At 51.0% G+C, this 285,520-nt stretch overlaps 5 protein-coding genes and 1 non-coding gene across 9 annotated transcripts; 1 reads left to right on the top strand and 5 right to left on the bottom strand.

Moving 5' to 3' along the window:
- Nucleotides 1-14,496: 14,496 nt before the first annotated feature.
- Nucleotides 14,497-31,784, bottom strand: LACTBL1 (lactamase beta like 1). Its single transcript, XM_030230039.2, is given in 7 exon segments — nt 14,497-15,475; nt 18,278-18,383; nt 21,442-21,689; nt 23,479-23,636; nt 26,481-26,590; nt 28,383-28,527; nt 31,740-31,784. Coding segments are annotated over 7 exon segments (1,791 nt in total).
- Nucleotides 22,132-22,205, top strand: TRNAN-GUU (transfer RNA asparagine (anticodon GUU)). Its single transcript has one exon. It is a non-coding gene; the product is annotated as a tRNA-Asn (tRNA).
- A 77,344-nt stretch (nt 31,785-109,128) lies between the features above and the next one.
- On the bottom strand, nt 109,129-234,340 carry EPHB2 (EPH receptor B2). Of its 4 annotated transcripts, none has more exons than XM_030231468.2 (16): nt 234,225-234,340; nt 196,296-196,360; nt 191,555-192,239; nt 152,444-152,599; nt 151,853-152,188; nt 132,715-132,839; nt 125,959-126,121; nt 125,283-125,391; nt 125,024-125,139; nt 122,858-122,980; nt 122,238-122,485; nt 121,405-121,620; nt 118,596-118,745; nt 114,371-114,564; nt 113,398-113,553; nt 109,129-110,408 (listed from the first exon to the last, which is right to left on the bottom strand). In XM_030231468.2, the coding sequence occupies exons 1-16, from the start codon at nt 234,307-234,309 to the stop codon at nt 110,300-110,302; spliced, it is 3,036 nt and encodes a 1,011-aa protein (XP_030087328.2). In that variant the 5' UTR covers nt 234,310-234,340; the 3' UTR covers nt 109,129-110,299. The 4 variants fall into 4 exon arrangements, with proteins under 4 accessions (XP_030087328.2, XP_030087325.2, XP_030087326.2 ...); XM_030231465.2 differs by having other exon boundaries at nt 125,024-125,136; XM_030231466.2 differs by having other exon boundaries at nt 125,072-125,139; nt 234,225-234,339.
- Nucleotides 234,341-261,012: 26,672 nt separating this feature from the next.
- On the bottom strand, nt 261,013-264,238 carry C1QB (complement C1q B chain). The gene is made up of 3 exons (XM_009099384.4): nt 264,102-264,238; nt 262,031-262,190; nt 261,013-261,718 (listed from the first exon to the last, which is right to left on the bottom strand). Exons 1-3 carry the CDS (start codon nt 264,210-264,212, stop codon nt 261,156-261,158), a joined length of 834 nt encoding a protein of 277 aa, XP_009097632.4. The 5' UTR covers nt 264,213-264,238; the 3' UTR covers nt 261,013-261,155.
- Nucleotides 264,239-265,132: 894 nt separating this feature from the next.
- C1QC (complement C1q C chain) lies at nt 265,133-267,263 on the bottom strand. Its single transcript, XM_009099383.4, has 3 exons — nt 267,133-267,263; nt 266,316-266,505; nt 265,133-266,100 (listed from the first exon to the last, which is right to left on the bottom strand). The coding sequence occupies exons 1-3, from the start codon at nt 267,181-267,183 to the stop codon at nt 265,544-265,546; spliced, it is 798 nt and encodes a 265-aa protein (XP_009097631.4). The 5' UTR covers nt 267,184-267,263; the 3' UTR covers nt 265,133-265,543.
- Nucleotides 267,264-268,263: 1,000 nt separating this feature from the next.
- On the bottom strand, nt 268,264-270,390 carry C1QA (complement C1q A chain). Its single transcript, XM_050982672.1, has 3 exons — nt 270,236-270,390; nt 269,363-269,533; nt 268,264-269,244 (listed from the first exon to the last, which is right to left on the bottom strand). Exons 1-3 carry the CDS (start codon nt 270,264-270,266, stop codon nt 268,676-268,678), a joined length of 771 nt encoding a protein of 256 aa, XP_050838629.1. The 5' UTR covers nt 270,267-270,390; the 3' UTR covers nt 268,264-268,675.
- Nucleotides 270,391-285,520: the final 15,130 nt, after the last annotated feature.

Here is a 285,520-nt window from a genome sequence, read left to right as displayed (position 1 = left end):
CCAGGGGGTGAGCTGAGCAATTCTGGGTCACCTTTTTACAAAGGTAACCAGAATATTGGATCCAACTGAGCACCTTCCAGAAGGCAGAACCCGGCACTTCCTTTGCCCCACATGTCTGTGGGTCACTCACAATGGGATCAGCAGGTTTGCAAAACAAATATGTGGCAAATCAAACGTCACCGTCAGCCCCTTTTAGCACGTGTGACTCTTCACTGCAAGTGAAGATGACATCTGGTTTGGGGGTTTGTCTTCCCCACCTTCTTCTTTCCCCCTCCTCCAGGTGATGGACACTGCCAATTCCATTATTCGTAATGGAGATTTACACCAAAATAGCTCATCAGTGCTCACTGCTGACCATGCCTTCCATGTCTTTGTCTTGGCAACACCATCCAGGCTGGGAAGGACAAACCCTGGACCTGCTTGTCAGCAAGGCTGGGGCTTTATTTTTCTGTTAAGATTCCTAACTGAGATTTCATCCGTGCTTCTGTCTACTGAGATAATGAATATCATTACATCTCCTCAACAGGTCCCTGAGATGACCTTTTGAAAGAAAAAGACCTCGTATTAAAAAAAAATAAAAAATTAACAGGCCAACAAATATTGGAGATGTAGCTGTTTTCATTCTTTTTATTGCACTAGAGGTAGAAATCGAAAGGAAATTGGGAAGAGCATCCCAGGGAGCCTTGGCACAGGCCTGAGGTGGGGCATGTGGAAAATTGTTCCAGATGACAATCTTTTTATTTACATCTCTGTGGTGGGGTCGTTTAAACATGAGGCTATTAAGGAGTAGAAAGAGGAGATGAAAAGTGCATTTTTGTTTTGAAGAAGGGTGACATAAAATGGAGATAGTGAAGGGAACATGAATTTTTTATGAAGAAGGGCAACAAAAGATGGAGATGGGAAGGGAAAGCAGTTATTCCAGGTTCAGGCTTCAAGAACCTGCTTCCACAGCTTCTCCCAGGGCCATGAGCCTTTCTGAAAGGGGAATCTTCAATAATTAAAATCTGAAATCTGCTCACGGAGAGAAAGAATGAGCAGCTCTTACAAAAGATTGTATTAGAGCATAGTTCAGACTGAAGGAAAAGACCAGTTGGGGAGGGTTAAAAACCACCACAGGGATATTGTTGTGTGTGATAAAGTCAAGAAATTCCAAGGGAATACTACACGTCAAAATAATCCACTCATAGTTAGGGAAGAAAAGATGTTCAAGCTCTTCAGATTGCCCTAAATCGTACCAAAAGTGATGAGAAGTGTTTTTGTGGCTCTGCTGCCAACTTGTGCTATCTTTAAAAACAAACCCACATGTTCTGCAATATTTTGAGCCTAAAAAAGTAACTCAGCTGTGAAAAAAGCCAGATCTGGCTGTGTGGATTGCGTACTTCCCACTTATCCATATTTGAATGTCTTTCAAGTGTAACCTTAACTGAATAATTTGAGTTTATTGTGCTTGTTTTGAGAAAATTATCTCATCACAGAGCAATCACAACATCCTTGTAAAGCTGATTGGAGAAAGCCATGTTCAGAGAGGAGTTAGGAATTGTTCCCTGTCAAACCAGGGTGTTGCATCAAGTGCGATTCTTCGGGAATCTGTGTGAGCCAGCAGGATCCAATATTTCCATTTAACACCTTGTATTGAACAGACTTTGCTGACATTTGCAGATGAAACCAGGCTGTGAGAGAGGATTTGTACAGGGAGACGTTTCAGAGGAAGAGTCTCTTCTGGAGCCTGGAGGGGCAGTCCTGTATAATTTTAGGAATAAACACATGCCAGGAAATCCAGCAGGAGTTCAGCAAAAGTGGAGCAGCTTTGCAAAAACCTGGGGATTATCATGGATTACATTTTGATGTGGGATATGAAACTGAAAAAAGAAATGGGCAGGGACAGCCCCCAGGTTGCCTCCAAGCCCTGTCCAGCCTGGCCTTGGGCACTGCCAGGGATCCAGGGGCAGCCACAGCTGCTCTGGGTAGCCTGTGCCAGGGCCTCAGCACCCTCACAGGAAGGATTTCCTCCCAAAATCCCATTTAACCCTGCCCTCTGGCAGATTATAGCAAAAGTTATACAGCTCCCCAGACATCATGGGAATTGCCTGCAGGAATATTTGGAGACTACTCAAATTACTCTTAATGAACAGAAAGATTCAGACCTTCATTCAAAGCACAAAAACGCACCTTGTATTCTGGGGGCCACTTCTTGTGTCCTCAAAATTATAAATAATATTGACCTAGCAGCAGATGACATTTGCCACAAACCTGAAGTGAAAGGAGGAAGATTCCTGGATTCTCTTCTCTGTGCTCTTTGCTGTTCCTCACTGATCCACCTGAGTACACAGCCCTGCTCCCAGGGAGATCACAGTGCTTCTGCTGGGGTTGTCTGTGAAAATCCCTGGGATTAACGGGGACAGAGCTCCAAATCCAGCTCCACCCAGTGATTGGCGTCACCTTCTGTCACCCTGTGGGAAGCTGCTGCTGCTGCTCTGCTAAGTCCCAGAGAAATCTGGACCCACGAATGTTCTGATGTAAATAAAGTCCTCAGAGAGAGACACTTGGGATAACATCCTCCTCCCACAAATCCTGATCCCGGGATCTAAAATTCCTTAACATGGTCTTCAATGCTCCCTTGTGTGACCCTCCAAAGTGGAATAGCACTCAGAAGTTTTGGGCTTTGAACTTTGATTTTGTGATTGGCTTTTTCCTCCCCAAACCCCTGTAAGATATGGTCACCAAGATCTGCTTCAGGTGCAGAGTCTGCAAAGCTCTTCCTCTGTGAGGGCTGGGTTGAAATTCTAATTTAATCCTTTTTGAGGCTACATAAGTGAGAGGAGTAGTGGATTTGTCTTTACAAACAACCTGTGGGTGTCCTGGTAGATAAAACTAGCACCGGGAGATAAAAGAAACAATGGGAAGGATTCCACTGATTGATGAATGGAAAAAGATATTTGCTTTTACAAATAAACTTTAGGTTTGCAGATAAATAAAATTAGACATTGAGAGATGAAAGAAACAATGAGGAAGAAAACCCCTAAATTCCATAAGAATTAAAAATTAAAAGGAAGTGTTATACACTAGAGGGAAATCTCTGGTATCAGGTGTTTTGGGAAGTCTGAACCTCTCAGGTACCTCAGAAATGGGGAAAGAGGGAAGGGAAATGTGGCTGGGAAATTGGGATTAAAAGGAGGCTGTATCCTCCAAAAATTGGAGAGACCCCCCCCCAGGGGAATGCCCCATGGCCTCTCCCTTTATTTGAATAAAATAAAAGGACTCCTCTGTCTCCTTTCTGGACATAAACCTCTGGTGTTTGTGGATTAGTTTTGCTGACATAAGGAATGGTGGTCAGGAGAAGCGTTCGTCCCTTTTTGAGGCCAGGAGGAGAGTGAGGGACAGGTCCCGTGTGGTTCGTGCCTCTGTTGTGGTAAGGTACAAAAGACCAGAAAAGTGACCTCTGGGAGAAGGAAGGTCACCTGCAGAGCCCTGGGGCTGTCATAGCCTCAGTTCAGAGCAGGGCTGGACCACCCCGAAGGAGAAACCAGAGGATCACAGAATAGTTTGGTGAGAAAGGACCTTAAAGATCATCTCATTCCCACCCCCTGCCCTCAGGGATATCAACACCTTCCACATGGAACCACAGAATGTCCTGAGCTGGAAAGGATCCACCAGGACCCTCCAGTGCAGCCCCTATCCCTGCACAGACCCCCCAACAATCCCACCCTGGGTGTCCCTGGCAGCGCTGTCCAAACCCTCCTGGAGCTCTGGCAGCCTCGGGGCCGTGCCCATACCCTGGGGAGCCTGGGCAGTGCCCAGCACCCTCTGGGGGATGTCTGGGTGATACCCTCAAATCATCTCTGCCTTCCTGCAGCCAGGGTCACCATCATATTTTCTGGAAAAATCTCTCTGCCAGGATTTCTTCTCCTGGGAAGCTGAGAAGCCTCAGAAAAAAATGAAAACAATAATTATCTCCTTTGCTTCTCCTGTGTTTGCTGCTTTGGAATGTGGTTGGAGACTGTTTATCCAACAGGTGGGTGGTTGATTGGTTTCATGTGTATTCTTTTAACTTAATGACCAATCGCCATCCAGCTGTGTCAGGACTCTGGCAAGAGTCATGGGTTTTTCATTAGTACCTTGTTAAGCCTTCTGTCTGTATCCTTTCTCTTTTCTTTAGTATAGTTTTAGTATAGCATAATTATAACATAACATAACATAACATAACATAACATAACAATAAATTAGCCTTCTAAGAACATGGAGTCAGATTCATCTTTCCTCCTTTTGATGGGGAACCTCAAAAATACCCCACAGCCAGAGGAGTACTTGCCATAGTTAAAGATTTCTGAAATTGTGATTTTGAGACCAGAAGTGAAATCACAAGTGGGAAATTGTGGGAATTTCTGCCACAACCTGCTGTTGTTTTATCTCTGTGGTGAACCACATAAACAACAGCAAAGAGATGCTTATGCCAAATACATCCAAACCACCCAAACACCTGAAACAGTATTTTGTCTTCAAGATACTATATTTGCATACATTTACATGAATTTACAGTTTTTATACACATTTACCTCCACAAAGAAAGTATTTTAAAAATGTATTTACTACTGTATCTCATGGTGTAGGTAAAAAATTGAGTTTGTCCTCAGCTTTCAAATGAAAAATAAGGACCAGAAAATGCTTTCCAGTTGTTCAAATAAAATAAGCATTAGCAAAATACAGCCTAAACAAAGCAAGAAAAATACATCCTTATGCAACACAATTGAAATTTCCTATTTTAGTAAGCTTGGCTCTGTTGCCTCAGTACCTTTTCTTTTCTAATATTGAAAAAAAACAAAAGGCACAGATGGCTCCTGAATTTCCATTGTAATAAATCAGGAGAAAAGACATCACTGTAAACCCTTCTGTGGTAGATTTTTCAATGTGCAAAACAGGAAAATCCAGCCTTGCAGGACACACAATCAAAGGACTCCTTACAATTAACCCATCTCCTGTAATTTGTTTGGGGTTCCACCATTCAAATTGTCTCTCTGAGGACCAGGAGAGCTTTGGTTGCCACATCCCTGGAAGTGTCCAAGGCCCTGGACCTTGGAGTAGCCTGGGATAGTGGAAAGTGTCCCTGCCCATGGACACCTCTAGAACAGATGGAAAAATGAATTTGTTAAGGTTTGTCAGGTTATAAAAAAATAAAAAGCCAATTATGAATCCCTTCCCAGATGCTGAGCTGTTGTAAGTCTTCTGAAAGATGTGAGTCAAAACTGAAAAAAAAAAATCTGTATGGAAGACAACAGGCAGTGGGAGGTGTTGGGGCTCTGTGACTGTGGACACAGCTCCCAAACAACCGTGTCCCAAAGTGGGCTAAGAAACCCCCAGTGTTGCTTTGCCCATGGGGACAGCACAGTCCCTTGGACAGAAATTGGAGCTGCAGGAATTGCTTTACCAGTATTTTGGGTACAGGGAGTGATAAAATAAATCTATTTTGTCATTCAGGAATCCTGTATTTTTCCTGCCCACTTTTTAAATTAAGAACTTTTAGGGAAATGCATGCTTTTGCCCAGAAATGTCAAAGTTTGTCCTGGATCCATGATGAATAATAGGGAAAATAAATTGAATTGTACAGAATGCCAGAATGATTTTGGTTAGAAGGGACATGTAAGCTCATGCAGTTCCACCCCCTGGAACATTTGGCCCAAGTGCCTCTCAGTCCTGACCAGGAGGATAAATCCGGGTCAGATCTTGTGGCCTTGATCTCCTCTCCACAAGAGCTCAGCTGCTCTGCACTGGGCACACTTTGGGTGCTGGGTTACTGACAGAAAGGGATTTGCATTTCTCTGAAACAAAATTTATGGGAGGTTTATGGTCCCTTTCAGAAAATATCTGATATTTTTCAATCAAGGCAAAGCAGCAATTAAAGGGGGTGGACACTTTTCTACTGAGCTCCTGGATGTTTTGATGCTTTGCAGAGGTCACACTGCTCCCACCAATCTTCCTTTGTGGATGGGAACGGGGCCAGTTCTGGTTCATTTATTGTGCTGTGCATTTTTTAAAGCTGAATTGTTTATTGTGCATTGGATTTTAATTTGCTTAGTGATTTTCTGGGATTCTGAGTTACATTATTTGTAGGGAAAAGGACTTTGTAAAATTATAACTACTGGGCCCAGTGGAGTCCCTGATGTAGCACTTCAGTGCTGAGATGCAGAGATTACAAAATAATCAATCAATGCTCAAACAGAGCATTGTGAGGTGTGAGGATTTCCTCACAGCAACTGGAAGAGGAAGGAATTTCTTAGGGAGAAACTGCAGACAGCTGTGAAGGGCTGAAATCCCCATCCCAGTCTTCAACAACATTGTGTCTCTGTAGATGACTTCAAGGTCTGCACCAAAGCTGGGCAGAGAAATCCTCCCAACAAGCAGCAGGTCAGGAGTTCCTGTGGTCTCTTACATCAAAAAATACATTCTAGATAGGTAATACAGTGCTGAACAATTTTCTAGGAAAGGTGGAAATGAGAACGGGTCTGAGAAAAATTCAGTCTTCCATGTCTTGTTGGGTGAAGAGAGTCTGTGGGGCTGAGTGGAGACTTGGCCCAGGGACTGTGTTCCACAGGAATTGAGGAATTTCAGTTTGCTGTTGAGGTCACCACTCAAATTCTGAGTGTGCTGAGGGACCAACAGAAACACTGGCATCTCAAAAGAGCGTTCCCTGTTAGCTTCCTCCACATCTAACCATACTGCTAATTTTATAATTTTTGATAACAAAAGCCCCCTGAGCAGAGCACCAGCAGTGTCACAGAGGAGCCCTGGTGTGGCTGTGAGCACTTTGCACACACTGAGTCTTCCTGTGAGGGTCTCCAGGGTGGTTGCTGCCCTTACAGGCAGCTCTGTGTTCACCACTCAGCCCCTACCCCTTTCAGGTCTGTTGGCACAAGGTCTCCCACACCTTGTGCTCAAATATTCCTCTTTTTTTTCTTTTTCCTATTCCCTTTCACCCTCCATTGATGGAACACCCAGTTTTTATTGGATTAGTATGTTTGTTCCAAGCATTCTGAGAGGGCTCCAGGGCCATCCTTGCAGATGGTGACAGTGTCACAGCAACAACTCAGCACACAGTGACTCAACCCCACCACAGGAACTGTCTGATGTGCCCTGCCCTTGCGTGAGGGGGAACTGCTGATTACACCCATGACTGTTTCGAGCATTTGTTTTCTGCACCAGGGAGCCCTGGGTGCCTTCCAGGATGTGCAGCGTGGCCTGGCTTGCTTCCATCCTGCTCGTGTTCCAGGCTATTGGAGCAGCAGATTAAATCCCAGCTGCACTGGGGCAGGAGCACTCCATGGTGCCCTCTCCCCTGTGCCTGTGAATCTCCACTGGAGGCTTGGTTCAGGTTCATTCTCTTCCCACTCCTCAGGGGCTTCTGCACTCTCTGAACCTGCTCCTGCTCTGGGAGCCCTGAGCTCACATCCCACACGAGCTCCTGGTCTCTGCCAGCAGCACCACAGCTCCCAGGGCAGGGAATCACTCTGAGGACACCCCAATCTCCTCACAGGAACCTCACTATTTTATCAGACATGAGTGGGGTGTCAGGACAGACGGATGTTACCTGAGCTTCCTTCAAGCACATGCAAGAAAAGGATAAAGACAATAATCCTGATGCTGAAACCACTGACTCCTGGATGAATTAAATCTTCTTCCATGTATAGGACATGGGGGAATGGCTTCCCACTGCCAGAGGGCAGGGTTTGGTGGGACATTGGGAAGGAATTCCTGGCTGTGAGGGTGGGCAGGCCCTGGCACAGGGCGCCCAGAGCAGCTTTGGCTGTCCCTGGATCCCTGGCAGTGCCCAAGGCCAGGCTGGATGGGGCTTGGAGCAACCTGGGACAGTGGGAGGTGTCCCTGGCTGTGGCAGGGGGTGGGACTGGATGAGCTCTAAGATCCTTTCCCACAAAAACTATTCCGTGTGCTCTGATTCTCTAGATTAGTCAGTGTTGGCTGTGAATATCCAGGAAAGTTGCCATCCTGGGAGGCATCCCAAAATGTGTGCACATCCTTCTTGGGGACATCTCCTGTTTTTGAATTTACTGTCATGGCAAACAGTGGCCATTACCCTGATGAAGTCCAGCCCCTCCTGACTCCCACAAGTCAGTCAGGACATCTCAGCATATACAGGACTTCATGTTGCATCAGATGGCACAAGGAAGGCCCAGACTGAAATCTGACATCTTCCAGCTTGGACAAGCAAAAGGGAAGCTGGAGGCTCCTTTTATTTCCTTATCTCTTTATTTTTTCATGTTTGTTGCTCTCCAAAGCCCCTTGATTGGTCTTTTCCCCACCTCCCCCAGATAAGTCTTTGCAGACTTGTGTAGTCCTCAAATGCTCTCCCCCTGTGTGCCACAACGTGTCCCACCCTCCAGCCAGTAACTCCCATCAGTGTGTGAGGTGTTCCAGAGACATTTTATGTCCCACTTTGTCCCAGATTTCCTGGCAGGCACCAGGGAACCTGCATGGTGTTAAGTGATCAGAGGCTTTTCTGCGTCCTCACAAGGAAGGAGCACTGAGGTGCAATGGCAGGAGGGGACCCAGACTGACACCCCTGAGGGGGTTCATCTCTTACAATAAACACAGTGTCAACAGAGTTTTGGAAGTGATGGGGCTGAAACCAAACCAACAGCAACTAAACACTCTGGCCAAGAGAACTGGCACTGGAATGGTGAATATTTCCCCAGTTTTACCAGCTCCCCACGTGGAGCTGTGGCAGCTTTCTTCCACAAATTGTGGGAAACAGCCTATTTGTCACCATGGAATTGACCTGTTCTTCCCAGCAGAGCTCATTTCTCCCAGTTTGGGATCTGCAGGGCAAAATATTTTCCAATTGCCTGCTTGGGAGCACTTTGCTCCCATCTTTCAGATTTTTGATTTAACCAACTGCTTTTCTTACATCTTCATCAGTATATCTGATAATTAGCTGAAAGTGATTGGAAATTGTGGCTGGACATTTTTATATTCGGCTCCCTCTTGTGCTTATTCTATCCTCCTGCTGACTCCTCTCTTCCCATGTTTTTCCACGACCTTTTGCCAGCAGGATGCTCTCACATCTCACCCACGGTGCTCAGGTGAAGCTGAAATGAAACGAAATGTGCCTGCCCATCCCTAGCAGAAATATCACTCCTTGGAGGAATAAATTTGGAACTAAACAGGAGCTGCTGCCAGGCAGAGTTGGCACCAACCCACAATCCTGATAATCGGGTTTGCATCAGGAATGGCTGCCAGGGGAGGCTCAGCACCTGCCCAGAGCAGTTACAGCCAGACCACGAGTGGGAAGGAGGGGGAGAAGATACTTACCCTGTGCTGTGGCACTGGGCAGCACCTGGGCTGAAGAGAACAGATTAGGAATGACAGAGAAGTGTGAGAGACAGACACTCCAAGGATCCCAGAATCCCAGAATCAGTTAGGTTGGAAAAGACCTTTGAGATCTTGAGTCCAACCTATGACCTGACACCACCTTGTCACCCAGAGCATGGAACTGAGAAGGACTGTGTGACATCCCTGTGAGAGGCTCCATGGCACAGGTCACTTCAGACTTGCAAGCTCCACCCAAATTCCTTCCAAGAAGTTTGGAGGAGCAGCAGGACTGTCCTGATGTGTAAGTGTTCTGTCTTCACTGTGATAATCTTTGTGTCTTGGCTTGGAGTGAATGCCCAGATCTCTCAAAATGCCTTGAAGCCAGGAACCTTTGTGTGTGCAATGGGCAGGTCTGGGAGACTCCCAAATGTCCATGGTAAATAATTAGACCCTTAATTACAGGTTGCACACACCACCTCAGTGATAGCTTGTGACTATCCTTCAACTATGCTGTATTCCCTCAATTCCTGTTTGTATCTGCAAAAGGGCCTGGAATCCTGCCCAGGGGGGAAAGATTTTTTTTCTTTCTGTTTTTATGTCTTTGAGTGTTTCTGGGCATGAAACATCAATTTACTTTTATTGTTTTTTCATAATTTTTTGTCAGCTTGGCTAGTGCTGGAGACTGTAATATAACTGCATTTCAGCTCTGCCTGTGCAAAATTCTACCTTGACCATTAAAATCATGTTTGCTCATTAGCCATGAGGGCTGGGGTGGGTGTGCCAGAGCACTGCATGTTGAAGAAAAGCACTTTTCAGGACAATGTGAATAATGTGGATAATGTGAATTTGGGAGATATGCTCCACTTCAGGCTCTGAGAGGAAAGGGATGAAAGGTGAGGGCTCCATGGGCTGGAAGGACAGGGAGCTTGGAGCAGTGAGGGCTGGGGATAAGTGGGACACAATTGCAAAAGAGAATGGGAGCAAAGTCTTTATAAATGAGGTGTAGCTGCAAGAGAGAATGGGAGCACAGCCATCCCTTTATGCATATCAGATATCAGAATGATCCTCGCCTGAGCTGATACTGCTGAAGGCAGAGTCCTTGCAAAGGGGAAGAAGTTGTCATAAGGAATGTCAGCTTAGAATGGGACCTTAGAATGGGCCACCACTAAATACGACCCCTTGTTTTGTTTTGAGCTCTTAATCTGTGACCCTCATGTCTTCAGGGCAATGGTGGTGAGCAAGCTGAGAACTTGTCCTTACCTTAGAACAGGTTCTGGAAGTGTCTCCCTTCTAGCTGAAGAGGTGCTCATGACAGATGGGCCTGGGTCCATCCCAGCCAGCTGGGGGCTGGGGATTTGTACAGTGCGATTCATCAATTTATCCCAATTTTACCCTTTGACGTGAGAGGAATCCACTCTGCTGACTGATGTCATTAAAACTCACTAAGAAAGGAGTTCAAAGTTCTGAGATGTAGGTGTTTATGTTTTGCCAGATTATTCTCATTCTTAGTGGTCCAGAGTCTTTTAACTTGTAGAGTAACTACTGTTTAAGGGACACTATTACAATATTATGTGGTTTCACTACTGCTCCTTAGGGCAGAATTTGGTCTCTTAAACCAATAAAGTAAATTTTGTTTTTGTCTGGTTTTGATGCTGGGAATGTTAATGAAGCATTTTCTATTTGTTTGGTTCCCTGATGAGTAATTCTGAAAACATTTTTAAGCCCTGTGTTTCTGTAGGCTGTTGCAGACACATTGAGTCACTTTTTAAAGCACAGATTCAGTGAAATGTGAGCAGATGGGCAGAGTTTGCATGTTTGTTGTATGGATTGTGGAGCCAGTCTCTGACATGGGTGAAATATCAGTGGGATATTTTTAAATTCAGCAGCAAGCATACACAAAACCTTAAACATTATTCATAGTGGTAACTTAGATTCTGTAAAATTTCAAGTTAAAAACAAAGGCAAATTCACACAGAGCTGTTTGAGTTGGTGTAAAACACCTGCTAATTGAGTCAGGTCACCCCCATCACCCCCTGACCCCCTCCCTCCCAATGACAGAGCAGGTTCTGCTCTTCTCAGGATGCTGCTTTGGCACCAAGTTACAAAAAGAAGTTTGGACTGAGGATTGTGACTGGGTGCTCTCCATGACTGAGTGGACTATCCCAGAACTCCACCTTTTCCTGTCTGCCATGCATGGCCTCTCCCAAATCCTCTGTACAGATCTTTCAAGGTCCCCTTTTCCCCCCCTGTGCCAAGGAAGGGTTCTCCTGCCCACACTGAGCTCCTGTTCACCTTCCCAGGGTGAGCCAGGCTTTGGTGAGATAAGCTCTGCTGCAGCTCAGGAAATGAATTTGACTCAGGAATGGCAAAGAACATGATTTGCTGTAAATTAGAATGAATTAGAGACCCCAAAAGTTGATGAAGAGGTGTGAGGGTGACTCACTAGAAAAGACTTCTTGGTGTTTGCGTTTCTTTGGAAAATGAAAACATCTCCAGCTTTCTATCACACAGATGGAAGTTGTCCAGTGTGGTGTTTCCTCCTGATCAGTGAGTGACATGGGATATAAATCCTAATTTTTCTCAGAAGCTTTTGAGGGTAAACAATCACTTCTTTTGTTTCAAAGCAAGGACAGCCCCTCACTGGCTCGTAACCCTCACTCAAAAGAACGAGAATTAGACCACTCCAGGATCTTGCACTCAGACATCCCATCCCATGGGCTTGGCTGTGTCAGGAGTGTTATGGCAGTGATATTGTCCTCAGGAAATCAGCACCAAATGTGCCTGCACTCATCCCTCTGGGCGTGACCACACAGGACAGTGGCATGGACAGGTTTTATTGCTGTTGCTATAGCCCAGACTAAATATTGAACATACGGTGTCGTACAAGGTATGGGATGTGATCTTCTACAAAGTCCAGAGGAGACCAACACAGCAGCAGCTCTGTAAGGCAAGGTTTGCATGGTTCCAGGTACTTATTAGGGAACTGAAATTTTCTGAGAAAAGGCAGGGAATTTCTGGGCCTTCAGTGATGGTCTCTTTATTCAAAACTGAAGCTGAAGAGCAGTCCACTGAGTGAAAACACTGAGAGAATCAGAGAATGGATCAGAGAGGGTTTTTTTCTCATCCTCTCTGAGACATGTCCACATCCAAGAGTCTGTGTGGACCAGCAGCAGCAGGATATTGCTCTGCAAGAGGATACACCTCATACCAGAATATGCACTTGGAAGGGTCTTTGATTGTGCAAGTTTCTGTAAAACCTTGTGCAAGTTTCTGTAAAACCCCATCACAGTTCCCTCTGGATTTCAATGCTGTGCAGCCTCTGCCATGCCCTGCAGTTTGGATATTCACTTTAAGGTCAGAACTATCCTGCACTGCCCCTCTGCTTGCTTTTATTTCATGCTCCACCCAGGACTGGAGCCTCAATGCCTCCCCAAATTTTGGAGAGGCATTGAGGAGCCAGGACTGTGAAGTTGTGATGATCCTGTCTGCCCTCCTGTCTGACATCGTCCTCATCACAGTGAGGTGGTGTTGACTGTTGACACTTCAAGGTCATCAAGTACAACTGTTCCTCCAGCACTGCCAGGGCCACCACTAAATATGACCCCAGGTGCCACATTCACACATCTTTTGAACACCTCCAAAGATGGTGGCTCTACCACTGCCCCATTCTAATTCCAGCACTCTTTCTGAGAAAAAAATTTCCAAATATCCAACCTACAGTTTTGTTGATGCAACTTGAGGGTGCTTCCTCTTGTACTGTCCCTGCTCCCTGGGAGCAGAGCCCGACACCCCAGCTGCACCCTCCTGTCAGGGAGTTGTGCAGAGCCAGAAGGCCCCCCCAAGCCCCCTTTTCTCCAGGCTGAGCCCCTTTCCAGCTCCCTCAGCTGCTCCTGGTGTCCCAGACCCTTTCCCAGCTCCATTTCCTTCTCTGGACATGCTCCAGCTCCTCAGTGCCTTTCCTGTCATGAGGAGCCCAGAACTGACCCAGGATTTGAGGTGGGGCCTCACCAATACCCAGCACAGGGGACAATCACTGCCCTGGTCCTGTGGTCACACCATGGCTGGGACAGGCCAGGGGCTATTGGTTTTCTTGGCCACTTGGGCACACCTGTGCTTGTGTGTCACCAGCACCTCCAGGGCCTTTTCCTCCTGGGCAGGAGTCCAGGCACTCTGCCCACGCCTGGAGCACTGCCTGGGGTTGGTGTGACCCATTTCCCTGTCCTGCCTGCCTTGGCATGGCATGGGCACAGTAAGGGATAATGAAATGCACAGGTGACTCTGCAGGTGCAGGGGCGCTGTTGCCAAAGTGGTGCTCCCCAGGCTGATGCACTTTCCCCCAGATCTTCCCTTCCAGCTGCAGAAACCCAGTGAGTATGTCTGTATCCAGACATCCTGCCTAGAACATACAGAAAGGTTCCTGTGATTCCTGAATTTCCACACCATGCTCACACACTTTCCTGGATACTGAGACCATTACAGAGCTGAGTCCAGCTGGAACACCCCACCTTATGGTCCTGTGCCCCTACACCCAGCAGTGAGCTTCAGCTTCTACACTGCTCCCACATCCTTCAAAGGACTAGCCAAGGAGCCAAGACAGAACCACATTGCTCTGCACTTTTCAAAGTTTATGATCCATGAAAGAAACACTCCCCAGGGATCCCAAGCAGGGCCTGGTGTCACAATGGTGCCATTTTTTAGCACATAATGCTTTTGGTAAACCCAGGTAAGGGATCTTGTTTGTGATAGAAAGGCTCTTGAAAAGCCCTGGAAAAATCCTTGGACTGATGAAGAGACATTTTCTGAGAGACCTAGGAATTCTCAGCCCTTTGATGATAGTAGCTGATCACCACAGTAGTCATCAAACAGACAATATAAGAGTGGACACTTTAGTGCCTGGCTTTTTTTTTTTATGGCATCCAAACACATCCATCCAGCATATTCCCACTTCTTTTTCCTCCAGGTGTGTCCAGGTGCCAGCTGGCCTGTTGTGCACTGCTGGGGGCCAGTGACAAGTCATAAAAGTCGTCTTAAAAGTGGGAAGGATTTGTTTGGCAAAAGAGCCATTTGCCTCCATCCTTCCCTTTGGAATGGCATCCACAATGCCACACCGGCAGGAGAGTCTGGTAAGACACAGATTTGGAGCCAGCTCCCAGAAGTGGAGGGAGGAGCGTGGAATGTTTAGCTATAGAACACGGGCTTGCGCAGCACACGCACCACGTTGTAGGTGTTCAGCCCCGGGGCGTCAAAGCCAGGAGACAAACCCTTGCGGTCGAAGGGGTAGAAGTTAAAGAGCTGCCCATTCTGTGTCTCCAGTGAGATGGAGGCAGAGCCCAGGTGCAGAACACATGGGAACTCCTTGTCAAAAACAACTTGGAAAACGCGATCTTCCAGGTGGTGGAGCTTGATTGTTCGATACTTTTCAGGGATCAGCTCTTCCACATGAGGCCCAAACTGTTGCATGAGCAGCACCCCACCAATTCCAACTTTGATCTCATAGAAAGTCAGGTTGGAATAGGTGTAGTAGCCAACATAAGGGATAGGGTTTGGAGGAGGAACCAAGCTTTTGTCGGCCTCTCTGAATGCTGTCTCCATGGCAGGGATGAGATAGTCGTATGTCTGAGTCACAATGTCCCCACCCTGCGGTCTGGGCCCTGCCATCAGCACAATGAAGCTCAGACGGAGCTTGGGAATAAGAGAGAAGGTTGCTGAGTAACCATCAAGGTCCCCATCCTTCCTGATGACATCATATCCCAACTGCTCATTAATCTCCCAGGGTGTGCCTGTCTTGTTAGCAAAGTATTCCACGGAGCACTTGAGCAGGGGTGTCAGCATCGTCTTCACTGTGTCGGGCTCGAGCAGCCGGCGGTGGTAAGTGCCCAGGAAGACCATGGCCAGCTTGGCCAGGTCAGCAGCTGTGGAGTACATCTGGCCAGAGGGCCGGTACCAGCCCAGGTCATAGAGCGGGGCTGGCTGCTGGCTGCTGTAGAAGCCCACGGCCATCTGGGAACGGATGGGCGCCGTGATGTCGAAGCCTGTGTCCTCCATGCCCAGGCGCTCCAGGATGTTCTCCGAGATCCAGCGCTGGTACTGCCCATCGGCGGCGTGCTCAGCCAGCACGTGTGCCATCAGGGAGAAGGCCAGGTTGCTGTAGTGGCATCTGGAAGGAAGAAGAATATATTTGGATCAGCTGTTCATCAGTGATATGCAAAATCAGTGTCTGGGTCTCTCTTCTTTAGGGAAAAATTCACATTTTATAGAATGACAGATGAAGGAGAGACAGAGAACTATCGCCGGCCGGGGGCTATGTACAAATCATGAACGGGACGGGACTGCTGAGGAACATTCCTTGAGCTGTTTTATTTTTCAGCATCAGTCTCATGACATGGTTATGACAGTGGGAAGATGCCAGCAGCTCATGTCCCCAGCAGCAGACCAAAAACTTAATGTTACAACTTACTTTATAAGCTTTTTGACCAATCACACAAAGCAAAAGCATACTGACAGTAGTTCTATCCAATCACTATAAGCACATGTACCATTGGTTAAAACAATGCCTGCCTATTTAGAATAAAAGACCTGCTTGTAAGCCTTAAAACACAACGCACAGAGTTCCTTTATTAAGCTTGAAACTTCCTTATATCTTGCTAGATATACTTTTCTGCAGCTTAGGGAGTTATTCTAGACAAGTGTTAATACACAGACCATAGTTCTTTGTCCTTACTTTTACATAATTTTTTGCTGACCTATCTCATGGCTACTGCTTAGCTCTAATCACAGTTCTGCTGTCTCTGAGGTCTGCCTTTTGCAGCTTTCCCAAACCCTTCAGATTTTATGGATTCCCACAAGAAAAGCTGCATGTTGTTTCCATGATTTGCTGTTAAATCAAGAAACAGAAATGTTTTACAGGAACATCAGCAGAGCTGTTTAACCCTAATGTACAGAGAGATCTGGAGATGGAAAAGAAACAACTCCTCTATATTTGCATAACCTGGCTTGCTGTTTATAATTGTTCACTATCCATTATTTTTAAGAGCAGCGTGGGGAGTTCCAGGTGCTCACCTTAAAGGTCTCAAAATCCTGGGTAAACTTCTTTGGGGATTTGCCATGGGATAATCACTTAGATATCTAAGCTACCTTAAGATGGTAAAAGCACTTAAAGAGCACTTAAAAGCCCACAAAGCAGCATCCAGCAATGTGGAATCATTAAAGAAACTTGAGTACTCCCGTCTTTAATAGCCATCAAGTGATTTATGTCTTCAGAATTGAATGAAGTTTAATAGCATGAAAACATGAAGGGGCATTTTTTAAAAATACATTTTCAAAATTCTTTAAATTTTCAACCCTGTTGGTTTTTTTAATTGTGCGAAGCCACACATCTCATTGAGACCTATTAGGATCATAAATTTGGTACCACTTCAACCTTTTCCAGCCCATTTAGTTGAATAAAAGCATAGTGAGCATATATATTCTTACCCTAAGAACAATCACATTCTGTAGGTAAAACCTTGTATTTGAAATGGAGCTGAATTTCAACATAGAAAAATATGTTAAAACATCTGTATCAGTGAATGTGAACTTCCTTTGGGAAGAATGATCTGTTAGCTGGGAAGCATAACCAAGAACAAGGAGAGAGAGTGAAAACTACCAGCATATCAATTAATAAGGCGTTGAGAGACTGTAAGGGGATGTCCTTATTTATCTTCATGGAGATCATAAAATAAAGATACCAATGGAGATAAGTTACAATAAAGATAAAAATACCAAAGAAGATGATGGTATTAAAATCCTAAAATCCTTTAAGGAATATCTGTTGTAGACTCCTATATGATGTGGGACAGAACTAACAAAAGTGAGTGGTAGATCCTCAGCCATCCTGGGTAAATTATTTCAGGCTGTAATTAATTACCAAACAATTCTGCAGTCTTAGACAGTTTCTTCTCAGTTAGTTTGAATCTTTTCTCTCATCTGTTGTCCACTGGATCCCGTTGAAGGCTGTGGGAAACTGTTCAAGGCCAGGTTGGACAGTGATTTATTGTTCGCAGGGGTCCCAGGATGAGGGAAGAGACGAGAAAGTTGACTCTATATTTCAGAAGGCTTGGTTTATTATTTTATGATATATATTATGTTAAAAACTATACTAAAAGAATAGAAGAAAGGATTTCATCAGAAGGCTTAGCTAAGAATAGAAAAGGAATGGATAACAAAGGCTTGTCTATGACCGAGACAGTCTGGACACGTGGACTGTGATTGGCTATTAATTAGAAACAACCAGGTGAGACCAATCACAGATCCACCTGTTGCATTCCACAGCAGCAGATAAGAATTGTTTGCATTTTGTTCTTGAGACCTCTCAGCTTCTCAGGAGGGAAAAATCCTAAGGAAAGGATTTTTCATAGAGCATGTCAGTGACAGGACAGGGCTTGGAGCATCCTGGGATACTGGAAGGTGTCCCTGCCCCTGGCAGAGGGCTGGAAAAAAATGAACTTTAAGGTCCCTTCCAACCCAAATACCTCTGGGATTCTATGATTCCATTATATTTTTGACTGTTTGCAACCCAGGTAACAGACTTTTAGCAGGATACAGGAATTGAAACAAGTATTCATAGACCTTTTTGATAATTTAGAGACACACAATTCACCACAGGCAGGATTTTAACTGAAATCTGTGATGATTTAAACCATTTAAATTAAATTCCCTTTCCATTTTTGAAAACCTGCATCATTTAAGGCTCATAAAGTGAACTATAACAGTTTAATTTGTCTCAGCTGGGCTTAAAACACCAAACCCAACCCTGACACCTCCAACAGTCTTTTTTCCCAGCCTCTGCCAGGTGTGTGAGGAGATGGCTGAAGATCTCTTTGGGAGTAGCTGGCTTTGTGCACGAGTTGTGGAGGCTGGGGATGGGGCTGAGGGTGGAGAACACATCCAGACCAAAAGCTCCTAAAGGAATGTGTCTCACCTGGTTCCTGGGTCGGCCACCAGGACGTCATCTTTGAGCAGTGTGAGGGCATCCTGTGTGCTGCCCTTCCAGAGCAGGCTGGTGGATCGCAGCCTCCTGGGCAGACCTGTGCCATGGGAAAGAGAGAAATTATGGAAATGATGCCTCTGGTGAAGACAGAGCAAAGGCAAGATTCAATGGCAAAATGGAAGCACCAGTGGTGGGCACGAGAGCTCTGGAAACACAGCAAGGGCCTGCTCCTGTTGGGCTGCAGGACATGGCAGCAAGTCATGAACTCCTGACTCTGGCTTACATAGGTCCAACTCCAACATCAACTCTGGGCTGCTGCATCTCAGTGAAAATGCCTTGAGGAATGATGGAAATTATCCTGGATCCCCAGGTGTGGTTTGGAAGAGAGGGGTGTTGGGAAATCCCTCTATTTCCATGTAACTGTATTCCCTTGACTATAAACATGTATAACAGCTCCTTTTAACAGGATTTCATTCTTTGTACTTCACCAAAGAGGGCCTAAACTTTTTTGGACAACTCCAGGCTTGGCCTAAAGTATTTTTATCTTCCCCCTCATCTTTAGCAACATTTATTCAGGGTTTCTGAATATAGAAAAAACCAAGGTTCTTTCCACTTTTAATTATTCAGTCTTTCTAAATGCATAAAATATCAAGTTGTTTTCACTTTTCATTCCTCACTGAACACGAATTCCCTAAAATTTTTTTGGTCAGTACTTTTTTAATCCCCCCAGCTTCTCTGCACAGGATCTATGGCTTGCCTAGGCCAGAACTTAGATCACTTTTGGAATGGAATCCTTGCTGCCATTTGCAACTTGCTTTGATGTGGATGTTTAGGAGGAAATTGGGAAATGTATGCTTTTGACAGAAAAATGACTCACAATCGTGTGCTCAGTGACCATGTCTTAATCATGAATTCACTAAGGCTGGAAAAGCCCTCCAGGATCATGGATTCCAACCATTAACCCAGCACTGTCCTGTCCACCCGTGTCCCCAGGTGGGACTTCTCACATTTTTTGAATGCCTCCCAGAATGGTGACTCCGTTACTTCCCTGAGCAATCTTTGCCAATGCTTTACAACCCTTCCTCTGAAAATTTGTTTCCTAATGTATGATCTAAGCATCCCTTGGTGCAACTTGAGGCCTTTTCCTCTTGTCCTTCACCCTGGCAAGGCTGAATGAAGCCCCATTCTTTTTTGGCAACAACACTTGTTTTTCTCAGCTGGCCTGAACTTGGCATTTGAGCGGGAGAGAGAGCACTGCTCTGCCCCCTGCTCTGGGGTTATTTGTGCAGCTGCACGGCCAGATAAGAGATGCAGACATCTTCCAGTGGACAATGGGCTCCTTCATTATGTACTTGCCCTGGTGGCAGCAAAGAAAATGTTGGAGCAGTGGGAGAGTTCACCAGCTCTGTGACAGCACTGCAGTGTCTCCTTGAGGTTCATTGGAAATGATAAACCAGAGCATAATATAATCCACAGTCATTGATTTCTACCTCATGGGCTGCTAATTGAAGTGACAAGCCCGTTGTTAATAATAATCACATCCCATCCTGTGATTCGTGTGGACTGGAAAATCACAGTCTTAACAAGCTGGAGCTTCCCTCCAGCAATGGGCCAATCGAGTGCTGAGGAGAAAAACCTTTGGAGTTACTTCTGTAATATGCAATGAAGAGACCAGATAATGAGGATCTATTACAGATCAGTTTCCACTGGAAGAATTTAGATGAAACCCACTTTACAATGTGTCATGCAGTGGCTTTGATCCCAGTGCTAAGCAGAACTTATTCCTTTTTGGGGTTTGACACACAGCAAACAGAAAGTAGAACCAGAACATTCCTTTGATTTGCAGCTGGGATTTTGAAACTGTACACCTCCTTCTGCTGAATTGTCAGGGTCCAAGGGTTGGTGTGTCCTCTAGGGGTGCCCTGGGAAATTTGGGCCACATTCTAAAATCCGAAAATACACATGAGCATAAAAGGAGCTGAGCAGGGGCACAAATCTAACACCGTGATGGAAGCAATGGAAGGACTGCACATTAAAAGCAATTATGCCATGACCAGATACTCTTTTGACTAATGCTCCTTACAACATTTCTGGGGTGCTCGTCACACCTCCCTGGGTGAGAGGAGCAGTCAGAGCAGCTTCAACTGCTCAGGATTGTCAGAAGGGACCAGGCAGAATTGGTGCCCCTGAAGACAACATCAAGCTGGATGGAGCCACACCTTGTCAGCAGGTAGAGGAGCAGGGCAGGGATGGGGCCACTGGCCACTTTGGATTGTTTATCTGCCTCTTTCCAGATTTCAGTATCAATCCATTTTGGGGAGCCCTCATTTTCATATTGGCTTTCTTCAGATGATGCTGTACCCTATGCTGAGATCCTGCAAGTTGCATATATGCTATTTTGATTTTAGGTCTTAATTTTAGGGCATTTATTCCAATCAGAAAAAATGTAAGTGTTACAGAGATTGACCAAAATACCACACATATCATTGTCTTTGGCCATTACATTTTGTAATCCCACAGTCAAGTATTAGCAGCTTTGTTTCAGAGAAAGGGTAAAGTTCTTAGTCCTGTGAGCTCCTTCTCCCTTGATGTATGAGTTCCTCAGTTCTGAAGGTAGCAGATTAACACTTCTCTGACAGCAAATGCCAAGCTATAAATAGCTCAGGAATCCCGGATCAGGAACCACACTGACAGCTAAAATTAGCTCAGCAATCAAGGTCTTTCTATTCAAAGCAAAGAGATTTGACCCTCAACTCTACATCTCAGAAAAATGAGAGCACATGGGGCTGGAGTACAAAATACTGTTGTGCAATTGGAACCTGATTTCAGGTCATGGTAGTGAGGAGAAAGGATTGAATCTGTGTTCACCTGAAAGGAATCTGTGTTCAACTTGCAGGGGAAAATACCTCATCATCTCAGCCCCTTTCCTGGCAGGTATCCTGGACAAGAGTTCCCTTGGAGCGCTCCGTGACACTGCTGAACCCGTGCTTCCAAGAGCCCTGCCTGATCCCCGGGAAATGCACAGTGTAGGGTCCAGACTGGGAAACAGCCTCCCAGCAGTTGTTTTTTTTTTTTACTCCTCCAATATGGTCTGCTCTCTCTGAGGTGTCTTTCCAGGGCAGAGAGGCCCAGGGACACTCAGGGAGCTGCCTCACCTGAGAGCTGACTGGCCATTCTGCGCAGGGTGACCAGGGATGGCTTCAGGGGCACCGAGCCTTTGTCCAGAAACACCAGGCCATCTGCTGTGTATCTCTGCTCTGAGTCCTTGAGCCTCCCCAGAGGGTTCTTGATAACAAAGTTCTGGGCATAACGCTCCAGTGGGTCATCAAGGGATGTGACTTTTCCTTCCTCCCACATCTTGTACAACATAATGGTGGGGAAGATCTTGGAGACACTGGCAATTCTGTTAGGGAAGAAATATTTGGAGAAATTTAGCATTAGAAAGCCCATGAATCAAGAGGAAAGAAGACATCACTGTGATTTTATGTGTTACACCTTTGTTCATTCCAGAGGGAATGCTAAAATACAGGCAGGAAGTTTGAATTAATATCCTTAAATGTGAATCTTTATAGACTGAAACATAATCTCTGAATGTCTCCAGCAGTGCAGTGGGCTGCTGAGCTCTTTCTCTTCACTTGGCATTCATAAAAAGACATGAATTGTAAATTACTTGTTAGTAAATACCATAAACACTCTCACATTGTTTATTGGAATTTTAAGGTTAAAATCACAGAATCATTTAGGTGGGAAAAGACCTTTCAGATCACTGAGTTGGACCATTTACCCAGCACTACCAAACTGTCCCTAAATGCCAGATTCCCACAGTTTTTAGGCCCATCCAGGCTGTCCCTGTGGTGCAATTGGTCAGCACGTTCGGCTGTTAACCAAAAAGTTGGTGGTTCAAGCCCACCCAGGGATGTGGCCCTGACTCCTGTTCCTGTGGCAGGGGGGTGGAACTAGAGGGTTGGAACTAGACCTTGGCTGTCCCTTCCAACCCAAATAATTCAGTGGTTCTGGAGGAAAAATAGCAGAAAGTCACTTTACCATTATACAGTTGGGGAGGAAACATAATCACAGCTGCTGAAGCTGTCCAAAATTGCTCATTCCAAAGACAAGATTTTATAGTCAGACAGCAGCCCATGTTTCTTAGATAACACAGTTACAATTCATTGAAAATTGATCTTTAGAGGAAGGAAGCATTTCCTTCATCTTGATTTTAGCCCACATCAAGAGCTTTTTTCTGTCTTAACCTAAAAAATAACAGCCAATATGAATTTGACTTCACTGGAACAATAATTAAGCTTATGGGTCTGCTTTCGGTGTTCTGCAGATATTCATCCCAAACATCAGTTTTTCCTTAACCAACATTTATAATTATTTTTTTTAATCCTGTGACACTGTCTCCGCTCTGCTCTCCAAATCTGTGTCAGCTCTTGGTCTTCGGGTTTGTGCCCTGGACATGAAGCCATTCCCATGTAAGGAACAGTATGTTTTCAGGTTCTTTAGGGTCATTGCTATTCCAATTTAAAATATTGTCAGAATTAAATTTAAAAATGCATAAATAAATCCAAAGTAACTCAGTAAACCACCAGCATACAACAATCTGGGAATTCAATTTGTCCCACAAAGTTCCAGCATAAGCCAGCAGAGTTTCCTGCATGGACTTGCAGTTTGTGATGGTGGCTCTATTGCAGGTACCTGTCACCATCATATTTTCTGGAAAAATCCCCTTGCCAGAATTCTTCTCCTCAGAAGCTGGAAAGCCTCAGAGAAAAAGGAAAACAGTATTATCTCATTTGCTTCTCCTGTGTTCTGTTGCTTTGGAATGTGGTTGGAGATTGTTTATCCAACAGGTGATTGTTTCAGTGCTTTCTGCTGTGAATTATTTTGACTTATTGGCCAATTATGGTCAAGCTCTGTTGTACTCTGGAGAGTCACGAGTTTCATTATTATCTTTTAGCCTTCTGTAAGTATCTTTTCTATATTCTTTAGTATAGTTTAGTATAGTTTAGTTTAGTATTCTTTTATATATTATAGTATCATGAAAAAATAATAAATTAGCCATCTGAGAACATGGAGTCAGATGCATCATTCCTCCCTGCCTCAGGAGTCCCTGAAAATACAAGAGGTACCAGCTCTCCATAGGTGTGGTTGCCCTTTCCTAGCTCTCACAGCTGTGCCAGGTGCCTCACCTGTAGATGGTGTACTCGTTGGGCACCCCTGAGGCAGGGTCAGAGGCGTTCCTCTTGCCGAAGTTGCCCGTCCAGAGCACGGTGTCGTTGTAGATGGCAATGGCTGACATGGCCGGGAGCCCAGAGCTGTGCATCTTCTGCCGCAGCATCTGGTCCACCTGGGGAGAAAGGGAAACCATGAACTCCCAAAAAAAGCGTCTTACAATGCATGCAGTCTGTACCAAGCAATAGAAGGCTCAGATCATCCACCCTCCTCACTCCCAAGCACTCGAGACTGATCCTATGAACAGTGTTTTGGAAAAAAAAGTACTTTAACTGCTTATCCGTTTCTTCTAGAATTGCTTCTGTTGTATTCCGTGTCTTTTTTCAGTCTACATATCCACTGTGTAGAAGAATGTGGTGCTTATGCTTGTAATATTTATGATTAAAACCAAGTATCAACATGTAATAATTGCAATTTCTTCTTTTTTAATTTGTATTCTGCACATCTGTACTTTGCACTGGTATTTTAGGGTCAAAGATATATGAGAAAAAGACTTTTCAGATATCCCATGACACTTCCCATGTCATGAAACACTCTGGAGCTTGGGCTCTGTGTTGGTGTGATTATTTTTTCTCTTTCATTCACGAATGGGACAGGACTGCTGGGATACGTTCCTTGAGCTTTATTTGCAGCATCAGCCTCATTACATGGTTGAGACAATACAAAGATGGCAAAGCTCACATACAGCAACAACCAAAGATTTCTTTGTTTCTTTGTTTTAGAACATTTCAAAAACTCTAGCCAATAGCATATTGCTAAATCTTACAGACAATTTTTTTAGCCAATTACTAAAAGTACACATACACCAACTTCACCCAATGCTTGCTTGTCTTCTTTCTATTAACAATACACAATACCCCATTACTAATTTTAAAACCTTCTACTGTCTTGCTAAAGATATTTTCCTACAGTCTTGAGGTCTATCTTAACCAAACCTAAGATTCAAGCTATTGGTTAATGTCCTTGCTTGCTATACAATTTTCACTTTTTCTACTTTCAGACTTTACAGCTACAACTTAACTCTAAGTTTTCTGTTCTTTCTATTTCTAAAGCCTACTTTTCCCAGTTTTCTAGTGACCTTTTTTCCTTTACTGTTTCCCATGGACTTCTGTTTAAACCACAACCTGAGAAATAGTTCTGAGCAGCTGAAGGGCTGTGATTGCTCCTGGCTCCCTGTTGTGCCAGGGCTGTGCAGAGCTCTTCACTGAGCTGTACAGAACTCCTCATCAGCTCTGCACCCACCTCCTGCAAGAAGAATGCATCAATCTTGCCCTTTTGGGACTTTTTCAAAGCTATGTCATCACCTTGCACATATAATTTTCAGGCACACGTTTTGTTTTGCACACCATGGTTAAGGCATAAGAAATACGCTTCCAGACCCAGCATTGGAGGCAAGAAAAGCCAAACCGAGTCATGTCCTTGGGATCTCTTCACTGAATGGCCAGGGGAAGTGCACTGAGAGCAACAAGTGGAAACATCCAGCTTGTGTCCAATTCTTCTGTCAGGGTCCTTTGCCCTCTCTTCCCATAGATCAGTGGCCTATCTGGTGCATCTGTGGATGTGTTCATCTGGTGCCCCAGGACCTCCTGAGAAGTCTCTGCTCTCATGGAGACCATGAAAAGGGACTTTGGACAAGGGATGGAGTGCCAGGACGAGGGGGAATAGCTTCCCATTGCCAGAGGACAGGGTTAGATGGGATATTGGGAAGAAATTCCTGGCTGTGAGGGTGGGGAGGCTCTGGCACAGGTGCCCAGAGCAGCTGTCACTGCCCCTGGATCCCTGGAAGTGTCCAAGGCCAGGCTGGATGGGGCTTGGAGCAGCCCGGGACAGTGGAAGGTGTCTCTGCCGTGGCAGGGACTGGGACTGGGTGAAATTTGAGGTCTCTTCCAATCCATGTCAATCTAAGATTCATGTCAACAATCATGGTCCTCCTTTTCTCAGAGTCTGACCTTTAGACCTGCCTGGACCTGCAGACAGGCAGAGACTTCATAAAAGTGGATGTGAAGTGATGGGAATTGAAATTCAGTGGGGATAAAGCCATGTGTGTGCAAGGAAACTGCCCAAACCTGGTCCTGAGCTCTCAGCAGCAGGACCTCAGGGCTGTGGTGAATGTTCCTATGGAAACATTTGCTCAGTGCCTTAAGGCAGACAAAAAGGCAAATAAAATAGGAGGGATTATTAGAGAAATAACATAAAATACAACAGAAAACTTTTTCTTTTTCACTGTATAAATTCATGATTCACTTGCATGTTGGGTATTGTTTACAGTGTTGATTGCCCTCTACTTTTGAGAAGGAGATAAGTGAGAGAGCATGTGATAGGGGCTAAAAATAGGGAATGTCCTGTCAGAGCATGATTATTCTTATGGTCCAGACAGTCTAGTCAGAGCAGTACTGCAGGGCTTCCTCAGAGCCAGAAGTTCAGGCAGTGCTAAAATGTCAGATCCATCCCATACTGAGAATATCATGACAGTGTATCACACCCTCTTCCAGACAGATGCAGACCTTCTTCCCCTTCCCCTTCCCCTCCACTCCCTTCCCTGGAGTTATGTATAAGCATATTTTTAATTTTTAAACTGAGCTGTGGGGAAAGCCAGCAAAGAAAGAAAATTTGGCCCTGGCTGATGAATTGGAACTAGAGAGCACCTGAGCCAGGTACTTTCCAAGACATGAGGGCTGCATAATAGTGGACCAGATGCAAAGAGCCATTATTTTTTGGTGGTGGAAGCTCACCATACCTTCTGATGGACAAGTGATGATGTTTGTCCATCCCAGCTCACCCTCTGGGAAAGAGAACTGCTCACTGAAGGAGTTCACACATCCATTTCTCGGTTTGGATGTTCCCCTCCTCCTCAATTCCCCACCTCCTTCCCCAGGATGTTCAATGGCAAAATCCACCATCTCCCCTGCAGAAGAGCAGCTGAGAGCTGGGTATCCCTCTCTCCCTCCTCCCCACAGACCTTCTCCAGTGCTTCCTTCAGGATGGGGAGGGGGTGGTCCAGTGGGACTGGCTCAGGATAGCGGGGACACATCTGCACAGCTTCTGACCTCACCTCCATCACAGACGGATCTGGAAAACAGTTTAGGATGACACAGGTGACCTCAGCAGACACATGGGCAAGCTTGAACCTCATCCAGCAGCCCCCACGAGCTTTTTTGCTTGCATTGGCCCAAGGGATATTTCTGCATCGATAAAGGACATTGCTGAATTATTTCTGTCTGATGTAAAACAAGGCTGGCAGGGGCACTGTGCCCTGTTATTGCTTATTCCAACATGGGATGGACACAGGATGTACTTCAACTAACTCTGCAACCTGGGACAGTAAAGAACTGGGGCTGCAGAAGACTGGAGTGCCTGGCAGTGGGTTTAGCCCCCTGGAAGGGTCTCCCATGTCTGAAGGAAAGTGTGAGCTGGGGCTCAGGACAGCAGTGGCAGTCATCCCTGTATCATAACCTCAGAAATGGGGCCAGGAGTGACCTGTGAGGGCCACCTGAAATCCTGTACTAACAACACTTGGTAGGCCCCACACCCACTCCATTAGTTGTCTCCTGAATCAGCTGCATGCTCCATATCCTACAGACAGCTTAAATTTTTGTGGTCAGCAAAGTTCTTTAAACTTTGAAGGAGATGGGAACTGCCTTACTTGGAGGCACCAGCTGATCCCAAGGTGTTCATAAATACAGCTACCCTGCTCTGACAGCTGGGGACAAAATGCCATCTTCTTGCTTACCAGGTGAACATGAAGCATCAGAAATTGGGATGAGGAGAGAAATGGCACTAGGAAATCTTGGAGATGGACAGGGGTGGACACACACAGCCTACAGGCAGTCTGGTACTCTGAGATAAAAATGTGTGGTTTGAAACCTTCTCAACCCTTGGTCTCTGAAATACTTCTAGCACCTTCATCGTGGATTTTATGACACCTTTAAGCTACTTAAAACTCTAATCCATTGACACTTTGTATATTTAATCCTTGTGCATGCAGTGCATTGAGTGGATCAGTTGAGTTTCCTATAATCAACAGAGGAGGCCACGGAGAGGCTCCATGGGCTGGAGCCCCTCTGGAGCCAGGCTGGGATAATTGGGAGTGTTCTCCTGGAGAGAAAAGGCTCCAGGGAGACTTTAGAGTCCTTCCCAGGCCCTAAAGGGGCTCCAGGAGAGCAGGAGAGGGGCTTTGGACAAGGGATGGAGTGACAGAACAAGGGGGAATGGCTTCCCACTGCCAGAGGGCAGGAATAGATGGGATATTGGGAAGGGATTCCTGGCTGTGAGGGTGGGCAGGCCCTGGCACAGGGTGCCCAGAGAAGCTCTGGCTGCCCCATCCCGGATGTGTCCAAGGCCAGGCTGGACGTGGCTTGGAGCACCCTGGGATAGTGGTAGGTGTCCCTGCCCACGGCAGGGGGGTGGAACAGAAGGGGCTTTAAGGTCCATCCAGCACAAACCTTTCTATGATTCTGATTCTATGAATTCTAGTGTGAACCAGGGGGCTTAAGCCAGGGCAAAGATTTGGGGAACAGGAAAGAGAGAAAACCCTGAAGCAGATGGTAAGGTACAAAAAAATCCTGTTTCTAAATTGGAGTAACTAACTGGAGTACCAACAGAAAAAATAAAAGATAAAGAATCTAAAATAAAATGCCTCCTTAGCAGTTATCCAAACCTAGGCCAGGAATGATGGAGCTTCTTTGGACAGCAGTAGAGTGACGTGATGCCTCCATAGACCCAGCCTTGTGGCCTCTGTGGCCTTGCTTTATTGCTCTCTGGGGAAATTTGTGTTTGGGGAAGTGTTCTTTGGGAAGAAACATGTTTATAGTCTTCCAAATTTCTGCAACACACCAGGCTCAAGGCTGAACCCCCTACTCACTGGGCTCCAGCTTGGGGAGGCTGTACTGCCACAGGAAGCAGCCGGTCATGGCTACGGACAGCAGGAGGAGGAAGACGACCAAGACGTGGATCCACTTCAGCTCCATGGCAGTGAGCCTGAGAAAGCTCCGGCTGCAGGGTGCCTGCTGGGAATGGAAAAGGAATGGGCTAGGGGAGAGAGAGCAGCTTTGTTCTCTGTGCTGGAGAACAAAGCTGCTGCAGGGACAGGACTCACCTGGCCTAGTGGAAGTGTCCCTACCCATGGCAGGGGGTGGAATGGGATGAGCTTTAAGGTCTCTTCAACACAAACTATTCTGGGATAATTTCAGTAACATTGCTGCACCAGGGCAGGACAGACCAGTCCCCGTTGGGGTAACTGGAACCAGAAATTACTTCCTGGCTTTCAGGTAGCTCTGTGAGCCATTAACTCTCCTCCCCTTGCTGGTTCTTGTGGAACACCAACCACTCTTTTTGCCTTCTCCCCTCCCTGCAGGTGAAGCTCATCATCCCAGCCTGGCAGAGTCTCAGTTACAGCCCTCACTTCCTCCCTTCTCAATCACCATGACTTATTACTGGATATCTTTCCAGCCCCTTTTTCCAGAGTCCAGCATCTGTTCATGGCAGCCACCAGCCAGACCATCTGAGCAGATCCAGCTTTTCTAGATGAATGATGGAATTTTTCACTCTGTGCTGCCCTTACTCTTCTCTGTTATGCCTGTAAATCCCATTCTATCACGTACCATCTGTAAGCTTGGCATTTACAGATGCCATGTTTTGGAAAACTGCCTGATATTTGAGTGTGTGCAGCTCTCACAACACTGGAGACCATCCAGGTTGGTGAGAGAACCGGATCAATGTTGAAGAAAAACAAGGAACAGATGACAAATGAGGAGGTGCCTGAGCCTGAGCTGTGCTCCTTCACTGCCTGCAGGAGGTCAGGAGGATGCTTTTGAAAGTTTGGCAATTCATGTTATAAAACATATGGCCTGCCATTTGCATCCAATATGCTCCACATTCCTATGCTGTTTCAGGTTGTCTGGACTCACTTGTAGGATAGACAGATTGAAATATTCCCTTTAGATTTCCACACAGCCATTTTCCCCCCTCTGTTTTGGAGATACAGGATAGCTCACGCAAAAGCTTCTGCAAATCAACTGAGCCTTGTCACTCACAGCCAGGGAATCTGCAGAGCCTCTCCCAGACTCACACATGGTTCTGTGGATCCAGCTGGGTTTTCCAGCCTTCACTGGAACTCTGAGTTGCAGTTCCACTTTCTGCATAATAACAGAAATATATAATAATTTTTCCTAAAAATCTTCAGCCTGGTCAGGCATTCCTACAGGATTTTCTGAAAGCAGCTTATGTCAGGTTCTTCCATAACATAATTAAAATTCAAGGATGGCTTAAGATTGTGCAGATGCCTGCAGACCCACTCACACCTGAGCTTGCCTGAGCACTCCAGGTCCCTATTCCAGCCTGTGACTTGTTTCTAAATAGGGGAATTCCATCCTGACACCAATCCCATTTTTGTTTGGATATACCAACCTCCTTCAGGGTCTTAGCAGGCAGGAGATTCCATTGCCCAAGGAAAAGCCTGTGCTGAGATCTCTTTAATCCCCTCATGCTGTGGCTCAGTGTGTGTTCAAGGATGTCACCCAGAGCTGTTTTCCTGCAGCAAGGAGGGGGACAGGGCCCTCTGCCCTGGAGTGCTCACGGGTAACTTTCTTGGATTTAGTCCCATCTTAATAACATTGACTCCTCCACCAATTTTCAGTTCCTCTGACCATTTTTCTGCCTCTCTCTTTGCTTCACTGAGAAGCCCTGCTTCCTGAGTGCCAAAGAACAAGTGAGAAGACTATTTTCTATTTTTCATCTCATGGACTCTAGACTTCCTGGGCCAGTAACTGAGGACATAGAGATACCGACTTTGAGCTCATCTTTTAGTCTAAACTTATCCTTCTGTCTAAACTCCCCTTTACTTCATGTGGATCATGAGTGCTCTGAAAGGGTTTTTCCTTCTCTGCCCTGTGCTCTGGTGGGAATGCAAAGAAACCCTGGCAATACCATGGCCCAGAGATATGGATCTCTCCCTTATTGATGACACACCAGATACCCGAATGTGTGAGAAATATTTCTCCATCTGAGGAGATGCTCTATCCTCCAAACTACTTTTCAGGGAAAATACCACTTTTCTCCTGCACCTGGGAGACTGTCAGGCAAGAAGATGGATAGATCCCTATAAACCCTCCTCACAATTTCCACTCCAGGACCTGTCTGGTCTCACCTTCCTCTGGTTTCCCCCTGACTCTGTGTCTCTGTGACTGTCACAGCTCACACACAGACACAGCAAGGCAGGGGGAGGGGGACATTGAGGACTTAAACACATGCAAATGGATGCAAACACTTGCAGGAATGAGTGCACACAGCTTCCCATGGGGAAAGCCTAGCAATAGGATACATTTTTTCCCCCGAGCTTTTAAAAATGAGGATGGGAGGAACAACTGGGGATTCCCATTGGACCACCCAGGTCACTATCCTGCCCCACAAGGGTTGCTCGCCCAAGGCACAGCTCAGCAGGGAATAGGGAGAGCCAGAAAGACCCCCAGTCCCTCACGTACCACCTCCAGGAGCTGCCTCAGTCCCAAAGGCTGTTGTCCTTCCTCCAGGCGTGTGGGCACTTGAACAGCCCCATCCTGGCCAGCCTCAGCCAGGGCAGGGGGCAGCAGGAGCCCTGGGCATGTCCCAAAGGCAGCTCTGCCTCACGGGCAGGCACTGCTCTGGCACCAGCTGGAGCAGCCGCCTTTCTCTGCCCACCAGTCCTGCCCCAGTTTTATCTTCCCAGGAGTCCTGCTCTGGGTTTGCCCATCCATTTGGCCCATCCAGGCCCTCCAGAGAGTGCTGCTGATCTCCCCTGGGAAAGGAGCTTAAGTGACAGGGGCAGCATGGCATTTGCACAGGAAAGTGCCTGAGAGATTGGATGTTAATTCTTCCTAATGCTTCTGTGCCATGTGTGTGAATCACAGCTGAAACCAGGAGGGCTTCACCATCTATTTATAGCAGCTTCATCTCCTCCTGACATCTGAACAGGAGGCGATTAAATAGGAGAGGGCCAGTCCCTGAGTGCCTCCAGCCAGCCTGGGGAGCTGCTCAAGGGGAGGGGACATGGAGAGCTAAGCTGGGAGCTCAGGCACTCTCTGGACTTAATCCTGAACAGCCTCCTGGAGTTCTCCCACAGTGACAGACAAGGGAGTCATTCCCAGCTCCCAGGCTCACAGGACAGAGACAGAGATGGGATTTCTTTCACCTTATCTGCCAGGCACTCTGAAGGATAGTGGGAGGTGCATGAGGGCATCCTTACCCGCAGCTGTAACCCCTCCATGGCTGCTCAGGAGGCTCTTCTCATCCCCTGTGCTGCTCGTCCCCACAAATAAAGGGCTTATAAACCCCTGTGAGGGAAAGAAGAGAGTTGGTGCAGGAAAAAGCAGTCAGAGCAAAGAGGTAACAAAGCCCAGCTTGAGTAAGAAGAGCTGCAGGGACAAGACTGGCTTTGGGGACATGGGGGACATGGGGGTTGGAATGAGGTGGTCCTAAAGGTCCCTTCCAACCCAAACCATTCTATGAGATAAAACACAGTAACCACAAAAGCCCTCAGCAGCACTTTCCCTCTCTCTGCCTCTGGTCTGGCAGCATCTTGTGTTTCGTCCCAAGCTCTGGGACCTCCCATTTCCCTTGACCATCCTCACCTCACCTCCAAACATAAGAAACTAAAGCTTTGAGACCTTCAGGGCTGACATATTTTCACTGTGGCTCCTCCACAGGGTCCTTCCAGCCCCACTGCAAGGCTCCTTTGCCTTGTTCCCTCTACACAGTCAACAACACCCCCTTACCCTTGGGAATCACAGCCAAGGGATTGCATGACATGATTTGAAGTGCCAGGATAACAGCAGCACCACCATCTTTCCCACAAAATCTGCCATTAAATCTCCCTCATCCATCTACCTGGCAGCAGCAATTCAATCCCCAACCCCCCAAAAAGAGCTCTTACCAGCCCTGCTGCTACCTCCGGCTTCCAGCTGAGGAACTGGGGGCTGTCCTGCAGCTGCAGATGTTAAGAGCATCTGAAGCACTAATCCAGCTGCCAGCCTCTCTGAGTACAGATTAATGGGCCAGGCCTCACCCCTCCACAAGCAGCACAGCATCTGTCCAGCCATGCAGCCAGAGGGAGGATTGCTGGTGATTTCCTGGCTCCAGTGGTACTGCAGAGTAGAAAATGGGGAGCTGTGGTGTGGGTATCCATAACATGCTATGGACTGGAAATGTTGATAATAAACTGATATTACTAGATGATATGAGAGTATATGAGAGGATATATATGAGAGTATAGGAGATGATAGAGAGTATAGGAGATTAGATTCTAGTAGAGGAGATGATATGATAGTAGTATATGAGATGAGAGTAGATGATAGTAGATTATATTATATGAGATTGTCTAGTGGATGTATTGTATGTATGATCTTATATGTATATGTCTAGGATATGATATTATATTATATTATAGTAGAGGTATTGATGATGTATATGAGATCGATATGATATCGAGTAGATTAGATTCGAGTAGTGAGATGGTAGTCTATATTATCTCTAGTATTCTATTCGATTATATTCGATTATCGTATATTAGATTCTTATATTATATTATATTATCTTATATTATATTATATTATATTATATTATTATATTATATTATATTACATTGTATTATATTATATTATATTACATTACATTACATTACATTACATTACATTACATTATATTATATTATTGTATTGTATTGTATTGTATTGTATTGTATTGTATTGTATTGTATTGTATTACATTAAATTACATTACATTACATTACATTATATTATATTATATTGTATTGTATTGTATTGTATTGTATTACATTAAATTACATTACATTACATTATATTATATTATTTATAAAGTACATCATAAATGTTCTCCAAATAGGAGGGCATGGTTGTGCACTCAGTCACATTCCAGATCCAGGGGATTATGCACCTCAGGAGATCCTGCTGTCCTATTCCTTCTTCAGATCTTCACAGGTAGGGGCATTCTCCCCAGTACTATCCCTTCCTTCCAGTATCTCCAATAGCAGCCCAGAATCTGACAGTGCCCAAAATATCCAGGGGAACCTGTGCCTGTGCCCCAGAGCTGTGCCCAAATTTTGGTGAATGGAGCTGCTGATGACCTCCTTGCTGATTAGAGTAGATCAGGCTCCTCATGGTTCTGTCGTTCCCCATTTCTGGGAACTCTGCTTTTCTTCTGTTCCTGCTACCAATGTTCTTTATGGTGGCCCCATGGCAAGTTATCCCATACCTACCAACAATCTCTGTGTCCTGGGAATGCAGTCAGTGCCTCAGAAATGTGAGTCTGTGCTGTCAAAGTCCCTTGTGGTGGCCACTGCTCTGCTGGGGCTCCATCTCTGGTTATAAATGGCCTGTCTCCACCATATGAAATATCTGTGTGCTTTTCTGACAGACCTGCTGTGCCAGATTCTCTTCTCAGTTTTGTAGTACCTCCGTTAAAGGCATTCCTTTCTCAGTGCTGGGTCTATTTTCCCATCATTTTCAGGAACTAAAAGGGATTTAAATCCTATTCTGTGTGTGCCTTGTGCTGGCCAGGCTGTGCAGAAGAGGGGTTCAACCCCCCCAGCCCCCAGAATAGAGAAACTCACTCCAGTATTTTAACCAAATCTACTGATGGAACTTTAACACTCATCCTTTGGAGCTTGGGTCCTGGTTCTGACCAGGACAGTGTCAGTTTTTCAGTAGTTTGGAAGGGCCATGACCAGGACCTGGAGGTCTGAACCACCTTGTGGAATTGCTGGGAGCAGGGAAAGGGACTCTTCTGGGGGGAGAGTCCCTTTCAGTTGAGGAAGTGTTTGGGTATTGTCTATTATTGGGTGTTTTTTTCCTCCAAGTGAATAGTTTCTTACACCCTTTGTCTCTAGCATTGTTGCTGGTACTGTTAATTTTCTTATCTCATGGCTGTTTCCAGTAAATTGTTCTTATCTCAACCCACCATCTTTATCTTTCATGCCTCTAATTGTCCTCTTCAGCCACCCTCAGGTGGAGGGTGAGAGGGAAGCAAGGGGCAGCATGGGAGCACCAAACTGGAGAATCCCATTCCTAAATGGCCACAACCTCCCACCAAAGGTCCCAGGGGAGCTCACACATTGCTGGTAATGGATCTTTGGAGATGAAAGGATCAGAGATTGTGGTCTTGGGTCCCACCTGAGATGCCAAACTGTTAATAAAGTTTCTTTGCCCTTGGCTATCTGCAGCACAGTCTGAGACATCCTATTCCAGAAAGAAAACAAAACAAAACAAAACAAAACAAAACAACAAACAAACAAACAAACAAACAAACAAAAACAACAAAAAATATTGAGTGCTACAGCAATAGGAGTAGCTTGAGCTGGGTGTTTCTGCAGAGGGACCCTGAAAAAAGAGATCCCTGGGCTTTTCTACCCTCCCAGTTTGTGCACATGCTCTTCATGCTTCCAGTGCTGATTTTTTGGTCTGGGGTCTTCAAACACCTTACTGGACTCTTGCTGTCTTCATGCACACAGGCCATTGACTTCTCTTATCTTGGAGTTGCAGCTTCCACTGGTGGTTGGAGCCTCCTTATCTCCTGCTCTGTGCTTCCTGAGCCCTCGCTGAGCCAGCAGAGCTTGGGAGCCCAAAGACTTCCTGATTTAGGGAAAACATTGCACAGCAGCAGCTCAAACAGCAGTGTGTTATCAGCATTATCCTCCTACTGCATTCAAGACACAGCTCTGTACCAGCTACAAGGAAAATTACTGGGAAAATGAACTCCATTCCACCCAAAAGTACATCTGGGTGAGAGTTCAGAGCTTGTGACTTGAGGCTTCTGCAAATCCAGCTACTCAGACTAAGAAAGGAAAGCTAAGCAAGCAGCTAAACTACACAATGTTATAGCTCTAAGTGACCTATTCTGATTTAAAACTTACTTATTAAGCCAAACAACAGATATTTCTCAACCCATCCTTGGGGTGCCTGAGAGTAGCCTCCACTAAATGGTTTTCCACTGGGTCCCAGCTTAGAGAAACCTCAGAAGGGGTGTAAGAAGATGTTGTGGTTTCCAGGGCAGCCTCTCCTTCCTGCTCCCAGGGCATCCCTGTGACCCAGGGAGCCACAGCCAGGAGAGAACATCAGGCAGGCACTGCAGCCAAAGGATTTTGTGTTTCATAACACCAAAGGGCTGCAAAGGTCAATCTGTGGAGTAGCTCTGAGCAGGAGTCAGTAGGATGGGGAATGACCAAAACAAACAGCTGGCTGGGGGCTGTTCAGGCTTCTCCCCCCACTCAGCTGCAGATCAACACAAAGATCTGCCCAGGTCCTGAGGTTCTTGGTCTGGCTGCACTTGTCCCCACTGCCAGCCAAGGAAAGCTGCATTCTCAGGTGTTTTACACAGCTTGTCCTGCAGCAGAGAGTCAGAATGCCCATCAGGCTCTCTCCAGCTGAATTATTTTTCCATCCCTGCCCAGAAACAACCTTTGGCACTAAGGTGACTGATGCAGAGACTTTGGAAATCGGCAGAGTGGGAAATTCCCACCCCACCCAGAGCCCCTTCCCTCTTGTAGCACCTGCTGGGCCCCCCATAACTCTCCTGCTTTGAGAAACTCCTCCTTCTCCTTGAGGTCCTCTCCCATCCCATTTCTGGCTGAATTTGGGGGAGCAGCTTGCCATCCCACATGGGCTTTCACAGGAAGGATTTGGGGGGGCCGAGGTGTGCAGTGGGGGGGTCCCAGCCAGCAGAGTCCCCTCAGGGGGCTGGTCCCAGCCAGCTCTGTCACCAAGGTTGAGCCACCAGTGAAGCTGAAGGTGCCTCTGTGGAAACTTTGCAGAAAGAGAAGAAGATGCCAGATGGGAGGAAGGAAAGAGCATAGTGAGAAGTGAAAGAGGAACAGCAAGGTGGAGCAGGAGGGGCTCCATGGGCTGTAGATTTTCCCTGCAACCCAAGGAGGACTCAGTCCAGGGCAGATATTCCCTGTAGCTGTGGATGGGACCATACCATGGCAGACACTCACACAGCATCCCATGGGGAACCACTCCAGGGAAAATGGATATTCCTGATGAAAACACAGCCCACAGAGGACCACCACACTGCAGGAGATTTTCCTGAAGGGCTGCAGCCTATGGGGTTCCCGTGCTGGAGCACAGGAAAGGTGAGGAGGAAGGAGCAAGAGGAAGAAACCACCCTGTGCTGGCCTTGACCTGCTGCCCTCAATGTCCCTTGTACCACTTTTTTTGGATGGGTCTGATTAGGGGAGTTTGGAGTGAAGAAGCAAAACTGAATCTGAGAAAGTACTGGGGACTGAGGAGGAAACAGGCTGGTTTGATGTTTTCCACCACCCAAATTTTAAGGCAATAAATTAAATTACTTTTCCCTAAATTGTGTCTGTTTAAACCTGTGACAGTAATTGGTGAATTCCCCATTTTACCCCAGCCTGTAAGTTTTCTTGCCCCTTTTTCCCCCCAGTTTTTGGAGAAGCGAGCAGCTGGGTGGTAGTTCTGCTCACCTAAGGTTCTCTCATCACCACAACCATGGCAGGGGTTGAAATGAGATGATCTTTAAGGTCCTTTCTACCGCAAACTATTCTGGGATTTTATGATTCCATGATCACATAAGGAAAAGCTCTCTCCTATGGCTTTCCCCCAGCACTGTTCTCCAGTCTCTCTGCCCTGAAGAATTCCTGCCATTTTCCTGCCAAAAGAGTCACCTACAGCTCTTCAGGAAGGCCCCAGCTGCTGCCCAGCCCCTGGCTCAGAGCAGGTCCCCACACAGGGAACATGGCAAGGTCAGGTTTTGCTGCCTAGAGGGAGCTGATGGGAATATTTTGTGGTCAAATTTTTTTATTGGCAGGAAGAAAATGCACCTCAAATGAAACAGACTGGGCAGATGAATCAAGCCCAGATGCTTGAGCAGTTAAAGAAGGAGCTGGGAAATGAACAAGGGAGGCTCTCAGCGGTGCAGGCATTGATGGATGCCAGGAGAGCAGTGACATGTCCCAGGGACAGGGCTGGCTGCACTATCCCCTTCTCCCTGGGCTGTCAGTCTCTCTCAGTGACACAGGGGGGCTGCTGGGGGAAGGCAATTGCCAGCTCTAATTGCCCTTCTCTCCTTGCTGCCCTTTGAACCAGGAGGGGGTGAGGGGGGCTCTCCCCCTCCCATGGCCCCGCATTGCAGAGCCCAGCCAGGACTTTGTTGTCTCACTGGGTGTCCTTTGTGTCTTAGCAGGCACCATTGTCAGCCTTTGTGTCCTGGTACCAGCTGGTTCATTTTATTGATGGTTTTGTGTAGTTGAAGTGAGCTTTCAAAGTCAAAAGATGGAGCAGAGTTCCAGAGGGGCTCCAGCTGCACGTTCCTCTGTCCAGGATTAGTGGCAATGGCGTGGCTCAGATGGCAGTGGAGGGGTGGCCAGTAGCGCCGTTTGCTGTCATTGCCCAGCTCAGGGCGTCAGGAAGCAAGAGACAGAAGCCTGAGAGGAAATATTCCATATAGGAGGCAGCCAAGACATGTTTTCAAAAGTTTCTTCAAAGTAAGTAAAACAGAGGCACAATGGTTTTACTCTTTTTTTCATATGTCATGACCCCAAGACCTAGGGATTTGGGGTGTTTTTGATAAAAGATTGGTGATAAAATCAAATTAAACAAGGAGCACTGCTCCCTGCTACGACTGGATACGCCTCATTTCCAGGAGGATTTGCCAAGGCCCTGGGAGTACCAATGGTGTGGACGAGCCTCACCTGGAGCCTCCCCCTGCCCTCCCTGCCTGTTGGCCCAAATGGCTGAGTTTAACTCCCAACCTGAGCCTTTGCTCCTCACCTGGGATTTGCTGTGACTCTGCTGGCCCCCAGTGCAGCCGTGCCTATTCCTTGGCTGTGGGTTCCACTGATGCTGACCCTGGTGTGTGAATTGATGGATCTGCCTCACAATCCCAGCCCCCATGAAGGAGGCTCTGGATTGCTGCTCCCCATGAGGTTGGTGCTGCTCTGCTCCCCTCGCTCAGGTGCCATGGGGCTGGGGCAATCCCTGACTCTCTGGCCACAGCATCAACCCTAGCTCTCAGCTTGTGGTCCCTCAGGAAGCATGGAGCCCTCTGGCTCCTTGGCAACAGTACATTTCATTATATACATGTCATTATATACATTTTCTTTCTATACATTTCATTTATTTAATGTATTTACACAAAACACATATTTTTTATCTTTCTCAATTTGCCTTCATGTTGAGACAAAAATTCTCCCTGCTCCTGGACCTGCACCCAGAGGGCAAACAGACCTGCCCTGGATGCCACAACATCCCTAATTATCCACAGGTTGTTACACACAGGAGAAAGGTCAGTCTTTGTGCCACTGGAAAACTCCAGGCTGCCTCAGGGCCCTGGGAGCACAGACCTGCTCTGAGAGCTGGGAGAGCTGGGGGTGCTCATCTGGAGACGACTGCAGGGAGGCCTCAGAGCCTCTTCCAGTGCCTAAAGCATCTACAAAAAGCTGGAGAAGAATTTGGGACAAAGGCCTGGAATGCCAGGATAAGGGGAGATGGCTTCCCACTGACAGAGGGCAGATAGATGGGATACTGAGAAGGAATTCCTGGCTGTGAGGGTGGGCAGGCCCTGGCCCAGAGCAGATCCCTGACAGTGTTCAGGGCCAGGCTGGATGGGGCTTGGAGCAGCCTGGGACAGTGGGAGGTGTCCCTGCCATGGCAGGGGGAGCACTGGATGAGAGTTAAGGCCCCTCCCAACCCAAACCAATCTGTAATTCTATGATTCTATGATCAATCTCTGCAGAAAATCCCCTGTGCTGGCTCCAGCAGGGGCTTCCCTCAGCCTGTGCAGCAGCAGCGAGGCCGCCCCAGCCCAGAGCGGGGCCCTCACAGCTGGGCCCAGCCCGGGCTCCCTCTCCTCTTTCATTGCTGCTCTGAAGCCTGCAGGGAGCTGGCTTTGCACTGAGCCATTTCAAAGCTCCCTCATTAACTGTTTGCCGGCAGCCAGCTCTCCGATAATGGGGGTCGCCTCTGGAAATTGCAGCCCCATAGCAACAAGGAGTTTAATGGCTATTATTCCTAAACGAAGGACACAGGTCTGGTAATCCACCTTGTGCCTCCAGCAAAGGCCCTTGGAAATGATGATTTCCCATTGCAGGTAAGGCAGAAAAACACACACCATCACAAAAGTGTTAAAATGACACGGCCTGGCCTAGCAGAGTAGTTTTTAACATTTCAAAATACTGGAGTTTTAAAATATTTTAAATATTTAAATATTTTATATTTTAAATATTACATATATATATTTATAATAAAATATATTAAATATTTAAATATTTAATGTTTAAATATTTAATAATATTTTAAAATTTTAAAAAATTCTTTTTCATGGAGTCATGTGAAACTTTCACAGGAAAACTTTATGTGTTTTAAAAATTGAAAGTTATTATTCTTCCTCACAAGAGAGAAAGGAAAACCTGTTTTCAAGGTCAGGACTCACTTCACATGGTCTGCAGCAGAGACTTTTGGCAATCTCTGCTTGTGCTTGTCCACTTCCAAGCTAAAGAAGTTTTCCTGTGTGTCCCATTGTACAGTAACACAGAACCCCAAAATACCAGGCTTGGGAGGGACTTTAAGCTCATTTCACTCTTCACCCCCTGCCATGGCAGGGACACCTTCCACTGTCCCAGGTTGCTCCCAGCCCTGTCCAACCTGGCCTTGGACACTGCCAGGGATCCAGGGACAGCCACAGCTGCTCTGGGCAACCTTTTCCCATTGCCACTGTCCCTTCTCTGCACACCCAAATCTGGCTCCATCCTCTCTCCAGCCCTTCAGGCAGTAGAAGGTGTGGTGGGTTCTCCCCTCATGGGTACAGTTCTCCAGATCTATCCATCCCAGTGATCTTCCCCTGGATCCATCAGGGAGCCCTGGTGCAGCCCTGTCCCCATGATCTTTGTGTCACTGGCTCTCACCATTTCCTTCTCCATCAATTTAAGAAAATACGCAGCTTGCCACTACAAACGCCTTTTTATGCATTAAGGAGGGAGGAACCAGCTGGGGGTTGGGCTCTGCTGTCAGGTAAAAAGTGACAGGAATAGAGGAAACGGCCTCAAGTTGTGCCATGGGAGCTTAAGGTTGGATGGGAGGTAAAATTCCTTATAGAAAGGGTACTCAGGCACTGGCACAGGCTGCCCAGGGCTGTGGTGGAGTCACCATCCCTGCAAGGGCTCAAAACCTTGTCAATGTTGCATTTGGGGGACGTGGTTTAGGAGCAGACCTGGCAGTGCTGGTTGAGCATGGAGATCTTAGAGAGCTTTCCCAGCCTTAGTAATTGGAATTATTAATTATTTAATTGATTGAGTCCATGATTTCTACCCACCCAGCAGCTCCATCACCCCTGTCATGGCCAGCAGTGGGTTTCATGGAGCTTTCTACATGATCAGGCTGAGCTGGGTAAGACCCTGACTATCTCCAGCCAGGATGAGTTAACACTGGAAGTGGTCCCAGATGTCCCTGTGGCACGTGGTGGCATCACCCTGCTTGTGCCCAGTATCACCCACCCTATTAGTCCTTTTTCCTGCCTCCCCTGTGCTGCCTTCCCCCACCCTGTCTCCAGTGGGGGAGATACCAGAAGAGTTTGGAGCCGTGGAGTGGCCTAGGGAAAGGGGAATATCAGTTTGCTTGGGTGGAGAGAAAATGGTGAGAGAGGCTCCAGGGTGGGAGGGAGATGGGAGCCTGAGGGGAAGGTGTGCATGGGTAAGAGAAACCCTGGAGAGGGCTGAGGGCAACCAGCAGATTGAATGAATGAATCCATAGTGGATTCATGCCTGCCTATGACTGGCTTAGGGCCATGAAGGTTTTAGGAGTATTTCCCCCTGCAGCTGCCTTTTGGAGCCCTTGGGATCACATCCACTGCTTTTTTCTGTGCTAGTGGGGCTGCAAGAGCTTTCTGGTTTTTTTTAATGAAAGCAGTATTTCTCCCATAGTCACCAAGGGACTCCAAGAGCTGGGAATGACTGAATATTATAAGAGATGTGATAACCTTATAATTTAATTGTACATTCTCTATAGGGTGGATGGGAGGCTTGAGCTCTGTGTCTCCCTGAAGAGTCACCCAGCCCAGCCAGGCAATCCCTGCAGGGGACCAGTGTGACCCCAGAGAGGGGGCTCAGCACAGTTGTGGTTCTTCTCAGCAGAGCTGTGTCCTCTGGCACATCCCAGGGTGCTGGAGCTGCTGTCTGGGAGCCTCCCAGCCTGACCTCCAAACCAGAGAGACACCAGCGTGCAGGTCACTACTGCAGAGATTTGGTTGTGCAATCAAGAGAGAGAGTTAACTCAAGTCATTAAAGCCCAGTTTGGAAAGCGGGGCTCTAGTGGCAATGAGTACAGGGAAGGTTCTTCTTCCTCAGCCCCCATGGGCTGGGGGGATTTGGGCAGTGGCAGAGGAGGGAGGCACAGGGGAGCCCTGGGTGCACAGGATGGGCTCTCTGTGCGGCTGTGACCCCTGGGCCGGGTTCAGCTGTGTTTGTACAGCCCCTTCCCTGCTCAGGCACCTCCAGCACCCCAGCACAGAGCCTGCCTGGGGCCGTGCCAGCAGCACCATGCTGCCCACACTGAGAGGGTGCTGTGGGTACCCTGTGCCTCCAAAGAGGTGGCCCCAGGGCATGTCACCAGCAGCGTGACCCAGCTGCCATGGGCTGAGGCAGCAGCGACCTGCTCTGCCCTGCTCCGGGTACTTTAAATAGGTCAGCAGCAGGTGACTGGATGAAATTACCCTTCATTTTATTGTGAGGGAGCTGCAGGCGAGGTCCTTCCCTGTGGCTAACAGCAGGGACTGCCAGTGACAATGTAATGATTTTAATCCAGCAGTTTTCATTAACTCCTCATGCGCTGTGGGCCTTGCCATGAGGCGGCACCAGCTGGGTTGGGAGGATGATGCCACTGCTCTAAACGTGCACAGGGACACGTCCCAGACACCACTGTGGGCCACAGGGGTACAAACCCAGCTCTGGGGCTTGGTGTAAAGCCCAAAGCCTCTCCTTGTGCTCCCCTGGGTCAGTGAAGAGCCCAGCAGCTGTGGGGGGAGCTCTGTGATAGCAACGTACCAGTTAAGCCCAGGGATCAAAATCTCTCAGTTTCTGGAGGTAAACACAGCTCTTCATGTGTCACTGTGTGCAGCTGGACTTTTATTTGTCAGAAGGTAAAGAACATGACTTGAGCATCAGGGTATGGAATGGGACACAACAGAACAGCAGGGGAGGCAGGGATGGGGATTGAGTGGTGGAGAAAATGACGGCAGATCATGGGTGAACGAGGGCAGGGCTGTCCCATTGGGGAAAAAAGCAGGCTGAGGGCTCAGAATGAGCCCAGAGCTGGAGCTGGCTTGTGGTGCCAGGTGCTCAGGAGCTGCATGGGGAAGAAGAACAGTGAATCCTCTCAGTGTGACTGAAAGAGGCAGACTTGTCTTTATCCTCTGAGTTCTGATGTTCAATCCAGCTGCTCTTTCCCTCAGTCTCCCAGCAGGCCATTTGGAGAGGCAGGGCTGACCAGCCAGCTGATTTTTCAAGTCTTCTGTTGAGAACAAAAGAAGGTCCCCTGTGATGGTGCAGGGACAGTGCAAGGCAGCCCAGTTTGTACTGGGAGCAGGGCCGGAGGAGTGATGGTGTTTGGCCAGAACAGACCAGCAGTTCAGCTGGGGGGATCCACTTTCACAGGAACTGGCACATTCCAGATGCCAATAGTTAACCCACAAAGCAGAGAGGAAAGAGGATGAAACAAGGGCAATTCAACCAGTGGAGCAGCTCCTGCCACCGGCCAGGGGAGGTATCCTATCGTCTTGTTTGTCTTCCCACCTTCCCCACTCTTCCTTGACCCCAGTCCCAGTTCCCCCAGTATCTCCTGTGCTTGTTCACCTTTCTGCAAGGGGTTTCAGCTCCCAGACCCACTCTAGGAAATCCCAGAACCTCTGAGTTGTGTGTGCTGAGCACCTCTGGATCAAGGTGGAAGGTAAGACAAGACCTCTCCCTCTGCTGAGATGTCACAGCAGATTTACAGCTGCAGCTCTGGACAAATGCTGCAGGTGTGAGATTATTAAAGGAATGGTCTTTTAAGTTCAGAGAAGAAAATTCCTTTTGCTTCAAAAGGTGGGATGAGCTTACTCATGTCTTAGAACAGCTTGGGGGAGACACTGCACCTCCATGAGCTGTGCCTTTTCATTTCTTTTTTTCTTAGGATGTCCTTCAGAGTGGAAGGACATCCTGAAGTCAGGAAGTGATTTAGTCCAACCTACAACTCAGACAAGTGTCAGCTCTGAGGTTACATCAGGCTACCTAAGGGTCTTTCCTGTAAGGTCTTGGAAACCCACAAAGTCTTCTGGTCTTCTTACAGCATGGTGAGATTCCTGGGATTGTCCTGTAGAGCAAGTGTTGGACTCAATGATCCTTGTGGATCTCTTCCAACTCAGGGCATTCTATGACTATGTGAACTGGTGTTGTATCACTTTGGCTCTTTGGAATGTTCCTTAAGGAAGATGAATTGCTGAATGAGAGAGCCAATGACTGCTGTGTCCCATTGGTCTGGCCTTCAGAGACATGACTGAAAATCTTATTGTCCTGTCCAGGTGATGGCCTGAATGCAAGCAGAGGCATTTCTGGCTCCCAGGCCAGGAAAAAGGGGAACACCACTTTTCCATGTCCATCCTGCTGGACACAGGTGAAACTGAGGCAGGGAGGAGAGGAGGGCTCCCTGCTCCCCTGTGGCACAGATGGGGCTCCACAGCCCAGGGACATGGACCTGCTTCCACCCAGGCTTCCCACGGGCCAGGGCCAGGGCAGGAGCAGGCTGGGTGTCCAGAGATCCCTGTGCTGCTGATGTGGGGGGCACAAACACAGCAAAAATGGGGAAAACCTCTGGGAAGCGGATCCACTGCAAGCTGGTCAAGCAGCATGACTGAGACCCTGGGATGTTTCCCACAGCTCCCAAAATACAGCCAGGAATAGCCAGCACTTATGAGCCAGCCTTGGCTCTGTTTGAGCTGTTCCCTAAGCTTCAGAATAACTTTCACTATTCATAAGTTTCTGAGGTGAGGCTGGAGAGAGGGTGGAGCAACCTGCCCTAGTGGAAGAGGGGTGGAACAAGAGGAGCTTTAAGATTCCTTCCAACCCAAACCATTCTGGAATTCTATGACTAATGAAATTATCTTGATTTATGATAAATATGGCTCTTTCCACTTTTTAAAAAAAATAATTTCTCTTGCATTTGCTCTCATCTATGGTAAATATGGTCAGATCGATTTCTTTTTTTTGTCATTTCTCTTGAGTTTGCTCTGCTTGTGGCATATGGGAAGGAAAGAAGCCATGAACTCTGGGTGGCTGAAGTGCTGAGATGTGAAGATCAATTCCTGAGGTCCTAGAGCAGTGCTGGGCTCCTCTGCAGGCTGTTACAAGGTGCCACTGACCACACTGGGCTGTCTTGGAGCTCACAGCCTCAACAAGGTTATCCTTTCTCTCCTAAGGCAGTAAAGGTGTTGATACCATGTCCAAACCCTCAGAAACAACATATGGAGTGTTTGTAAGCCTCCTACTGATTCCTTGTGCTTTACCTGTCTAACAGGGGAAGTGTAACTCCAACCTGTCCATGCCAAGCTGTTTATTGTTTGCACATGTTAAAAATATCAGAAATACAGGAAGCTGGGTGCAGAGTAAAGAGGAGTCCAGTCACAGGCTCATCCTCAGCCATGGAGGACAGACCTTCCCAGCTCTCTGCAGCCTTTCAAGCTGAGGCTTCCACAGAATCTGGCTGGGGGTCATTGATTTACAGCCTGGGTTGGGAGGTAACTTTAAATATTATCAAATCATAAAATCAGAGTTGTTTGGGTTGGGAGGGATCCTAAAGGGATCCACACCCCGCCCAGAGCAAGGACAACTTCCACCAGACCAGGCTGGGCCAAGCCCCATCCAACCTGGCCTTGGACACTTCCAGGGTTTGAAAATAATATCCCAGAAAGTACCAGATGAAAGAAGCTGGACAACAGGTTTAAATGGAGGCTGTGCAGCTCTGAACAAAACCAGTACAGGGGACAGGAAGGTGAAGGAATAGGACCCTTTAATTTAAAAATTGCTGATACATTTGTGACCCTCCATCATCCAAAACCAGCTGTACCTGTATCATAAATCTGGGTGACCTGATGTGGTGGATGGCATCCCTGCCTACGCAGTGGGGCTGGAAGCAGGGTTCTTTCCAGCCCAGAGCAGTCAGTGATTCCATGACAGACAATGCAGGGGGGGGTTGGATCTGGACTCCCCTTCCAGGCACTTTCTGGCTGTATCAATATCTCAGGATGGGGCAGGAATTGGGAGGATTGTAGCTCTTGATTTGGGAGCTCAGAGGCATTTCCAAAGATAGAGCAGACTTAAAAATAATTTGGTCCAAGCCATATGTGTGCCACCAGGAGAGGGTGGCTGACTCCTTCCCTTGGTATCCATGAGCAGCCTTGTGCGCCAGGTGACACAGGACTGGGGTTCATGCCTGTGCTATCCAAATAACAAAGTCTCCCTAACAACATTGGGGTGGGATTGGGATTTTTTGGGCCCACTGGGATTTTTGAGTGTGATTGTCCATTGGTTTGTGGCAGAGGAACAGTGTTGGATTAAAGCTTTGAGCCGTCGGGAATTCACCTTCAAATCACACATTCCATAAGCTCGAGTACAGCTTGCCTGGGGAATTATTCCTATTCACAAATTTATGGGGTAATTTGTTGGAGGGACTTGAGGATGTCTCTGCTCCAACCTCCAGCTCAAAGCAGGGTCAGATATCAGGTCAGAAAGGACTTCTCAGGGCTTTTTCCAGTTCTGCCTCAAAAACCTCCAAGGACAGAGACTCCACAGACTCTCTGGATAAACTCTTCTGAGACTTGACTTTACACATAAACCCAGCTGCACATTATTCCTTTATTTGTGGAGCTCCTAAATGCGTGACAGCATATTTATTAAAAATATACTACTAAAAATATAAAATACATATATAAAATATACGTATATGGGGCTATATAAAAAGATAGTCCTAAAGATGTTTTTATCATTTTAAAGAACCACAGAATTATTAAGGTTTGAAAAGACCTCCAAGATTGTCAAGTCTAACATTTGACTGCAACTGTAAATCTTGTTTTCTGTCCTGTGCTACTTCCAGTCCCTTTTCCTGTCCTAATAGACAAAATTCTGCAGGTGAGGAGCACAACAGGTAAGGGTGGGATGGTAGAAAGGATTGGGAAGATGTTTAGATATCCTTCAAAGCCGGTGTTGGTACTGACAAAAAAAACATGTGTCTTGGTGGATTTGATGTATTGGTAAATGATGAGTAACTTAATACATTTTAATACTTTACTTTCCCAGAACAATTCATACAAAGCTGTTTCAACAAAGCAGAAGGAAGAAAAAAAAATCCCCTACAAAATACCCCAAAAGCTCACAATAAATTGCTATTTTCCTTTGGAAGAAACAGAAATAATTTAGTCCTACTGTTTGGATGTCAGTAAGGACCACTGGTCTCAGGAGGTAAGGATGAAGCCTATAAGAAGAGCACTCATAAATGTATCATTCTGACAGAATATTTTTTAAAAAGTGATCTGGGAAGAAAAGCAAAGCATAAACAACTATGAGCATTTCTTTGCGTGGGTGTGAGGAACGATGCTGGCAAAGAGAAGAGGTGAATCCTTAAATGCAGAGAAGTCTAAAGTACAAGGAAACGTGAGTGTGAGAATAAAAACACAGACACTTCTGAGCAGGGCTTGGAGAAGCCAAAATACAGAAGATATCTGTTCACTCAGAGGTAAAATTAATGGAGGAAGAAGGATGATGGCTAGCAAACTGAACTGCAGGTGTCAGTCCTTTCCTTGTTCCTGAGCTCCCATGTGTCCCTGGACAGAGGGAGGAGGTGCTGATAGTGCAGGAGGGAGAAAAGGGCAGCAGGAAAACAACCCCAGTGCAGCCAACCCCATCCCAGGGCTCTGGGTCCTGCTGGGAGGGACCACAACACTTCCACTGCCCTCATCCTGCTCTGTCCCTCCTCAGTCCCTCCGGCTCCAGCACAGAGACGCTGGGAGCATGCCAAGAGACTGATGGTATGTGCTGATTTGCAGATGAATTTGCATGAATTTGCATACATCTCCCTCTCAGTTTGCATTCATTCCCTCAGATGCCTTTAAGAACAAGCAAAACATTGTCTGCCCTGAATGACTCAAATTTTCTACCTTAGTTTTCTTTTTTACAGATACACAAATGTGAAAAATTCAGCTACTGGTTAATTCATTTTCTTCAATTTCTATTGCTTTTCCCACCTCCCTTCCACCCTCAGCTACTATAGTGATCTATTCTTCTTTTTTTTACATTATATGAAAATTGTTATCATAAATTATTCCCTCAGTTGTGCACAAAGCAGGCAATATCCCAAACTGTAGCTTTAACTGTCCAATTCGCTCAACACTGATGGTTCACAGACTGATCTTAATATCCTCCACTTTTCATTTCCTTTCCTGGAGGAACGGGTCTCAACACTGACATCTGCTTGGTGAGAAGCTTTAGGTAAACAGAATTCCACACAATTAAATGTTGAGGGACAATTATCTTGGTAGCTCTTTGCTGTGCAGATGAGGGAGTTGGATGGAAGACCACGGTCTGGGAATTCTCATTCTGCAGGGAGCACTGGGACTCTGGGGAACAACAGGTATTTTGGGAAACATGATCACTCTGGGAACTGATGGAGTGAGAGCTAATGCTTTGTTGGCATTTTTCCCTCATATCCCACCTTGTTGTCTCCTTGGTGTCATTCTCTGAGGGCCCTCCAGCAGTTTGTGGTCTGTGATCTCCAGCACCTCAGCATCAGCATTGTGTGACTGCACAAACCAAATCCTTCCACCTGTCCAGGGCCACGAGTCAGAGCCCTGACACCTCAGCCATCCCCTGACACCTCAGCTAGCCCCTGCCACTCCTCCTGTGTGTTTCTGTCACACCCTGTTCTTCTGGGTGGAGAAGGGGGTTTGGGGGATGGACAAGAATAGGGGATCCCAGCACTGAGGAGAGGAACTGGAACTCCTCCCTTCTGGTCCCAGTCCCTGTGAAGCCCAGTTTGTGGTTTCCCTGGTTTGCCATGAGAGTGCACTGTTGACTCATGTTCCATCTGTCCTCCTGGTCCTTCCCAGCAGGCTGATCCACTCCTTCTCAGGCTGCACTGCTAACCAGGGTTACCCTGCCCTGGCCCGGAGCAGTTTGAGAGGTTCCCCTTGGCCCAGATCTGAAGTTTGTTGAGGTTCTTCTGGGCTAAAGCTCTGCCATTCCTGTGCCAGCTGCTTCCTCATCTCTGGTGCTGCCTACAAACATAATGAGGCTGCACCTGAATTGTCACCCACAGAGCACTTGGAGTTACGGAACTAGCCCAGGGCACTGCTAGCCCTGGGGTGCTCAGATTGTCCCCTGAGGTTAATCCAGCTCCAGTGTGACTGTGCCCATCGCCCTTCCTTAGGGATTGTTCATGGCACAGTCTTTAACCCAAGATCTTCCACTGTTTTAACTCAGTGGTGTCTAGTCTGTGTCAGGGGGGTTTAGGTTGGATATCAGGGAAAGGTTCTTCCCCCAGAGGGTGCTGGCACTGCCCAGGCTCCCCAGGGAATGGGCACAGCCCTGAGGCTGCCAGAGCTCTAGGAGCACTGGGACAGAGCTCCCAGGGATGCCCAGGGTGGGATTGTTGGGGTGTCTGTGCAGGGACAGGGGTTGGATGGATGGTCTTTGTGGGTCCTTTCCAGCTCAGGATATTCCATGATTATATATTTCATGATTCCATGTCTTTCCTGAAATCAGTCTTCTGTTCTACCACCTTCAAGTTACTCCAGTTCCTTCCATTCCACTGCTTCCCTTCCACTTATCTGAGTCCCCACCTGCTGGATGCCATTCCTGGCTGGAGTCTGACTCTTCCCCTCCTGGGAGCACTGGAACATGGGTAATGGCTCTGGGCTCCCTGCCTTTGGGATTGCAGGAGATAGGTTTGCCAGGCACCCCATGTCCTTCCCCCCAGAGTGATCCCAGGTCTGTGGGGATGGGTTCTGCCCAGCCGTGGCTGGCCAGGGTTTGGGAAGCTGGAATGTATTCCTGTGTGGATCTATGCTCTCTGGTGAGGCATTATCCCAGTTGTTTGCTGTTGGGAAGGATGAAAGTTTGACAAGAAAGTCTCACAGATATGTATGCTTAGCAGAAAGATTTTTGAATGTAGAGTCTGATGAAGAATAGAGATGGAAGCAAGTTTTGATATAGAAGAAAAGAATTGCTGAGCCAGTCTTACTGGATAACCAAGGAGGCAAAGGGTATGTTAGTTAGAAGGGGTTTTTATGGCTTAGAGCAAAGATGTTTTTACCAAGCTGGAAGATAGCACAGGCAAACAAGTCAGCAAATGTGGCAAGTAGAAAAAAGGTCTCAGAATTTTCCACTGCAAGAAAACTGAGTAACAACTTCTAGCTTAAACTGTAATGTACTGACTTTTAGTGATTGGAGAATGGTAACATGAATATGGCAATGATAGTAGTTATGATAGGCTATAGACAATAGTTAAGGTACAGATTGGTTGTACTGTACTAAGATGCTCAGCAAAGAAAAGTATATAATGCACTGTAACCAAAACCAAAGGGTCTCCAGGCCTGCCTGCAGCTGGAGCTGGCAGCTGTAGGCACAGGCTCTGTCACCCGTGACCCTGGACTTCTGTAACCTCTTGGACACAATAAAGAGCTGCCTGGAGTCCCACATCCCTCATTTGGACTCTTAGAGTTTGCCATCTCAGTGCAGGGCAGGATGTCCTTACACTGATTGATGGGCAGCAAGGAAAAGGCAGGAGCCTTTCCAAGCACCTGGACACAGCTTGTTCATGGCAACCTATGAGAGGGAAAACCTCCTTCACAACCAGGAGAGGACTGTTTGGAGTCAGTGGGACAGAGATGGGGATGTTCTCTCATTTTCCCCCTTATAGAACATTGTTGCTGTGCTAGGAGATGGTATTTTTTTGGATTTTTTTAAGTCACAGGTGAAATATTTCATTATTTGTAGTTGTGCTCACTATTAACTGTAAACCACCAATCTAATCAAGTACCTGAGTTGTGTAATCAAACTCCTGAGGAAAACATGAAGATTGCTCCAAACTTGGCATGTAAAAAAATGCCAGCAGAAAGAGGTGAGGCCCTCTGAGCTAGGATTTCCTTCTGAGCCAGGGAAGTTCTGAGCAAGGGGAGCTCAGGCTCTTGGAGAAGCTGAGGATGGACTGGGGATGATCCTGATGGATCAGTTGTCTACTGATCCTATTGTCAAATACTCAAGTTTTAGCTACAAACAATATATAACTAATGTTTAGAGTTAGTTTGTCAAGCTATATATTTTAATTAGCAATTTTCTCTGCTGTTTTTAAAACTCTAGGAGGGTAAACTGTAAATATGATCTCCAGCCAAGAAAAAAAGCCCTACTCACCCCTCAAAAGCCATTCCTCCTGCATCTCTGAATCAGACTTTTTTGGATTTGGCCTTTTTTTCTCATTTCACCTGCAGATTTGCTCAGGTTTTCAGTAGTTTGCTGTCTTGCCTTGTGCACCTCACAGCAGGCAGTACAGCAAGAAGGGTTAAACAAGCCTGGGAGTGTGCAGGGGATGTGCTTGACTTTCATTACTGGTTATGGCACATAAGACAGAGAACCCAGCATGTCCTCTTTAAAGGAAAATTGTATTCCTCTGCCCGCTTTAAGTGTGTCAGCAAAGCAGTTTTGAAGGATGCAATTTACTGAGTCTTTCAAAAGCCTTTGTCATATGCCAGAGTTTTGTGAGATGCTTTTGGTTCTCTGTGACTTTTGGGAAGAACTTTGACAAAGTCCAGCCAGGCAGGGGCTGAGCAGGGATCCCCCTGGTGTGGTCTGGGGGCTCACAGGTGAGTCAAGAAAATGAGAGGCTGCTCTTCAAATTAAATATTTCCTTCCGGGGTTGTTCAGCCTGGAGTAAAAGAGGCTCAGGGGGGATCTTCTGGGTCTCCACAACTCCCTGGCAGGAGGGAACAGCTGGGGGTGGGGGCTTGGTTGGGCTCTGTTCCCAATGAACAAGAGGAAATGATTGGATGCCAAGGAAAAATCCTTCACTGAAAGGGTGCTTAGGCACTGGCACAGGCTGCCCAGGGCAGTGGTGGAGTCACAATTCCTGGAAGTGTTCAAAAACCAGTAGGCCTTTGTGCTGTGATTTGGTGGCCATGGGAGTTAAGTGGTGTGAAGGTTGGACTTGATGATCTTGGAGGTCTTTTCCAGCCCTAATAATTCCCTGATTCTGTGAGATCCACCATCACCTGTGGTGTTCATCCTCCCTGGGCTCACAGAACTGTGGGGGTTGTCTCCAGGTGAGCACAGGCTGACTGAAGGGACATGAGTGACAGCACAAGAGAAGAGTGTTGCTTGTACAAAGCCCAAGGCCCAGGTGACTTGGCAGCAGAAACCTGTCCCCCAGCAGCTCCGGTAGCCAACCACCACGGCATCTGTGCTATTCCTCATCATGTTATCCCAACAAACACAACAGATCCACAGGGGCTCAAACAAGGAAACACAGGCAACAGAAATCAATCTCACTTAAGGCTTACTGAGGGTGAGGCAAGAAAAAGTCCAAAACAAAAGATCAGACTGCAATAAAGGTTGACTTCTGGGTCAAAACTACTGCCCAAAAACCTCTTATCCTTGACAATCACAAGCACCCAGGGAGGGACTGTCAGGACACAGCAGCTGACACCCTTTCTGTGCTGCATTTAGAAAGCTGCTGTGTCCTGACAGTGCCTCCCTGCATGGCTGCATTAGTGTGGAAAATGGATTTTGGATAAAAATTTATTGCAGTGTGCCCCAGCCATGAACCACATCCTGGTGTTTGTGCATGTGCATGTGAGGATGCAGGGCAGCAGGATCACCTTTCCTGTAAAGTTAAATTAAATCAACCCCTTTTCTGCTTCCTGACAGTTTCTCACTGAGTTTTGGTGCACTCACCACAGTCCAGACTCTTCCCTTTTGGGACAGAACCTTTCTCCCGCATTCCTGCAAAAGCTCCTCAGGGCTACTTTGCATGGCTGAATGGAGAGATTTCCTGCATCAAGAGCTCTGTCCCTCTTCCCTGAACCACGGGGTGCCTGTCCCAGCTTGCATGTGAATCTCAGGGAAGGTGTATTTCTGTGCAAAGTGAGAGGCGAGCAGCCCCAGAGCTCCCCAGGGCTTAGGAGAAGGCCTGGCTGTCTGGTCTGCAGCTCCCTGGTAGCACAGGGGGAAGGACTCAGCCCCTAGGGGAAAAAAAATTAAAAAGAGGAAAAAATTCCCAATTCCAAGCTCCTATTTGCCTTTCTCTGCAGACAGCAAGTGTCTTATGGGAGAGATGGGAAACAAGGACTTGGGGAGCAGGGAGAGAGACAGAGGGCTTTTGAAGGAGGGAAACACTGCCAAAAATCTGTGTCTGCAGGCAGCAAGAAGGGACAAGTTGAGACCTGAGGATGACACATCATTTTCTGTGATAAGTTGGTAGCTTGTGAAGGGGCCAAAGGCTGCAAGTCACAGACCTGGAGCTCTTTAATTGTGCTTCCCAAAGCTCCAGCAGTGCTCAGCTCCCTGGGGAGCTGGATCTGCTCACCCCAGCTCAGCAGGGCTTTATGTGTGCCTTCACCACTGTGTCCATCACTGGAGAAAACTTGTCTTGGGATTCCAGGATGGCTTGGGATTCCCTGGTGATGAAGTGGGGCCATGGGGATCCATACAATCCTCCCTCTGCACCCCTGATTTTGGGCATCTGAGCCATCCTTCCTGCAAGATCCTGCATGTTCTGCTTTGTTTCACTTGTACAAAAAGGGCAAGGGAGCTGATGGTGGTAGGAGATTCAGCAGTACTGTGATTAAATTACAGCCAAATACTGCTTTGATTCCTGCTCTGCTGTACCTTCCTTTCTCCCCTCAGGGCCAGAGGGAAACAAGGAGTGAATGGAGCTCAGCTGCAGAGACAGACTATGGCATCCCACCCAAATATTCTGTCCAGAGGCTCCAACACATCCCTGTCTCCTCCAGAGAGTGAATTCCAGTGCCCCACTTGTGGTACTGGGCACAGAGCAGTGTCCAACCAGCAGCCAAGGGCCCTCCCAGCAGGGCATCACTTACAGACATTCCTGGCTGAGCCCAGCGGCTGTGGCAGGAGGCAGCCCAGGAAGACCTGATGTGGAAAATGCCTTTACCAGATCAGCACTGGTGGAAGGAATCACAGAATCCATGGAATGACAGAATGGTTTGGGTGGGAAGGGACTTAAAACCCTTCTCATCCCACCCCCTGCCGTGGCCAGGGACATCTTCTATAGCCCAGGCTGCTCCAAGTCCTGGCCAACCTGGCCTTGGACACTGCCAGGGATCCAGGGGCAGCCACAGCTTCATCCTGCGCCAGTGCCCTACCACCCTCACAGCCAAGAATTCCTTTCCAATATCCCACCTAACTCCTCCCTCTGTCCATTTAAAGCCATTCCCCCTTGTCCCATCCCTCTCCAGCTCTCCTAGAGCCCCTTTAGTCTCTGGCAGGGGCTGGAATAATCCCAGAAGCCAAAGCAAGGAGCACAGTGCTCTCTGAAGGAGGAGGAAACTGCTGTGGGGAGCCCTCAATGGTGGCAATCAAGAGAGCTGAGCCCCAGTTATGTCACTAAATCTTCCCACAGTGGTGCACAGTGGTGAGGGGGCTAGAGGATATAATCACAGAATATCAGTACTGCCAGTCTGGCTGCACCCTGGGAATGGCACCTTGAATGTTCCCTATCCTGGCACAGGTGCCCAGAGCAGCTGTGGCTGCCCCTGGATCCCTGGCAGTGCCCAAGGCTAGGCTGGATGTGTTTTGGAGCACCCTGGGACGGTGGAAGGTGTCCCTGCCATGGCAGGGATTGGAATGAGATTCACTTTGAGGGCCCTTCCAACCCAAACCAGTCTGGGATTCTGTGATTTTCTGATTCTGTGCTTCAGCCCCAAATCCCCATTTTCTCTGTGCTTGGGGATTTTGGACACACAGTGATGCCTGCCCACAGTTGGTCACCAGCTGCTCAATGGGAGCCAACACTGATTGTTGTCTCTGTGCTGAGTGGGAAAACACTGACCTGTCACACGATGCTTTCCCTTGGGCTTGAGGCACCTGGGAGCTGCATTTTCAGGACAGGGCAAAGCACTCTGATAAAGGCCACCTCAGTCTTTCCCACTGACTCAGATGCTCCTTATTGTGAAACACTTCCTTCTTTCCCAACACTGCAGTTCCAGCCAAGAGGATCATGCAAGAGCCAGGGAAAACACTGAGGGAAAAAACAGGGTGTAAAAGAGTATGTCTAAACAAGTTGCCATCACAAATCCTGTTCCTTAGTTCAGCAGCAGTGAAAAATAATAGATACAATTTCCTTCAGAGGTGAGACAATGGTGAGACATCCTCCTGCTCAGCACCACTGTGTGACCAAGGGCGAATTAATCTGGGGAGGGGGGAAGGGGGGAACAATCAACGATCAAAATTCAGCTGTTACCCAAGAGGAGGAGGCTCAGAAGAATGACCTGCAATTGGGAACAGGTGAATATCTCACCCAGCCATCAGTGCTGCCAGCCAGGGCTCAGCACCAGGGAGCAGGGGAGACAAAGAATTCCTGTTTGCAGCAATAAAGAGATGGGTGCTGAGGAAGGAGCTGCATCCATTCACACCTGGGATTACCCAAATGCTCCACCAGGGCCAGCTGATTGCTCAGGTCCAGGTGAGTTGCTTCCCAGGCAGCCCAGAAAAGCTGCTCAGAAACATTTTGATGTGCCCTCAATTACTTTTGGAGTCAATCGATGAGGGTTTGGGGTCAGCTGGGAATCTGTGGGAATTTTAACAGCACCACTAATGGCAGCAGAGGGGCTGGAGCCTCCACTGTCTGTGAGTGTGGCTGCTCCTCCTGACCCTTTCTGCTCATTGTCTAGCTGCACTGTGTTTGCACAGAACTTCAAGATCCCCTCCCTCCTGTACAAGCCCTTTAAACATCTGTTTAACCCTGAACATTCCCCCAGACCCCACTGTGTTTCTTGCATCGAGTCCCTCCCACCCCTTGCACAAGCTCTAATATTCATCACAGGGCTCAGAAGTGCCTTATGGCTTAATAAAATCTGTCTCAGTCAAGGGAAAAGATTTAGACAGGAATCAGCTCACTCAGCAGAGGAAACTGTTCTCCTAACAAACTCATCAAGTCATTTCCCATAGGAAACCAGTTCCAAAGGCTCTTTGGCAAGCAGCAGCCTAAGACAAAAGGAGATCAATTTGCTGGATAAATTGCACATTGCAGACAGGAGGGTGACATAATTGTGGGTTTTCTTCTTGTGACAGGTGAATTTCAGACCCAGAGCACCTTAGATCCTACAAAATCACTTGTTAAGGAAATAAAGTTTTATGCTGGCATACCAAACCCTAGACAATGTGGAAAAGAGGGGGATTTGCTGTCAGATGCCTCAGAGCTGCAAGGAGTTAATTTATTTCTAAGCACCCCATCTGCAAGGGACTCAGTGAGGATGTGGAAGTTGCCTCACAGATAATTCACTGTGCACACAGAGTCTGGAGCTGCCCAGCACATCCCAGTGCTGCCAAGGTCTGGGGTGAGGGCTGGGAAGCGATGGTCTCGTGGGGAGTGTGAGGGAGCTGTGACAGCTGAGAGCAGAGATTTTGCCAGCACTAGGTTTCAGCCCATGTCCTTTGGTCATTTGTAAATTGGTAATCAATATTAATGTTTACTGGAGCTTTCTGTGAGTGCAGAGGCTGCTGAGCCATCAGAGCACCCTGGGGTCCTTCTCCTGGCTCAGCCCTGGCTCTGCTTGGCCACTGCAGAGGCTGGTACTTCCCACAACTGATTGTTTGTTCCCAGCTAGGAAAATACTGCACTTGGCACTGATGATTTCTTTGGTTTTAATTTTACAAGGAGTTACCCAGATAAGCTGTGCCTGCCCCATCCCTGAAAGTGTCCAAGACAAGGCTGGGTGGGGCTTTGAGCAACCTGGGGTAGTGGAAGGTGTCCCTGCCCATGGCAGAGGGTGGAACTGGATGGGCTTTAAGGATCCTTCCAACCCAAACCATCCTGTGTTTCTATGAATATGTTATTTCCAGCCTTGCTGTCTCTCACATAATCAAAATGTAAGTTAAAGTCACTGCTAGAGGCACCACAGAAATTCTGTGTAAGTACCTGAAAATCAGGCACTTATCTCAACAAATTTCCCCTGTGGCTTCCTGCTCATGCTCTGCCGGTGAAATCATCTATCCCTGTGTTTCCTGACACATTTTCATGCAAAGCCCCTGCTACTCCAGCTCTTCCCCTGGAGACAGACCTGCAGCCTGGGGGACTTTCCTCCCCAAAGGATTGAAGAGGGGTTTTTAGTGGGGAGCTGTGCCCTGCAGCCCCGGCCCTCAGTGCTCCTGCTCTGTCCCTGCTGCCAGGGCTGTCAGGGCTGCTGGCACAGACACTAGCCCTGCTTGAGTGGCACTTCAGCCACCAGGTCCCCAGCAAAGGCAGGGTCACACGTGGTCATTGTAATTAAGGTCTATATTTTCCAACACGTTTCCCTGTAGGCCACACTCCTGAATTTTTGAACTTCCCTGTCATTGGGCTGGGGCTCCTGGGGATGCCTTGCTGCCACATTTTTTATCCCAGTGCTGTTCCCATTTATCCCCATCACCTTGGTGCTAATGGATACCCAAACCCCACAGCTGGTGGCTTTGGGCAGTGAGGTGGAAGCTCTGTTCCTGGAGTCACACAGAGACTCCTGGAACTGTGCCTGGGATTTTATATTCTTGGGATTGCCCTCAGCCACAGGCAGCTGCATGACACAGGTCCAGTCTAACCCGCACTGCAGCCGTGGGATTACAGCCCCCAAGGGGTTAAATACAGCCAGAGCTGCACCTGGTGCTCCCACTCTGGATTTTTCCCTGCAATTAAAAAGGACTTGGCACTTTGCACTGAACAGTTGCCCAGGGAAGCTGTGGAATCTCCATCCTTGGCGATAACCAAAAGTAATCTGGAAATTGTGCTGGGCAACTACATGGCCCTGCTTTAGCAAGGGACATTGGACTGAACTGCCTCCAGAGATCCAAATGATTTCCAGAGATTCCTCCCTGCCCCAACCAGTCTGACATTCTGTGATTTTCTGCTGTTTCACTGGAGCTTTGCCAGCCCAGCCCTGTGCACAGATGTGCTGGTTGGGGCTCACCTCAGCAAGTCTGAGTGGCCCAGAGCCACACATGACTAATTCAGCTGCAGAACTCAACACCACAGCATGCCTTTGTGCTGCAAGTTTTCTTGGGTTCAAAACACCATTAGTTGGGCTAATAACATAATAAATACCACCTATTTAAAAAAATGCATAAACTGCAGATGCTGAGAGGAGGTTTAAAGAATAGTTTTATTCTGTTCTTGCATCCATCCCAAGGCCTTCACTCCTGGCCTTGGTGGGACTTGTGTGGGCATCTGGAGTGCTCCTGTGGGACAGCGGGGTTGGAAGTTGGACTGAAGGTCGTCTACCCATATCACTCATCTGGAAATTAGACTTCTCAGGGAAGACTAGGAATAAAACATCTTCTTCCAAGTAAACAGTTCAGCTCCAGCAGCGCAAGCTGAAGCCCCAGGTTCTGTTGAGATTTCCCAGTGCTCCACCCTGTCCCTGGGGGATTTTCTGGACACTTTGTTCTGTGGCCTGGTCTCTCACTCTGAGCACGGCTGGAGGAAGATACTCCCAGTTCATCCCACCTGAGGCTGCATCTGCTCTGCACCCTCCCTCCAGGAGTTCCCACGCACTGGGAATACCTCTGAACCTTCTCCAGCTGGAGCAGCCCAGCTCTCCCAGCCTTCCTCCACAAAGAGCCTCCAGTCCCTTCAGCATCCTCAGGGCTTTGTGCTGGACTCCTCAGCATGTCTGTATCTCGTTTGGGCTCCCAAGAGCAGAGGGGCTGGGCTCAGGAAGGTCCAGAGCCGTGTCTCCAGGAGAGCAGAGGTGCCCCCTGCCATTCTCCTCCCAGCACACCCCCCAGCCACGGGCACCGTGCCCGGCCAGCGCTGGCTGCAGGGTCTGGCACCACCACCAGGGTCTCCGAGTCACCCGCACTGGGGTCCTGCCCCTCACTCCAGGGTGCAGCCTGTGAGAAATGCCTTCATTTGTGCAGTGTAACCTGTGAGTTACATGCCTTGCAGCTCAATGCATCCTGGGAGTAATGCATCCTAGGAGTAATGCAGCCCACTGCATGCAGGGCATCCTGGGAATAATGCACCCCACTGTGTTACTGAGTGACATGAGTAATGTCAGCCACTGTGTGCAATGCAACCTCAGAGTGATGCATCTCACTGTGTGCAGTGTATCCTAGGAATAATGCAGCCCACTGCCTGCTGTGCATCCTGTGAGTAATGTACCTCGCTGCACGCAGTGAATCCTGTAAGTAATGCACCTCACTGCGTGCTGTGCATTGCGAGTAATGCAACTCACTGTGTTCAGTGAAAGGTATGCACCTCCCTGTGTGCATCCCTTGAGTACCACACCTCCTGTGTGCATTGTGTCCTATGAGTACCACCCCTCGCTCTGTGCATCCCGTGAGTACCACACCTCCTGTGTGCATTGTGTCCTATGAGTACCACCCCTCGCTCTGTGCATCCCGTGAGTACCACACCTCCTGTGTGCATTGTGTCCTATGAGTACCACCCCTCGCTCTGTGCATCCCGTGAGTACCACACCTCCTGTGTGCATTGTGTCCTATGAGTACCACCCCTCGCTCTGTGTATCCCTTGAGTACCACACCTCCTGTGTGCATTGTGTGCTATGAGTACCATCCCTCGCTCTGTGCCTGCTGTGAATACCACACCTCCTGTATGCACCCCGTGAGTACCACACTTCCTGTGCGCGTTGTGTCCTGTGAGTACAATCCCTCGCTGTAGGCAGCCCTGCCCCCGCGGGGCTGTTCCATGGACCGCGCTCATTCCCGGCTGCTCCGCTGCCGGGGGAGGCTCCGCAGCCCAGCCGCACCCAGCAGGTCCCTCCGCCTCCCGGGCGCACCTGGAATCCCACCCTGCTCCCTGCGGAGGGGAGGGGACTCCGACAGCTCTTGCGCCCCAGCCCATCCTCCAGCCCTAGATGGAGCCGGGACTGCGCCAGCAGAGCCGTGTTTGGGGCTGGCACCTCCGTGGGACTCCGGCAGACGGAGTCCTGGCCTCCGTGTGACGAGCCCTGCTCGCCCCTTTCATCGCCTGGGTCAGGGCTGGTTCTCCCTGCTCGGCTACTCAAAGGCTCCACATCAAAGTCAGCCCGTGGGTTCCTCAGTTTCTTTCATATATCCCACAATGGCCTTGTTAAATCACAGAAACCTTTGCGGCTTTTCTCCTTTCTTTCCTTTCTTTCTCTGCTATTTTTTAAAAAGAATCTTTTCATTTGGGGGGAATTGATAAGGGAAAGTGATTATTGGGGGAAGGAAATTTCTTCCGTAGCATTTCTTTAAGAGTCTTGCTTATCAAAGCCCTGGAAAAGAAGCACCAAGGAAAATGCAAGCAGATGGATGAAATGCTTTCCCTTTTTTATAGATATATATATTTATGTAGCTTTGGAGATGTGCCTTTCATTTTCTCATTCTTCTCCTATTTGCCCCCAGTATGAATCTACACATTTCAGCTGGGGAACTGGCCAGAATCACCCCAGTGACCCATGGAATATCCCTTTCATTTTTCTTGCTTTAAACTCCCACGTTACAGGATCAGAGAAAACTGTTAAACTCCAAATTCCCATATTTGTGCTGGGTCCCTTGAGCCAAGTCCCAAGAATGTGATGCAGCTCCAAAAAGACCAAGTAATCCAGGGGCTCCCACTTCTGTGTAAAAGGCCTGAGCAATTTGGGCCAAATGGGGCACACTGGGTTCTGTTAAGCCACCTGGGTGTCTGTCAGGAAATCCTGCCAGCTCCCATTCACCTATGACAACCCTGCCCAAATTCTCCAGGGTACCACCCTGCTTCCAGGTAGATCTCTTTGGAATTTGCCATCCTTTTTTTTAACCTTCTCAGAATTTTTCTCCCTCCTGACATGAAAGTGGAGGTTTTCTCTAGGCTGTTACTACCACTGCATCTTCTACCACCTCAAGTTTTCAGTCTAAACTTACTCTGTGAATCCATCTCTATCTTTCCTTGCACCACTACCATCCAATTGCTTAAAACATCTGCTGTCCAGGCAGTCTGAGTCCCCCCAAATATTTACGGAGAGTCATCTATCTCCTTCAAACCACTATTAAATATTTACAGAGAGTGATCTGATCTCCTTCAGATCCCTATTTTGCTTCTGGGTGATGTCCTCCAGTCTGGTCCCTGAGTGTCAGCCCAGCTCTTGTGACAGCCCTTCCAAGGGATGTCTCCTGGTGGGAGATGCACTGGGAATGCTGATAGACTGGACAGGTATCCTCACCTGCACCAACACAGATCACAAAACCAGATTTATGTGCAACAGAGGCCCCTTCCCTCAGCCCCCCATAGGGCAGCACAGCCCCAGCTGTGTCAGCAAGAGCGCAGCTGGAGGGATGGGCTTGTTCCCACCTGCTCAGCATTCCTGGGACTGCATCTGGAGAGCCGTGGGCAGTTTGAGTACACTCTGGGGAGGCCAGAAAAGCCTGCAAAGTCCAGTGGAGGGTCACTGAAACATCCCAAAGTAATGAATGTATGGTGTGGGAGGGAACAGGGACTGCTTGGCCTGGCTGGGGAAGGTCTGTGGCAAAGGTCAAAAATCTCTGGCCCTGGGAATTTTCAAAATTTGACTGCACCAGGTAATGAGAAATCACAGAATCAGAGAAAGGCTTGGACTGGAAGGGACCTTAAAGATTATGCACTTCCAACCCACTTGCCATGGTACCCCCTACAGGAAGGTTGCTTCAAGCTCCATCCAACCTAGCCTTGGACACTTTTCAGGGATGGGGCAGCCACAGCTTCTGAGCAACCTGCTTTGACTTGAAGTTAGCCCCAGGGACATCAGGAGATCAGGATGCTAAAGGTCCCCAAAGGGTTTTTCCACCTTTCTGTGACTCCAAGAAAGTCAAAGCCAAGGTTTAGGGCACACTGTACTCCTCAGCCCCTGCAAACACACCTTCCCAGATCTTGCTCCCAGCTGCTTCACCACCATGTGTCACCCTGAGTGTGCCTGGCTGGAGGTGTGACACAGCACTGCTCCAGAGCTCCTGTTTCCTTACAGGTGTCTGGCCCTGAGCTGGCAGGAGTGGAAGGATTGCAGCAGTCCTGGTCATTTCTCATACAAGTTCAGCCAAAGGAAGGCAGCAGGTGATCACCCTCTAGGAACAAGATTCCCTGTTTCCTACAAGATGTGCTGCTTGCATTCCTCTCCTGAACTCTCCCAGTGGTTCCTGCCAAGGTTCCTGGGCCAGCAGGAATTGCCACATCATGCAGGGACCATCCCTAGTTCTGCTTACACACCACACCTTTGCCTGACCCTGTTTTCCCACCTAATAGGAGAGGCCATGCTGGGAATAACACACTTGTCTTCCTCTGGTTCCAACAGTCATGGCAAAAGAGGGAGCAGATGGACTGAAAGCAAAGCTTGGAAGGGCAGATGACAAGAATATTCTGTCTTTCTGTGCCATCTTGGGTCAGTTCTTGTGTTTGCACACATCAAGCAGCTGTTGGGGGCTCAGGGGTGGGGATCCTCAGAGTCTGTCTGAAGGGTCTGGGTTTAAAATCAGGTATCTCCAGGGTTGTGAGGCATTGCTGGATGTGGTATGAGAGCAGAGCAGTGTCTGCAAGCTTTCAGGAGGTGGGGGGATGTTATCACCTCCTTTGCTCATCACAAACTGCCTCCAGCATCCTGGTGTTCCCACCTGCAGGAACACAGCCTCTGGGTCTCCAAGTACAGCCCCAGAGACTGGTCTGGATCCAGACTGGCTCTGTTTGCTCAGATATGCCCTTGAGCGATTGCTCTAAACTTGTCTTGGCCCTGGATCAAGCCCTGTGACAGCACATCCCAATCTCACAGCTCACCCCAGCCCAAACCAGTCCTGGCAGCAGAGACACCCCAGTGCTCCCAGCCTGCCTCCCTCCCTGTCCAACACCCACCCCAGCCCCCCCCCCCCCCCAGTGTCTCCTGATAACCTGCTCTATCTGAGATCAAATGTTCTCAGAGTACACCAAGTATTTCAAAAGTAATAACCACTAGAGAAGGGTTTGGCAGGAATTTCCCAGCCCACCCAGACCTTCCTTATCAGGGCAGAAGCCAAGCACCGATTTCCCCATCCTGCCTGTTGTCACTGTCATATTTTCTGGAAAAATCCTTCTGCCGGGATTTCTTCTCCTGGGAAGCTGAGAAGCCTCAGAGAAAAATGAAAATAATAATTATCTCGTTGTTTCTCCGGTGTTTTGCTGCTTTGGAATGAGGTTGGAGATTGTTTATCCAACAGGTGATTGTTTGATTGGTTTAATGTGAATTGTTTTGACTTAATGACCAATCACAGCCAGGCTGTGTCAGGACTCTGGAGAGTCATGAGTTTTTCATTAATACCTTGTTAAGCCTTTTGTATATATCCTTTCTCTATTCCTTAGTATAGTTTTAATATAATATAATATAATATAATATAATATAATATAATATAATATAATATAATATAATATAATATAATATAATATAATATAATATAATATAATATAATATAATATAATATAATATAATATAATATAATATAATATAATATAATATAGTAATACAATACAATACTATATCATATTAGCCTTCTAAGAACATGGAGTCAGATTCTCAACTCCTCCTTTGTCCTGGGGACCCAGCAAATACCACAGCCTGAGGCTGTTGTGCTCCCACTGCTGCTGCCATTCCCAGGGCTCTCTCTCACCCCGTGGCTGCACTTTACAGAGTCCATGGAACCATCACCAAAGGGTTTCCTCAGGCTGATCCCTGCAGGGGCTCCATGCTGGGGTCCATCCCCAGGCTGCCATGGACAGCATGGAGCAAGGACAGGCACTTCACTGTCCTCAGGGTCTGTGAAGGAGCAAGAGAGATGGAGAGGACTTGGGACAAGGGCATATATTGATAGGGCGAGGGGGAATGACTTCCCACTGCCAGAGGGCAGGGATAGATGGGATCTTGGGAAGAAATTCCTCCCTGGCAGGGTGGGCAGGCCCTGGCACAGGTGCCCAGAGCAGCTCTGGCTGCCCCTGGATCCCTGGCAGTGCCCAAGGCCAGGTTGGATGGGACTTGGAGCAACCTGGGACAGTGGGAGGTGTCCCTGCCCATGACAGGTGGGGAACAAAAAGAGCTTTAAGGTCCCTCCCAATGCAAACCATTCTGTGCGTCTATGATCCAGGAAAGTGAGTGGTGTGGGATGGGAGTCACAGTAGCCTCACGGGGAGTGTGGGGGTGGCACAACCTGCCAGTTGTAAGTACAAAGATGGGTTAAATTTTTGTCTGTCTGGATTTTAGACATCCCCCTGAAGCTGGAGTTCTTCAGTCGCAGGGCTTGGCTCTGTGCCTCACTGAAGCTGAGCTGGAGGTGGGGACAACACCCAGTGCCTTGTAGAAAAGCCCAGTGAGGAGAATATGTGAAAGAACACCAAAAAGCTGTGTGTGATCCCCAAATCCAGAGCTGCCCTTCCCCAGGACAGTGCCCCACCTACAAGGAGGGTGCTCTGATGGGGCTGATGTAGAGCTCCCCTGTGAGTGCTTCGCTGGCATGCTGGGAATTCACTGTGCAGGAGGACAGAGGAACACAGTCCTGGGATGGTGACACATGAGTAAAATGCAGCCTGGAAACCTTTCAGAGGCAGAAAGCAGAGGGAACAGCAGTGGGCTGGCAGCAGGATGGGAGGGGGGGTGCTGTGAGGGAAGCTCATGTATATTCCCTTCTCCAGAGCTGGAAATCAGGCTCCAGCCTGGCCACCCCCACTGCTTCAGCAGCCACAGCCACAGAGCAGAGGAGGCTCTCCTGCCCTCAGCCACCTTCCTGGGGAGAGCACCATCAAAAGCAAGGGATTCTTGTGCTCAAATGCTCAAATAGCATTTCCTATCAAAAAGGTTTCCTTGATTATTTCCCAGCAAACTGCAAACCTTTGCAGTCGCCCAAACATCACAGGAGGAGACTGAGGGACTGGCTGTGAGGCCAGCTCAGGGCAGCCCCATCTCCTCAGGTTTGAGCTTAAATTGTTCCTCTCCCAGCACCAGCCCAGAGCATGAGGGAATCATCAAACACCCCCTGTCCTCCATCCATGATCCAGCTCCTCCACAGCAGTGTGGACAACACAGTGCTGCTTTGTGCTATTCATGTGTCATGTGCCTCAGTTTCCCAATTTCAGCATGCTGAGGAACAAGTGGGATAACATCCTTCTGCTCCAGGAGATAACAAGGAGTTATCTGGAGATAAGACTGAGGCTGAGGCTGGGCACACAGGACTCCAGATCTCCAAACAAGGCATAATCTAAAACCTTCTTTGCCATCTCTGCGTACTCCAAACCAGGGAACAGAAACTCTTCTGCCTTTCACAGAATCATGGAATCATTAAAGTTGGAAAAGCCCTTTAAGATCATGGAGTCCAACCCTTCCCCCAGCACAGCCAAGGCCATCACTGGATGATGTCCCCAAGTGCCATACCCACATGTGTTTGAACACTTCCCCACTGCCCTGGGCAGCCCGTGCCAATGCCTGACCACCCTTTCTGTGATGAAATTTTCTCTAATATCCAACCTAATTCTCCCTTTTGCAGCTTCCTGACACCTGTTGTAGATTCCATGTGGTTTAGAGCTTTTTTTATGGAGATCTCATGTCACTGTCATATTTTCTGGAAAAATCACTTCACCAGGCTTTATTCTCCTGGGAAGCTGAGAAGCCTCAGAGAAAAATGAAAACAATAATTATCTCTCGTGTAATTATTGCTTCTCTCGTGTTTTGCTGCTGTGGAATGTGGTTTGGAGATTGTTTATCCTGTTTTGACTTAATGACCAGTCCCAGTCCAGCTGTGTCAGGACTCTGGCAAGAGTCACGGGTTTTTCATTACTATCTTGTTAAGCCTTCTGTCTGTATCCTTTCTCTTTTCTTTAGTATAGTTTAGTATTCTTTAATATAATATAGTAACATAAAATAATAAATTAGCCTTCTGAGAACATGGAGCCAGATTCATAGTTTTCTTCCTGCCACAGGGGACCATAAAAATACTACAATCTCACATCCAATTGAAGAGGAAACAAGAAATAGGATGAGATCTTTCACAAGATCACACAATCACTTAGGTGGGAAAAGCTCCCTAAGGCCATTTAATCCAACCATTATCCCAGCACTGCCAGGGCCATCACTAAGAAAAGAAGACACTCCTAGCAGCACAAAAAGTCTTGCTCCTTCCAGAGTATCCCTGAGTATCTTCCAGAGTATCTCTGCTTTACAGCAAAGCTCTGGCTCTCATTCTCTCTGGGACTAGTTTTTGAAGCAGATCTCTGGAAATCTCCAGTGGGGGCACAGCATTAGGGAAACCCATATTATCCATAGGCCGGAGAGACAGGTGGCAGGATGAGAGAGAGCACAAGGACACAGGTGCCATCGTAACAGCTGTTGGGAAAGGCTGGGGAATGGCTATAAACAAATGTATTCTTCATTCCCACTGACCATGTCTCCTGAAAGTTTAGAATCATCAAATTTGGAATATCCTGGGCTGGAAAGGAACTCACAAACATAATCAAATCCAGCTTCTGGCCCTGCACAGGACAGCTACAATTTGCCTGAGCATCTTGCCTATTATTAAAGCTCTTTTTTTTTACCCTTATGGTAAAAGAGCCTGTGATCCTTCTGTGAGGGGTGTAAGGAGCTAGGGACAAGATCCAGCAGAAGGGTATGGAATTGCCAGTCCCATGACCTATCAGGAGTTAGGGAACTGGGACAGTGTGGGCTGTGGATCAGCCAGTGGAGAGACAAGCAGGAGCAGAGTGAAGGAATGTGTAAGGAAAAGTTACCAGAAGAATTTCCTGGGAAGGACAGAGAATCAGAAAATGCCTAGCTCAGAAAATGAGGGGAAAAGAACAACTGAAGAAGAAAGAAGGAATGCTCAAAGTAAGAAGAGCCAATCACATGCAGGGCTCAGGGAAATTGTGTCGGCTGGGGTCAATATTCCAGCAGGAGCCTGGGCTATGAGAGCTATGAGAATTCAGCATTTCTGATCAGAGAGGAGACCAGGCTCTTCTCAGGTTTGGCTTTGCAGCTCATCAGCCATGGAGAGAGAGAGGGAAGGATGGGAGTCAGGGGTGGGAGCCCCTCTCCTGCACTGGGACCACAGGCACGGCTGGCAGGAATTACCTTGGCCCAGGAATAGGAGGGTTCTCATGCTTAATGTGCTTCCCCAAGGTCTCTGTGAAGGTGTCAAGGTGAATATCAAACAGTCCTGAGGAGCCCTAGGAACTGGGCTAAGGATGCAGTCGCTATGGCAACAGAGTGGCTTTTGGTCGAGGATATTGAGTGATGTGTCACATTCATAAAGGCACAGCACTGAGGCAGAGCCTCCCAGGAGCCTTCAGAGCAACCCAGGAGGGAGCAGAGAGAGCCAGGGTGGGGACTGGGGCTGGGACTGGGACTGAGACTGGGGCTGGGACTGGGACTGGGACTGGGACTGAGACTGGGAGTGACACTGGGACTGGGGCTGGGACTGAGGCTGGAACTGGGGCTGGAACTGGAACTGAGACTGGGAGTGACACTGGGGCTGGGACTGGGACTGGGACTGGGGCTGGGGCTGGGACTGGGAGTGACACTGGGACTGGGGCTGGAACTGGGACTGAGGCTGGGAGTGACACTGGGACTGGGGCCGGGGCTGGGACTGGGGCTGGGGCTGGGACTGCTTTACCTCCTTCCACATGAAAGCTGGCAACTTCCATTGTTATTCCATATCATGTGGCTTGTGAAGAGGTAGGGAAGTTTAAAAGCCAGCAGATGGATCCAAACCACAATGCCCTGTTTTACATTCATACCATGAACTCGTTCAAGATTAACCTTTAGGATAAACCTTTCTGAAAACAGCTGAGCAGAGGCATTTTCTTGTGTTAACAGAAGGTGATAGAATTGTGGATTGTGCTGAAATGGAAGGGATCCACTGGGGTCATTGAGTCTAACTTCTGACCCTGCACAGACACCCCAACAATCCCACCCTGTGCCTCCGAGCTTTGTCCCAATGCTCCTGGAGCTCTGGCAGCCCCGGGGCTGTGCCCATTCCCTGGGCAGTGCCAGCACCCTCTGGGGGAAAGAACCTTTGCCTGATCTCCAGCCTGACCCTGCCCTGACACAGCTCCAGCCATTCCCTGGGTCCTGTCACTGTCACCAGAGCAGAGATCAGTGTCTGTCTTTCCTCCTCCCCTCACAGGAAGGTGTAACTGGGATGAGTCTCCCTTCAGTCTCCTCCAGCTAAACAGACCAAGTGCCCTCAGCCACTCCAAAAGGCTTCTCCTACACCTTCTTTGGGCACTCTCCAAGAGCTGAAATAATACTTTTATGTACTTACCATGTTTCTGTTTCTGCTCCCTTCCTGGAGGGTTCAGGTGTTGGTTCCCTGAAGCCCTAGTTTCATTCACTACATGAGTCCAGAGCCTCTCTGAGCTGCAGCAGAGCCTGGCCCTGGACAAGTGAGCAGCCTCATGCAGAGATCCTGTGGAACATCCTCCACTCTCAGCTTCCTTGGACCCAAACCGGGAAGCTGCTGCTGCTGGGCACAGATCTGGAAATGCAGAACATGCCTTGCTCTCAGCCTACAGCACAGAACTGAGCCGAGTGCATCCCAGAGATCTGTTGTTGAGTCTCTGCCCTTTGGATGTTGTGGTTTTTTTCCTTACCCAGTAAATGTCAGATGTAAAACACCTAAACAGTCAGAGCAGAACCTCAAGGCATAGTTTTTTTCCAGCAGGTCCCACAAAAGAGATTTCCCACCTACTTGTTCCATAACATGTGGATTTTATGCTCGGTTTCAAAACACACACACAATGTATTGATGTTCCTTTTCCAACTTTAAATGCTGGCAAAGAGTGAGGGTGGTGGGGGGAAGTACTGCTGTTCTCCCTTTCCCAAATGCTTGCAGTGATTCCCCAGGTCCCAGCAGGGATGGAGGATTTGCCCTCTGTCTCTTGAGCAGGTGCTCTCACTGCAGGATATGACACAGCCGTATGTGTTTTATGAGAAGACAGAGGTCTAAGTGTCTAAACACAGGAATAAGTTTCATGCTCCAAATCCCAATTTCACAAGTTGCTTAAGTGCTGCTCCTGGACAGACACATGAACTCATGTGGAAGAAACTCCACACAACCTGTGTCATTGTCATCTCCAGCACAGGGCCATGGACATCCCTGTGCTCAGCATCATCCCTGCCACAAGCCCTGCTCTCTGAGCCTGGCCTTTCCCTTTTCACTCCACTGTGTGCAGGTCAAACCCACCTCAGCATTGCAAATTCCATCCCTGGAACTGGGCTGCTGCTCCTCAGTTTGGGGAGTGCTGCACACCACAGAGCAGGAGTCCATCATGAATTTAGCCAGAAGAGTGTTGTCATGATGAGGGATGAGCGTGGAGGAAGAAGGAGTTGAACATTAATAACAGTGGACAAGACTTGTCTGCATTGATGGATGGTTCTACTACCAGGAAATCAAAACAAATTTAGACTGGACTTAGGATAATTTGCAAACTGGGCCAAAGCAAATGAACCCATGAGAACCTTTTTACTTCTCTGTGCCCTCAAAACAGCATTGCAAAAACATTAAAAGAAACTTCTTTTCCCCACTTGGATCCTAAATTGCTGTTTCAAAAGACAGACCCCCTTTGAACAGGTGTCTGTGGGGTGTTTGTGACAAGGTTTTGGTGGGGAGAATTCCATGGGAGACCAGGGGGTCCCTGCTGTCCATGCAGGACGTGCCCTGGAGCAGATGGAGGTTCCTGGCAGGAAGCACAGCTTGTGGAGAAGCCAGGCCAGAGCAGAGGAAGGAAGAGAGTAAGTGAGAAAGGAGCCTCTACACCCAGCAGTGCAGCCCTGTGCTGCAGTGAAGGGCTTGGGTGAGACCTTTGGTGGCAACAGCAGGGGCAGAACAGGACTTGGAATGAGGTCAGCAAAGGAAAGGAAAAGGAAGGTTGTTTCCCTTTGTGGGTTAATAATTGTCTTTCTGATTCCCACTACCTGAATCAATAACTCAAAATGTTTAAAAAGTATATATTTATATGTTTTTATATATAATTTGGCACTTAAATAATTTCCCCAAGCTGAGTCTGTTTAGTCCACAACAATGGGACCCTGAGTAATCAGATCTAGTGGGGACCATCCCTCCTTGATTATCTTTGAGGTCCCTTCCAACCCAAATAATTCCATGATTTCTAGGATGATTTCCATTATATTTGGTAGGAGGTCTTCCATCTTTATTTCAAGCTATGAGTTTTCTCATTCCTGATCTTCCAAACCCTCTCCCCTCCTGCTGCAGGGAGCAGTGAGTGAGCAGCTGGGCAGGAGTTTGGCCTTTTACTGGGACCAGCACACCAGTGTCCACTGCTTTTTACCAGAGGTGTAAGTCTGCCTACATAAAAAACATTTTTCACTAGACTTTGTCAAATGTTATTTGCTCCTTTCTGCCTGTATCTGCTCATCAGTGTGTAATTAAGTAATTGCCACTCCAGCCAGTGGTTCACCCACCACAGGTCTGAGCTGTAACACCCAACTTGGCTTCAGTTCTCTGAAGAACTGACCACAAGTTCTTCCAGCGCTGACCACAAGGATGTCCAGCAGAAAATACTATACAGCTTTTATTGGAGAATTAAACTTTGAAATGCCAGCTTGGTTTAAATTGTAGAATTCTAGACTGGTTTGGGTTGGAAGGGGCATCAAACCTCATCCTCTTCCATCCCTGTCATGGGCAGGGACATCTTCCCCTGTCCCAGGTTGCTTCAAGCCCCACCCAACCTGGCCAAAATGAAAAATTATGAAGATTCCAGTAATATGACATGCAGGATGTTTTTCTATCACCAAGGCTATTCATTCAAAACCAGTTCTCTAAGAACTCCCTATTAGAGACAAACAATTCTCTTTGCCAACAATAAAGTGATCTCATCAATGACATAGTGTTCTTTAATCTGCTTTTTCCCGAAATACAGCACAAAACACGCGCGCACACACACACACACACACACACTCTCACTTTTTTTTTTATCCTTATTGAGCAATTCTCACCTCAAATTGGATCTGTGTCATTACCAGAGTTTTGGTTGCTAATGTACTTGAAAAACTCCTTTGCTCTATTGATTGCAGCTGTGGATTTTTCACTGAGGACCTTAAAGCCCTTTATCAATTTTCTGTTCTGTTAAGTGTTTCCTTTGCAGAGATTGTCACCCCCTCCTCCTGTTATTTAGAGCTTTTCTTTTTCAGTAGTTCAGCCCAAGTCCCTGGGAGGTGGGGACTCAAGCAGCAGGAGCTGCTGTTGCTGCAAAGAAAAGATGGGCCCCGAGGAAAGCAGAATGTGGGACAGACAGATGGGGCAGGATGGAGGGGGAGGGTTTGACTCAGATACCTTGAGGGTCTGGGAAGAGAGGAAATGGATGGGTGCCTAAGAGATGGGATTGCTCCTGGCAGCATCACAGGCTGGGGAGTGAGGAACTGCGACAAGCAGTTTACAAATGTGAGCCATGGGTGGCCCCCCTTGGTCTGCAGCTGTGCTCCAGAGCTGCTCCAGCCACTTGGGAGCTCTGCAGCTTGTGGGGCTGGGGACACATTGTCACTTCACTGATCAAGGCAAAGCTGGCTGGCCACAGGGAGAGGAGGCAAACATGGGGAAGGAGGAGAGGGAATGGAGAAAAATGCTCAAGGAGAAATAAAATCAGTGTCGGACACAAAGAGAGAAGAGAGGAAAACACAAAACACTCATTGAAGAGGAGAAATATCCAGAGGTTAAAGAAAGTAAAGTGAAGCACGAACAGCATGAGGTCTGGGAGGGTTGGAGAAAACACAATTCCAGCAGTGGTGTCCTTCCCATCCCCCAAACATTCTTCAAATTGAGAGTAATGAATGCCCCCATCTAATGAGAGAATGAGGTGAGGAACTCCTCCACAATACCCCTGCCCTCGCCAGGTTTCTGGAACACTTTCCCTACCCCACAAAGGAATTGTCTTTGCAACCTATTGTAGACAATGAAAAGCCTCAGCCCAAATCCAGAGATGTGTAACACATCCCTGTGGATCCCAGAGCTCCAATCCCCCTATTCCCGTACTGAAAGATGTAATTTGTGCTCTAAGGCCAGTGCCTGTCTTGTTCCCTAATGTCTTCTCCTCCTTAGAGCTACAGAATCCCAGACTGGTTTGGGTTGGAAGGGACAGCAAAGCTCATCTCATTCCATGTCCTGCCATGGCCAGGGAAACCTTCCACTATCCCAGGATCCAAAGCTTGTTGATCCAACCTGGCCTTGGACACTTCCAGGGATGGGGCAGCCACAGCTTCTCTAACATTCTTGTGGTGCTCTGCTCTCCTGCACAGATCCCCTTCCTTGGTCAACCTATGTTCCTCACTCTTTTCCATCACAACCAAAATCCCCCTGCAATTTTCCTTACAAGAGGTTATCAGAGGAACACCAGCATCTGAGCCTGTGAGAGTGGTGGTGAGCCTCTGATCCAGCAAAGCAACCTGTCACAGACAGACACCTCTGGCCAGGAAATCCTGCTTGGAATGTGGCACACCTGGAACTGAGCCAGAAATTGGAACTTGCAACCAAAACCTGTGGGTCCAGAGTTGTTCCAGCTGCACCTGCTGCCCGTTGTGCCTGGTTCTGCACAGCTCCACACACAGCAAGTAATGCAAATTATACCTTCAGCTACTTCTTTTTTTATGTTTTCAGACTGTTTATCCACAGCTTTAGGCATAAAGTTGTGGAAATGGGAAATTGAAAAGTTTCACTTGGTTCATGGAACATCTGGATTCTGCACATGTTGCTCCTGTCTCATTCCTTAGGATGAGGACCCACTCCAGAAAACAAGGGGCAGGACAAGAGGAAGTGACCCCAAGTTGTGCCAGAGGTTGTTCAGATTGGATAATAGGAAATTTTTTTTCATGAAAAGAGTGGTCCGGCATTGGCACAGACTGCCCAGGGCAGTGGTGGAGTCACAATCCCTGGGAGGGTGCATAAAAATTTGTAACTGTGGCACATGGGGACATTTAACAGTGACCATGGCAGTGCTGGGCCAATGGACTTGATCTCACAGGGCTTTTCCTACCTTAGTGATTCCACAATTCTGCAAATTCCAGAAGACAGCAAATGCACAGGATAGCAAATGTTCCATATGGGAAAACACTCACAGAAAGCTGTATCCCATCCCCCACTGGTGTGTGCAGGGGGTTTGGTCTCCTATTTTGGCTATTTAGTCCCAAAATCCCTGTGCATTTTGAGAAGTAGGACAAGGAGGAGGCTTCTGCCAACAAAAGGTGCATCTGGAAAGAGGGAAGGGAAGAGGAACATGGAAAACAGTCACCCAGTCCTTAGGGGGAATAATAAGAAGCGTAATTGTCCTTTGTAAGCAGAACTTTCTGAGTTTTTTTTGAGGTCTGTGTTGATTGTTTCAGGTATTTTTGTGTGGGTTTTTGGTTGGTTAGTTTGGGGTTTTTTGGTGCTCTTGTCCTGGTTTGTTTGTTTTAATTTTGTGGTTTTGTTCCAAAAATATGAATCTGACCTTGAAAGAACTTTCAACCATTAAAATCAAAGCTATGGAGCTGTGAAAGAAGCTGCTAACCTTTTGCTAGGAGCAAAAGATATTTCCAGATGGGTTTCCAAGTAGTTCCTGAGGCTGCTTTACCAGTGGACTTTGCATCAGTTCTTGTATCTGAACCTGCAGCAATTACCAAAAAGATGAGAAAGCTGCCCATTGGTGTCAGGAACAGCAGTCCCAGAGAAACAGTCTAATTAAGAATCAAATAATCCAGCATTTAGATAAACCCAGAGTAGCTTGATTGGGTCAGACCATCAGAGCTGCTGAAGGGAGAAGTGTGTCTTGTTAACCTGGAAAAGTTAATAAAATCCGAGAGCAAGGTGACCCAAGTGCGTGTCATTTCCTTGGATTTTAAAAACACTTTTTATAAGGTTCCTCATAAAAGACATAAGGAAAATAAGTAGGTATAGGAGAGAGGGAAATGAGTCATAAGAACTGATTTCATTAAAAGATACAAATCAAAGAACTGCAGTGGAAGTTTGCTCCCCAGAGGAGCAGAGTTTTTCTCTGAGTTGTTTTTTATGGTCTTTAATTAAATATTAAATCCAATGTTAATTATATTGTCAATGGAAAAGATGAATTTAAAATATAGGAAATACCAAAAATCCAGCTGTCTTTTGTAACAAGGCTCTAAACTGTCCATAATTTTTAAATGGATTTCCTTGGTCCTTTTTCATAAACACCCAAAGAAACTTCTCCTAAAAGCAAAACCAACAACAAACCACAGAGATTTTATCTGAAAAAGAATAGGAACAAGGAGGATTTTTTTTCCAGTCTGCCTGCCAGATCCAACAACCTGATGCTACTCTGAGCTGGAATATCCCTGCTCAGGAAAAGTCATGCCAGCCACAAAGTTTGATGTCCCCTTCTGGCTTCTGGAGCTCTGGGGAATGAGGACTGTCCATGAATTCACACATTAAAAAAGTTTATAGACACACACAGAGAAATGTCCTGGGTAGTGCAGTTTCTTGGGGGTTCACCTAAGCAAACAGAATATTATGAATATTGGGAAAAGAGGAAAGAAGATGTGTGGCTATCTGCACTCTGGTCACTCAAGGAGAAAAGCAGGACTCAAAGAGGGGCTGGCATGTCAGTGTTTCCTTTTACCTTCACTGAAGATGGCGAGATGTTGAAGCACAGCATCTTTTATGGCAAATAACAAAAGCTGAATGAGTCTGAATTATTTCAGCTATCCCATCCAGGTGGGTGTTGTGCAACTTTTGGAATTCCTGGGGAAAAAAAATGCAACAAAACCAAAACAATAAAAAATGAATCCCAGAATGGGTTGGGTTGGAGGGGACCTTAAAGTTCATCCCATTCCACCCCTGCCATGGCAGGGACACCTCCCACTATCACAGGCTGCTCCAAGCCCAATCCAGCCTGGCCTGGAACACTTCCAGGGATGGAGCAGACACAGCTGCTCTGGGCAACCTGTGCCAGGGCCTCACCACCCTCACAGGGAAGAGCTAGGAAATGACAGATATGTAGAGGGTGATTGTAGAGGATGATCTTGTCCCCCAATGAATTGCAGCTGGACTAGTTGCTGAAGACTGGAGGCAGGCCTGATCTTGACAGGCTACACCTGTAATCAGTAAGAACTAGTAATACATAAGAGTAAGGAAAGAGGAGTGAGGAGAGTCAGATTACTGTGAGGACCTGGGATAGTCAGTGTGTAGAGGAGCTGCTGTGAGGAACATCAAGAAGGTATGAAGCTCTGACACTGCGAAATCCTTGTGCTATGATGATGCTAGAACTTGGGATAACTAAGACAACAAATGGCATGCTAGCTAAGACAACACAGATACATCTCAGAAATGTTTCAGTAGAAATAATGAAATATGAGGCCCCTGCCTTCTCCATGAAGCTTGTCAATACTGTAATAACCATTCCCAGGCCTCAAATGTTTCCTGAGACAGGAATAATGATAAATGGTCAATCTATTTTCATTTTGCATAATAACAGACAAATCCAGGGTTGGAAAGGACCCATGGAGATCTCATGGTCACCCCAAAGTCTGATCAGGTCTTTAAAGACCCATCCTGCTGCTCAAGTCCTATCCAGTCATGTTTTGACCACCCCCAGTGACAGAGATCCCTACAGCCTTGCTGAACCCCTGTGCTGGTGTCTGGTAAGAGTTTGCTTGCCCACTGCAGGCTGCAATGACAGGGATTTAGAGAAACCAGAAGTTTATGTGATTACATGAAGTACCTGCTCTTCCTGCCCCTTTGCAGTGATGTTTTTACAGTAAGTTTCATGTCTGAATTTGTCTGCAGTGTGACTGATACCAGAATGATCCCAATATTAGATGATAAAGAGGACTTTAAATAGAATAAAGAGACTGGTAACTTCCTCAAGTGCTCTTGGGAGATGGAACACAATTGTAGAACCAAACCCAACCAAACTAAGCTTCAGCTGAGAGGGAACCAAGAGAATGGAGCAGCCTGGGAGCCAAGAATGAGGGAACAAAGCCTTCTGCAGGTGGCAGATTTTCAGGCATTCTGCTCTTGAGGGATGGACCACAGGAGACCTGGTGAGACACTGTCCTGCTGCCCTAGCACCAGGAGTCACAAAGCCTATCATGGTGTTTCTAATCAAACAGCATGGAGGAGTTTGTCAGATCTCCAGTGACAGTGAGGGAAGGCACAGCTTTCATCAGACTGATTAAAAGGTTCTTTTTCTCAGGGCACAGCTAACTATGCAGGGCTGCAGCAGTTTGACTGTAGGAATTACACTCAAAATCACTGCTCGTTGTTTGTGGGGTGGGGATGCCTTGGAGGGGCCTGGGACCACATTGTGATGGTGCTGCATGGACATGTCCAAACCACTTTGAGAAACAGGGATGTAAAGAGACAGGGAGACAGCGAGAGTGGGAGGAGAAACTGAGGCACAAAGGGAAGAAGAGCTTCCTGTTGGTCATTCAGGCTTTCAGCTGTGAGCTGAAACCATCCAGGTCTCCTGTGCTCTTTCTACCCTGCTGGGGGTGATGCCTCAGTCTTTAGCTTTTCTATTTTTCAGATTCTGTGCTGCTTTAGTGTGTGGGTCTGGGCTTCATATAAATAGATGGAGAGCTCTCTGCACAGAGCAGGAAGACAAAACAATTCCTTTCCTAGCTTGGGGCCAAGAACAACCAACCCAAATTTCAGACCAAGAGCATAAACAATGTGGACTGAAGAGAGAAAACAAGAAGGATGGGACTTGATGGGCTAAAGCTGTAACTGGACAATTAACTCCAATATGCAAATGGAGCAGAACTTACAAAAGTGTGAGACCCCATAACTGGTTGTGTGTTTTGTGACCATTTTGGTTCATCTTGGGTGTAGCCCTGGCTGGGCCCTTGAGCTGCCCAAGATGTATCTCTTTGAGGCCTCTTAATAAATCCCTACTTTATTCTTTAGCTGTGTTGAGTTTTTGTTCTAGGTCAGCCTTCAAAAGGCACCAGGGGAATAGACAATATCCCAGCTTTGAAAAAAATGCCAATTCTCCAAATTCTTTGGCCAATATTCTGCATTTTAGGGCTTAGAATGTTCTTTTTGCTAGTTCTGACTGGAAAAGGTGAACAATTCCTATGTCCATTCTACATCAAAATACCATTTTCATGGTCAGTTTCTGGTTCTTTGATACTACTCATGGTGGCTTCTGCACTGGAAATAAGAGTATAACAGACCACGAAATTGCTAAAGATTGCACAGAATTTCAGAGCTTTGCCAGAAAGCTGAGGAAAATCCTTCCCTGTTCCAAGCAAGAAGAGCATGAAAAGATAAAAGTTCTTTGATTTTCTATGATGTTCTAAAGCCAAGGGCAATTTAAAGCATGGAAGTTGTCTTTCAGAGAGGATGGGTGGTTGGAGAGATGGAACACCCCTCCTGTGAGGGAATGCTGGGGGTGTCCAGGGTGGAGAAGTGAAGGGATACTGTCCTGGATTGCCAAGCAAATTGCCATCTGTATGACAGTTGTCTTCTGCTAAGTGGGCAGTTTTCCTTATCTCTTCCACAACCACTCCTCCCTCTGGGGAGACATCTGCTGATAACAGGCATGTCACTGCATGACGTTGGGAGATGCTCCACCTTTCTACAGGATCCCTGCTCCAACAGAACCACACCTGACACTTCAGGAGGACTGCAGCCACAATTCCAATTGGACTTCTACCAACATCCTAACCAACAGGGTGTCAGGTTGTATTCTGACTCTGTCAGTGGTGTTTTGGTTTACTGCATTGTTTATTTTATCTTTTTATTTTCTTCCCTAATAAAGAATTGTTATTCCTGCTCCCATATTTTTGCCTGAGAGCCCCTCTTAATTTCAAAATTATAACAATTCGGAGGGAGGGGGTTTACATTTTTCCCATTTCAGGGAAGGCTCCTGCCTTCCTTAGCAGACACCTGTCTTTAAAAACAAAGATATTTTAGAGCCCCTTCCAGAGCCTAAAGGGGCTTCAGCAGAGCAGGAGAAGGACGTGGGACAAGGGCTTGGAGTTTCAGAACAAGGGGGAATGGCTTCTCACTGCCAGAGGGCAGAGTTAGACAAGGTATTGGACGGAAATCCTTTCCTGTGAGGGTGGGGAGGCCCTGACACTCATGAGATTAGAACACATGAGAGCCTTGCTTTCATGAGGTTCCAATACCACAGTAGGGTCTCCTGAGCTCCACGAGGCCCCACTGCATCACCCTGGAGCATTAGTTCTGTGAGGTTCCATGCCCTCACTATGATATCCTTGGTTCAGCGAGACTTTTCTGAGTCACATTCGAGCCCTGGTTCCATTGGGTTCCATAACCTCACAGTGCTCTCCTGGGTTCCAAAGGCTCTAGTGTGACACAGAGCCTTTGTTTCAAGAGATTGCATGGCCTCGCCATGTCTCCTGGGTTCCATAAGGCTGCCCTGTGACACAGAAGAGCCTTGGTTCCCTGGATGAGCAGAACCTCACAGCATCTCCTGGGTTCCCTGAGAGCCTGCTGTGTCCATTTAGAGCCCTGGTTCCTTGAGATTCCACACCCTCACTATGGCTTTGGGTTCCATAAGGGCCCCTGATGTGTCACTTCAGCATTTTGGCTCCTTGTGACTCCATAGTGTCAGTGTGGTGGTCTGGGTCCCATGAGGCCCCACTGTGTCACACTGGACCCTTGGTTCTGTGAGGTTTCAAAACCCCACCATGGGCTCTTGGTTCCCTGAAGCTCCTCTGTGTCACATATGACACAGAGGGTGTCACATTTGTCACATTTCTGTAGCCTCACAGTAGTCTCCTGCATTCCATGGGTTTCAAATTTCAGCCCCAGTTTCATGAGGTTCCATAACCTCCTTGAGGCTGCCTGGGCCCCATGAGGCCCTGCTGTGTCACATCAGAGCCTTGGGTGGAAGAGATTCCACAGCCTCCAAATGGGCTCCTGGGCCCCATGAGGCCCTGCTGTTGCTCAGAGAAGTTCTGGCTGCCCTGGATCCCTGGCAGTGTCCAGGGCCAGGCTGGACAGGGCTTGGAGTGACCTGGGACAGTGGAAGGTGTCCCTGCCCATGGCAGGGGGTGTCACTGGATGGGCTTTAAGGCCCCTCCAACCCAAACCATTTCATGATTTGTAGGATTTTCTGATTCCTAGGAGGTAAATGGGCAGAAAGAGGCCTCAGGCAATGGCCAAGGTGTGGACTGAGGAAATGATGGACCCCCAACACAAAAGCCAATGACAAGAAGTGAACCCAACACCCCATGAGACTTTAAACAGTGACACATGGTGACAATGTAAGAACGACCCAATTCTGAGGGACACTTTGAGCTGCTCCTGTACAGGGCTTTGCAGGAGTCTGAACTCCAGAGAGGGTCATTTTGGAAGGGACCAAAATTAGAGTGGGGTCCTCTGGGCCAACCTCTCTCTAAGCAGGGTCATTCTACAGCAACTGTCCTGTCCCAGCCATGGTGTGATCACAGGACCAGGGCAGTGATTGTCCCCTGTGCTGGGCACTCGAATCCTGGGTCAGGGCTCCTCAGGACAGGAAAGACATTGAGGAGCTGGAGCATGTCCAGGAAAGGAAATGGAACTGGGAAAGGGTCTGGGACACCAGGAGCAGCTGAGGGAGCTCCTGGAGAAAAGGAGGCTCAGGGGGGCCCCTGAGCTCTGCACAACTCCTGCCAGGAGGGGACAGCTGGGGGGGTCGGGCTCTGCTCCCAGGGAATGGGGACAGGAGGAGAGGGAATGGCCTCAGGCTGGGCCAGGGAAGGTTTAAATGGAATATTAGGGAGAACTTTTTCATTAGGAAGGGCTGTCAGGCCCTGGCACAGGCTGCCCAGGGCCATTCTGGAGTCACCATCCCTGGCAGTGTTCAAAGGGGGTGTGGCACTTGGGGACATGGTTTTGTGGTGGTGCTGGCAGTGCTCAATGATCTTCAAGGTCTTTTCCAACCTTAATGACTCTGTGATCCTGTGAGTTCCTCCTTGAAGGAAGCTGGCAGTAACCCTGCAATCCCTGTGCCTTGTGGGACACAGATGGTTTGGTGTCCCTTCCCTCTGCACCTCTTCATCCTTCTGCCCCACCTGCCTCATGTGGAACAATTGGTGCTCTTTTAATGAACCTCAGGCATGGTGGAATGGAGGGAGCTGGTGCCTTGTGTCAGCAAGGAGAATCTGGGGAAATAAAATGCTGAGGTATGGCAGGGGCACAGCAGGGCCAGGGGGGAAGGCTGGACAGGGCAGGAAAGTCTCAACAGCCTCCTCTGCACCCTGAGCACCAACCTAATCATGATTAGTCCCCTACAGTTATCAAATGCATGGGCATTGATGGGAATTATGGGAGCCTTTAGTGTTTCAAAAATGGATTGAAAGGTAATTACTGCTTATATTGGCTCAGGTATTTTAGGTGATGGATTTCTTTGCAAAAGTCAAGTATAACACTGCTTTAAACCCTGTTCCTGTGTGGTTATAAAAGTAGTAAAATTTGAATAAAGTGCAATTTTGAGATGCCTTTTCTCACTTTAACTTTCAAAGTGGGCAAAAGTAGGTCTAGAATAGGTTTGAAAGCTTAGAAAGGCAAACTTTGAAATCCAAGGAAATGAATTATTGAGTCTGACTAAGCAGCTCTGGGATCTGTGAGCAGAGAAGGCACAGGTACTTAAAATTCAGAATTCAAAAGGGAGAGAGAGCAGTGAGAAGAGGAATGTTTGAGAGGTTAGAAACTGAAAAAGAAAGCTAGAATGACCAAAAAACACCTCACATAGGAAATTAAAATTAATAATAGTAAATGGCACTTAAACCATAGAAACCAAGAGAAGCCAAGAGAAAATTAGGACAGTTGCACACATGAGACAAAAATAGATCAGAAGTTACCTGTTGGCATACCTGAAAATCTTATTTACCGCAACTAACAGCAGCACCCAGGTGTAATCAAGGGCATTAACAGAAATCCCAGGGTAAATTAGGGTGGGTTATGAGGCCTGACATCATTTAAGAGGAAGCCACAATTTGGGCTGACTCAATTGAAAAATAAAACACTGATTTCTACCTGGGCCAGTAACAGCACTGTCTGAGCAACAGATCGAGCAAGGACCATGGATAATGATTATGGAAATCAGGGATAGTCCCTATAATGGGGTAACAGATAAAACACCTCTGTCAAGAACAGGGTGAAGCATGGTTCACACAAGGCTCTTAGCTGGAAGTCAGTTATGGAAAAAGAACAGATAAAGCCAGGGAGCAAGGAGAAATACATAAAGTACAAGATAATTTAACAAAGCTAAATTGTTTCTGAATAATTTAGCAGCATTTCCTGGTAGGATCAGTGCTGCCATGCATAGGACATACATGAACTAAATCGCTCTCACGTTCTATGATATCCTAATAAATTAGCTATGGATTTGGGCTTTGGAGCTGAAAGTGAATAAAAGGAGTCTGTAAGTGTTCCCACTGAAGAGTGAATTACCACAGAAAAGAATGGGGTCCTCAGAGACAGTTCTGAATCCAACAGGACATGGACTCGTGGGGAAAAGTCTCCTGGGAGAGATCTCTGGAAAGAAAACTCCTCTTAGGGCAGAGCTGACGGCAAAGGGAAATCTCTTTAGTACAGGATGGTGAGCAAAGACTAAAAATCAGTTCTGAGCTTCATCACTGGAATGTGACACAAACTGGAAACTGCTGCCAAGACTGGCAGAAGAGCTAGATCTCACTCTTTGAAATGGGTCACCTTTTGAATGAGACATTCAGGAACACAAAACAGACTTGTGTCCTTAGAGTGTCTCAGCCAAGACTATCTTTTTTGATACCTGCTGAAAAATAGGGGGCCAAGAGTTAAGAAATAAAAATTCATGAACTACAGGCATAAAGAAGGTGGAAAAGTTTTAAGCATTTATAGGTTGCATATGACTTTTTATTTTTAACACTGTACCAAACAGCTCTGACACTCATTCGAGACTTCTTGTACAGTTAAAGAATCCCAGAATGGTTTGGGTTGGAAGGACCTTAAAGCCCATATCATTCCACCCCCTTCCACAGTGAGGGACACCTTCCACCAGGTTGTTCTGTCCCTTGTGCTCCAGGGGAAAATGCTGTGTGACAGACAGACCATGAATCCTATGAATGCATCAGTATGAACTGAGAGGTTGGGTCTGCAGTGATGGCTGGATGTGGATCAGGAGCCAGTTTGGACTGAAGGAGAACCTTCCCATTTCAAGAATAAAGTGTACCATGGGTGTCAAGTCAGTATTCACCTAAAATCCAGTGGCAGTTCATCATAGCCCAGTGGCAAACATTGGGATCAGAGTCACAGAGAATTTCCCAACTCCCTCAGCAGCTGCAGTGGTCTGAGAGCAGTCCATGAAGCACCTGGGTGTTCTTGCAGCATGGTCTTGGTGACATGGCTAAAATATTACAACAGCATTTGCCAAGAAGCTCTAGGGCACCTGGATGGTCCCAGCCATGGGGTGACCACAGGACCAGGGCAGTGATTGTCCCCTGTGCTGGGCACTGGTGAGGCCCCACCTTGAATTCTGGGTCAGTTCTGGGCTCCTCAGGACAGGAAAGACATTGAGGAGCTGGAGCATGTCCAGGAAAGGAAATGGAACTGGGAAAGGGTCTGGGACACCAGGAGCAGCTGAGGGAGCTCCTGGAGAAAAGGAGGCTCAGGGGGGCCCCTGAGCTCTGCACAACTCCTGCCAGGAGGGGACAGCTGGGGGGGTCGGGCTCTGCTCCCAGGGAATGGGGACAGGAGGAGAGGGAATGGCCTCAGGCTGGGCCAGGGAAGGTTTAAATGGAATATTAGGGAGAACTTTTTCATTAGGAAGGGCTGTCAGGCCCTGGCACAGGCTGCCCAGGGCCATTCTGGAGTCACCATCCCTGGCAGTGTTCAAAGGGGGTGTGGCACTTGGGGACATGGTTTTGTGGTGGTGCTGGCAGTGCTCAATGATCTTCAAGGTCTTTTCCAACCTTAATGACTCTGTGATCCTGTGAGTTCCTCCTTGAAGGAAGCTGGCAGTAACCCTGCAATCCCTGTGCCTTGTGGGACACAGATGGTTTGGTGTCCCTTCCCTCTGCAACTCTTCATCCTTCTGCCCCACCTGCCTCATGTGGAACAATTGGTGCTCTTTTAATGAATCGTAGTCCTGTGGCTCAGTCGTCCTCTCTGCCACACATGATACCAGGAAAGCAAAGCTCCTGGTGGGGCTGCTGGCAAAGATGGAATAAAAACCTTTCATTTTGATAGTGGAGCATTTTCTGAAGCTTTTATAATTCAGCATCACTGTGAAACTGCTACAGGAGCTGCTCTGCTCAACCCATCAACCTGGAGAAAATGCTTTTCCCTCTTGAGTCACATTTAGTGTCACGAAGCAGGAGCAAATGTTTGAGTGAAAATGCTCACAGTAATAGAAAGGCATATTATCTACTAGAAAGAGGTACAAGGTGGTTAGGCCATTATCAAGTTCCTAATGTAAAAAATGCTTTAGATAGAGGGAAGCTGGCAAAAATGGGAAAAATACTCTTTATCAAGATTATGAAATGCTTTCCATTAACTAGATCCAACATATGTTCCTTGTTCTACACAATCTATCAGATTTAAAGAAAGATTTCTTCTAAAGCTAATAAAACCATTTTTGAAATATTCACTCTTTGCTCATTTGCATTTGCTTACAGAAAATTGTGTCTACTGTAAAGACAGCAAAGCAGTAATTATTTAAATTAGTTTGATAGATGTTTAGTAATGCTTTGATTAAAATATCAGTTTTAGATACCAGTAAGTTTGTGAAAAGCAGAGCGTTTAAATGATAATGAACTTTTCTTCAAGAAATAGTTTCATTCTGCACAAACGATTTGGAATGAAAAGCCCTTTTCATATAAAAATTTCAGGCACTCAAACAATGGAACCAGAGCAGAACTGAGGTCAATCTGGTGACCCAGCTGGATCATTATAAGACAGAAAAGGGGCCCATCTTTGTCAGATGAAATATGGGTGGATCCCCCTCCACAAGAGAAGAGTTTTATTTTGTGGGTGATGCCCAAGTAACACAGACTTGCCTGAAAAATTGTCCGGTAGGACTGACAGGCTTTGCTCAGGGATGAAGCTGAAGGTCACTGGCAAAAGGCAAAGACAAACCAACACATCCCTGAGAGCATTTCCTTTCTCAGGCCACCCCAGGGCTCCTGTTCCAGCCTGCAAGGGGTTGGTGAGCCCTGGAATCAGAGAGCAGGAATTTGCAGGGATCTGCAGCCTGTTGGTCCAGCTCTGCACATTCATCTCCCTGGATAAATATTCATCTAATCTCTACATCATAATTTTCCACAATCTCCCTGCTGACTCTGACCTAAATCCTGTTATGCAAACGAAACTGAGTCGTTTCTGTCCTAACCATAATGGGTTTGGAACCAAGGCTATTTGTGTAAATCAGCTCTTCTCTGGATAAACATCTCAAATCCTTTTTCCCCCCTTGTAGTTCTCTATCCAACTGCTCTGCCTCCTCCCCAGCTCCCTAAACTGGCAGTATCATTCCCACTGTGATCCTGCCCTTTCTGAGCACAGCACCATGAGCACTGCACAAGCTGAAAGAAAGGCAAAGAGAGATTTACCGAGAGGAGCTGTGGCTGCCCCTGGATCCCTGGAATTGTCTAAGGCCAGGCTGGACAGGGCTTGGAGAAAGCTGGGACAGTGGAAGGTGGCCCTGCCCATAGCTGGGAGTAGAATGAGATGGATTTTAAGTTCTTTTCCAACCCAAACCACTGTGGGATTCTGTGGTTCCATGATTCCAAGATATATATAAATGTTTTTTTCCCCTGTGCTCTCTTCCAGCAGCAAGGTGTTCATGCACCTTAGGAGGCATTACTGCTTCTCAGCTCTCTTCTACAGTGTTGGCACCAAGCTGCATTTTTCCTGCCCAATATTTTCTGGAGTATGGATTCTTACCTGGAAAGAACAGCATGTTGGATTGGTGTGTATTAAACCACACCTAAATTTTTGAGGGCCTTTTCTCATCTTCTCAGGGTTTTGCTGAATTTCAAGCTTTTCCCCCCACTTTCAAAACGAGTGGGTAGAGAAGATATGGTGAGACTAGTAAAATTCTCATTTGGAAAATGTAAGGCACTGGTGGGAGATTTGAACTGCAAATGGGCAGCCAGGGGTAGATTTGGTCTCAGGATTAAAATGATTATGATTTGAAGTTCAGAAATGTTGTGAATGACAATCCAGGAGTGACCCCCTCCTCCCACCTGGCAATTACTTTAATGTAGAGGGACACAAGCCCTGTTACCTATTGCAGCCTGAGGAGTCAGCCTGGGAGCAGTAAAATAGATGTGGAGCTGGCCAGAAAAACAGGATTTCTATCTTTTCTCAATAAAACTGTGCTTCTGAGACAATAAATTTCTGAGCAAACAGGAGCAGTAAAGGTGATGTAGGTGTCTGCTGCACTAATGAGCAACATGCCAGGCTCTGTGCCATGATCATGAACCCAGGCAGGGGTGCACCACGTCTTCACCAGACATTTAGTGCAGCAAGCCTCAGATCCTCATAAGGAAAACCCAAAACGGAAATATTTAGAGCTTTGTAGAGGATTTTTTGCTAACAAGTCTTCATTTAATTAGCAAATCTGTGAGCAGGGCTGATCAGCTATGAGAAAATCCTGTTTGGCTCTCACTGTGCTGATGTTTGCTGTCGGGTAGGAACACCAGGGAAGTGAAGCAAGCCCACAGCCAAGCTGCAGTAATCGCTGAAAGCTGTCTGAAAAACTGTCTTAGCCTGAGAAAAAGATGGGGAAATGAAATTCAGTTGTCTCCCACGCCAGTTTTCAAGTGAGGGCTGAGCAACATTTCACTGTTTGATCCTCCACAAACCAGCACCTTCAATATTTCTTTCAGTGCACAGCTAAAGGCTACCTTGCTGCATCAGATTGCACCAAACAATTATGGAAACAGAGAGGAGCAGACAGATGCTAAAATGAAAATAATTCAGCAACAGCAAAGCCATTTCCATTGCCATGAGCTCGTTGTGAACCTCTGGGAGTTTGTGCCAGCAGCTCATGTCTGCACAGTCCCAACCACAGCAGTGTGAGAATCTAAAGCCATTCAAGGGGAAATACCTTTATGCTGATAAAGCATATCCCATTTAGATGGGGTATTGGGAAGGGGTTCTTCCCCATGAGGGTGGGCAGGCCCTGGCACAGGGTGCCCAGGGAAACTGTGGCTGCTCTGGACCCCTGGCAGTGTCCAAGGCCAGGCTGGATGGGGCTGGGAGCACCCTGGGCTATGGAAGGTGTCCCTGGTCATGGCAGGGGGTTGGAAGAAGATGAGCTTTAAGGTCGCTTCCAACCCAAATCATTCTGTGATTCTGTGATTCTAAGAGATGTCAGTGCTACACCATCCTCACAAATGGCATCATCGTGGAACATGGTAAGAGATTAATCACTGTTGTGTCTCAGAGATCAACTCCCACTGATTTATCCTGCTTTTTTTTTTTTCCTAGTGAGCTTTGCATTCTCCAGAAAGATCCATGCAGATATTTTATGACCAAATCCACCATCTCTTGTTTCAGCTGTTGTTTGAAAGAGGCAAATTGGCTTTAACAGGCTCATTATCACAGCTGAGGAGAGGAAAGAAAGTCCAGCTTGTGATGGCGGAGTGAGACAACATATCTCCTCTTGACCTTCAGCCCCCTTCCCCCCTCCACACTGTGTCCCTGGAAAAATCCCCACCCCATCGTGCCATGGTGTGAATCAGCACCTTTCTCTGGAGCTCTCCAATTAAGATTCAGCAATGCTTGGAGAGCAGCAGTCGGCCCACACTGGACTAATTAATTTTTCCTGCCTGAGTAATTACAGTCCAGAGGTGACCATGAAAGCCAAGCAAATCAATTTGTGTTTTACTGAGATCCTCATCAGTCACGGAGCACTAACCAAGAAGAAAAAAAATGACCAGAGATGGAGCTGGCCCCTGAACAGCAACCAAAAATGGTTGCTCTGAAACTGCTAAATTTCAGTGCTGGCAAACGCAGTCTTCAAAATATTTTTGTTTTGGTTTGGTTTGTTTTCTTTTCTTTTGTTTTGTTTTTCTTTTGATTTGGTTTGGTTTGGGTTTTTTTGGCCCAATCACTCTGCTGCTCAAAAATTGAAACTCCGTCTCCCTCACTGGCACTCACATTCCCTGCAACTGGCTCATTCCAGCCAAAAATCCTTCAAAGCTCAGTTTATGAAGATGAGCACAATTGTTTTGCAAATGTCTCAGCAAGTGTTGGGAGTGAGTTTCCCACTTTCCAAACAGAGGCAATCTGCTGCTCTGCTGAGCCAGTGTGGTACCACCGGCAGCTGAACCTATCTCCCAGGAAAAGCTTTCCCAAATGTGCCAGGGATGCAAACAGACAGCTGTCTCCACACACCACTTGTTGATACCCTTGTGAATTGTCTTGCTCAGCCACAACAGAGAACATCCCAGAGAAATCTTGTCTCCTGAAGCCAAAGATTCCCATCTAAATGTATCCATGGAGTTCATGCAGTCCTAGATGAGTGGAACCTGTTTGACTGGTGGTATGATTGAGAAGATCAAGTTTTTCCTACACTGCAAAGAACTGGGACACGGCTCTCCCAGGGGGTGTGAGGATTTGTGGATAGAAGCTGTCTCACCTGGAATGGTGCAAGTGGAGTGGAAGTGCCAGCTAAGAATGACTTTTAAGGTCCTTTCCAACTCAAACCATTTCATGAATCTGTGATAGGATTGTGGAATTCTTCTGCCCAAGCCAAAGCAGGTGGGGTGCACATGTCCCAGAGTCACTCCTGAACCTGTGTTTTCATGGCCAGCTGTGGCAAGGACAGTCCTGCTGACACGGTGTGTTTGGGCTGTCCTGAAGGCTGTCCAGGATTCCTCATCCCTTGAAGGAGACAAGGAAGGAGTAACAGCAGCTGATGTAGGGAGAGTCACTGTGGAAGTGGAAATGTTCCAGCTCTTCTCCAAGAGAAGCAGCACCAGCAAACACAGAAGCAGCATCCAACCAGAGTCCTTTTTCCCAAAACCCTTGGGTACCAGCAGATACCTGCAGACCCTCCAATGAACATTGTTGCAAAAAGATTCCTGTCAAGGGAGATGTGAAGGTCCCTGAGCAGCCACACGATGCCATGCTGGAGCCTACAACCTGTGTCAGATCCAAGTGCCACCCCTCGAGCTCAGGAGGGGCCGGGAGGGCTCTCTGAGACACATCACAAAGAGAACAAACTCAGAGAAGGGAGCAGGAGACACCAAGACACCCTTTGTCCTGGGGAAGATTTGGGTCTGCCTGGCTGCAGAGATGTTCTTGGTGATCTGACAGGAGCTGAGGTGTTGCCCAAACAACATCCCCGTTACTGTTGGTGTTTCTGTTGCTGTCACTGAAGGAGGGTTTGTTTGCAGGTATTATGACCTGGAAGTAGAAATTTAGGAACGTGTTATCCCTAAGGAACAGTGCAGTCTCTTCCTGTGCAGTCAGGAGCACTCACAGAGGGAGAATGATTTAGAAGAACACAAGGAAGCTCTGCTGAGCTCCCCATCAGAACTCTGTGATGTGGATAATACTGCCAAGAGCCCAGCAGAAGTCCCTGTTTCCAGTACAGTGGTCAAGGCACATTCACCTGGGTCCAGAGGAAACTGCAGGTGTGTTAAAGAAGATCTGATTGAAAAATTTGCCACAGACTGCAGAGATAGCCAAGTTAGAGATACAAGGCTTGGATAATTACATAGGATTGCATTGGGGAAGTTAAAAAGAGAAGTGCAAAACAGAAGATGGGATGAAATGGTAAATTTGGCACAAATGTGGCATTCTGGACTTTTCAGGGAGAAAGAGGGGATCGGAATGGGGGTCAGAGTGTTGGAAGGGAGTGGCAAGACAAAGCTTTGTCACACCAGAGCTATGAGTAGCCAGAGGAAGATTTTGATGATCAAATTTTTTGCCTGTCATGGGGGTGAGGCCCCACCTGCAGTGCAGGGGAGTGGGCTGCTACTGGTGTCCAAAGTGAACCACCTCAGCAGTAATGTTTGGCCACTGCCCCTTGCTGTGTTGTTTGGGCTCCATCCTCTCTGTAACAGCCTTGGCATTGCTGCAGCTTCTCCTTGGAATCCCCCTGGTTAACCCAACCCAACTCTGTGTCTGCCTGTGCACCTGGAACCTGGGTCTGACCCTTTTCATCACTGTCTGGCCTCTCTTTTTTCTCCATATCCCTCTGGAAGCTGGAGCCAGTTCCTAAAACTGGCCACATGTAAGTCCCATTTGTCTTCCCCAGCAGTGGTCAGAGAGAAAGCTACTTTCCCTCAGTTGGCTGGGCACAACCCTCTGATGTTGCCCAGGCCATGGTTTGCCTCATCTGCAATGGGCTCTTGGCAGATATCCCACATGAAGTGCACAGCTCCCTCAGCAGGACCTGTGACCTTCCAGTAAGACTGAGAGAATCCAGCACTGTCAGAACAGGGAGCTGGCCTGGTTCACCTCTACCACGTCATAGTGCATGAGCCTGAGCAAGTGGGCAAGGCTGCTCAAGGGCATCTGGCTTTACCTTCACCTTTAAAATAAATGTGTGTGCCTGCAAACATGTCTGTGTGGTGTGGGATGAGCCTCCCAGCCCCTCATGCAAGGGCAGATGGTTGTCTCTGCCAGTTACTTCAAGGTTTTGAGGGTGCTCAGATATGGCATCAGCTGCATGTTTTATTTGGGCTGGAAGCAGAGTGCCTTTGGATCTGTTGTGCACACAGGACAATTGCTGCCAAGGCTTTCCACGATGCTCCTGTCTCTGACAATCCAGCTTCAGCCATTTCCATCAGGACTCATCAAAGGTCAGTGGCAGGGGTCTCAAAGCCAGGGTCAGTCAGACGGAGAATGGAAGGGAGGAAGAACACTTCTGCCCAATACTGATCTCCACATTTCCCTGTCCAACAGATATTGGGCAGTGGGGCAGCATTGGCCTGACAGATATCACTGGACAAAACCACCCTGCTACACCTTGAACATGGACTGGTTCATGGAGAAAATGCCTTGGGTTTGTTGCTGAGGTCCCACAATAGGGCTAGATGATGATCAAAGTGTCTATCAGGGATTCTCTGCCCAGATTTGCACAGTGTGATGAGGATTGCTTCATCCCTGGAAGTGTCCAAGGCCAGGCTGGATGGAGCTTGTAGCAACTTGGGATAGTGACAGATGTCCCTGCCCATGGCAGAGAGCGGAACAAGATGGGCTTTAAAGTCCCTTTCTAACTCAAACTGGTCTGGGATTCTATGATTCTCTTAAAGGCCATGCCCCATCGTCCAGAGAAGCCACCTTCTATAAAAAGCTGATCCTATTAACTACACTGCAGTTGGCACTTGGATTTTTTTTTTTTTTTTTTTTTTCTCCCCATGCATGGAAGCTGCTTGGGCTTTTATTTGGCCACCCAAAATGATGGCTTTTTTCCAGAATGGACTTTTCCTGCCAACACGTTTATTTTTAGACATAATTGCTCTTCAGTTCCTCCCAATGAGCATGCATTGAGGAAACGCTGCCTTCGGAAAGGTCCAAACCCCGAGTTCAGCAGGAATTTGCAGAGAAGGACAGAACTGTTGGGATTTTTCGCTATGCTCTTTCTCCATGCTTCCTTCCCATCATGGCCACTGCTGTCAAGGCAAAGACCTTGTTGTTTTGACTCCCCCAACCTCAGCAAAGCGCAGACTGAGGGACCCCGAGGCGCTCTTACCGCAATGAATGGCGCACCAAGAGCTCTTTGTCCTTCAACGCAAGCGACTCTGAGCATGGCAAACCCACCCCGTGGGTCATGGATGGTGATAAAAACATGACAAATAATTCATCAGCGTAGTTGTGTGAAAGCCAGTTGGTGGTGAAAATTACCAAACTTGCACCCCAGAATAATTATCTCTCACTGTAAGACAAAAATCTCCCCAAAATTCACCCGCCCCTCACGCAATGGCGCCAAGAAGATGATTTCTCTTGACGCACTGAACTTCTGAACCCGATGAAAAAAAATCTTTTTTTTTACAAGAGTCATCGAAAGTTCATTGCCCTTTCTCACATTTGCACCACCAAAGGGACATAAGGAAAAACATCAAGTGTAATATCCGTCAATGTTAGTGAGGCATTCAGAATATATCACCGATGCATAAATAACCCCCATGAAACTCCAGTGGCAGGGGGAGGTTCTGGAAGAACGGAGATACACAACAATATTTAATTATAAATTGCATCAAAATGATTGTCTTTACTCATCAAAGGGCGTCTCACAAGCATTCCTTTGGTTCAGATGTGAGCCTGAAATCCTGGATGCCCCCATCCAGAAGCTCGGGATTTTTCTTGGTTGACTGGCTACTTTTTCCTGCCAAAGCTCATAAAAATCCAGACACCAATTTACTTAACAGGAGGGGTGTGAAATCCCCACTTAGGGAAGGTGAATTTAATTGGAAAAGAAAAAAAAAATCATAAATCCAGGCCACTGAGCAGTTTGAATTGGCAAACTCTCTTGTGACCTTGATTTGTTGTGGTTTTATTTTCCTGAAATGTTTTTCCCAACACACATTGGGTGGAAAAATCCACTGGAATCCTCAAACATTGGGTTTTCTTACCTTTTGTACAGAGCAGTGGGTGTGTACTCTTTGTCCAAGGCAAAGGCTGATGGAAAAACCTTCTGGTAGGAGCAGCAGGAGGAACCCCAACACTCTCTAGGGATTAAAGACTTGGAAGCCTTTTGTTCTCTTCAAAGTAACATCTCCCACTGTCTTTTCTTGACTTAAGGCTGTCAGGGTCATCTGATCCTTTGCGCAAGACCAGTCCATGGTCACCATCCTCCTGTGCTCCCCTCAGCCTCCCTGGCACTGTCTGTGTCTGGAATCTCTGCCCCACTGGGGTCTCTGGGGTGTGGAATCACAGAGTGGTTGGAGGGGACCTTAGAGATCATCATTTCCATTCCATCCATGGCTCTGTGGACCACATCCCTGCAGCAGTTTTGTCTGAGTCTCCAGAGTCTCCCACCACAGACAGCGTTGGCACCCAGGGTGTTGAGCAAAGGAAATTCTCTGCAGCACTTCCACTGCTATCCCAGGAGTTCTGTCAGGGATGACCCACAACATGTGCAAGGAAGAAGTTCAGGCTGGCAGGCCCAGTGCTGTCTGTGGTGGGAGACTCTAGAGACTCAGACAAAATTGCTGCCAAGAGGCTGTGGATGGGATTTGAATGATGATATTTAAGGTCCCTTCCAACTCAAACCCCTCTGTGATCCTACACCACAGACACCCCAGCAGAGCAGAGATTCCAGTCACAGACAGCTCTAGGGAGGCTGAGGGAAGCCCAGGAAGATGCTGACCATGGTCTTGCACTAAGGATGAGATCACTCTGACAGCCTCAAGTCTAAAACAGACTGTGGGAGATGTTAATTTGGAGAAAGCTAAAGGCTTCCTAGTCTTCAATGCTAGAGAGACTCTTCTATTCCTTTCAAACACACACACATTAAACAATGCGGGTAAAGCACCATCACATGGAACCTGGAGGAAGCTGAAGTTAAAGTTACTGCACCCCACATTTCTGTACCACTGCTTGGAGTGTTTGGGGAGGGACCCCTTCACTGCTTCCATGTTCTTACTGCCAGCAACAGCTCCTACTCTCCCTGGTGAAAGTGCACATTTGCTCTTTGCACAACAACTTCCCTCCCATGAACCTGTGAAAGGGAAAGGAGGAAAGAAGCTGTCCCAGCTGGAGAGAGCCTCATGTTGCTGCCCTGTTGACAGACTCAGCTCCCAAGTTTTGTGAAAATATATCTGGATGGGGAAGATAAAAGTCAACATGGAAATCTTACCCACAAGGTGTGAATATTCCACTCTCTGGGAGTCAGGCACCACCTCCATGGCTTTCAGAGGGAGAGTGATTGGAAAAGGGGCAGGAGCAGCTCCAGGCAATGCTTCCTGTGGGAGTATCCATGTGCTGGCCTGAGACTGTGATCAGAAATCTTGTGGGGTCATTAAAACCCCCCCTTATCCCGAGCTTTGTGTCAGTCTAGAGCAGGCAGCTCTGACAAGGATCTGCTGTGGGAGAGGGGCCACCAGCACATCCACAGAATCAGCCTGGGATATCCAGCTGACATTCACAGCTCCATAATGAAGATAGGCAGTGGAAAAAAGGGAAATAGAAAAGGATACAAATACAGCAGAAAGAAAGCTGAGGCTCAGTGTGGAACAGTAAATTATTAGAGAATTATCTGGCAGATGTGCAACAAGCAAAGTACTGAAATGGAGATGCTGTGCTTGGACAGGGATGTACAGCAGAAGGCACAGGAAAGGTAACACAGAGCTTTGAATAAACTTAATATTTTGATATAAAGAGCAAGACACCTTAAATCATTTTATCTGATTGAGAGAGACAAAACAACTGAGCAGGAAATTTCCAAGCAGGAAAACCAGCTTCTTTCTAAGTGATACAGAATGTAATACCTTTTTTGGTGTTTCGAAAAGTTGCAGAATTTAAGTTAGGGAGGAAATAAAGTCAGAGCAGCATCTCCAGACACCAAGGCAGCAGAAAAAAGCCAGAAATGTACGCAAATAATTATTTCCTATTCCAGGTATTTTAGATATCTTTTGTTTATTGAAAACCTAGTGCAAACTCAAGCTTTCTTTCCATGTACCAGTAAAAAAATGAATTAGGTTTACAACTTTCCAGTGAAAGAAATTAATTATTGTTTAATCTCCTTCCTCTTTTCCCCATCCCCAATAAATAGCTATAAAAAGGACATTCTAATCTGAACAAAAGGGTTTCCCATATTTAGTCCCTCCTGCCATTTGCACTCCAGCAGGCTGTGCTGTCCATGTGGATTTATTGTCACGCCACAGCTCACTGAGATTCGCTGGCTGTTACCAGGGTTTGGAGCATGTTTTCTTTGTAATAATCCACTGCCATTTCCTACACCATCCCTCGATTTATGACATTTTTTGTTCTCTATAAATTCACATTGCTTTTTTTTCTCATGGCAATTTCACCCTTTGTTTCCCCCAGCAGTCTCCCAGAACTGGGGGGTGGGGGTGCAGCACTGGGGGCTTGTTGCACTCAGTAAATGCAATTATTGACACGCCCCCAGCACACACACACCCAAATGTGTCCAGATTTGCTGCTAAAAACACATTTGCAAAGGAAAAGCTCAGGAAGGATGGGAATCAGTAAAAAATTGCATTGTGTGGCAAATCCTTTCAACCAGAAAAAACAGATTTTTTTTGAAGTCCAACCAATCCTCCTCCAACCATTGCAGAGAGAATCATCTGCCTGACCAGCCAGACCAGTGACTTGTGACATTTTCACATGAAATGATCTTACCTTTGACTCAGAATAACATCTGTAAGATATTTACATTTGGAAAACAACTAGAAGAAATTATACTTGGAATTTTTATTTTATTCTAGTCTTACTCGTGGGATACATGGATTTGTGGAACCAAAAAGGGTCCTTTTCAGCCTCATTAAATTCCTCAGGGATGGTGTGCATGGTTTTATTTTTTTATTTTATTTAACAAAATATATTTAACAATATTTTTATTTTATTTAACAAAACCAACAAAACCCAGCCAAAAAAAAAAAAAAAATTCACTTTGATTTGAGCATGCTGCCCTCTCCCCTTGGTTTAGAAAATGAACAATTGATTATTCCCTTTCTGCTGCACGACCACTGACACTGCATTTATTTCCCACTCTGCAAATCTTCCCATTGAGAGCATTCCCAGCTCCATAAATTCTCATGAATAATGTACTAACCAGCATAAATGTGACACATTCATATATGTGGCCTGATCTGATTAATTGAGAACCACAACATCCTATTATCTATGTTATCTCATCCTGGCAGTTTATATATATTAGATTGACCTGAAATACACTTTTAATTGATTTTTACCAACAAATCCGAAGAGCTGTGGTTTGATTTTACTGTGCTTGTAGTCAGCCTGGATCTTCACTTAAGTTGAGCTGCATTTCATACTTTGATGGATTTTCCATTAAGATCACAAGAAAGAACCTTATTTAGACATTTAAATGTTAAACAAAACAAGGAATAAAGGACTAACAGAGGACAATGCAAACCAATACAGTTAAATTCTTACTAAAATAAATATATAATGACTAAAAGAAGTTGGATGCAACAGAAAATAAAATTAATAATAGTCAGAACTGTGAAACAGCTTGGTTAGGAATTAAAAAAAAACAAGGAAAAAACTCCAAATTCAGTGCTAATATTCAGTGAAAGTGTGGAAGGAAGAGGTTTGATAGAACATTACAATTCCTCATTTGAGTCACACTAAAGAAAAATTTTTATCTCTGTTTATGTGAAGGCTGGTGGCCAAGGAATGAAGCCTCATAATCCGTCGTTGGAGTTGGGAAAGGGTCATTTCTGAGGGGGGGCTGCAGCTCCAGGGAGGGGGGGATGTCCCCATGTGGGGTCCCAGACTCACCTGCACAAAGCCACGACTGCCTTGGGATGCCTGGGAGCATGTGGGAAATCATCTACACCATGAGGAAATTGCAGATTTCCTTGCAAATGTGCCTGGGAAGACCTGAGGAGTCAAAGTTTCATCATGTTTTGCCACCAAAAGTGCCCTGGAAAGTAGTTAGAGCTCCTAGAGCTGCTGGAGGAAATCCATGAGCACTTGGTCTGTCTCTGAGCAAAAACATCATGGAAAGGGTGAGCTTGTGGTGGAAATGGCCCACCAAGGAGCCAAGATGCTCCTGGTATTTGGTTTGGCTGCTGAGTGCCCTGAAAGCAAAGAATAAAGGGCAAAGAAACCTTGATGAGAACAACCAAGGCCTTGATGAGAAGAACTGGGGCTCTCAGTGACTTCTCTTGGTGGCAGGGGGATGATGGTGAGCACAAGATAAAGGGGGGCAGACCCAGAGTGAGCTGGAGAAAACGTGAAAATATTGGATGTCAGGAAGGAACTCCTATTCCTGTGAGGGTGGGCAGGCCCTGGCACAGGTTGCCCAGAGCAGCTGTGATGCCCCTGGAACCCTGGCAGTGCCCAGGGCCAGGCTGGAACAACCTGAGACAGGGGAAGATGTCTCTGACACTGGATGGGTTTCAAGGTCCCTTCCCATTCAAACCAGTCTGGGATTCTGTGCAGCAAAAAAAGCGTCAAAACTCTGAAAAGAAAATAAGAAAATATACAAGAAGGGAGATAAATATGCAAAGAAGGAACACTTCAGGCAATGGATAAACTGCCTTAAGAAAAATGCCTTGTATCTAATAATAATTGGAAAATCAACTATTATACAGGAGGCTACAGACCAGAGAAAACCAAGGAAAGAAAGCACAATGGAAGCAGTGCCTCAAAATATCAGATTTCATACATTTATGACACCAGCACATTCCAAAAAGGCAGACATATTTTTTTTTTACAGCTCTAGCACCAGATAAGGGAAGAAACAGGCAGAGGAACACAAACAAGCAGGAAATTGCATAGGAAGTCAACATCAAGGCTCTGTGAACAAGCAGAGCTACAAAGGCTTCACTGCATTGTGCTGAGGGAGAAAGAAAACCCAGAGCTAAGCAAAGAGAAATTAAAATTTTATGCAGGGTCTAAGGTAGTGTAAAACACAAATACACCAGAAAGGATATTTATCAGCCAAACAACACAGGAATCGTTACTTTCAGCAGTAAATGAAAGGAATGCTGACATGAAATCAGAGAGAAATATTCCATCCAAATCCACAGGAGTGAAATGGGTAAGCAAACATAAAATATTCAGTCAGGATGATGCATCTACAGCAAGGGAGAAATCGTTTCTGCTACCCAGAGCTGCAGCTATTGGTGTAACTTCAGAACCAAGAGTTTTAAAAGGGAACTGATCTCCCAAACTTCCCTTTGCACTGAGAGGCCCCTGAATGAGGCTGTGAAAATCTTGACCTGGCAGGAATTGATGTCACAGAGCAGCAACCACAGCAGCTGGGGCACAGGGGGCCTGGGAAACCCACCAGGAGCATTGCTGGGATCTTTCCAGGGAACTGTGGAGCTGGGAAAGCACAGAGAGAGGTGCCCGGGGGGGGACAGCTGCCCCAGTCCTGGAAGTGTCCAAGGCCAGGCTGGATGGGGCTTGGGACAGCCTGGGATACTGGAAGGTGTCTCTGCCCATGGCAGGGGGTGGAACAAGATGGGCTTTAGGACCTCTTCCAACCCAAACCAGTCTGGCACTCTCTGATTCCATGGTTATTGCTGATTCCATGTCTCAGCACAGATGCCAGGACTGGAGGGATCACTCCTGGCATTGCAGGTGAGAGCAAACTCATCACCTGATCTCAGTGAAGGAAAGAGGAACTCTGTCAGGAGCACAGGAAAACCACTCCAAGCTGCAGGCTGACTCTCAGGGTGGACTTGGTTATGAAAGGTAAAAGTGACCCCAGCAGTGGCTTCCTACTGGCTGGACCTGAAGTCTGGCAAATCAAAGCTCTCCTGGGGCAGAAATCTGGGTGCTTAAACTGCAGTTTTGGGGTTCATGACTCAGCCCTTGGGGCCTGAGCTCACATGTGGGTCTCAAGCAGGGATTGCTGAGACCTAGAGCTGGATCCCCTTCAAATTCACTCTCTAGGTGTCTATAACTTCTGGAAATTGCAGCCCTACACTCTCAGGATAGATTCTGATTACACAGCAGTTTCCTCTCAGTGTTTTTCCACCCATTCCCACTGAGTTCTGCCTAACTTGCATCAGTGTGATGGGAGGGAATTCTCAGCTGCTCAGCACTCACTGCTGTGTCTTCCTGGGGTGTAGCAGAGAAGCTTGGGGGGATCTGGGGCTGCTGTTGGCACTCTTTTCAAAGCAGATCAGTTACTGGGGGAATGGATGGTAGGGGCCAGAACAGCACTGTGCTGCCACCTTCCCTTCCTGGAACAGGAAAAGAAAAGCTTACAGCCTGGGAAGTTTAAGTTTTTACATCAGACCCATCCAGCTGAGATTCCTTTTTTAATGGTACTCTGAGATCAAGGAAGCAGTCTGGAAACAGCTTAGGCAAGACCAGTTTCACATTTGGACAGCAGCAAATCCCCTCCCCAGTGTCACAGAACCACAGAATCATGGAATCTTCAGAGCTGGGATGGGCCCATAAGGATCCCAGCTCCTGATCCTGCACGAGAAGGATTCCAGAGTTCCCATCCTGTGATCCCACCCTGTGCCCAAGAGCTTTGTCCAAACACTCCTTGATCTCTGTGCCAGATATTTTGCCTGTAGCTACATGAAAGATCCATTGCTCTGTTTTTATTACCAGCTTCGAGTACAGCACTGGACATCACAAAGGTACCTCAGAGAGGGAGTTACCAGGTGCTCATGTAGGGCTGGGAGGAGAAACAGGGAGCTGAGAGGGCTCCTGGTCCAACAGGAGAGCCTGGAGGAGCTGCCTGCTCCAGGCCAACCTGGCACCACCACAGCTGGATAGGTGGCTTCCTTGGGAAGCATTTCAGGTGTGCCCAGAGAAGTCTCTGGGGGCTGATCCTGACCCCATCATCAGTTCAACAGGTTTCCAGCAGAGATCAGGTCTCACCCCAGATGAAGACAACAATGTTCTGGATTGGCCAGTAGAGTGGGAGGGAGCTTTAGTTTAATTTAAGGCAATGAACGTGTTTAGTGCCTTCCTAGGCCCTCCTCTGTGCTTTTTCTGCTTGCAGGTCAGGGTCAGTGTCAGGGTGGGCAAACACCAGCTGCATCTGCTTCCCACAGCTCAGAACGACCTGGGCCCTCCCAGGGATCATTTGTCCTCAGTACTCCTGCTCCTATGACTTGTACCCCTTGCTGCTCACCCAGGCCTCTTGGGAAGAGCTGTCCCTGCAGGAAATAAGGCTCCCTCCCTCCCTCCCCAGACACCTTTAGGGCCTTTCCAGGACTCCCTGAAAAAGGAAGAACCTATGCCCTGCCCAGCTGGGTGGTGCCAGGACTGGGGCTTGTTCACAACCAGAGAAAAGCCTTGCTGGGCTCACTGGTTTCAGTCCCAGGCTTCCCATCCCTCTCTCCTGCTGGCATTTCAGGGCTGTGTGGGCTGGTCCTGAGCAGAGATCAGAGCTGGCAAGTTCAGGCTCTGACCCAAAGATCCAGGATGGCCCCCAGCTCCAGCTGTGCAGAAATATTTGCCTCAATTGCAAAATCAAACCCAAGCTTCTCCTGAAAAATCCATGCAGAAATTCCTTTTTCCTTTGTAAAAGAAGTAGGAGGGTGACAGAACCAGACACACGGATCTGTGACTATAAAGTAAATTATTGATGTTCTCTTCTTATGAGTCAAACTCTTTATTGCAGCTGAATGCTGGATTATGACAGCCAATGGTCTGTGCAGACTGTTCACTGCATTATTTATATCAATCATCTGAGCTACACCTTGTTCTCTTGATGGGGGCTCTTTCAGGGTTGAAAGATCACTGCAGAGAAGAATTTGTGGATAGTAATTAAAATAAAAATTCAATAATTAATAAATTAATAAGTAAAATATAAAAATAATGAATATAAAATGTATAAAATAATTAATAAAATAAAATTAATTTCCATAGGACTTGATCCTTTCAAGGATCCTGATTTACAATAACCCCTTATATATGTGATATTTTTTTGGGGTTGTTTTGTTTTGGGGTTTTTTTTTTTTGGTTTTTTTTTTTTTTTTTTTTTTTTTTAACTCACAGAATTGTCAAGGGATCAAGATTCCCATGAAAACAGCTGTGATTTACTCCCAACACAGAGTTCAAGCTGGGGGTTGGTTGCTTAGACACTGAAATGCCTTGAATTTCCTTCTCTTCTTTATAATTGCTTGTCAATCCATTGGGCATTGATACCTCCATGAATAATGAAGAAAAGGAAGATCATCACTGAAGTTTTAAGCTAAAACAGTCAAACGTGCACATATAAATTTGCAGCACATTTTAACTAAAGAACAAGGTAGTGACAAAGAGAGTGGGTAATTTATCACTACACTTGAGGGTTAATTATTCAGGTTAAATGGTTTAAGTGGGGTAACAATGGTATCTGTTTATCTTGCAGTCATTTACCAGGCACCAAACAAGTTCTGGGCATGTTTTCTCCTTTTCAAGTAATCAATATCTCTCTTGTTTCTTTACCTTCATATTTACACCCAAGCAGGATTATTAGGAAGGGGAAAAGTTGGATAAAGCACCTAGAAAGGAAAGCCACAAGCAAATGCTTCAAACTTTACAATTCACATTTATTTTGAAAAAATGTTTTGTTAAAAATACTCCTACAAAGGCATTGGAGCAGCAGGTTTCTGTTTCCTTTATAAATACATCTGATTTATTTATTTATTTATTTCTTCTCAGTAACATCGAAAGACATCTGACAAAGCCAGGGAAGCCCTGGGCTGAATGGAAGACACATCCCTGTGTAACAAGGACCTGCACATGATCTCCCCATTCACAAGTTAAAAAAATACAAATACTGTCATGATAAGTGTTCTGTTGTCCTCAGGGTCATGGCCAACACTCAGAAAGAGCAGGAAGTCAGGGCTGGGGACACCCTGGAGCCCAGCTGATGGATCCTGGCACTGGTGGCAGGGGAGGACAGGACACAGTGCTGACACCCTTGCCTTTGGGTGGCTGAAGGACTCACCCCATTTCCCCATCCCACTCTGCAATTCCTTCCAGAGCCATGGCCACGAGGTCAGAGCCCGGCAAAGGCTCCTCTCCCAGCAAACCTTCCTGTGCCATCAGCAGCTGTCCCACAAACCTTCCTGGGAAGGACATTTTCCAGCAGATGCTGCCACATCATGTCCTGTGGGAGGACTCCATGAGCAGATCATAGGATCTAATGCCCTGATGGACAAGAGAATTCCCTGCCACATCTCCCCCAGTACCTCACTGCCACCTGCCACCTCACTGTCACCCCTCCCTTCCCTCTGGGACCTCCCTGGGATTTGGTATCTGAGCTAGGAAAAGATCTTCCCTGCAAGGAATCTTCTGGAATGGGAGCATGGACGGCTACCTTGGCTCTTCAGTTCCTCAGAAGCCCATGGGTAGATGTTGGCACAGGAAGGAGGTTTGGATATCTGCGCCAGCTCATCCTGAGAGGAGATCCCTGAGCTCCCAAACTCCTGTTTCTTGCTCCTCAGTGCTCTCAGACCACAGCCTGTGGAAGTGAGAAGGGTCATGCCTTTATTTGGGACGTGCTTGGAAGCACCGGGCTCATTTATCCAGCAAGAACTGTGACTCCTCAGCTCTGGCTTCAGGGGCTGGAACTTAAACCAGGGCCAAAACTTAAACCAGGGCCTCAAAGCACTCCCTGGGTGGACTGAGCTCCCATCAATCCAAAGAGCAAAGAGCATGGCAGGGAGTGACAGAAGGTCAGCAAAGCCTTTCCAAAGCAAACCTGGAAGTACAAATGGTGTTCAAGCACCGATGGATGTGCTCCTTCTCCTGTGGCAAGAGGCAGGGCTGGAGCCTCTCCCCTGAATGCCCCAGGAACACTGGCCAGGGATCCTGACACACCAGACCTGCTTTCACACAACTTTCTACTGCTTTACCCAGGAAGATCTATGATGTCAGGTGGATGTTTCCAGAAAGAAAGGGAGGCAAAGGGGGGATTTTTTAATGGTGAGAGATGTAGCAAAGCAGAGGTTCCATGCAGAGATCTGCTGAGCCAGCTCCAAGGAAGAGAATCCCTGGCCTTGGCCAAACCTGAAAAAACCATGCAGCCCTTCCATACTGGGGAGGGGACAGAGGGCAGAGAAGCAGCAGAGAGAAAGAGCTGAAGGTGGAGGACAAGCAATGACAAAGAAAAGAGTGCAAGAGTCACAGCCTGAAAAGTGAATGGAGAAGTCACTGGAGGAGGGCACCCAACAGAAATCTCCAGTGCAGGGGCTGCAGATCCACAAAAGAAGCAGCAGATGCAAGCCCCCTTCTCTGATCCTTGATTTCTCCCCCTCCATCTCTAGCAGGATGGCAGGGGATGTGCTGTGATGTGGGGTCTTGGAGGATCATCCTGAAGAGGGGTGAAGCAAAGCCAGGACCCAGGCAGGAGAACTGGGGTGATTCAGGATGACACCCACAGGGATTGCTCTTCTTGTCAGGGCATCCACAGACTGTAGCTCCTGTTTAGTGTCTCCAACTCCCTCACCCTCCAAGGAGGCTTTCCTTCCTCCCATGCTCAAACCAGGCTTTTCACTGCTCAGATCCCACTGTTGGATGGGACAGGAATGACCACACTTTCCTGTCCCTCTGCCCATGGCTGATCCTGGGCAGGGGGAGCTGGGCTGTTTCACTTGCCTCCACTGTTGAACAGCGTGAAAGAAAACTGGAGCTTGAGGGATGGATGGTCAGTGCTTCTACAGACCTGAGGGATCCAGCCACACCTGACAGCCTCACCCTGAGCAAGTCCTCACTTCAGAACCCTGGAGGATTTTGGGAACTCCTGCAATCTGAACTTTATTTCTCTGTACTTCAGAGAATGGCCAACATGAAACCCACAGCCCTGAACCTTGGCCGCCTCACATGAGGACTGGACTGTCCTTCACTAAAAGCTGGGGTTTTCCTATGATCCCAATGCTCCTGGGATCCTAGACTCAGAAGCTGGGTCTTTTAGAGGAAAAAGGAACCATCAGAGAGCTCATAAACCCATCCCTTCCTCCTGGAGACCAGAGCCCAGGTGGGGCCAAGCAAGAAGCACTGGTGCACCAACCTGTGCCTTCCCTGGTCCCCCTTCAGCTCACAAGGGTCTGCAAGGGCCAGGAATGCAGTCAGGGACCCTTCAGGAAGGGTCTGCAAGGGCCAGGAATGCAGCCTGGCCCTTCTCCCACATTCCTGGGCTGCTCTGCAGGTGGACAAAAATCCCTGCCTGTGCCAAAGACCTTTTCACTCGTGCCATCAAGGCAGACCAAGCAATGAAGGGTTTTAATGTCTGGATCCAAGTTGACCCCAGGACATAAAGAACAAATTCATCTTCACAGCCGGGCCAGCACTCAAAACCAAACCTTGCACTTAATCCCTGCCTGGATCTTGTCCTGGAGCCCTCAACACTCAGTGTCTGCTCTGGGGCCCCTCTGGGATTTCCTTGCACTCTTCCAGCCCAGTCCTGAGTTCCTCCATTGCACCAAGAGCTTTTTGCCCATTTTAGAAGCTTGTCCCAGTCTCTTTCCCTACATTTTAACCGTTGAGGAAGCTCTGACACATGCATTTGGACCCGTGCTCAGATTGCCAACCAACCAGCAGGTCACAAGGCTGAGCCAGCTGATGCAGAGGGACAAATCTCACTGTCAGAAACCTCTCTAGAGCAGAGGAGGGGAAGGTCAGGGATCTCTCATACCCAGCACTCCTAAGGTTCTCCGGGTCATGAAAGAAGGTTTGAGGTAAGAATGCTTCCACAGGGAGCTTCCACATCCAACACATGATAGATCACTCAGTCAATCTCTCTTTTTGTACTTTTCTAGTTGTTTGAGGCACTGATGTCCCACTGCACCTCTGAGCCCCAGGGATGCCTTGGGATACACAAGAAATTGGGAGGAGGAAGCAAGTGGTTTCCTCTGACATGGGAAGCCCTCTGGCTCCACACAGAAATCCTTCCCCAGAAAGAGTGAAAATGGAAAATCAATGATGCTTGATGGAGTGTTTGGGCTTTTAAGAGATGTAGAATGTTTCAGTCCCAAGAATACGATCAAATAAAAGAATTTCTGCAGGAATCCTCTTATACACCCTGTGCCCCCAGGCATCCATGACCCAGTGAAACTGGAAGAGGTATTTTTGTGTCAAGATTAGTCTTTTAAAAGTTTGTCCAGTCACCTTTTGAATCCCAGAATGTTTTGGGTTGGAAAGGACCTCAAAGCTCACCCAGTCCCACCCTCTGCCATGAGCAGGGACACCTTCCACTATCCCAGGTTGTTCCAAGCCCCATCCAACCTGGCACTGGACACTGCCAGGGATCCAGGGACAGCCACAGCTTCTCTGGGCAATCTGTGCTGGGGCCTCCCCTCTCTCACAGGGAAGAATTTCTCCCTAAAATCCCATCTAAACTTATCCTCCTTTAGCTTAAAGTCATCTCTCCTTTTCCCATCAATCCATCCAGTGCTGGCTATCCATGTTCCAGCCATGAATTCCACCCTCCAACCACTGTGCTCTGTGCCAAGGAATATTCTGCTTCCCTTGCCCTCAAGCTGTTACTGTCAGAAACAGTGACTGCTGCTTTCTCACCTTTCTCACATCCTTTCTGATTTAAGGGCATGAAATTTTTATCATTGTGGTTTACCTCTGCCAAAACCAAGAATCAAAGTCTATTTATCTTTTATATCTCCCACAGACTTCTGGCTGTTACAGAAGCCCTGATCTGGCTGCATCTATATGTATAGTATCCCTTTTGAATGGAGGAGAACAAAAGCATCTCTAGCATTTGCAGAGCTAGCACATCAAAAATTCACTGGCTCGTGACCTTGTGTGAAGGCTCCTGAATGCCAATATCTGATGGCAAGCAGAAATTTCACATTTATTCTCCACCAGCAAAGGCCAAGCCAGGCTGTGGGTTTGCCACACCATCTGTCCCAGGCTGGTGATTTTAACAACCTCCATCTCCCAACCCAGCCCACTCAGCCTGGAGTCAGTGAGCTGAAAGTACAGACCAAAGGCAATTTGGGGAAAGGGGGATCTGACTGCCAGCTTCATCCTCAGGTAGAGTAACACACTTCCCCCAGTCCTCGTGGAATCCTGGGATGGTTTGGGTTGGAAAGGACCTTATATATCATCTGTTCCAACTCCCTGCCATGGGCAGGAATCCTCCTTGAACCCCTTCCATTAGTTTTTCCTAACACAGCTGTTTGGCTCTTACAGACAAAATTTATTCCTTCCCTCCCAGACTCAGTTGGAATAACCAAAGGATATGGCACTACAGCTGTGCAAGGGCTCCAGACCGACCCCAGAGGTAGAAGCTGAAGCTACAGTTGAGGCAAGTGAAGAATTCCTCAAGTTTACTGGAACAAAAGAGCTGGAAATCAACCAAGTATTTGTTGTTCTTTTCATCATGAAGGCAAAACAGAATTCCTGATAAAAAATGAGGCATGCAAGGCTGAGTGGGGTTTGTTTGCAGGGCTGGCAATGGGGGCACTGGGATGTCCCAAGGAATCAGAGAGTGGCACTGCTGCTGCACTCCTGCAGAGCTCACAGAGGAATTTCTTGCAGAATTTAAAAAGGAGAAAAAAAAGGGAGAGATACTGCTGAATAGGTTTTAAGACAGCAGGAATGCAGATTCAGGAAAAGATTTGTGGGGAGAGAGGACTTCTTGCTTTCAGTCCCAAATTTCTGCAAATAACATTTGTCAGTGGAGTTGGCAGGAGTTTACACAGGGACAGCAAGGAGGTAAATTCCAGGAAATATTTGGAGAGTGCAGGGAGTTTTCTAGGAGAGCAGTGGAAGATTGGAACATGTATGGAATCAAACACAGGCCAAGGCTGTGTCCTGGGAAGGGCAAAGAATTACAAGCAAAGATGTCCCGAACAAGTTTAAATGAAAAAAGCCAAAACGTGACTGCAGATAAAAAAGTTGAATCCTGTATGTGAAGAACTTGCAAATATGTAACATATTTGAGGATGGAAAAAGACCTACATTAAATCAGCCTCGAGTCTTACATGCAGGAAAGAAGATGATTTACATTAAAACAATAAACTCCACTAAACCAAACCAGACAGCAGTGACACTTCCAGGACTCTGTTGTACATCCAAGGCAGTCCCAGATTTATTGCATCATCAGAGGATACAACTATTAACGATGCAGCACAGTTCAAGCCCTGACTCCAGGATTCATATAAATCAGCCTGGCAAATAGAACAAGAAGTTTCCTCAGCTGCTCAAACCCTCCAAGAGGTTCTCTCTACAGGCCACAGCTAATCCACAGCCTAGGTGATGATTCCTGGGAAAGAACCCTTCCTTCAACTCAGATTCCAAGAACAGCTTCAGGGAGTGTGGGAAAAGCCCTGTAGTGCAGCCAGCAGCTGATGCTGATGAAGGTCCCTCAGCTCAGCTCAACTCAACTCAGCTCAGCTCAACTCAACTCAGCTCAGCTCAGCTCAGCTCAGGCCAGGAGGGAGCTGCTCTGGGTAGTGCTCAACAGCCAGTGCAGAGAGCAGGATCCTGGTTTGGGGAAAGGGCTCACAGGAGCCAGCACTCCCTGTGTGGCTGATCTTGCAAGGCAAGGAGGAAGCTCTGCTGCGTCCCCAGGTCCTCCAGCCCCTGCCCTGCACGTGGCTCTCCCTCACCATGAGCTGACCCGGCTGTACCACTGCAGTGGAGCCATGGGATGGATCTCATTCCACCCTGGGATTAGAGCACTAAAGGAACCCTGCAGCAGTGGGGAACCCTGGGACAGCCACGTTTATCTGGCCACATGGAAGCCCAGCATGGGTTGCTGCCTTTGGAAGCTGCTGCTTGGCAGTGAGGATTTTATGGAGAGGAGAAGCTCCTCAGCTGCTGAAAAGCACAAATCCCCACTAATTCATGGAAGGCAGTTCTGAGGGTTTACTGGGGAGGAGAGCAGATCCTTTAGGGAGGGGATGTGCAGCTCACAGTGCCCTGTTGCCTGTCCCCACAGCCACTAGGACAAGTAATTCCTCATGACACTGCTGTGTCTTACAGGGCTGTTTTTTCTCTTTTCCTCACAACCCTGGGCTGTAATTCCAGCAAATGGGCTGGAGGCAACAACTGGAAATGACCCACAAAACATATTTTAACTTTTTACTCTCCACATATGCTTTTCTTCCTCTGCTCTGCCCAGGGAAGAAAACCAACTGTCCAACCAACTGAGAAATTCCAAGCTGCTCAGCATTCCTACTGAATGCCATCCTCAGGCTGATCCTCAGAAGGAAATGGGAAGGGGAGCAGGGAAGGGCTGGGAGGTAGCTTGAAAGGTACAGGGGAAATGTGAAAATTGCAACAAGCTGCCCGCAAATCTCCATGTGATGATCTTTGTTACGTACCCACACATGCACACATGCACATGCACAACAGCACTTCACAGTGTCAATGTTAGTGAGTGCCTTTTCCCCTTTTCCCCTTGGAACACGCTGAGTATTCCATCAGACTCCCATGTTGTAGCAGTACATTGGAGACACATGAAATAAATACCTTATTGTCACTCCAGTGCCTCGGCCCTCACTCTGCAGCATGTGCCAGAGGTGTTTACAACCAAAGCACTTGTCAGGAACTCGGTTCCTCATGCTCCCAGGAGAGCTGAAGGATGCAGAAAACTGCAGGGTTTTCTGGACCATGCCTATTTTAGCCCAGCTCTCCATTAGTCCTACACAGCCAAACACAGATGTCACAGCTGTGTCTGGTACAAACAGATGGGAAGGTGTTACTTTTAGTACCACCACCACTGTGTGATTTTTGGTCAGAAGAGACAAGGATCTGCTTTCTCAGTCCTGAAGATGGTTGCCGCAGCTCTGGGGGCTGTGGCACTGGGACCTGTCCTTCACAGTGGGCTGCGTCTGGCAGGTAGATGTGTCTGAAGCAGCCAGCAAGGAGATTTAGTGCATTGAGACAAAATGTCTCCAAATGAAGAAGACCTGAAGTGCCCTTCCAAGGCCTGGGTTGCTCTGTAGGGATGCTGTCTGGGTATTGCTCCTCCTTAGTGTCTGCAGGAATGTAGGGGGTGGCAGAGAACAGTCAGGAATTGTCTGGGGAGGACAAGTGAGGGGCATCATGTGCTCCTTCCACATGGCTGCCCCACAGGAATCTGCTGGTGAGTTTTGTAGGCAGAGCTCTCCTGGCAGAGCTTTGGGGCACGAGGTCACTCCTGGCTGTGGCTGGACATTGGCACAGCACCATCCTGCCCTCACCCTGCATTGCCTCAGAGAGCTTCACATGCCTTTGGGGCACAGTGACAACTGCTCCTTGTCAAAGCACAGCAGCCACAATGTGGGACAGACACACCAGGGGAGGCTCCCACACCACACTGGGACTGGGCACACCTGGGAGCTCCTGGTTTCCCTGTGTGCCCTCTGCAAACACTTCCTGTGGTTTAGTCAACTCCAGTGACTTTTTATGTCCTTTCAAAGATGAGCCCATCACCTGACCAGGAGCAAGTGCTTTTTGGATACAAAGGCATTCCAAGTATCCCTTTGGATACACAGGCTAAACCAGGCTGGATTTGGGGCAGAGCTGCCCATCCAGGTACCACCTGCACAGTCCATGCCTACAGCCCACTGCCCCTCGCTCCACACTACTCTGTGCCACCTGCCAGCCATGCAGGGAGATGCTGGGGCTGTCTCAGGGGATACCCTGTGGGCACTGAGCTCAGGACAGGACCCTGGCACTCAGCACACACCTCCTGCCAGGTTCCCATCACTACAGGCAAGCCCAGAGCTGCAAACCCAGGGCTGGGCTGGATGCAAAAACAAACACAACACTGCACTAGAGATTTTGGATTAACAGGGGCTGGAGGGAAAATTGAAAAGTCCCTGCTCCTGGAGCATCTAACCCTGGGATAGGGCAAGGGCTCAGGAGAGAAGTCTCACTTGTAGGGGCTGCTCTGATGCCACTCGCAAGGGCTTTGTTGTTGGATCTGCTCTGGCAGCAGAAAATGCTGGAAGTATTTCATAAAGGGCCTCATATTTTCCAAGCAGTCTGGGGAGATGATGTCTGGCCACAGAGGTCTAGACAGCTTGGGATTTTCATGCACAGCAGACACACTTCCTTTTGGATTCAGGTCCTGGAAAATATAGCCAGGCAGCTCCCAGTGAACGTGCTTTCAACACTCCTTGCCACCAAAAACAAGAGGAGGAGTAGCCCAGGAATGACATGCAATGGCAGACAAGGGCTTGTAAACACCAGTCCTGAGGCCATGCCCAGGAGATGGGCGGGAAAATGCCACATGTGGAATGCTTCAAAGAATGCAAGGGGGTGTTGGGCACAGAGAACAACACGATTCTCATCTGCACCTCCCTGCGCTCAGCTGGTGGCATTCACACATCCCAAAGACCTGGTCAGTAACTAAAGAATTTTTTTCAGTTATTTACAAACACATTGATTGATCATTCAGCTTCACCCACAGCATTTTGCCTCTGGAGAGCTGGGATTGGAATTTTTGCTGTCCCAGGCTCTCTTTGATGTGAGGGGCTGAGCCTGAAGCTGCATCACCCAACAAAGGGATAGGGTCCCCAAGGCACAGAGCCCACCTGCACAGCCTGGCACCTGCAGGGACCCATCCCCACTTGGAGATAACACAATCCCCTCTCCAACATGCTGTGCTACAAGCTCCTCTGAGAGGACTGGTCTTGCCCTGCCTTTCCCATGCACCAAGCCAACACCTTTCTCAGCAGCCAGACACTTCCAAAGGGCTCTGAAGCCACCGGTGGAGTCATCATTTCCTCACAAAACCCCACCACCCTCCCACATTTCCCTCCCAACCCCTTGCGATGCTGCTCACCCCCAAGTTGAGCTGGTGGCCATTTCACTTTGGCAAACACCTGGAACCCCAAGAGCCACAAACATCTGTCGTGCCACGACCAATTGGAAAGAACAAATAAGCAAACAGGAGGAAATGTGCATATAAAAACCCTTTTTCTCCTGACATATGGTCAATAAGCTGCAATTTTTCCTTCCACAGGGAAGGGATTCAAGTTCTTGGATGATATGATGCTTGGAGATGTAATTTCTTTTTCATTAAAAAAACCAAACCCCCAACCAACTGAAAATTTCCAATCCCAAACTCACAAACTGATGTTAACAAAACAATGTAAAAGGACAAATCTCCCAACAATGACAACCGAAAAATAAAGGTACACGTCAGCATTTGCAATCAAAAACTACTACATACTGTACTTGGGAAGTCTTCTGGGAAAAGATCATTGGCATCTAGAAAGGATATCACTAAAGTCTTGAGCAATGATATGTATGAGACATGATGCCATTGGAGGGTGGATGGACGGACCCTTAGGAAACTGTCACTCACAAAACTGTTCCATGACAAGAGAAAATAAGAGATGTAAAAAAGGATTGGTTTTCCCCATCCCCGCCCCCCCAAGTGTTACAGATTCCTTCTCATTTGTCGGAAACAGCCTCCTCTAGTCTTAGTTTATTTGTTGTGGTTTTGTTTGTTTTTTTTTTTTTTAAAAAAAAGTCTTCAGCTTTTGAAGGAGTCCGTCAGTTTCTGAGATGCACTTGAGCACCAAAGAGCTTCAGCTCTCCCCGTCTGATCTGCTCACAGGGGCTCTGGGGAAGGGCCTGGCTCACAGCATTCCTAGAGTCCACGGGAGGAAGAGATGTGCTTCTCGTGGCCTTTCCTTGCATTCCTCTTCCTGGAGAAGCCCCACTGCTCCAGAGGTGCCTGGGTCCAGCTGCAGTAGCCTTGTGCAAGAGGAAACATGAAGCCGCTCTTTGCTCTTCCTTTGGAGACTCCCATTGGTCTTGGAGCCCTTTTCAAGAATGCAATTGCTTTATTATTATTTAAAAATATTTTGTGGTTTGTTTATTTTTTGTTTTTTTTTTTCAAAATAGTTGTCTATTTTTTTTGTTCCCTTTTTCCATTGCTTAAATTCTAGAAGCTCTTGGCAACTTCTCATTGTTGAGGACAGGGTGTTCCCTCCTGCTGCCGTGATCCTCAGAGCAGCTGCCTGTCTCTGGTCCATGCAGAACACTCAGGAGCTGGAGCTTGGACATACAGGGGCAAAGTGGAGCAGGGCCTCGAGGAGGAGGAGCAGGAGGACAGGCAGCTATCAAACCTCCACAGACTGGATTTGGTTCATCTGTGCTCTCATCACCTGGATACTGTTCAGAATTTTCTTCTGGTGTCCTGCTAAAGTGACCCCAACTCGCAGAATGTCCCTTGGGAGGAAAGGAAACAAACACAAATATCAGGATGTATTTTCTCACAGCAGAACAAGATCATAGATGGGATTTAAAATTATCTTTAAGGTCCCTTTCAACCCAAACCATTCTGGGATTCTGTGATTCTATGATCCCCTGATTCTATGAGTCCTTGAGAATAGTATTTAGAGAGCTGATGTATCCACAGATTTCTTTCATGAATGCAACAAACAGATGCAAACCTTGTCAAACCTCTACTCTTTTCTTTTTCCTGCTTATTGTCCAATCTTTGCACTTTATACCTAGGTGCAGCACCCTCAGAGTCCTGAACCTCAACAGAGAGTTGAAACAAAATGCCACAGACTCTGCTCTCTGCTTGTGAGTCAATTTGCCTTTAATTTTTTTACCTATGTACTGTTTTGGATTTTCTTTCATTTTGTGACACACTAACCCGTTTTTTCTACCCCTGGAGACACAAGACAGGGATGTGCTGCCCCTCCTCAGTGTAGATATGACTCCCATATGCAGATGATGCTGTTCTTGATGTTTTTCCTTTGAGCTGATAAGACCATGAAGTGATCAATTTTTACACTTATCCTTTTGTTAAATCACAGCACTCTCATTTTTGGACAGCTTATATTTTTTATAGATTTAGACATCTGAGAGAAATCAAAGTCCTGCCGAGAGCATGAGTGTGGTTCTAAATTGGTCCTGTATGTGTCTCCAGCTGAGTTTGCTCTCATCTCCCCCTTGGCAAATAAACCTTAGTCATGAAATCTTCAGATCATCTTCTTCCCATCAGGGGATGGGAGGCCACATGACCCAAACCTGACTTGAAGGAATTTCACATGCCTTTTGTCCTTAACTTTAGGGGAGGAGTGGCAAAATCTTTGCCATGTTTGGAGTGGAAGTTGTTGGGCAAAGAAGGATAAAGAGGAGCTCCAAAGGGAGGAAAAAAATCTTCACTCATGTCTGTAAACCAGTATAAGACTGTGGCTCTGCCCAACCCTGTGATTCCGAGCCTTCTGCCCTGGACATTAAATATTTGATTGGATATTGGGAAGGAATTCTTTGCTCAGAGGGTGGTGAGGCCCTGGCTCTGGTTGCCCAGAGAAGCTGTGGCTGGCCCTTCCCTGGAAGTGTCCAAGGCCAGGCTGGATGGAGTTTGGAGCAAGGTGGGATAGTGGAAAGTGTCTTAAAGCCCATGGCTTTAAGATGAGCTTTAAGATGCCTTCCAGCTCAAATGGTTCTGTGACTATTGAAAGATAATTCGTGTCCCAGGTGTCCCAGCCTGCAGATGAACCAGTGAGAACCCTTTCCAGCAGGTCAATGTTGAGACCATGTGGATTTGGGGAACTGAGTCAGTTTTCAGGAAACATTCACACTTTGCTGGCTCTCCAAATCTGGATGAATCAGCATCTCCACTGACATTTCTATCAGCTTCTGCAAAGGCCAGTGAACATCAGGGGGTGGTGTCTAGTCCTGTTAGACCACAATTTTCCAAGGAAAAAGGACTTGGACTGTCCTCTCTACTGTACATGCAGCCAAGCAGGTGAGGAATGTGGAATGGAAGTTTGCCAAAACCAGTGGGACCTGAGCTGAGGATGCCCTTGGAATTGTGGTGAAAGCTCTTGGAGAGGACTTGAGGGACATGGTAAGAAACTGGGAGAACTGGCATTCAGGGGACTCTGAGGATGTCTGTGAAAGAACAGACAGCATTAGCTGGATTGTCTGCATCCTGCCTGCTGTCAGATATTGCAAATAGCAGAACCCAGGCAGGGGCTGATTGTGGTCTGATACCTCTCTTTGATCAAAGTTCTTCCCTACCATTCCGATTTCATGGACTCTCTTTCTGTTGTATCAACCCAGCCAATATTGTGACAAAATCATCCCCAGGGCCTCGGGATTGCACCACAAATGTCCCAAAACAGTCAGAACTGCCATGGGAACTTCCTAGCAGCAAATAAGAACAAAAAGCCAGAGAAAGTCACAGTGGCTGTTTGAGTGAATGGATTCTGACTCACTGGTAGATTTAAGCATCTGGAATTAAGCACAAATCCAAAAACCTCCCTGGCCACCAGGCTCAGACATTGCAGCCGTTACAGATGGCTCTAATGCTTGGCCCTTTCTGAGGGTTTCTAGAGATACCTGCAGCCAGCCACAACTCTTTCAGCAGAGGCATCAAAGTCCCAGCCAGCCCCAAGGGATTTCAAAACCCTCCAGAAGTGGGTCTTCAGCTGCCTGATTTCTCTGAAGGACTTGCTAAGAATCAGGTGCTGATTGTCACTTGTCAATTGTCACTCCAGGATAATTTTTGTAGATGCAGGACATTTTTAGTGGATGCAGCACAAACGTGAAATCACCCTTCACAAGAGGATCTTGAGGTGTGTGAGGAGATGTGGCAGAGGCTGGAGACAGGCAGGGCAACAGGATGAGAAGCAATGGGAAGAAATGAATGCCCAGAAAAATCCACCAGAACACGAGGAAGAACTTCTTTACTGTGGGACTTCCCAGAGAGGGTATGAAATCTCTTTCCACAGACATAATCCTGAGTGAGGAGCTCTAGAAACTGAGCAGGAAGGTTGGACTGGATGACCTCCAGTGGTTCCTTTCAACTGTAACCACTCTGTGATTCTGCCTTTCTTAGGCAGAACTTTGCACCATGCTTGTCTCCATCAATACATCAGCCATCCAAGAGGAGTGCAGAGTTCAGAAGTGCTCTGGAGAATTGTCTGATGCCAGCCTAAAATCTGATTGTCCCGTATAGAGGTTTGGACACCCCTGGCAGGGGTGTTCATTTCCACAGAGTGATAGTGGGAGAGGAATTCTGCAGGTGCAGACAGACATATCATCTGGAGACTAAATAGATTAGAATTAGCTCCACAAAGCAACAATTCTATAAAAGTAAAACTACATCATATAAAAATAAAATCTAATTCAACACCAATTGTTGCAAAACTGCTGGGACTTTTCCTTGTGCTTTGGGACTCAAAGCCTGGGCACTTACTCTACAGTCATCTGAGATACTACATCAAAGGTGGTGAAACCAGCACTGGCAAAGCTCTCCTTGTACTGGCTCATCTTGATGGCATCCAGCCATTCATCCACAGTGTTGAAGCTGGTGTAATCCGGGATTGTGCGGTCAAGGAGGGGGAGGTTCATCCTGAAACAAGAAATGGGCAGTGACACACCATGAGCTGCAAGCACAACTGTTCCTGCACCCTCCAGCAGCTGAGGCACAGGATCAGCATCATTCACAGTGCAGACACTACCCTGTAGTGTGGAATTCCAGCCAGAAATCACTGTTCTGCCAGGGAAGGACTGTGCAGAGCATCAGGGAAGCACTTCTGAATCAGTTCCTGCAGGAGAGGCTGGAGCCATCACAGATGATGGGATGCAGCTTTAAATCCTGGCTGCTCACAGGGACAAAGGTCACTCTCATATAGGGCCAGTGCTTCCCAAGCTGGTGCAACCCACCCAGCCCAGGGAAACTCCACATTGCCTCAGGGGCTTTATCTGCTCCCAGTGCAGTGGGACTGGAACACCAGAACAATCCCACCACCCCAGAATCCCCATGTACATGAAACCAAAGTGCTCCTCTATGTGCAGAGTGCACTGTCCAAGAACTGCCTGTGCTCACCAGAGCTGCCCAAGGAGAGGGACCTTGACATCTGCATCCCTGCTCTGTGGATGCCCCAAGCCTGGCAGTGTCCAAGGCCAGCTTAGATGGGGCTTGCAGCAACCTGGGATAGTGGAAGGTGTCCCTGCCCATGGCAGGGGTTGAATGAGGTGGGCTTTAAGGTCTCTTCCACCCCAAATTGTGATTCTATGATCTTTTAATGCTCTCCCTATAAAGGATCAAACACAGGCCAAGCTCTAAAGTAGCTCCTGAGATGCACAGGGATGGTGCCACCAGGACCAGGAGGACACCAGACCTGTTCAGAGGAGCCAAAAGACAAGAGGAGGACAGAGACACATACCCAGAGGAGACAGGTGCCATGGCTTTCAGGCTGTTTGGATTTCGGATCATTTTATCCAAGGTGTTGACAATTTGCCCAAATTTGGGCCTGTGGTTCCGATCCTTCTGCCAACAGTCCAGCATCAGCTGGTGAAGGGCATTTGGGCAGTCCATTGGCGGTGGCAGCCGATAGTCCTGCTCAATGGCATTTATCACCTGCAGGAAGAGAAAGAGGCATCAGAACAGCTTTGATAAAACCTATTTAATTCATAATGTGCCTTTTCTTGGATCCTGAGAGTGACTGATATGACTGATCCTGCAGCCTGTACTCACTGCTGCTTTCCCATCTCATCCACACCTCACACTGTAATGAGCAGGTCAGGCCAAATGTGAGGTGTCTTGGGAGGTGCCACAAGCTTTGCTCAGCCCTCCAGCCTGGGTAGCTGTCAGGAGCAGTCTCCTGATCTGGGGAAAGGAGCAGCCCTGCTGCCCTGACAGAATGTGTGATCCCACAGCTGCAGGCAGGGGAGTCAGAGAGAAGGGATCATGCTTTCCTTGGACATAGCACAACAGCTTGCTGGGAAAACATCTCCATCCAGAGAAGGGGGGGTGAGTTAAAGACTGTCCCTGTGCTTTCCATCCCCCAGTGGTGTTTTGCGCTCCTGACACAAACCAGCTCGTCCAGGTGACAGGGTCATGCCACGGTGTGGGTGGCTCAGTCAGCACAAACAGCAGGATCTTTCTGCAGACCTGTGCAAGTGCAAAACACCATGGGGAGGACTCAGACCCCAGGCAGCACAGCCAGGCCCAGGAGAACTTGGTTGCAGTGTGCACAGAAGAGCTGTAGCACACCTTGACAAAGCTACATTGCACCTCCAGGCTCATTCAAAAAGGCTTTGGCCATTCCTTACTGTTCCACACAATCCAGGAAAATGTCTGGCCTTGCAATGTCCACAAGAGCTGGAGCAAGGACTAGACGATCTTCTGGAATGGAACAAGGGTTGAAGGATCTTCTTCAAGGGGAACTCCACCGCCCTGCCACTCTGCACCTGCAGCCCTCAATCCTCTCCTGGGTGACAAACAAGGATGAAGCTGCTCCACTTCTTCCAGGAATATCTGTTCCTCTGACAGGGGCATGTACTGGCAGGATTCTCCTGCCTCCTTGGCCACTAACAGCACAGGCACTGAAGGATGAGCAGAAGGAGTCTTGAACACCAGAGATGGGCTTGTGCATGGCAACAAAACCCAGAAGTAAGGACAAAAACCAGAACTGATGATACTGCAGGAATCAGGAGCAGATCTCAAAATGACGAAGTCTCCACAGGAACGATGGACAAGGGAAGGAAGAGTGCCAGAACCTCCCTCAGAGATCCTGAGGAAGAACCTCCATGTCTCTGGCTATTCTCACTATGGGATCAAGGCTGCCATGGCTTTGTCCAGCCATGTCTTGCACAATTCCAAAGACAGAGATCTTTCTGGTGGGATTCCCTAGGGCTGTGCCCCCATCCTGGGGAAGTCTAGACATACTCATGGTGGTGGACATATTGTTGAGTAGGGAGACTACACTGAGAAAATTAAGGATACTGGGAATGGGAATGGGAGAGAAGCAGGGAAAAGCTGGTGGCTGATCCATGCCAAACAACCCAGAGTGTGAGAAGGGCACCTGACAGGGCTTGAGACAGTCTGTGGCTCCAGGCAGAGAATGGACTGGGAGGTGCTGCAGGCACTGTTGTGTGGCCAAGGTGCTGGGTGACCTGAGACACGGGGCTGGCACTGCTGCTGCCAATATTTGCCAGATGGAAGAGCCCTCCCCCAGTTCTGCTGCCCTGGCTGGACATGGTGATGGCCCCATGGGGCCTGTGAAGGTCTGATCAGGGTTAACTCCTCTACAAATCACTGACAGGAGGGTGGAGCCGGGGAGTGTTGGTCTCTTCTCCCAGGTAACAAGTGGCAGGACTAGAGTAAATGGCCTCAAGTTGTACCAGGGAAAGTTTGGATTGGACAGTAGGGAAAGGGTTGTCACAGCATTGAAACAGGCTGTGCAGGGAAGTGGTAGAGTCACCATCCCTGGAAGGTTTCAAAATGTGTGTGGATGTGGCATTTGGGGACATGTTTAGGGTGAACATGGCAGTGCTACATTGATGGTTGGACCAAATGATCTCAGAGCCTTTTCCAGCCTCAAGGATTTTATGGCTACTGATGTGCTTTGTGCAGCTCAGGGAATCTCCCAAGGGGTGCTGAGCCCCAGCTCCCTGGGTTCAGGTCTGCCCTGGCCAGCAGCAGGGGAGGCACAGGGTGGGCACCAGCTCCATGCAAACACCAAGCACTCCTCTCTGTTCCCAGCAAGTCCTGCTGCCATCAGCCACATCCAGAGGCAGCCCCAGCTCTCTCCATGTCAGCCTCATCTCAGTGGCAGCCCCAGCTCTCTCCTTGTCAGCCTCCTCCCAGAGGCAGCCCCAGCTCTCTCCATGTCCTCCCCAGCCACTGCCCCAGGCGCTCACACCGCAGGGTCAGGAGGGTAATCTGCCCTCAATATCCGCCACGCTCCTCCACAGCAGGACCAGCTGTGCTTAAGTGGTGACAGCTTCTAGGGCACCATGTCCTGTGACATGGAAAGGGAGCAGGGGCTGGGGACAGCAATGCACAGCGGGAGGTGCCAGGGACAGGCACAGCTCTGCCATCCCTGGAGCAGTGGGAGGTGCCAGGGACAGGCACAGCTCTGCCATCTCTGGCACAGCGAGTGGTACTGCCACAGCAGCGCAGCCGTGGCAGGAGAAACCAGCGAGGGAAGAGCTCCCAGAGAAGTAAAAGGGACAGGGAAGGTACAGGAACATCTGGTGCAGGACATGCTTGAAACTGAGGTGACAACAATGGCTTAGCAGGAAGGGAATTGTCCTTGCTGAGAAAGGCAGACCCCCAAGTCCCATCCCTCTGCCTCCAAGAACTGATGGAAACATTTTCCTGGAGTAGCAGAGGCTGTGAACAGCCAAAAGTTCTAAGGCATCATCCCCCTGCTACAGGCTTAGGAATTCATATTAATAAATTTCCCACCAGCCATTAGGGAGGAAATAGTCCCACTCTGGAGAAACCTGATGTGGCACAGATGGAGCTCTATTGAGATTGAAAAAGTCTAATCTGCCATAGGGACAGGAGGAGGGACAAGAGTCAGAGAGGAGACAGGAGGGACAGGGAGCTTGGCTCTCGCTCTCTGCCTGTAAGGCAAGGTCTTAGGAGCCCACAGCATGGTGGAGATGAAGTGCATGTCTGAAGGCTTCCAAGGGACTCCCCAGAGCTGCTCTGAGACACACTGGAAGCCAGGCATATAATGCAAGAGCCAAGACGAGCTTTCTGCATCCCCTAGGTCCACCCAGGACCTTGGCGTTACATCCCGAGTATTCATGACGTGAGGAAGGGCAGCTGTTCTGAGAGACAGAGTTAAAAGTGGCCTTCTGGCACACACATGCAGGTGCAGCATCCTCGCAGCACTCACTGCCACTGGCCAGATGGGCTTTGAGCCCCAGGTGCCACATCAAGAGGACCAGGGAGAATGGAAATGGCATTGCTGTGCTGAGGACAGGGACTGCAGCCAGGGGCCATCCTTGCAGGAAACATCCCTGGAGCAAGAAGTGCATGTAACTGTTTGACCTGAATTAGAGCAGAGGAATGAAATATTTAAAATTGGGCATGTTATGAAGTACCTTGTGGTTTTGGTTTCTAGCTGTGTCTAAGTTACTTGGCTTCCTACAAAAAACCGTTCAAGCTTCCCATGGGAAATTTAATAACTATCTAGCAGATGTCCTTGACCATGGCAGGCGTTGGAAGGAGATGATCTGTAAAGGTCTCTTCCAACCCAAGCCATTCTGAGGCTTTGTTACAGACTTTCCTGGAGTGTCTGTGATCCCAGCAGATGAAGCTCTGCTCCAGAGGCTCTCAGCTTAGGGACATCTCCTTTTTCACCCACCTGCTCCTTCTCTTCCTCAGCACCTGCCAACACCCCTGGGGTGCTCCCCTTAACCCTGTGCAGTGGGTGCTGTGCCATCCCAATCTCTGCTACAGTAGCACCATAGGGCCTGAATAAATCCCCAAATTATTCCTATTACTGTTTCCAAAGGTGTTGACCTTAGACACATCTGCCACAACAGAGAAGGTTCTGGACATGCCACAGGCTGGGAGAGGCAGTGGACATGCTTTGGCCTTGCAGGGCTCCCCTTTGCAGTGTTTCTGCCCCTGGTTTCCCAAGAACTCACATCCTGGTTGGTCATGTCCCAGTAGGGCCGCTCTCCGTAGGACATCACCTCCCACATGACTATTCCATAGCTCCACACATCACTGGCTGAGGTGAACTTTCGGTACTGAATGGCCTCAGGTGCCGTCCATCGGATCGGGATCTTCCCACCCTGCAGGAGAAAAATGGGATGGTAACAGAGAGAGCAGGAGCAACTGAAAAATAGCAGTGTCCACAATATTTGCCTGTGATATTCCAGTAAAATCCCAGAAGGAAGGAAGCACAGGACTGTCTGTCCCTCAGGGTGGATGTGGATTGTCCAGCCATGCTGGAAGCCTTCAATGATGATGATTCTCCCTATTTGGTAACCTGTCCCACCACCCTCCTGAGGAAGGAGCTTTTCCTGTTGCTCACCTAGAACCTCCCCAGCCATGTTTTTGTCTATGACCCCTTTATTGTATCATCTGATGCCACTGCGAAGAGTTTGGCTCTCTCTCTTCATTACTGCCCTGAATGTCACTTAGAGGTGTCCCCTCAGTCTCCTCATCACCATCTTAACCAAGGCCAGCTCCTCCCCCCTTGCTCCTGCATGGTAAAATTCCCATGTGCTAAGAGGGTCTTTGGTAGAAAGTGAATGGCCAGGAATGTAAAAAACCCAAACTGATCTTCCTCTACCCTTTTGCTGTCACCTGGCTACCTGTAGAGGAGAATAAATGGAATTAGAACACCTTCCTCTTCAGCCACCTACAGCTTCCACTCTTTGAAGTCAGCAATAGACCATTTCTGGTCTGAGTCCTGGTGTCCCAGCCTGTCTGTGGATCTACACCTGATCCAGCAGGTTCTGATCCTTCAGTATGGGATGGTGGGGGGTCACTGGTGAAAAATGGGATAAGACTGGGTGGGCACTGGGGTCTCTGTCATCCAGCTCTGGAGCAATCAGTATTCTCCACTCCCACTGAGGAGTTAAGCACAGGAGTGGCACACACAAATGGGGACACAGGGACTGAAGGCTCTGCTTAAGCCCTTCCTGTCTCCTGATTTTCTACCAGGAGCTTTGGAGTTGAGCCATTCACTCAAGGGACCTTCTGAAGGGAAAATATTCCCCTGTGCTGAAAAAATAAGCAAAAGTGTCTGTGTTTTGTGGCTGTGAGAAGATTAAAAAACATTATATTTTGTCAATGAACAACTGCCACGTCTTATTAAGGGTCTCTCAGGACTTTTCAGGACTCAGCCCCAGTACATGGAAGAATAATGAAAAAAGATAATGTTTCTTAATCTTTTCACAGCCACAAACCTCAGACAAAATATTGTTTTCCAAAGAGGGGAAGACGAAGCAATCCATGCCAAACAGGATGTCCTCTCTACCAGGCAGACTCCTGACAGAACTCCTGGCAAGCAATGGATTTTAAAAATGGCTAAAAAGAAGTCCTAAAGTACAAATTAGACTTTGGTGGATTCTTTTGGGAACTCACTTCAGTGAGACCTGCCATCTCCGTGGGATCTGACCTGGAGCTTCACCACTCTAAAGACTTTCCTAAAGGTCCAGCACGAACCTCCCAGGCCAGAACTTGTGGCTTCTGCTCACCCATGGACACAAGGTCACTAGGAGAGTGATGATAAAAACCATTTTGCAGAAAAAGATACTTCTGATTCAGTTGGTGCACATAGTCTGTCATTATGGATAATAAATATTCTGCTACAGTGCCCAAAGTTCAAGGAGAATAAATTAGGGATGACGAATTTTTTATTAGAGAGAAAAGCTACACGCATAAAACCACGGATAGAGAACAGCAGTAAACACCATGTATTTAGTTAACAAAGGGAAATTTAATTGGCTGTAAGGGATATATGAAAAATAAATGTTATTAGTGTTTGTAAAAACCATTGATGGTTGTGTGAGATGGACGAGTTGATGTCTGAAGCTACACGGATGAGAATAAACCCACACATTTTTAGGTGTGTGTTAGGTATTTAGCTACTGATAAAATTTACTAAGAGCTATGCCAGACATCTCATCGCTGCCAGCTTCAAAAGACCCAGGAGAGGTGATTTCCTACAGGTCATGCCCCAGCTCTGTCAACACTGATTTCCAAGGATTCCTGACATGGACATTGATCCTGATGCACTGTGAAGAGCATTTCTGTGTAGTATTTATGAGAACTCCTGGCTGAGCTCTCACCGAGCAAAACCAAACAATCCTCTGGTCCTGGGGCACCTTTTGCAACCTGACATGAGCCACAAGTTTTTGGTGGCACTTGTGTCTATGGCACCAAGGTGTTCCTGGGAAGTTGTTACATGAACATGAAGTCATTTTTAGGAGTGTTTTTCTGTTTAAATTGGATACTCTCTGGAAGATCAGTATCTAGTATCTGGCACCCACCCACACTTCCTACACTTTCAGTCTATCCTTCTTGGGGCTGAGCCAGTGAGATGACATGAGGAAGGACAGCAGGGCAGCACGACTGGACAGTGAAGGTAAGAAACCCAGACCTGCTGCCCTGGCAACAAATCTGTCAGGGCTGCATTGCATCTCAAAGGATCCCAGGTGAATCATACGGGGAGGGCGCAGAGCACGATCCCAACCAAGGGCTTCTCAGGGACACATGTGTGTTTGCAGACATGTTTGGAGGAAGGCTCAGCTATCCACAGGAATGACAGGACCTTGCAAGGGAAAATATTCTACAGTTTATTTCATCGCTATTTCTCATCTGGGACCTTTTTGCTGCTGACACCCTGTAAAGGTGCTCCCTGCTGTCAAGGGGAAGGTCCCTCCTTCCCTCTCCCACTCCTTCCTTCACACCTGCCCCTCCCTGGCTGAAGAGCAGCATTACCAGAGCACTGGTGTAGGTGGGGTCGGAGGTGTCGTCCTCCAGGAAGCGGGAGAGGCCGAAGTCAGACACCTTGCACACCAGGTTGCTGTTGACCAGGATGTTGCGGGCGGCCAGGTCCCGGTGCACGTAGTTCATGTCTGCCAGGTACTTCATGCCCGCGGCGATGCCCCGCAGCATCCCCACCAGCTGGATCACCGTGAACTGCCCATCGTTTTGCTGAGGGACACACGGAAACAAGTGACAGGAGCAGATTCACAGTCCAGGCAAAAGCCAGGAGTCTCTTTCCAAACCCATGGCAGGATATGCCATGAGTACATTTCCTCCCAGGGAGGGTGGGGAGTGCAGAGCTCACAGGAGTTGGGAGTCACCTCACACATCCCAAGGCCACCACTACTGCAGCTGCCGTCACCTCAAAATGCACCCACCCTGCACAGCAGAGCTCAGAAAGGACAATCTATTCCCACTAACCAGGTTACTTCACTTCAAAGCCAGAACTAGAAATATTCAGACAGAGCAGCTGGAGGTGGGGTCCTGCTGGGTTAAAGCTGTGTTAGACTGTCCCTCCCTGGGTGTCCATGGGTCAGTCTGGATGTGCACCTGTGGGCAGGCAGGCACAGCCTCTCGCTAGGATGCGTGGATAGACACATATGAAATGACAGCCCTGGTGCTGCCACCCCCTGCTCTGTTCCCAAAACAGACCTCTGGACAATGCAGCAGCTGCCCCAGTGACAGGGAACGCCAGGCTGGGAAGGCCACTGGAAAGAGAACCTTCCCCCCCAAATCCCCTCTGTGCTAGCACAGCCTCTAAAGCTGCACACTCCCAGATCTCATACCCGCAAGAAGGAGTCCAGAGAGCCATTCTCCATGAACTCAGTGATGATCATGACTGGAGAGCTCTTGGTGACCACCCCCTCCAGGTGGATGACGTTGGGGTGGTCAAACTGCCCCATGATGCTGGCCTCACTCAGGAAGTCCCGTCTCTGCTTCTCCGTGTAGCCAGACTTGAGGGTCTTGATGGCCACAAAGATCTCCCTTTTGCCTGGAAGCTTGAGATGCCCACTGCACACCTCACCAAACTCCCCTGTGAAGACAAGTAGGGCCTATGAGCCTTCCCCACCTCTCCTGTGCCCCCCAAGGGACCCCTGGCTCCAGCTGTGCCCACCCTGCCTGTCATGAGCTGAGTACCCACCCCCTGACCTGTGTTCCCTCCCTCTCCAACCCTCCAGCTGCACTCATCCATGAGGAGCACTGCCCATGGGATCACATGCACATGGGAACTGATGGTCTTGATTCTCCTGCACTGGATTTCCCTGCTCCTTCTAGTCCAGCCTGGGGCTAAGAAAGATCTTAGTGGCATCAGTCCTGGTGGCATCAGGCTAAACCCTCCCAAATCCTGGCACCATGAAGGATCCTGTGCTGCTGAGGGCCAGCCAGCCATTCCCAGGTCACCTACCTGCCCCAATCACCTGCTCGATTTTGACACAAGAGATATCAATTTCTTTTGCAAATTCCCTGACAGCCTCATTGGGATCTTCGTAGGTGAAAGGATCAATATAAATCTTCATGCCTGGAGTCACTGCAGAAAGGTAAGGGAGAGAGTCAGACGGATGGATGCAACTGCAATGGTTGGCATCAAGGAAAAGAGAAAACAGTTTGAGTGATGGTCTTTTACCTCAGCAAATTGCATAATCAAGGCACGAAGCAGACAGAAACAGTTTGAGAAAGAACATGCAGAGCTATGTTTCACATGACTGTTAAGACTGATTTTCATGAACACTGTCCCACAGGTCAATGTTGGGGCAGTAAGGAGCTACATCATGAGCCTGGACTACAAACTGTAGATTCCTCTATGGGGGATCTGTGACCCTTCCAGGAGTTCTGCAAGCAGGAGGGACAGTCCAGTCTGCCCTGTTCTCTTGACAGACACCCCTGCCCAAGGCTGGGTTCCCTCTTGGGAGCCCCAAGAGAAGCAGTAGAACACACTAGGAAAGTCACAAAAGACAGGTTTCTCTTGCTAGGCCGAGCAGGGACACAGTGACACATCATGGGAAAGGCAGTGGCCAAGGGACCTGGTGAGGCTGGACTGCTGCTGCCATATCCCAGCCACCTGCACGGTGGCACAGCCCTCACCTGTACCTCTCCCCTTTCTGTACTCATTTTCTTGCCCTTGGCTCAATCCAAAATGGGCAATTTGGAGAGCAGAGCTCACAGCTCCCTAAATAAGGAGCCGCACAGAGCACCAGACTGACTCCCAGCTCCAGGATGCTGGTTGTATTCGGGAGTTCTGCAGGGCTCACAGGCTCCCTGGGCCTTGGCAATTTGCTGCAGTGTCTGCACAGCAATCACTGCTGGGGACTGAGCAGGAACTGAGCCCTGGCCAGGTGTGTTGGGTGAGGAAGGGGCTAATAGGCCATCCAGGTTGTATCAGCTCTGCTGCATCCCGTGGCACCAGGCCTGTTCTGAGTGGTGCAGGCATAGTGATTAAACCCATCCCAGCCTGGAGCTGTCACATCCTACACCAGGTCCTGGGAGAATGTGTGAATGTGTGTTTGCAGCCCAGACTGACAAACAACTGAGAGCTGCATTTACATAATGTCTCCTGAAAAGTGTCATTTTTCCTGGTAAGTGATAGCGAGGCAGCCAGCACAGGCTGCTACGGCACAGGGCTGCAGCTCTGCCTTTTGGGACATGTTTCCCAGGTAAAAGCAGGAGCAACAATGAGTCCTGAGTGGAAACCATACTGGTGTTTTCCATGCTCTGAGCAAGGCCTAGATTTGTACAGGAATAAGGTATTAAAAGGGCAGAAATCCTGAAGCTGCAAGTAGAGCACGAGAAAAATCACAACTGAGATTAGAATAAAGCAAGATTAGAGCAACAGGTCTCTAGTGATGGGGGAGAAAGGAATTTCAGGGACATGAAGGCAGGCGTTAATCATAGAATCATGGAATGGTTTGGGTTGAAAGGAATCTTAAATGACCTCGTCTCATTCCACCCCCTGCTGCAGGCAGGGACACCTGCCACTATCCCAGGTTGCTCCAAGCCCTGTCCAACCTGGCCCTGGACACTTCCAGGGATAGGGAAAGAAGGATGCATTAGGGTGAGGCAGGGTATGCAGTGAGGCTGAGCAGGAATGCTGGATGTGAGGGAGTGCCTTGCACAGAGATGTTGGAAGAGGGAGGCTACAAGAGAAGGCATGTTAGGTATTGTATTATATACCTATACATAGATATATCTGCTGGAAATCTGGGAGCACTGGGATGGGCTCTGGCAAAGGTCTCTGGGTTCCTGCAGGGAGACAGCACTCTACAGGACAGGGACAGGTCAGGGAAGGGGTCTCACTGGGGGTCTCACTTTGCCCAGGAGATGGGCAAAGCTCAGGAGCTGGAGGAGGAAGACATGGTGTAGTGGCAGATGCTGCAGCACAGAAGACGGTGATGCTTCAGGGGGTGTTGGTTGTCACAGACATCTGGAGGAAATGCTCAGGCACCTGACAGTGTGCAGGGCTGAGAGCAGGGCAGGGATCAGGGGCAGGGGGGATCTGGAGCTGCCCTGCCCACACACACATGCACACCTTGCCCAGAGCCCTCCCCACAAATCCCGAGTGAACAGGAGCACGAACCGAGCAGCGAGCGGCCCCCCAGGGCCGGGGGGGGCCCCCGGTACGTACTGTGGCCACTGGTGTAGTGCTGCAGCTTGTCCGTGTACTCCGAGTCAGCCCGCTCGAAGCCCCGTCTTCTGGAAGGGAAGGGAGACCTGAGCACAGCATGGGCCCCTCGGGGCTGGGGCTGCGCTGTGGGGACACCTCTGCCCCCTCTGTGCCATCCCCCATCTCCAGTGCCCATGCCCTGCCCGGCCCTGGGTGTCTCAGCCTGTCCTACCTGTTGCACACGATGCCGATGACCACTACGGCGATGAGGAACACCAGCCCCGCCGCTGAGGAGCCGATGATGAGTGGCAGCTTCTCCTGCACACTGGTCTGGTACTCGGCTGCCACAGAGGAAAAGGGAACAGGTTACTGTGGCATGGCATGTGCCATCCCCCACAAGGCCATTGAGGTCAGAGGACAGCCCTGAGCATGTGCCACGTTTGATTCCTGGCATGGCTTTGGTCTTGGACAGTTGGGACTCCCCTCTGGCTGAGGGATGTGTCCCAGAAGGAAGGCTGGATGGAGCTATTCCTTTTGGGAGAAAGGTTTACTCCTGTGGATGCATGCTGTGCCTTGTCCTTGGCCCCAGGGCCAGAAAACTGGCTTGGTCTGTTTTATTTAGCAGCACAAATTTAGAAAAGTAAAACATGGCTCTGCATTTGTCATCAGCAGCTATGCGGGTAAAAAACAGATTTTGCTTCTTCTACATCCATCTGAGCAGACACATCCCCACAAGAGAAAGGCTGGGCAGAAACTGGGACTTCTCTGCATGGAACAAGCACCCAGGCCCCTCTCCAGGTCTTGAATGTCATTTCTCAATACACACTTGAAGGGACTGACCAGCTGTTTGTCTATCTCCACATCTCTCTAGACCCTGAGTCACCTTTACAGAGCAGCTGCAGACTCACCTTCAGTCATGGTCTGGAAATACATCTTCCCACTGTAGCGGCCGTAGCCGGCCACGGTGCGCGCCCGCACCTGGAACACGTAGATGGTGCCTGCCTTGAGGTTCTGCACTGCCACAGTGTTGGTGGGGCTCTTCACTGTGGTCGAGTTCAACTCGCTCAGATCCTGCCAAGAAAAAAACAAATCTGTCATCAGAAAAAACAGTCCAGAATCAGGTGTTGTGCTTCCAGAAGGAGGAAGGGCAGGAGACTATGGTGGAGAGACCACCAAGGTCTGAACAAAGAGGTCTTTCCTGCTGGCAGGGAGACACAAACTCAGGGATGTGAGTATGGATATCCCTGGGCTATTCACCACCTCTCAGGAAAGGCTCTAGGGAAGGCAGTAGCTACAAAATTCATGTTGCTTCTTTAAGCCTTGAGGTCCATGGAGATGGGAAGATGGGAACTTCTTCCCTCTTCTGTGCTTTTCTCTTTGCACTTTCCTCCTCCCCCACCCTCTCCTGCTGTGCCTTAGCCAGCTTGAGCACAGTCCATATGCTCTTCCCCAATTCCCATCTCCCTTTGCCAGGAGGTAAAGCCCATCTAAACACTGGGTTTTGGACCTCAGGAGAAGTTCCGCTTGCACCCCACTGCCCAGAGCCTGCTTCTCCAGGGGCCACAGCCAAGTTTCCAAGGCTAGGGACCCCAAGAGCATATTTAAAAGTGATAATGAGACTATTTCCAAACTTTTGTTCTGCCCTTTGTCTGCAGTTTTGTAGCTGAGGACTGGAGCAGTCACATAGTGGTAGAGGTGATGGTTCCATCAATGCCCTTAGGAACTGTGCCCTTCATCCAGAAGCACTGGTGGATAGGCAGGATTTCCTCATACAAGAGAACAGGTAGTCCCTGTCTCCCAGGGACTTGCAGTCAACAGAGGACAATGACAGAGGGTTCTGAACATGGCCAGAGAAAGTGGCTGGGAGCCTGGCTGCCATGAAGTCCCAAAAGTCATAGCAAAACAGCAATGCCAACAGTACAATGCTTCTGGAAAACAAAGAGCTCTTAGGAAAGCCCAGCTGTGAGCAAGCACCCGAGAAAAGGAGGCGCAGGCACAGATTTTGGAATCCAGTGGCTGTAGTGACACTGAAGGTATTCATCCATCCTGGCTGTACCTTGGGTCTGGCAGGTCAGGCTGCCCTGGCAGATTACCAGATGGAACAGAGGAGCAGCAGCTCAAAATCTGAGCTGGCAAGTTCCAGTGAGTCCCTGACTTGAAGTCACTGCACAGGATGCCCCCTGAACCCTCAGTGAGGAAGGGTTTCCTCATGAGACTCTGGCAGGGACTGGCAGAAAGTGAGACAAGAGGTTTGGGGAACTCTGTAAGTGTGACTGAGGGTGTGAGCAAGGGATTGACCTCTGTCCCAGCTCTGAAATGACATGGAGATGGAGATGGATGCATGGAGACATTTCTGCTTTTCCCATGGGAACAAGAGGTCAGTGTGAAACTCCCAGAAAAGAGAAAGCACCTCCTCACCAACTTCTGCAGTAAAGTGCTGATGGACAGAGGGTAATGAAGGGGCAATCAGGCAGAAGGAAGATCCCACAGAATCATTAAGGTCAGAAAATTCCTTCAAAATCATCAAGTCCAACCTTTGACTGATCCCCACCTGTCAGCAGCCCAGAGCACTGAGTGCCATGTCCAGTATTTCTTGAACACCTCTGGGGTGGGGGCTCCACAACCTCCTTGTGCAGCCCCTTCTAATATCTGAGCACTCTTTCCATGAAAAAATTCTTCCTGCTGTCCAACCTGAACCTCCCTTGGTACACCTTGAGACTATGTCCTCTTGTCCTGTTGCTTTTTCCCTGGAAGAAGAGACTGACACCCACCTGGCTGTACCTTCCTGTAAGGGATCTTGTGGTCAAAGAATCATGGAACACATTCAGTTGGAAAGGGACCTTAAAGCTCATCCAGTTCCACCCCTGCCACAGGCAGGGACACCTTCTAGTAGACAGAGTGTCCAACCTGGCATTGGATGCTTTCAGGGATGAGGCAGCCACAGCTTCTCTGGGCAACCTGTGCCATGGCCTCTATACACCATCCAACCTGGCCTTGGGTGGAGTTAATTTTGTGTCTCGGGCTGTTGGTTGAGCAGTGCTCTGGTGTGGTGCTTAGAGAGGAGCCTGGCAGGAATGTATTTCTTCAAGTGTGTGGCCAAACCCAAGGAGTGGAGATGCTGATGGCAAATCCTTCTGCAGGGAGTGCAGGGGAGTTCTGCGTTACATGTAGGGGCATGGAGGAATATGACAAGGGGGAGTGGCTTTAGACTGAAAGACAGCAGGGCTAGATGAGATACTGGGGAGAAATTTCCCTCTGTGATGAGGCCCTGGCACAGGGTGCCCAGAGCAGCTGTGGCTGCCCCTGGATCCCTGTCAGTGTCCAAGGCCAGGCTGGACAGGGTTTGGAGCACCCTGGGCTATGGAAGGTGTCCCATGGCAGGGGTGGAATGAGATGGGCTTTGAGGTCCCTTCCAGCCAAACCATCCCATGATTCTGTGAAACACCTGGGAGACCTCCACTATTAACACTGTTCAGGAACACTTTTCCCTTCTAAAAACTACAGTATCTGTTGCATGCATCTGGACTTGGTGCTGAAGGTTCCTGATTGTCACTGGGGTCTCTCGTAATTAGACTGATGACAGTGAAAAGCTCAAGTACAGATACACACAGACCAAGGAAAGATGAGCACACAGAAAACTCATGGCCTCGTTTGTCCGATCAGGCCTCAGCACTCCCTTGGACCTTTCCCAGGCAGGCAAGGAGAGAAATAGGTCAGGAAATGTTTACAGTTTTAGAGCTCATGGGCTTGGATGAATCCTCCCAGGCCCTTGGAGGGCACTAACAACACAGTGGCTTTAAAATAACCTGTCCAGCTCTTTTGGAGAACCTCATCCCTGCTCCTGGAGGACTTTAAATGGAATGTAATGGCCAAGCCTACAAGTTGCTTGACAGCCTGGGAAATTGACATCTGCCTGGCTGATGAACGTGTGCTCGTGATGTGCTCTCCTCTAAACCCAGACCACAAGGAAAAACCATTTACACCTCTCCACCCTCCCTTATCAAACCTGTTCTTCCTCCTTGGTATTACCTCTCCAGAACCTGCACATTCACCTCAAACATATTTCCCCTTTTACCTCTCTGGGTTCCTCCAGACAAGTGCATCCCAGGTGGTTTAAAGCAGAGGTTTGTGGTTTTGGGAGTTTTTTCCCTGCTGATTATCTTTTGAGTTTGGAGATCCTAATTCAAAATAACACACTGGTTTGATTTTGAGTCCTCATCTGATTCTCTCTCCCACAAGTCAAACTGAAGCTGAAACCAAAGTCTGATTAACAAAGAAGGAGTCTCTTGAAACATGGGTAGGCTGCAAGACACCCAAAGGATTTACAAAAATTGCTTCAAAAAAGTTGTTCTCCCCATCTTATAATGTTCTCCCCATTTTGCATCCCTAAGCCTATGTTGATGGTTCAGCCCTGGTTTCCCCCTCTCCCTGAGTTGGTTCCCTCCTGTTCTGGGAAAGCTGCCAAGCCCTTGTCTCCACCCCCATTCCCTTAGCAACCACCCCACTTGTTACATTTTCCCCTCCTCCAGAGCCCTGTCCATCTCCCGGGGCCCTGCCCATTTCTCCAGAAACTTCTCCCTTCCTCAGAAGGTGATTGGGCAGGTGCTCCGAGCCCCTCCCTAGCTCTTATATCATTAGTTCTCGCCCATGTCAGTTATGTCCGATTCCCCTCCTCAGTTTCCCCCATTGGTTCTTGTACCTATGTTCCACCCCCTTTATATACTGCTGTTACTCTTCATTCCCTGCCTTTTCCCACCTAGATCCCTGGAGATAACAAAAGCTCTGGACTGCACCAGGCGAGTTAAGACCCTCTTTTCTCTCAAGCTTCTCCGCTTTTGCCACTCCTCTCGATATTGCTGCCCTGTCGAAGGTGCTGCCTGACGCCCCGGAGAATTAAGGCAGTGCCCCCCCGCTGCTAGCTGCTGCTGTGCTCCCAGCTAGCCGGTGCCGCCTCCCCGCCGCTCTCAGGGGAGTAAAGTGCACTCAACGCAGCAGCGCAGCACTCTACTTCTATCTCACTTCCATATCCACCCTCACAGGTCCTCTCCCCCATCCTTCATCCCCCAGCCAGCTCATGCCCCTACTCCAGCACTGGAGACGTCAAAGGGCTCCTTGGCCTCCTAAAGTCTTGCTCTGGTGACCAAATTGGGCTGAATGTCTTCAAACAATTACAAAATGGGTGACTTTGAGCATCATCAAACTCAATCATTTTGCTTAATGAGGAGGGCTAATTACTCTTTGCTGTGTCTGACATTGCAGTGGGTCTCCAGCTCCCACACTCCAGGGTGAGTTTGGCAACTTTGGATAAAAACTGCTACGCCCTTTCCAAATAAAGACAACATAGACTTTTTTAATAAAACAAACACTGGCAGGTACCTCTTGGAAGAGAAAAAACAACACATTAAGGTGGGGGCTACAGAGAGCAGCCACATCAGGCAGTGTTTGTGCAACAATCGGCACAGATTTGCTCCAACTTCACGTGAAAGAAACTCAAAATGTTGCCTTTGTACAAGCATTTTTAATGGCATCTAAGAATAGCAGTGTTATAAATAATCTGTAAAAGGGAAACAAAAATACACCTTTGTTTCAGGTATTGTGAATAGTGCTTTTCTGTCAACACTAAAATAAATTCTTCTATTTTTTTAATTTAATGTCTGTGTATAGAAGAGAATCCATTAAAAATGAAGAGTCAAGGTGCTTTTTATACACAATTTGTATGGTGCTACTCTTCATTTAAGCTGTTTTCATGAAAATAAAATTTAATTTTCTACTGGGGGAAAAAAATTCCACCAGAAAAAACTTAACCAGCTCCAGAGACCTTTGCTGAGCACATGGGACAGTTTGTAATGAAATATTTGGAAGGAAATCACCTCTGCACAGACTGGCAGTGGAGTGAGACACACCTGGGATGTGTCACACACCATGTCTAACTACTGGATTGATGGGAAGCAGGAGAGGAGCATGGCAGGGCCAAAGCCCTGGCACAGGTGGCCCAGAGAAGCTGTGGCTGCCCCTGGATCCCTGGAAGTGTCTGAGGCCAGGTTGGATGGGGACTGGAGCAGCCTGGGACAGTGGAAGGTGTCCTTGCCATGGCAGGGGGTGGGACTGGATGAGCTTTAAGGTTCCTTCCAACCCAAACCATTCTGGGATGCTTCCATGGTTCTCTGAAACCAGGACAGGGAGAACCTCAGCCCAGCTCTCCCCTCTGTGCCAGACTTAGTGCTCCATGAACAGCACTGCCTAAGAGTGGGGCCACTTGTCCCCATCATCAGGGACATGTTGCGCTCAAACTCTGACAATGGGACAGGCAGATGTGGCTGCCTGCAAAGACTGGCCACCAGCAACAGCACTGTTTTTTTAGACAAAAATTCCCTTTATTTGCAGCCTCCCTCAGAAAACAGAGGAGAGGGAAGAAAGAAAAAGGGCAAGACACTAAGATAAAGTAAGAGGAGGAGAATGTACTCCCTGAGATCTTCTGCCTCTACATTGAGGGTCCCCAGGGAAAGGACCCCTCTTGCTTCCCAGATCTGTCTTGTTATCTACTCATCCATCTTGCCACATATTCTGGGATAATTTCCAAGGGTCAAAATAAATGGCTGTGATTTATGCAATATAGGTCAGGACCTATTTAACAGCTTACAAAGGAGCGCCCCCCCTTCCCCATTCTCTCTCTGGCTCTTGGTGATGAGAAAATAGGTCACAGGCAGGCAGTGGGGGGGGATTAATCATTTCTTCTGGCAACTGCTGGGAAAAATATTTTCAGTTCCATTTAATCATAAAGCTTTTTAATTAGTTACTTTGCAATTTATAATGTATAGTTTATAAGCTCTTGTGCAAGGGGGCAGATTCCTGGAAGGAGAAGTCTCCTGCTCCCCATCTCCCCTGGGCTGCACAGATGAAGTTCAGACTGGCAGGGCCTGGCAGGTCCTCGACCAACCTTCACATGGTCCTCAGGTCTCTGAGTAGCCACTGGTGGGATGGACCTGGGCACAGTCCAGAAAAAATCCCTCTGTCTGCCTGGACAGGGAGGTTATGGAAGGAGCAGGTTCCTCAGGGATGAAAGAGCCAGAGCTTCAGGACCCTGTCAGGCTGCCTCCATAGTGCAGCATGAACCCTCCATGGGAGCATGGGACACCTTCTCCCTGTACAACATCTGGGCTCAGGATGCTGAAAGGATGTTAAACTCACCTTTGGTGTAGATGCACCCATGGACAGCACTCCAGAAAATCTCCAGGACTGGACACCCACTGAGTGTGCTCCAGCCTGGGACTGGATGTTCCCTGTCATTCCCATTTCCTACTGATGCCACAGCACACAAAAAGGAAAAAATAGACCCTGGACCTTGGCTACCCTGCTCTCCCTACAATGGGTCCACTTGTAACCAGCTCTGTGGAGGTGACAGGAGAAGCTCCTGAATGACCAGTAGATTTTCTACATTTGGGCCACTGGAACCATCACTGGACCCCAAGGATTGATGGCCACGTGTCATCACTGGACCCCAAAGACTGATGGCCACCCCAAGGATTGATGGCCACTGTCACCCATGTGACCAAATACGATGAGAGAAGTCTCCTACTGAACAACCACTGTATGCCCTTAAGTGAAGTCTGCACCCCTTCTCCCCCGGAATGCTGTGGGTGACCCCCGTGAAGGACCCTCAGTACCTTCTCGTAGTACTGCAGTTCATAGTCCAGGATGACTCCATTGGGCTGGTCAGGCTGGGACCAGGACAGGGTGATGCTGTCCACGGTGCGGCTCACCTGGTGCATGATGGACACGGCAGAAGGGGCTGGAAGAGAGAGGAGGACGGACAGTCAGACACCTGCACAGGTAGGACCCTCAGCCTGGCAGGAGGTGGGCAGGAGGGTTATTGCTGTTAGGAACTTGGAATTCACTTCCTGCACTGAGAGAGCTGCACAGAGGTCAGGAGATCCTGGATTTTGTTGTTTGTAGAGAGCAGTGAGGGGAGAAAAAATAGTTCTGCGGAACTGGTAGTTAGAAAACATGTAGGACAGTGCCTCAAGCAGGAAAATGGCAAAAGGAACCCACGGTTGGAGCAGGCACAGCACTGCTCCTCCACAAAAAGCCCCACCAGCCCCATACCATGCACTCCTCCCTGCCCACCGTGGGGAAACGGGTGGTCTTTGTCTTTCCATTCGCACAGAACAGCTTCCCAAGGCGCAAGCAGGCTGGGGTTGCAAGCTGCACATGCCAATCACGGGAAGCGCATCCAGCAGCCTGAGCAGGCAACACAAAGCTGACCTGACACGCTGACAATGGCGAGCCGCCTTGCCGGCCCCCGCTCCTCGCCGCGAGCACAAAGAGCCCGGCCGGCCCGCAGACACGCGGGCCGCTTTTGCTGCTGCTGCTGCTTCAACCAGGCCGGCCCTCGGCCGGGCCCGCCCCGGGAAAGCCGCGCCGGGCGCTGGGCTGACAGGCCCACGGGGCAGGGAGCGGGTCGTGGAGCTGCGGCCGCCCAGGGAAGCCCTCAGCGGCCCTGGTCCGGCCTGCTGGGGAGGGGGGTGAGCCAACAGCCCGGGCTGCTCCACTCCTGCGGGTCAGGAAACTCACCGGAGCCTGCAGGTTCTCCTGAGGGGAGCTCCCATCTCTGCTCTGTGAGCCCGGACAGCACCCAGGAAACGGCTGGAGCTCTCTCAGGGGAGTTTAGGCTTGAGATCAGGAAAGGTTCCTCCTCAGAGGGTGCTGAGCACTGCTCAGGCTCCCCAGGGTATGGGCACGGCCCCGAGGCTGCCAGAGCTCCAGGAGCGTTTGGACAGCGCTGCCAGGGATGCCCAGGGTGGGATTGTTGGGGTGTCTGTGCAGGGCCAGGACTGATAATCCCTGTGGGCCCATTCCAAGTCGGGATATTCTCTGATTCCAGGTGCTGACAGCAGAGCAGCCGACACCCCACCCCTGCTGCAGGGCTGACACCCAGGGCTGCCTGCGCTGCCTCCTCTCCCTGCATCCCAGAGCAGTGAGAGGAGCCCTCCCCGTGCCTAGCCTGCTGCTGGCTCTGCCAGCACATCCACCTCAGTGCAGGGCTACCCCAGACCTCCCCTAGGGCCAGCCCAGCCCTGGAGAGAGAGCTCGAGCTGCAGTGAGCTTTAGCCCTGGCACAGCTGCCAGCACAGGCTCACCACTGCAGCAGCTTCAGGGCACAGGAGAAGCCTCACAGGTAGGAGAGGACTGGAGAGTAGCATGAAAGCATGAAAGCTTTCCCATCACACGCATGCCAGGCCAAATGGATGCAGAGAGGTTTGCACTCAGATGGGCTTTTCCCCAAGTCCAACCCCTACAATATTTCATGGAAGAACAACTCATTCGGCAGCTCTGAGAAACAGCCTGGAGGAGGATCACCCAGAGTAAGGCACCTCTCACCCATCTTCAGGCTGGCTCCCCTTAGCATCAGGGGCAGTGACAGGAACTGTGCCAGCTGGGGTTGCAGTGGCAGGACCGCAGTGCTTGGACAAGCATGGCCCCAGCATGTTCCTGCACATCACAATAAATTACCACTGAGCAACTCCTCTCTAACACACCAATAAAAGCCATTTTTCTGGTCCACCGTCTGCCTCTTCACTGCTGGTTTTCTGACTCAGAGCACCACAGTTCCCAGGATGCTCAATGTCTGGGTGCCAAGGGGCTGGGTTTGGCAAACACAAGACCTGCCACCACACTGCTGCACCATTTTCCTTCAGCTGCCTGGGCTTCCCCAGTCCCGAAGGAAGGTGTGATGTGGATTAGCCTCAGCAGTGTTGTTGAGCTCCAGTTTTGTCCAGGAGAACAAAACTAGAAGGACAGCAGAGAACTTCCATCCCTGGAAGAAGTGTCCCAGGCCAGGCTGGATGGGGCTTGGAGCAACCTGGTCTGGTGGAAAGTGTCCCTGCCCATGGCAGGGGGTGGGACTGGATGAGCTTTAAGGTCCCTTGCAACCCAAACCACGCCATGATTCCAACAGATCCTGAGGCCAATCCTTCCATCCATTTCTGCTTGAGCAAAGCCCCATTACCCAACAGTCTGAAACCCTCTGTGTCACCTCAGCCTTCCCCTCACTCTGTGGCACTGCTCCCCTCCCACCTTGATATCCCTGTCCCACTGCTTCAGGCTACATCTTTCCAAACTCCTGGCAAGAGTTTCTCACGCTGGCATGAAGATAAAACACAGGTAATGTTTCTGGAGCCTGTCAGTTCTTGCCGGAGCTCACTGCTTCCTTGTTGAAACAGATTCTCTAGGACATCTGCAATTTTCAAGACAAACATCTGTCTCTGGAGACCAAGCTTAGAAGGAAGATGTGAAAGTGCTGTGGATGCCCTGTGGCATGGATGGCACTGGACTAAAGGAAGCACACAGCCTGCATCTCTGCCACCTGCTCTGGGAACTGATCCCACATTTACACACTGGGCTTTTCCAGGACAGGGGCCATGTATGGCCAGAGCCGTTCCACCACACCAGGATGTGGCAACATCCCATGATTCAGGCATAGGTTCAGTGGCCTTGCAGCTAGAGATGCTCCTCAGCTCCAGGTTCCTCCTGGAAGGAGTGAGGTCTCTGCGATGTTCTTCTTCCAACTCCATGCACTATACCCCTGCTTGGGAGTACAGGACTTCTCCAAGGCATCTCCTGCCTCTCCTGAAGGAGATGTACCAAACAACAGCTAGAGCAGGATGTGTGTCACTCATGTGCTGCTGGTACCTGGTGAACCTGCTCTTGTTTGGCTCAGCAAAAGACCCAAATGGATGAGGTGGGGCTCATCTAATGAGCTTAATAAGGCAAATGCGCTCCATGGTGGGAGGAGGCAGGGGAGATGAATGACTACAGCAACCTCAGCACCTTTCCTGCAGCTGGGGCAAGGGAGGGGCTCCAGAAGAGCAGGAGCCTCCCCACTGCATGTCCTCAGTAACTGCTGCTCTTATCACAGACACCAGGGAGTACACAGCAATAAAATCACAGAAGGGACCTCTGGATGTTTCTGGTTCCACGGGCTGGCAGAGTAATTACAAAATGAGATTGTTTTGCTCAGGACTGTGTCCAGATGAGACCTAGTGAATCTGATCCCCATGGATGGAGCTCTCACAGGCTCTCTGAGCAGCAGCCCCCAGCTGCCTTGGTCTTTGGGGCAGAAACTTTCCCTCACATTCCACTGGGATTTTGCTGGTTATGCCTTGTGGACATTGCCACTGTTCTCCCCCTCAATGCCCCTCAGCCTCCTCCTCTCCAGGCTGATCAGACCCAGCTCTCAGCTGCCCTCACCTCTGATGCTCTAGCCCCAGCCTCAGGGTAACCTCATTGTCCTGCTGGACCTGCTCCAGTTTGTCCATGAGGGTGATACTGGGAGCCCCAGAAGACGCAGGAGCCCTGGTGTGGCCTCAAGATTGTTTGTTTCCTTCTTGTTCCAAGCAGATGGAAACAATCAATCCCTCTCCTGGACTTTTTGCTAACAGAGCACAGCACTGCAGTGTCACAAAACATGGTCCTTTGTCACACCCTTTATGCCAGGTGAGGGCCTGAGGTGCACAGAGAGGCCCCCAGTCCTGTGAATCAGGGATGGGCTGGCACTGGATGTCTGAGCTTGAAACCAGTTTAGATGAGCCAGCCAGAGTGACTTTCCCAGGTCCAGTCAGCAGGAACAGCTTCAGCTGGATTCTGACACAATGCCCAGGCAGCTGACTGTGTCCTGCGACACACAGAGGAGATCAGATATGGAGAGTCCCCACTTTCAGAGCCTTGACCACCCTGTGATGTCACCATGAAGGTGTGAACAGAGGTGGATTTATCCCAATGGGGTCTCCAGGGGTAGGTATGTCCCAAAAGTGCAAAAAACAAACAGACCTTCCTTCATTCCACAGCTGATGGAAACACTGCTCCTGACTGAATCCATTAAACCTCAATGCCATTTGATTGCACAGATTTCACAGAATAATCTGAGTTGGAAAGGATCCACAAAGATCACGGAGTCCATCTCTGAAGTGAATGGTCCAATATGGGGAACAAACCCACACCCTTGGCATTATCAGCACGGGGCACTGAGGCAAACCCAACCACTGCAGTCCTTGAAAGGCACTTTCTGCATCCTCTTGATCAGGGATGGCCTCAGATTCCTCAGAGTGCAGCCCTGTGGCTTCCCTGAGTTGCTGGAGAAATAAACCACACCAAAACCACCAGTGGAGTGTAAAACAAGCTTAATGAAAATCCACTAATGTACAAAGCCAACATGTCCCACACGGTGACCCCTCTGGGGCAGAAGCACAGGAGATATGCCAGTGACACTTCCGTGGTCACCACCCCGAGCTCCTGCACGGCCACACAACACTGGTCACAGACAGACCCCTGCCCAGGCTGGGCTGGGCATTTGGCAGTTTATCTTAATCCAGGCAGCAGAGCAGACTTCTGAGGCTGGGGCACCTCTGCAGGATCAGTGTGGGGGTGCTGACAGCTCTGCAGCACACACAGGGCACTGCCTGAGCTCAGGAATTGGAAGTACTTGGGAAGGATGGGGTTCAGGAGGTCCCCCCATGCTCAGGTCTTGCCAGCAGAGCTGCATGGCCATCACCTCCCTGAAGGGATCACTCCTGAGCTTTGCCAGGGCTGGAATGGCAGACACCATCTGTGTCCTGGGCTGATCCCATGGCATGGGCAGCAGGTCCAGGGAGGGGTTTTCTGCTCCTCTGCTCAGCTCTGGAGAGACCCCCCTGCAATTCTGCCTCCAGCCCTGGGGTCCCAGCATAGAAAGGACGTGGAGGAGTTGGAGCAAGCCCAGAGGAGGCTATGGAGATGTTCCATAGGCTGGAGCCCCTCTGCTCTGGAGCCAGGCTGGGAGAGCTGGGGGTGGTCAGCCTGGAGAAGAAGAGGCTCCAGGGAGAGCTCATAGCCCCTTCCAGGGCCTAAAGGGGCTCCAGGAGAGCTGCAGAGGGACTGGGGACAAGGGATGGAGGGACAGGACACAGGGAATGGCTTCGTATTACCAGAGGGCATGGCCAAATGGGATATTGGGAAGGAGCTGTTCCCTGTGAGGGTGGGGAGGCCCTCGCACAGGGTACCCAGAGTAGCTGTGGCTGTCCCTGGATCTCTCAAATGCCCAAGGCCAGTTTGGACAGGGCTTGGAGCAGCCTGGGACAGTGGAAGGTGTCCCTGCCATGCCAGGGAGTGGAATGGGATGGGCTTTGAGGTCCCTTCCAACCCAAATCATTCTGGGATTCGAAGATACCTCAAGACATTGTCCTTTCAAACCAGGCTGGCTCAATGTCACAACGTGGACATAGCCAGGCAGGTCTCAGGTCCCACTACACACCATATTTTCCATAAAGGCATCCTTATGGAACAACTGGGATCTTAAGTCCTGCTTGACTGACTGCCTCTCAGGAAGGCTCAAATACCCACTGGGGAGGAAATGTGTGGTCACAGTGGGGTTTGGCAAGGGAAGTACCAAAGCCACCAGGCTGGTTTTGACCTCCCCAGAATTAGTGTAGTACCTTCAGCCTCACAGAAGCCAATGCTTCTGGTACCTCGAGGTGGGTCTAGCCCGTGTCAGGGTGGGGCTGACATATCCTGATGCTCTAATCTAACAAAAGGGTAACAGCCAAGGAAATGCATCCTGTGCTCTTGGCTTGGTCCCAGAGCCATGGTGTGGGGTCAGTAGCAGCAGATACAGCCCAGGCTGTGCTGCTCTGGCCTCTCCCACATTCATTATCCATGTCTAGGTGAAGCAGCTGGCCTAGATGATCATTGTAGGTATTTCCAACTGAAATATTCTATATTCCATTCCACAGACTGTGCTGAGAAAAGGGATGACCCAAGAGGCCCAGGTGCCTTCACACGGAGCAGAGAAGAGCTGTGAAGGCTGACAGGACTGAACCCTCCTCTCCCACTGCCCCCTTCACATCCCCAGAGCACCAAATCCCAGGAATGCTGCTAGGATGGGACTCCCAGAGCTTCTGGTCTACCGTCACACCCTGTATTAGGTGAATCTTTAAAACTCCAAGGATGGGGCTACCCTCAGTAGCCCCTCTGTATCATCACCCCTTAGCCTTTCTGACTAGCTCTAGATAAAATCCCAATTTTTGGTCATGAAACACATTCCTTCTCTGTCACATCCCTATAAACGAGCCCCACCATGTCTTGCTTCCCAGGCACTGTAGCTGAGGCACATCCAGAATCTAAAATATGTCTTCTAAAGAGAAAAAAAAAAAAAAAAAAAAAAAAAAAAGGGAAGATCACAAGTGAAGGTCGGGGCCCTGATTATGAAGCTGAAGCCACTTTTATGAAAGAGCTGTGGTTTTTTATTTTTTGAAAGAGCTTTTGCTAAAGATCCCACCCAGGCACATCTCTCTTTACAGCTTTACATCTTTGACTGAAAGCATGTCCAGGCTTTCCTGTGAGAGAGCTGCTCTCTGAGGATGCTGTGACATGAGGATAACACCTCCCTGGGCACGAAACCAGGAGCTCCATGGCTCCAGAGCAGTACCACAAGGCTACTTCAGCAGCCTGTGCTAAGGGAAACCAAACCCCAGGTGGCACAGATCCATCTCACAATGGCAGCTTAACCTGCACTGAACCTCCACAAGAGGCTTTGGGTTCTGTAAGTAAGGATTTGCCTGATCTCCTGCAGGGACAAAGGGGGTGTTGGTTGCACCACAAAGCCTCAGGCTTGGCATAGCCAGAATTTGACTTTTATAAAAATATTTGCTACTTTGGGACTTGCTGGAAACAATGAAAAGTATAAAGGGAAAGAAGGAAATGGAAGAAAACAGTAAGGAACAAAATGTAAGTTTTCCAGGAGAAAAAAATCACTATTTAATCACAGGAAAGCCTGAAGAAGGTCACACCAAACCCAGGGCAGTGCAATGAGACAGCACAAGAGGAGAACAATTTAGCAGAGAATTGGGAAAAGCTCTATAACACCCAGGTCTGAACATCTGTACAAACCCAGGCAGAGCTAAAAATAGCTGAAACACTTGTGTTGACCCCCTGAGTATGCTACAGACACACCCCCTGCCTCCTTTGAGGACTTCAGATGATGCTGAGCCCACCATGCCTCTGGGGAGGTTTCCCTCAAGCTCTCTTTGAAAATCCACCTTTTATTTTCAGGTTAAAGTTTATGGACTTCAGTTTCCGACTGCAGGAACTTTTCTGGGTTTTGTAACTAAATGGAGGAGGAGTCTAGAAAAAGAATATTGTCATCATGGACGAGCTGAAAGATAGTGAAAATATTTCCTTTTTGTCTGTGGAGTGTTGGAACTGGAAGATCTTTAAGGTCCCTTGCAACACCAATCAGCCAATGATTCTGTGATTCCTTTCTGTTTTCCAAGTAGTTTCCTGAGCACTTCACACATTTATCAGCCTGATGACTCCCTCCTCTACCTTTTCTAATTTTTTGTTAATCTCCTTTTTCAAACATAAACCTCAAAACTGAGTTCAGTACCCAAGATCCATCTCTCCAGAGATAGCATCCATCTTCTTGCTGAGGTTTGATATTCCTCTGAGTGTGTCCAAGGTGACACTTCCCTGTCTCAGCTCAGCCCTGCAGAGCTGCTCTTCCCTCTCCCCTGGGCACTTCCACTGAGTATTTTTGGCTGTGCCCCCCTGCTCAGGGAAGGGAGGAGGCTGTTCCTGCATTTCCTATCATCCCAGTTCTGCTGGGAGTGGTGTGAGAGATCCTCAATGCATCCAAAGTTCATGTAATTGGTAAAACTCTCTCTAAAGCTCAGGGAAATTAATTAGGAGAAACCTGATAAAAAGCAGCAGAAGGGCATCCCACAATGAAGAATTGTTTTGGAGCAATGAGAAAGAAATAGGCCCATTTTCCTCCTTGCTTCTATGTCTCTGAGTTGATTTGAGGGTTCTTAGGCAGCTCATGTGTTTGTCTCTCTAATCCATCCCCACAACACCACAACTCTGAGCAGTTCCAGGAGCCCCAGGACTCTCCTAGGACATCTTCCTCTTTTATATTCAACAAAAACTTCCATCTGGGAGCTGTTCCTTTCTCCCAGCCCTGCTTTTTCAACATCCTGAGCTCACCCTCCCTCCTATCCCACCTCTATCTGCCTCATCCCTGGAAGAGGCTAAGGCCAGTTTGGACAGGGCTTGGAGCAACCTGGGATAGTGGCAGGTGTCCCTGCCTATGGGAGGGAGTAGAATGAAATGATCTTCAAGGTTCCTTTCAACCCAACCCAGTCTGGGATTCTGTGATTTTATAATTCAGTATTCTGGTTCATCCCATCCCAAAGGACACATCAGGGCATCCTTTTCTAATAGACTTTGATAGCAGAGGCCAATTTTCTGTGTCAGGTCCTGACTCTTGGGCCACCATCACTGCCAGTGTTTTCTAGGAAGTCTGGCTCCCAATAAACCAAGCCCACATCCAGCTACACACTGGACAAATGTCCATGGCACTCCAGGGCCACTTTGCAGCCTTGGTGCTGCTGTGATCTGTGGAAGCTCACAGTGTACAGGCTGGGAAGCTGGACCACTGCTGTAAAGGGAATAAAATGGGAAAAGACACTTCCACCAGCCAGGGCAGCACTGCAGGGAGCAGCCCAGGGACTCAGACTCTGATGGCAGCATCTTCTGGGAGTGCCTGGTGGGACTGTGTGGCTCCAGCCTGCAGGGGAGACACGAGGACCTTTCCAGCTTCTCTTTCATCATCTTTAGACCCATTTGAACGGCTGCCATGCAATCTTCCTCCCAGTCTGCAGCCAGCCCCTCCTCACCTGCCAGTCCCAAGGCTGAGCCCCTACTCCTGGCTAGTGGGGCAGCGCTATCAAGATCCGGTAAAATCAAAGCATCCATTCCTCTGCTGGCTTAACTGAAAGAATCAGGTTACAGGCAGCAAACCCCCTATCTCTGATCACTTTAATTCCACTAACCCATGTCATGTCAGACAGAGTCAACATTTGCTCTGGAAAACACTCACGACTCAGAGAGAGCAAAGCCAGCCCAGCCTGTGGCCTCTCCCTGGCAACACTTTGAAATCACCCAGGGGAAAAGGCGAGGTGAACAGCTGGGAGCTTTCCAGCATCTCCTCGGAGCCCTCCTGACAGATCTCGGTCCCTGGAGTGTCAGGTTACTGGACGGGGTTTGGAGGGGGGGGGGAACTGCTTTTATTATACGAAGATCAGCAGGGAATTCTGGCATTTTCAATTACCCCATGCAGCAGCGGCTGTGATCAGGGTCAGGATTAACTGCCTGACCCGCGGATGAAGACAGAGTGGCAGGGAAATGCACCATGATGCTGCAAGGCACCAGCCAGTCCAGAGCCACGGGACAGGGCAGGGAATGAGGGAATGGGGAGATGTGGGGAAGAAGGTTCTGTCAGAGCAGAATTTCTGTCAGAACATCTGGCAGGGGATACCTGTGACTGTCCTGTGTGAAGGGGGAGACTTGGAAAGCCTTGGGGGAAGGGAGCAAGCTTCCCTCTCACTGCCTTCACCCAGGGACTCAGTCTGAGTGGGTAACCCAGGTAGCTCCAACATGTGGGGAGCAGGATTCCCTGTGGGTCCAGAGCAGGACATTCCCCAGGATAGTGTTCCCACACCCTGTGCAGTGAGGCTAGAGGTGATGCTGTACAGGAGCCAGGACAGTGCTGTGATCAGTCACAGAGCAAGGGCTGTCCTGACCTTCAATCCACAGGGCTTGGAGACTCTAGGCTGGGGATCCAGGCTCCATCAGTCTGGAAAAATGTGTTTGAAGTGGAGGAACACACATGGCCTCTGTGCAAGGCTTCAGGCAGATGGAGCAGGCACAGGGGTGGGGGTGAGCTCTGTTTCTCCAGCATGGGCAGAGGGGACAGATGGGACAACTGACCCCCACATTCCCAGAGATGTGGATGTCTCTCACCACTATCTCACCTGCAGGACACCTAATCCAAACCAGCCCTCCCTCCTTGCCCCACGGCACCCCAGTCCCACACAGTCCCCGCTCCGGGTGCCACCACTGACCCCAAGGCCCCTGCTTTTTGTGCTCCTGTTCAGCTCAGAGTCCAAACCAATTCAGGTATTGAACTGAAAATCGGTTTCTCTGGTTAAAACCTCCTTCATTTTTTGCTTTTCTGGCTAAAACTCTCTCTGGCCATTTAAGTATCACAGGTTTTTACACCATGGGCCCTCCTGGAGAATGCATTTGAACTCAGATGCCTTCCTCCAGCACGAGCACTGAATGCACCACAGTGGGGAATACCTGGATGAGGAAGGGAAGAAGGGAGGATTCTCCTGACTTGCCCTCCATGGTGACCCTGGTGACCCTGCTTTGCATGGGAGGTTAGGCCCTCCAGAAGCCCCTCCAGCAGCATTTGTGTGTCTGTGACTCTCCTGCTAAAAGGGTTCACTATTCCTTGGACTATTACAACATTTGTCCCCCCGATTCCTTTCCCACTTCTGCCCCTGTGATGCCACGTTCAGGAGCCACACACTTTTGGAACCAATTCTCTCCAGCAGAAGCTGAGGGAAGCAAGGAATGGCAGCACTCAGGCTCTTTAATAAGCAACATTTGCCCTTAAAGGAGTAAAAATTCTCAGGTCTGGGATATTCCTGGACTTGCTGGAGCTCTGGAAAATTGGTGTTTCACAGTGTGAGAGGTTTTTGTTCCGAGGTTCTTGGCAAGGTGGCCCCATCAGAGTGGTACCCACGCTGTGTCAAGTGTCTGGAAAACCTCCCAGTGGGCCCAGCTTGCAGCTCCTTGAGTCTGTAACTACAAACGCTGGAAAATCTTAAAAACATGGCAAAGCAGCCCAAGGCTGGTCCTGGCTGCAGCCCCACTTAAATCAAGGCAGGCTTTGGTGTAGATTACAGCCTTTAAAGCAGTTGCTAATGCCACAAGCCCAGCGACTTGGCCCAGGCAGCCGAGGGTTTGGCTGTGTTTGAGCTCTTTGTTTGCATGTCCCATTTGCATGTGTCACCCGGCCTGCAGGGCTTTGTTCCCACACAGAGGAGCTGCTCCAGAGGCTCCTGGCACCCCCCACACTGCTGCCAGAGCAGCTTTGGGGTCACAAGGTGCCAAGGGTGTCCCCACCTCCTGGACCCCTCTGCACATGGAAAACTCATCTGCTCCAGATCATGGCATGCCCCCAGCAAAAGGCTGTTGGAAAGCAGGAACACAGAGGGAGCCAGAACCACCCCCCCCCTCCAACCTGCCCCCCAGATTTTCCATAAAATGATACTTTCCCCAAAAGTGCCAATTAATTGCTGTCATTAATTGCTGTCATTAATTGCAATGATTACTACCTTAGGAAGAACTACCCTTAGGAAGAACCTGACTTCAAAATTTCAAACACAGAAAGTTTAGAGCTATAGTCCTTGAAAAAGTGATGTCTGCTGCAGAGCAACCATGGAATCACAGAACAGTTCAGGTTGGAAAGGACCTTTCCACCCCTGCCATGGATAGGGACACCTTCCACTGTTCCAGGCTGCTCCAAGCCTCATCCACCTGGCCTTGGGCATTTCCAAGGATCCAGGGGCAGCCACAGCTGCTCTGGGTACCCTGTGCCAGGGCCTCCCCACCCTGACAGGGAACAATTCCTTCCCAATATCCCATTTGTCCCTGCCCTCTGGCAGTGGAAGCCATTCCCTGGGTCCTGTCCCTCCATGTCTTGTCCTAAGTCCCTCTCCTGCTCTTTTGGGGCCTCTTTAGGCCCTGCAAGGGGCTCTGAGGTCTCCCTGGAGCCTTCTCTTCTCAAGGGGAACCCCCCAGCACTCCCAGCCTGGCTCTGGAGGGTGGCTATAGCCCTTGGAGCACCATTAAGTCTTACTAATTTGTAACTGAACCTTTTCCCTTGCTCTCTTGCATGGCAAACTCCACCAGGTTCCCTGTGTAGGGGAAAGTTTTGGAAATACCATTTTCTCTTGGGAAGAGAATTCCTTGCCAGCCCCAGAGATGCAGCTGCCTCCTGCACCCCTGCCAGGGCAGAGATGGCCATGGACCAGCCTGTGGAGGGGCAGGCACTGTGAGCATCTTCCTGCTTGCACAGGGGCACACAGAGACTCATCCCTTCCCACAGGGACCCCACTAAAAGGACACCTAGCCAGGAGGCTGCAGTAACCCCTTTGGAACAACTGCCTACCTGCCCCAGGGCAGGGCCCCAGGGCTGTGCTTGCCAAGGGCAGAAGGAGACATAAATCAGCCATCTGGAACACAGGAGGAAAAGGAGAGCCCTGGAGCCTTCCCATGGGCTCCCAGCACAGCACAGAGCAGGGATGGTGGTACCCTGGGGGAGCAAAGGGACTTTCCACCACATCCATCATGGACAGACTGTTGTTTCTGACCGAAGTCAGCTCCAGATGCACTGGAATAGGTTTCTGAAGCCCCAGACAGGTGTGGGGAAAACGATCCTCAAACTCATGGTGTAATTTATGCAACAGGGAAGCCTAAGAGTCAGCAGGAGGAGGAGCCCACAGAGATGGTGATGGGCAGGGAAGGGCATCTGCTCGGGAAGCTCCAGCAGTGCAGCCCATCCCCTGCTCTGCCAACATCCCCCCAAATGCCCACCACAGGAGTGGGAAGAGACTCCTGAAGAGCCAGCAGCTGACAAAGCTCCTGCCATGTGCTGCAGAAGGTTTCCAGTGGCAGAGGAGAAGGGATTTGGGCATGGCAGGATCCCTCCTGGGCACTTGCTGCCAGCTGCTGCAGGCTGGGGGGGATGCAGTAAAGGCAACAGGTTGGGCAACAAGAGAGGGGAGGAGGGCAGCAAAAGCAAAACCACATCATGTTTTGATGGCCATCAGGGTGAAGATGGTCGCTGTGGGTGAGTGGAAGAGGGTGAGAAGATAGACGATGGAACCAGGATGGTACACGGGTCCATGGAAGGCAAGGTCTGGATCTTAACTGGGGTAAGAGAAGCAGCCGTGAGGATGTCAAGGTTTCAGGAGATTTGGAGCATGGGTGCAGGCCACATTGTCACAGAAACACATCCAGGGAAGTCTACAAAAGATGAAACCTGGGATGTAAGGGACGTCAGGACCCTCCAGCTTGCTCTGTCACACAGAGAAACAGGCTTTGTCCTGGCTCCTCCATGTGTGAGATGGCTCCAAAGCTCAGGTCTTGAAACATCAAGAAGTGTGAAAGTGCTTCTCATGGATCTCAGTCACCTCAGCTCAGCTGAGGCTTCCCCACTTGGGTCATTGTGGTCTCCCATTTCTGCAGTTCCTGGACAGACTTTACAGAAACGTTTCCAGCTTGCAGTTTCCCAAATCAAATGTTTTACTGGTGTCCTGACAGACAGAGTCTCCTGTATTTCCTTAGAAAATCAGTGATTTCATTGGGAAAAAAGGCAGAGATCTACACAGGCTCATGTACAAGGACCTGAAGGGCTGCCTATCTCTTGATGGCTGAAGACTAATTCTTTTCCTGAAAGATGTTTTACCTAAAGCCAGGACTGAATTGGAGGAAAATTCCCATCCCTAGAAGTGTCCCAGGCGAGGCTGGACAGGGCTTGGAGCAGCCTGGTCTAGTGGAAGATGTCCCTGTCCATGAGAGGGGGTAGAATGAGCTGAGCTTTAAGGTCCCTCCAGCTTCTGGGATTTTGGGATTCTGGGATTTGAACTGGTATTCAGGCTGATCTAAAACATCTCTGGGCTAGAACCTTTGAAACTTAGTTGAATGAAGAGCAATGGCCATAAATCATACCTTGGGAGGGTCAGGTTGGCCATTGGAAGAAGTTCTCTACCCAGGAGGGTGGTGCAGATGTGGGAAAAGTCAGTGGGACATGGGGAGAGCTCTGCCTTTGGAGATAACCAGCAACTGTCTACCCAAAGGCACGACTTTGCTTATGTACTGCTGGCAGCAGCCCTGCTGTAAGTGGGAAGTTGGATGAGGAATCTGAGATACTCTAATGTTACAACTTCCTGCCTTTTATTCTGCAAGAAACAGGAAAGTAGAATGTCAAAATCTTGTTGAAGTTCAAGACCAGCTTGGATGGGGCTTGGAACAACCTGTGCTAGTGGAAGGTGGTGCTGCCCATGCAGGAGGTGGGACTGGATAATCTTTAAAGTCCCTTCCAACCCAAACCACTCTGGGATTCTATTATAAACAAATACTCAGAGCTTTGAAGCTCTGGAAAGCTCATTCCAGCCCTTTGAGGTAATTTCTGCACTTTCTCAGGTTCTGGTTTCACAGACACTCACTCTTGGCTGCAGCAGGGCCCAGCTGAGCAGCATGAGAGAGAACAGGAGGAGCCACTGCTCCTGCTCGTGTCCAGAGCAGCACGGGCTCTCCTGTGCCTCCCTCACAAGAAGGGAGCCAGACGCATCCTCTGACACACAGTGAAAGTGAGAAGATAAAAGCAAGACTTCCTGTGCCCCAGGCAGTACAAGTCTCCTGTCCCTGTCTAGCCAGCAGCATCACTAATGTGACAAGCAAACAGCAGGCTGGGATGGCTGGTGAGAAGGTCTGGTCTTGCCCACCTCATCCCTTCACCTCTCCTGCTCCCCGACCTCTCCCTGCCCCTGCTGCCTCTGCCAGCAGAGCTCCAGGGCCATGGCTGCAAGGGAACTGTTTTGATTGAAGGTGAGGAGAGAAAACCCCTCCTTTCTGCACAACCTGGGATCTGTCTCATCTGTGCTCCATCGCTCATGGATGAACTCCTCAAGGTTTGTAGCAGGATCAGGCTGGGCTCAGTCCAGTGCTAGGACACCCCCTGCAGAGCAGGGCCATGGCCCATGTCCTCACTTTGGATTGTGGTCACCTGTCCTTGAGTTCATGGGCTCCTCCAAGTCCTGTTGGAACAGCCCTCCCTAAAAGACCCTGTGTGGCTGGGACACAACCTGGGCTGTGCCAGCCACTGAAATTCAAACCCTACTGATACCTGGGACAGAGCTGTGAGCTGCACATCTTCCTGGCCAAGAGACCTAGAGAAGCATGGAAGGTTGGAAAAGACCTCCAAGATCATCAAGTCCAACCTTTGACTGAATGCCACTTTGTCCACTAAGCCATATCACTGTGTCATGACATACTGCTGGAAAATGCCACCCCAAATAATAATGCAAATAATCATAACTTTTCTGGATCTGTAGAGGGGGAGAAATCATCCTGATGGGTTTATTGGGACAGTGGATTGGCTTCTTCAGCACACACTCTTTGTACTCCCTCTCTAAGGGCCCTTTATGGCTCTCTGTGGCTCTGTTTGCAGCCAAGAGCCTCTGACATCAGCACTTATCCTCCCTCCTTATCCCCTGTGACAAGAGTTGCTCAGAAAAGGGACACATTCCCAAGAGCCTGGATGCTCTCTTACCCCCACCACTGGGAGGTCTTGAATTTTTCTCTGGATACTCCAGAGCCCAAGGCTTCTTCCTCCCTCCTCAGGTCACAGAAGCCAGTTACCAGGAAGTGCCCTTCCCACTGCTATTAACACATCCCTGACCATGGAACCCTTCCCTTCAGCTTTCCCAGGGCACTCAGCCTGTCCACAGTGTGGACAGAGCCTGCAAATCCTCACAGCACCAAGGCTCTCCCCACTCCCTACCCCTCCCCAAAGAAAGGCCACAAATTAGTAGTCAGGGGCTGCCAGCAAGAGCTGGTGCCTGGCAAGGCTCTCAATTAGTCAAGTGTTGTTATCCAGAGCCCTGGGCTCAGCTCGTTGACCCCTTGGGATGCTGGCAGAGCTCTCGGCCACACTCTTGGCACAGATCATTTGTTGAGGAATGGCTGGGAAAGGACTTTTGGTGGCACCCAGGTTCTGTCATGGTCCCTGCAGACAGGACTGTGGCACATGGACTGTCCTGGATTTCAACTCCTGAAGGGATGCTGAGCTTTGGGAGATGAGATACTGCTCAGCTGCAGGGTGTGAGAAGCAGCAGTGCAGGTGAGCTGGAGATGCACAGTGTGGAGCTGGAGGTCAAGGAGAGCCTGCTGAGAAGAGCAGAGAGAAAACCTAGCCTGGGCTCAGAGGTGACAGAGGGTATTGCCCAGGAAGGCAGGTGGATCAGGTTTATGGAGATCTAGTTTGCTGAAAGGGGTCATGACCATGAGATGATGGTCACCCAACCATCACCCAGCATGTGCCAGTGACCTGGCCACACTCAGGACCTTCCTTCCCTCTGGCTGCTCTAGAGGAGTTGTTTTCTTACTCTCACAGGAGATTTCTCCTGGGTTCCTAGAATGGTTTGGATTGCAAGGGATATTAAAGCTCATCACCCCTTGCCATGGACTGGGACAGCTTCTTCTATCCCAGGGTGCTCCAAACCACATCCAACCTGGTTTTGGGCAATTCCAGGGATGGGACAGCTACAGCTTCTCTGGGCAACCTGTGACAGGGCCTCCTCACCCTCCCAGGGAAGAATTACTTCCAAATACTCCATCTAACCCTGTCCTCTGGCAGTGGGGAGCCAGTCCTCCTTGTCCTGGCACTCCATGCCCTTATAAAATGTGGGTGCTGAAGAACTGGTGACACCTGAAGGTTTTGGATGGTGCTGATGATGGGGCATCTCTCCTCAGTCCTGCAGTACAGAGGGTCCCCAGCACTCACCCTGTCTCACTTGGGGAACCAGGGGGATTTTCATTACTTCCTGCAGGACCTGAGGGGTAGTGGGCACTTTGCTTTGTCCAGCTGTGGCAGGAGCACAACCCCATCACACATTCAACGTTTGAGCCCCAGCTGGCTCCGCTATCCAGAGCCAAGGCAGAGGGAGGCTCATCCTCCCTCTGCTCCCTCTCCTCTCCCCCAGCACCCCCCATTCTCCTGTCCCAGCTCTGCCTTTGTGTCTGCAGCTTCTGTTACCAACTGCTAATGATCTCCATCAAGGCTGCCAGGCGGTGCCCGTGCGAGTGTAAGCAGAAGAATCCAGAGCCTCTAATTACAGAGGAATTAGCAAGCAGACAGTTAGTGTTTAGTGCTAATGAATAGATACATTAAGAGAGACATCACACAGGCTGAGAAGTGTGAGCCCTGATAATAAAGGAGTGTCAAACCAGGAAAACACAAGGAGGAGGATGCAGGGGACTGAATAAGATTTGCCTTCGACTCAGCTCGCTGGTTTTGCTCAGGTGGGAGCAGCCACGGGTGATCCATGTGTGATTCAAGCACAGCAGAGAAATGCAAGTATGAAATATGAGCATCAAATGATTAATCCATAGTACGGGAGCACAGTGGGAGGGTGCAGAGCCCCTTCCTAGCTCCAGGCAGCATTACAGCCACCCCATCTCCATCAGGTAAAGGAAGCTGGTCATCCAGACCGGTTCCCCTCTCCTCCTTGGGGCAGACCTGTCCCTCCTTGGAGCCAAACCATGGCTCAGCCTGTGTCAGACCTGCCTCCAGGGCTTCAAAAACACCCTGGCCCCACTCCCAAGCTAACTCCAGATCAGAGGGCAACATAATAATTCCCCCAGGCATTTCTGCAGGTTCCCTCTGTCCTCATGCTCTGGAAGTGATGCCCAAGTGATGCCCACCTGCCCTACTGCTGTTTTACCCCACCCACCATCCCTGGCAGCCAGAACACACCACGGGCTCCAGGTGATTCACTCATGACTGCCAAATTCAGCCCTGGGGTCAGGTAGTGTCAGGGCACTTCAGAGGGACCAGAATCTCTCCTGCTCCCAAGCAGGGCTGTGCCTCACGGGCATCCTTCCACCTCAATCCCATTCAGCCAAGCCCCAGCCCTGGCCTGTGCCCAGCTCCAGATGGCTTCCAGGTGGGCTGGGAAGGCAGCCCCTGGCCAGCAGCTAGTGGGGCTCCCTGCCCACCAAAACAGCTGCCAGGGGGCTGCTGGGGACCCTCCTGGGAGCAGCACTACCAGTCACTCTGACCATCCCTCCCCCCAGCAAAGCCACCCTGCACAGAGCTGGAGACCCTGACTGAAACTCTCCCAGCTCTGTGCTTCAGCTGCTTCACCAAGTGACTCTGCAGTGGCACTGGAATTGGAGCAGATTCCCAGACCATTATACCAAATATTCATCTCCCAGCCCCTCTCCTGTGCAGCTCTCCTTTGCTTTCTCAGACTGTCGTGGCTCTCTCTACAGTCCAAGCAGGGACTGCAGCTCCCATCAAAATGCTGGAGCCACCTCACCTTCCCTCCCCAGGAACCAGGAGTGTGTCTGCAACACTCTGATGGTGCCTGCAATGATGCTTCGAGGCAACAGCCTCAGGCCCAGCCACACCCAGTGCTGGAGAGTGATGCTGTGACACCAGGGGACAGTGCCACCAGCTGTTCTGCTGCCATGATGGGGAGGCAGCTCTGCCTTGGGGCATCCTCCAGCTTTTCACTGAAATAAGGGATATTTTGACACCCAGGGCTTGGGATTCACTCATCACCACCAACATTATGGAATAAGCAACACCTCACCCCACCTCTTGTCCCCTTCCAGCCTACAGGGGCTCAGCCAGCATGCCCAGAGACACTGCCCAGCCCTGATGCCTCAGGCTTTAGCTTTTGCATTTTTCAGATTCTATTCTGCTTTAGTGTGTAAGTCTGGGCTTCATATTAGGGGATGGTGAGCTCTCTTCACAGAATAGGTAGATATAACAATTCCTTCTCTAGCTGGGGACCCAAGCACAGCCGATCCAGATCTCAGGCCCAAGAGCACAAACAATGTGGGCTGAAGAGAGAAAACAAGAAGGATGGGACCTCATGGGTTAAAGCTGGAATTGGACAATTAACTCCAATACGCAAATGGAGCAGAACTTATAAAAGTGCGAGACCCCATGACCTGTCACCCATTTTTGTGGCCATTTTGGGTTGTGCTGCCCAAGGTGGGTCTCTTTGAGGCCTCTTCATAAATCCCTACTTTATTCTTTAGCTCTTCCTAGTCTCTGTTTTAGCTCAGCCTTCACAAGACATCACCCCAGCCCGGAGTAGGAGCTCTGAGGGAGGGGGACCGGGGCCTTACCGGCCTGGTTGGTGGTGATGTTCACAGAGGCGAACTGCGGGGAGAAGGGGCTCTGGTCGGTGACGCCGTTGACGGCCTGGATCTCGAAGGTGTACTGGGTGTGAGCCAGCAGGTCGCTGATGTAGATGCGGGGCTCGGTGAGGCCCAGCTGGCGCGGGGCGAACTGCACATTGTCCCCGCAGCGCGTGCAGGCCCCGCGGCCGGCCCCGCAGCTCTTGCAGATGATGTTGTACACCAGGTCCTCGCGGCCCCCCGAGTCCCGCGGGGGGCTCCACTCCAGCATCAGCGATGTCTCGTTCACGCTGGAGATCACAGCCTGCGGGGCCGACGGGATGGCTGGAAAGGAAGCAGACAGGAACGTGTGAGACAGCTGCACCCCTCCTCCTCCCCATCCCTGGGCAGGACTCTGCATGAGCCGAGCTCACAGGGGCTTCCAGCCCACAGGGGCTCAGCCAGAACTGCCCAGAGACACTGCCCACCCAAATCCCCACTGGGACAGACACCTTTGTCAAGCATCCCTCAGTGCTTTGACTGAGGACCATGTCCTTTCCCCAGCACGTGGTCCCCTCCCAGGTGCCCAGATCCACATACTGGTGCACGGCATGTCCACGGGGTCAGCGTCTGCCCGGTAATATCCATTCCGGCACACGCAATTTGTGGCCCCTTCTGAGGTTGTCCGGCTGTTGATGGGGCAGTGGACACACCCTTCATCCCCCTGGCTGGCTTTGAATGTTCCCGAGGGACAGCCTGGAAGAGAAGAGAGCAATGGTGAGCAGTGAGAAGGGGGCTGGGGGGATGCCTGGAGCCCAGCACTGCTGCCCAAACCACCCCTGGGGCTCTGCAGAGTCCAAAGGAAATCCTGATAACTGCAGGTGGGCACCGTAGAGAAAAAACAGCTGATTGGAAAGCCCTGAGGAGGCACCTGCAGAGATGGGTCCCCATGTAGACACCTCTGTCCCTGTTCCCCAAGCACGAGTGCAGAACAGGGATTGTAGGAGTGCAGAGGGAATTTTTAGCCACTGCCACATAAGAAGATGTCAGTGGCCGTACCAGGTCAGACCATGGACACCAGAATCCTCCCCCCAACAGTGACTGTCGGGGGGTTTAGGCTGGAGATCAGAAAAGGTTCTTCCCCCAGAGGGAGCTGGGCACTGTCCAGGCTCCCCAGGGAATGGGCACAGCCCTGAGGCTGCCAGAGCTCCAGGAGCGTTTGGACACCACTCCAGGGACACACAGGGTGGGATTGCTGGGGTGTCTGTGCAGGGTCAAGGGTTGGATTTGATCCCTGTGGATCTCTTCCAAGTCAGGATATTCCATGATTCCATGACCACCCAAGGAGCAGGCCATGAACCACCATGTTGTCTTGCCCACAACACTTTCCCACTCCCTTCTGAGATGCAGCTCCTCGCACTCAATACCCCACATGGGTGTTTCTCCCACTATGTTACCCACTCAGTTTTTTATTCCCTATAGATGTCCTGCTCCTGTTTTACCCCTAAAGAGATCTGTGCTGTAACCACACGCTGCAGGAAGAAACTGTTGCTCTCTGCTTTGAGGCCAAGCTGCCATTCTTGATGCCATCCCACATTTCCATTGCTGATGGACACCCAATCACCATCTGCCTTGTCTAGGACCTCTAGAGTTGTCCAAATCTCTGTCATGCTTCACACTGCATAACAACATCTTCTTTTTTCAGCAATGTCCACATTATTTTTTAACCACTGATTGTGAAAGCCCCAAGATCTGAGTTGTGAAGAACATCGGGCCACCTCATCCCTGTGCAGGTATGTGGGAATTGGTCTGCTGAAAGATGCCCCATGGCAGATGGTCTTTAAGACACCTCCAAACTCCAACCATTCTGTGATTGCACCATTTCATGAACCTGGGGCTGTTTTCTCCCATTTGTATCACCTCAAGTCTTTTGAATTCCAATTGCCTTCTCATTCCCTGGTCACACTGTCTCATAGGGTCCCTTTTGCAACTCTCCACAGAGTTTTGTCTTCATGACTTTGTAGATGTGGCACCTGGGGACATGGCAGGGCTAGGTTGATGATCCTAGGGGACATTCCCAACCTTCATGATTTTATGACTCAATATCACAAATAAATTGTTGGTTCTGCTGAGCAGTAGCAGTGGGCTGGGCTCTCCCTCCAGGCTCTGAGCCCCTCACAGGTGAAGAAGATGCTCCATAAGCAGCAGCCACTCAACCCCAGGTTTGTCCAGCCCCACAGGGTGGGTGAGGGGGCCAGGGGGGTGTGTGGTGCCTACAGCAGACAGTGGTGAGGGCTGGACCACACTGTGATCCAGCACTGACAGATTCAGCACTCCTGGATAGAAGCTTTCAACACCACAAAGTCCCTTCCAAGCCCAGGATCACCAGTGCCCAAGGAAAGGCTGGGCTCAGCCCGTTCCTCTGTGGTTACTCCTGTTGTGACTTTCTGTTCCTGTTAATTCTTACACAGCCTGAGGAGCCTGGGGGGAGGCAGGTGGTTCCTGTGCTGAAACAGGTTTAACAAACTTCTCCTTCAGTCACCTGCCAAGGCTCCCAGGAATGAGGCAGATCAGAAAACAGCCTGGGAAAAACATTCACTAGAGTTGCTGTGAGCAAGAGCCACTGCTAAGAAGTAGCTATTTCTTATTTAGGAAAAAAAAGAAGGTTGGTTTTTTTTTCTTCATTTGTCATCTCCTTTCCTCCAGAAATAGCCTGAGTTTCCAATGAGAAAAGTTCCACAGAGAAATTCCATCAGCCTTCCTGCTTGCACTGTCCCTCCTTCCTCTTATGGTCAAAGGAGCTGTTGAGAACCAGGATCCTCCTCATGTTTCTGGATCTTTCCATCGATCCCTCACCTGTTCCATTCCATTCCTGACCCACTTGCCTCGAGACCAGCCCATCTCAGAGGGTGTTAAGCTGTTGGGAGAGGCGATAGCTGGGCAGTTCTGCATTCCCCAGAAGCAATGGGGACATGATAACAGGCTTCCTGCAATAATACCAATATTTGAGGCACACAAAAGACCAAGAGATAAAATTGCTCTCATCTGACAGCCCAGGCAAAATGCAGGGTCATTCCAGCAAGGATAGTTTCAGACAGGGGCCTCTTTCACCTTCCTGAGTTTATTTTAAAAATAGATACTTTCCTATAATGCTTCTTCTGCATCAAGACAGAGAGATATCCAAAAAGTGCCCAGGCTGTGGAGTGTAGTGACTACTCCAAGGGATAAAAACATTCCCCACACTGGCCCTGGCACAGGTCAGTGGTTGGAGAGAGATAAAAACTGAGGCTCAGTGGTTGTTCCTCAAAAATGCCAAGCTGGGATACTGAAACTCTTTGCATGAACCACCAAAACACAGCCAGGAGTTTTGGCAAGTCCCTTCCTCCACAGCAGGTCCCGCATGGGATAAAATAATCCTGAGAAAATCAGAACTTCTCCAAAGTTAAATGTTCTGAAATCATGTGTAAAGACAAGAAAATCACTGAAATTTGATGGAAAGTCCTTTCTCCTATTGATTTATTTTTCTCCAGTAATGACAACCTCAAGAAATAAAATAAATGAACATTGTCTTCAAAACTGTTCTGCTCCCTCCAGGTCTTCCTCTGGGTGAGAAAAGAGATTTTCTTTAGGAATTTACCCAATTTCTTGTTTCCAGAATAAACACCAAATCAAAAGTAAAATCTTCACACAGGGGCTAAAGCCCCTCCTGCCTGAACAATGGAAATGTTCTCACCATGTGCTGGAAGCATCACAGAATCATGGAATGCTCTGAGTTGGAAGGGACCTACAAGGATCATCAGTCCCACTCCTGGCCCTGCACAGACACCCCAGCAATCCCATCCTGTGCCTCCCTCAGAGCTTCGTCCCAGTGCTCCTGGAGCTCTGGCAGCCCCAGGGCTGTGCTCATTCCCTGGGGAGACTGGGCAGTGCCAGCACACTCTGGGGGAAGAACCTTTTCCTCATGCCCAGCCTGACACAGACATGAGGACATCCCAGTTTTCTACCCTGGGAGGTGACAGCAGCTTTGGGACATTGCTGCTTTTCCTTAGTCTTGCAGCAAGGACATCCATAGAAATTCCTGTTTGCCAAGAGGAAAATTAAACAGTGAAAGCACAGAAATTTCTACCTTATCCAAGCATCCCTCATGCCTGGAGGGTGATTTCGGTGCCAGTGGCTTTGGCCCCATCACTACAGCAGTTTCCCCCACCTCCAGCAGTGATGGGATGCTAACAGGGCTCACAGGAACAGAGGGGCCTTTAACTGCCTGGCTGCTACACGGAGCCATGGCTGGCTGCCTTGCTGGGGTACAGCTCTGGAGGCAGCCTGGAGCACTGGCTGTGGCTCTCTGCAGCAAGGCTGGTGATGCTGAGCAGCACTGGGGCTCCTTGCTTCCCACTCACTCACTCCCAGGGCATGGAAAGGTGCTTGTGCCTGGGAAGGCAAGAGGAGACCCACAAGGATCATGGTGTCCAGCTCCTGAAGGGAAGGGAATGCCATGGGAAGGACCCACAGAACATCCTGCCCTCCTGCAGAGGACCACACCAGGATGTGGGAGGCAAGGCCGCCTCTGCTGCTGGCACCAAGCTTCCAGCCCTCCTGTCCCAGAGCAGCTCAGCAGCGAAAGGCATCCCATGGCTCAGGGAAAGCCTTTGGCCAAATGTGCAGGAGGGACCACACAGGGGTTCCCTGCTCCTTCATGTCTCACTGCCTCTCTCTAACGAAATGTTTAATTAATCCAGTGCGAGCTGGGCAGGCTCCAGCCAGGCTCTCCTGCATCCCAAACTGCCCTGGCCTTCAGAGCCCACCCCAGGCTCCTCCTGGAAACACTCTGAGCAAGCAGCTCCCTCCTGCAATAAAAGTTCCTAAAATGGCACCTTCAGCCCATGGTGAGGGCTCTGAGGAAGTAAGGATTCTTCTCACCCCCTCTGCCTGGCCCTGTTTCTCCTGGCAGCAAGGATCCCTGAACTCCAGTGAGGCATTTTTAAAGGCTGATGGAAGCCAGGCAGCCCTGGCTGTCAGGATCTGCCAGGAGCCTTAAATCCTCAGCCTTATCTCCCCCCTGGCTCCTTTCTCCCTCGGGGCCGGGGCTGGGGGCTGCCTCTGCAGCTTCCCTGCTGCTGCAGGACCCAGGGCTGCTCCCCTTGGCCACATCCTGCCTCCTGCCCTCCTCTTGGGCTATGGGGGTCCCTCTCCATGCTTTTGGGATTCCTCCTCCATCCTTTAGGGGTCCCAGCCCCATAGCCCTCCCTGCTGCCACTGGCACCCTCCTCACCCCACAAACCCCAGGTGGGTGCCTTGGCCCCACACCACAGTGCTGCTCCCATTCTGACCCCAGATAAAATGAGTCCCACAGATATGTTCTTATGGAGAATAAAACAATGTCCTGGGCCAAGCCAGGAGAAGCACTGCCAGGACACTGGGGGAGGTGTTTTCCTTTCCCTTGCCAGGCACAGGGGATGCCATGGTTAGGCTGGGGTTGCCCACTTCAGGGGTGATATAGAGAAGCAGGAGAGTCCAGTGGAGAATCACCAAGATGGTCATCCATGGGGCACAGGGCATAGGAGAGGTGGGAAGAGCTGGATGGGGTAACTGGGGATACTGGGGTAAGGCGGGATCTAACTGCACCTGCTGAAGATAGGCTCAAACACTTCTCAGGGTGCCACACTCTGCCATACAGGACAAGGACCACAAGTTCAGACAGGGCGTTATGAAAAGCTACTTCTCCAAAGATGGCTCTGACCTGAGAGAGGGGTGGTAGAGTTCCATCTTTGGGGTACATTGAGCACAATTCCATGGCTGCCTTGAGCTCATCTGGTGGCACTCTCAGTGCAAATGGACATTGGACATGAGACTCCCTGACCAGCATTTCTGGCTCTCTGCTGTCTGTGGTGTGTGGGGGATTTCATGGAAGTATGGAAAGGCAGGAGGATTTGGGTTCAAAGGGACCTTAAAGCTCATCTCAGGTTCAATTACTTCCCACTGTCCCAGGCTCCTCCAAGCCCCATCCAACCTGGCCTTGGACACTGACAAGGATGAGGCAGCCACAGCTCCTATGGGCACCCTGCACCAGGGCCTCCCCACCCTCACAGGGAAGATGTCTTTACCAATATCCCATCTAAATCTACTCTGTTCCAGTTTAAGGCCATTGATGATGTTCTGTGCAGAACTATTATGTCTAACCAGCTCTAAATTTCCCCATTTCCTTTCATCATACCCTGCTTGGAAGATGAGGTGGCCACTGCAATGACATTGTCACTTTTCCCATATTCTGCTCCATTCTGTCCCTTGCACCTTGACCCTTGTTTTCAATTCTGCAATCAAACAGGTATCACTTTGTCTCACTTGTAAATTTTTCCCTCCTCTGCTTGTTCCTGTCCCCTGTCCCTCACCCGATGGGTTTGTCCTCTTAGTGAAAGAGTGGCCTTTGGACAAGCCAAAGCAGCAACACTGCCTTGGATCCACTTCCAGCTCCTCCCTGTGTCCCCAGCCTGCAGAGGGCTGCAGGGCAGAGTCAGTCGGGCCTTGAGGAGGCAGTGGTGACACCCTTGGATCCTGGGGCTGGCTGCATCTGGGAAGACTGAGGAGCTGGTACCTACAGGTGCCAGGGGCCACACGGGTCCTCCTGTTTCCTGAGGGATAAATTTAATTAGCAGCCTGCACTGTTACCTCATCCTCCGATAAGCAATTAATGCCATTGCCAGGTGCTGTCACTGCCAACAGCTCTGACAGCATCTGCAGAGCAGGGGAGGGAAATACAGGAGGGAAAACAGGGTTAAATGAAATTAACTGGAGGGGAACCTCCAGGATGTGGATTACAGAATTGTCAGTAAAGGGAATGGTCCCAATGCAAATGTTCCTGTTTAACCTAATCATTCTCCATTGGATGGGAATGGAAGCAAGACAGCACAGGCTGCATAGCATCCTCCTGGCCCACAGACACATCCCCACTGACTGGGCCAACACTCTGCACCTCACCAGCAGCTCCAGGAGATCACTGGGGTCCCATCACCTGCCCACAGGCACTGCTGCTCTGGCCTCACAGCTGGAGGTGTCAGCACTCTAAACCCCACATTCCCTGCAACAATGCTCCCCACCAGCCACCCCAGCTGCAGCCAGCTCCATCCCAGGCTCCCTCAGGCACAACCCCCTCAATAGTGCCCTGCCTCTGCTCATCTCATGGTAGTTTAGGAGCTCACATCTTGTTCTCAGCACCATCTCCTGTGTCCCTCGGTCCCCAGGCAGAGGGGCAGTGCTGGGAAAGTGTGGGGCTGTGACAGGACCTTAGGGCTGGGGTGTCACAGAGCTTGGGAGAGGACAAAGCAGGGTAGAGTGATGCCCTGCTCTGGGAGCTCCCCAAAACAGACCACATTGGAAGGTCTTGCAAGGGCCAAATACACCCTGACCTCTGGCCAGACTGTCCTTGGCCCAAAGCTCCACAGACCCAGGCCAAGGGCCAAGGATCAAAGATCCAACCTTTGGGCACCATGGGACAAACCAACAGTGCTCATGACACACCAAATCCAGGCAGGTACAGTTCCCTGCTCTTCTGAGAGCATCCCCAGCCTTGGGCAGGACCAGCCTGGCCCCAGCCCTGGCAGCTCTCTCCCAGTGCTGTGCTCCAGAAGCAGAGCTCAGCTCTCACCTGGGAAAGGCTTTGTACCAGGGGCTTCCCAGCAAATTCCCCCTGCAGATTCCCAGGGTTCACAAGGTCACCTCCCTTCCAGCACTGCTCCCAAGTTCAGGCATCTGGTGAGCCCAGCACACCTGTGGGCAGCACACCTGTGAGTCCCCAGTCCTGCTGGGGGGGAGGACACATCCATCAGGGCTGATGGGATTCGCTGTCACAGAGAAATGCCTGAAATTTCTTACCTGCCCCATCAGCCTGGTTCAGCTTACCCAGCCTGTCACAGCTCTTAAAGAGAAATGTAAAGTTTTCTGTCCCTGCCTGAGCATGTGGGACTGGGATGTTGCCAACATCCTCAGAGTGCAGATGGAGAAGACCATAACCCAGCATTTATCCTGTCAGGGCCATCCACACACCAGGGGAGAAGACTTCCCTGTCCCTGTTTGGGGTCAGTCTCCTCTCCCAGGAAACAAGTAAAAGAACAAGAGGAAAGAGTTTCAAATTGTACCAGAGGAGATTTAGATTGAATATTAAGGAAAATTTTGTCATGGAAAGTATGGTCAGGTATTGGCACAGGCTGCCCAGTGCAGTGGTGGAGTCACCATCCTTGCAAGTGCTCTAAAAACATGTGAGTGTGGCAGCTGGGGACACAGGTTAGTGCTGGGTTAATAGCTGGATTCAATCCTAGAGAGCTTTTCCAACCTTAAAGATTTCCTGATTCTCTGGTTCTGTCCCAAGGAGACATGGATCTGTGTGTCCATCATGCTGTTGTAGACCAAGGCTGGCTGCAGCCCAGAAGCTCAGCTCACTGCACACTTCCAGAAGCCTCTGTGGGAAGCTGAAAGCAGGGAGTGAGTTCAGAGCTCAGGAGCACAGTGCTGGTGGCAGCAGATTCCTTCAAACTCCTGGCTCGTGCAGCCACCTGAAGAGCAGCTCAGGCTGCAGCTGCTCCAAGGCCAAGCTCAATAGCTCAGAGCTCTCCTGAAGCAGGACATTCCCACCCCAGGAATGCCAGGTGATGCTGGCCCAGGAGCAGTCCCAGTGCCAGGCATGGGGACAGCAGGAGCCTGCACAGTGTCAGCCTCCCAACCTTGTCTGGGTGGCCTGGCACAAGCAGAAGGAACCAGAGCTCCAGGGGCTGGACAGCAGCATGGCCTGGGAGCCCTGGCGTGACTTGCATGGAGCAGGGGAGCACTGGGGCACTGCTTTCATCTCTGGGGTCCCAGCAGAGGAAGGACATGGAGCTTCTGGGATGAGGCCAGAGAAAGCCAAAGAGAAGCTCCAAGGGCTGGAGCCCCCCTGCTCTGGAGCCAGGCTGGGAGAGCTGGGGGGTTCACCTAGAGAAGAAAAAGCTCCAGGGACACCTCAGAGCCACTTCCAGAGCCTAAAGGGGCTCCAGGAGAGCTGGAGAGGGACTGGGGACAAGGGATGGAGGGACAGGACCCAGGGAATGGCTTCCACTGCCAGAGGGCAGGGCCAAATGGGATATTGGGAAGGAGTTGTTCCCTGGGAGGGTGGGCAGGCTCTGGCACAGGCGCCCAGAGCAGCTGGGGCTGCCCCTGGGTCTCTGGCAGTGCCCAAGGCCAGGCTGGATGGGGCTGGGAGCAGCCTGGGACGGCGGAAGGTATCACTGCCCATGGCAGAGGTGGAATGGGATGAGCTTAAGTTCCCTTCCAGCCCAAATCATTCTTGGAGTCTACGATTTTATATTTTTATTTTAAACATGCTGCTCAGGCCAGCAGCACATCCCTTTTCTCTTGATGTAAACACTGAAGCACTGCAGACTCATGCTGTGACCATTCTGAGCCAGCTTTCTCCAAGAGGCTCCCTGAAGAATTTAGGACCTTCATATTTTGTTACTTTGTTTGGTCTTGTTTAATTGTTTCCCAAAGCTTCTGCCTGGGAGAGCTGTGCGGCGGGAGGGAGGCCATGTCAACCATCTCAGGAACACTTCCCAAGGATTTAACACAGGGAAAGGAACAAACCAAGCAGGCAAGTGGTGACATCAAAGTTGCACTGATGGAAAACCCCTAATCCTATAAACCCTTCCTGCTTTAATTGGTGTTAAAACAAAGATAATCTTATCTCAGCCCTATAAAAGAAGGGATAGGATGTTCTTTCTAAAAGCCTCTCTAAAAGCCCTCATAAACTTGACAAACATTCCATGGTTCCAGCCCAAGGACAGTAACTTTAATCCTAAAGGAAACAGGAAAGCAAAAAAGGAGCTTTTCCTGGACAAGAGCCCTTCAAGTGTCCCTAGCCCTCTTGGTCCTGGAGCCAGTCTGGAGTCGCACCCCCAGCACTGTGGGGCTGCTGGGCACAGGCACAGAGCCCCAGGAGCAGACCCAGGCTGGCATGGACCAGGCAGTGTCTGCACACTGTCAGGCCTGATCAGAGCCAGATCAGAGCTGGGACAGATTTGTGCCTCCCCCTCCAGGTACTCCAGGTGCATCTGGGGCTGCTCACTGTTTGTAGCTGTCTCGTCTGCCCTCCCTTGTCTCAGATGCTGGAGGAGCAGTTTCAGAGCCTGAGTCTCTGAAGGAATCCATAGCAGCCCCAGCCCAGAGTGCAGCCAATGGCCCTATTCCCAAACTGCTCTGCCTTGGCTTCCCCCAGCACCAGCAGCCATCACACCCCATGCTCTCCTCCCCATATCCAGCAGTGCCCTGCAGACCCCCTCCAGGTGCCCTTCCCAGGGCACAAGCAGCTTTCTAGGTGGAGCTGGGGGTGGCCAGGAACCCTTGGAACGGAAGTGGGCATGTTTAATCAGCACATTTTAATGCTCCTTAGTACCCAGTTGGGACAAGTTCAAAGTGCCAGCTGGTTTGGTGCCAGCAGCCACTTTCCAGATGACAACACTGCTCTGTGTCAGCCCTTGGTGCTGAGTGGAACTGGCAGGAGAGTGATTAAAAATGGGCATTATGGTGGGTTAAGTCACTGGGGGAGCTCACAGAACCTTTCCTTCCTGGCCTGCAGTGAGTAGAGAAGCTGTGGGGAGGCAGCACGGCCTGGGAAGGGCACACAGTGTGCTTCCCAAAGTGCCCTGAAGGAGACCTTTGAAAGGCAAACCCCAAGGAGAACCAACCTTCCTCTAAAAAAAGCTCCCAAGTGCACTAGCAATGAAGAGCTGTTCCAGTCTGGGCTCCCCAGTACAAGAAAGGACTCCAGGGAAGGCTCCAGGCTGCTGGAGCACATGGTGGGCAAGGAGAGGCTGAGGATGGATGTGAGCCTGGAAAAGAGAAGACAAAGGAGAGACCTTGCTGCTGCCTGCAGGGTGAAAGGAAAGTGGAGCCAGACCTCAGAAGGAGGGCAAGATTCTAGCTGGCACATGGAAAATTCCAGCTTGACAAAAGACTGTTTTTCACCATGAGGGAGGTCAAGTACTGGAAGGAGGGACCGGAACACAGGGATCCACATCCTCAGAGATGGTCACAGCCACTCCCTGGGAACTGAGCTGCTTTTCTGTCACTCCAGCTGCCTACAACCAACTGAGCTTCCACTCCTCAGAGTCCAGACTGGGAAAAAAAATTCCTTTTTCCCTTTGCTAAAGCAATCACAGTTGAAGAGATGTCCCTTCCCCACAGCAGAGCCCTCGCTGCTGTCACCACCATGGCTCAGGGACTGCAGTGCCAGCCTGAGACTCCAGCTCTGCTCCACAGCTCCATCTGGCCCTGCCATCTCAGATTCCCTCATGTCCCAACAGCCTCACTTCTCATGCTCAGACATTTTCAGGGCTTCCCCAGGAACCTGAGCTGCAGCAGCTCCACTGAGCTGAAACTGGAACACTGTGCTTGTTCTTGCAAAGCCAACTGCAAGGGTTACCCAAAATCACTGTGTCTGCAGGTACCTGATCTGCCAAAAAAGCTGGGGCTCCACTGAAACAGGCCCCTCATGGCTGGGATCAGTAAGGCTGGAAAAGCCTTCTGAGATCCTTGAGTCCAAGTGTCAATCCAGCACTGCCAGGGCCACCACCAAGTGCCACATCCACAGATCCACTGAACAATTCCAGGGATTGGTAATTCCAGCACTGCCCTGGGCAGCCTGTGCCAACGTCTGATCACCCTTTCTGTGAAGAAATTTTCCCTAATATCCAATGTCAACCTCCCCTGGCACAGCTTGATGCCATTTTCCCGTGTCCTGTCCTTGTTCCCTGGGAGCACAGCCCATCCCCTCCCAGCTGTCACCTCCTGTCAGGAGCTGTGCAGAGTAAGAAGGTCCCCCCTGAGCCTCCTTTTCTCCAGGTTGAGCCCTGCCAGCTCCCTCAACCTCTCCTCATGAGACTTGTGCTCTAACCCCTTGACCAAGGAAGTCCATGGAAGGAAGACAAATCACTGAAATCAGCACAAGAATTTTTGACAGAAAACAGGAAATGCGATGTAGGGCTGTCAATGAAGTCTGAGAATATCACTGTCACCTGCAACTGATCCCAAAAAGCAGCTTGAACCATCCTGCACTTGAGAACCACCAGTGTGGCCATGTCAAGATCACCCTGTGCCAGGGACATGCATGTAAGGAAAGCTAAAGCAGGGATTTTAGACATTATTTCCAAGGAAATCTTTTATAAAGCCTCCCTGTGTTGCATGAGTGTAATGACTGCCACAATTCATGGCTGAACAAACACCCAGGAGCAATTCCCACTGTCTGCATTCCCTGTGCACTCCATGTGTCATTGGGCTGTAGTGCTCATGCAGCACCAAGGGCTGTGAGGGATCAACATCAGAGGGAGGAGGCTGAGCCCTTGGTCCCCAGGCCCCCATTCCACTGATAACTTTCTCTAAAAGGATGCTCTGATGAGGGAAAAACATCAGCAAATAATTATCTCTCTAAATCCATCAGGAGCAGTGCTTAATGGAGGGATCTGAGAGCCAAGCATGCCAGAAAGCAGATGGGAAGAGGCAATTTTCAACAGCTCATAATTCCCATTATTTGGGTGGGTTTTGCCTGCATCCATCAAAATGCACCTTCGACATTTGAAAGCTTTCTTCCACCAGATTTCATACTTCCAATCTCCCAGGCTTTCCTACTCCCACTGCAAGGCAGTGCAAGGAACTTGAGCTGCAAAAGACCTGAGGTCGCTCAAAGAGAAGGTTGGGAGCTGCTGGCTGGTGTCAGCCAAGGGAAGGCTGAACCCAGCCCCTGCCTCTGTGCATGTAGAAATAACTCTGCAAATCAGAGTAACTGTAAATCAGGGTCTTCTCTGATCCCTAGATTTCCAGGGCTCTCCCACTGCACTCCAGGGCTGGCTGCCAGCCCCAGCACAGAACAGGTTCCCAGAGATGCCACCAAGGCCACCAAGGACATAGAGTACAAATGAACCACTGTGAATAATAACCAAAATAGCCTCAAATAAAGTTGCTGCTGCCCCCAGAAAAAAGGCAATTAATATTTTTACAATAAAAATTAATTCTGAAGCAAAAATGACAGTGAAGAAGTAAAAGTGCATCTTAAAAAGTCATGGTAGCAGTGGCTTTAATTTAGTCAGCAGAAAATACAGCAGTTGGTAAAAGCAATGGAAAGAACAGGGCCCTTTAGATTAAAAGCAACAAGAAGGAAATCAAGAACACAAGAAAAATGAAGCCACAGTCAAGAGACGGGACTGTCCCAAAAACAGGGGAAAATCATCCACTGTGCCACAGAAGGAAACGGACATTTAATCACATGGTGTGTGCACGGAGAGGGATTCTTTCATAACCAACACTTCCCTAAAATTTTCCATTCTTCCTGAAGTAGGTGGAATATCAGCTATGGGCTCCCAGAGCAGGATTAGATAACTGGCACCCAAGAGCTTTAAGGCTCAGCCAAGGAAACTCTGTGATGTGGCTGCTGGTGTTGATGAAACCCAGCCTGGGGAAGCAGACACAAGGGTCACACCATGCCAAAGCATCTCCAAGGGCAGGGGGAGCATACACAAGGGTCACACCATGCCAAAGCATCTCCAAGGGCAGGAGGTGCTCAGCTCTCCTGGCCAAGGTGATGGCATCACTGCCAGGGGTGAAAAGTAAAACAAGTGACTTGAAGTAAAGTCCCCTGATACATTTTTTGGGGTTGTTTGGCTCTTCAGGGTGTACTCAGACACTCAGAGCATTCTCCCAGTCACATTCTACACAACGTGGTGTTGGCATTTTGTGCCACAGAGAAAGCAGGATGGGAAACAGTGAGCGGGCTGCAGAGACCAGGCTGAGTGTGAGAGCCCAGCATGGAGCTGTAGCAATAGATCTCAGATGGAGAGGGTCCTCTACTCTGCTCTGGTGAGACCCCCACTAAATGCCGCCTCTGGCCCTAGAGTCCTCGGCACATGAAGGATGTGGAGCTTCTGGAGTAAGCCCAAAGACTGGAGCCTCTCTGCTCTGAAGCCAGGCTGGGAGAGCTGGGGGTGCTCACCTGGAGAAGAGAAGGCTCCAGGGAGACCTCAGAGGCCTGAAGGTGCCCCAAAAGAGCAGGAGAGGGACTGGAGACTAGGGCCTGGAATGCCAGGACAAGGGGAAATGGCTTCTACTGCCAGAGGGCAGGGATGGATGGGATATTGGGACGGAATCCTTCCCTGTGAGGGAGGGTACGCCCCAGCACAGGGTGCCCACAGCAGCTGTGGCTGCCCCTGGAACCCTGGAAGTGTCCAAGGCAAGACTGGACAGGGCTTGGAGCAGCCTGGGACAGTGGAAGGTGTCCCCGCCATGGCAGGAGTGGAATGAGATAAGCTTTAAGGTCCTTTCCTACCCAAACCATTTTGGGATCCTTTGAAGACAGAGAGTGCCCAACACCTTGGATCAGGCCTGGATGTGATGTGAGAACTTGCAGTGGAACAACCAACAACTTCCCTCTGCAGCTGTGTGAAAACACAGAGAGATTTGGGCTTCTTAATCCTCAGACTGCCCAAGCATCAAACTCACTTGGCTAAGAGGGGTCCCAGCAGTTGTTCTCCCGGGATCTTCAGTGCCTTTGCCCAAGGTCAGCCACTCTCAGAGCCCCTGGCACGTCTGGGGCTGACCCAGGATTTGCTCTGTCTGCAGAGGAGCAGGGGAGGGCAGCCCTGCTGCTTTGCTGGGAGCAGCTGGGATATTTGGAAGAGAGGCTGTGGTTGGAGAAGGGTTTTCTTCAAAGCACGAGGCTCCTGGAGCAGTTCCAGGCAGAGCTGGGAGCAGGACAGATGGCAGAGCCCCCTAATCCAGATGGGCCAGCCCAGCCCAGCCCGGAGCAGCTCCCTGGGACAGTGCCAAGTGCCAGCTCCATTTGCAAGGCCCCACTTGCTCACACAGATTAACCCAGCCCCGAGAGGGTCCCGTGGGGAGACACTCCTGTTTGGGAAGATTTGTGCTCTGATTGATGAAGGATGTGGGACTGAGGCAGAGAGAGGAGAGCAGAGCCAGGCTGGAGCAGGGGATGCATTTCGCAGCCCTCTCCTGCTGTAATCCTTCCCAGCAGAGTGCAAACCCCTGAAACTGCCCAACCTGACACATCCTCATTCTTCATCCCAGCAGGAACGTGCTGCAGTGCAGGGATGTTAACAAGGAATTGCCTTATTAGTAGGGGAGGACCTCACTGCTCTCAGCAACTACTTGTAAGGAGGTGGTTGTAAGGAAGGGGTTGGATTCCTCCCAGTAACAAGCGATGGGACAAGAGGAAATGGCATCATGTCATGCCAAGGAGGGTTTAGATTGGAGATGGGGAAAAATTTCTTCACAGAAATGGTATTGGACCAGGCTGCCCTGGGCAGTGGTGGATTCACCTTCCCTGGACATGTTCAAATGAAGTTTAGACCAGGAAGGTGTCCCTGCCCATGGCAGGGGATGGAATGGGATGGGCTTTAAGGTCCCTTCCAACCCAAACCACTCTGTGATTCTCTGACTGGTCCCTCCAGGCAATGAGAAGGAAATCCAAGCAGGCACAGCTGTCCCAGGGAGCCCCTGCCTCTCCGTGTGCCCCAGAGCAGGGATCACCACAGTACAGAACAGGCTGCATGCACAGACCAGCAGCAGGAGAGGGCTGCAGGCAGCTCCTGGTGTGTCCCTCAGCCCCATCCAGCCCACACAGCCTGGCTGGGGGCACAGGCTGGGCTGGGACTGTGCCCTGGGGATTGCTCATCCCTGGGAAGCAGCAGTACACAGAGCACCGCAGGGCCCTGTGCTGGCCACCACTGCCCTCCAGTCCATCCCAGCACAAGCAGTGCCATGGTACTGGAACCCAGATGCTCCCAGGACTGCTCTCGCTGGTCTAGAGCTGAAAATTAAATTAAAACCACGACAGGGACAGTTAATTAAAGCAGATTAGTGCGAGACTAATTAGGGACGCTGACACTGCAACCATCAAGCCCTGTGATGTTAATTAGCTGTTCATTAATGTCAGCTCCCCGTTCAGAACAGAAATATGAACTGCTGATCTCCTGGGCTTCACATGCAGCAGAGCACACAGGATCACTCGGTCACCTCCTCCAGGGGCACGTCCTGCCTTGTCAGCACCCTGCAGAGACACTGGCACCAACAACACTGGCACCCCACACCACTGAGCCCCCCCCACCATCAACAGAGAGAGACCCTCCCCACCAGCCAGCACAGAGACACAGCCACCAATGTGCTGATCCCAGCCTGTGCCCATGGCCAGGAGGTGCCCCCACACCACCATGCACAGCAGGACACCCCAGCACCCCTGTGAGCACTGGCCATGTCCCTCATGGACACCATCCCCGTGCCACTGTCAGGAAACAGAGTGGTGCCCAGCACCCACCCGCAGAAGTCCCTCAAACTGGCACACACTGATCTCCACAAGATGGACAGACCTTGTTTCTCCTCATCCTAAATCTTGAAAAGGAGATAGACCTGTGGAATTGTTCAGGTTGGAAAAGCCCTCTAAGATCATTGAGTCCAGCTGTCAGCCTAGATCTGCCATGTTCACCACTAACCCATATCCCAGGTGCCACATCCACGTGGTTTTTGAACACTTCCAGGGGTGGTGACTCCTTCACTGCCCTGGGTAGCCTGTACCTATGCATGATCATCCTTATCATGAAGGATTTTTCCAATATCCATCCTGAATTTCCCCCAGAGCAGTTTGAGGCCATCTCCTCTCCTCCTGGGAAGAGGAAATGTTCCCTGGGAACAGAGCCTGATCCCCTTGGCTGTCCCCTCCTGTCAGGGAGTTCCCTCTGAGCCTTCTTTTGTCCAGGCTGAGCCTCCTTTCCCAGCTCTCTCAGCTGCTCCTGGTGCTTCAGCCCCTTCCTCACTCCATTCCCTTCCCTGGACACGATCCCATCCCACTGTGGCCAGAGCTGAGACATAAAGAGAAAGCTGAAGGAGATTGGTAGGGATTGGTAGGGAAAGCTGAAGAGATCCTTGGTAGGGACAGCACTCAGGAGTACAGGGAGCACAGCTGGTGCTCCAGGGAGCGCAGCCTGGCTACCGGGAGCAACTGCTGGGAGAACACAGGGAATGCGTGGGGCACACCAGGGCTGCAGGAACCACAACACAGGAGCTGAGGCAGGCACAGGGTTCCAGGGGACACAAAAGGTCACAGGGAGCTGAGAGAGCACACACGGCAGGAACTGCACACGTGCTTGCAGGAACTTCACACACAGCTCTAAGAACTCTACACATGGCTGTAGGAGCTCTACACACAGCTCTAAGAACTCTACACATGGCTGTAGGAGTTCCACACACAGCTCTAAGAACTCTACACATGGCTGTAGGAGCTCCACACACAGCTATAAGAACTCTACACAGGGCTGTAGGACATCCACACACAGCTCTAAGAACTCTACATATGGCTGTAGGAGCTCCACACACAGCTCTAAGAACTCTACACATGGCTGTAGGAGCTCCATACACAGCTGTAAAAACTCCAAAGATGGTTGTAGGAGCTCTACATGTGCTTGTAGGAACTCCACACGCAGTTGTAAGAACTCTACAAGTGGTTGTAGGAATGCCATATGTGCTTCTAGAGAGCCCACGTGGTGACTGTATGGGGCACAGCAGGGCTGTATGGGGCACACACAGGGGTAGTAGGAAGCACAGACAGGTTATGGGAAGCACACACAGACTGTAGAGGGCACAGAAAGACAGGGTGTAGGGATATCACACACAGGGTGTAGGGATATCACACACACAGGGTGTAGGGATATCACACACAGGGTGTAGGGATATCACACACACAGGGTGTAGGGATAACACACACAGGGTGTAGGGATATCACACACAGGGTGTAGGGATAACACACACAGGGTGTAGGGATATCACACACAGGGTGTAGGGATAACACACACAGGGTGTAGGGATAACACACACGGGGTGTAGGGATAACACACACAGGGTGTAGGGATAACACACAGGGTGTAGGGATATCACACACAGGGTGTAGGGATAACACACACAGGGTGTAGGGATAACACACACAGGGTGTAGGGATAACACACACAGGGTGTAGGGATAACACACACAGGGTGTAGGGATAACACACACAGGGTGTAGGGATAACACACACAGGGTATAGGGATAACACACCCAGGGTGTAGGGATATCACACACAGGGTGTAGGGATAACACACATGCTGTAGGGATAACACACACGGGGTGTAGGGATATCACACACAAGGGTGTAGGGATATCACACACAGGGTGTAGGGATAACACACAAAGGGTATAGGAATGTCACACACAGGGTGTAGGGATATCACACACAGGGTGTAGGGATAACACACACGGGGTGTAGGGATAACACACAAGGGTGTAGGGATATCACACACAGGGTGTAGGGATAACACACAAAGGGTATAGGAATGTCACACACAGGGTGTAGGGATAACACACACTCGGGGTATAGGGATAACACACACTCGGGGTGTAGGGATTTCATACACATGTAGGGAAAACACACACAGGGTGTAGGGATAACACACACAGGGTGTAGGGAAATCACACACAAGGGTGTAGGGATATCACACACAGGGTGTAGGGATAACACACACGGGGTGTAGGGATATCACACACAGGGTGTAGGGATAACACACAAAGGGTATAGGGATATCACACACAGGGTGTAGGGATAACACACACGTGGTGTAGGGATAACACACAAAGGGTATAGGAATGTCACACACAGGGTGTAGGGATAACACACAAAGGGTATAGGGATATCACACACAAGGGTGTAGAGATAACACACACAGGGTGTAGGGATATCACACACAGGTTGTAGAGATAACACACATGCTGTAGGGATAACAGAGGCTGATGGGAGCTCACACAGGGGTGCAGGAGCACAGAGGGGGCTGAGGAAGCTCACCAGTAGCTCTCAGCCTGCTCCCACTCAAAGTGCTTCATGAGCCATGGGTACCATGCACCCCACTGCACCCCCAGCCTGCTGACTTCAGCCCCCTGTGAGCTCTTTGGCTTCCTGCTGTCACCCCAGCCACAGAGCCTGCCTGCCCCACACAGCCCCTAGCAGGGCCGTGGGGACAAAAGAGTGCCCCTGTGCTCGGGGACAGTCCCAGTGTTGAGTGCTGAGCTGTCACCCAGAGGAAATGCAGCTGCAATGGAGCATCTCCCAAAGATATTCCAGTGCTGGGCTGTACCAGCCCCTAAACCTTGCACATCCCTCAAATACAGCCACATTCCCCACCACACACCCAGAACCAAGCTACACCTTCACATCTTACCATGGAAAACATAGGAGGGTGCTCACACCTTCTCTAACCTGTATCCTACTCCAGAAGGCACCACCAGAAACTCTTTGGATGGTGTCCCCAACATCAGCACCCCGGGATACTGGAGGGCGAACCTGCCCATGGCAGTGAGGGGAACAAGATGAGATTTAAGGTCCCTTCCAACCCAAAGCATGCTGTGATTCTGTGTTTTAGCCAGCTCTGGAGAAAAAAGGTGTCTCCTGTGGCTGTGCAAACTGGTGATGAGTGGGAGCCAAGAGGGGATGTCCTAATGGGAAGCAATCAGACTCCACTGCTCCTCCTCCCCCAGAGCATATTTAGAGCTTTCAGAAAGAAACAAAACTTGTTTATCTTAACGCTAATCAATTTATAGCAATCAAAATAAAACCCATTAGGAGCCACTCTCCATTTGAATTTCAAAGAGGCTTCTGACCCCAGGAGGCTCCCAGCTGATTGATTAGAAATTTCTGACACTAATGTGTGTCTTCGAAGGGTCCAGTGTGGCTTTAATTCCTCTCTCCTGAGACACTGATCGTGTGTTAACATCTGTCAGCCCCTTCCTGCACTTAGGGGAGGGGAAATTCATGAGCACATGGAGTTGCCTGGCACAGCTGGGGAGAAAGCAGCATGTGCTGGCTTAAACAGCTTCCAGAAATCCCTTGGGGCAAATCATTTGCATGATCCTTTTCTCCTTGGGCAAAAATAGAGCTGGAGTGCACCAAGAAATGAAAAGTAGTGATGCAGAGCAGGGGCAGAGAGTGGAGGGTTAGAGCTCAGGGCTGGGATTTGGCTTTTGCATCCCAGCTTTGCCCCTGACTCCTTGTGTCCCTTAAAGCCATAGGAAACACAGGATGGGTTGGGTTGGAAGGAACCTTAAAGATCATCTCATTCCAACTCCCTTGCCATGGGCAGGAACACCTTCCATTCATCCCTGTCTCCTCCAGAAACACCACAGATGGCACAAGGAAAAAAAATCTCAACCCCAAGACACATTTACATTGTTCCAGGCTTTTCTTTTCAACCACATTCCCAGTTTGGAAGTGCAGCCTTCACTTTTGGTGGGCAGGAATTCATATCCTTCAAGGGTATTCCATGACCCAAAGTGGATTGGGGTCAGTCCTGGGCAATCCTACTCCCCCTCTCTGGAGAGGAAACAGGGGAACAACAATGAAACATACAGGAGAGATGATTTTTATCTGGAGAGGTGATTTCTGTTTGGAGATAGATGTAGAGAGCAGTCTTCATCCTCCAGGATGGAGCACACTTGGTCCACCAGTGGTTTGGAAAGTGGTGATGAGCACACCTGTCCCCACTTGGGGACAGACTTAAAGCACAGAGCTCCTGGTCCTGGCAGGGGTCCTGCCCAGCTGGGGAACATTTCCTGTGTGTGCAGGCACCTATGCTGCCCTGCCAGACCTCCTGCCTTGAGGACACCACCCTGCTGACCACAGACCTGGCTGGGCAAGAAAGGGCATTATTTTTTGTGGGGAGATTGAAATAATTGACCCAACAAGGGAAGAATTTGACCCACTACCCCACATCTCTTTGTCTGATGCAGAAAAGCTGAGGGTGGTCAAACACTCAGGCTCGGATCTATCCATGGAGGGAATCCACAGGGGGATAGCACTGGAACAGCATAATCCCTCAAATGCTTTTCATCTGCACAAAGGAAAGGGTGGAGAAAGGGTGGGAGCAGAAGGGGTAAATCTGTCCCTGCAAGGGGAAGCAGTGGGAGCAGCAGGCAGAGGCTCTCTGCTGCCTCCACCCTGCTCCCACTGCCATCCATCCATCCATCCATCCATCCATCCATCCATCCATCCATCCATCCATCCATCCATCCATCCATCCATCCATCCATCCATCCATCCATCCATCCATCCATCCATCCATCCATCCATCCATCCATCCATCCATCCATCCATCCATCCATCCATCCATCCATCCATCCATCCATCCATCCCCTACTCAACGCTCCCAGGGACTGAGCAACTCTCACTTTCAGCAGATTAAAGCAGCTAAACTGGTTAATGAAGGCAAATCAGCCCAGCGCTGCTGCCCTTCCCTGCAGCAGGGCGGGATCAGGGAGCAGAGCTCAGCCCTGCCGGAGCCCGGGGCTGCAGCAGCCCCAGGGTGACAGCCAGGCTGGGCTGTCACCACCCAGCGGGAGGGCAGGGGCAGCACGGGTGACAGGAGGCACCTGGGGCTCTGCCCCATCCCACCCCGGAGACACTGCCAGGTGCTGGGTGCCGGGTGGGACACGGGGAATTGGGGTGGGGTTGGTGGAGCAAGGGCAGGGATGCAGCAGCAGGGCTGGGGGGGAAGCAAGGGCTGTCCTGGGCTGTTGCTCTGGGTCTGCATTACAGATGGCACCAGAGCAAGGAACGAGATGAGCTTTAAGGTCCCTTCCAAGCCAAACTAGTCTATGATCCAAAGGATCATAGAGCTGTGTTGGGGACTTGCTGTCCTTGGGCCCCCCTGCAGCCCAGCAGGCAGTGGAGGGGGGCATCTCTCCACCCTGACACCAGAGGCAGGAACCATTGCTGTCACACCTGCTCATGGACACCTGCCTCCTTCTCCACCAGTACCACCAGCTGGGCAGCCCAGTGCCTGGGATGTTGACGGGATGGGGAGGAATGGGAAGGGCTGCTGGCTGCATAAAGGTCCCTCAGTGGGTGCTGCCAGCAGACCAGGGCAGAGAGGACACTGCTCTCACAGGCACTGCTGGGTCTTCTCAGCACCTGTGGGGCTGGGCCCTCCCCAGCCTTGCACAGATTTGGGGTTCAGGGTCCTGCCCCTCATCCAAGTGCTCTTTGATACACCAAGGGCTGCTCCTCAGCTGAAGCCCAATGAAGACTCAGCAATGAACCATCTTGTCTGACATGCTCCAAAACGTGGAGAGCTCCCTCATCTCATTAGCTTGCTCTAGTGGTTAATCACTTAGAAACACATGCCTAATTTTTTAATTTGTTTAGCTTCAGTTTAACCCTAACAGCTCTTGTTATCCCTTCCTTTGGCAGATCAAAAGCCCTTTAGAGGCTGAGCTTTCCTCATGGTAATCATCTCACCTAATCTTCATTATGGGAAGTCACTGAGCTACTGAGCTTTTCATTCCCAATGGAATGGCATTTTCCATGGCTCTTGGAACCACATTTGTCTTTCCCTGCAGCATCCTCCAAGTTTATTTTTCATATGCCACTTGAACCTTGAAGAGCAGGGTGTTCTGCTCACCTGGAGGCATTTTTCTGACCTCAGGCTACAGGACAGGCAAATTTTGCATTTAAATTCTTCATCTGAAATGTGGCTTGGCCCTTGCTAGTCACTGTTTTATCAGCAGAGATTTTCCACTCCCTACCAGTTACAGCAGGTCTGGGTGCTGCTGACCCGTGGTGGGCTACTCTGTCCCCTGATGCACCTAAAGATCCTATTTAAAATCACAGAATAGTTCAGGTTGGAAAAGTCCTCTGAGATCATTCAGTCCAAGACAGCACTGCCATGTCCACCACTTAAACCATGTCCGCAGGTGCCACACCAGCAGTGACTCCACCACTGCCCTGGGAAGCCTCTTCCTGTTTGACAACCCTTTCAGTGATGAAATCTTTCCTAATATCCAATGTGAACCTCCCCTGGCACAATTTGAGGTTTTTTCCCCCCATTTCACCACTTTTTCCTTGAGGAGCAATCTCAAGAGCTCAACCTAACCCCAGCACCCTACCAGGATTCTCTCTACCCCCATAGCAGAGGTGGTGCTCGGGTCAAGTTGGCATCATGGTCCTGGCACAGAAGCACCCGTGGCAGCCCAGCAGGGATGGTGAGAATACCTGTGAGGTCTCCAGGCCATTCTCTGGCTCACAGAAAGGCTCAGTCCTAAGGGCTCAGGCAGCTGTCTGCAGCCAAGCCTTGGAAATCCCTGAGGATGGTGATGTTCAACATCTCTCGGAACTTCTCTGCTTTTCCAAAGCCCAACCTGAGCCTCTCAAGCTGCATCTTGTGGCTGCTATTTCTTACTACAGGACCTGGCACCACCAGTGGGGGCCTGGTTCCTTCCTTTTTTAACAGCCCCTCACAGAGCTGTGGCTGTGCTCAGATCCCCTCTTGTGTTTCCTTCTCCAGGTTCCCTCCACTGTACTGAAATCAGCTTGGCCCAAGTCCAGCCAAAGCAGCAGCAGTTCAAGCCACAACCCTCCACCATTCCACACAGCACATGATCCAACCCTGCTGCTCAGGAGTTGGGAAAGAGCCTCCCGAGACACAAGATAAAGGCCTCTGGCAGCCCAAGAGCACTGAGATCTGGAACAGAGGTCAACCGTTCCAAAAATCCCCATCCAGCCTGAAAATCAAGGAATATGCTGAGCTGGAATGGACTCACAAGGATCATCAAATCCCACTCCTGGCCCTGCTGAGGACACCCCAACAATCCCACCCTGTACCTGAGAGCTTTTTCCAAATGCTCCTGGAGCTCTGGCAGCCTCAGGGCTGTGCCCATTAGCTGGGGAGCCTGGGCAGTGCCCAGCACCCTCTGGAGGAAGAACCTTTCCTGATATCCAACCTAAACCCCCCTGACACAGCTTCAGGCCATTGCCTCAGGTCCTGTCAGTGTCTGCCTCTCCTTTGCCCTTGTTAGGAAGCTGTAACTGTGATGAGTGTCCCCTCAGTCCCCTCCTCTCCCAGTGGCATCCCTCAGGCCCACCAAGGGTGACTCCACTGCACAAAGCATGGATGGCATCCCCAGACAGACACAGACTGAGGTGGATGCCAAAGATGTCAGTCCTGATGGTGCTGAACAAGGGGCTACCCTGAGCACCCCAGGGGCTGGGGCAAGGGGTGACGAGTGACACGGGGTAGCCCCTGGTGTCCCCAGATCAGCCAGTCTGCCTGGCTGCAGTCACAGGCACTGAGTGACAGGAAGATCTCCAGGTGAAGAACACGGCAAATGAAATTCAGCAGCGACAAAAGGAAACTAATGCACTCGGGGGAAAGAGCCGTAATTATACAAACACAATGATGGGCACTAAATTAGCTATTAACATGCAGGGAGGGGATCTCAGCAGCACTAGAGATAATGCTCTGAAAACATCAGTTCAAAGCTCATCCATCATCAAAAAAAAAGAGAGAATGTAAGGAATGATGAGGAAAGGAGCCCAGTGCGGAGCCATGCGTGGAGCCACGGCTGGGACATGTGGCAGTGGCATCACCCTGAGACAAGGGCATGAGGGAGCTGATAAAAATGATCAGGGACACAGAGCAGCCTCCATATGGAGAGTCAATCAACTCAGAGCTTCCACGTGAAAAGAGGCCACCCAGGGAGGGATATAAAGCCATCAGGAATATGGCGGACATGCTTGCAATTTCATACGGTGTGCAAGGACATATTTTTTAACATGGTGCATAATTAAATTGCATAACTTACTGCCACAGGCACCCTGGGCACTGGAAATATGAACAGCACAGCAGGGGACAGGAGGAATCATCACTCATCCACCCCTTATTTCTCTACTGCCTGGCCAGTACAGACCTCTGCAGACCAACCAACAGCACGGTGCTCCTGGAAAGGTCATGGTTATTCCTCACACATTGTCCTGCCCAACACATGGGGGACCCCTCCCTTGGACACCCCTGGAATTTCTGGGTCTGCCCAGATCAACTGCTTGGCACCCCTGGGACCTCCAACTACCAAGAGCTGCAGCCAGCAGCTTCCCCGGAGACACAGGCTGGTGGATGTCCAGGCTCCAGCCCCACACACAGCTCCGGTGAGCCACATCAACAGTGCCAACACCTGGAACTGAATGTGAAGGGGCTGCCAAGCAGAGATGGCGGGGCAAGGGAGAGATACCATCTCCCAGGAGAGCAGCAGGACCCTCAGCACTATGGAAACAGCACTGAGGAACCTGGACTCTGTCCCTGGAACCCCAGCATGACATCCCATGATGTCACACTAATGGAGGGCAGCCTATATCCCCAGAGACCCCAGCATTCCCTGGTGTCCCACTATGAGCTGTGAACTCTGTCCCTGGAACCCCAGTTTCCCATGGTGTCACACTATGGACCAGATTGTGGCCCTCAGCATTCTGTAATGTCACACTACAGAGCGTGGACCTTGTCCCTGTCACCTCAGCTTCTCATAGACATGACCACAGCAGCAGGATCCCTGGTCCTTGCCCCTGCACCGTGTGTCTGACCCTGCCCACCCACCCCCTGTGCTAAACACATTTAAACCTGCACAAATATTTAAACCTGTCCTAGGAGGCTCCAGTCCTCTGATGGCCTCCCAGAGACTTCTGTGGAATAAGAAACCTCGCCAAAACAGATCAAAGATGTCCACAGAGAGGCTGTTTAAGGGGAAAGAGCTTCTGGGCTTCCCATTTCAGGGGTATGTTTCCCTTCATGCTCAGCCCAGTGATTAGTGCTCTCCAGGGACTCGGAGCTGCAGAATGTATTTGAGAAGACAGAGCAGTGTCAGGCTGCTAGAGGCTCAAAAAGGATCTTGGCTCCCCTGAGCCCCAAGGCTGAGCACTTACCATTCACATTTAACAACCAAACGCTTCCAGAGGCCTCCCCGCTCCCTGTGCCTCCCCGAGGACACCATTAGCACCTGGAAAGGGAGAAGGCACGGCCTTGGCAGCGCTCGGGGCTGGCCCCGTGCGGGGCGGGGGCTCCAGACAGCCTCACGTGCCACTCTCGTATTTTTGGAAACAGCATCCCAGAGGGTTACAGTGGATGCTACTTGTTCTCCTGCCAGCTCTGAGTGCTTTGGAAAGTTTGGTCGAGCTCCATTTGGCTGCCTCTGAGTTATTCAAGCACAGAAAGGGGGGTATTGCTTACAGGGGGGTTCAGATTGTTTTTTTCCGAGTGCGTTTGGGGTGAGGAAGCCCAGATCTGGGCTGGCCATGCAGCTCCTGCAGGAAGGCCATGCAGAGTCATGGCTAACCCAGTCATGGCTAACCAAGCAGCTCACATGCATGCATGTTGAAAAGCACACTTTGAGAGCTGCGGGTGTGCTCTGCAGCCAGGCAAGAGGCACCTCCTCGGCAGCCCAACCACGTCCATTCCCACTCCCCCCAAATCCCTCCCCGCCTCTGGCAGCAGCTGCCGTGCCCAGCAGACGGTTTGGCAGAAAAATCTGAGCAGGAGCAGGCAAGGCTGCTCCAGGCTGCACCACGAGCCACCCCAGGAGGCCTGGACACCCCCTCCTCTCCCTCACTGCTCGCCAGCCTAAGGCTGATCATAAAGCAACCTCTGTGTGTCTCCAGGGAAGCGGGACTCAGAGAGGGGCACAAAGCCTCCCGCAGCTGTGTGTTTGCAAACAACCCAGCTGAGCTGTGAAGAGGGGCTGAAAGCAGTAATTGTCTTTAATTAAAGGAGGTTGGAGGCATCTCAAGCTTTGACAAAAGACATTTCCAGTCTGCTAGCAGCTCCGGCACTCGGTGCCGCTGCAGCCGCAACCCGGCCGAGGTTCAAAGGCGGCGGATGACAGTGGGGACATGGGGACCTCAGCCCTGGGCTGCAGCTGCAGCAGTGCCGGGGCAGTGCCACACACCTGCAGGCCATGAGAGAAGGGCACACCCGCACCCCAAGGAGGATGCAGGCAGCCAGCAGGATTAAATACCTGGGACCCCTGCAAACCTTGTGCTTGGCACCAGATGTGGGCCAGATATGCCTGTGTGGGGACCCAGCAGCGCCTGAGGCATCCCACCCTCCTGGGGGACCTGCTGCACGTGTCCGTGTCCAGGGGTGTCACCTCAGCCCTGCTGGGGTCTCAGCCCTGCCCTGGTCCCCCCTAGTGCACAGAGCCAGGCCACAGACCAGACACCAAGAGCACTGCTGCTGCCACTCCTCCTGCTAATTAATGAATCCTGCTTATTAGTGAGCTCCCTGGGCTGGCATGGAGCTCTGTCATAGTGCTGCATCCTTGCAAGCTCATGTTGGGCTCCACGGCCGGGCCCCCAGCCTGAGCTGACAGGCACCAGACCCCGACCCACATGGATGCTGCCCCCACAAAGCCCTTTGCAGGGCCAGCCCTTGCTCCCAGCCATGCTCTGAGCACCAGGGAGATCACAATGGCTCCCTGAAGCCCAGGGTACCACAACTCAGGGTAGCAAAATGTCCTCCTTCCCACCTCTCCTCCATCCTCTGGGGCTGAGGCTCCCCAGGGAGGGCTTGTTTCCCATCATCCTCTGCTTCCTCCCTCCCACCTTTGCTTTTGGCCTTCCAGCACATCAGCATGCAGGAAATCACTACTCTGGTTTCCATGGAAACCCCATCATAGGGGAGGCACCCCCAAAATGTATGAAACAGTCGGTCTGGTGCAGCTTTGGTGGTCCCACGTGTCCTGCTACCCCAGCCCTGGCTTGGCAACCCCCTCCTGGGCTCCCCTGCAGCCCTACTGAGCCCTGGGGTCAGGAAAGCTGGGATGGAGGGAGGAATTCTGCTGCCAGAGAAACATCAGTGCCTCTCTTCTGGCTTGCCCTGAGAAGCTGCAGCTGCCCCATCCCTGGAAGTGTCCAAGGCCAGGCTGGATGGGGTTTGGAGCAACCAGGGACAGGGGAAGGTGTGTTGGAAGCTACCAAGGCAAGGTGCCCCTTCCCATAGCAGGGGGAGCACTTGGACGAGGCTGTTTAAAGTCCCTACAACCCGAACCACCTCAGGACTCTAAATTTAGACAGGAGCCTAAGCTGCAAATCTGCACCTGGGTTTGAACCAGAGGTCTGAACCCTCTGCTAAGCTCTGCCACTCTGCTCCAACTGCTGTCCCATGTGTCGCCTTCATGCCATGCCCTCACCCAGTCCTTGTCTGCCTTGCACCTGGAAGTGCTGGAAAACCAGCCCTTGGACAAGGATAAATCCCTACCACGGCCCCTGCAAAGGTGCAGAGAGCCAAATACACCCAAAATCACATCCCAGAGCCAAATACACCCAAAATCACGTTCCAGAGGACCCACCCTGCCTGTTGGGCGGGTCCCCATGTGAATATTTTTGCCTGGGAAATCCTGGAAAGAGCAGCCACACTCTAATTCAAGAGGCACAAAAACAAACTGGGATCACTTCCATCTGTGCCAGACAGCAAAACTTTCAAGAAGAAGGAAAAAAAAAAAAAGACCAGTTCTAATTATAGGGTATCATGAAGATCCACACGCTCAGATTTGTCACTCTCTTTCCAGATTAGCCCTCCACATGGTGACAACGTGAGTGAGCACCAGGCAGAGTGACATTCCTCTCCTGCTTCATAAACCCCTTTGGAAAGCAGGAACATCAAGCAGAGTAAGCAATCACTGAGGGTGAACCAGAGCCTCCTGCCATTTCCTTTTATAGAATCCCTGTGGCTGGAAAAGCCCTCCAAGATCATCGAGTCCAATCATTAACCCAGCACTGTCAGATCACCACTAAACATGTCCCCAAGTGCCACATCCAGCTGTTTTTCAAACACCTCTAGGGATGGGAGCTCCACAACTGCCCTGGCCAGCCTGTGCCAATACCTGACCACTCTATCCATAAAGAAATTTCCCTTGTACCCACCTAAATCTGCCCTGGCACAGCTTGAGTCTGTTTCCTCTTGTCCTGTCCTTCATTCCCTAGGAGCAGACCCTGACCCCCACCTGGCTGTCCCCTCCTGCCAGGGAGTTCTGCAGAGCCAGAAGGTCCCTCCTGAACCTCCTTTTCTCCACGCTGAGCCCCTTTCCCAGATCCCTCAGCCACTCCTAATCAGACTCATGCTCCAGACCTTTCCCCAGCTTTATTCCTGTCTCTGGATATGCTCCAGGAAGGTTCTCAGGCTGGGATTTGCCTGGCTGGAAAAGCAAACTGGAGAAAACCTAGAGATTACTATTCCTACAACACCTCCCTTGTGTCCTATTCTTCAGTTGGTGCCACAGGTTCACTCCCAGGGTGTAAACTGAAAGTAAAACTCCACCATTCCCGCCTGGATCCATGTGGCAGCTGAGGCAGGTCATGGTACCTGTGCAGGTGACAGGGTGGCAGTGCTCAGTGTCCCCATCCCAGGACAAACAGCCTGCAAGGGCAAAGGAGGGTAGGCTTTAATCCATCATTGGGGTGCACTGCAGGGAAAGGGGAATGAGAAGCTTCTCTGTGAATGAGTTATTCCCCAAATTCTTCTATTCCTGTTTTCCCCCTTTTCCTCATTCTGTTTTATTAATGAGGCTGCACAGATGCACTGAAAGGCTCAGAATTAATATTGCTCACTGTGCTGCAAGGAAAGGTCTGCAGCAGGAGTATTTCCACTGGGATAAACCCTCCTGAGCTTCCTGCCTTCAGCTCTGGGAACCCTCTGGGCAATGGTTGGCAAGAGGGAAAAGCTCCAGCATCCACTGCCTGGGCAGCCTGAGGAGTCACCTTCTCCTCCTCCTCCTTCCTTGAGATCTCTGAGAGCCAAAGGTGGTTCTGTAGGATCCCAAGGATCCCAAACCATCTAGGTGGGAGTAAACAGGAAATCTGCCAAAATAATCCTCTGGGATCCTCTGTGGTGACAGCAAAATGGACAGACCCTGCAGAACTGCCACCAGTACATGAGATGAGGGTTAAGGTAAAAGGAAGGGGAGGGAAAGGGGCAGAGAAAGCCTCAGGAAAAACATTTCCACTGAAATGTCTCCAGAGAGAGACCAGCCCCTCAGAAATACTAGGTTAGGGGTCTGATGCCCAGCAATGTCCTGCATCCTGCCTGTTCCACAGACATGGGCACTTGGGGCCACTGCCTGCAGCACCTGCCCCCATCCACCCATCCTGCATGTCCCAGGGGGATGCAGATACCCTGCCCAGGAAGGGCTGTCCTGAGGGGCAGGCACAAAGAGGAACGGTGTGATGGAAAGCACTCCCTGCTGCCCAAGAGCCAACATAGCCCTGATGCTGCACAGCCCCTTCCTGCCTCCCCCTGGAGCCTCCTGGAGAGCCTGGGCCATAGAAAGGCAGATCTGGACCATCCCATGGAGTGTGCTGTCTGCTGATCCTGCAGCCACTTCAGAAGCTACTACAATCTTTTCCAAAGCCATCCAGGCTGGGAGAAATGCCTTGGGGAGCAAAGCAAGAGTGTTATCCTGCTCCACGGGCTCCACTTCAGGCTGCACTGGAACTCTGACAAACCTGGAGGGTTTGGGCATTTTGGTAGTTTGAATGATGACCCCTTTCTCACATGATCATTTACTGTTCACTCTGCTCCTGTTCCTGTCCAGCTGCGGGTGTAACAACCACAGGACTCTTGGGATCATAATGTTTTGGAAGGAAATTGCTGGCTGTGGTTTCAGCCTTAACAATGGTTTGAACACATGGTCTCTGTGAGCTTCAGAAGTGCCAATATTCTGAAAGTGCCAACAGACTCTAAAAGTAGGAGGCTGTCATTGATGAAAACTGTCAGTGCCCAAATCCTGAAGATATTCCCTCAAAATGCAGTTGGAATTTGCTCCTGGTCATAGGAGTTATTTCCAGCCTGTGGATCTCCAAGGGGGCCCTCACCTCAGGGTGCAGGGATGCCCATCCCTGGCTGCTGCTGCAGCATCACTGTGGTACCCACAGCCCTTCATGGAGCTGGGGGCCAGTCCAAGTGCCTGGGGAGCTGAACCACACACTCGAGCATCAAGACTTCACTGGCCAAGTGAAAACATCAGTTTCTGCTAAGGTCTCTCTGGTTTCTGATCCAAGGAGCAGAGCCAAAATCTCTGGGTTACCTCTAAGGAAGATGCCAATTCCTTGGCAGGTGTCATTTCAACATGCTGAGGAGAAGAGATCTCAGATTTTGAAGATCTTGCTGCAGAAACCTGGAAAGGCTTCACAGGTTGTCACAATGTGTTCACACAGGTCCCTTTTTGGGTGCCAGACCACAACCTTTTCCTGCCTCCCCTTCCCAGGCTGCTTTCCAAACCAAATGACTTCTACTTTCCTGCTCATGCTATTCCCTGTTCCCCATTTTCCAGTCTCCAGGACCTGCCATCCTGCAAACTGCCAGTTTCTCTGGTCCTTCAGCCAGTTTTCCCACTACTTGGACTCCAGCAAAAGCATTCAAGCCAGGTGGGCAGGGGGCTGCTGACCTATGGGAGGAAAACTCCTGCTGGAGCCCACAGGATGTGGTTCAGAGCCTCTTCTGTTTAAGCTCTTGGGAAGCATCCAAAGAAGCTCCTCAAGGATGGGGAAGGGTCTGGAGGGGAAGGCAGGAGGTGTTTAAGCTCCAACCACCCACACAAGGACTGGGCATCAAGAGCAGCATCACCAAACTTAAGGCCTCCTTCAAAACATGACAGTAAAAGTGTATTTTCCTTGGCCAAACCTAATTAAACCTTGTTTGAAGTTTGGTCTGTGTTAACAGAGCAATTGTATGAGCTATGAACACTTTGATTCAATTTCCCAACCTTTATGGGGACTTTTCTGTGCACTTCCCAGTGACAGATTAGGTTTCTAACGCATAAGGGGAACAATAACAAGTTTCCTTGGAGCTAATTAAGCTAATCATGGTTTATAGATTAAATTTTCTGTAAGGTTTTTACCTAGTGTGGCTAAAATCAAAGAGCTGTGCTCTAACTGAGCACATCTGACTCATCTGACATCAGAAAAACTTTAAATCAGCACAGAGAATGTTGGAGGGTATTTCCCAAAATTAAATGTACAACACAATCTCTTGGCTTTGGCCCAACTTGCTGAAAATTTTCAAATGAAAAAGAAAAAAATCCTCAAAAGCAGTATTTTCTCCAATCTTCTTCAAGTTACATACGATGAAGAATATTCTCTTCTTGCCCCATAAAAATCCAGCACTGTGAGGAGTTCAAGGAGAAATCCTCCTTTCTCCCCAAGATCTCTGAGAGCTTTCAATCAAAGGAAAAAAACGAATGGCAAAAAACTACATTCCCTTCATTTTATGGCAATAATGAGTTAAAATCGTGGAATCCTGGGCCTGAATCCCAGCTATTCATTCCAGCTCCTATTAATGTTTACCACTTTTCTCAGAAAAAAAAAAAAAAAACCAACCAAAAAAAGGGGGAGGGGGGAAAGGGAGGCCAAGGAAGGAAAGAGAGGAATAAATGAATAAATGCTGCTCTCCCACCAGCACCAGCACACGATGCTGCCAGAGCTGCTATTCCCTGCTCACATGGGTGTAGCAGTACCAGGAATGTGGTGTTTGATCCAAAATGCTGTTTCATCTGTAAAAATAAGTCAGGGGGAGATTTTCTCCTGGGTACACATCAGCTCCAGCAAAGCACCTGTGTCACTGAATGTCCCTGTGCCCCAGAAGGACAGAGGGGACCACTGGCCCCAGGTCTGCTTTCACCCCCTCCCCACATTTCCTCACAGATCCCAGCACAAAGGGATGGAGGGAGCAGCCCACCCCAGGACAGGAAGGGGGGCAGAGACCATCCCTGCAGTTCTGTGTGATCTTCAAGGTCCCTTCCAACCCAAATCATTGTGAGACCTCGTGCAGAGCGATGAAGGGGCTGGGAAGCAGCAGCCATGGCAGATTGTGGCAATGTAAAACTCCACCATGTTTCTCTGAGGAATGGCCATCAATTCCATCAGGAAACTACTGCTGGGCTTTGCTGGACCTGAGATCTTCCTCCAACCCAAGGAACTCCAACCTGCCCACACTGATAAATGAGAAGAGGTTGTTCCCTTCTGGGCTCCCATGGGCTGTTCCCACATCACCTCATGCATCCTGCTGAGGTCTTTCCTGCACCGTCACAGCAGGGCTGGGAGAGCTCTGCAACATCCTGCTGCTCAAAATCCACTCTCATGTCCTGGAAATCCTCATCTCCTCCCTTTCTCTGCAGAGAAAATACTTCTGTGGAAGGTCTCAGTCCATTCCTTGTCTTGAAAGCAAAATGAGGAAGAACTCTCACTTCCTTTGTTTCCCAAGGAGGCGTAGTTCCTCAGAAGCTGCACTTCCTATTCAAGGTGAGTGGTCCATATCCCTCCTCTGCTAGCACATCTTTTGCCTCACTCCTGGACCATGTGTGACCCTCCCCATGAAATCAGCATCTCTTGGGGTTTCACACCACCAGCAAATCAATGTCTCAACCCCCCTGTCTGACACCCCCTTGCTCTGTCAAGCTCCCCTGGGTCCTGTTCCAACCTCCCAAAGCCCAAACTCCAACAGGAATGTGCAGAGGACAAGCACCAGGCAGGTGTGGAGTGGCTCCAAGTGAGCAGCTGCGGTCTCCACCACAGCCCTAATTGGACTCACAACATGGAGAGGTCAGCAAGAAGAATCAAAGCCATGGAAAGAAAGACCCTGTATTCTTGCTTCCCAGACAGAGAGGGAGGAGAGGGAGAAGCCCCAAAAGCAGAATCCAACAATGCCACTGAGCCCCAGCCGGCTGGGAGCATTCAAATTGTCAACAAGCCTGTAGAAAAGGCAGACAAATTCCTGTTTTGTACTTGGGAAGGAGCCAGGTGATGTAATCATCTTTGAGGATGATGGTGGAATACTTTCCATTCCAGCAGTAACTCAAGATGTTAAATAGCAGCCACTAAAGTTAAACATTGCTAAATTGGCCTGTCAGGGCAGCACCTACCTAAGGGGGTGTAGGTGATGGACTGGGGCACACTCAACGCTCACTTTCCACATGCCGGGAGGCAGCAGGGTGTTTCAGAGATGGAGGAAAAAGCTATTTGCTAAACGAGGCAGTTGTGGCTATTTTAGGGCTGCAACATCAGTACCAGTCAAATAAGGAAGGCTGTGACAGCTCCAGGACTTGGTCAGTGAGGGATTAAAGGAAGGCAGAGATAGTAGTGCCAACCTGTGTGCACTCAGGGAAAATAGCTTAAGGCAAATTAGCCTTGTACAGGTTTTTGATGCAATTACAAGATTGACTGGGAGGTAATGGAGTTAATGTCACCCACCCAAACCTCTGCAGAGCCTTTCCCTGGCTAACACACAGGATATTTTGATTCTGAAATCAGTGGCTCCACCGACACCATGGGACATCCTCGATGAATTAAAACTTGGCAGGCAGACATGGCGCGGCCGGAGAGCCGAGTGGGGCTGTTCCTGCTGCAGCCAACAAATGTGGTTCGTGCCTCTGGGCTGTTTAACGTTTTTATCAATGACCCAGGAGAAAGCGCAAAGTGTTCCCAATAAAGTTAGCTGTTGACATTGAAGCTGTGGTGGTAAATACTGAGAATGATGGGTTCCCAGTACAGCAATCCCTGGGGAACTGGGCACAGGCAAGGAATGTGCATTTCAGTGCAAACGTGTCAAATCACGCCTACAGGGACAAGGATGCAGTCCCAGCTCTCCCAGTCCCACAAGAAAGGACAAGGATCCTCCAAAAGCACCCAGAGAAATGCCATTGCCAAAGCCGTTAAACAAAGGGGGGACACAGAGGGAATCTCAGCATCCCCTCTGGCATGCAGCTGATTGCCACGAGCAGCCTGTATGTGGGGAACTGGATCTGCCAAGGGAAAGGCTAAAGCTGTGCCAAGGGCTGGGGAGAGCCAAAAAAGTTGGCTGAAAACCTTACCAGAGGAGCAGGGACCAAAGATTACCCTCAAACAGGCACACAGAGTGCAGAGGTGTGGTGGTGGATGGAGGTCTCTGAGGTGGGTGCCAGGCCTAGCAGAGTAAGAAAGCAGAGAAAGCCTCGGGAAGCATTTAACGGGCAGTTCTCTGTCTCTGGAAACACTTCCAGAACAATTGGCTGTATCTGCTCCAGTTCAACCAGGAATGCTTCCTGGAAGAACTTGATTACCCCATGAGCCTTACAATTTACTGGCTGGGTCTGGCCCTATCAGAGGAGGCCCAGACCCAAAACAGGCCCAGAGCCATAAATAGTCTTTTATCAGGAAAACATCACATCCTCATGGGCTGTGACTGTGAGACAGCTCGGACAGGCCCTGCTCCAACACATCAGGAAGCTGCTCTCAGCCCTCAGCACATACTTGGCCCCCTCCAACTCCCAAGTACAGCTTTGGCTGCTTCCCACCCTCTGTGCTGGAGGGATGGCTCGGGGTCCTTGTCACACGTGCTTGTCACGCCTGAGCCCACACCACCCGCACATGATGGGGTGGTGGCAGCTCTGCTGCCCTGGACATCAAAATCATGGCACAGAAGGGGACCCTGCTGAATCCCGGGACTCCCCTCAGGGGAGGCCCAGCTCCACCCTAAGCTGCAAAATCAGAGAATCCCAAAATGGTTTTGGTTGAAGGGAACTTAAAGCTCATCCAGTCCCACCCCCTGCCATGGACAGGGACACCTTCCACTGTCCCAGGCTGCTCCAAGCCCCATTCAGCCTGGCCTCGGACACTGCCAGGGATGGGGCAGCCACAGCTTCCCTGGACAACCTGTGCCAGGGCCTTACCAGCCTCACAGCATTGAATGCCTTCCAAATATGCCATCTGTCCCTCCCTCTGTCCATTTGAGGCCATTCGCCCCTGTCCTGTCCCTCCATTTCTTGCCCAAAGTCCCTTTCCAGCTCGCCTGAAACTCCCTTAAGCACTGCAAGGGGCTTTGAGGTCTCCCTGGAGCATTCTCCAGGGGAACATCCCTAGCTCTCCCAGCCTTGGCTGCAGAGCAGAGGGGCTCCAATCCTCACAACATCTCTGTGGCCTCCTCTGGACTCACTCCAGCAGCTCCACATCTTTCTAATGATGGGGACCCCAAAGCTGGAGGCAGCATTGCAGGAGGGTCTCACAAAAGCAGAGTAGAGGGGCAAAGAACAGAGAAGAGAGCCAAGGAGAAGACAGCTGCCAGCCTGAATCTGACTTGGTTTCTCCTCTTCCCATCAGCTCACCAGCTCGTCTCCTCCTCAGAAAGGTCTGTGACCCTAAGGGATGACAACAGATGTCTCTGACAGCCAAAGAGTGTCACCACCAGCTTCTGCAGGGCAAAACCATCCCTTGTCACCCCAGCAAGACCAGGACTCCCAGTGCTCAGTGCTGTAGGAACACAATAAAGAGAAGGCAGGGACCAGAGATGCCCCGCTGTGATGGAGAGGAGCTGCAGAAGGGATGAAGGGCTGGGAGCAGCAGCCATCAGCTGCTGTCCCTAAGCAGCAGAGCCATGCAGGCAGCGTGCATCCCCTATCCCTGAGCAGCAGAGCCGTGCAGGCAGCGTCCATCCCCTGTCCCTGAGCAGCAGAGCCGTGCAGGCAGCGTCCATCCCCTGTCACTGAGCAGCAGAGCCGTGCAGGCAGCGTCCATCCCCTGTCCAGCCAGCCCAAGGGCAGTACAATGGCTCTGCCCCCACTGTGGCTGAGCAGAGCCAATGGGCACGGGAGGCACAGGGAGAAACGCTCGATGTGCTGCATGGGAGGGTCGGGGAGGGGAGGGGGAGGCGCAGACAAAGAACAGGGAAATGGAGAGAGGAAAGCAGGCAGGGAGCAGAAGGTGAAGCGGGGAGGATGGGGCTGGGGTGTGTGCAGCCCCTTGCAGCGAGGAGAGCAGAGAGCAGTGGGCAGCCAGCCCCTCTCAGGGCCTGCAGGAGCGGCGGGCCAGGCTCAGCCAAATGAAAATCTCTTAACCACACTGAATTGTTAACTGCCCCCAAATCCTTTTGTGCTGGGGCTGCGAGCTTAGAAGAGCTTAAGCTGTTAGATGCATGAACTTCCTCCATAAATATCCCTTGTGCACACTGCCACGAGCAGGCTGCCGTGCTATTAGCCAGATGAAAAACCCAGCGGAGAAAATGAGCAACTCCTTCCAGCTGCACGGAGGGGTTGTACATTCCTTGGGATGCCCTTCTCCACCTGGACCCTTTGGTGGGGCAGGACCGTGGTCCCCCATGCTCCCTGCCACGTCCTGTTTGGACGCCTCAGTGTGTGAGAGAACTTCACCCCCAAAGCTAGCTCAGATTTGCTATTGTTTTGCTTCTGGAAAGGGGCCCAGATTCCCTCCCACCCCTGGAAACACGAGCAAACCTGCCAGCCACATGTAGGAGTGAGTCCCCCAAGCCAGGCGGCTCCGCCGCTGCCTCCACAGGGACCGGGGCAGGGACCCGGCGGGAGGAGGGCGGGGATGCAGGGGCACATCCTGCAGGGACATATCCCGCAGCTCCTTCCCGAGCAGAGCTGGGGCAAGCACCCCCTTCCCAGCCCCTCGTGCGGCTCTCTGGGAGGGCTGGGAGAGGATGGGGATTCCATGGCTGTCCTGCCAACTCTGTGTCTGGCTCTCCTCCCAGTTCCCTCTCCTCTTCTGGGGGCTGCCAGGGAAAAATGGAGGGGCACAGTCCTGGGGTGCCATCCAGCCCTGATTCCACCCCACATTAGAAGGGGAAGGGAAAGAAGGAACGCGGGAGGCAAAGACAAAGACCGAAGGGAAAGGGAAAGAAGAGGGGGAGAAAGGAATAGGGAGGGGAAGGAAAGGGAAAGAGGAAGATGAAGAGGGAAGGAAAAACGGAAGGGAAAGGGGAAGGAGAAGGAAGAGGTAAGGAGAATGGAAAAGAGAGAGGGGAAAGAAAGGGAAGGGGAACGGGAAGGAGAAGGGAAAAGAAAAGGGGAAGGGGAGGTGAAAAGCAAAAGAAAAGGGGAAGGGGAAGGGGAAGGGGAAGGGGAAGGGGAAGGGGAAGGGGGAAGGGGAAGGGGAAGGGGAAGGGGAAGGGGAAGGGGAAGGGGAAGGGGAAGGGGAGGCAGCCCCGAGCCAGCTGCCCCACGGAGACGACGGGCTGGCGGCCACCGCGTGATTGATGAGGGCGGGGAGTGCGGGGCCGGCGCGCGCCAGCACCGGCTGCAGGAACAGCTGCCGAGGTACCGGACCTCCCAAAATCCTGCTGCTGCTGCTGCTGCCGCTGCTGCTGCTGCTGCCCAGACAAAGAGGGGACCGGCCCCTCCCTCCTCTAGCTCCCCCCGCCTCGGCCCCCACTCCTGCCTGCCCTGCTCCCCCCAGCCCTGCGGGGACAGGGCTCTGCAGGAGCGGTCCCGGGAGCCCCGGGGCATGCGAGGGGACTGCCCCTTGGCTGGGCTCGCAGAGGCACCGGAGATCCCCAAGAAACCCCGGCTGAATCACAGCAAAGCACTGTTGAGGGCTGGGTCTGCTAGGGGAACAAACAGGCTGAGACAGAAAAGCTGCCATGAATCACTGGGGCTTTCTGGTGTTGCCACGATCCTTCACTTGGGAGTTGTAAAAGCCCCGTCTGCCCTCCGAGGCAGGGATTAGCCGGGCTCAGTTTCCAACAGTACTTCCATCCCCAAGTTTCCAGCAAGTCCCCATCCCCATCCCTGCTAAGGCTGTAAGACACTTGATCTGCCCGAGCTCGGTGGGAAGAGACGTTCAGCGGCTAAGCGTAGAGTAGCTGAAATAATGGATATTAAATGATCCCCACTGCACACCAGGACCTGAATTTTGGAGCATGAGCAGCCCAGTCACTAGCAGCAGACATGGAGCCCTCTCCAACGGGGCCATACAGCCTGCAGTCCCTACTGAGGACAATCAGATTGTCCATTCCCCTCTCCAGTGTGTCTGTCTCCCACTACCAGCACCTTTCCCATGCTTTGGTTCTACCTGGCCAACTCTTCACAGCCAGAAGAGAGGAGACACAGGTCCTCCTTTGGCTCTGCAGACGACACCAACGTCTATAATGGATTTCAGAAGCCCTGGCTCTGCTTGGAGTGTGCCAATGCTATCGGAACTGCAGAGGGATTTGGATGTTCAGCCAGGACAGGGGAAAAGAGGATTCTGTTTGCCAAACTGTGGTTTGCTCAGTGCATGGCAAACATGCAGGTGCTCATCACACAGCTCTGGGGTCCCCACTTCCCTCCCAGCAACCCCAGGAGCTCCTTTCTCAACCTTCCTGAGCCCATGTATGACCGGACAGGGGCACAGACATCAGCTCAGGGCAGGAGATGCTGAGCCTCTTGCTGGCCTGGGACCAGGCTGGCTCCATGGTGCTCAGCTGAGCTCAAACAGAGCAGGCACTCACAGAGTCTGCTCTGAACATCTGTGGGGGAGGAGAACATCTACAGAGGCAGAACATTTATAGGGCGGGAAATGTCTGGCTGTTGAGGAGCACAGGGGCCAGGTAGCTCTGAACAGGCCATGATCCGCCCTGGGCCATTTGCACCTCACCAGGAAAACACTGTGGACAACTTGCTCCCTCCCACTGCACCCTTTTGAGACCCTTCATTCCCACTCCTCTCATCCAAGAAGAGATTCAGCCCATGCCAAAGCACACAGCAAAACCAACAGCATAACAGCCCCAGTATTTTGGGAGGCAACTGCAGGTGGGTGACATACATCACACGTGTGTGCCTCCAAAACCTGGAGAGCATGGATGGCACCAGCAACAGGTGCCAGCCCTGAACCCAGTGGCTCTGGGGACCCGGAGGTTGTGCACCGGACGGGTGCATGACCTCTGCAATGGACGGATAAGCCTGGGGCAGGAAGTGAGCAGCTGGGGAAGGGATCAGCCTCCACACATACCCCTCTGTCACCCCTGCCCAAGGAGGTCCCTCCCAGATGGTTCATGCAGATCCCAGATGCAAATCCCGAGTGCCCCCCAGGAGAGGAGAGCCCGTGGTTACCTCTGCAGACGGTCCCATTCTCCACAGACTCGTAGCCAGCCCGGCACATGCAGCGGCCAATAGGCACCAGCCACTCGCCGTCACCGTTGCAGTACAGCTTGATGGGCACGTCCACCTCCTCAGCATTGGCAATGCACGTGCCCCTGGCTGCCACCAGTGAGGTGCTCTCTGCTCCTGACAGGGTTTCTTGGAAGACGGCCCCGTTCTGGATCACACGGGGACATTTGCGGTAGAAGACACGGACGGCAATCAGGGACATGCAGCCCCCATAGTCCTGGAAGGCCAGGTAGAATCCATTCTTGGAGACGGGCCCAAAGCTGCGCACCTCAGTGTTGATCTTCATCACCCGTCCACCTAAGTCCACCTGTGAGAAGCTCTCGTCAGCAGCAATCGTGTCCACCTTCATCCAAGGATTCTCCATCCAGTTAGGAAAAGTCTTGGTGGCCGAGTCCAAGTCTGACTCGAAATAGTACAGGTTAAAAGTCTCCTTACAGGAGCCTGGGACATTTGGGATGCTGCTGCAGTCCCGGACAGAGAATTTCATCTCCACGTGGATGCGGTGTGCTCCTCGCCTGCGGATGTACTTGGTGCGGAGCCAGTTGTTCTGGCTGGACTCAAAGACGTTGCACACCTGGTAGGTGCGGATGGTGTTCATGTTCTCATCATACCCACTCACCTCTTCCCACTGCGGGCAGGACACACACACAGTCAGGGTGCTGCTCTGAACAGGCGCTCCCCACCCTCCTCACCTCTTCCCATCCCCACAATGTGCCACGTAGGCTCTGCCAGCCCCAGCTGCCCCTCTCTGTGCCCACCCCATCCCACAGGCTGTCCCAGAGTGCCCAGCACCTCCTCCCAGCACCCCTCTGCAGGTGCCCTGTACCTGCCTCGGCAGGGTTTGCTCACACCATGCCACTGCTCTGCAGAATTGGTTTTTGTAGGGGCCGTTTCCATGGCTGTGCTGCACTGCTGTGCCTCTGGCAAAGGAACACAGTGCCTTTAGCGCAGGGATTCCCACCAGTGCCACTATGGTTACAGATATGGCAACAGGACCTGCTTCCTCTTAAGCCATAAAACCTCCTGCCTGGCTGCGGCCAGTACCTCTTCCCAGGGGCAGGATGGGACCATGGCAAATCCTGCTGTGTCCCCAAAAATAGAGGTGCTGGGTCAGTCCCACTGGAGCCCTCATCCCTGCTGCTTTGATGGTCAAATGCTTTGGGGCTCCTCCAGCAGGTGCGTTCAGGTCCCAACCCCAGCTGTCCTGAACTGGATCTACGGGATGCAGAGATGCCTGTGAGCTGTGCCATGACAGCAACATCCTCAGCAAGACAGATTTCCTCATGGGACGCTCTGCCCAGCTCTCCCCAGCTGATTGACTCTGCCAGCTCTAGAGGAAGCTCCATAGAGTTTCAACGGAGAACATCCTGAGCTGGAAGGGACCCACAAGGATCATCAAGTTAACCTTGTGGCCCTGTACAGTCACCCAAATAATCCCACCCTGTGCTTTAGAGTGGTGTCCAAACACTCCTGGAGCTCTGTCAGCCTCAGGGCTGCGCCCATTCCCTGGGGAGCCTGGGCAGAGCCCAGCACCCTCTGAGGGAAAAACCTTTTCCTAACATCCAGTCTAAACCCCCTTGACACAGTTCTAGCTGTCCCCTTGGGTCCCCACAGAGCTCAGGGCCGCTGTGACATCATCTGGCCTTCTCCAGCTCTCTGCCCATTTCTCAGGCTGTTTTTTCCCAAAGCCTCCAGCGCTTGTTGTCTCCATTCTGTGTAGGATGGGGACACTTCAGAGAGGGGGATGCAGGGCATGAGCTGCAGCCTGTAACTGGCCACTGCTCTTCTGCAGGGAGCACCAACAGGGAAGGGTCTTTGTGGGAGGAGAAGTCTCAGCTCACAGAGCATCTCCTCCTGCCCAGCCCCTGCCAGAGTGCAGAGCATCTCCCTGCAGTCCCATCCCCATCCAGGGCACCTGTGTGATGCTGGCAACAGGGACAAGAATCCTGCTGGAGTGTGACACAGTCCCAGCCAGCTGGAACTACTCCTTCTGAATTTGTTCAGAAAACTGCTCAAGTGAAAGCCGAGCTGTTTCCCATGGATGTTACACCCCAAGCACAACCCTGCCCTGGATGCAGGATCACAACACCCAGGGCAGGGCAGCAGCACAGCTCAGATCCAGCACCAGTGCCAGGACCAAATTCAGGGAAAATCCTGCAGGAGCAGAGCACCCCCAGCCTCTCAGGTTGTAAATGTCCTCATAAGGGCACCCAGGACTGGGGAAAGAGGCTCAGGAGATGGGAGACAGATTGCTCCTAGCACATCAAGGCTTACAGCCCAACAGAAGGCTGTCAGGGAAGATCCCCAACAGCTCCAACCACTTCAGTTTGGCAGTAGCTGTAAATCTGCTGCCAGGGCTGGGGGACAAGAAGAGAATCCTTGCAAAACACAGCCAGAGCATTTGCTTTGTTTTCCAGAAATAAATTTGGTGTGTTAGTGGAAAATTGCATGATCTCCCTGCTTTTCAGGGCACTGGTTGGGAGGGGAGTGAGGGAATCAAGGACAAGGCATATGGAAGCAATTCCTTCTCTTGCCCCGCCTCTGATGTGGCTCTCCCTCACCTGGACCACTCCAGACACTCACCTTGGCAGCTACCAAGACCAAGGGACCCCCCCCCAGCCACACCTGCCCAGCCCCCAGGGAGGGTAAGGACATGAGCCCTGAGAACTCAGCCTCGGTCAGGCAGGAGCAGCACATGGTGGAATGAGGGTCTCCAGGGCTTGGGATGAACAGGGGATGCTGGAGGCAGGGCTTGGGGACCTATATGAATGGCACAAGGGCTTCAGAGCCAGACATAAAGCAACTCTTTGGGCTTTGGGGTCTGTAATAATCCCCAAAAAGGAGCACACGGCAGCTTCTGTCTTCCAGGTGATGCTGGCTGCATCCAACCTAGCCAGCCACCTCTGAGTGGGATGCACTGCCTTGCCCTGCTCATGGACATGAGGCCACGAAGGCACCGCAGAATTGTCACCCATGATGAGCATAGAGGGTGACAGGTCATGATGCACCCTCCAGAGGTGCATTCAGGAGGTAATCCCACTATCCAGATGGGCATCTCCAGATGGGCATCTCCACCCTGATGGGGGACCTGGGAGCACCCTGGGAGCCATGCTCGGGACCCGCAGCATTCTCCCACATCCCTGCCACAGCGAGTGGTTGGCTCCAGACTTCCCTTTTTCCAGATGGGAGAGAAAGTCACCCCCACGCACCAGCCCCTGCGCTTCCTCGACACTTAATTAGAAGCCTCTCCTTTTCTCTTGGCTCTCTAATTAACATGCCGGGAGCTCAAAGGAAGGCAGCAGCACAATAACCCGGGGAGAGGCTTCCAGCAGGCCCCGGCCTCATTATGGCCAGGCTGGGGAGCGGGAGCAGGGCGTGCTTCACATATGGAAACACCGCAAACAAGAAAGGCTGGGCCACGAGAGAAAAAGACTTGACCTCTTCTCCCCTGCATTGTGTGCCCGTCATCCCCCTCGGCGGGCACTGGCGGGGCCGGGGCAGCTCTGCCCTTTCTCATGGTGATGGGCAGCGCCCGTGCCTGGCACAGCACCGTGGCCACGCTGCACGGCTCGGTTTAATCTCCCCAGACGAGGCTTTTCTGGGCTCTTTCTTTTCTTCTGCCAAGTCGGCTCAGATCGGGGGCATGCTGTCAGCCTGGGGGTGAGGGCCACAGAAACATCTTCACTTCATCCAGTCCCTGCAGAGGGTGGATGGAAGGCAGGATGGAGCCTGAGCCACCACTGCCATGCACAGGCATGGGAAGCATCTCCAGGCTTTGGCCAGGCTGGATTGGGCCATCCCTCCTCCTGCAAGGGAGCAGGTCTGGGTGGTTGGACACTGGTTGCTGCTGGTTACTACAGCCAGAGGTGAGCAGGATGCTCTGAAGCACCCTGATGCCCCACGTGGGTGGGGCTCCATTCTGGTTTTCTCCCATGAGCAGAAGGGTGCAGAAATTACAGAGTCACAGAATGTTCTGAGTTGGAAGGGACCCACAGGGATCATTGAGTCAAACTCCTGACCCTGCTCAGGACACCCCAACAATCCCACCCTGTGCATCCCTGGAGTGGTCTCCAAATGCCCCTGGAGCTCTGGCAGCCTTGGGGCTGGGACCATTCCCTGGGAACCTGGGCAGTGCCCAGCTCCCTCTGGGGTATGAACCTGATGCACTGCCTCACCCAAGCTCTTCTTTAAAGGAGGTTCTTCAGGGTGGTCTTTGAATGTGTTTCAGGGTACACCTGGCCCTGGTAAAGAAGACAGGTAATTCTGCTGAGCCAGCAAACATCTCTCTGTGAGATGCCAGTCCTTTCAGGACCTGAGCCTAATGCCCTCATCCTGCTACAAGTGACAGGCAATGGAATAACAACTAAGACACTGGGGACAAATGATGGTGGCCTTGGCATATTGATTCTTCCTCTCCTCATTTTTAGATGGCTGCATGCCAGCTCTATGGAGACTGTGCTTCCTCTAGCACCCACTCTGTGGGGTGGGAACTACATCCCACCAACACCAGGGTATTTTTTGGAGTATCATCTCCCAGAAAACTACTGGAAACCTCAATTGTGCTCTTCCCACATGGCCAAGGCACTTTGCATCAGTGCCTGACTTTTCCTGGGCCAAGCCTGCCACATTCACGTGCAGAAGAGACCCCAGAGCAGCTCCAGGTCCCTGTCAGGTGATGCCTTACCCCTGAGGGAGGATGCACCGTCCAGCCCAGTTCTGCTGTCGCCGTGGTGGAGTCCATCAGTGTCTCTGTGGAAGGAAGGGGAAACAAGGAGTCACTGGATGCTGAAGAAAGGACTGAAGATGGAGACATCAAAAAAGGTAGAGAGGAGCTAGCCCAGGGCTGCGGGGCTGGAGCCCATCCCACACTGAGCCTTTTGGCCACATCTCAGCTGAGGGACCCAGGTACTGGTCCCTCCATCCAACTGCTCCCTACCCACTGCCCACTGCTCCCTGGCCCCCATGCAGAATCATGGAATCAAAAAATGTTAAGGTTGGAACTGACCTCCAAGATCATCAAGTGCAACCATCAGCCCAGCATCAAAACAATGTTCCTCATTAAACCATGTTCATCATTAAACTATCATTAAACCACTTGTGGACCACTTGTTCACAAGTGCCACATCCACCCATTTTTTTAACATCTCCAGGGATGGTGATTTCACACTGCCCTGGGCCAACGCCTGACCATCATTCCCATGGAGGAACTTTCCCTAATATCCAGTCTAAACCTCCCCTGGCACAGCTTGAGGCTGCTTCCTCTTATTCCGTCTCTGCTCTCTCCTTGAGAGCAGAGCTCAACCCCCACCTGGCTCTCCCTCTTGTCAGGAGTTGTGCAGAGCCACAAGGTCCCCCCTGAGCCTCCTTTTCTCCAGGATGAGTCCCCCCAGCTCCCTCAGCTATTCCTGGTGCTCCAGACCCTTTCCCAGCTCCATTCCCTTCTATAGAAATGCTCCAGCCCCTCAATGTCTTAATTTTCATTAGGGGCCCAAAGCTGACCCCAGGATTTGAGGTAGGACCTCAAGGTGCCCAGCACAGGCAATGTCTCCTGCTTTGAATGGGGACTCTTCCATCCATCAGCCAAGCTGGATTTTTCTCCTCTCAATCCTAAATTCAGTTACATCCAGTCCAGTTCTACCCCTGCATATGAGGAGCAGCCTGAGCAGGAATACTCCATCACCTTCTAGTTTCCTTTGCCAAAAGCAGGATTTTTTTTTTCTCAGCACTTTGCACAATAGGGAGAATCCTCTGAGATGCAGTAGGATGTGGGGAGGAACAGCACTTTTAGGACTTACAAGTACTAAAAAATTAAACCACTGTTAAAGCTGGTTTTCCAGATGATTTGGGTTGAAATAGGTCAGGTGATGCTACCACCAACCAGCACAGACAACAGCTGCTAAGCCAGGCAACAGCAAAGCCTCCTCATCTTTACTGCAGCTCATGATGCTTCCAACTCTGGAGCTCTTTTCATCCCAAATAGCTGTAGGCTGGTTTAACTCCACTGATGGCACTGAGGGCTGCTCACGTTATGGCACCCCAATATCTGGGCCAACAGGAGCAGGTGAAATAAATGGGACAGAAATAAATGGGACAGACACTTGGAATCATGGATCAAAAAGCCGTCTAACATTGAGTCCAACCACTACTGCAGCACTGCCATGTTCTGCACTAAACCATGTCTCTAAGCACCACATCTACTCACTTCCTTAACACTTCCCAGGGAGTGCTCCAAAGTCTTTTTTGGACACTTCCATGAGTGGCTTCCAGAGTCTGGGTAACCCCCTGTTCCTCTAGGACTGCAGCCACATGCTCATGGCAATACAGGGATTTTTCTGCACCACACCCAAGCTAACAGTTTAAGAAAACAGGACAATATTCCTGAGTTTAGGAAATGGAGTTAGAAATTCTGCCGAAAGGCCTCAAAACACCGAGGCTGGACATGAGGGAAGTGTGGTGGGACACACTGCACAGGGCAGCACATGGCCAGTGATTCTGTGCTGAGACCATGGTCATGCCCAGAGGGGAAATTCTGTCCCTTTGCTCTGCAGGGACAATGGGAATCTGCCCTTGATTTCAGCATACGCCCTGGGGATGCCAACTGCACTTGCAGGGATGCTGGGAAGTGTGCATCCCATACACACTTAGAGTCCCAGAATGGTTGGGGTTGGGAGGGACCTTCAAGACCATCCAGTCCCACCCTCCTGCCATGGGCAGGGACTTTCCACTATCCCAGGTTGCTACAAGCCCCGTCCAACCTAGACTTGGACACTGCCAAGGGTAGTCCCAGAATGGAAATGCAGAGTTACTGGGTGCAACCATGTCCTTCTGCTGTCCTTCTCCCCACCAGAAAAACAAGCATGCTGCCACAAACCCCCCAAGAGCATCTCCACCTTCTCCACTTTCACTCAGTTGAACAAAAACAAAGGAAAAAAGCTCAGCCTTGAGCAGATCCATCACTGAAGAGCCAAGCCTGGATGCAGAGGTGACAACTGCTCCATGCATGTGACCTCCAGTTCTCCACTGCACCCCAAAAAGTGCCTCGGCAGCACTGTGCTCCCTGCACCTACTCCTGGCAGTAAATCCTGCTCAGACTGTGGCTTGTTCATTACTCCTGGTTCCAGCCAGCGGTTTCCAGTTCACAGGAAACCAGGATTTTGAAATTTGGTTTTATTCCAAGAGTAAAAAGCAAAAAATAGTTCTTTTCAATTTTTCCCACTAGGAAGAGTTCTGGAAAGCAGCTAATCCTGAAATGTTGTGGGTCAGATTTACAAAATTTCTTTTTAAACTGAGTATTAGTTTATATAGGCCCATAATAGTGTTTACTTTATCAAAGGATCTTGCTTTTTCATTAAAACACCAGTGGTGTTTGATCTGAAAGGAAAACAACATTTTTCACACAGTGCTAGCAAGAAGCTTTAAAAACCCCCTGAATTTGTTACTTTGTCTTAACTATCAATGACAGTGGTGCATAGTAAGTACATTAATAGCAGTGAGTAAATGGAAAACAAGATATATTCTAAGTCATTACAAATAATTCCCCAAATAAAGTTCATCTTTTGAAGCATTTTGCATTTTTAAAAGCCTTTTATCTAATGAAAACTCGGTGCGGTGGAAATGTCGTGCTCAGTACACCACTGCTCCCATCCCCTTATTCTCTGCTGAAGGATCCCCTTGGAGCTCTGCATCCACTCTGGCTGGCCCAGAGAGAGGGAGGAGAAGAAATTCGCAGGTTTTAAGCAAGTTTTTCCAATGGCAAATTATCTTCCCATAAAAACCACCAGATATTCCATTAATTTTAGTCCGGATTTACACCATTTAGCTGCCAGCTATTGGATTTCCTTTTCCTTCTACAAAGACTCTGCAGTCCAAAACCTTTCTCTCTTGTGGTGCTCACGGGTGGCAAATGATCCATCTCCAAGACAGCTAAATTAGCTCAGCTTCCTTCTTCTTCCTCCCTACACCAGGTTCCTGTTTGAGGCTCCTGTTTATCACCCTTCATTGTGCAGGGGGTCCCAGGGCTGTGATCCCCATCACACACAGCTCTAACACTCCAATGTGCCCCTGTTGGGGCAGTTTTGCACCAAGCTGCTGCCCAGGCTGAAATGCTTTTGGAGATGGGGTTACACTGGACAGAGAGCACCTGAATTATAGAAAATTTGGAATAACTGGTCCCCATGAAGCACGGTGACCCTGCAGGGTCAGCACAAGGGGATGTGAATCAGAACCATAAAACCACAGAATGGTTTGGTTTGGGAGGGACCTTAAAGTTCATCCACCTCCATGGGCAGGGGCACCTTCCACTGTCCCAGGTTGCTCCAGGCCCTGTCCATCCTAGAATTATAGAATCATAGAATAGGCTGAGCTGGAAGTGACCCACAAGGATCATGGAATCCAACTCCTGGCCTTGTACAGGGAACCCCCACACCCCCAGACTGTGCCTCAGAGTGTTGTCAAAACGCTCCTTGAACTCAGACAGGCTTGTGACCGCTGCCCTGGGGAGTCTGTTCAGTGCCCAACCAACCTCTGCCTGAAAAACCTTCTCCTAATATCCATCCTAAACCTCCTCTGACTTAGCTCCAGACATTTCCTCAAGTCCTGTCACTGCTCACCAGAGTGAAGAGATTGGTACCTGCTTCTCTGCTGCCCTTCAGGAGGATGTTGAAGAGTATAACGAGGTCTCTTCCTGTCTCCTCCAGGCTGAACAGACCAAGTGACCTCAGCATCTCCTCAAATGGCTTTCCCTCCAGACCCTTCCCCATCCTCAGGGCCTCCTTTGGTTTGGATGCTAATGGCTTAATGTCTTTTTAATACTGTGGTGCCCAAATCTGCTCCAGGACTTGAGGTGAGGCTGCCCCACTGCAGAGCACAGCGGGACAGTCCCCTTCCTTGCCTGGCTGGTGATGCTCTCTCTGATGTCCCCCAGGACACGGGTGGCCTTCCTGGCTGCCAGGGCACTGCTGACTCTGATCCAGCTGGCCATTGACCAGGACGCCAGGTCTCTTCCTGCAGCTGCTCTCCAGCCTTTTGTTACCTAGTCCACCCACACATCCAGGGTTGCCCCATCCCCAGTAAAGAATCTGGCACATTCTCTTGTTGAGCTTCACATGGTTGGTGAAGCCCACCATGGTTGGTGATGGCCCAGCCCTCTATTTTGTAGAGGTCTGTCTGCAGCGCCTCCCTGCCTTTGAGGGAGGCAACAGCTCTTCCCAGTTTTGGATCTTCTGTGAACTTGCCTCATATTCCTTCCAGTCCTATCTCCAAGTTATTGGATGCTGAAGAACACAGGGCAATGACAAAGCCCTGCAGTGACAGGTCACCAGTCTGATGTCACCCCAGTCACTGACACCCACTGTGCCTGACCTGTGAGCCAGTTTCTCACCCATCACGTGATGTGTTTGTCCAGCTGGGGGCTGGACAGGCTGTCCAGAAGGGTCCTGTGAGAGACAATATCAAAAGCTTTGCTGAAATAAAAAAAGATTCCACCTCCTGGCTTCCCTTGATCAGCCAGGTGGGTTTACCCTGTCATAGAAGGAAATCAGCTTTGATAAGCAGGACTTTCCCTCATGAAGCTGTGCTGGCTGTGATCAATGACTACGCTGTCCCCCAGGTGTTTCTCAATACTTCTCAGAATTATGCTCTCCATTGATTTTACCAGGCAATGAAGTGAAACTGACAGGCCTGTAGTTTCTAGGGTCTTCCTTCTTGCCCTTCTTGAAAATTAGGACAATGTTTGCTGACTTCCAGTCAGGTGGGACCTCTTTGAAATCCCAAGACTGCTCAAAAATCACCAAGAGAGGCTTTGCAATGACATCAGCTCTGTGAGGATCTTGGATGAATCATGGAATCCCAGAGGAGTTTGGTCTGAATGGGACCTTAAAGCTCATCTCATTCCACTCCCTGGCATGGGCAGGGACACCTGCCACTATCCCAGGTTGCTCCAAGCCCTGTCCAACGTGGCCTTGGACACTGCCAGGGATGGGGAGTCTGGGCAACCTCTCTGGGCAACCTGTTCCAGATGCTCATGGACACCTCTGAGTGACAGGTGACTCCAGGCCCAGGGACATCATTTGGACAAAGTTCTGCCACAGCTGTGAGCTCCACACAAAGTGTGATAAGCCCCAAGGCATGGGAACCCATCATCCTACTGAGGCGGCTCCTTCACCTGCAGTTTCCACTGGGCTGCTCTGGTCCTGCCACTTCTGTGCCCACGGTGACGGGCTGTCACAGCCATATTGCCCCCAGCCGCTTCCCTGGTCCTACCTGGGGCTGCCCCAAACTCATACAAGTAGATGGCCACATAACAGGACCAGCTCCTGTGCTGGGGACAAAAAACACAGACCAATTCCACGATGGGCAACCCCAAGCCTGACTGTTAATGCCTTGACCACCACCTTGGCAACTTCACTCACTGTCACAGCCACTTTCATGGTGCCATCCTGCTGGTTTGGCAGCACCAGATAGCAGGGTGAGAGGCTGATGCCTTGGCAGCTCCATGAAGATCCCCATGGCACCCAGGCCATGGAGCAAAGCCATGTGGGAGTGGCAGGGGTGGGAGCTTGGCCCCTGGCCCACCTCTGGTGGCTGCGATAGCTGCAGCTCAGTGCAGCACTCCCGCCCCAGGAGCATCTCCTCAATTTTGTTGCTTCTGTTCTCCCCTCCAGTGTGTTTATCTGCAGCTTCACATGCTGCCCACAGCATTGTAAATAAATCTGCAGCTGCTCCACACCAGCAGACACAGCTCTGGCCGCTTCCCACTGGGAACTGTGCTTTCCACTGTGCTTTCCCCACGGGACACCTGGGGCCAGTGCCCGTGCTTCTCACTTTGGAGATGTTTTCTCTGAGCAGCTTCCCCCAGCACTGGGGCTGTCCCCAGCACTGCTGCCTGCTCTGAGGGCACACCGTGGCTCTGGAGGGACACTTGGCATCTCCAGTCACATCATCACCCCCACCCCACCACTTCCAGATGCTCAAAGCTGTGCTAAGACAGAGTCGTGCAGAGGATCTGCTGTGACAATGCTGGGTGGGGGTTCCTGTGCTTCCACATGGTCTTCTTGCTGCTCAGCCACAAGTGAGATCAGTGTGGGCTTCTTAGCTGCACCAGCTTTTCCCATCTGGCCAGATCAGGAATGAGACTGGTGGATAGAACTGGGAGGGGAGGACAAATCTGGGATCGTGCTGGGTCCTGGTGGCAGCAGGATGGGCTGGCCAGGAGTGGGGATGGAGGGTGGCAGGACCAAGGGACAGGGGCAGAGGCTGGAGGTGGAAGGGATTAACAGAGAAGCTGTGCATGTTGCAGACTACACTTCTCCCCATCCGGAAAAACAACTTGCATGGAGTTTTGCCAATTCAGACCAATTTGGAGTATCCGGACCTGAGTTTCTCAGAAGTCCTGGCAAATGCTACACATTCACAGGCTCCAAGCTCATCCAGATAAAGAAACAGCTGGACAAATAAATAGCCCCACAGATAGCTGGAGCCTCCACCCTCATTTTTCCACCCACAACTTTTTCCCTTCCCCTTTCACTCCTCACAAAAGCTCCTCTTTCAGGGTAGGACACTTGCCAAGATTGTAATCCTGGTCCAACGTTATCAACACAGGGAGCAAGCTTCTCGTGAACCACGACAGCTGTGGCCAGTGCTGGATGTGCAAAGCAGGCAAGAAGCTTCCAGCCCACTCTGATGGGCTGGGAGCAAAGTCATCCTAAGGCAGAGACAGTGGGAGATCATTCCGTGTCATCATGTCCCTTACATAACCTGGAAGCCCACCTAAAACACTGCATCAGCTCCAGGCTGGAGGGATACACAGTGTTAGAGCCCAGCCATGTGGAGCAAGACCAGGATCTGCACTAGAGACACCACAGGTCAGGATGAGCTCCTCCATGCAGTAACGTCTGCTTCTGGAACCATGGACCCACCCTGGCCTCAGGCACAGCCCTCACATCCCAGGGCAGGGAGGTGGCTAATGAGAAACCCAGCTGTCCCCACCCCAGAAGCCCTCAGCACAGATCTCTACCCTTCCCCACGCTGAAAGGCCCCTCTCTGCCTCCTGTGCTTTACTGGAACCTGATTATGGTATTTTTGCCAGCGTGAGCTGAGAGGGGCCGAGCAAAGCCAGTGGCCCTTCCCTGCAGCCCTGAGCTTTGCTTTGCCTGGCTGGGGGCCAGCGGAACGAGCTGAAACCCAATCCCCGCCCCCCCCCCCCGGCTGAGCCCTGGCGCGGGAACAGCTCCCTGCATTGTGAGCAGTGGTACAGGATCCTTGGGATACTGCACTCAGGGATCCACTCATACTCCAAGGGGGACAGTGATTGATGGGGAGAGAAAAGAGGAGGTTGACTGAGCTGGGATGGGGACCCTGACATGTCCCACTCCCCCTAAAGGGCACCCCGAGGTCAGGCACAGCAGGTCACGCTGGTGCTCCCAGTGCTGGGAACCCAGCACTGAGGTACCTGGTCATTCATTCAGTGCCTTTCCCTGAAAAAGTAGGTCCAGCCAGACTCAGAGACCTAAAAATTAGGATGATGTCCATCATCTTCATCGCACAGAGTGCCTCTGACCTGCCAAGCAGGATCCAGGCTGATAGTCCATGGAGCAGGGAGAGCTGACCCCAGAAATACCACACAGCACTGGGAGGTGAAAGACATCCTCAGTTTGGGGGAGTCATGGAGCCAGGAGCCTTCCTGGCTTCTCAGTTCCCTAGGACAACTGTCACAGCTTCTGCAAGCCCTGTGAGACAGGAGCCAGTCCCAGAGCCAGCAGGGGATGGAAGCCGGTTGGGCTCAGCAGAACCTGCTGGGTCACTCTCACCCAGTTACTGGGTGGCGCTCAGCTCCTTGTGACACTAGGGATCAGGACTGATGTCAAACAAGAGGATGGCTCCAATGCCCTGCCCTTGGCACAGCATTTCAGCAATCCCAGGTGAAACTCCCCCTGCATTTCCATGAGGGAAATGCCATGAGCTGGGCTATGCTTTCCCATTCCCAACAAAATCCCTCCCTTACTCTGATTACCCACACCTTGTTTGGACCATTCTCAGGGGACCAAACCCAGGGCTGATATTGCTGTGCAGAAAGAAACCACTGGTCTTTAGCTCCCAGCCTTGCTAGACCAGAAAATACGAAAGCTGGGCTTGGGGCAGAGCTGCACCTGGCCACGGGGGCCATGGCAATGTCACTGGGTGAGCCAGGGCTGAGCACGGCCACGGCCCAAATCCAGCAGCTGCCAGACCCTCTTCCCAGCTCCTCCTCTCCCTGTGAAGGCCTGGCTGTGCAAGCACTGCCCTGCAGGGTGCTCCACTGCTGGAAAGCTCAAAGCAAGAAGAAGCCAAACTCAACAGCCTATGGGGTCTTGCAGGTCACCCCAGCACGTGTCCTGCTTTCAAGCACTCAGCTGACCCATCCAGGATTGTCCCTCTCACCTGCCTGCCTGGGAGGAGAATGAGAGCTCCAGGTCCCAGAAGGGAATTCTGATTTTGTGACCTCTCAGCCCCTGCTGAAGAAGCAGGTGAGGCTGGATGTGAGGCAGGAACACTCTACAGCTGCCACATTATCCTACTCATGGCTGCAAATTCATCCTGTCTGTCCCAGTTTCCCCACACCAGCTGCTCCACAGCTCAGCAGAAACAGGAAAAGCCCACCAGAGCTCTCTCGGAAGCTGTTCCAGCAGCACCAGGGACCAAGTGGCAGCATCTGTACTGAAAGGAGCTGGGACTTGTAGGTGGTCTGACTTCAGGCGAGGGCAGGCTGCTGGGAGGAGGCAATGCAGATGCCAAATGCCAGCAAGCAGAGGCCTTCCTGCTGCTGCTGGGAATGCAGGAGCCACACGGAGGAGACACAGAGGAAGGCGTTTAACAGCCACTGCTACTGTCACTGCTGATGGCTCTCCATGGTGGCACTGACCTCATTGGCTGGGAGACACCCTGAGGGAGGGAGTCCGAGGGTAAACTGTTGCATCCAGTCTCATCCAGGCCCAGCAGAGACTAAACTCCCCAGTAAGCCTTTTTCCAAGAGGATGGAACAGGGCCATGTTCCTCCTGAGAGCCTCCAGGTCTTTCTTCCTCTCTTGGGCATGGATACAGGGATGCTGTGGGAGGTTGGAGTCCCATGCCCAGAAGCTCCTTCTAAAAGGTGCCCCAGCCCTAAAGGAACCATCAGCCTCCACCACACAGTGCTCTGGTCCAGCTGAGTGTGGCACAGCCTCATGGGGGATGGACACTGGTGTCACCACTAGTGCCCAAACACATAGCCACTGTCACTGGTGTGCAGGAGCAGGTGCCATGTGCAGCTCCTGGCTGCAGCATCCTGGCAAAGAGCTGCAGTATAACATAATAACCTGCTCCCACCACCCTACCCTCAGGCCACTGGGACAGGGTGTAATGCCCAGGGTGCAGGGCAGCACTGCCCAGCCCCCTTTGATACCCACAGCCACTCTCCTGTATCCTAGACACAGCATCCTGTATTCCCAGACCCACTGTCCTGTGTTCCCAGGCACAGGGGCGAGGTGGCCTCAGGAGATCTGGGATGCAGCAGGAAGCCTGGAGGCTGCAGAGCATCACTGGGTAAGGAGCACATGCTTGGCTCTTGGACAACATCATCCCTTTCCTCACTGAGCCCTGCCCATCATCTGATGTGAACAGCATGGAGGGGATGAGGAGGGGTCACACACACGCAGGGCATAGCTTTGTGGCCAGCTCTGTCCCTCTTTTCCTTGGGGCCACCCCCACCCACAGTGGGGACAGTGAGCACAGCTAGTGCCACCTCCTAGCACAGCTGATACTAAATGAGGTTTTGTCACCCTGCTTTGTGGCATAGGCTGCAAGCGATTCGCTCCCAGCAGGCTCCAGAGTCCTGCTCAGAATCCCAACTGAGCTACCCTTAATGGGCTTCAATTTTAATTTGCTTTTATTGGAAAACACAGATGGTGACCCCCCCTCTCTCCCTGGCCCAAACATATACAGATAATAACATTTACAGGGAAAGATGTTATCTCCAAGCAGCCAAAGCTGCAGCAAAAGCCCCACTGCCCTGCAGTGATGCACAGCTGTGCCCCACAGCCCTGCCCGGGCCACCCAGAGCCACCAGCAGAGGGAAGCAGGAGCAGGGGCCAGTGAAGAGGAATTAAAGAGCAGGATGAGTCCCTGGTGCAGCCAAGCTTCTCAGACTGACCTGGGCAACTTCTTCTGTGACCGGGTTTCTGCAGAGCAGCAGCAGGCATCCCAGAGCAGAGGGATGCCCACAGCTGCTGCCAGCACTGCTGTCCCCACACCTGAAGCCAGCCCATGCCTGCAGCCCATCCCGCTGCTCCAAATATCCCTGACTCCAGCCACCCCTGCAAGAAGTGCATGTCAGAGCCCAGGATGGCTGTGGGGAGGGGATGGCAGTGCAGGGACAGACAGGGACAGGCATGGACAGGCAGTGCTACAGGCATCAGGCTACACCTGCACCAGGGACCCAGCATGAGGGTTCCCCAGCAAACAACAAGCATCAAAAACCTCTGGGCTTGTGCCACATTAACCCAGGCACCCAACCCGAGAGCCTGTGGATGCTCCTGCCCCTCTGGCACTGCTGGTGCCACACAGAGCCAAGCCCCCTTGTGTATGCCCCGAGACCAGAGCATGGGGCGAGCAAGGATGCCCTCTGTCACACACACTGGCTCTGTGGATCTACCTGACATTTCTACTTTTGCCTGTTGTTACTGACAATCCAGAAATGTGCTTCTGGTTGGCAGTTCCAAGCAGGAATGGCTTGGGAGGAGCTGCTGCCTTTTGTCCAGCATGGAAGGGATTCTCTGGGCAGCAGGGGGCTTTTTGCTCAGGCTCCTGGCTGGAGTAAGCTTTCTCCAGGATAGATTCAGGAAAGCCCAAAACTCCTTCAAGGAGCTTAGCTTCCCTCCAGTCCCTCCCAAGGCCAAAGCATCTCCCCACTGCCACCTTTTTCTATCTCCAAGGGTTTGCAAGGAATGCAAAATCTGCGTCTCTTCCAACCCCACCATGGCAGAAAAAGCACCAGAGGAGCCAGCAGCTGCAGGTGGGAATTTTTAGAGGCAAATGTTTCCTTCCTTGGGAAAACCCCATCTTCAACACTTCACCATGGAGAGGGCTTCTATCCCCTCCTCTTACACACTTGTTCACCCTCTAAAGCAGAGGGCTGAACTGAGGGATGCTCTACTGGTGGGTGCCAGTGGTCCTGCTTGGGCAAGGGATGTGCTGCATCCCTCCCTCCTCCCTCCCTCTTATCATCCATCCATCCATCCATCCATCCATCCATCCATCCATCCATCCATCCATCCATCCATCCATCCATCCATCCATCCATCCATCCATCCATCCATCCATCCTCCATCCATCCATCCATCCATCCATCCATCCATCCATCCATCCATCCTCCATCCAGCAGCTGCCTTCCACTGGAAAAGCAGCTCTGGAGCAGGCAGGAGATGGGCTGTGGGACCACAAGGAGAGAGAAGCCCCTCTGCCATCACCCCCAGGGGCTGCAGCAAGGAGCTGGGGGACCAGGAACTGGCACAGGAGTGGGGCATGTCCCCTCTGGGATGCATCTGCAGCTCTGCAGGCCAGCCTGGCCAAGGTGGCAGCAGCCTGTGGAGCAGCTGTGCAGCTCTTGGCGCTGGAGGAGAAAACACACAGGGTCCAGGCTGCCACTGGGATGGAGTCCTGGAGAGCCCAGGGCTTGTGGAGCCTCATTCCCTTGGGAGAACAATGGATGTGAGCAAAGCTCCCCGTGAGCAGAGGAGGAGCTCTCGTGCAGGTACAGACAGCCCTGAGCTGGCTCCACAGCTGTGGGAAGGGATTTTTGCATGCATCAAAAGAAACACACCCGGAGGTGGAAAAAGGGCAATTTCCACAAGTTGAAAGGGATTATTAGCAAAAATTGATCAGGGGGGAAATGTAAACAAAAACAATGAAGAGTAATTACAGCTTATGGCAGCTTTGCCAAAATCTCATAAATCTGCGATCATAAAAGAAGGCATCTTGAGTTCAAAATTATCTTGGCTTGGAATAAAAGGAAAAAATTGCAGTAAAAATAAACATATTGTATAAATTAAACCCAGGGGAAGTTGGCAGCAGTGAATTAGCAGCTCTAAGATGCAGACAGTTGCAAGAGGATGTATCAATGAAAAAACTGACTGCCAGGAGACAGAAAGGAGGGAAAGAAGTGAAATTTTAAATAAACCAAAATCAAACACAACCAGAGCTGTGGAAAGGCGAGTCCATGGGAATGCTCAAGTGTGAAGGCAGCAAACACAGACACCCCAGCCAACACAAGGGCACAACCAGGAAGGATGAGCAGCCGTGGCAGCTCCGGGGGCATGCAGTACCCAGGAGATGCCCAGAGACAGACACACCTGAGACCCCTGGCTGGCAGCATCCCACTGCCCACTGGCAGCTGCCCACCCTGCCTGACCCAGGAGCAAAGGCTGTGAGGTGGTGGGGTTAGGACAGCAATTCTGGAGTTTTTTCCTGATGGTCACATCAGCCCCAGAACAACCATTTGCTCTCCTGCAGCAACGTGGTGTGGTCAGCAGAGCCCTACAGGAGGATCCTAAAGCACCAAGTGGTGCCTGCAGAGAGGCCATGGTAGCTCTACAAGCACTGCTGCAGAATCCACCCTGGTCCCTCAGGAATGATCACCAAATCCTGGGAGGAGAAACAGCCCAACAGCTCTGTGAAAGCCATAGCAGTCACCCAGACAACTCAGCCAACACACTGGCAGGTAAAACCAGAGAGATGACCAGGGCATTAGCCAGGATACAGGACAGCAGAATGAGCATCAGGAAGGGCAGATCCAGTGCTGAGAGCTCTGCAGGCCAAAATCCAGGCGGTTCACACCCTGCAGGCTGCGCTGGAACCTCTCTGCTCTGCATCTCAAGTGCTTTGTGGAGGTGCAGCAATGGACCCCCAACCCCAAACAAGCTCTGAGGATAAGGCAGCAGAGATATCAGATGTAGCCATGAACCTGTGGCTCCTCTCCATGGCTGGGGCCACCCCCAATAGCACAGACACAGGATAGTAAGGACAGTGTCAGGAGTGTCCTATGGGCAGGAGCTGAGGTGGGGAAGGACAGACCAGACCACTGTCTTTCCCCCTTCCATTCCTCAGTGGAGCAAGTCCGTCTTTCACTGCCTTTTCTCACTGTGGGTAAAAGCTGTGCCAGGAGGAGAGACTGCTCTTCTGCAGAGGCTGCCAGAGGCACAGAGCCCCTGGCAGTGCCCAGCTGGAACAGGCTGTGGATCAGTGAGCCTGGAGCACCCTGTGCCCTTGGCACCATCAGCACCAATGAGCCTGCCAGCACAGGACACTGAAGTGACACCATAGGAGCTGTCATTGACTGTGCCCAGACACACCCAGCACCTGCAGCTCCCGCTGTGATGTGTCCTTGAGCCAGGCTGTGTCTGCATCCTCTCCCTGGCACCCCAAATCCCCAGTACTCTCTGCATGGATGCATCCTGGGGACCCTGGAAGGATCCTCCAGTTGCATCACTGCTCCCTCCCCACTCTGCCAAGAGAGAGCATCCCTGCATCTTCTCAGGATGCAAAGGATTCCCAGACAGCCTTTAACAGCTTTGCAGAATTTAATGTTTGCTGCCTGAGCCTCATAAAAGCACCAGACTTCCAAAATTTAGTTTACAGGGTGCCTGAGGCATTACCTGACATCAGCCTTGACATAGGAAATCAGGTGAAAAGTGCTGTGCAGTGAATGCCCCATCCCCCAAATTCCCTATTCAGCATGAAACAGCCTTTATAAATCAATGTTTGCAGGAGGAAAACACATGAGGGAGCAGCAAGTTTATCCTTCCCTTGCTGCTGCACTCCTGGGGATCCCTGAGCCCCACAAGTGTGATGGAAGGGATCTCTCCAGGGCTGATGCCCCATCCACTACTCAGGGACACTGTGACCTGTGGGATGTGCTTGAGTACCCAGGGATGCACCCAAATCTCAGGGAGCAATAAAAGGACACTGCTCCTCTCCCATTTCCTAGCACCACACTCAGTCCTCTGGCACCCCAGCACCCCCATCCTCTCCCCTCCTTCTAGGACATGGAGCCCCAGGGAGCAACCTTCAAGTCCTGCTGCTGCTGAGCCAGCCCTTGTGGCCAAGCCATGGGAACCCCCCCAGGACTGCTGTCAGTGATGCTGGAGGGGGATGCATAGGGAATTTGTGGCAGAAATAATGTGCAGTCTGGGCTGAGTGGCCCCACTGATGCAGTCAAGACCAGGCAGAGCAGGAGGCTCAACTCAGCTCCCGCTCCCTGTGTGGGCATCACTGGCACTCCAGCATGTCCCAAAAACATGGATGAGCCACCAGTGCCGAGGAGAACCCAGAAGCTGCAGTGCCACCACAGCCCAGATGTGACCCTCTGGTCACCTGTGCCCAGGGCAGGGTGCTGACAAGGGGAGCACAGCCTGGGGCTGCCAGTGCTGCCAGACCTACAGGAGGTGCCTCTTGCCACAACACAGCCTCAAATGCACAGGGCAAGGCTACCCAAACCCCATGTGCTTGGTGGGCAGAGAAGGGGGTACCAGCCAGTCCCAGCCCTGCCAAAAGGATTGATTTAATTAGATATTGAGAAGAAATTCTTCCCTGTGAGGGTGGGCAGGCCCAGGCACAGGGTGCCCAGAAAAGCTGTGGCTGCCCCTGGATCCTTGGAAGTGTCCAAAGCCACTGGAGGACAGGAGTGGACAGGGCTTGGAGTACCTTGGGACAATGGAAGGTGTCCCTGCCCATGGCAGGGGGTGGGACCGGATGAGCTTTAAGGTCCCTTCCAATCCAAACCATTCTGGGACTCTATGTCTGCACCCCATGGCATGGCACTGCAGCAGCCTGGGCAGTGGAAAACATGTCCATGGGGTGAAAAGAACCTCCTTGATCCATGAGCAGTACCCCTCTCTCCTGCAGGGGATGTAGCACTACCCCCTGTCTCCTGATTTCTCCTGTCTGGAGAACAGAGGCACCAGGGCCAGTGGGATGCTCTGGGCTGCTGGCCCCCTCCACCCTCTCACACTACCCAGGATTTATAGACGAATAAAAATCCCTTGGCTGAGCCTTTGTTTACTTTGCTCAGAGAAAATAATTAACTCTTAATGTAGTTCTGGTGTTCCTTCCCATGGCAAGGGAGTGGAGTGAGATGAGCTTTAATATTCCATCCAGTCCAAATCATTCTGGGATTCTCTGATTCAAGGAACTTGGTGAAAACTTTAAGCTGCCCCACTCCCAGCACAGCACACATTATAACACTCCCTGTACCACAACATGGCAGTGCCAAGCTCAGCTCCACACACCCACTGCTCCCTTGCCATGATGTCCCCAGGCTGGGACTGATCCCAGGGATGGTGTGCAGGGAGCAAAGCCCTGCACCCTGAGCCTAGGAAAGAAGCCTTGGAGTGATGGGAGAGGTGGGGGCTGGGGGAGCATCCTTGCACGAGTCAGCTGGGATGGCTCTGCAGAGCCAGCTGGCCTCCTGCACAGAGCAGCTGGGAGGGTGTCAAACAAGACCATTAGACCTCTGGTGCTTTTCATCCCTGGTAACTTCTTTGCTTGCAGATATCATGGATTTACTCAAGGTCACTCTTGTGACAAAGTTCCCAAAGCAAAATGTTGCACTACAGAAACACAGGGGACAGGACGGGACACCCAAAGAGTTCCTCCACCACCAACCAGGTGGGTACTGTGAGGAAGCACCTGGGATGGAGCTGAGCAGTTGGTGCCTGGAAGCAGAGCCCCCCCAGCATTCTCTACAGGGATGGCACCAGGCTGGCAAATTCTCACTCAGTGCTGAGGGAAGTTCTTGCTTTGGCCAGCACACCCAAAACCAAGATGTTTCTGCTCCCTGCAGAGCAGAGAAACATCAGACCCTGAAAAACACCACCCTGAGCACTCCCAAACACACATGAACTAAACAGCTTTACCCCCTCTCTGCTGCAGGGCAGGGAAGCACCAGGCACTGACCCATGCAGGCAGGGACAGCAGGTCCCAAACCCCTGTGGCCAGGAGCTGCTGGCAGAAGGTCTGCCTGTCCTGGCCAGCAGCAGCCACAAGGACAGGGGAACAAAGGCCAGTTCCCAGCTCCATGGATCCTGAGGTCACATAGGTGAGAGGGAACGTCTGCCCTGACCCTGCCCAGCTCTGCTGCAAGGATTTCCCCATGGTTATACAGGCAAGGGTGAATTTTCAGAAGGAAGCAGCCAATACTGCTGTTAAAATTCCCAGCATGGAAAGCCCCAGCCCCAGTTTGTGCCCATGGGGAAGAACCAGGAGCACAGGGTAAGTGCCAGTGATTCCATAGTGGTCAGGATCCACGTGGCTGGAAGATGACAGAAGGATAACCCAGATCAGCAGCTTGTGTCCAGGTATCTCCAGCCTTCTACTTGAAGTGTTTGAGGCCAGGCTGGACAGGGCTTGGAGCAACCTGGTCTAGTGGAAGGTGTCTCTGCCCATGGCAGAGGGTGTCACCCAGGCTGCCTGGCCAGAACTTGCCTGGGATGGCTGGAGATGGAGCAGCATTAGCCAGAGGGAAGAGCCCTGGGGGTCAAAACCAGTTTATGAGAAATCAGGCACCTTTGATCTACAGATTTGAGCAACAGTGAATCAACTCCACCCCTGGGTGATCTGCTATACAGTTAATTAGACACGTTATTAAAAATATGCTCCTCTACCAGGCTGAAGTAGTCCAGCTTCCAAGCCACAGAGTCTTGCCCTGTCTAATTAAACAGAGCTTCCCCATTAATAGTCCTTCCTCCAGGCTGCTACCAGCAGACACTCCTCAGTCTCCTGAATAAGGCAAACAATGGGCAGGATTCCACACCTTGAGTCATGACCATTAAACTGGTTTATTTTTTTTTTTTATTCTCCTTTGGCTGTGGACAGCAGAAGCAGATCCAGAGGCCCCCAGGGCTGGCCTCGGTATCACAAGGACAGAACATGCAGGTATGTCCTGGCTCACCAATCAAGGACCTGATCAGCTCTTTCCCTCCAGGAGTATCCCATTTCCAAGGTGTTTTCAGAGCCAGAGATCTCCTTGTTGCCCTGGTTATGCCCCATAGCTGAGGACCACACTGTGCTCCCAGATACAGTGTGGCCATACTCAGACCCACTTCTGCTCCCTGATGTGCCAAATTCCCTCAGGTGTAACCAATCCATCCCCTGAGCCTTTACTGCTCTCCCAACACTGGCACTTGCTGAAGATGGGAGTCTCCCACTTGGAGTATTTTCCTCTGACCAGCCAATTTCAAGCCCCTCCAGGACACATCTGTAAATCCATTTCCTGCTGGAGAACAGCAGAAACCCCTCCTACCTTCTAATGCTGTGGAACTGCACATTAAAGGTGTGAATCCCCTGCTTACCTCTGCAACAGCTCTTGGGCTGGTGACTCATCTGTTCCCTGGTTTGAAAGCACTAGGTGCTGCCCACGTGCTTTACTCCAGGCTGAAGCCCTGTGCATCCCACATCTCCATGCAATCCCCTTCCTTAGGCCAGCCTGAGCTACAGCTGTATCCTCAGGGCAGCTTTGTGTCCCATGATGATGAAGAACACATCCTGCTGCTGCCCTGTTCCCCCAAACCCCACATCTGAGCCCAAGGGAATGGCTGAGGCTGTGTCAGGGAGGTGTAGCTTGGCTATCAGGAAAAGGTTCTTCCTCCAGAGTGTTCTGGGGCACAGACCAGGCTCCCCAGGGAATAGGCAGAGCCCCAAGGCTGCCAGAGCTCCAGGCACAGGGTGGGAATTACTGGGGTGTCCTAAGCAGGGCCACTGTTGTACTCAATGTTCTTGTGGGTCCCTTCCAGCTCAGGAAATTCCATGGTTCTATGAACCCCACATCTCCACTGGCAGCACAGAGAAAGTACAGCCCCCCTAGGAGAGCCTTTCTGTGAATTTATTTTTCCCCTTGGTTCTTGGAAACCCTGTGGGTTTCCAGAGCTGTTTCCAAGTCAGCAGCTCCACCTCACAGGAGACAGCCCAGATGCCCAAGAGCCTTGTGGGGACCAGGCAGGCTGGGCCCACCCTCCCCAGCACCCTGACCCTGCCAGCTGGGAGCCCTGCCTCACTCCGGAGGCTTTTATTAGAAACACACAGTCACCAAAGGCTGCAAGTGGAATCCATTACATAGCCTTTAGTACGAATCATTTGTATTTCACAGCCTGCAATCCTTCTGATTTCACAAGGAAACGGCTGTTAAAGACCGTGCTGCAGCCAAAGGCAAGAGAGCAGGTGGGAGCAGGGATGGGGGAGCATTCCCAGATCTGGGATGGACCTGCTCCCACACCTGGTCATCATTCACAGCTGCATCCTCCATGTGTGAGATGCTTTGGAATGTGGGAGGAGGCAGCTCTGCTACCTGCAAATAATCACCCCCATCTGAGTCAGGAGATTTTGGAAGCTGGGATAGGATTTCCTTGCACTGCTCCAAGGAAAAATAATCCCAGAATCCCAGAATCATTTGGGTTAGGAGGAACCTTAAAGCTCATCCCATTTCACCCCCTGCACAGGCAGGGACACCTTCTGCTGCCCCAGGGTGCTCCAAGCCCTGTCCTACCTGGCCTTGGAGACTTCCAGGGATCCAAGGGCAGCCACAGCTTCTCTGGGCAACCTGTGCCAGGGCCTCCCCACATTCACACTGAAGAATGTCTTCCCAATATCCAACCTAATCCTTCCTGCTGGCAATGGGAGCCATTTCCCCTTGTCCTGTCACTCCCTGCCCTTGAGAACAGAACCTCTGATGCTTCCAGTGTTTAAAGTAGCATTCCAGCAAGGAGCTCTGGATGTGTGCAGACATTTCCAGTTTGTGCACACAGAAAGGTTGTGGGCCATGCCTTACAGACAAATAGACTTATGGATTAGCTCCTTTCCCACCTCCTCCCATGTGCTTCTTTCCCCAGCCTCTGGGGACAGGATCCCTGGGCAATGGGGATCCATGGTCAAATGGGATTGGCACCATCAGGCAAAGTTATTTGTGTACCACCAGCACCTGGGCTAGAATGAAAACCAAAAACATGGTTTAAACCCTGAACACAGCCATTCCCAGAGAGATGCAATGTCGTAAAGGAAAAGATGGAAGTAATGAAGGAAAAACACAGCCCTCACCCGCACTCAGCAACATAGAAGGGATCTTATCCCATAAAACAAGAACAGTGACTCATGCCATAAAATGAGAACAGCAAGTCACTCCAGGGTGGACATCTTGACCCACAAGAGACCATTTTAAAATATAAATCGTGACTTGGGATGTTCAAGTTGGATATTAACTTATCATTTAGGACATTGCTTCGCCAGGAAGGCTGTCCAGCCCTGAGTCTGGCCACCAGGGACCTGGGGGATCTCCAGCACTGGAGGTTCCCAAATCCACATCACCTTCATCACTGCTACAGCTGGGGCAGGGTGACCTTGGGGACAGGGAACCAGAGCTGGACATCTGCTCTGATCACAGATGGAGCTGATAAATCTTGCTCTTCTAGAAGGTGAGACACAGCAGAACCCCAAATCACTGGTACACAATGATCCCAGCCACTATCTCATTCAAACACCCAGTGCTCCCTTTTCCTGGCAAATAGATCTACAACTGCAGCTCTACATTTTGCCCCCAGGAAGGGCTGGGAACAGCATCATTCCTACACATCTCCACATGAGCCACCTGAGTATGCAGGAGCTCCCACAACCCACTAACAACACCCCTCCTCAGACTAATCCAGGATGCTTATCTGCTGAGTATCAGAACTTTGGTGGGGGAAAAAACAGCATTGCTTCCTCTTTACTGTGCTCCTTTTTGGAGCAAAAACCCAGCGTTAGTGATTGAGTCTGGTGATCTGGAGGGCTTTACCAACCTCAGTGATTCTGTGATTCCATGAACTGGGAAGTTTAGCAGGAGAGGATGCTGGGGAAGACTCCTCAGTTCACATAGGTTCAGCAGAGTCCCTACTGCACCAATATAAACCACAGACCTGCTCAGGACATGCCTGTCACGATGTGCAGTGACACATGTGATGGAAAGCCAACACGTGATGACACAGCACCCATGACCCAGCTCTCACCACCACTTTTCTGCCTCTGCCCTGCCTGGAGACCCTGGTACCTGTCAATATCTGTCACTGCTCCACTGTATCACACCCTGCCAGCGGTGAGGACAGGCTTGTTACATAATTTTAATGCACAGAGTGCATCAAAGACCCTGAGGTCTCCAATTTTGGACCTCCTAATGACACGGAATGAGGGCTGAATCACTGGACTGGAAGCACGGAGCTGCCTCAGCACTGATGACCTCAGTGTGTGTGGGCCAAAGGGAGAACAGGCCAAACCTGAAACAGCTTTGCCTGTTCATCCAAATGTATCAATTTCCAAAAGCTCATCAAATTTACAATCAGAGTCAACCAGGAAACAGGAGCAAAAGTACAAATGGAAACCAGAGGGGTTTGGGAGTAGATCTTTAAGGTCCCTTCCAAGCCAAACCATTCTATGATTCTCCAACAAAAGTTTAAACTATTTTTTTAATATATATATAAAGGCAATCTAGGAAAACAACAACTTCAACCAAAACCAGCCTCAGAGGAACAAAGTGTTTGTGACAACCACACACACAAAAGGCAATGCATGAGAAATGGAAGGAGAATAAGCACAATCCATATTTTATTGTGACTGGCAGGAAGTGACTAAAAGAAACCTCTGGAAAACCCACATCTGAAGACAAGAAAAAGTTATGATGACGTCCTTTTCAGCACATAGAAAAAATGCTAAGTAAAAATGTTAAAATTCATAGAAACATAGAGAAAAGCATTAAGAGGCCAGGGCTGGAGGGGCTGTCACTGACTTGAGCCCTGCTCCACTCCCAGGGTGATTAACAGGTTTTTTTACTCTAGGCACAGTCAGAGCTTCCCTCACTGCAGTTCCTGATGTGTGAAGGGTGTCCATGGTCAGCCAGTTTGTGTCTTTATTAGGAAAGTGGGATGTTATTCCACAGCCCTCCAGAGGACAGGGCTGCTTCCTCCCCAGAGTACCCAGGATTCCTTAGCTCATACATAACTAACAAGCCAGGGAATGTCTGGCTGCAATTCCTTAAAAATCACACACGTTTGCAAGCATTTAGCAAATAACTGAGACTTTGGAACAGATGCAAAAGGACCACATGGTGCCCAAACAACTCAGCTGTTTTCTCTACAGACAGTGGCCTTGTGGAGGTGGGAGAAGCCCCAGACATCGTTTATCTTCATTTCTGGCCATTTCAGCGATGACACTTCCATAAACAAGCCCAAGAAACCATGACCACATCAAATTCCTGTGTGCCACTTCTACAACAGACATGAAAAATCAAATTCTGCTATCAAACTGGGCGAAAACCACAAGAAAACTTCACAGCCTGGTTCCTCTACTGGTCAAAGTTTGCAAGAGTAACTAGGCAGTGGAATAAATCTGGGCAGCTCTTTCCAGCACTGTTTCCAGAGAGTATCAGCATTCCCTCTGTCACCTCTCCTGTCTGAGTGACCATCACGATAGACAGAGCTCAAAGTCATAGACCTCACTAATTCAGAGGACATTTTCTGGACAATTGCGGACATTTTATGGACACTTTACAGGCATGGCCCATAGTCTAAGGGATCAGAGAATCACCAGGGCTGGAAAAGCCCTCCAAGATCAACCACTAATCCAGTACTGCCAAGTTCCCCACTAACCCATGTCCCCAAGTGCCACATGCACATGCCTTTGAGCATTTCCAGGCATGGTGACTACACCACTGCCCTGGGCAGCCTGTGCCAGGGAATGCTATCTGTGTGTTATATCTGTGTGGGGATGAGCTGCCAGTTGCTGTTAAAGCACAACAAAAGAGAGAGAACTAAGAAAATCCAACACATTTCACAGTGACAGATCCAAGAGACCCCAAGGATTAAGAAGCAAGAGCCCATGAGGAGATGCCTGGAGAAGAAGAAAGCTGGGAAGTCCTTGAAGACACTAAATGCAGAGCATCTCGGAGCAGAGGGATCACGTCTAGTGGATGCACCAGGATTACAACGTGAGGGAATGGCAGGCACTCAAGGTCTCGCTCGGTTTGAAACCACTTCTGGGGAAATAATGAAAAAGCTGATGTAATTCCAATCATAAAGAATTAAAGAACAGGAGTATAATTAGCACCAGTCAACATACTTCTACAAGAAACAGGTCTTGTCAAACAAATCTGATTTCATTCTTCACTGAGATTACAAGTCTGATTGGTGAGAGGAGCTATGTACGAGGCAGGGGAGTGTCTGAGTACTGGAATCAGGAGATGTGAGGGCAGCCTGGGGAACAGAGCCACTGTGCCAGCCACTGCCTGCACTCCAGATCAAAAAACACGCTACAAAAGGTGTTAAGAACTGATTAGGTGGCCCATTCCAAGCAAGAGTTCCCAGCGCTGGACCTCAGTGGGCTCCACAGGAACCAGCCCTGGATTCATTTCTGCCTTAGTCAGCATGATGGAGAGGGATGAAGGAAACCACTGCTCAGGTGGGTAATGCCCTTGCAGCCTTGCAGAGCATTCTCAAGTGAAGGATATGGGATTCACCTTCTTTGGCATTCACCATATGAAAAAATAATGCTCCCACTTTAATGCAGTTGTTAATTTTCTCCAGACAGCAACAGAGAGAAAAGGGCCTCTGAGGACAGGCTGATGATCGAGGCCAGCCAGGCAGGCAGGTGAGCTGAATTGCCCTCAGCAAGATTTTGAGGGGGAGGTTGCTTCCAGCTTACATTAGAAATCCTATTTTTGTGATAATGATTAAATTGTTCAAATCATCTTCAAAGAAAATTTAGGGGGTAAAAGCCTTAAAATGAATTAAACTCAGCAGTGAAAAGCACTGGAAAGCCTGATCTCCTCCAGCAACTGCCCTGGAGCTGGTGTGGCTCAACAGATGTAAGCACCAGGCAGGCAGGAGAAGCTCCAGATGGTCCCAGTGACATGGTGGCATTGATCAGGGACAGCCCCTCGTGCCCAACTCTGGCACCACAGCACGGATGCAGTTCCCACCCAACAGACGTTCGCTGTGTGTGGCTTCAGTCCTTTTCCAAGCAGGCAGGTGTCACCACTGTCACCACAGCTGGGACCTCCTGGCAGCCAGGAGGGTTAGGGCTCTTCCTTCCCTACATTGCTGGGAGAGCAGGAGCATAACCATAGCTTTAAGGTTTCCAAGAGAGATGACAGGCAGGAGCATATATCTACATTATCCCATGCATCACCAGTCCCAAGGAATGACCAAGGTGTGCACACCTGCCTCAACAGTGCAGCAACCAGGATAAGGAACACCCTCAGCACCACCTAAGTCTCCCACCTGGGTATCCATCCCTTCCCTGCCCTTTGGCTCCCCAAAGGATGAACAAAGCTCAAAAGCACATCAAGAAAGTCCCGTGGATGGTGTTAAACTAGGAGCCCTTCCATGGCTGGCATCACACAGGAAGGGCATGGTGAGGAAGGTGAAGGTGGGAGCACACCTGAAGCTAGAAAGAGACCACTTGGTCCCCAGACTGAGCTTTAGGTTTGTCAGAAGGATTGGGGAGCTTTAACTCTGGAGCATTACTCAGCTACAGCAGAGACAAGACCCGTCTGAAGTATGCTGGGAGATGGGAGAGGGAGTCCCAGGTCCTTGCCTGCTCCAAGATAAGGGAAAATTCTCAGACGTGCCTGCAAAGAGCAAATCCCTGCAGAGAAAGCCCTCAGTGATGGGGAGGGAGGAGCTGCTGCTGTTACTGCCTTCAGGGCTGCCTCCCCAGCCAGATCCTCTGACATCCAACACTGCCTCTGCCAAGCCAGCCCAGCTGGGTTCCCCCACTAAAGCAAGCAAAACCCCATTTTTTGGGGGCTGCTTTATATCACTGCCTCTCCCCAAAAAAGGTTTAGTCAAAGCAAATGTCAGAGCCATTAGCTGTGAAGGACCTCACAGCCAACCCAGGAATTCTGGGGCTTGATGGACTGTTTATGGAGTCTTTTATAGGAAGGATGGGTAACCTAATCCCAACTACAACATTTTTTATGCTGCTCTGTGAGAGTTCAGCTGTGCGCTGGCACAGTCCCATGCCACATAAAACCATGGAGACCAGCCATGTCTCATCCCCAGCAGAGCCCTGCAAACTGGCAGCAGAAGTACTCCAAGCATTAAAGGCTGGAGAGCCCTGCTTTGGGGATCCCTGCTCACACCTCTACTGGCCTCGTGAGCCTGAGACACCAAAACAAAACATCTCTAGTGAATATTTACTCTGACTGCAGCCCAGAGCAGGGCAAAGGGTAACCACCCTTGCAGGACTTGGTCTGGGTGTCGGAGACGCAACAAAACCATGCTCTCAGCAGCAGGCTTCAATGTCTTCCTCTCCCAGAAGCAGCCCCAGGATGAGCACAGAGCCCTCCACTACCCTCCTGAAACACTGGAGAAATCCCCTAGCAACATTTCCTGCTTCATTAAAACACTTGATTTTGAGCCGGTCTCACTAAACTGAGATGTTCCAAGTTATGGATCACCCGCTGTCTCTACCAGGCTGGTGCTCCATGGCTGTAGCTAAGATTGCAGTCCCCAGCATGGGCAAAATCCTCCCTGGGAGAGGACATCCAAATGTACCAGCAGACACTGACCCAGGAAACCAAGCCCACCCAGGCCAAACCACAGGGGAAGGGTGTGCAAATTTAACTGTCTGAGAGGGAAACAAAGATTTGCAGGTGGAGAGACTGGAAGGGTGGGAAATCCCAGCCCAGGCTTGGCACAGGGTTACACCAACTCTGTGCTGCAGAACAGGCAGGTGTAGCGAAGTCAGGCCCTGCTCCAGACCCTCTTCTTAGCTGAAAAGGGAAGAGCCTTGGGGGGCTGGAGCAAGGGCAGAGCTGTGACACATTGATGAGGACAGCACAGGGGATGTGCATCATCAGAGTGTGATCACTGGATGTTGGACCAGCAGGGTCTCCCCAGCACTGCTGGTGGGTGGGATTTCTTCAGATAATGTGAGCATGAAGTTTGTTTAATTTTATTTTCATAGAATTGGAAGAGAAGCCAGGTTTGCCTTTTTCTTATTTCTATTTTTTGGGTCTGTTGACTCATCCATCAGTTTGTCTGCTCACCCTCATGACACTTCCCTGATATGATGCATCGTCTCCCTCATGGCCACCACACACCCACCCTAAGAGGGGTCTCACCACCCATGTCAGCCCACAACCCTCTCAGGAGTTACAGCTCTGGAGCATGCCAAGCACAACAGCTGACCAATGACTTCTGCACTGGACAAAATCCACCAGCACCTCAGAAGCCCTCACTGAGCATCCCCACCACAGCAGCCAGGAGAGGAATGTGTTCTCCCCAGGCTTTTTCTCTCAGATGGGACTTGGACAGCAGTTTTATTTCAGTCCTGGCAAATGTATGGCACATTCCTGCCACCAAAGGGAAGGAGACTCCAGAGCATGTTCAGGTGCATTACCTGAGCCTGTGCACTCACAGGGCTTCTCTTCCAGCACAGACCTCAACATGGCACCAGGGAAATGGGCACCTTGATGGTGACACGTGTGGTGGGCATGTCACCACAGCTCCACAACCTGCTGGCATCCCCTGGAGACCCATGGAGGGCTGAGCCCTTCTCCACCCCTCTGGCCACTGAGCAGTTCAAGACCGGTGGATGACACACCCAGGGCTGACCTCACAAATCCCTTTTTCTTCCCTTTTCATTATGTAGCCCACACACTGAGGACCTCCCAAACACAGTAAAACACCAGGGCTCAGCACCCACAAGCAGGAGCTCAGGTCATATTTAGGCCCCCCAAATTACAGGGCAAGGTGACCTGCCTGGTCTCCCCCAGCACAAAACCCGATGGGCAGCCCCTGCCATCCCATTCAAGACACCACAGGGACATCTGGGCTCCACTGGTCCCTCCTGTTGGTCCCAAATGTGCTACTCCCAAAGCTACCACAGCTCCTGGCAGTGTCCCCTGACACATCCCTTACTTCCCAGTCCAAAATTCAGCTCCCCTCCCTGCAGCCCCACCTTTTCCTATGCAGGGACCAACAGAAACTGGGAGAAGCAAAGCAGTACCGTGGGACCCAGCCTGGAAAGATTGAACTTCACTCCCAATCCCCAGATAAGGAAGGATGGGCTCCTGGAACAGCAGGGATGAAAGGGAACGCCGCAACGGTCGAGTTGGCTGGCTCAGCTTTGGGCTTGTGCCCATTTTTCTGCCATGTGCACACCCATGAGCCACGAGCATGGGGACAGCCACTTGCCCTGCAGCCCAGAGGGACCAGCCTGGCAACACCTCATCTGCATGTGCCTGCACCTTCTGCCTGTCCCAAAAACCACAAACCAGTGCAGCTCAAGAAATCTCCCCAGCCACTGCTCAGAGCATCAGCAACCTCCTGAGTGATGCAAAGTTTAGTCAAAGCTGGGAACAGGGACCAGGCAAGACATGGGAGCAGTTGACAGTAAACTCAGCATTTCCAGAGAATTTGTTTGTATCAAAAGCTGCTGCTCTGAAGCCAGAGCAGGTGCCAGTCACACCAAAATCTCATGGCAGCTATTCAATGTGATGGCATAAGTTTGACATCAGCTAAAAAAAAAAACCCAAAAGCAATGTGAGCAGCTCCTCTACTCTCTATTTCACCTACAGCCATGGAAAAAAAAAGGTGAGGAGCCAAAAGGAGGTTAAAAGCAGGTGTATCAGGGCTGTGTCTCTGCAACAGCAGCACAGCCACATGAAGGAAGCAGCTCCCCATCACTGGGGATGCTCCCAGCAGCCTCAGGACAAAGCCACATCAGAGTCTCACCCAGCTGCCCCACGTGGGCTCAAAGCAGCACCCACCTACCCCTGGATGGCTCCATCAGCCCCGAGCTGGCCTTGTCCCCCCTGCAGACTTGTGAGCAGCCTGCTGCCCTGAGCTTTGTACCGAGTGTGACATGGAGCAGAGCCCACGCTGCCTCTTCAACACCTCCCACCAGCCAGACACAAACCCCTGCTAATGGTGCCAACATCCTAATTAGCACCTTCCCTGTGCCTGCCCTGCTCCCGACTGCTCTGCAGCTGTCCGGGTTCTCAGAGGTTCACCAAAGGTGACAGGGGATGGGGACGAGTCCTGGAGGTGCTGGGCACTCTGTCCCCTCTAGCCCATGGCAGTCCCATGCCCTCCTGTGAGCCTGTGTTAAGGGATTCGCACACAGTATCACACCCAGCCTGCCTCCGGGACCATCCATCCCCCTCCAGGGCAAGCAGGAGTGGGTCTGGGCTGGAAATGACTTTAAAGACCATCTCCATTCAACCCCTGCCATGGGCAGGGACACCTTCCAACAGACCAGATTGCTGCAAGCCCTGTCCAGCTTGGCCTTAAACACTTCCAGGGAGTGGACAAGGCACGGACAGGGCAGCTCCAGGCTCTGCTTGGGGAATGCATTTTCCCATCCATGCATTTGCCCATGCATGCATTTGCAGCTATTTCCATGGCTGGAAACTATCCCTGGTGGGGCTGCTCTGCTCTGCTCTGCCTGATCCAACCCCTCAGTGCGCTGTGCCAGCAGCCAGCTTGGGGGAGCTGACACCTCCATCCCACCTCTCAGCACTGGCTTATCAATACCCTGCCACCAGCCGTTCCCCATGTCCAGGCAATGAAAATACTGGAATTGCTCCCCAGGCAATGAAAATGTAACTTCCCCAGCTCGCTTTCTCTCCCAGAGCAATGCCCAGGGAGGCACAGGCCTGCTCCCATTTGCCACAAAGGTGTCACGAGGTGCATACAAAGGCTGGAGACACGGAACCAGTGCTCAGACACCTGCAAAGGCACTCTGCAAGCAGCCTTGGAGGTACTGGGATGCTTCAGAAGAGATCCCTCAGCAGAGATGCACAGGAAATGCTTTCCCAAGTTAAGTCCCTGCAGCCTGGCCAGCCCCCATCCCTGCAGGCTCTATCAAGCCCGGACATCATGTTTCACTCCATCCATGCTGCCCCAGGTCACGCATTTCTCCTGATGGCTTTATCCTCTGATACCGGACAGGCTTAAAAGTAAAACAAGGCCAAGATTTATGAAGTGAGGCTCCCTGTAAAGGTTTGTGAGTCACAGTGCTGGAGCCTGGAAACAGGATTACAGCAAAGCAAATCATGGAATGCCATCGTAACCTCGGCACGGGGAGATGTGAACCCCATGTGCTCCAGCCCAGCTCACTCCCAGCATGTGCCTGGGGGTTGCCTGGCCAGCACAAACCTCCTGGTGATGGCCAAGGGCTTCTTTGACCTCCCTTCCACAGTCCCCAGCTCATTTGGGTGGCCTTGTCCTGATCCTCAGCAGACTTTTTGCCACACCTCACCTCCAACCAGCTGCACAGGCATTTGTCAGAGCAGAGCACTCCCAGCACTTCAAAACCACAAACAGGTGCTTTGGACACCTCATCATTCCATAGAGACTTTACTGCAGCCTTCCAGTGCCTGAAGGGCCTCCAAGAGAGCTGGAGAAGGACTTTGGTCAAGGCATCGAGGGACAGGACAATGAGGAATGGCTTCCCACTGACAGAGGGCAAGGACAGACTGAATATCAGAAAGACATTCCTCTCTGAGAGGATGTTGGGGCCCTGGCAGAGGCTGTCCAGAGAAGCTGTAGCTGCCCCATCCCTGGCAGCATCCAAGACCAGGTCAGACAGGGCTTGGAGCAACCTGGGATAGAGGAAGGTGTCTCTGCCATAGCAGAAGTGGAACTGGATGAGCTCTAAGGTCCCTTCCAACACAAACCAGCCAATGATTCTATGATTCCAGGACCAAGCGCCCCTCCTGGGGCATCAATCCCACCCAGAAGTCTACTGCCAAGGCAAAGCTTTCAAGAAAGATGGATCTCATGAGAAAGGCTTGAAGCCAAACTCACAGAGGCATCACCTGGGGACAATGACCAGCAAGTGATGGGAGCCAATAGCAGGGAATGATGATACCAGCTCCATCCAGGAGTACCTGCCATGGCCACACACCTGCAGGCACCTCAGCAGCCCATTCCCGCTTGCTTTGTCCTCAGACACATCCTCTCCCACCCTCCAGCCATAGGTTCAGTGGCCACTTTGAGGGAACCAGTGGCCTCCTGGGAGGCTCAAAGAACAGGACCTCCTCTGGAGACCAAGGAGCATCCAGAGACTCCATGTCCCCTGCTCCAAGGCAGAATGCTCCAGTCAGTCCTCCCCTGCTCTGAGAGACTCTGGGATAGGCAGAACCTGCACTGTCTCATCCCAGTGCTTCTCACACACAGCCTGTGCGTGAGGACTACACAGGATGGAGATGCCTTCTGTCTCTTGTGTCCCTCTTCTGAAGTTGTTCAGGCTCACAGAGGGTCCTGACAGGAGATCTGGAGGATCCAGCCTCCTCTCTGACCCTTCTCACCCTCCCTGGTTCTCCTCTTCTCTTCTCAGCAGAGCAGTCCTGCAGAAGCCTCCTAACACAGGTCCCTCCAAGCCATGACACGGACATGCAACCAGAGCTCACCAGGCTCCAACAGGGCTCCACACACTCTGGGGACATATTTAGGAAGCTGGGATGACACCTCCCATGGAGCAGGACTCACCTCAGCCTGCTGATGGACAGACAGAGCCCCGCTGGGCACGGCCACCGAGCTGCATCACCAGCCTGTGCATCACCAGGGGCACAGCTTGTCCTTCAGCCTGCTGCAGCTGGGTGTCCCCATGTCCCCAAAGCCTGGCTGGGAGCAGAGGGGATCCCAGACCTTCTGCCTGCCCCTCCTCTCCTGGGCTGGGGGCTTGGAATCAGCCACAGGCTACCCAGGATCCCAGCAGCTGAGCCCATTGTCCCCTTTGTCTGGCCCTGGGAGCACCAGGCCACAGCAGCTCGAGGTATCCCCTTTTGCCCAGGGAGGATCACACAGCTTGAGGTGTCCCCTCTGCACAGGGACACTCACACACCTCAAGGTGTCCCTTCTGCCCAGTGACACTCACACAGCTCAAGGTGTCCCTTCTGCCCAGTGACACTCACTCAGCTCGAGGTGTCCCCTCTGCACAGGGACACTCACACAGCTCAAGGTATCCCCCCTGCCCAGGGACAGTCACTGAGCTCGAGGTGTCCCCCCTGCCCCCCTGAACTTTTGCCTCTGAGGATGTTCACATGCTCGGCCACATTCACCTCCTCCAACCCTCACAGCTGGTGGGTAAGGACCTGAGCTCTTCCCCTAACCCAGCCAACAGCCCCCAAGGTGAACCCAGGGCTCGGGGAGGCTCCTCTCCTACCCAGTTCCAACCAGATGCTCTTGGCCTCTGAAACTCTGAGGAGGGCAAAGACAAGCACCAACAGGCATTTTCCAAGGGACCTTCATTGGCTGTCTGGAAAAAATCAAGAGCCTGTGGAAGGTTAAAGGTGTCCCCAGACACAGAGGGCTCAAGGCCATGAGCACCCAGAGCGATGTGGACCTCCCCAGCACTTTGCCTTGGACACTGCAGATGATTTTGAAAGCCAAACTGGGAGCTTGGGGCCAGGGAGACCCCACCAAGCTTGGACATTCAGTGTGGGAGCCCAGAGAAGGCACCTTTCCCTGTTTCCTTTCCAATGCCACATCTGCCACAGGAGGCTGAGCCAAAGGGATTCCTGGTTTCCATCCCACCTCCTGCAGTGCACCAGGATGCTCAGGGAGCACACCAGAATCAAGGGTACCCGATGGCCCTGGTACCCAGGATGGGGGAGGGCTGGACTTCACCCTGCCCTGCCTCCACCCTCCATTGCTCTTGGTGTGAAACCTTCTGCTTGCGAGCTGAAGAGAGAGGGCAAAAATATAAAGGACCATCACGCTTTCATCAGCCTCTTCTTTACAGCTCCCACAGTGCAATGCACCTCTGTGCCCTCTCCCTCCCCAAGCTACATCTTTCCCCAGGCCCCTCTCCCCTGTACTTCTCCTGTACAAGCATCTTCACTCCCTTTCCCAGTCTTTCCCAGGTCGGAGCTGATGCTTTCAAAGAGCCATCCACAATGACTTTAGGATCTCTTTCTCAAAATGCTAATAAGTAATTTAAAGACTGCCACTGTGCATGCATGGGTTTAGGGTAATTTTTTCCATGTGAATCCCTTTTCATTCATCCCTGACTACATTTAATCTGCCACTTTATAGCCCGCCTATCCAGTGTCATGAGAGCCTTTTGCAATATTTTCAAGACAACTGTTGTTTTTATCATCCTGAATAATTTTGTATAATCTGCAAACACTCTTTGCCTTCCCATTCCCACCCCTCTCTACTTTATGAATACATCACCAGCGCAAGCCTCACACTGACCCCGTCCAGTGGGAAAACTGACTCTTTGTTTCCCCTTCTTTAAGCACATTTTAATCCATAAGAGAGCCCTTCCTCTAAAATTACTGCTCTGGAGTCTCCTGGATCACCCAGGGAGGTCTTCTTAAAGGATGCTCATCTCATTTACTCTGGCTCAAATATTCATTTTATTGACTTATTGTAAAATACGAGTTCTCCAGCCATCACTTCAGAACAGTCTCCCAGCCCTGCCCTGGGAAGCAAAGCTCCTTGGCAGGAGTCCCTCTGGCCACTTGGGGTGACACTGAAGTCATTCCCCTCCATGCCAAGGGCTCCATCCTGCACATTTAACATCCCAATACCTGTTGTTGAGGGGAAACTTGGGGGATAAACAACTTCTTCTCTCAAGTCATTTTTTAAACTCCTTTCAGCCTGCTTTATATGGCTTTACATTCACTAGACTACAATTTCTGATTTTTTTTATTTTCTCCTTTTAGATACCACTTCCACTTTATGAAGAACATTTTTTTACCTCCAATGACCTCCTCCAATTTGCCATTTAATCAAGTTTGGTTGGTTTTTGGTTATTTTTAGGAAACTTATGTTAAGTGGCTGCATGAATTTATTCTGAGGTTTAATTTAATTTCCTACATCACAGGCAAGTATTTTCCTATTTTAACTTCTCCCTTCAGTCATCTCCTTCACTTTGCTTTACTCAGAGACCATTACTATGTGGTGTTTTTAAGAGCTGGTTGTTTATGGATGCCATGGTCCGACTCTGAGAGAGGTAACGTGGAAAAAAGGTAATTTATTGGATCAACTGAGAAAGCTTCACCAACTTGTGGAGCTCCCCAACCCCTCCTCGTGCCCATTGGGAGATTGAATCTGTTCCTGGGAGCAGATCTGATGTCTTGTGTGTGGTTGCTCAGGTCTAAATCCAGAGTTCATCCTCCTGTGAGCTCTCCAAAGAACCACAACTGTTCTCAGCCACTAAACCCATCATTTCTGAATGTGGCATTTAGGGAGGCACAGACCAGCCCCAATTACAGTTGTGTTTTCTGCCCTCATGGCCTGCTCCATCTTTCTTTAATGCTTGGCAGTTGGTGCCACACTTCCTGTCAGACCTGATACTGCTCCCTTCATCCCAAGCAAGGAAATTCAGGGAGGGGCGAACAGCATGATCCTCACTTACTCCTTTCTCTTCTCCGTATTATCTCAGGGGGCTGGCATGCCCTGCACAGCCACCCATGTCTGCACCCTGGCACAACCTGCCATCCATCCAGCAGGTTCCTGAAGCATTGATATAAAGACATTAACAATATATGCCTGCACAACATCTCCAGGCACCTTTCCTTCCTTACAGCCTCTCTCCTGCTGTCACCTGGCCTCCAAGGGGTCCCTGCCCACCTCCAGCATTCCCAGTGCTCTCTAGGGCTCCCTCATCCCTGGCTACAGGCGGGCAGAACCCCTTGGAACTCCCCCACGCCCTCCCTCCCTCCCTCCCACCCAGCCCATGCCGCACTCAGCCCCTTATCACAGGAGGCCCCATCCTTTCCCTTATCTAACGGCTGAACTTTTGCCTCTGAGCATCTCCCTGCTCCCCCCATCCCTACGAGATCCAACTGGCAGCTGTGCTTTGCCCCAGTCTCTCTATAAACCAGATCCAGGTATGGGAGAGATTACAAACCAGGGTGGGAGCTGACAGGTCTCTTCCTCGGTAAAAATGGGATTGTGGCAGGATGGGAACCCCACTCCCAGCCAGAGCCACCCTCCTTCCTATCCCAGCAGGGCTGGTGTGCAGGGAGCAGGGGTGGAGGTTCAGGCTCTCACTCATCCCTCGCCCCAAAGCACTCAGGCCTCAGGAGCTGTCACAGCCTCCACTATTTACCCAGCTCCTCAGGCAGTTTTCTGAGTTTCCCACCCCTCTTTCCAGCAGCTCAGGTATGTGCACACAAAGGGCCCTGACTAGTGCAGGCAGGTCCTTAGCCCGTCTCCAAGGGGACGGCTGCTCCCATCCCTGGGGACAGCCCCAAACCCCTCACAGCATCCCCAAGGCACAGCTGTGTCCCCTTCACACCCTCTGTGGGGTGACCTGAGGAGGGGGGACACATCAGTGGCCACACCAACCCCGAGCCCTTGTCCCCTACAGCATCTCCTCCCTACGCTTTTGTCACCCAGAGAAGCTGGAAGTCAGCAGGTATTGAGAGGACTGCTGCTCCAGCCTGGAAAAGCCACAGAGCAGAATAGTGAGGGCAGCAACATGGATGTTTAAATGAGGCACTGATTTATTTGGTCTCCAAAAGGAACTTTCCCTTTTGCTGCCCCTATAATGCAAAGGGCAGGTGGGTGCAAGGAATGTGCCTTGTCAAAAATTAACCCAGGAAATGGAGGGGAGGGGAAAGCAGCAGGAGGGAGACGGGTGGCACAGAGCCAGGCCAAAACCACAGGCTCTGCTCTGCTCCTCAGTCCCACTTGTCCCAAAACATTTGCTCCCCTCCTGCTCTTAGGAGAGTGTTTGCAGATCTGGAGCTCAAGCTTGCAGGAAGGATCAGCTCTTGACAGATCCTGTGTTTTTCCCTGGACCTGCTGCTCTGCTTCATCCCTCCAGAGCATGCTAGGCTTTCTGGGAGGCTCCTGCAGCTCCCATGCTTCTGGCACACCTGGAACATCCACTTCCATGGAGCACCAAGGTCAAAGCAATGCTCTGGTGTGACTGTAACCGTGAAGGGATGGCTTAAGTCTTCCTCTACGGAAACCCAAAAAGATGGATACAAAAAAGGCCCAAACCAGCCCTGTGTCCCTGGTATCTCCCCACACCCCATGTGGAGGTGCTCAGCATAGGTACAGGAGAAGACACTATCTTTTAACATTGCACTATGTTACAGCATAAGTGAAATTAAACATACTGTATACTACAGAATCACAGAATATCCCAAATTGGAAGGGACCCACAAGGATCATCCAGTCCAAATCCTGGTCCTGCACAGGACCCCCCAACAATCCCACCATATGTCCGAGAGTGCCGTAAATATTACGTATATTATAATTCACTATTAAATGTGCAGAAGCACTGAAGTCCTGTCTCCATCTTGCTTGGAGGATGGGCAGGGATGGCCGTGTCCAGCACCTCAGCCACAGCACGCCCTGGAAATACCCACGCCAGGAGTGGATACTCCAGCCCCAGCATCCCTCTCCAAGACCAAGACTGGGTTTAGGATTAGGATTGCTCAGCACAGCTGATGCTCAAAATCGAATCCCCTTACCCATGATCCTGTTTCCCAACTAAACTTGTGCCGGGCAATTCTCCATCGCCCATTGGAGCCTGTCGCTGCCTCCATGCTGCTGGCTCTGTGCTGCCCACACCCTCACTGATAGCAGGGCCATCTCATGTCTCCTTTTGCATTTTTGGCACAGGGCTGGCTCTCCTCCAGTCCTCGGGAAGCTTGCCAGCACCGCAAGGTCTGTGAAAAGTTAACTCCACCGGGGTGAAGAGCGCCATCAGGTTGGTTTTCCCTCCTCGCACGTGAGTTAGCCAGGCTGTTGATTTTAAAATACCTCCGTGTCCTTCCCAGCTCCCCCCAAAATACCTCGGGAGCGTCAGTCCCGCGATCGGCGCGCAGCCTACGCAGCAGGAATACAAAGCGGGGCCGTTAGCGATAGCGGCGTTACCAACTGGTGTGGGATCCAGACCCTTCCAGGACTCCTTTGTTCTTGACTTTCTGGTTTGGGTTTTGTTTGGTTTTTTTTTTTTTTTTTTGAAAAACTCACAAAAAACTTTCCTTTGAGAAGCCTGAACTTTCTCAGCTGCAGACACATTACCTTCCAACCGCCTTCACAACTATAGGCAATTCCTAACCTCTGCTTTATGTATGTTGTCATCCACCTCCCTGTTTTCCATACTGATTTATGTTTCATGTTCTTTTTACATTTCCTTTTAACAGAGCCGGTTTTAACCAAACAGCCTTCCCTCCCGAGCCCAAACCACGCGTTTTGCTGGCCAGTGAGCAATCAACTTCCAATTTCCATGCACACTCCTGTTTATATTTCCTTCCCTATCGGCTTTGTTTCTAATTAAGGTTTGTTAAATGCAAGTGAATATATAGCGCGCAGAGAAATATAAAGCATGTAGATAAATAAACACCCCACACACAGCCCCACTGACTAAGGCTGCGCTTTCAACCACGGATCCCAAAGCACTTTGTCATGTTCATTAACAAAACCTCGCAGCTCCCTTGGGAAAGATGCTTGGATTATTTTACGCCTTGTAATTAGGAAAACTGAGGCACGGAGGAGACAAGTGAAATTACCAGCAGTACAGAAACGTTCTGTGACAGAGGCGAAAACAGGACTCAAGAGGCAGGATCCTCCAGAATGGTAGTTTTCTCCTGAACAAGCTTTTCTGCCCCCATTTTGGCCCTGGAATATGCTGGGGCTGGTGATGGAGGGCATTGCCACCATGGAGGTTCCCTGCAGCCGTGGGAACACGGTGTGTCCAGCCACCACATCCATGGCCAGCAGCTACTTTTGGGTCCATCTGTCCACACCAAAGGGATCCAGAGCATTCAGAAGTGCAGGTGGACACCACATCCAGGCACTTGGAAGCGGTGGGAAGAGGCAGTTGCAGAAAGAAAGGAGCAGAGGCACGCCCAAAGAGCTGCATCCCACACGTTTTCACCTTGCCAGCACTCCAGAAGCCTTTTCCTGGAAGGCTAGATTAGGTATCTGGCTGCCCACACCAGCCCTGAGAGTGACCATCACAGCCCCATGACACACACAGGGCAAGAGGCAACAGCAGGGGCATGGGGAGACCACAGCAAACCCAAACCAAAACAGTCAGCCCCGGCTGGGAATGGCCGCTGGAAGCCCACTGACCATCTCCCTGGGAGCATCCCCATCCGTGGAGGAGCACACCTTAGAGCGATCATCTCGAGCGGGTGAAACACCCCACCTGCACTGGCCAGCCCCTCATTCCTAGGTATACTCCCTATCCCTTGGCACTCATGCATCCAGCGCCTGCCGCTCCTGCCATGATGGTGGGGAAGTCACTCATGCTCCACGAACACATGCGGGAACCCCGGGAGCCAGCCACTGACCCACAGCACCGGCTGGCAGCACCTCCTGGGCAGCAGGAGGAGCAGGCTGGGGTGGAAGTGTCACCCCATCCCTGCCCAAGGCACCCAGCACGCCACAGTTGACAGCATCAGCTTGTCATGGTCAAGTGCACATGGGCCCCGCTGGCCGAGCCCCGAGCCCATTGGAAGTGTCAAGGCCACCAGTGGACGGGGCCAGACATCCTGCATGGACACGTATGCTCTCACAAACACACTCCTTACCCCAACCCTCCCCCCCATAATTAAAACCATGCTGGGCTCATTTGAATAGCAGAGCTGGCGAGCGCTCTCCGCTGCAACGTAAATAGTCCTATTTATGCCAAGCTCCCATATTGTAAATATCACGATGTATAGCTGGCCAACCCATGAGTCATCTCCCAAAACTCCAACTTAATAAATGGTGCCTCATCCATGTTCCAGACAAACACCGTCCGAGCGGCTCCCACCGCCCTGCACACACAGGGCCAGCACTGGCCACCCAGCCTGCCCACCAGCCCAATGAAGCCGGAGGGATAGCAGAGCCACCCAGCCCCTCCAACACAACCCTTCCACAATGGACAGGCATCCCTGGACCACGCTGCTCCAGGACAAGCCGGTTTTTGGCCTGACACCTGGCCCTCGCCCCTGCCCAACCCAGTTCTTTGGCACTTCCCAGGGTGTCCATGCAGCGGGCGGGTGGGAGCAGGCAGGAATGGCCGGGATGGTTGGGGAGCAGGAGAACGAGTCTCCCCTTGCACGGACCCCACCGTGGGGCTCCCACCCAGCGCCGTCCCCGCACACCCAGTCCTGGAGCTCCCCACCTGCCGCCTCACACTGCTTTGTCTGAGCACCGGGGAGCTCGGCGGGGAGCTCGGCTCCTCCCGGGGACGCCGAGAACGCCACGGTGCCAACGGGGAGCCGGCCACCAGCTCCAGAACGCCGGTAAGGCCTGGCGGAGGGGCACCCCAAAGTCTCCGCCGAGAGCAGCAGTGGGCACGGAGCGGCGAATCCCGGGCATCCCTGGGGGACCCTCTGCGGTACCCAGGGATGCCCACTCCGGCGGAGGGACGGCGGGGAGAAGGGCGGCCAGCGTTCGGGAGGGTCTGGGGGCGGGGGGGGGGAGCACACGCGACACACCGGGCTCCGGCGGCGACACCTCCAGCCGGGGTAGCACTTGCCCAAACTTCGCCTTCCCTCCGAAGGGCGTGCGGCGGGGAGGGGGGCAGGGGGCAAAGTGCCACCCCCCAAAAAACGGGAAAAACCCGGAGGGAGCTCGCCCTACCCGCAGGGCCCCCGCCCCCCGCGCGCCCCCCTTACCTTCCACGGCGGCGAGCAGGGGCAGGAGGGCGAGGGGCAGGCAGCAGAGCCACAGCGGCCCCATGGTGCGCGCCGGGCCGGGCATCAGAGGTGGCGCGGCCGGCGCTCCATGGAGGCGGCGCAGCGCAGAGCGCAGAGCCCAGAGCCCCTCACTGGGGCCGCCGCCGGCGCGGGCACGGCCGCGGGCACGGAGCGCTCCGCCGGCCCCGCCGCCGCGGCCGGGCCGAGCCACCGCCGCCGCCGCGCGGGGGACGCCCCGCGCCGCCCGCCCCGCCACCGCCCCGCCCGGGGCCGCGCTGCTGGCGGGGGCGGCCAGAGGGGGCGGCGAGGGGGGGGCGGCGGCGGGGGGGGCGCGGCGGGGCCGGCGGCGGGCGGGGGGCGGGGGGCGGCGAGCGGGCGGCGGCTCCCCCCGGTCTGCCGATGGTTTCTCCCGGAGCTGTCGATCATCCAGAGAAAGCCGTGATTTCAGCCCAAATCCGCCTCGCCGGGGCTCGCTGCGCCGCCGGCACCGGCGAGGGGGCGGAGGGGCGGGGGATCCCGGGGGATGCCCCCGCCGCCGCGCCCTTCGCGCCGTCCGCGGCCACGGGCCGGGCATCTCTGCCGCGGGGCTGAGCCCCCGCAGCTGCCCACCGGAGCCGGGGGGCTGGGGCAGTGAGGAGATTCCCGTCTGGAGAAGGAGACGCGTACAGCAGGATATAAAGAAAGAAACAAAAATCCAAGGAGTTGGTAAATCCGAGGCTTGTTCCGGGCAGCCCTGAGCCCCTGCACACTTCTCCTCCACCATCCCCCTGCAGCCAGCCAGGAGAGAACAGGATTCCCCCCACTTCCCACGCGGAGAAGTTGTGACTTGGTCACAAGCCCCATTGACAGTGCTGGGGTCAAGCAGGACCTTCCAAGAAGGTGCAAGCTGAGACCCAGCTCCAATTCTACATCGCAGCGCTCAACAGGCCTCAACTTCCCCCATGCCTGGGGAACCACATCTGCCCTGTGGGCACCTCATGATCCACACCCTCTTCAGGACTTGCCAGGGAGGTTGGGACCAGATGTCTTTAAGGTCCCTTCCAACCCAAACCATCCTGTGAATCCATGACACGGGGCTGCTGCCAGGACTCTTTATCCAGGAGTTCCCCTGCCACTGACATCGCACCTCTCTAGTATCCAGATTGTACCCAGCAGTGCCCTCTGCTCACCCCCCATAGTGTGTCCCAACTACTGTGGTTGAGCAGAAGGTTCAGGTGCATCCTGCAGGAAGCACTTGTGTCCTGGAACATCCTTCTAGGGAGGTCACACCTGCACATGGATCTCTACACAAGCTGTGCCAGGTTCATAGGCCAGGACCTGAAGACCCACTGCACCTCCAGGATGGATTCCTGTCCCTCAACTCCCCATGGAAGGACATGGAAAAAACAGTCTAGGCTCCACTGTGCTCTTCCTTATCTCTTTGATACATCAGCGCAGCTTGAGCGCCTTGGGTTCTCTGCCTTGACCTACCCACAGGAAATGATTCCACAGGAGTGGTTAGTGGAGGTCACAGCTCCCTGATGGTGTTGGCCACATGCATGAGCAAATGGTCTTCCCCAGCTCAGGCTCTGGTCTGCTTTGGGAGTTCCTGTCACTGCAGATGTTACTGCTCATCCAGGCTGGCCCCACATCCAACATGAGAACCCTGTGGCTCAGCTCCATCATGTGTGGAGAAGCTTTCATCTTTAGAAGCTCTTTTGGGGTCACTCTTGCATTGAGGCACGAGGCTGTGCCGGCCCAGGGACACAGCGGCTGGCCTTGCTTCTCCTTCCTTCAGAGTGTTCCCTTCTCCCCGGCACAGGATCCCCAGGGAACCCAGAAGTTACCTACAATTCCAGCCTGTGCCCAGGGTGCCCCCCAACTCCCTGCTGCTCTGTGAGCAGCCAGCATTTCCCTCAGCTGTTGAACGCCCTCCTCATTCACCAAACTCATCATATCCTTCAGATTACAGTCCTTCGGATCCCCAGGGCTGTTAAAGGTTCCCACAGGGTTCCAAGGGCTCCATGCCCTGTTCCAAAGTGGGAAGCCTGGAGTCCAAGAAGCAGCAGCGTCTCCGTGTGTTCTGCCAGTCGCGTCCACCCAGTACCTCAGGATTTTCTTTGAAGCTCTCCCGGGTGCCCTGCCAGACACGAGGGGAATTGTGGCCCCGGGGAAACCGGCACGGAGACCATTTCTCTTTTGAGCTCCACCGTAGGCTGTGCAGCTGCATGATGAGGTGGGACTACGCCCAGGACCATTGGCTGGCTGGCGTCACTGACTTTGAAGCTGCTTACTCCCGCTGGAGTCCGGCTGAGCCCCCGCAGCTGCCCACCGGAGCCGGGGGGCTGGGGCAGTGAGGAGATTCCCGTCTGGAGAAGGAGACGCGTACAGCAGGATATAAAGAAAGAAACAAAAATCCAAGGAGTTGGTAAATCCGAGGCTTGTTCCGGGCAGCCCTGAGCCCCTGCACACTTCTCCTCCACCATCCCCCTGCAGCCAGCCAGGAGAGAACAGGATTCCCCCCACTTCCCACGCGGAGAAGTTGTGACTTGGTCACAAGCCCCATTGACAGTGCTGGGGTCAAGCAGGACCTTCCAAGAAGGTGCAAGCTGAGACCCAGCTCCAATTCTACATCGCAGCGCTCAACAGGCCTCAACTTCCCCCATGCCTGGGAACCACATCTGCCCTGTGGGCACCTCATGATCCACACCCTCTTCAGGACTTGCCAGGGAGGTTGGGACCAGATGTCTTTAAGGTCCCTTCCAACCCAAACCATCCTGTGAATCCATGACACGGGGCTGCTGCCAGGACTCTTTATCCCAGGAGTTCCCCTGCCACCTGACATCGCACCTCTCTAGTATCCAGATTGTACCCAGCAGTGCCCTCTGCTCACCCCCCATAGCTGTGTCCCAACTACTGGTGGTTGAGCAGAAGGTTCAGGTGCATCCTGCAGGAAGCACTTGTGTCCTGGAACATCCTTCTAGGGAGGTCACACCCTGCACATGGATCTCTACACAAGCTGTGCCAGGTTCATAGGCCAGGACCTGAAGACCCACTGCACCTCCAGGATGGATTCCTGTCCCTCAACTCCCCATGGAAGGACATGGAAAAAACAGTCTAGGCTCCACTGTGCTCTTCCTTATCTCTTTGATACATCAGCAGCTTGAGCGCCTTGGGTTCTCTGCCTTGACCTACCACAGGAAATGATTCCACAGGAGTGGTTAGTGGAGGTCACAGCTCCCTGATGGTGTTGGCCACATGCATGAGCCAAATGGTCTTCCCCAGCTCAGGCTCTGGTCTGCTTTGGGAGTTCCTGTCACTGCAGATGTTACTGCTCATCCAGGCTGGCCCCACATCCAACATGAGAACCCTGTGGCTCAGCTCCATCATGTGTGGAGAAGCTTTCATCTTTAGAAGCTCTTTTGGGGTCACTCTTGCATTGAGGAAAGAGGCTGAAGGCCAGGACAGCCGGTGGCCTTGCTTCTCCTTCCTTCAGATGTGTTCTTCTCCACGGCAAGGATCCCAAGGACCCCAGAAGTTACCTACAATTCCAGCCCTGTACCAGGCTGCCCCACTCCCTGCTGCTCTGGAGCAGCCAGCATTTCCCATCAGATGTCTGAAAGCACTCATCATTTCCAAACTCATCATATCCTCATTTCAGTCCTTCCGGATCCCAGGGCTGTTAAGGTCCCACATGTTCCCAAGGATCCATCAATGTTCCAAAGTGGAAGCCTGGAGTCCAAGAGCAGCAGCCCCGTGTGTTTGCCAGTGTCCACCCAGACCCTCAGGATTTTCTTGAAGCTCTCCAGGCTGCACTGCCAGACACAATGGGAATTTTGTCCCCGGGGAACAGTCACTGGAGACCTTTTCTCTTTTGAGCTCCCCCTTAGGCTGTTGCTGATGGAGATGGACTACGCAGACTTGTCTGGCTGCTGCACTGACTTTGAAGCTCTTACATCCTCTCTGGAGTCCGGTTTGTGCCCTGAAGATGCTCTTCACAGCCAGTCATGAACTGTGAGCACTGGTCCCACCTCACACCTTCACTCTGCTCCCAGGAAGGGCTTTCTATGACTGCTGCATTTCTTGGCATCTATGGGAAGGCCTGCCAAGGTTCCACTGCCACCCTCACAAAGTTGTTGTTCCCAGTATGCACCTTCTGACCTGAATCCCACAAGCTCCTCTGGTCACCATGTCTCAGTATCTGAGCAGACCAGCAAGTGCTGCAAAGCACCAAGCCATGACAGAGAACTCCAGGCTTCCTCCAATGTCCTTCTCTGCACCTTCCATTCACTCTGCACCAGATTTAGTGGCTGCAGTGGAGGCTGGCCATGGACCAGAGAGTACTGTGCACCCTCACTGCTGTCCTCAGCCACACTGAGAGCTGATGCTCTCCTTGCTGCCATCTGGTGACAAGTGGCCTTGGAACTGTGTCACATGGACATGGCCACCATCAGGCAGCTTGGATGTGGCCAGTTGGAAGTCAAGTTCCACTGGTTGTGCTGGTCCCTGCTGCCCACAAGTAACCCTGGGGCAGCACTGCCACAGGACACTCAAGCCCTGCTGCAGAGAGCATCAGGTACAGCCTTGATGAGAGTCACAAAAATGGGACAACCACCCCTCCAACTTGATTTTGGTTTACATCAAAAGATGGTTCCCAGGCCGACAGAGCCAGGCGAGATAACATCTAGGGGAACATTAAAACAGGTTTGATGGTCTCACATTTAATGCTGCATTTTCAGGTCCTGATGCAGAAAGGAAAAGGTCATTTGCATGTGAAACCCTTGGCCCATCACACCTGGAGAAGGCGGCTCCCTCTCACCCTCTGTGAGGTTCAAGAGGTGCAGGAGGTGACAGCTGGGAGTCAAGGGAGGCCCCAAGGAAAGCAGCAAGTGGTGACACAGAGCTGTCAGGCACAGACTCAAGGCTCAGTGCAGTCATCTTTGGTGATTCCAAGGAGCCTCAGCTACCAGAAAGATTCGGGAGATGCTTCTTTGGTCCAAGGAAGCTACTTGGTCAGTCTCAATGCCCCAGCTGAGGGAGGGAGGTTTATGTAGGATGGGAGAGATGGGGAGTGAGTCCCATGCTGGCATCCAGAGTAAATCTGCCTGTAAAGTCCCACCAAAAGCAGACAGGCAGCTGGTACAGGGCCACCGAGAGATGCCCTGTAGAGAATCAGCACCCTTGGTCCTGAATCAACACCCTTGGTCACACTTCTGCACGCAAGAGGAAAGCTTTCCAGGTCCTGGCTAAATCCCTTGGGTTCCAAGGAACCTCAAGCTTACCAGGGCAGGTTGGGAAGAAGAAAACACGAGCATATTTTTACAGAAATTGGAGTCTCCCTGCAGCAGAAAATCCGGTAAAAGCAAAACCCAAGTGAAAAGCAGCTTCAGCTGTTCTGGCTCTGGCTGTGACGGGCTTGGCCCCAGGCCAGTGAGTTAATTCTGCCTATTAACTAATAGTATAGTATTGTTGGTAAAGATTCATTGCTAAACGTATGTTTTTAAGATATCACTTATCATTTAAACACTTAACTCCTGATCCCCAAACATGTACAGGCATCATGTAGCCCTGCAGCCATGCTGCAGATAACCAAAGCCACCACTGGCTGGGAAGGCCAGGCAGTGTTTAACCCTTTTTCCCCCTCTTTGTTTGAATGATAAATTGTCTGGAGTAGCACTTTCCAGAGGAGAGCAGGCCCTCCCACTCAGGGACCACTTATTATCACCTACTTAATGTTCCCCAGCTCAGTAGGGATGGAGGAACTGTTCCCAATAGGGGATTTTTCTAACCTCTGTGAAGGGTGTGTGAACAGCCGGAAACCCCATGGATATCTGTGATTGCAGCCTGTCACCACCAAGGGCCTCCCTCTGTCCTGTCTTGCCTTTCCCAGTCACCCCAAGTGCTCTGCAGGCTGGGGACAGGCAGGTCTGGCTCTTCAGGAGAAAGGGTGAGAGCAACAGGGGCTCCCCAGCTCCAGGCTGAGCCCTCGGTGCTGCCCAGCACCTTTCAGCTCAACATCCCCACTCTGACCTGTACCACAAATCGACAGTTTCCAGGGATCTCAGAGCTCTCCAACACCATCCCAGAGCAAACCAGCACCTTTACCAGTTACACCAGTCACTAGCCACCACTCCAGCAGGCATTGGCTGCAGCCCCCACCCTGCCCACCCCACCGGGGACACTATGGGGAGGTTTCTCTGCGCAGAGTTAAATAAAGTTTAACCTTTTACATCCATTTAACCCTGTACGCTTGCTGAGCGTACCTGGCCCTGGATGGCTCGTGCTGAAACGTGACACGGGACTGCCCCACCTCACTCAACCTGTTTATCCTGTTGCAGGGACCTGAAGAGGGGGAACCAGCGGCTCCCTCTCTCCTTCAGCTCTCTCCTCTGGCATTTCCGAGCCCTCTGCACGAGGGATTCTGTGTGTACGAACCCCGAGTTCCCGGGCACCAGGTGAAACAGAGAGGAGGAAGGGCAGAGGGTGGCACTGGGCAGCCGAGCATCCTCCTGTGAGGGACCCCAGGAAGGAGGCAGAGGCACAGAACAGCTCCAAGCGAGGATTTCATCTCTGCGGGGAGGGGCTGCGCTGAGCATGGAGGAGCAACGGCTGGAAGGTAACCCTGTTTCTGTTGCTGCTGCAATGTCTGAGGGTTTAGAGCCTTCAGCTAGATTAAGAAGGAAAAGTCAACTGGCAGATTGCAGTTACGATTTGGAGAGTTCTCCGCTCAGAAAATGAATGAAACTGTTGAATGGTAGTCATGGGAATAAATTAAAGAGAAGAGACACTTTTGAAGCATTTAAAATAGATTTTGAACTGTAGAATTGAGCAGGAAATTTGGGATATTTTGTTCGACAGCTAATTTGAACCCAGGTTCAGAATTAAAAGTAACTTTTAGAAAAATAAAGTTCATAAAAGTGTCTTCTTGGGGACTGCAAAGATGTCAGGTCTTCCTGAAAAATTTGTTTTGGTCAATAAGCAGGATCATAGAGAGGCAGGAAGGAAAAAAAATTAAAATAAGGCAAATTTAATAAAACCATATATTATATATTTATTTTTAAATAAAAATAAGGATTTCCTCCTTTATAGACTTATATAATCATTAAGTTTGGAAAAGACCTCCAACGTCACCAAGTCCTACCTTTGACTGAGTACCACTCCTTTTCCAGAATATAGAGAGATGTGACAATCAAGTATATAAGCTATTTCTTTATGTTTAAAAAAAAATACACCCAACATTTTAAAAGGCTATTTAGATATACAGCAAAGAAAAGGTGGAACCATCACCAGAATATCATGTTATATATAGCAACTTAATCCAAAATACTTTACAGCCATGAGGCATGACTGGCAGAAGATGGGGTTTGTATTCTGGAAAATATTTTCATTTTAGTGCTTGGTTATAGCCAGAAATAACAATGTTAGAGAATAAATCTGCCCAGGAGATAACCTGTGATGAAAAACTGCCAGGCATTACCTACTGACAGGGGTAACAACATAAAAGGATGCTCGATTTAATTGCTGTCATTTGTAAAGGTTTGTAAAAGAAAAGAATGTAACCCAAGCTATTTTGTGGCAGGGAACCCAAGGTCCAGAAGTCTTCCAGAAAATAGTTTTAAAGTTGTTCAAAGGAAGGTGGAAAAGCTGAAAAGTCAAACTCGGGTCTGTGTTTAATACTATAAAATTACAGGGTGGCATCCTTGAATTTGAGAATGATGAAATGGCATTTAATAGGAAACTGGGGAAACCAGGGAGAAAACTACCTGGGTTTTGTCAATGCTGGTGTTAAATACAGGAGCTTTGCAAATGCTTATGGACACTATGAAAAAATGCAACATTATGTGTTACATTGAAGGCTCTCATGGGCAAAATCCCCAATGCTCGGAGGTAGCAGGGGTTTAGGAGAAGGCAAATACAGGATCAGAGAGGCAATGGTCTGGTGTGAAACTGCTCTTTCCTCCTCAGAGGTGCTACAGAAAGACAGACCTGAAGGAGGCAACCACATCTCCTTCCACAGCAGAGGGTGGAAAACACACAGGTTGTCGTAGCCAGGCTGAATGGGGGAGCCCTGAGTGGAAGATGTCCCTGTCCATGGCAGGGGGGTGGAACTGGGTGGTCTCTAGGATTCCTTCCAACCCAAACAATCTGTGACTCTATGCCTCTATCCAGGTATTTCCAAAGGGAAGCAAGCCATGGGAGATGTGGTGGCACAGAGAAAGCAGAGCTGTGTGCAGGCAACCCCCTCTACCAGGGTCTGGAGATGAAAGGTCAGGAGTCAGCAGGAACGGGGCTTGTGCTCTGTGATTTGCATTCTCCCTTTGGATATCCATCTAGGAATATCCATATCATCAGGGTCTGGGCTGGAATGGGACTGAACTGGAACAATTCCTGCAGAGTGATAGCAGATGCATGCACAGGCTCCTGACTCTGATATTGACTGACTTACCTTTTATTTTATTGAAGATTCATGAGAATAATAATCTCTAGCAGCAAGATATCATAGAATCATGGAATTATAGAATGGGTTGGATTGGAAGAGTCTTTAAACCACATTGCATTCCACCCCCTGTCATGGGCAGGAACACCTTCCACTGTCCCAGGTTGCTCCAAGCCCCATCAACCTGGCTTTGGGATTTTCAGGGATGGGGCAGGGACAGCTTCTCTGGGCAGCTTGTGCCAGGTCCTTACCATCCTCACAGGGAAGAATTTCCTCCCAATATCCCATCTAACCATTTCAGTGTGAAGGCATCCCTCCTTGTCCTGGACATGCCTTGTCCAAAGTCTCTCTCCAGGTTTCCCCCAGTCCCCTTTTAGGTCCTGTCTGGCTGTAAGGTTTCCCTGGAGCCTTCTTCAGGCTGAACACCCCCAGCTCTCTTGCCCAGGGATATCTGAGGGATGAAGATGGGGTGTCGTGAAGAAGCACAGGGCTACAGGGGCAGGAGCATGGTGGGAAGGGACAGGCAGCACTTATGATGCACTAGCACTATGGGGGTGGTGGACACATCTTCAAGGAGGGAAAGGCAGGGGCTTGCACTCAAAATGTGTGAGGAGGCCTTGGGGATCATTTTGGGGCTAGGCAGAGGCAGGGGACACATCCCTTCAGGGCTTGAGGAGTGCTGGCCATGGCACAGGAGCAGGACCTGCTTCGTGTCTGTCCATGGCTCTGGCAGGGAGTGGGAGGAAGTACTGCCCAGTTTACCAACGTGGATGGAGCACAGCTGGCCCTGGAATAGCCTGTCCTGTGGCCCTTTGGGCTGCTGACCTGGCAGCAGAGGGACCTGCCAGCCAAGGGATGCTCAGGTGCCTGCTGGCACCCTGGCACGGCATGGCCAGGATGGGGCAGTGATCGTGGTACTGTTCCCTGCCAGGAGCACCGGGCACAGGTGTGGGATTTTTGGGGTCCCCCATCATTAGGAGGAAAGATGAATCTGACTCCATGTTCTTAGAAGGCTATTATATTATATTATATTATATTATATTATATGATATTATATTATATTATATTATATTATATTATAGTATATTATATTATATTATAGTATATTATATTATATTATATTATATTATATTATATTATATTATATTATATTATATTATATTATATTATATTATATATTATGCAATACTAAAACTATACTAAAGAAAAGAGAAAGGATACAGACAGAAGGCTTAACAAGGTACTAATGAAAAACCCATGACTCTTGCCAGAGTCCTGACACAGCTGGATGGCGATTGGTCATTAAGTTAAAAGAATACATATGAAACCAATCAAACACTCACCTGTTGGATAAACAGTCTCCAACCACATTCCAAAGCAGCAAACACAGGAGAAGCAAATGAGATAATACTGTTTTCCTTTTTATCTGAGGCTTCTCATCTTCCCAGGAGAAGAATCCTGGGCAAAGAGGATTTTTCAGAAAATAGGATGGTGACACACAGGGGATAGTGATGATCACAAAGGTCATTCTTTCATCCAGCCCTGCAGTGTGGTCCATTGAGGAGGGTCTTTGCAGATTTCCCCACCAAGACTTGGTCCTTGCAGCTGCTGAGACCCCGTTGGCCCTGGAATCAGCATCCTGCTTGGTCCCTGTGGAATTTCTCCTGGAGTGTTCCTTTGGGGATTCTCATAAGCACCTGGGACTACTGATTGCTCCTCCACTCATTGAGGTGTCCCTGCTCCTGAAGGGACCAGGGGCACAGCATCAGGGCTGAGCCCTCACCATCCTGTCCTGACACCGGGAGGGGATGGGGTGCCTTGAGGAGTGCTGTGGTGGCCATATGAAAAGTTCCTGGGAGACATAAACTCCATGTATTAGAGGGCAGCTGAAGACCCCTGGGTCAGTGCTGTCACCAGAGGAAAGTCCATGGGGCTTCTCCTGCTTCACAACCCTTCAGAGCCCTCCAGAGTGCTCAAACACACACGGTCAGTGCCATCTGCTCCTGGCATCTGCTAGGGGTTCCAAAAGCTTTCCTTTAAGTTCCTAGCTGAAAGTTGTTTAAGGAAAGCAGGAAGCCTGGGAGAGTCAAGGGAGTTCCTTGTCATTTTAATTGCATAAGAGATGGTTGCAGAGGGAAGTAAGCAGAGGGAGGTCTCCAGCCTGTCCTGCAGGAATAGGGGTGAGCAAGGAGGTGACAAAGGATAAGTGATGCCATAGGAAAAGCATCCATAACTTCACTTGCACAGCGACAAGGTTGCTCCCTTCTCTGTCCTCTCCCAGGAATAAACCAAAGCCCTCAAATGACACTTGTGTGAGGTCCAGGGCCAGGGTCTAAAGGATGGGGGTTTGGGATTAAAGGAGGTGATTCTTCACATGGATGGAAAATGAACTGTTGACCTCCTCAGCAGAACTGGGGACACAAAATTCACAGGGATTCAAGTGCAGGCTGGAAAAGTCCTTGGAATGAAGATACAGGAATTTAGAAGACACAGGGAAATCCATGGAAATTAAAATAGCTGGAAAGTCATCAGTACAGATCTTCCTGGACTCCTACAGCCCCCCCAGTCTGTCCTCTTTCTTCTGTTAAAATCCTTCCTGGCCCACTGGGAGATGTTGTGGATGCTAGAGACTTGTCCTATGGGCTACACCAACCTCTGCACTGAGCCCCTGTAGGGGCTCCCTGCCATCAACACGGCACCAGGGCAGGATGGGGACCTCCAGCACAGCCCTACCAGTTGCATTCATGCAGCCAAGAGCTCTTTAATTTGGCTTTACTTTGCTTTCTCAAGGTGTGTTTTGTTCTGTCTGGAGAGCTGGGAATGAAGAGCTGGCGTTGCTGTGCCGATGCTGGGGTGGGGACTCCAGCAGGAGCTGAGGGAGCTGGCACAGGGCCCCGTGAGAGGGAGCAGGAGGGGAGCAGGAGCCAGCTCTGAGGGCAGTTGAGGGGTGCACATGGGTGCTCCAGCCTTGCGGGCACAGCAAGCACAGAGCCTTCCAGCCTTCGGATATGGAGGCAGGAATATGTTGGGCTGGCGCTGTGCTGAATGCAGTGCTCAGTAGGAACACTGGGAAGGAAATAAATCAGCCCCTGATTTACCTGGGAGGACAGATACTTCTTCTCAACTGGTTTTTAATTTGGACTCAATTTCCAAGCCCGGCTGTTCAGATGTCTCTGAGATAAGTGATCTGTGTAACGTCTGAGTCAAACAAGATTTTCCTTCTTTTCAGACAGCAAAGCTGCGCTCTGCAAGTGGATGTTCCAGCTAATGAGGTGTTAAGTGTAGAGAGAATCACAAGTACTTGAGGGCAGGATCCAGCTGGTAGTAAATCCAACAACCAGCACCAAGATTGTCCTCAACTTCCAGGAACAACTTCAGACAATAAAACTGTACTGGGGGCAGGAGCGAGGGAAAACCTGGGAGATAGAACCACAAAAATACAGCCATATGTCATGCTACAGCTGCATCTCGTGTTCCCTTTCCTTGGGCCAATGGAGGATGACAAGGGAGAGACAGCAACAGTGGCTTTTAGCTGGCAACCAGGAGCCAAGTGGGATCAGCCCCGAGGGTCCTTCAGCGTTTGCTGAAGAAATGTCCACAGAAGATGCAGTGAATCCTGTCAGGGAGGTTCAGCACAGGTCTTTGCTCCCAGGAAAGAAGGGATGCTGTCTGGGCTTGAGCCACTGTGCCTTGCAGTGTCTGCAGTGCTGAGAGGAACAGGGTGAATCCTGAAGCCAAATTCATCATCTGTCCATTTCGTTTGCCTTTGGAGCAGCCCAAAAGCTCAGATGCCCACACACTCAGTAGCCCTGGTATCCATCCCTCCACAGCACAGCCACTATGTCCTTTTGCCTCTGTGGAGAACAGGCAGCCCAGGAACAGCAGGATCGGCTGGCACAAGGACAGAGAGGATGCACAGGCTCCACAGTGACCTGGTTTTCAGGACACTTCCACACCCCAGAACCAAAAATCACAGTGATATTCTCTGAAAGGGATTTTCTTCATGTTCTGCTGTAGACACAGGCTTAGCTGGCACATCAGATGGACATCAGGGTTAGGGAGCAAGCCCATGAGGAGGCTGGAGGAGACCAGGTGGGGCAGAGAAGCATGAATGTCCTACAAATGCAGTGTCAAGACACACAGATGTCTTAGCAAGGGACTGAGCAGGGAGGATCAGAAACGGGTAGGAGAAACACAGCAGGTTCCCTAGAACAGCAAGCCATGGCAGATGTCCTACTTTGGACATTCCAACTGGTGCTGAGACACCCACAGGACCTCATGGCAGATGGTAGAACACTGTCAGCATCAACACTCACTCAATGTAAGAAACCCTGAGGTTGCAGAAAATCCCCTAGAGGGTTTCCAGAACCTGCCACATCCACCCTGACCTAGTGCTGATGACACTGCAGGAGGTTGGACCAGAGACCCCATATATGTTCCCAACACCACCTCCAGGATTTATGGCTATCTCCTGAACTGACCTTCTCTGGGACACAGGTTGTGCAGCAGCAAAAGGAACAACCTGCAGTCCCTGGAGCAATATGGATATGGATATGGATATGGATATGGATATGGATATGGATATGGATATGGATATGGATATGGATATGGATATGGATATGGATATGGATATGGATATGGTTTAGTGGGCAAGGTATTCAGTCAAAAGTTGGACTTGATGATCTTGGAAGTCTTTTCCAATCTTAGTGATTTTGTGATTCTATGATTCTATTGCTGTCCCAGTGCAGCAGGTGGATAAAGATGTATCTCTGGAGCAGGACAAATCTCAGGAGCAGGGATGAGAGAGCTGGGAGTAAGGTTCCAGCACCAGGACCCTCCCTGCCATCCAGCATGGGACCGCACTTGGTGAGCAAGGTCACCAGGTGATGGAATAACACAGGACTGGCAGCAAGCCAGCATCTCTCACAGGACTGGAATTGATCTTTAACAACAACAACGGCAGCAGCCCCACTTTGCTGGAAAATACCTGCCCAGTGCTGGGATCCTGCATCCTCAGGCAGAGCCAGGCATCCTGCGGGAGCTGAGCCATGTTATCTGCCCGAGGGGGATTACGCTGTGAAAACGGCTCGTTGGGGATTGTATATTAACAGGATATGCTCGGCTGGTTGACAGGAAGCAATAAAGTAATTTGAAAGAGACTGGGAGAGAGTGTGTGAGTTCCTGCGTCTGTGTTAAATCATGGCTCTAGATAAGCAAACAGCGGCCCCGGAGCGGGAGGAGCGCTGCCAACAGGGACACGACCAGTGCCAGAAATCTCCGGGAGCTGCCGCAAGTCCATCTCGGGGGCAGCGTGGAAACCACTGGGATTCGATTACAGCTCTCCCATGCCCTGCTCCGGGCTCCGCTCCTGCAGAGTCCCGTCCCTGTCAGCCCAGCTCTGCAAGGACGCAGGAGTGCAAGGAGAGTATCCCTGGCAGCGCAGAGAGTTCCGTGCCTGCCTGCAGCCCATCCCACCCACCTCCAGAGCTCCGGGAAGGAGCTGCTCCTCCCAGCAGCTCCAGGCCTGAAGGAAGGGGAGGAGAGCCAAGAGGAGAAATCCGTGCGGCTGCAAGGAACCACACTGCCGAGAGAAGGGCGAGGCAAAGGCTGCTGCGAGGCTGAGCAGAGAAGGGGCTGAAGGCACTGGCGTTTGGCACCGGCGTGGATCGGAGCCCTGCTCGCATCCTGCCCGGGGACAGCGGATCTTGCCGAGGGGGTCAGCCAGCACAGCACCTGGTAGCCCACTCCGCCTCCCACATCCTGCTGGAATCACACACGGCAAAATGTCAACAGTGTTTATTGCTCTCAGAGAAGCTCTGCTGGCCTCCGACAGGGGATGTTTGAGGTCTTCTGATGCAATCTCTGATCTTTTTTGTTAGGGATCCACTTTCACACACCGAGTGATTGCCACAGGATATGAGCTCTACAGGATCAACAAAATGTGTTTTCACTTGGTGGAGACTGAAGACACTCAAAGCACTGTCTTCAGAATAATAGAAATAAAAAATCACATATGCTGCCTTCCACCAGAGGCAAAAAAATCCAAACTAGGGCATGGATTGAACCTTTTTTCCCACGTGTCAAGTGCTCCTAGCTGGGTGATGGGCAGGAAGTGGGATGGGGCTTGGAGAAACCTGGTCTAGTAGAAAGTGTCCTTGCCCATGGCAGGGGAGATGGAACATGATGAACATTAAGGTCTCACTGAACCCAAACCACCCTGTGATTCTATGAAAGCTCCATGGCAGTGGTTTATGTCAAAAGCTGTATCTCACTCTGAAGCACCTCACACTGCCCTTGTGAGAGATCTCCTGGTGCATAAGGACTGTCCAGTGTGCACTGGGCACCCCTGTGCCTGACCAGCACCTTCTCCAGGGCATGAGTCCTCACACTCCTGCAGCTCTGTTATGAGAAGGCTTCCTGGAAGCCAAGGCCGTGATGCATGTGGACACCTCCATGCACTGGAAAGTAAGTCCACACAAGCAATTTTCATGAGCATGTTTGTTGCATTCCTAGGGACATCACAAGCCCTCCCTCTCAGGAGAATGTGGTGGCTGGGACAAGGGTGAAGGTGACTGGAGCAGAAATGGTCAATCAGAGACTGTGAGGTAGTGCCACGTCCTCCACATGTTCCTCATTTGCCTTTTCAACATTCCCTCCCTGATCCCTGCACTAATGCTGGATCCCCAGTGGAGTCATTGATGATGTTCTTGCGCCCCTCCTTTCTCCCACGCACCTCACAGATTTTGGAATATCCAGCTGGGACAAACACAACATGTTCCCTGCCTGTGCAAGAACTGCTCCAGCTGGCTCTTCCAAATGCAGCCATGCCAGCCACAGCTCAGACTTATCTGATGGTCACATGCAGCAGCCAAAGCCCTGAGCCCTTCCCACAGACCTTTCCTGCCATAACTGGAAAGGCCTGGGCTGTACTGGGGAGCCAGCTGGCACCTGGCTGGATGCGTGGGTAGTCCCAGAGCCTGAGATGTCACCAGCAGCTCGGGTGATGAGCTGTGCAGCCCTTCCCATGGCGTCACTCAGCAGACTGGTGTGGGTGGCACGTGGTGGCCTCTGGAGAGGTGGTGGCCTGCACCCTCCTCTCCCTGGGTCTGTCACTGTTTCATGTCTCCCACAGTCTCACCTTGCAGAGCCTCACACAGACTGTCTGACCTTCATCACCAGCTTGGCACCAGGAGTTACCTGACCTGCTCCTGAGTCATCTCTGCACCCAGCAGGGAGCAGCAGCCTCCAGAAAATGGATGTGCCTGCTGCTATCCAACCCAGTCATGTGCCGGGGAGCTGCTTTGGAGCTCCCCAGGTGGGAATTGGCTGCCACTGCTTCAGTCCTGCACAATTTCCTCAGCCACATGCTTGGAAGCCTAAGGGACCCTGATGGGACTGGCCTAAGCAACCACATCCCAAGCTCAGCCCCACTCCTGAAGAGACCTGGGGCACTGTGAACCTCCTTGCCTCTCCAGCATTTTGTCCTCCTTCCCATCCAGCCTCACCCAGCTGCAGAAAAGAGATGATCTCCCAGTGCATGACCCAACCACCTCACGGCAGAATTGGAAGGGCTCCTGGAGCCAGGCCACTGGAGAGGAAGGACCACTCCCTGTACTGGAGCTGCTCCAGGCTGGAAGGAGAGACAAGTTGCCTTGGCTGCAGTAATTAAATCCTTCACCCAAATGAGAGAGAACATGCCATTCTCCCCAGTCTCCCCACAGAGCTGCAGTGTGCAAGTCCCTGGCATCACTAGACAAGCACATCAATCATCCCCCAGGTGGGTTAGGCTGGACTTAAGTTGCTTGGGTTTTGTCCTTGCTGTGTCTGAGACTAGGCAGGGCTCCCAGCTCCTCTGGGTCAGCTGTCCAAAAACTGCCACACTGACCTAACCTTTTGGATCTGCTAAACCAGGTCTGAGCACCTCAGCCTGTCTGCTCTGAACTGGGGGGAGCAGGGAGAGAATCTCTGGTGTAGACTGACCTGGTTTAGACACATGCTTGTGCTCACCAATGCACAAAGGCTGCAGGTAGGGCAGGAAAAAGAAGAGGCAAACCCGTGGGAGACAGGACATTTGCCATCCTGCAGCACCAAGAACTGGGTATGAGTGTGTGTTATTTACTGAGACAGCACCTCCTGCCGGGAAGGGACAGGTGTTTCCTCCAGACCAGACTAAAATATCCCTGGCATTCCCCTGTCTTGGGAAGAAATTCTGGTCCTGTTAGCTTGGCTCAGCCTGTGTGGGATCAAGCACCATTAAGAGCTCATTGGCTGCGCACCTGGCCGGGTCACCTCCATCCTCCTCAGCCCCACCAGTTCCCAGTAGGTCTCCACTGGTGAAGGAACCTCCGCGGAGGATTCCTCTGTGCCCAGGGTGCCAGCACGGCTCTGCTGCCCAGAGGCACCAGGCTCTCTCCCTGCCCAGCCTGCTCCCATCTCATCCCCGGGGACCCAGGGGTGTTCAGGACTCCCACAGCCCCCCCTCCCCCCTAAGGCAGCCCCCCTCGCCGGCAGAGCTGCATTCCCCCGCCTCTGCACCGGCATGGCTCGGCCTTTCTTCCTTTTCATGCCTTTCTCCCTCCCTGAATGCGCTTTGCTTGCTTTGGCGGCGGGGCAGGGAGAGCCGCTCTCCCCCCTCGCTCCCGGGGATCCCCCCGGCAGATGGGGCCGGGAGATGAATGTGCACACAGCGAAGCCCTAAGAGGATTTGCTGGTGCCCCTTTCATTGCGAGCCTTTGTGTGCTGCTCCGCTGCGGTGGGACGCCCCCGAGATCTCCCCCGGCTCCTCTCTCTTCCACTCCAGAAGAAAAGAGTGCCTATAAAGGCCTTGTTTGTCCGACTTGTTTGAGAGGACCATATTGCTGTAGGTGCCGCGGGTCCCGGCTGACAGCGTCGCCCCTTTGAGAGCGGGTGACGCGCGGCTCCCTCCTGGGAGGGTCCGAGCGGGCGGCTTAGCCAGGCGCTGGGAAAAAAGGTTTCAGTTGCATTTCAATGTCCATTGAACCCTGAATCCCCGGCGATGGTTTTTCCAGAGGCTCTGCAGACAGACAAAGGCACGGAGGAAGAGGCTGGGAAGATGCTTAGCGTCCAGCAGTGGGTGAAGGAGCTGCTCCCCCCCCCCCCCCCCCGCCAAATCCCATCCCGGTAAGCTGAACAGGGCTTGCAATGCTGCTTTTCCAATGACATCTAGTGGTGAAGCCAGGGAGGGAGGAAAACGTCGGCTGGGTTTTCCTGGCTTAAGCGCGGCACCTCCCGCTGCGGCGTTTTGCCCTTTGTATGGCAGCAGACAGCCCCCAGTGAAAAGCGAGGCACAAACGAGCTGCACAACAGCCTCGGCAGCCCCGGGATGCCAACCAGCCCACCCTGAAATGTGCGCTGCTCCCTGCGCCTCGTCCTGGATTTTCAGGGGCCCTGGAGCAGAGGCCTGGGCTGGAAATGGAGGTGCTCGGCAGTACCGCTGTCCCCTGGTCTGTGCTCCAACACATCCCCATGCGTGCTGCAGCTGCTCCCAGGCAGGTATGTGCCACACCGGGCAGGCCTGGGAATATTTCCAGTGCAGGCAGAGTGCTGGCAGCAGCAGGCGCAAGCAGTGACCCTGAAGCACAGAATATGGCTCCAGGGATGCTCGCAGGGTATCTCACCCCAGCTAAGGTGGCCCCCAGGACCTATGGTGGTCCTGACAGGGGGATGATGGCATGGCTGGGGCTAAATAACAGCCTGGGCTGCTCATTGTTTAACCAAAGTGTATTAAGATGTCAGGAAGAACTTCCACACCTCACCAGACACTGGAAACCCCACTCTGGAGAGCACAACTGGAGTGGTTGGCCATGAATGTCTCCACTACAGCATTTCAGATCCATTTCTTATGGCTCACTGCACACCAGAACACCCACACTGCTGGCCCATGATGATGGATGTTGTCCAAGCCAAAAGGGACCATAGAGCCTAAATCCTCTCCTCTTCTGTAGCAGATCCCTGCTACAGGGTACCCAGAGCAGCTGTGGCTGCCCCTTTCCTGGAATTGTCCAAGGCAGGGTTGGATGGCACTTGGAGCAAGCTGGTCTGGCAGAAGGTGTCCCTGCCCATGGCAGAGGATGGAACAAGTTCTTCCCCAACCCAAATAATTTGGTGATTCTCTGACTCAGCATACGATGCTGAAGAATGCACCTGAGGATGCATCAGGGAGTGAGAACTTCAGGATCATGCTGACAGCAGGACAAAGAGATCAGAAATACAGATGCAGGAGGTGGCTTTGATGGTCCTGCACAGAGGCAGAGCAGCTGTAACCTCCAAGGATTTTCACAGCTTGTGCCCAGAGCCTGTGCCACACTATGAGCAGCCAGATGTGCAGCTGAGCCCAGCCCATTGAGCTGGAGGGTGATCTTCAGCTGGAGGATGACAATTGCAAAAGGAAACCCAGGAGGACATTCCCTGTCTCCTGTGACTGTGATTCCAGCCCCTCTGAGCAGTCCTATACAAAAGAGATGCCACAGCAAAACCAGGATCAAGGAAAAGCCCACCCACCTTTTACTGCTGGGAAAGAAAAACTGAGTACAACCCAGCAGACAAACAGCTTTTAACATGAAATACATTGAATCCAGAGTCACAGAGGCCAAAATGGGTTAATAATAAATTGGTGATGCTTCCATCTTCCCGGGCTCAGGGTGCTCCAGTGCTCTGGATCTCTAGATCCAGAAATTCTTGGGGTCACCTGTGCACAATGTTCTGGCACATCCAGTGCTCCTGTACTGGATTTTATCAGAGGTGAAAGAAAACGAGGGGAAAAGCAGAAAAAAATGGAGACAGAATCACACAGAACATGAGAGATCAGATCCTTTGTGGGCCATAGGATGAGGAAGAAGCCTTTCCAAAGAAGGAGAACAAGCCTCCTGGATAACTTTCAGGTCACCTCTTCCTTCTCAGTCATGCTGTCTGTCATCCTCTGAGGTCTCAGCCTGGAGACCAGGAGTGTCCCTCTCCTTGGCTTTTTGGGACATTCATTGGTCAGGCTGCATATTGGAGCTGGGAAGGAAGAGCTGCTACAACATTTCCCAAACACTCCTGACATTAGTTTCTCCTTCAAAAAGGCTTTTCTTTCCTCTCTTTCCCTGCTCACTGAGGACACAAGTCTGAACAAACACTGATAGTTTCAGCTCCTTGCTCTCCAGCTGCCTGAGGGACCTGAGCAATGGAGGGGGAGACTGAAGGACTGAGACAGAACTGCCTGGACTCATCCTGAGCCTGGGGCCAGAGCTAGAGCAACTGTGGTGGATCCACATGGATGTCAAAAGGAGAAATCCATCTACTCCTGGCCATCCAGCCCACCCCAGGAGACCATTCAGTGCTGGGGAGGCCAGCTGATCCTTGCCCTTCTCCAGGGAGGAGGTGCCCAGAGTGACCCATGTTCTTCCCCCACACCCTGAAGGACCATGCTTCTCTGCAGGCAGCTGGTGACAGCAGTGGCAGGACCCCCTTGGAGCTCTGCAGAGCTCAGGTTCGGCACAGAGTCCAAGTCTCAGTGGCTGCTGGGGGCTTCCCAAGCTGGTGCCAAGTATCACCTGGAGATCTCCAGGAGCCAAAACTCTGCACAAAGCCCTGATGTTCCCAGAGCCTGACTCTGCCCAGCCCTCATGGACACCCCCAGGCTGCAGGACTGGATGTATGACACAGGGTCACCTCACACAGCAGAGGACATCAGGCCATGCAGCCCATGGCAGGGGTGCATTGTCAAGTGTCACCCACTCAGGGAAGGGCAGGGCTGTCCAGCTCCCTCCCAGGGATGTGCACGGCTGTGCAGCTCCCTCCTGGCTCCCCTGGAAGTGATGACCCATTGCTGTTCCAGACAAAAGTCCCCCTGTCATTTCATGGGAGCAGAAGGGAGCACTGGGCAGTACCACACAGCTCTGAGGAAGCCAAGACAGCAGGCTCACAGATATTCCTTGTTTACTAACCAGATGGGAATTCCAGGTATGTGTCCATGCATGCTGCATACATTTCCCTGTGGACCCTTCTTCTTCACGTGGCAGTGTCTTTGCTGTGCTGTGGGCTTCAAGCTGCCTTACGTGATTATTTTTCCCCCTCTGTGTGTAAATGTGAGATTTTTGGGCAGAGTGAGGCTGTTGAGTGCAATCCTGGCCTCTTCCACGCCGGTACTGCCTGCCCACCGTGTGCATGGCTCTGGCCCTGGCTGCTGGAAGCGTGTTGTGTGTGCTCTACAGGTGTTTGTGTGGTTTGTGTTGGTGCCTGTGCCCTGTGTGATAATTCAGTGAGCCTCCAGCCCACTGTGGGTGAGGCACATGGATCCATTTGTGATGGGATGGGGCTGAAGTTTCATCTCAACCTCAGCCAGTACAGCCAACCAAGGGCTGGAACCCACACAGGGCTCCAGCGAGGCAGACAGGACAGGCTTTGGAGAGAGCAGGGCTGCTCCCCATGTGGGGAAACTGAGGCATTCGGGGGAGAGTGTGGGTGTGCCACTGATTTGTCCCCAGCCACTGATTTGTTCCCAGATACCACCAGAAGTCATTAGTGGAAGAAAAAAACGCTTGCCATTCCTTTTTCTTGGAGAAAGCCTTTGGAGAGGAGAGCAGGGCTGTGTGAGGCTCTCCCAGAACTGCGCTGTCACAACTTCAGCGTTGGTTTGGGGATTTTGCCAAGAGCCCGGTCCTGCATCACAGCAGAGGATGCCCATCATGGCAAAGCATCCCCATCCCGGCACAGCATTCCCAGAGTGACAGAGGATCCCGCATGGCTCCTGGTCTTAATGGCTGGGGGACAAACCCGAGTTCATTGTGGTGCATCCCTCAAGGGGTTAATGACATGCACTGGGCCAGGCAGGCCCAGGCCGTGGTCTCACCCGTCCGTCCTCCATTCCCTTCCGCATCCCCTCCCGCATCCCCTCCCGCATCCCCTCCTGCATCCCCTCCCGCCGCTCGCGGGGCGGCACCGGGGAGATGCTGCTCGGAGCCGGGCGCATGAGGGGCGGGAGGCAGCGGGAAACGGAGCGGAATGAGGCGAGCGCCGACATCCAGGCGATCTGTGCCTGGAGCTGAAGCAGGCCAGGCTTCTCACCCCGCACATCCCCATGGAAACCTCGTCCCCGCCGCCCTGCCTTGCACCCCCTCCCGACTGTAGGTCACCGGTGGCCGCGCAAGTCCGGGGGACCAGGGGAGCTGTCCGAGGGGTGCTCCCCGACACCCAGGGGCACCTGCCGAGGCTGCTAAAGCTGCGAAAGCAGGGACTGAGCCCTTCCTCCTACCCCCGTCGGCATCCACCCTCTCCGCAGCGTTAGGAATCCCCGGCAGCATCCCCAGGCAGCATTCCCGGGGCTCATCCCCGGGCAGCATTCCCGGGGCTCATCCCCAGGCAGCATTCCCGGGGCTCATCCCCAGGCAGCATTCCCGGGAATCATTCTCGGGGATCATCCCCAGGCAGCATTCCTACGCCTCGGAATCGAGCCCCGGGAGCATCTCTGCCCCCCTGCTCCAGCTCTGGAAGGATCCCAGCCCCTCGATCGAGCCCGGGTTACGTGGGGTGCCCCACCACGGGGGGCTGCAGCCGCGGGATCGCCCCCACCCCACCCCGGTTCGGTGGTCTTTCCTCTCCGGCGCTCCCCGCCCAGCACGAGTCCCCTGAATGCTCCATTTGAAGCTAATTCCGGCTGAAATCTGGTTTGCTTTCCAACGTTGCTGCTTTAAATTGGAGAGATTGACCTTGTAGCAGGAGGTGACATGCAGATGCACATCAGCAGCCCGTCAGAGCGGCGGCGGAGGCTGGGGGGGGTACGGAGCCGCCTCGGGGACACGCCAACTATTTTATGAGTAATTTAATATCTGGAACACAGACTTTTCATTCCCAGAGATCTTCTGGGGAAAGAAAGAGCCTTTCTGAAACCCCGCGAAGGCTGTTCTTCATAAGGAGGCAGAGCAGGAAAAAAAGGGCTGGGATTTAACTCCTTGGTGGCCAGCCAGCGCAGAGCCTCCAGGCTCCCGGTCCCTGGGTCCCTGCGGAGGGCTAGGGAAAGCAGAAATTCCCTGCGCACCTCTAAGTGGAAGACAAGCCAGGCTGTGTTGCTCCAGGCAAAAGAAGCAATTGCTCCTTTCCATTCAAATTCAAGCGCAAACCTAGGTGAGGATGGGGGGAACAACCTTAACAGCAGTCTTGAAGTGAGATTTCAGGTTGGAGCTGATGTCTGAACTCCCTTCCCTGCCCCAGACTGGTTTCTGCTGTATCAAACTTCCCAGGAGGCTCCCTGGGGTTGGGACCACCCTCCAGTGGAACCAGTGGGCCCAGGGGACCAATGCAGAGAGCTCCTGCCCTGCTGACAATGTGTCACCTGTGTGACCTCAGTGTCCACCAAAGCTGCTGTGTCCTGTTGTGATGCCTGTGACATCCCAGCAGGCACAACCCAGTGCACTGTCCCAGTAATGCCTCTGCCCAGAGCATTCAAGCACCTTGGCACAGCATGAAGCCACACAGGGATTCCCATATAGCAACTGATTGATATTATGGTTTGGAGAAGGGGAGGGAAGGAAGAACACAAAAAACCCAGTATTTCACTCCACAACCTGGCCCAAGGGCAGAGGAGATGGTGGAGAGCAGCCACCAGCCTGGCAGCAGCAACTGTGGCTCAGAGCTGGGAGGCTGAAGGGAAGGAAACGCTCGTGGGCTGTTCAGGAGGGAGCTGCAGGGAAGGGAAAAGCCTCCCTGCACTGAGGAGCAGTGGCATCAGCTACATGGGAGCTATTTGGAGGGGCTGGCATGGGAAGCTGATCCAGGAGGCCCTGTTGGGCAGCCTGGCTGTGGCTGGTGCTGCCAGCAAGGACCAAAACCAAATAAGGATGGTTTAGGAAGGGCTCTTCCTTGGTTGGAGCAGGTACTGGGAACTCCTGGGCTCAGTGCAAAGAGAGCAACACCTCAGCAATCTCCATGATGTTTGCTGGTGATGGTAGACCAGACAGTGGCACTGACATCCCTGGCTCCAAATCACTGACAAACAGCATGGCTGTGCTTTGATTCCTCCAGCCCAGGTTCATTTCCATGAACACTGACAGGCACACCCATTTTCCACCTCATCGGATCCTGCCAGAGTCCTGCTTATGCCAAGACTGGAGCTTTGGCACAGAGAAAACCTCCAAACCCCCAGTTAGATAATGCAGAAGAAACCTCCATGTGATTTTCTTGCTGGTCCCTATTGCTCTGTGCCTGGGAGCAGGAAGATTTTAACTCCCTTGGTTCCCTCCCTGTCCCGCTCAAGTGGCCTCCAATACAACAGACCAAATTCCCCCACAGCTTCTTGGCAAAACACTGGCATCCCTAAAACTCCTGAAGTCACCTTGAAACACCTTCTGCCCCAGCTTCAGCACCTGCTGGGAATCTGGCGGCCTCAGTCCTGCCCTTGGGGGTGGCCTGACACCAAGGTGAGGTGAGGGAAGGGCTGTGACTGGGCCCTGGGGAGGGACTGCAGCTGCCTTGAAAAGAAACCCCGAAGGGAATGACAAGGAGCAGAATGTACGTGTCAGGGGACAGGTTGGAACACACACAGAGCACAGGGAGTGTGCAGGGGCAGGGGGAATCACACAGGGCTGGGTGTGCACAGGGGGAGTGTGCACACAGGGGCGAGTGAGCACACACAAAACAAGCAGGAGTGCGCCCAGAGCCCCAGGTCAGCTCTGCCCACCCTACGTGAGGACAGATCCTGCAGGTGTATTTCCTGGTGCAGCCATGCCAGGTTGAAGCACTGGGCTCAGGCACCCATGGAGAAGGAATTAATTAAATATACAAATTGGCCCTTTCCTGGGTGCCAGTGGCCGTGGTGCTGCCCTGACCCACCCTTACCACCCACAGCACCTGCCTCCCCCCACCCAGGTTTCTCTCCAGCTCTCCTGTTAATAGTTGTGTTGTTCTAAGATTGCCTGTTTCCATGGAATAATGCATCCCAGACCGAAGAGCAGGGCAGGAGATTCAGGAGCAGGGCTAGGTTGGTCCTGCTGCTCCTGGGAACAGCAGGCAGGACAGGTGGGACTGCCAGCACAGCACCCAACCACCCTTTGCTTTTGGGCTTTCCCACTGTGGCTCTGAGCAGCACAGGGGGCTTGGCATGGGGACTGATTGCTGCACACAGGAGGAAGCAATGCCAGCTCCTGTGCAGGGAGCCATGGCAAGGGACATTCTGTCTCTGGCCTCAGTGAGTGCTATAACAGCTTGAGAGGAAGGGGTCTCTTCAGCTGGGGTGCAGGCTGTGGCATTGGGGCTTCCTACAGGGTCAGAAACGTGCTGCCCACCCTGAGCTGCCTGGGAAGAACTGAAGGGTGGTGTTGCATGGATCAACAACAGCTCCAGCACCCTCTGAGCCCCTTTCCTGATCCATTTTGGATACCCAGAGGGTGTAAGTGTAGTGGCAGCCTCGGGGGAGCCGCCATCTCATGGGGCCACTGCCAGAGGTGGCATTGTTGGGTGCTGGCTGAGACCCATGGGAGGAAACGATGCCCTTTGTACCTCTGGGCAGCAATGCCCTCTGCACCTCTGCACCTGTGGGCAGCATTTCCCTCTGCATCTTTGGGAAGCAGCTCCCTCTGCACCTGTTTCCCAGCTGTGTAAGCACTGTGAGCTGCACTTACAGCTGCTGGTATTGCACTGCCCTCTGACTTTCCCCAGGCATAGCCAAGCCCTCAGAACACTTTTGGCTCATACTGGTCAGACATCTCTTTTAAAAATAACCAGCTGTTGTCCTTACACCTTTTCAAAAATCAAAAATTATTATATCCATTACCTGGAAAGGAAGAAAGCTTCACCTTGGTGTTTAACAATATCCAAAGTCCCTTCCTACAGAGTTTCTGCTGCCAGTGCCTGTCTGCCATGGGATTGTCCCATGCCAGAAGAACTTTGCATTTGTCTCCATCAAATATCAGTGGGTTTCTGCCAGCTCATTTCCCAGCCTTCAGGGCTCTTGGAATGGCAGCCCTGGCCTCCAGTGTATCTCTGTTCCTTGGTACAGTGTCTCCTACCTGCTGAGGGTTCAAGAGGCTCAGGCAGTGTATGCTACCAGCCCTTTTTTGGGTGTCAAACATCTCCTCTTTTCCCCCACCTGCCTTGTCCAGCTCGGTTTTATTTGTGATGCTGCATCTCCAGCTGTGAAACACCGTGGGTTTGGTGGCTGCGCTGTAAGGGCCATCTAGTGCTCTGGCACAGGGGAACTTCAGAACACAACACCAACGCCTGTGCTCAGACCTTTTGAGAGCAGCAGAGCCTGGGGAGACGCGTGGCTGCACCCCGCGGGACAGACGCCACAGGTTTTGCTGCAGGAAGGATAAAGCCACGAGGTGGAGCGCGGATGCTGCCGCTGCCAGGCGAGGGCTGAACCAGTCTCCAGCGCCACCTGCCGGCAAATGGCCCTGGACAGGAGCCCCGAGCGGGTCGCAACAGCCTCGGTCACTGTCCTGCTCTGCGGCGGGGACACCTGAGCAGCCCAGAGCTGGGGGGCTGGACTCACCAACAAACCTGGAGAGCTCAGGGGTGACGCTCCATTAAATCCTGCCCCTAGCACAGTCACGTCTCTCAGACCTTTTATCATCATCCTTTCCATCCAGACCCTTTCAAGTCCCAGACTCTCACAAAAATTCCTGAATGCCCCTGTCCAGGCCCATGAGATGGGCTGGGGGCTGCATGCAGCCCACCCACACGGGTGCAGTGCTAGGCTGTTACCTGCCCCGGGGCCAGGGCTGTCCCTGGGCTCCTCAGCTTTAATTCATCCTGGGTCCACAGCTCTGCTACTCATAAGGAGCAGGCTGGGAGGGCTTGACTGTGCTCCAGGACATGGAACACAGTTCTGTGCTGGGTTTTGGAAGCTGTACTGGGGGTGTCCTCCACATCACCCCCATCATGGCATCCATTTGTTTGGCCCACACTGACCTGCCCTGCCTTGTCACAAGCTTTGACAATCTTCTGTGGGTATTTCTGTCACCACCACCACCCGAAAAAAAGTCTGATATAGGTTGGTGTCCTCAGATCCTGCCACTGCCAGGACTCTCCAATACAGCACCATCTCCAGCATCTCCCTACCTACCACCAGTACCCAGTGGCCCCAATTTTCCCACTATGTCATTGTCCTGCCCCTTGCTAAAGGCTGAGCTCTGCATCTCCATGTTTTCCTAACCCTGGGCTGGGACACTTTGGGTGGCTCTGGACAGAGATACTCAGCCTGGTCGGCAGTAGGAGCTGCATGACTTGTGTGGCTCTACTCAGCAGTAATGAGATGCTAATTAGCCTGGGCTGCACCCAAGAGGGCAAGAACCAGTGCCCTGGTTGTGTGAAAATTATTTCTGAGGAAAAAAGCAAATCCTATCCAGAAAGGGATCAATAGTGCAAAGAGCTGTCATTTATTATGCAAGAATGGCAGCAGTGTGCTTCAAGCACCAATTTGGGAGCAAAGAGTTTCCAGGGGAGTCCTCAGCTCTTCAGGGACAGTAGAGATTGGCCACAGACACATCTCCAGTGGGCTAAGCCTCAGGGAAGATGAGGAAGCCAGAGAAGATGCTGTCAGACCCTTCCAGCCCCACCAAGGAGTTCTTCTCTGTTGGTTCCAGCCAGACAGACTCGTTCATGGCCATCTTGAGGACCACACCACCCGTGGTGACCTGGAAACTGTTATGCACGTAGTCACAGAAGGTCACCACCCTCTCGCCCCTGCCCTGGCCCTTTTTGATGTTGAGGCACAGGTTACCCCGGGACGTGACGTGGTAGGTGAAGTAGTAGGTGCCAGGCACGCGGCAGGTGAAGCGGCCGTAGCGGTTCTCGTAGTGCTCCTGCTCGTTGGTGAGGATGCGGTCGAAGCGGATGGGCTGCTCCCGGCGGGGGAAGGAGCTGATGCTCCTGGCAGCAGAGAACCCGGACTTGAAGGTGACCTTGTAGTCGCCGGGTTCTCCCACGGGGCCAGGCAATCCTCTGCCACCTGGTAAGCCCATTATACCTGGGATGCCAATGGGACCAACCTTCCCAGGCTGTCCCGGTGCTCCTGGGACTCCCCGATCCCCTCTCCATTCTTCACTGTGGCCAGAGGGTCCTAGGAAAGAGGAGGAAAGTCACTGTGGTCACAGCCAAGCCCCATTTATCTGCAGAGAGGGAGCATAATCAAGGAAACCTGTCCTCGGTGTGGGTCAGGGGAGACTCTGCCCAACAGGCAGGTGTGACACACCTTGCTGTCTTCCCCCTTCTTCCCCAGTTTCCTTGGGGTTCTCCATCATCCCCACCTGACAAGACCTCAAAGAACTAGTGGAAATGGGTTGCTTTCCCAGGACCATGTACCTGGCACTATCGTTCTCTGCTCTTGGCTGTCACAAGACAGTGTTTTACCCACCTGCAGCCTCTTCCTTACCTTGCTCACCCTTTGGGCCATTCTCCCCATCCTTGCCATCGCTGCCAGGCTGTCCTGGTAACCCTGGGATGCCTGGGATGGTGCCGTAGGTCCTGCAGAGTGTGGCACTGGCAGGCTGCCCTCCAGTCAGGCAGATCAGCATAGCCCACATGATCCACATCTGTGGGAGCATGGAATGGTGTCAGAGGCTTTCCTGGGTGGTGGGAGGGCTGGGGAAGGCACTCTGAGCTGTTCTGAAAGATGGTGACTGCAAGCAAGTCTGGGTAATACCATCACGGAGGGAAAACATCCTACTGCTGAGCCAAATTCACTCTCCTGCTCACTCCCTGGAGTAAAGAACCACAACCCTTGGGCAAGGCAGAGTTTGTAGTCTCTCGTCATTCTTAAATCCCCAGCTTACAAGTGCCCACAGCTTCAGCCACATAAATATTTGGGACAGGTTATCTCAGAGATCTGATGTCCTGTTGTGGTGTGTGTCCAGTTCCCAATTGAGTTATCTTCCCTGTTTTGTATTGTTCTGTGATGATTCCCCTGGTTACAACCCTATACCCAATTCGATGGTTCAGTCCTGGTTCCCCCTTTCCCTCGAATGGTATCCTCCCTGTCTGGGCTCGCTGCCAAGCCCTTGTCTCCACCCCCGTTCCCCTGGCAACTGCCCCTTTCCCCTCCTCCAGAGCCCCGTTCATCTCCTGAAACCCCCCCATCCTTCCAGAAACTTCTCCCTTCCACAGGGGGTGATTGGGCAGGTGCCCTGAGCCCCTCCTTCGTTCGTGTACCACTTGTTGCCACCCCTGTCAGTCATGTTGAATTCCCCTCCTCAGTTTCCCCCTATTGGTTATTGTACACCCCTTTATATACTGCTTCTCCCCCTTTTGTGTTGTCTTTTCCCGCCCCGATGCAGTGGTGTCTTTTCCCGCCTGGACGCGGTGGAGAAATGATACATTAAAACCACTGAGCTACACCGGGCGGGTCAAGACCCTCTTTTCTCTCAGCTTCTCCGCCTTGCCGCTTCTTTTCGATACTGTTGCTGCTGTCCTGCCGAGGAAGGCGCAGCCCGGACGTCCCTGACGGATCTGGGTAGTGCCCCCTTAGCTGCTAGCTGCTGCTGTGCTCCGAGCTAGCCCCGGCCGCCTTCCCCCCCTGCTCGGACGGGAGGGAAGTGCTTTCGACACAGCACCGCGGCAATGTCCAATGTGACCATGCTTCTGCCTTGCAGGAGAAATTCCCCATCTCATCTCAGGACCATATTTGCAGGGTAAAATCCTTACCCAACCAGAGCAGTTTTGTCATCTGCAAGGGAACAGGCCTTGCCTTCCACCAGCATGTCTAAGGGACACTGCCAGTCCTTGAAGATGGTAATGAGCCCCCAAACCTCCTTCCTCCATCCCACAGGTTCCCCTTGCAACCTGTCACGCAGCTGCTGAATGCCAGAGGCATTTCTGTATCTAACAAGCTTCACTGGGACAGTTATCTGTGCTTCCATGCCTGGGGTCTTACCTTCTTCCTGCCCTTCCTGCCCAACTCCTTCCCCCAGATTCTGGTGTGGGCGCATGTGGATAAGCACTGGGCATTTGGGGGCTGGATCTGGACATCACAACACCCCACACACCACTCCCCCATCCCAGGTGGATTTTCCCAGCGCTGAAGCTCTGGTGCCAGCAGGACAAAAGATTGGTGAGTTGGATCCTCCAGCCACAGCCATTCTGATTTGGGTGCCACAGGAACAAAGACCGATCCACAGGCTCCCAGCCATCAGAAGACAAGAGCTTCTCAGGGGAGGAGAGCACTCCCAGGGCACCTTTCAGACTGATGCACCTTTCAGTCCCTGATAACCCTTCTGTAACTCTGCCATCTCTGCTTTTATGTTTTCCTTCTTCCAGGTGGAGCAGGATGGGTCAGGGTGCCATCAGGAACTTCCACCACCCCAGCCCAGCACCTCCACCCCCAGTTTCTCTCCTGCCCCAAGCCACAGGGAAGTGCCAGCAATGCAGGTGACTGTCACCCTGCCACAGTTGGGTCCCCCATGTGCTCCTGCCTGCGGGGGGAACCTTGGGCTCAGTCTTGCTCTTACCTTGAGCTCCTTGTTCATCAGGTGGGGAGATGGCCAGTCCTGCTCAGAAATGCCCGAGAGGAGAAGCAGAAGTTTGCTGCAAGGGTTATTGTGAAAGGATCTGGGACACATCCCCTTTTTATCTTTAGCTCCTGTCCTTTTTCTGTGGCAGTTTCAGATCCTCCATGAATGCTGTTGTCAGCTGAGCAGGACAAGCCATCCCCAAATAGCACCCCAAGCTCCTCCAGCCACAACTCTGCCCTGCAGGGTCCCTGGGTCCTGCTCAGGGGTGCCTTCTATGAGCAACACTCTCCAGATGAGTTTAAGGTAACCCATCAGAACCGCAGAAATGTGCATGCACTCAGGCAGCACTCCTCAGGCTGCTCCACATGCTTCCAGCTCTGCAGGCCCAGGGGATGCTGCAGGGTCTCAGCATCCATCACCTTGAGTCCCTGTCCCTGACCCTCCTGAATATTGTGCATGGGAGGTGATTTTACCCTGTGGGAAAAACATTCCTTGCTTTGGCTACTGCCTTGTGGAAGTGAAGTACAGGACATTTGGAGAGGAGACTGCCTTGTTCCACCCTTCAGTGTGTGACACCAGGAGAAATCCCTGCAGGGTTTTGGTGGGCTCTGCATACTCCACAACCACGAGCTCCTTTGGTTTGGCTCAGGAAAGCCAGAGAGCTTCCCCTGCCCCATCCTGGTAGGGACCCCAGGGATGCCCCAGCCATGGTGTTTGGGTTTCCTTTGCAGTCTGTGCCCCTGTAGAGCTTTGGAGGGAAAGGAAATATCAGGGTCTTGCTTGGATGAGTCTTGGTGCCCTCTTGATAGAGGCTGTGTGGGGACACAGGAACCATCCTGTTCCTGCACCAGCCAGGGGTCCCACGCCCATGCAAAGCCAGGTGTGGGTGGGGTGTGGTGGTCTCTGATGCTGGTGAGCCTTGGGGACATGCTGATGAGCCTTGGGGACATGCTGATGACACACAGATGGCCAGATGTCACGTGCACATTTGTGCACACCACAGGGAGGAAACAACACACTACACCAGGTGCACTGGGGAAGGTTTTATTGACACTTTCCACAGCCAGGTCATGGCAAAGGGGCTGCTGCAGCCTGTGCCAGGACACCTGGCTGAACCTGAGGCAGCCCAGGTGGGGAGAAGAAAAACACAGGGAGACCTTTGAGGTGATGTGGGGTTAGCAGGGGGGATGCACATGGCAGTGCCAGCAGGACCAGGAGCTCAGCACCATCCCTCTGGGTGCAGATGTAGCAGATGTTCCTGTTCCCCCTGTGCAGTAGCTACCAGGGCTCAGCCCCCAGACTGAGGTGAGGGGTCTGGCTGCTGGGCTTGATGCCCTCCCTGAAGAGAAACTGGGAGCATCAGGAAGAGCCCAGCAGCGAGCAGTGTGTTCAGGGCGGGTAAAAGACGCTGGGGTGCTGGGGTGAGCTCTGCTGATCCTCTAGTCTGGGAAGAGCAGGAAGCCTGAGAAGATGCTGTCGGAGTTGGCAATGCCCACCATGCCATTGTAGTCGTTCACTTCCAGCCAGATCTCGTCAGCAGCAGCCAGGTGGAGCAGCGTCCCCCCCGAGCTGACCTGCACCATGTTGGTCTTGTGGTCGCAGAAGCTGGCCATCCTCCTCTGGTTTTTGTGCAGGACAACGCAGAGGTTGGCTGTGTGAGAGCTGTGGAAGATGAAGTAGTAGACCCCAGGGATCCTGCAGGTGAACTTGCCCGTGGTGGTGTCATAGTCGTGGTTGGTGTTGGTGATGATGTTGTTGAAAACCACGGGGACGTTCTTCAAGGGGTACTGGCTGGTCTGCCTCGTCACTGAGAATGCTGACTGCTGCTTCTGCTTGGAGCTGCCTGGCAGTCCCGGGGGCCCAGCACTGCCTGCCTCCCCAGGGATTCCCATTGGACCAGGGGCCCCAGGGGGGCCAGGCTTGCCTGCAGGGCCAGGGGGGCCTGGTGACCCTTTCATGCCCTTGGGCCCTAGCTGTGTAGAAGAAGCTGGGATACCTGTGGGGTGGTGGGGTGTGAAAGGGAGTCAGTGTCAATGGCAGGATGTGGGGAAAGGCTTATCAGCCCCTTCCTTTAGGCAGGAGAGTGCTGTTGCCTCTTCCACCTGACTACAGAGGATGCTCTCCACATCCAGCAAACCCAGGCAGACCAGACATCGAGGACTCAGTGCACCCCTGCAAGAGCCCATGTGGTTTCCCTCTTTGCTCACTCACCTGGCTCCCCTTTGGCTCCCTTCAGTCCATCCCGGCCATCCCTGCCTGGTATACCTGGCACGCCTGGCAGGCCTGGAGCTCCATAGCAGCTGTGAGGGTCTTCTACAGTCACAGCAGAGCCCAGATTCAGGAGGAGGAGGGTGAGGGCCAGATAGAGCTGCTCCCAGAATTTCTTCTCCATTTTGGTGTTCTGTAGCATGGAAAGTGAAAGAAAGTGCTGGAGTGAGGGGGGACAGCAGGTGGCTTGCAGGACATGGAGAAAAGGAACCTGGATACACCAGGAACACCTGGATGGTATGTGTGTGTCCTCAATGTCCCACCTATACACACCACAGGACAGTGGGTAGGTGGATATGTGGAGCTGGGCCCCAGGCTCATCTCCAACCCCAGGGCAGCCCCTGATGGCACAGCGTGTGTTGGACTTTCAGTCTGGATGGTGCCATGAGGTCTGAGGTACCCATGGCCAGCCCCAAGCCCTCTGAGTCCAGGGTCCTCAAACCCTGGAGATGCACACACCACTACAGACTGTCACCCCATGCTGCACCGAGGCTGGAACTCCCTGCACACAGCTGATCTCCCTCCTCCTCCAGCAACAGCCTGTCCTGGCTCTGTCCATCAGTATCAATCCTTCCATCAGCTGGTGAATCCTGTCTCCATACGCACGCAGCCCGTCAGTGCTTCTGCCTCCGTCCTTTCCTCCTCCTCCTCCTTCTCTCTCATCCACATCCTCCTCTCATTCTCCCCCTCTCCATCAGTGTGCCATGCTGCTGGACCCCCAGTCCCACCGTCGAGACAGGGACCCTGCAGCACCTCTTACCTTTGGCGGGGACCAGGGCAAGGATCCCAGGCAGCCGATCCTGCTGGGCATGTGGTCACTGCCAGCACAGCGCAGTGGGCGCGGCTCCCTGACACCCTCATGGAGGAAGTCACAGAGTTAGGAAAGGGTAAAGGGCCCTTGTGAACACAGAACCTGAGCTGTTCCCAGCCAAATTTCACATCCTCCTGCCTGAGGCTTTCTGCTGAGACAGCACTTTCTTGTTTTCCAGCGAAACCTGTATTGGTGCCACTGCAACAGGAAGGGCTGGAAGGAAAGAGTGGGACACAGCTCAAAGAGATGTGGCACAACTCCCCAATGCAGGGAATAGCCCTCCCCAAATCCCCTGCTTTCCCTCTTACTTCCCTTGTTTCTGAGCAGAAGGGCAGCTAGGGAGCAGAGCCTCAGGCCAGCTCCAGGGGACTGGAGATGCCTGTGGCACTGAGGGGCTGCTGCAAGGTCACTGCCTGGCTCTGACGGAAGATGCTGCACCCCTAAATAGGACTGGAAAATGTTTCCCTTTGAGAGTTTCTGATCTGCACTTTTCCCCATGCCCCACCAGGTTCTGCTGGGTGCTGAACTCGGTGAGGCCCCAAGATCCCTCATTGGGGTGTTGCTCCTTGCAGGTGACCCAGCCTCCTCCTCATTGCTCCAGGAGTGGAGATATTTGAGTGGCCAGTGTTTGTGGAGCAGCTCCCCTGAGGAGCAGTTCCAGGGCATGGTATCTGATGGCAGCTCCACCACCATCACCTCACAACCCCATCTGTGTCCCAGTGTCCCGGTCCCTCCTTGCTGTAATGCCAGAGGACACAGCTGCCTTTTGCCTTCCTGGGAGAGTCTGGGTGTCAACTTGGGACCAGGAGGGTGAGGCACAGGATCTGCTGCCTGCGTTTTCACCTGCAGGACAGCTACCTTGGGCTCAGCAGAGAAGGACACACATAGCCCTATCCCAGATGTTTCTTATTCCTCCCTGGAAGTGTCAGCTCTGATTGGACGCTCCATTCCTCCCTGTCCTTCTGCATTTGCAGTGCCAGGGACAAGCTGGAATCACTTCTCCCCCTGGCAGCTTGGGAAGGGGTCCAGGATATTGATGGTTTGGGGAAGATGCATGAGTAGAAAAGAAAACCCAAGGAGTAGTGGTAGAAGAAGCATTTATTTATACTGATGGGGAGGTTGTGACAGGATGTGTCCCAGTGCCAGGAAGGCTTTTGCAGTGGTTAGTGGAGCAGAAGCAACAGCAGACAGTGATTTCCCACTCAGGAGCAAAGACCCACAGCTGGTGACAACTGGGAGTGGAGCTTGAGTGCCCAGGAGGAGAAAGGGATGAGAGTCCACAGCCTCCAGGACAGTGCAGGCAGGCTCAGCATGGAGGTGAGTGCTGCAGGGTTGACCCCACAGCTTGGCCAGTTGTGACACTGGGGAAGCACAGAACACTTCTGGATGCTCAGTCTGGAACCATCCCCATGCGCTGTGGCACTAAAGCATCCCACACACCCACAGGGGAGCAGCCAGGCAGGCAGACACCCCACGATGCTGTGGGAGTCTCTCAGGCCGTCTCTGGGGACACCAGGAACCCGCTGAAGACACTGTCAGCCTCAGAGCCGCTGTAAATGGAGCTGCCCTGGAGAGGGTTGGTGGTCAGGGACACGATGTCACCCTCGGCCAGGCTGAGCACGCTGCTGCCTGAGTTCACCTGCAGGATGCCGCGGCTGTTGCTGTCGCAGAAGCTGACCACACCCTGGCCGTTCTTGGTGATGCTCAGACACAGGTCTCCACTGGACACTACCTGGAAGGTGAAGTAGTAGAGCCCGGGAATGCGGCAGGTGAACTTCCCGGTCTGGGGGCTGTAGGAGTTCTCCTGGTTGGTGATGATCCTGTCAAACACCACTGTGGTGCCTGCGTACGGCGGGGACAGCCTGGAGGCGGAGAAGGCGGGACGCGGGTGCTCAAAAACATTGCCAGCTTGCCCCTTCTGCCCTGGTGGCCCTGGCACCCCTGGCATCCCCGGAGGGCCTGGTAGGCCAGGTAGGCCACGCATTCCTGGTGGGCCAGGATATCCTGGTTCGCCTGCATCCCCTTCGGGTCCCTTGATGCTCGGGCCCAGTGCTGCTCTCCCTGTGGAGAAGTGGGGAGGAGAAGGAGTTCATGGACATTTGGCATCTCCCACTCCCACAGCCTGGGATGCTCCGACCAAGAGGCTCCCAGGCCCCCAACATCCCCAGCTTCCTCTTACCTGGCTCTCCCATGTCACCCTTCTGCCCTGGCCTCCCATCACGGCCAGGGACTCCAGGGGAGCCATTCTTGCCATCCGGTGCCCTACACACTCCGTCCTCCAGCAGGGCCATGCCCAGCACTGCTGCCAGGATGCTGGCTGCCAGCAAGAATCCAGGTTGCATCCTGCTTCCTATAGAACAGGGATGAATTGGGGATGGAGGCAAACACACAGATATGCAGGTGCCCTCATCAGATGCATCCACAGATTTACTGAATTGTCCAGTATGGATAACCAGACACCACATGCAGGAAAGGGTTTTGAGGCTGTGTGATCCAAAATCACTGATGGGACTGAAAATCTCTAGCATGCCTATGGAGAAGCTCTAGGATTAGAAAGCCCAGGACATGGAGCATGGCACAAACCCTTTCCTCCCTGTCCTGGGCATGGGTAGGGGCACCTCAGATGCCTGTAGAGGATGTTTATTCCAGTTTAGGGGGAGAAGCACTGCTGTGTGGGGCAGTGGCCCCATGGGATAGAGGGCACAAGGGAGGAGAGGATGCAAAGACACACAACAGTGCTAAACAGGAAAGGGAAAAAGAGCAAATGGTATCCAAACCTCCAACATGCAGAGCTGGGAGAGAGAACATGGATCTATCCCAAAATCTGAGGTTCTCAGCCTCAGACAAGTTTGCAGAGCTCAGTAATGTCCACAATCACACAGAGCAAGGACAGATTCCTGCAGATTCCTCTTTCCCCCGCATCATCTTCTCCCTGTTTTTCTACTTTAAACCCTTGTGGAGGGGGAAGTGAAGAACGAAGGAGGAGAGAGAGCAAGGACTGGAAAGTGGTGGCAGAAGAGGAGACTGTCCCCAGCTGTTTGTGGTGAATTACCTTGGTGCAGAGGCTGAAGACAGGGCAGCATGAGCGGCTCTGTTTGCTGGAAGCTCTTCTCTGGGAGTAGGGAGGAAGAGGAGAGGGGTGGGAAGGATGAACTTGCATGCACTGCAGTTTGCCTGGGTTGGAGAAAGGATGTGTTGAGTTTCACTTTCTCTCTAAGAGAGAGAAACTTGTTCCCCTTTCCATGCTTGACTCTGGCTTTACTGGAAACAGCTTGGTCAGGGAGAGTGCAGCACCACTGGGTGCCTAGCAGCAGGGGCTGGTGGTGACTTGGCACAAAGCAACATGACTGGAGGATGCCTGCAGGCTGCAGAGATGGCAGGAGGGGACAGGTGATGGGAGTACCAGGTGTCACAGCCACCCAAGGGATGCTCGGGGCAGGAGATCACCCTTGGAGGCTTCTGCTCTGGGTGATGGGCAGAGTGTTTGTGACTTTGTCATGGTGCTGCTGGGTGCTGACCCCTCCAGATGCCCACCTTGGTACTGCACTTGGATGGAGCAGGATCCAGCAAAAGGATCATCAGTGCCTGTGTGGCTCAGCTGGGCCTCGAGGATTTTGGTTGGATATTAGGGAAAGATTCTTCCCCTAGAGGGTGGTTGGGCACTGCCCAGGCTCCCCAGGGAACAGTCATGGCCCCAAGGCTGCCATAACTCCAGGAGTGTTTAGTCAATGCTCTGAGACACAGGATGGGATTGTTGGAGTGTCTGTGCAGGGCCAGGAGTGGAGCTGATGATCCCTGCGGGTTTCTTCCAACTCAGGATAGTCTGTGGTCCAATGATCTCCTTCCTGCTGCCCTCACTTCAGTGCTTTGGGGACCTGGTGATAAAATAAAATAGAGTGGGAAAAGATGAGGGTGTCTGGCACTGATGATGCTTTCAGTTCCCTTTGGGTAGCTGTGCCTCACACCAGCCAGATCTGGGCAACCCCAGGAGCTGTGTGTGCCCTCGAGATCTGCCAAATGAAACACCAGCACCTCCTATCACTGAATGCAGGGAATGAGTCCAGGGGAGCACATTCAGCTCTGCTGGAAAAGATCCCCCAAATGACACCCGTCCCCAAACCCCATCACATGGGCATGGGAGGTGCCAGAGTGACTCTATCAGGTGAACATCCTTGGGACCCTGGGGACCACCCTGGACCCCCCATGGGGGACACAGTGGGCAGTGAGGAGGGGCCTTCTCATCCATGTCCCCTTGAGCGTCCTTTCAGGAGTCCTGTGGCAGCTGCCCTGGCCTGGAGCAGGGGCTCAGGGGAGGATATCCAAGGAGGGTGGATGGTAAGCAGACCTGGGATTAGGGTGATTTCAAAGTCCAGGGGGGTTGACAAACCCCCTATCCCCTCCGCCCTTTGCTTCCTGCATTCCCAGGGGAGGTGTTGCATCATTTCCAAAACAGCTGAAAAAGGCAATGACCAAAACTCAGTCCAGAGTCCCTTGCCAACAGACACCTGACACTGAGTTCGTCTTTAATTCATTGACTAGATGCCTGCTTCATGCAATATATTACACATTTTTAATCAAAATGTTACCCCATAATAAATCAGATACCCAGAAGAAATGTGATTTTATCAGCAGAGTTCCCCTATCTGTAACCATGTCAAGACAAGATGACAGGTAAGTTGGAAAGGACCTACCTCTGCCAAATGGTGTTTCTGGACAGTAATTGTATTTCTGTCCTATTGCCCTTTCTTAATATACAGCCCAAATTGGACCACTCCATCATTTCATCCAGCATTGATTGATGGCTGTGTCCTCATGCTCTGTGTCCTTTGTCTTCTGTGGTCCCCTTAACCCCATTTAAATGCTCAGTTACAGGGCCTGGCTGTGGGTTTCCAGCTTCTCTGAGAAGGGTCCTTGAGATTTCTGAGAAGTGTTTAGCCCCACTCACTTGACTTTCAGAGTTGCTGTGGTCAAGCCAAGCCTTCCTCTCCCATCATCTGATCAACTCCTCCTCCTCTGAATCTGCAGGTGACATCCCAGAATGGTTTGGGTTGGAAGGTACTTTAAAGCTCATCTTGTTCCACCCCCTGACACGGGCAGGGACACTTTTCATGTCCAACCTGACCTCGGACATTTCCAGGGATGGGGCAGTCACAGCTTCCTCTGGGTAACCTGTGCCAGGCCCTCTCCACCCTCAGAGGGAAGGATTTGTCCCCAACACCCCATATGACCCTGCCCTCTGGCAATGGGGAACCATTTACAGCAACAGCCATGGCTCCAGAGCTGCCGGCCGCAGGGAGCCAGCCCGAGCACTGCACGGCGCCATTGAGGAGGCTTCTGCAGGCCGCAGCTGCCCGCACAGGGATAGCCCAGCCCGGCACCCCGCGGGCGCTCCCCTCGGGAACGGGAGGCGCGGCGGGCCCGGCACCCTGAGGGTGTTCCCTCCCACCGGCGGGAGCGGGGGGCGCGGCGGGCCCGGCACCCTGAGGGTGTTCCCTCCCACCGGCGGGAGCGGGGGGCGCGGCGGGCCCGCAGCGAGGGGACGCACCGCGAGATGGCGCTGCTGCCTCGGCCAGCGCGGTGCCACCGCCGGCCCCGCCCTCAGCGCGGCGGGACGGCCCCAGTGGCCCCGCGGCTCCCGCAGTCTGTCCGGCTGCAGTGTCCGCCGGGACGCCTCTGCCCGGCACCCCGCGGCCGCTCGTGGGCCGGGATAACCCATCTTCTACAGTGGCCCCAAAGCCCTTGTCCCCAGGCTGGGGGCGGTTTGGCGCTCCCTTGGACCGGGGGGACAAGCGGGGTTTGCTCGGTGGCTATCAGGCCCTGACGGGAGGTGCGGGGCCCGTACGGCCCTGCTGGGCTCTACCTGTGGGGCAGGTTCAGCAGAGCCCCCCGCAGCACCGCGGCCAGGCTCCAGCATGGAGCAGGGGCTGACACTATGTAGGGGACCCCAGACAGCACGGAATGGAGCCAGGCCTAATGCAGAGATTACCTGGGCTAGCCAGGTGATGTAGATGCTCCATAGAGCCCCAAGTGTCACAAAATCATCGCCAGAGAGGATGGTGCCTTGGTACTCGGGGAACCTGAGCAATCAGGTGAGCATCCACGTGATTTAGGGCACCTGTTATGGCCTCTTGGCACTGCTGCACACCCAGGAACTCTGCTCCAGATGATTTTTACCCCGAGCACCCCTCCTTCTTTCAGCATGAGGCAGCTCCTTCTCCTCTGGCTGCCCTCCCAGCTGGGAGTGCCAGGCAAGATGGGTTAGTGCCCCCCCAGCCCTGCGTGGAAGGGAAGTGACCCCTGCACAGCCTCCCCTCATCCCCAGTGCCTGCAGGCACACGCGAGTTGCTGACAGCAGACAACAGAGAGAGATGCTGCTGCTCTGCCTTCCCTGCTGGGCATCCCTGGGGTGCTGAACTGACAGGCAGGAGTTGCCAGAGGAGGATAAATCAGGCAGCTGGCACTTACCTGTCCTGAATGGGAGGCAGTGATGATGGAGATCAGCAGTGCTGGCAGGTAGCACACACCCCTCTGCTGCCAGTCACCAGCATCCCAGTCAGCCACCTGCACCTGCTGGGAGGTGAGGACAGCTCACAGCATCCGCCTTTCTGCAGCCACTGCTGGCTTAATGGTGCCTGAATAACCAGGCAGATGGATGATGCAGCTGTTGAGCTGGGCTGTCCCAAACAGAATCAGAGCATTATGGAAGCATAAAGTTTGGAAAAGCCCTCTAAGATCTTGGAGTCCAAATATTAATACACCAGGTTAATGCCAGGTCCATCACTAAACCAGGCCCCCAAGAGCCACATCCATATCTCTTAAATTCCTCCAGGGATGGTGACACCACCACTGCCCTGGGCAATTGTGCCAGTGCCTGACAGCCCTTTCAGTGAAGGAATTTTCCCTAATATCCAGCCTAAACCTCCCCTGGCACAACTAGAGAACATTTCCTCCTGTCCTGTCACTTGTTACCTGGGGAAAGAGACCGACCCCCATCTAAATCCATCGTCCTGACAGGGACTAGTGCAGAAAGATGGTGCCCTGGAAGGATTTCATGAGATGTCAGGTGAAAATTGGGCTGCAAAGCCACTTGCCACACTGTGTGACACTATGTGGCACACTGCCACATGTCTGAAATGTTTTTAATTGCTGTCCCAGGGGATGAGTTATTCCTATGATGGATGCTCACACAGAGCGGGTGTGAGGAAGAAACACAGGTATGTCATTTAAGAGCCAGGATTTCAGGCTCCAGCCCTTGCTGGCTGTCTCCTGTCACTGATGCACATCTCTGTTGGCTCGTGGGACGAGAGGAGATAGATGAGTGCTGAGCAGCCCTGGGCAATTCTGGGAAAGCTAGTCCCATCCCTCTCTCTCTTGTTCCCTGTTGAGGATGTCAGGGCTTGTCGTTATTTGACATCTATTGGTTAATTTGGCTGATTGTTCCCCATTCTTTAATGTGTCCGTTATTTATTTATTCTCTGGTGTAACAAGCAGTTCCAGATTGATCACTTTGGCATGTAAATGAGCTACTCTAGTGCTTGTCACTGAAATTTGTAGATTGGGGGAGTTTGCAATCAAACACAGCCAGAATCTAAATTATAGCATTTCAGGCAATAATAGCAGGGAAAAGACAGGAAGGATGTGCCATAAATAAGATGGTATCAGAGCAGCGTGCCCTGAGCTGTGCTGACAACATGCCAGGAGCCCCAGGGTGAGCAGCAGGAGTCCCTGCCCTGCACAGCTGGGCTGTCCTGGCAGGGCTGGCTCCTTCCCCAGGGGAGAAGAGCAAACAGAGGAAGCAAAAGGCTTTTGGGAATGGTAGGGCCTGGCTGGGGACCAACGGCTGCTCACGATGGTCTCTAAGGAGCCCAGCACAGAGAAAGTGTTTACAGGACTACAGGCTGCAGGGTGCCTCAGGACTCTAGTATAGAATATTGATTTGATTGCCACCATGGGGGGGGATCATGTTTGGCATCTTCCCACCTCCACCAAAAGTTATGGATGCATCCAGGATGAGATTCTGTCCACCCTAAGGTCAGTAAGAAAGATCACACCAGGTAGGTAAGGGATCAAACTGCCCTAGGCCTTCCTGCAGGCAGTGAGCACAGCTGGGATGAGGTCAGGGAGCCAACCTGGACCTTTGAAACATCAGGGGAGAAGAGCTTGTACCCTTCCATGCCAGGGTATACCTGGAACAAGTCCTGCCAGAGAGCAGTGATGTCCAGCAGACAGTGTGCTGTGGATCCCAGAAGAGCAGCAGAAGGGACCTCAGGGATCCCCAATCCAGCTCCCTGCTCATGGCAGGACTATTCCAGCATTAGATTAGGGAGGATGTGGCCTTGCCTGCGTGAGTCTGGAACCCCCCAGGGACAGAGATCGCCACTGCTCCAGTGAGCTGTCTTAGAGCTGGACCACACTCAGGTGAAGAAATGTTTCCTGATGTCCATCCCAAATCTCTGAAGGTCCCCTGTGTGCCCACCATCCCTAGTTATGTAATTTGGCATCACAGATGTGTTTGGTTCTGTTTCCTTGCAATTATTCCCACCCAGCTGCAGCCGAGATCAGCTCCCACCTCATCCTCCCCTTCCCCTGGCTGACAGCGAGGTGATCTCCCCACTGCTGATCATAAGGATGAACAATTTCCCTTGAATTGGCCACACTCTCCCTGGTGCAGCAGTTTAGCTCATCTGAGCTTTGTTCCCATTCAGCCTGGTGTCCACTGATCCCTAATCTAACCCTTTCCCTACTCCAGCAATGAGTCCGTCCTGAGCCTGTTTACCCCTTAAGGAGAGTCCATGGTAGCTCCTAAACACCCCTAAAGGTTTAAAAAATAGCTTGAAGTGCCATTTTTACAAGGCAAAAACAACAAAATCACAGTTCTTGTCCTGCCTTTCCCTCTTGGCTTTATGCTATGGATTCAGGAGATGAGGCTCTGAGACACATCCTGGACATGATGGATTCCCTTCAAATCCCATGTGATGGCCATACTGGAGGGGAAGCACAGGGTGCCACTCTCTGGGCTGTGAGTTTTGCTGCCTCGGTTCTGGTTCTGTGGGGTTTGGACTCTTTGGGGCCTTTAGGCCATGGTCAGACCATCAGGAATCTCTCCACCAGTCAGCAATGTGCTCATCCCAAAGGATTGGGAGCCATCAGGCACTGGTTTAAAGCAATGTTGTGCCTCCCCACTGGGATGGCCAGCACAGATCCTCCCTGCACCCTGTGCCCAGACAGTTCTGGAAAGTGCTGGAGCATCATGCCGCCTTCCCAGACTTATCTCCATGCTGTGACCTGCTTTCGCTGACATCAGGCCTTGAAAATGCAGCGGCAGTTTCCTGCAGGTGAGCATCAGTGTTAACTAGGTCATGGCAGCTGGAGGTCTGTGCTGGCTGCAGCCAATTACACCTCATTTCTGTTCAAGCTCACTTTCCTCAGGGGCTTTTCTGGGAACTCAGCTCCCCTCTACCTGCCCTTGGCTGCCGGATCAATGGGAACTCCTGGGCTCACTTGTCTGTCTGCCCTGCTGATTGCTGATCCTAAGGCTCTGGCCACATGCCCGTGGCCAGCAGGGCCCCAGCATGTGCCTCAGGCTCCATCAGCCAGCCTTGCACTCAGCTTTCCCAGGGAATACCCCAGCAGTGCTTAGCACAGCTGGGATGGATGTTTCCAAGGCAGGGAGATGTTCAGGCTGCATTAGGCTGGGGGCCACGGTGCCCCCCCCGTTCCTGTGCTCGGAAAGCCACACACCTTGAGTGGAGAGAGTCTCAGCCCATGGCAGGGGGTTGGAAGGAGGTGGTCTTTAAGGCTGCTTCCAATCTAAGCCATTCCAGGATTTGATGATCCCGGTCTGATGAACACAGACCTTCAGCAGCTCTGATTTTGGTGGCTCTCTGGCTTTGCTCCCAAGCTGAGGGCAGCAGTACCTGTGTCCTCAATCCTGGGGTGGCCCACACGCTTCTGACATCCTCTGAGGCACTTCCATCACGGCTCCCTGCCCTGCATGGACACATCCCAAGATCTCTGCTTCTGCTAGGAGCTCACCCTCCTCAGCCACCTCCACTGCTTCCCACCAGGACACAGCACCTTCCCAGCTTGGACAGACACTTCCACTTGCAGTGGTATGAGCCACTCAGGATTCACTCCCATCCAAATCCTCTTCTGCATGCAGAGGTCAAACCTATGTCCTTGCTGCCAACTCAGAACCAAATCAATCAACACCTCAGAGGCCTCTCCAGACTCTTTGTGTGGGGGCACTTGTGTGGCAGCCCCAGCACTGACTCCCTGGCCTGGAGTTATTCTTCACCTGGACTTTTAATTTCAGAGCTGCAATGAGGGATATGAAAAATCCCAGCTTCTAATTAATTACTAACTTCCCTGTAATTGATGCAAGTTACTGCCAGTGTGTCTGGTTAATTGCACTGTGGGGAAGGTCACTCTGAACACTGTTTTTCCAAATACCCCAGTGGGTGGCCCAAAGTCCTGAAACAGCTCCACTCTCCAGATCCTGAGGGAAGTTTGCACTGGTGGCAGAAGACAGCTCTGATCCTGTGGCCTGTGTATGTCACCAGAGTGGGGAACCACAGAGCATCCTGCAAGGTGGCTACCTCTGGATGGTGAGTCCTGGTCCTCTGGATATTGGGAAGGAATTATTCCCTGTGAGGGTGGACAGGCCCTGGCAGAGCAGTTGTGGCTGTCCCCAGATCCCTGGGAGTGTCCAAGGCCAGGTTAGATGGGGTTTGGAGCAGCCTGGGCCAGTGGAAGGTGTCCCTGCCATGGCAGGTGGGGCACTAGATGAGCTTTAAGATCCCTTCCAACCCAAACCATTCTGGAATTCTATGATTCCATGGTCTGATCTGCTGGACACAGAGGTTCCAGCATGAAGCCAAGCACAAGGTGATGCATGCAGCCTACAGCTGGGCTTCATGTGACATTTCATGTGACAAAAAGACTGTGTTTTTATTTTCAGGTCAGATTCATCCTGTAATGGGACATATTTAGTTGCATTAGCCTTCATGATGAGGATTCAGGGCTGGGCAGTGGGATCTCTAAGGTGCTCTAATCCTTCCAGTAATGCCTGAATTTTTTCAATTTAATTTACTTGGAGAAGTCCAGTGAAGCCTCTCATTTGCCACAATGATACAAGGAGATTACAGCTTGTGCCTCCCATTCTCAGTTCTGAACTGGATGAATATCCCTAATTCCCTAAAAGCCCATAGTATTGGGATGTGTGTTTGTTCTCAAGTGTCTCCTACACTGCTCTGATGTAGCATCCCCTTCTACCCAGGGGATCCTACACTTGGAGCTGGATGTGCCTCACCAGGGCTCAAGAGGGGATTTACTGAGCCTTTCAAATTGTCTCCCTCACTAATTAATGACCAGGTTTCAGGTTCAAAACATGCACTTAAATAAACTGCTTAAGTGCATTTCATTAATCTTAATGAATGATTTAAATACTCAGAAGCCTCTGCTCAGGCCCTGTAATTGATGGTGGCTCTGTCACCCTTCTTGTCACCCCTGCCTGTACAGTGGGGACAGGGACAAGGACCTGTCCCTTTGCCTGCTGCCTCAACATCCAGGCTGGGCACCATTTTGGAAGGTGTTTGAATGTGAATGAATGACAATTGTTGCTCTTGACAGGAAAACGCTCCTGAATATAAATTCTGTGTTTTGGGTGTGCAGCCACTGCAGCAAAGCATGCCAATAGCCAGGGCTGGTGGAAAACAGGCTTTGCAAACTACTGGAGGGAAGAACTGGGCAAAGTGGGCAAGAAATTGCACTTCAGACCCCTGTAAAGATCCCTCCACATCTCTACAGGGCTGGAACAGCTCAGGGGGCACAAAGAGTATTCAGTGCCATGGCACTTGAGGTGGCACCAGGATCATTTCCCAGTGCTGAGATGCTAAGGGAAGACTTTCCATCAGATGCTTACATGGAACTGTGCAGATGGTCATGGAAATGTGAGTTAAGGGGGGAAGGACCCTCCTGCATTGCCAAAAAAACTGCTGCTGAGTCTGAACCTGGAGGCTGCACCTTGGACTTGCTCTCTGCCTGCTGGAGGATCTCTGCCAAATCTCTTGGGGGAATTAGGGTAGAGATAACTATCAATTTAGAGACCAGAGCGTGTGATAAAAGCTTGTTTGCACATCCACAAAGGCACAGGAAGAGACAATGGCCGGAGGAGGAGCTCAAACACTACCGTGGGGCAGCCCCAATACTCCCCAAAGGAGAACTATCAGCCCACCAAATGTCCAGAAGTCATGGTGGGCACAGGGACACAGTGCCGGGTGGGGACCCAGACTGAGGGCTCCCGAGGAACAACCACCTTGTCCATGGCCCCTTCCTGAGGTGTCCCAGCAGAGCCATCTGTTCCAGTGTGGAGGTGTGAAAATCATCACTAGAAGTAGCTCCCGGGTCACCTTTTGGACCAAAGACGTTTCTGCCCTGGGGTGTGAGAACCAAAGTGGGATGTGGGGGAAGAGCATTTTTGGACTTACTGTGGTTAAACTGGGTGTCTGAGCCCCGCTGCTGGAGGAATCAATGTTGCACATATGTGTGTATTTATATTCTCTCTATCAGACCTGCACCCTGCTCAGCCCCAGGAGCAGCAGGATGAGGCTCTTTGGTGCTGTTGATGTTCATGTGGATGCTCTGAATGTCTTTCTGTGAGCTGTGTGGCCAGGAGGTGTCCTGGTTACACAGGTATAGAGGTGTGTGTTCAGTACAAGTGTGTGCTGTACACATCTTCAGTTTCACTACTGGGAGACCTGGGGACAGGCAGCTGCAGCAGCCTCACATCCCTCAGCTGCTGGACCCAGCCTAATGTGCTCCCACTAACAAAAAAATACTGAAACCAACAATTTAGTGAATAAGAGATTGGGAATCAGCAAAGGAACTATCCACACTTGTCTCTGCTGTGTCCCTGCTGCAGACCCTGAAGTGCTGCATCTCTGGGTGTACAAGCAGGGAGAGGAAAAAATAATCTTCTTGGAGAGAAGACCAAGAAACTGTGCCCATGCTGTTGTTCTTCCAGGAGATGAGCATCCTGCTGCTCCTCTGGGATCGCAGCAGCTCAGTGCGTGACACACAAAGCCTCCCCCAGCATCCCAGTTACCCTGAGGTTTGGAGCTGGAGGTGAGACAGAGCTGTCTGCAGAACTGCAGTGCTATCTGCTGGAGTTTTCACTGAGACCTCGCTCCTCAACAGCAAAATCCTTGTTCCCTCTCTGGCCGTTTCCTTCTCCTAGACAAGAATCAGGAAGGGATGCTCCCTTGTTTTCAGGAACTCTGACAAAAATGTATTTTTTAATGCTCCACTTCCCTGAGTGATTACATTAAGCATAATACTCGGTTTCTGCCTAAAAGAGGTATCTTTTTTTCCCATCTGGTGAAGAAAAAACCTCAAAAACATTACTAAAAGGCTACTGCCAGTTTTGACATCAAAAGCTGGGAGTGACAATCCAAAATCAATAATGGTTTTTAATTCAGACCTGATCTGAAGCTGGAATAGGTTTGGGGCAGAGCATGTGGTTTACCAGCACCCCCAGGGTGATGCTGAGAAGCATTTCTAAATTTCTGGGAGACTTAGGGACACTAGACTATGGATGTCATGTAGGGTGGCAGCATTTCCCAGGTATCTGTGGGGTCCAGATGTGTCCTGACCAGCAGCTGTGACCTTCTGTCAGCCCTGTTCTTTGGCTGGGTGGGGATGGGGCCCCTTCCCTCATGATGTGCCTCAGGGCTGTGGCTCTGACAGCCTGGCCCCCAGCCAGCTCCTCACCCTTTATTAAATATCACACTTTGCTTCACATGCTGCTTAATTTCTAATAAAATCTGTTTTCCAGTGGCCATCTTCAAGCCCCCAGAGCTGCACTGCTGAGGATCCTGTGTCTCTGGCACCTCTGAGGTAGCATTTCTGCTGTGCCCATGTGCCTTAGCAACATCCTCAGCAGAGCTATCAGACAGTCACAGAAACCCAGACTGGTCTGGGCTGGAGACAAACTTAAAGCTCATCCCATTCTACACCCTGCCATGGGCAAGGACACCTTCCACTGTCCCAGGCTGCTCCAAGCCCTGCCCAACCTGGCCTTGGACACTTCCAGGGATCCAGGGGCAGCCACAGCTTCTCTGGGCACTCTGTGCTAGGGCCTCCCCACAATCACAGGGAAGAATTTTTTCCCAATATTTAATCTAAATTTATCCTCCTGCTGCTTTCTCATTCAGCTCTACAGAGTCTCTGCAGGGTAGGACAGATGGGAACCATGACTGTGACATCCACCCAAGGGAACACTGGCCAGGCCACAGGCTGCAGGGTAGCACTCTGAGGTACCTGCCTTAACCAGACATTTTCCTTTTCATTACTGTTCATGAGATATTTGCACTTCCCTGTGCTCTCAGGGGGCCCTGCTGTGTGCACCCCCCAGAACCCTGTGGGAAGGCTGCAGTCTGAAATGGTACTTCATGGGATGGTCCCATGAGAGGAACATGGGATCACCATGGATCAGGCTGTTCAGTCTGGAGAAGTGAAGGGAGACCTTAGAGCCTCTTCCAGGGCCTAAAGGAGCTCCAAGAGTGCTGGAGAGGGACTTGGGACGAGGGATGGAGGGACAGGACAAGGGGGAATGACTTCCCACTGCCAGAGGGCAGGAATAGATGGGATATTGGGAAGGAATTCCTGGCTGTGAAGGTGGGGAGGCCCTGGCACAGGGTGCCCAGAGAAGCTGTGGCTGCCCCTGGATCCCTGGCAGTGTCCAAGGCCAGGTTGGATGGGGCTTGGAGCACCCTGGGATAGTGGAAGGTGTCCCTGCCATGGGACACCTTGGGACTGGACGAGCTTTAAGCCCAAACTAGTCTTGGATTCTGTGATCCCTGCAAAATGCAAACAGTGTCCTGGAACCAGGCAGTGGGAGGATGAGCAGTTGCTCCCTGATTGTGCTCAGGGGGTGTATTTGGGTCAGATTGAGGACAGATAAATCATCTGCATTCAAAGTGCGTTCCTTGTGCACAGCTGGCTCACATGACAGATCCGGGAGTCAGGGAGCCAGGGGGGAAGGTTTATCATACCTGAGATTAGAGAAGTGTCTGACAAGTGCTCACTCTGTCAGCCAGAAGTAAAGGTCCCCTGTGTGAGTGAGCAGCCACACTGAGGAAAGGCACTGCTGGGACTTGCTTTTCTTGCAGACCCAGGACTTGGCAGCACTAATGCACCAGGGGCCAGGGAGGAGCTGTGTGCTCTTGCCTATGACACCTACAAACAGCTCCCAGCCTATGTCCCCTCTGTGCTGAGGCACCTGCTGCAGCCCCTTTTCTGTTTCTCCCAAACCTGCTGCCTGCACCCCTCCCTGCCTCCCTTCCCTGCCCAGTAACTCCTGTGACAGATGCAGACAGCCCCAGCCAGAGAGGAGAGCCAGCTCCAGCTGGGTGGAGGAGCTGGAAATAGCCTTTTGTTAACCATTTTTAGCATCATTTGGAGATGCATTATTTTGCCAGCAGTGCTGGCAAAAACTTCAGCGTGCTGTTTATCCCTCTTAGGGGAAGGCTGTTATTAGTGCAAAATGAATCAGCATGGATGCAGCTCCTCAGCAGCTCTGAGCCGGGAGTGCAGCAGGAGGGATGCAGCAAGCACAGAGAGAGCCTTCAAAGTGCCATTATTAATTCATGCTCACATTCATTGGAAGAACACATTCAATTGTGGCAAATTCAGCTGCTTTAGCCACTTGGTGCAAGGGGCTTGCGGGAAGGAGCTTTGTGAGTGCAGGTCCCGGCTTGGCCTGCAAAGACAGAGTGGAATAGTACTGGTTTGACTGGGAGGGATGGTAGCCCTCACATCCCACAGCTTGCAGTTCATGGGCACAGAGGTGGAGCCATTGTGACCCTGCAGGCAGGGATAGCTCATGGACATGGATATTCACAGAACCTCTCGGATCATCTCCTCCAGCATTCACAGCCTCCTTCAGCTCTCATTTCACAGATTGCACCACATAAAAGAAGGGTTACATAACACCCCAGTGCCCCCCAGTCTGGTGCCTATCCTGTGAAGGCTGTATAGAGGTTCTCACTCCATAGCAGGGCATCCTGGTAGCACAGATGGATCCTGGTCCTGTGCTGACCCCAGTCCTTTGTGCTCTGAATGAGGGACTAGTGCAGGGCACAGCAGGAAGGCTGCACATACGTGATGGGAACAGGAGGTGTGGGAGGAGCTGTGGCACCCAGACACACAAACCCTCTATAAATGCAGGTACAGCACGGACAGGCACCCACTCCCAAGCGCAGATACACCACTTACTGTTCTCTGCATTTGTCACCCAGGATTGTAACTCAAAATAGAAAGGGTTTTTGTATTTTTAACAAAAAATGTGCCCAGAGAAATCTGCCCATGACACTGAGAGTGTTTGGTGCGGGTATTTTGGCAGCTGACCTGCAGCTTGTCTTCCTGCCTGATGCCTGACTGCTCTGCCAGCAAGTCTTGATGGGCAAACTTGGGAGACAAAATTTAATGGCAGCTTGGCGATGCAGGATTCTCGATGCTGGAATTTGGTGAGGGGTGGAATTTTGATAGTAGCATGCCTACCCTCCCCAGGCCAGCCATGGAGGGCACCTCCCATGTGCTCCATGCTTTGCCCTTTTTGCCTGGAGTATCAGCCCAGCAGCACCGGGGATGGTCCAGCCTGGTCCCTCATTGCCAGTACTGCACATGAAAAGGGAGGAGTATCTGGAAGATTTTCCCAAGTGGTGGTGCCCAGCAGGAGCAGGGTGGGTTAAGTGACACCAGAGCTGTCACAGGGAAGGGACAGCACATGCCAGCCAAGCATAGAGTGATGCAGCTGAGGAAGGGAGGTGAAGGAGGAGGGAGTGTGGGAGACATCCTGCATTCCACTGGGGCTTAAACCTGCAGCCCCGTAGACACAGGGCTTTGGGAACATGCATGGGCCACATAAAAAGGGTCTCAAAGAGGAGGGAACTTGGTCAGAAAGGCTCAGACCTGCAGCTGCAGCAGCACTGGGCACAAGGAGATGCTCTGGACCCAGCAGAGCCAAGCTGTTAGGATGACAAACCCTTCCCACAGCACAGGATGATTGGAATATTTGCTTTGTTTTCCTGGCCTTTGCTGAGGTACTAATGAAGTGCTTGGAGGCACAGCAGCAGTGATGGCAGTGGCTGTTGGAGGGGGCTGGTGCTGCACGCTCAGCACTGGGATCCATTATCTACAGCAGAGAGCCAGACCTGCACTCAGCTGCACAAACAGGCATTTAACAGGGCCAGAGGCAAGGTCACACCTGTCAGACAGGCTGTGTCCTGGAGAGCAGGGCCCTTGGCAGGGGACTGCAGGACAGCACTCCTCACAGAGGTGCTGTTGGTGTGGCCACCAGGGCAAATGACGTGCTCATGTGAGTAAGAGGCACCATAGAGGGGAATGACCTCCCTTGTCCTCGTGTCTGACTGAGCTCCAGAAAGATTTGATGTGGCTGATAGATTTCTCAGTGTCCAGCAGAGGATGTTTCTGGTGCTGTGCTGGGTGCTGCAGGCAGATGGGCTGGTGAAGGTCAGGCACAAGTGACTTTGTCATAAAGACAGACCCTCCAGACCCAGGCAGCTGCCAGGTATTACCTGAGGCCTCATTTAGACACCAGCCCCACAGAGGTGTGATCTGAGACCCACTGCACAGCTGTCCCATCACTACCATCACCTCATGCACAGCACAACCAGAGCAAAGCAGGTACTCGTTCATATAATGGTATCAAAACATGATCAGAAAGAGGCTCAAGGACCTGAAACTAAAATGTGCCCGGGGGAACAAAATATACCATGTAAATACGGGTATTCTTATCTTCAGATCCATTTGCTCCTACAAACCTCTGTGTGCTACTCACCCACTGTCACAGGTGATGTGAACTCCTTCTTCTGATTCCACTACTCCTGCTCCACGTGCTGCCACCATAACAGTTCAGGGTGTTCTGGGGTCTCCAGTAAAAGGAGGATATGGACCTGTTAGAGAAAGAGAAAGGCCCAGAGAAAGGCCACAGAGAAGTTCGGGGGCTGGAGCCCCTCTGCTCTGGAGCCAGGCTGGGAGGGCTGGGGGTGTTCGCCTAGAGAACAGAAGGCTCCAGGGAGACCTCAGAGCCCCTTCCTGTGCCTAAAGGAGCTCCAAGAGTGCTGGAGAGGGACTTGGGACGAGGGATGGAGGGACAGGACAAGGGGGAATGACTTCCCACTGCCAGAGGGCAGGAATAGATAGGATAGGATATTGGGAAGGAATTCCTGGCCGTGAGGGTGGGGAAGCCCTGGCACAGGGTGCCCAGAGAAGCTGTGGCTGCCCCTGGATCCCTGGCAGTGTCCAAGGCCAGGTT

This window comes from Serinus canaria, chromosome 21 (genome assembly GCF_022539315.1).
Source record: "Serinus canaria isolate serCan28SL12 chromosome 21, serCan2020, whole genome shotgun sequence".
Lineage (NCBI taxonomy): Eukaryota > Metazoa > Chordata > Aves > Passeriformes > Fringillidae > Serinus > Serinus canaria.
Note: the sequence above shows the minus strand (reverse complement) of the source record. Positions and strands in the feature narration are given on the sequence as shown.

Excerpts from the sequence above, each read along its gene's own strand:
- EPHB2 (XM_030231468.2), bottom strand. The coding sequence starts at position 234,309 with ATGCCCGGCCCGGCGCGCACCATGGGGCCGCTGTGGCTCTGCTGCCTG. Across the intron at positions 152,600-191,554 it reads GAATGGGACCGTCTGCAGAG|GCTGTCCCTCGGGAACATTC; the intron begins GTAACCACGGGC and ends CTTCTCTTCCAG. Across the intron at positions 113,554-114,370 it reads ATGGCACCTGTCTCCTCTGG|GATGAACCTCCCCCTCCTTG; the intron begins GTATGTGTCTCT and ends TTCTTGTTTCAG.
- C1QB (XM_009099384.4), bottom strand. The coding sequence starts at position 264,212 with ATGTGTCCCAGATCCTTTCACAATAACCCTTGCAGCAAACTTCTGCTT. Across the intron at positions 262,191-264,101 it reads TGATGAACAAGGAGCTCAAG|ATGTGGATCATGTGGGCTAT; the intron begins GTAAGAGCAAGA and ends ATGCTCCCACAG. Across the intron at positions 261,719-262,030 it reads TGGCCCAAAGGGTGAGCAAG|GACCCTCTGGCCACAGTGAA; the intron begins GTAAGGAAGAGG and ends CCTCTTTCCTAG.
- C1QC (XM_009099383.4), bottom strand. The coding sequence starts at position 267,183 with ATGCCCAGCAGGATCGGCTGCCTGGGATCCTTGCCCTGGTCCCCGCCA. Across the intron at positions 266,506-267,132 it reads TGCCCTGGTCCCCGCCAAAG|AACACCAAAATGGAGAAGAA; the intron begins GTAAGAGGTGCT and ends TCCATGCTACAG. Across the intron at positions 266,101-266,315 it reads GGGAGCCAAAGGGGAGCCAG|GTATCCCAGCTTCTTCTACA; the intron begins GTGAGTGAGCAA and ends ACCACCCCACAG.
- C1QA (XM_050982672.1), bottom strand. The coding sequence starts at position 270,266 with ATGCTGCCCTGTCTTCAGCCTCTGCACCAAG. Across the intron at positions 269,534-270,235 it reads TCTTCAGCCTCTGCACCAAG|GAAGCAGGATGCAACCTGGA; the intron begins GTAATTCACCAC and ends CCTGTTCTATAG. Across the intron at positions 269,245-269,362 it reads GGGTGACATGGGAGAGCCAG|GGAGAGCAGCACTGGGCCCG; the intron begins GTAAGAGGAAGC and ends ACTTCTCCACAG.